The sequence below is a fragment of the Filicampus tigris genome, chromosome 22 (assembly GCF_054856515.1).
Source record: "Filicampus tigris isolate MCC_2025a chromosome 22, RoL_Ftig_1.0, whole genome shotgun sequence".
Lineage (NCBI taxonomy): Eukaryota > Metazoa > Chordata > Actinopteri > Syngnathiformes > Syngnathidae > Filicampus > Filicampus tigris.
Window position 1 is genome coordinate 7709945 of NC_141238.1, and position 243793 is coordinate 7953737.

Below are 243793 nucleotides of genomic sequence, written 5' to 3' on the forward strand. Positions count from 1 at the left end.
TGTTTCATCGTTTATTTCACAGCACCTTTGTGTGTCAGGCACAACACACATTTAAACATAAAATTGACAATGTTTGAAAACAAAATTGTTTTATACAGTTTTAAAAATTAGTTTTGAGAACATCTGCACAAAATCTTACAATTATTGACTGAAAAAGAGTTATTTAACACTGGCACATACGGTATTTCGTATTTATGAAAGTTGCGGGGTAGTTACACTGTACAACGGCTAAAAAGCGGAACTTAACAAGAGCTTTAAATGATTACTCATCGTGGAATTCAGAGGTTAATTCAACCTTAAGTGCGGTTCAAAAATCAAAGAAACCACACGTCCAACTACTGATGCAGAGGTTTCATCACTTATTTCACAGTGGTCACTTTTGTGTAGAAGGCACAACGACACATTAACTCATTCCATCCCCTTTTCACAGTCCAGCCAACTTATACTTTTAAAAAAGTTTTTCAAACGTTAGGGTAAAATAGGGTCTGAAAATGTCTGGCAGTGAAAATGAGTTAAAAGGCATAAAACTGACATCAATTTTCTTTTTCTTTTTTTTTTTTTTTTAAATAATATTGTACTATAAAGTTTTAAACCTTGGCCGCCACACTATTTAGGCACTATTTTACACATCGTGTTTTTTTGTTGTTTTTTTTTTTTTTATCTCTGGCCCACTTTTCCCAACTGCCCTTCTCCCAGAAATAATAATCTACAGTACACTGATAAAGGAGACAGCAGGTAAATGAGCCATGTCTTAGTACATGTCCCTGTAGATCTCCTGGAGGAGGGGGTGAAGCGACGTGTCCTCCGTCGTCTCGATTTCCTGCACCAACTGAGCGTGCTCGGTGACCAGTTCCCGGAGGTCGGCCAATTTCTGCAACAGTCTCGGGAAGAGGAAGGCGTCATCTGGGTGGTTGGCCTGCAGGTGGAGCCGCAGCGCCTGCACGATGCCTTCCTGGAGCCGCTCCACCAGAGTGGCATCCACAAGACCCGGACGGTCTACAAAGACGAGGGGGGCGGGGGGAGGAAATGTGAGGATCTAAATGATCGCCGCCGCAGGACGTCAACTCACCGCCGCAGCAGATGATGGCGGCCACGAAGAGAGCCAGGTCGCTGTCGTCCAGCTCGAGGGAGTTGAAGCGCGTGGCGAACTGGAACTTGGGCTCCATCATGTCGCTGAAGGGCCGCCGCAGGCTCTTGAGGAACTCGCGGGTGATGAAACCGCCGCCGCGCGCCACTAGGAGGCCGTCTTTGTTCATGCACGAGGCCAGGAGCGTGAAGAGGGCCTCGTAAACGCCGTACTTGAGGAGAGTGACCTGTAAACAAATCAGCAATAAATGTCATAAAGACTGACTGATTCCAAGCAATTTCATATGCACGCCTGTATAGTCTCACGGCCGTGCAACAAGTGCAAACCATAATATAACACTTGAGGACCTGAAAGTGAGTGAAAACATTGCAGGGAATTTAGAAAAAAAAACAAATTAAATCAGAAAGTGCTTTTTGAGGAAATTACATGGCACCACTGCTTGCATTCACACATTTGCATGGTCTCACGGCCGTGCTGCAAGTGCAAATCTGATTTGAGAAAAGCCACCTAAAAGTGAGAGGGGGGGAAAATGCAGAATGCATAGCAAAAAAAAAAAAAAAGTAGGAGTAACTACTTTGAGGAAATGACATGGCATCACTGCTTGCATTCGCACAGCCATTTGGTCTCACAGCCGTGCAGCAAGTGCAAACGTCACTTGAGGAGTGTCACCTAAAAGTGAGCAAAATAAAACGCAACATGAATAGCAAAAGAAGTCAGGAGGAACTGCGTCGAGGGCATTACAAAGCCTCACTGCGTGCATTTGCACAGCCATATGGTCTCACAGCCGTGCAGCAAACGTCAATCGTAGGACATCACTTGAGGACAGTCGTCTAAATGTGAGCGCAAAAAATGTAACATACATACCAAAACAATTTAGAGAGAGTATCTGCTTTAAGACAATGCCATGTTGTCACTGCTTGCATTTGCGGATCCGCATGGTCTCTCAGCCGTGCAGCAAGTGCCAACCTTACTACACCATTTGAGATTCATCTGAAAGTGAGTGACAAAAAAAAAAAATGCAACATACTGTAGATCATTGTAATGAGAAACTGCTTGGAGAAATTCTGGCATCACTGCTTGCAATTTCACATAGGAATGATCTCACAGCCGTGCTGCAAGTGCAATCTGTTTTGAGAAAAGCCACCTAAAAGAGAGACGGGGGAGGGAAATTGCAGAATGCATAGCAAAAAAAAAAAAAAAAAAAGTAGGAGTAACTACACAGCTACTTAATAAATTACTTGAGTCACCTGAAGTGTCACAAAAAAAAAAAAAGCGACAAATGGGAAAAAAAAAAAAATTCGCACCTTCGCACAGTCTCACAGCTGTGAAGCAAGTGCAAACCTAAATACGTCACTTGAGGAGGATCATCCAAAAGTCAGTGAGATAAATGCAGCATGCGTGGCAAAAAAAAAATAAAAAATACTTGCAATGTTGCATCAGCATGGTCTCACAGCCGTGCAGCCAGACCAAGACTGGAGAGACATCTCACATATTAATCAACAGAATTCTCTTGAAAAATTATTTGAATAATAAATAATGATCAAATAAATAAAAACAAAAGCTAAATAAATTAACCCAAAAAACAAAAAAACGGTCGTTTGGAAAATAACATAAAAACGGAAAATTAAAATGACTAAGAGTCATGTTATTTCAGGTCACAAAAACATATACAAATAAAATTTAAAAAACATTTTCATAAAATAAATCAAATTAAAATGCCTTTAAAAAAAAACAAAACTTTTTTTTAATATTTACAAGAGTAACTAAAACTAACTACAATCATCACAAAATTGTCCTTTGTTAGTTGGTAAGGTCGAACAGTCTCTTGAATTTTACTTTATCTTTATTATCATTATTATATATGTTTCTTTGTTTACTTTATTACATTTAATCCTGTAAATCATCAATACTCCCTAAAAAAAAATATATATATCCTTCATTAGTAGGTATTAAGTAAGGTCGAACAGTCATCCTGTACCCCACACACACACACACACACACACGCCATTTTTAAGAAAACTCAAAGTAATTCTCAAACCCAACCGCATCTGAAAAACCAAAGTCCAACTGAACCAAAAAGTAACTCCAATGAAAAAGCCCAACCTACCTGATCATTCAGATCCAAGTCCTGGAAGCTGGGAATGGCTTTGGCGAACTCGGTGAGCTCGGTGACCGTCTCCACCGAGGTGCTCTGGCAGCAGTGGAAGAGGCGCGCTTCGGCCTCCCTCTGCTGGAGCCCGCCGCACCCCACGGTGGCGAGCAGCACCCCGGCCGGGAGTCCGGGCTCGGGCTCGGGCTCCGCCTCGTCCCCCTTGGACCCCACGTGTGCCGCCAGGGTCCTCTCCGCTAGCTGGAATGTCTCCATGTCGTGGATGATGAAAGGCTGAGGAGGAAGAAAAAAAAAGTCAGCCCGAGGTGAAAAGAACGACGTGCCGCCCCGACTTACCGGCTTGCTCGTCTTGCCGGTGAGTATGAGCCTCGCTTTTGCTTTGTTCATGTTGAAGTTCTTCATGTAGGCTCCGTGGATGCGCCCGATCAGAACCTTGTGGTCGGACAGCGTGGGGCTGGCCTCCTTCTTCCTCGCCGCCATCTTGCTCTCCGCTTTCAGCTTCATCTTCTCCGCCTGGGGCATGCGGCCGAAGCGGATGGCTGTTGAGCCGAGACATTCCTTCAGCCTCCCGTACGTAAATTAGCCCGCGTACGATACGGCCGCCGTCTTTGCGTCTCGGGTTTCTGATAGCGCCGTGCCCCGCGGCGTGAGGCGGTCGGGACGAACCCGGTGACCGCAGCAGGCCAGATGTGCACCGGCTATACGGGGGCTCTGTGTTTTGTCAGTGGAAAGCTCCAGTGGGACAGTGCGCTATAAAAAAAAAAAAAAAGAAAAAGAAAAAAAAAAGGCAGGCAACGTAAAGCCTGTTGACCCGGGGGTCACCTCCTGCTGTGTTTGCGCATGGAGCCGCATTCACTCGACTTCAGTGGTGGGGAGGGACCAGATGCAAATATTTTGTTGCTCAACTAGATTTAGATAGACACCGTTTACGAGGAAAGAAAAATCTGGGATAGCAGCAAAATTGTGATTGGAAGTCGTGAGAAAAAAAACCAACAACCTCAAACCACAATTTCTGGCCTTACCGTTGTGCGACATGCCCACCGAAAGGCACTTGTGGAAGCGGCAGTACTGGCACTTGTTTCGGTTCTTCTTCTGGATTTTGCAGTGGCGTTCGCATTTGTCGTACTCCAGCTTCAGCCGGATTGTTCTCCGAAAGAAACCCTGGAGGATGCATCAAATACACAGCAGGTTAGCGCACTGTTGAATATTAGTGGTGGATATTTCTCTTCTAGGGATCGATAAAGGATATGCAGTACCACGTTGTGCCACAACATGCCAAGCAGCACTGAGCAGAGTATGGCTGCTACGTTTGGTTGACCATTTTGCTGTTTAAATATACGGCACAATGTTTAATTTTTGTCTTTGTCGTATGTGATGCTGCTCTGTGTTTATAGGAAGGATTTAGAATTGCCATCAAAGCTATGCTAATTTCCGTTAGCCTGCGCAAGTGCGTTTCATATACACGTTAGCATTCATGGACTTTCGCTAATACGGGTATATGGTTTTGTTGAACATTTTGGTGTTTAAAGCCGAAGTCAACCCAAACATATTTTTTTAAGAATATGTTCTATGCAGGCCCACTAGTTGAAACATTCTGATTAATATTTTCTTTATGGAATATGATTTTAGCAACAAAATCCACCCGTTTTTAGCCATCTCCGAGGGCGGCCATTTTGTCACTTCCGTCGACTGAAAATGACATCAAACACCCTCAGGGCTCAGCTAACGACCAATCATAGCTCAGCTTCAGAAAACAGGTGAGCCATGATTGGTCGTTACCTGAGCCCTGAGGGTCTGTGATGTCATTTTCAGTGGACAGAAGTGACAAAATGGCCGCCCCTGAGATGGCTAAAAATGGGTGGATTTTGCTGCTTAACTCAAATTTTATATTAATCATATTGCCTCGTTTCATATTCTTGAAAAAAAAATGTTGTTTTTTTTTACTTCCTCTTTCAAGAGCCCCAGATTCGAATGACACCTTCCAAAATCCCTCAAAGAAAGAGACAGCAGATGTCACACAAGTACCAAAGAATACGATCCACACATATTCCTTTCTGACAACACGATCACAGATGCTGGACTATTACAATCATAGAAGAAAAAAAACAAAAACAATTCCAGCAAGCGTGTCTATGCATGTGCGCCGCGCAAACGTAACCAGAGGCAGCACTGTGATTTAGTGAGGAGAAAAACATACTAATAAAAGGCGTTGCTCAACATCCCAGAATGACGCAATCCCACTATACTTAATTTGATGTTAACTGATTCACTGCCAGACATTTTCCGACCCTCTTGTGGGAAAATGGGAAAAAAATTTGTGATGTCAAGCGATTTGAATTTTTTTTTTTTTTACTAATTAATCGCAAAATTTTCCATAATTGATCACGATTAATCGTATTTTTCAACTAAAAAACTCCTCTAAGTTTGGTTGCAAAGTGAGCAGAGGTCAGCTGCCACAGGTTCAAGTTCATACATCTGAGTTAATTTTTTTGTGTGTGTTATAACATTTAAATTAACCTCCATAGTTAATGCTTTAATTTTGACAGCCCTAAAAAATATTTAAATAAATCCCTGGGATTGGCTGGACTGTGAAAGGACGTGTAAATTCGTCAATGGCAGTGAATGAGTTCATGGGGTGACGGTTCCCTGCGCACTGACGTTAGCATACATCTGCATTTCGTAAATGGCGCAGTGACTCTCATTAGGCTCGCTCCGATTGCTGTGCAATCAGTAGAAAGAAGCGGTTTGACTTTGTTACAGATGGCTTGTGCATTGAAGGGCTTTAGCTTTGAGCCCCAGGCCAACTGATCTGGCCACATGTCATTTGAGCCCAACTGGCTTGAAAGCAGCGAGTCCTGCGAGTCAAGCGGGGTCGCATGCGCCGGCGACTCGCACCTCGTGTATACGTCACACTTTTATGAGCGTCCCTCCGACAAAAGCCAACAATGTCAGGCGGGCCGTTTGGTCCCGATGACATCCGGCCAATTTCCCGTCAGAGGGGTGGCATTGCTCCACGCGTGTGCAAGCGCTCCAACGTCACCGAGGCTGGCCGGAAGCCAAGCGGGGGAGAGGTGACGAGTCACCCAAGGCCGCCGCGTCCCCGACCTCACACGCCGGCTTTGCTGTCTTCGGAACTTTCCACTGGCCTCGAGGTCATGCGCCTCTGCGTAGCCGGCACGATAAAGGCAGGTGACCCGATCCTTGCGCTGGATTTCATTTCAATTCCTTCCGCCACAAATGCTTTCGCAAACTGATCGAGGCTCACCTTGCAGCCCTCGCAGGCGTGAACGCCGTAGTGGAACCCCGACGCTTTGTCCGAACACACCCGGCATTCCAAGCTGAGGGGGCCCGGGACCTCGCCGGGCTGGGGCGCCTCGCCGCAGCCCCCCGGCGACGGACTGGAAGCCGGGGTTAAGGTGTCTGCCGGACAACGCAGGAGGAAACACTTGAGGGTGCTGTTTGATTGATTACCTTATACACGATTTCCAACAGGGATTGCTAACCTTTCACCACAGTGTTTTGTGTGGTTTTTTTTTGTTTGTTTTTTTTCAGGTTCGTTATGATGCAATAAATCAGGGGTGGGCAAAGTTTTGCTTTCAATGGCCACGGACTTTTAAATAGGACAGATGATCATTTGTCGATGAGGTTGAAAAAAACAACAACAAAGTGGGCTTGGAAAATACATAAATTTGATCATTTTAAATCGTAAACAATAATAATAATAATGAATACGTGAATAAGTGATATTGATAATAAAAACAGATCTAATATAGCTTATTAAAAAAAATACATGTATTTGGCAATTTGTTTGTTTGAAGAAAATTGCTTTATATATAATTCATTTTTAATTAATTGAATTAAAATAACATTTTAGAGATGCACTTGCATAGTGAATTCATTTAAGTAGAATGAATTTGGAAGTTAAATAAATCAAAAAAGGTTCAATGAGTATGGAAAATTGAGAACACCAATTACAAAACAGTCACTCTAATTTTTTAAAGTTATATTATTTTTGACTAATTTAATCATAGTAAATGACACGATTATCAAAGAAAATAAATGGTAAATACACGTGTAATGTTGAGTGTTCAACATGCATTTTCCTCCTTAACTCAATCACTGCCATTGGCGAATTTACACGTCTTTTCACCGTCCAGCCATTCAATCCCAGGAACTTATTTAGATTTTTTTTTTTCAATTTTTTTCAAACGTTAGGTTAAAAGAGGGTCTGAAAATGTTTGGCAGTGAATGAGTTAAGTACCGTATGCATTTACATTTATGTACAGGAATGTATTTAAATACAGTATGTACTGCACATATAAATATATACACAAGTATAAATAGTGTGTACCTGTACATGTATACTTCTTTTCACCTGACAACTCACCCAGTGCGATGGAGTTCTCAGACCCAGAACCAGGACTCTGGTACTCTGGGAAATCAAACTCCAGAGTGTCGTCTCCGATGGACTGGGAGATATCGCGAAGATCGTCCATGAGGTCCGCGCACAGGGGGCTGTCCAAGAGGGAGTCCCCCAGTGGGGACGGGGGGCAGTAGAGATCCCCTGCCATGGCTGGATAACGACCTCACTCACCAGACTACGGAAAGAGGCCAGCAGTGAAATTTGATAAGTTTTGTGTCCAACAAGACAGCCATAAAAAAAATAAAAATAAAAAAAACAACATCAAATGTACTGTCGCGAGCGTGCCGGGACATCTGTTTGAGCCATTCCGCAACCGCTCTCCCCCCGACTTCCAGTAATTGACTGCGGCAGATGTTCTGACGTTAATGTAGTGCCCAACGGAGCCCGGTTCCAGATTACAACAATGGGGAAGGGACTTGCAAGTCTGTGCCGCTTTTTACGTGATTGGAATTTGTCCGACCTGGAGATGCGAGTGATCATCTGGGTCAAGTTACAGCAGCTTTTGCTGTCATGGTGATGCCAAATTTGAAAAGGAAATTCAAAATGGCGGATTCAAGGTTCGGTTTTGTACATGGGTCAAATTTTTTAGTTAAATTTCACAATAAACTAATAATATACTGTTGATTTTGCCAAGCCTGATGTGCGCAAAGTTCCATAAGACTTCTCGGCAAAATGCACGTTGCCACGGCAACGGTTTCGCTAAAAACGCACGTTTTAACATTTACAACACCACCGTAACAAAACAATCCACAAATCTGGAAACCTCAATCGATGCACTCACTCTTGTTTGTTACAGCATGTTCTGCAGGACATGTCCTGACAGCGAGCCGTCGCACGTACTTAAACGCGCGCGCGCGCGCGCACACACGCAAACCAAACCAGGTAAGTCGGTGACACTAAAAAGGAATCACGCCGACAACTTCTGCAGCTGGCACTGTGGAAAGGTTTCACAAATACTCGAGTGGTCTGCAGCACGATTAACGCCCTCAAATAAATTTTACAAAATAAATGTTTTTTTTTTAAGTTGAAGTGGGCGCAAGTACAAATGTCCACATACATTTTTGCGACGATTGATCGCTGCTTTATTAGGCTCACGTTAAGCATTTGCTGGAGTCTATCCCAGCAAAGGTAGACCCTGGACTGGTCGCCAGCCAATCACAAAAGGCACATTTAGACAACCATCTTATCTTTTTGATCCATCTCTTCTCATTAGTGGCACTTTAAGGCCTGAGTGTCACCTGATCAGGCATTCATTGTGTTTTACTTCCCAGCCGGAGAGGGTTTCTATATTTAGGTCACAGGAGGAGGAAACAAGAGCTTTGCAGAATGCATGTCAACAAAGATCCAAACCAAATGTGGAGGAACAAAAATCTAAACACCATATGTGATCCAGACCCAGCTGGGTAAAGCTGCCCTTATTTTTCTAACTTTTCCACCCCATTTTTTTTGCACCTGCAGCAACAGTGAGAAGGCTTTTGATGCTTGCTGTAAGTTTTGTGTCAAAACCCTCAAAAATGCATTCAAGGATTGAACTTGCTGGATATCACCCGCATGTCTGGCAAGGTCATCAAACCACAACAAAGTTTCCCCTTCCATGACTGTTCAAAAACTTCTGTCAGAAGATAGGGCGGAAATCCTCTTAGCGGCTCATAATCACACTTATATAACACGAGTAAACTTTGAATGGTTTATATTACCGCAGAGAGTTCGCTCCCGAGCATTTCCAGATGACAAATCCCGGGGACGCTCGTTAGACTTGCAGTGCGGATGAAGACGGGACGTTTCGACCAGCGTAGCCGCTCCGCCAGCGTCCTACTCCGGCCTGGGTTCAGTCAACACGCCCTTCGTCCCTCCGGAGGAAATGACGTCACTACAGCGCGACGAACGAGCACACCTCCTGACACACCTATAGTTTGGCCCAATCACGGCCCAGGGAGCGCTAACACTTCCGGGTTTAAAATAAAACTAAAAATTTATATATATATATATATATATATATATATATATATATATATATATATATATATATATATATATATATATATATATATATATATATATATATATATATATATATATATATATATACACACACACACACACACACACACTATATAATTCTAACATACCATAAACTCACGTGATTTAAATTCAGGGAGAGTGGTAAAACAAGGCATAAACGTTTTTCCCCCCCAAAGAAAAATTTGAATTTTTAAATCATAAATCGTTGTTTGTGGCTCTTAAATATCATTTTCCAAATAGGATTAAGTGTGCATAGTGAAAAACACAGCCGTTAAAAAAAACTCTTAATGATTTGTCTGTTGCGCCCTCTACTGTGCGTGAATGCGAGTGACGATGGTCCTCTGGTGGTCACAGAATAGAGCGAAGGGATTGTTTGTTATTGTGGGTTTATTTTAAGTGTGATCGTCTGGAGGAATATAGAGAGTTAAGAAAAACTAGCCTACCAGCTTTGTCGTCATTAGGAGCTGGAGCTTATCCAGCTGTACCCCCCCCCCCCAATTTTTTTGTTGGTCTTGAGAGACTAACATTGCACTTGTGGATTTAATAAGCTCATTCAGGCAATAAAAGATATGAACCATATTTTGTTTCCATCTTTATTAGTCTTTGAATAAAACAATACAGTTTTGATGGATATGACGCAAATAATACTGAGTCAAACTTACCATGGGGTGCGCCCTCTAGACATCAAGCGCCAATCTTTTGACGTATTTTGGAGCAGTTTTGGACTCCTCGGACGAATTGCTGCCCTCCAGGGAAGGCAGTAGGTTGTATAGTTAGCTCCTGATGGGGTAAAATCACAACCCTGAAACCACACAACCTACTACCTCACCCTGTACGAACACCATGAGTCACCCGTGTGGCCGGACGCAGGTCGAAAGTTGACGGCAACTCCATCGACTAGTAAGCGTGAGGCGGACAAAAAAAAAATGACGTTGACATGAGAATACCGGAACACCTTTGTCAAGCCGCTGCCTTTACAGTCGCTTCAGGAAAGACAGTAAGTTGTATAGTCATCTGACAGTTTGGGAAGGACCCTAAAACTATACAACCTACTACCTCACCCCAAAGGACCGTGAAACTCTTCCTGAAGGTGGCGCTCGCGTCCCGCAGCTGACTGCCCGTCTGGGAGAACATAGAAATAGCGACATTTTGACAAGGTAGACTGTAACCCCGCGCTTGTACCCGCACGCGTGTCCGCCGCTCGGCCTGAAGGACGCAAGGGAGGAGGAGAGCGTCGCGCTTTCGCTCGGCTCTCACCTTACACCCGGGGATCATGTGACAACCGCCGACGCTTCGGGCTCTCGCCAGACACTCCGCTGAGAGAAAGGGAGATACCGTATACCGTACGCACTTGCATCGTACTGGGAGCCCTTTCGAAACAAAACTGAGAGAATGTAGCTCTTGCGTTGGATCTTGTTACCTTGCCGTGCGGGTGGACTCATCATCAGTATTGTTATACAAAGATAAAACTCAAAAAGTGGGGCAGAATAGAGGGAACGCAAACGCAGTCTACATGTTCTGGGGTTTTCCTTCCACAATCCAAAAACATCATTGACAACTCAAAATTGTCCATAAGTGTGAATAGTAGAGATAGTTTTTTTCAGGGCCGATACCGATACTAATTATTAGTAGTCAAGGAGGCCGATAACCGATATTTGGAGCAGATATTCATTTTCATAATGCTGATGTTTTGTATTATACATTTTTGACAACATGTTGTTGTAAGATTCTAACAAAGTTCAGGGAGCGCCCAGGGTCATCAGCATGTCTTCAAAAGTTACGTGAAAACTTAAAACAATGGCTCCCTATAGTTTTCGACAGTAAATAAAGTTCGCCAAAATTTCAAAATGGCAGAAATGTTCAAATCTCACTTATCTTTCTTTTGGATTTCAAACAAAACCAAATGGGGCAGCGTGTGCCCAGGGTCAGTAGAATCTATAATAAAGTTGACTGAAAATTTTAACAAATAGTTCCTTGAAGTTAACAACAGTTTTAAGTTGATTTATTATCGGCCATCAGATTTAATAAAAAAAAAAAAAAAAAAAAAAAAAAAAAGGCCAATATCGATATTCCGAGTGGATAGCAAACCTTGTCTTATATGTGACCTACGATTGGCTGGCAACTCGTCCGGGATGCACCTTGCACCTCTTGCCCAATCTCAGCCCCCAACGCGCGTTCCAGGTAGACGTGAGGCGGCAATTTAGAAAAGTGACTCAGCGAGTGAGTCTAACCACATTTCGTTTAACCCATAAATAACAGCACTACTACTTAACGTCCAGGCCTGTAAAATACACAGAAGCCCTGACTCGGCACATGTTCGCACAAAGCCGCAGTTCACATAAACTTAAAAGTCTCACTTCAGACTTTTTATAAGGAGCTCTCGTCAAAGTCTGCCCCAGTTTGGATGGAGGACACAAAAAAAAAAAAAAAAAAAAAGGTGAGCAGCTAAAACCACATGTATAATAAAACAAACTAATGAGAGGAGAGGAAAATCGGTCCCCTGTCTGGGGAGCGCAGCACAAACTGTTAAGCTGTCACGGAGGATTGCTGAAAGGATTTTGAGACGAAGCATTGCGGCCTGGCTGCAGTTGAACGCCGCCGCCAACAGGTGTCCTCCCAAGCTTGCGACCCAAGCGGAGGGATCCCGTGACAATGAGGCCTTTGTGCAACTCCGGGTGCCAGCCGCTGTGCCCTCGTGTACCGTTTCCCCTCTAATCTTCGTTTGACCTTTTAGGCCCGCGGCTTTGCTTCCCTCCTTCCCCCCCACCCCCCCCGCGCTCATTTCCTTTGAGGAGATTATCTAAGGGACGGACCGATTTAGACGACTCGACGCACAACAACGTGCTCGAGGAGCTTCTGACGGGACGAGTCGCCTTCGCCCGGATTCGAGAGGAAAGAGTCTTCAGGGTCCGCAAAGAGGAAAGCGGATCGGCGCCAGACGAGGGATGCGACCGCGTGGCGCGGCTAATCACGTTACCCATTTGAGAGGGCGTTCAATGAAACGTGGAAAAAAAAAATCAAAATAAAAATAAATAAACTAACCTTGAAGTTGAGATTTGCCCAGGAAATGCACTAAGCCTGCAAAATAAAAAAATTAAAAAAAAAAGAATGTCAGCTGTAGGTGGTCATTTTGACACGCAGGAAGGTGTCCACAAAACATGAAATGCTGACGCAGCATTCGTTCGAGTGATCACAATTCAAGAATACTGCTACTCACTTTCGACCAATTTCGACACTGGTCGCACAAGAGGCTGCAACGTTCAATGGACCACTTCATATTCAAAAATCACACACTCACTTGTGGCTTCTGGCTTTAACGTTACTTTTTTTTTTTTTTCAATCCCCCCCCTTTAAATTGTTTCTAATTGTAGTTGCTATGAATACAATGCAGAAATTACTTGGTAAGTTCGGACTCAAAAAAAATTTTTTTACAAAACATGAAAAACGCAAATGGAATCACACAATCTATTAATTATAGAAAGTGTGATCATTTGAGCACACACACACACACACACACACCCACACACACACACACACACACACACACACACACACTCGCTAACTATATAATTGTAAAAATAATTTTTAAAAAACTAAAATGGGCATTGTAGTGTTTAATTAAACAATTTAAAAAAAAAAAATAGAAACCAAATAATGCCAAAAGGTATTACAGGTGCTGCAACAACTTTTTTACTGCTGTTTGTAATTTTGATGCATTTCTATAGACACAAATACACAGGATAAAATATGCTCTTTTTAAAATTCGTTTTGACACAAAACTACAGCAGCAGACAATTCAAATGTGATCTGTTGAGAGAAAAAAATAAAATATACGCCCCAACTACACACACACACTGAGTGTTCACCCTATTATGATGAACAAATCTTGTGAGGCCGAAAAGTGTGTATTTGAGACATAAATAAATATGAGACTCTTAATTCGAACTTTGCACGCCCAACATGGCCGAACGTGTGTGTGTGTGTGTGTTCCCAATGCACCTGTGTGTGTTTAAGTAAGACAGTGGCCATCTGTATCGGGCCCATTGTGCGTGTGAATGCTCCGAGGAGGAGGCTGTGCCCTGCACTCCTTGGGAGAGGCGTGGGAACCCCATTCATCTGGGGAGCCGCGGCTTCATTGTGGGGTGCACACCATCAAATGTGTCTGGCTGCTTGCACTCACTTCGTGTGTGTGTGTGTGTGTGTGGGAGAGAGTGACTGAGTGTGTGTGTGTGTGTGTTTTCTCTCACTTTCAATTAATATTGATGATGTGGACTTTTTCAATATTTCATTTCATTCATACTTTTCAATTGATTGGTCGTCACCTTTGGTTTATTAGGACAATATTTAGGACTTGCGCAATATTTAGAAATAATCATAATAAATACACGCAAGTGCGCCTTTACCCCCTTTTCCCGTCAGGCCTAGAGCGCAAAAGTATGTCCTGTTTTTTTTAAGTATTTTTTTTATTTTATTTTAAGACAAATATACATCCTTGAAAATCACACTAAACAAAGCGGACCGGAAAAAGAATGCAAATGCAGCCCGAATTGAGTGTTTGAGTGTGTGCATGTATTCAGCATTCGCCGAAGGGGAGGGGTCGAGACGTGTCAAGCGCAAATTTAACTTTTGGGGTTTCCTGTTTGGGGCGGCAGAGATGGCGGCGCTCAGAGTGTAACGAGTGGCAGACGAGAAGTAGGTAGTAGGTGTGATGGCTCGGCGTGTCGCTGATGACTCACGCTGCCTCCACTCCTCTCTTGTCATCACTCTCCATTCTCCACGGACTGTGGAGGAGTGCCACACAACCGACGTCTAATGGCTCGTTTTAAATATAGAGATCGATACTGGCTGCGGTTATTAAAAAAAATAAATAAATAATTTAAAAAAAGTTTAAAAAGTAATGCGTTAAAAAAAAAGCTGATAGTCCTCATTCGGCGTGACGCGGTTGCGATGCTAATGCTAATATTGCAACATGAAAGTGTCAGAAACGTGTACAAACCTTCCGGTTAAACGGCGCAGCCGTTTTAAGGTAGCTTGCCTCACGCGGATCTTGACAGAAAACCACAAAAGCAAAAAAAAAAAAAAAAAAAAAAAAACATTAAAAAATAACGGAACTAAAGATATTTAGTGTGCGCTTGTTTTAGGAGAAAATAAACAAATTTGCCTCTCAGGCCTGTACAAGCATTAGAAAGCTATGTGTGGCCACGTGTCAGTGATGACCCATTTTTGAATATTCAGCCTTCTATTCATCATCACAACCACAGACGCATGCCAGTTTTTCACCGGGGAACTTCAATATAGTTGCTCGCAGCTTAGGGAGGGATGGGAAAAGGAGAAAGACGGGGCGAAAAAGCGCCTGGTGGGGCTGTGCAGCAGGCCCTGCCTGGACCCGGGCCCAGCACTGCACAAGCTCCTGCGCTCCCTCCGACCCCGTCTCCTTCCGGCGCATCAAATGCGCCAATTCAGGACGCGGCGCAACGGAGATTAGCCCGGTTTCGTCTCGGTTTGGTCGCCGATGCCTCCTTTGCCCCGGGGTCACCCCTCCGAATGGTCAAGTAGCAAAAGCGCGCATCAAACAAAGCATCCGCTCTCGATATAGTTGTCGCACTTCTTTTTTTTTTTTTTTTGCACAGTCAAAAACCACCGCGTATGTGCATTTGCTCACACACACACACACACACACCGGAACCTCCACACCCACACGCGCTTCTCAGCGACTTACCCGCCGGTGAGGTTTGACGCCAGGAGCTCTCCGCCGCTCACTGTGGCGGACGCCTGGCTCGCCACATTGCAGCCCGTCCGCATATCCGCTCTGTGGAGGAGAGGCAAGTCGGGTTCAGTCACGCAACTCTGCACCGGCGAGCGCCGCCGCCGCAAAAAAAAAAAAAAAACAAGTCGAGTGTGTGCATGTGTGTCCATCTGGGTTCTGCCACCTTGGTCCGGCTCGCCTCCGAGCACCGAGGAGGGGGGAACCTGGCTATAAGCGTTTCTAATATCTAAAAGGGGCGGGAGGGGGGCGAGGGGGGTTTCCCTCGCTCTCTCCCGTCTGCCACCTTCCAGTCCGAGACTGTCAGGGCCCGCCACAATGAGGGAGGCCATGTGGTTTCCCATGGAGTCGCGTGTTCCTCCCGTCTGGCAGTTAACGAGGCTTTGAATGAGGAATGTTAGCAAACAGAGCCGCTGCACGTCGGCTGAATGCTAAGCCGGGCAACCAGTCAGATTGCAGCGCCGGCCCGGCCGTATGAATAATGCAAAGGGAGCAGAGGAGGTGACGCTCCTCCCTCGTGCTGCTCCTGCCCGAGCCCGACGCCGCCTGCCCGCCTCCCCCCCCCCCCTCCCGGCTCAAATGCCTTCACGGCAGCGCAGCGAGGAGGAAAGGCGATTCGGGGAGCGCGGCGGCAACTCGTTGGATTCCACTAAAACAAAAGTCGTGTGCACGGGGGCCGACTGTCGACCTGCGGACGCACACGCCAATCAGTTCCTGAGACATGCTACTCACCCACCACCCCCCCTCTCGGAATCATCTCGCTCCTTTATGGCTTTCGGTGCCTTTTGTTTGGAATTGGCACCTGTCCCAGAAAAAAAAAAAAAAAAAAAAAAAAAAAAAAAGCCTGGTCGGCCGCTCCGCCCTCCTGCTCTGCTTTCACTGGAGACTGCCCACGAGCGAGACAGAGGAGGAGGAAGAGAGCGAAAGAGAGAGCGAGACATGCAGACACAGAGAGAGAGAGAGAGAGAGAGAGGGGAAAAGGGAGAGAGGGTGGGGCAGAACACCCAAAAAGAGGGAGAGGTCGAGAGATGGGAGAGGGAAGGTGGAGGGCAGATAAGAGCAGGGGGAAATATTTGCCAAAAATCCACGATGAGAAGCCTCACCAGCCCAAGCGCCCCCGCCCCCTTTCAAAAACGCAGGGGAGCAAACGACAACATCAGCGAGCAGAGTTTGAGTGGTTGAAAAACAGCGAGGTCCCCAAAACGTTTTCGCAGCGGGACAATCGGAGGAAAGGAAGCCACTTGTTGCTCGGTGGCGAGGCGCCGGAGCAGGCACAGGGTTAAAATCCTGGGACTGCGAGTAGTAAAATATCCCTCCCTCTTTTGGCACGGAGGGGAGGGCCCGCCTGTAGAAATAGCAGCAGAGCGCCACCCCTACCCCCTCCCCGCCCCCCCCGCTCGCTCTCTCAGAGCTGCTGCGTCCTAGTCTACCCTCTCGCATGTGGCTGGGACCCAGGCAGAAAAGAGGAGGAGGAGGGCGATGGATAGAGAAAGAAGCAAGAGCCAGAGGAGGTGGAGGGGGTGGGGGGTGGGGCGAAGAGGGAGGGAGGGGGGAGTCGGGGTTAGGGTTGTGAGTGGAGGAGAACGGGCTCAGCTGATGATGAAACAGCGACGTGTGGGAGTGGGGATGCACTACGCGTTTCATCACCGGTTTGGTGCTATACTTTCCACGAGGGGAGGGGGGGAGTAGAGGGGGGGGGTGGTTATGCCAATAAACCAAACATATTTGTAACATAGAGTATGTAAGAGGCTAGCAACACCAGACTACCCACCAGGAAGTGCCGGCCAATCACGACCGCCGTCTTGATTCAAGGTCGTTTTTTTTTTTTTTTTTTTTTTTTTTTTTGCCCCCACCCCTCCTCCCTCCCCGCCACAAACATGTTAATGACGATGTTTTACGGCCGAAGCCAAACGAGCACCTGGCCGTGACATAAAAAAAAAAAGGGCTCCGGTATGGCGCGGCGCGCCCGCCATTACGGGGCCGTCCTTTGCGCCGACGAGGGGAAGAAATGCCGGGACGACAAAATGGACTCCTTCCCCTCGCGCCTCCCCCGTACTCGCTGACTAGCCTATTCTGTCTCTCACCCTTTCTTGTCCTTCCACAAGCGCCGGGAATAAACATCCTGGCGAGCATTAAATTCAGGCCGTGCGCGCCGAGCCGAGGGTCTTTGTCGTGTACTTGGTGCCCAAACAACACCCCTGCTATCTTCGTCTGTCACCTTTCGCAGCCGCCCGGGCCAAGGTCATCCGCGCCACGTCCACTTTCCGCCCAACTTCCGTCTCCAAACTTCTTTCCGCGGCCAAAACGCTGTAATGCCCTTTAGCACTTTGCGCCAGATTCTCCCCTCTGTAAAAAAAAAAAAAAAAAACAACTTCCTCTCTTTCGGACGCCGTTCCCCTCCCCTTCGGTCTCTCTTTCCCAAAAGGAGCCAACAACTCAGCACCGACAAAATTTTCCTCTCCTCGATGTTGCACAAAAGAGTCGGCTGGTGGGAGGGAAAGGAAAAACTGTCCAGAAACACGACGCATCATGTAGCACTGCGAGTCGGTGCTCAGGATTTTTCATGCTTACAGCAACTAATCAAACGCAAAAAAGGTGTTTAATTCACACACATACAAAAGTGCAAATGAAGAATTTAGGCCCCTTGTATTCTGCAGTGCCGTACGATCTCTCTCACACACGCGCGCACACACGCGCGCGCAAGCTGCAAACACGGGTGACAGAAAACCCGGCGAGTCGGGAGGCGAGCAAAGCTTCTTTGTGGAGACGCATGTTCGCTCATGATGAGAAAAACACAAACGGTCACTAGTTTGAAACCCGCTGACGTCACATCTCGCCACGTTCGCTCAACCAATAGCGACCGGCGCCAAATGCCACCCGTGCCGAAATCAAACAATAGTGTACGAAAATGCATTTATCAGCATTTTTTTTATTTTATTTTTTTTTGCAGAGGCTATCAGCAAACCCCCCCCCCCCCTCCCAACCCCCCTCCCCCCCTCACTGATCAAGACGGTGCTCCTGTCGGTTGTTTACTGTCTAACGTGGCAGGAATTCAAAAAACTTGGCCGAGCCTGTTCCTCCGCCGTACGGCGCGGAGGGTTCAGCCGAGGATACGGCTCTGGCTTTGGCTCCGATGCAACTTTTGACACCGAGGCCGCCCGGCTAACGCTAGCGAGCGACGACGCTCCGATATTGACAGGTTTGCTTTGGGACAGCCGCGGGAGCCCCGGCCGCTGCGCAGCGGTGGCAAAGTGCAACAACACAAATTAGGTCACATTTATGGCAGGCAAACTTTTACATGAGACACTTTTTAAAACAACCAAGTTCATTGTCAAATTTTAATTTCTAGAAAGCTAGCTTAACAGCTAATGACACAGCGATTCAGTTAAAAGTTGCGGCGTATTTTCTAGGGCCGATTATCGGCGCCGATATTCAGTATTTTGATGAATATCGGTATCGGCCGTTTTTCAAAATCTGATGGCCGATAAATCAATTTAAAACTGGCAACTTGAAGGAAGTTTTTATTTGAATTTTCAGTGAACTCTATAAGAGATCCTACTGACCCTGGGAACACTGTGCACCTTTTGTTTTTATTTGAAATCAATACAATACAATATCTCTTATTGTGAGAATTTTACAACAAAGATGGCCACACTGGCAAACATTTATAATCATTTAAAAAAAAAAAAAAAAGAAAACATTGTGCAAATCTGAAAAATTGTTCAATAAACATATGCTCCGAGACGATTAAACAAAGTTCAGAGTTTTATTTTTTTATTTTGACGCCAGTATTTTCTTTTTTAGTGAAAATGAATATCAGCTCCAAATATCGGTTATCGGCCTCCTTGACTAATAATCGGTATCAGCCCTAAAAAAAACACATCGGTCTATCTCGAGTATTTCCATGTCCTTCAAGCATAACCTCAGTTTGTTTTGCCAATTTTACTTTTTTTTTTTCCATTTGCAGAAAAAAAAAAAACCCATTGATGACATTATTAAAAGTAAGCTTTGGCCTTAGTTTGTTTTCCCCTCCCGGGATTTGCTTTATTTCTTGTGAAACCATTTTTTTCAGCAAGTTTTTTTCCCCAGCATAATGGATTTTTTTTCTTTGCCAAATTAAAAACAAAATCAGTTTTGTCAAACAATGTATGCACACACGCACATTTTAAAATGGCCGTCCCTTAAACGTCAGGCCCCCAGCTCTCTCTGTCTTCCCTCATGTGGAGTTGTACAGCGACCCCTGCAAATTATTTGCGGCTTGGAAGCACACACCTCAGATCAAAAGTTTCCAAGCTGTCGATAAATCACTGCTTGTGTGACGTATTAATGGGCACAATAGCTTTGCCACCGTTCGGCGCTACTGGACTCCCATCTTGTCAAACGGACATGACGAGCAAATGATTCGAAATTAAAGTCTCGTCAGATTTTTCTCTCTCTCGCAGAAATAATCTTTAATTGTTCTAAAATATATCAACCAAACTGCTAATCTGGCAGGACTGACTTTTTTTTGTAAAGTAAAAAAAAAAAAAAAAAAAGGCCCTAAATGAGTCTTTATAATATAGCAACCAAATTTATAAGCTAGCATGACTGTGCTTTTCCAAACTAGCATGTTTGTCTGCAACCGTGTTGTTAGTGTAAGCATTAGCGAGCACAAATTAATTGATTTGTGTTTGATTTTGATTTTTTTTTATCTTAAAACTCACGTTTCACTGTTCCATATGCTCCCACCCGCTCGGCGGCAGGGCAGCGCGGCGGCCCCCGCCCCGTCTGCAAGGTGGTCCGCCGAGGGGCCCCTCGGCAGCACGCGCCGCCGACAACTTCTCCATTACAGGCGTTGACCTCTCGGGTCAGCCTCTGAAGGCTTGCAAACAAAGGGCACGACCCCGGGGTCAGAAGTGAAACGCCAGCGGCGGGCCTGGGGCCCCCCGAATGCAAAGAGAGCGTGCTGTTTGCTTTGAAAGGTAAGGAGCGCTAACGCGCGGGCCTAATAAGGATTAAGGGGCCGTCTCCTTTGGGATGTCACTCAGGGGCCTCGTACATCAGTCTCTATTAACCCCCGTGACCTTCGGCGGCCATTATCGGGCCCCAAAGGTCACACGCGCTCTCGCCGCAGAGCCGTAAAAGCTAACGCTCCGCGCGACCTCTTGCCGCTAACACTGACAAATTGTTTTAGGAGTAGACGGGAGGCGCGAATAGGTTCCGATCCCTGGAGGTTTTTACCTGTTAGGCGGTTTGTAACTTGCTCACGAAGTTGGCATTTGTGGCATGAGTCAAATTGTCTGGGATGAATCAAAAAGGCAGACAGGTCCTAATAAGATGTCTTGAAAAGACATAAAAATAAAACATGCGCAACGGCGTTTTCCCTCGCTGCGGGAAAACTTTTGACGCAAGCGGCTGAGCTCCCACAGAGTCAGGAGCACAAAATGGAGGACGCGAAGAGACAACATGGCGGCCTGAGTGACGCAGCCCCTCACGCACCATTTTGAATTTGCCTCATCGTGCGCTCCACAAAAAGAAATACAATTCAAAGCAGTGTTTGAAAAAAAAAAAAAAAAAACAACAAACACCACATTAGAAGAAATTGTCACATCACGGGTGATAAATGTTCCTTCAGTCGCTCTGTAACCAAACTGAAGATAATTATGCCTACGAGGTACATGTGCCAATTTTGTTTCACATTTATGCTATTATGACAATATTGTGTTTAATTGCCTGGAAATCACAATAACTTTCATTACTCTGTTTGAAAATTGTGGAAATATAAATGAGTCATTTCAAAATTACAATTTATAAATATACAGAGGGGCAACAAAAATAAAGAAAATTTATACATGCAAAGACAAGTAAAATTGCCCATCACAGTATTGTAATAATAACATACAAGGATAAAAGTCTCATTTTGAATCATTTGCTCCTTTTATCAAACACATTTAAAAATATAATAATAATAAAATAAGAAAATAATTACTTTGGCTTCCACGGGTTAGTTTTTAACTTGTTAAAAAGTGTTTTCAAGTTACACATGACCCAAAATGTAACTAGGTAATTACACACGTTTGGAAAAGCAGAAATGAATTATTTGAAGAGCTTAAAACGCCTTTCCTTGTCAAACAACCTCTTCATTATGACAACAGTGTGTCTTTTGCATTTTGCGGCTGCATCATTTCCAGAAAAACGTTTTCACTGTTGCGCCAAATGCTCGGCTAAATTCCCGTCGCCATTTTCAAAGGGTTACCGAGGCAAACCGCTCCGTATTATTGCGCATTCTGGAAAAAGGAGACCCGACTTCGGTGGATGAAAACACGAAGACGAACATTTCTCTTGCAGCCAGACATGCCGAGAAACATTCATACTCAATTCTCCCATTATTCTTTCCCTCGTCTTGTTGAAATAAACGCATTACTTTGACAATGATTAAGCCACTCACCTCTGGCGAAGCGAGAATCTCTCTGCGGCACGCAAGAGCCAAGCAAAGTTTGGAAAAAGGGAGAGAGGGATGTGGGGCCTGTGCTTGCTAGGAACAAGTGTCCTTTAGTAGCTTATAAAAATGCCGAATGGGCGATAAATCCTCGCTGCTTTTTTTTTTTTTTTTTTTTTTTTTGCAGAAAGGGCAGTGCTTGAAGAGAATCGTCATCCTACTTTTTAACCATGAGACTCCCCCTTTCTCCCTTTTGGCAGGACGACCCGCTTGCTTCACATGCTACTCCCAATTTAGACATTCAATTCAATAGGTATTATTATTATTACATGAATATTTATCCAGGGACGCTGACTGATCTTGCCTGCTTTTTTTTTTTCTTCTTCTTCTCTCGTGCAATTTAATCGGTGCGTGCAGGGAGCTGCGGGAAGCAAACGAACACTCACGCCGCATCTTGGTCGAGCGTCACTCGCAGCCATCCAAATATTCTGCAGTGCCGGAGCGTTAAAGTCTCCTGCGCGGCCAGTCAAGTGCTCTCAAGGCTGTAAACGAAACAATAACGCCACTCTTCATAATTAAAGACGACTTCAGCGCGCATTTCCAGTGCTGTCTTTTTTTTTTTTTTTTTTTTTTTGTCGACCTTATCAGAGCTGGTGTGAGAGCCTCTGGTTCGCTTGGGTGTGTCGCGTCCTCTAAAAGCGAATCGGACCTGCTGTTGGTTCTAGCTCGATGCCACGTCACTGCGTGACCTCGTTCGGCCCGGATCCGAGCCCTGCGCAGAGGCCCCCCCCCCCCCCCCCCCGCTTCCCTCCTCATCACACAACCACATTTCGCAAGAGAAAGGTGGCGCAGGAGGGAGCCATGTAGAACCCCGCTCTGCTCTTCCTGCAATGTCGACTACGAGTGACAGCTAGTTCGTGTCATCAATTCCAGCCATGTATCAAAACGATATTTATTTGGTTTCATATCGTGCGTGAGAGTGAGTCATCTGGGTGACATCGATATGTCAATAGGAAACCTGCGGAACCTGCTCATGTGTGCAACAGTTGCCACTTCAGACGACTCCACTAAAAAGCATTTATCGCATTTTTGGTGTGGTTTGATTTGCGAGGGGGGGGGGGGGGGGGGTGAATACAGTCACGGGAGCAGAGAGTTCAAATTGAAAGATGAAGCGCGCTAACAAGATTCCTCATGCTGGAGCTGTTTAGCTTTTGATTTTTTTTTTTAACACTTTTATAGGACTCCTAACATTTTAAAATGTGAAGACACATCATGGTATCAGTTAAAAACGCCGACATCTAGGAATTAATACTGCTGCACTGAATGTTCAAATCTGAATATCTTTTTAGTGTAAAAATGCACCCTACATCTTATTTTAGTTCCCCGGTTTTGCTAGCCTGACCTCGATATTTGGACTTCAAAATGTAGCCCCCCCCCCCCCCCCCCAAGTTAACTATCCTTTCCCTCGGCTTGGAATAAATAATGGAAGGAATGGATTTCATCCACATGATTTACCTAACTTATTAAATTTGATTTGCGCTTCGCCTAGCAACGATCCCCTCCGCCTCCCGAGCGCCGCCTCGTCCAACTCCAGGTGCCGTCCGCGGCAGCGTGCGGGCTCGAGCAAAGGGGAAGAGGGAGACCCTTGGCTCTCAGGGGTTAAGATGCTAGCAGTCATGCGCCTGTCGGCTGCAACAAAAGCCCGCCTATGTCGGGTGCATACAGATGGAGCGAGCTCCTTTGTGTGCGCCGCTTCACACGTCGCGGCCACAGAGCTGCCAGGTCTGGCTCTCGGGGCCCTGGCTGCGGGCCTGGCGAGCAGCTTGCCGCACCAACTTCGGAAGACAAAAAAAAAAAAAAAAAAGAGTCTAACTCACCTGTATTGCGTTGCTATAGCGATTAAGCATCTTTTTAAAAACTCCTGATTGGTGCATTTTAGTGCGCCCAATGAATTGCCAATATAAATATAATCCAGCACAATAGGGATTTTGTATTTGATTTGTCTTGTCAGCCTAATGCTTGCTTTTATACTAGCACTATTTTATTTATAATCGTGTGTGTGTTTTTTTTGGTTTTTTTTTATAGATTTGACTTCTGCACTTTAGTACAGCTCGATATTACTGCGCAATAACAATAAATAATCTCATAGATCTTCAGTTCAAATATACAAAGACTTTCTTTTTTTTCTTTCTCGAATTAAAGCAAACAACAACACGAATTGGAATTTCACTGTGGGAATTCCCAACTATGTGCCATGTCCTTAATGTTGTTGTTGTTTTTCCCCCCCAAGTAATCACATGTCAGTAAATCCAAAAGGGAAAAAAAAAGCTTTAAGGAGGTTTTTGCACGCCGTTGCTAGCTTGACGCCGCACATTTTGAACCGTGTGATCAACTCGCGTGAGCACTCAGGTGGATGCTGTCATCACGGAGTCGATGACGGGTGGGAGGAGGCCATTCCGCTTGAGGGACCGCGCAACGGCGCCGGCCGGAGCGTTTTGACATTTTACGCGTAGGGCAAGCTCTGCCAGCACCGAGAATCCCCGCTGCCCCCGACTCAACTCGGATGCCACATCGAGTGGCGAGAAAGCCTCAGCCGGACCTGTACGATTTCAAGAGCAATGGCTTAATGTGTGCAGCGAGTACCCTTCGGGAAAGTAGTACAAATAATCACGGAAAAAACAAAAACAAAACAAAAATCAAAAATACATTTCCACATTTATTTTTAGGACTGCGAAAGCCCCGTGTGAGCCACATGAGCAGCAGACGCATTACTCGGGGAGAGAAAATAGAAGCAAAAAAAAACGTCCATACTGGTTCTCAAAGTCACAATGCCGCTTTAACGAGAGCATTCTGCTCTCTCTCTTTCTCGATGTTCCTCTCGAAACAAAAACAACCGCTGTCCGGTGTCAGTGGCAATATTTGCTAGCTCGCGCTCAAATTAGCACGAGGTTGTTTTACCGGGGTGGGAAAATATTTGGATGGAGCCTTCAGAACTTTAATCCGGGTAATTACACGTACAAGAAAATGCGCGTACAGCTCTCAGTGTCTTGTGATGATGAGGAAAAACAGCCATTTTAAAACTGATCTCAAACGCAATCCCATAGGAAATTACTTTTGTGTGTGTGAGAGAGATATAAATCGTTGGGACTTTTTATTTTGGATGATGAAACTTTAATATTATCGCTGAAGAAATATTTATGCGGGACGATGTTCGCCGCTTTTTACATTTTTGAAACAATTTATGTCGCTTTATATGATCAGCACAGGCTGCATCCTAATCCTCCAGAACTAAAATGAAAAAAAAATCTGCTCTGGTACACAGAAAAAAAAGTTTCTGCGATCCTCAAAGATTTTTTTTTTTAGAAGAACTCGAAGCCTGAAGCTTAACACATCTCAAAAGCACAAACAGTAACAAACAGTGTTCGTCTGTGTGTGAGCCTCTTGGCCGTGAGTTGTGGCCTACAGCAGCACCTTTGCGAGTGTTCTCATTTTGCTTAGCCGCCCGGCCGCTCGACATCTGCGGCCGCTCGACATCTGCGACCGCCGATGCGCCGCGATGGCTCAAAAACACGTCGGCGCTCATATCGAGGTGGGCGAATAAAGATTCCGCTTTGTTGCCATGGGGAAACGGGCAGAATTAAAGAAGCGTTTTTCTTTTTGTGTTTTTTTTTGCCCAGCTGGCGGCGACTTGAAGCTCACATGCGTGCTTTGTGGTCTGCGGGGCGACGCTGGAGCAGAGAGAACATGCAGACTACCGCGCAGAAAGGCTGAACTGTTCAAACCGGGAACTCGAGTCACAGTGACTGCGGTCTATCAACATGCTGCTTGACATGTACTAGCTAGGACTAGATATGTCGACTGAAAAGAGACGAGAGGGGCAAAGAAAAGGGGAAAGGGAGGGCAAAAAAAAAAAAAAAAGGATACCCTGGTGTGTTAGTTTTCTACCAGGCAGTCCCTATTGACCTGTTAAACCTTTGTGACAGGAACAAATGCAAATGGCGCCGACTTGTTCACACCATTCAAATGAGACCCCGGGCCACAATGCCGCAGTGCCCCCCCCCCAATCGCCCCCCCACGGTTGGTCCCGGTAAGAGGGAGAAATCTTTTGCACAGAAAACATGCAGTCGGGCGAAAACACTGCTGTGTATGATTTACCTTGTGCTTTGTGGGCAAAACAATTCCTAATTGGATCCTGTTTACAAACAAAACTTGAACAGCTGATGCGCCTGAATCCACCAAGTGAGTCCCCAAGGTGAGTATTACATCATTCTATCCAATTCCGCCCACAGAGTATGGGAAATTAGGAAGAAATAAGACTGGAAGGCTACGTTAAGATCATGAAGGGAGGTATCAAGTCGAGATAAGAAAGACCAGCCTCCCTCTTGAATTAAACATCCGAGCAGCTCTAATAAAAGGCAACAAATAATCCCAAAGTGCACAGTTGGGTTTGATCAAGTCAAATGAAGATACATTAAAAAGGAGCAGGCTTTAAAAAAAAAATCAAAGTGGGTGGGGTGGGGGGGTTGAAGCCAATTAAATGAGCAAAATGCTCTTTTGGCTTCTTTCTTCCGCAAATGAGATGCGGCGGCAGCGGTGCTCGCGTCTCGTACAGCGTGCAGCACACGAGCCCCCCCCCCCGGGAGGGCTTTCTGGTTCCGGCTCTTCTCCGCAAAATAGCTGATAGGAGCCTGAGGATGTCTCTTTCCAGCACATCTGGATAACACCTGATCGCAGCAGTTGGGACTGCCAAGCCGATCATCAAATCTTGGTCCAAATGTAGAAAGGTGGGGTGGATGGGGTTAAAATCCAACATACTTCAATCATGACCGATATACAAATTTGACACGTAATATAATATGAAGATGCGGCTTTTCCGTTTGATGCCTCTTTGGTCGGATGTGAATTCAAAGAAACTGACAATAGGAGGGGGAAATTCGAACTATGAACACGACATCAAATCATCCTCTGTGTTTATTTTCTCTCGGCCGGCCTTCCACTGACATGCCTCAAAATGTTCATTTCCCACCTCGCTATCTTTCCCTCGCACTGATCACGCCGTTTGCGTGCGAGCCGACGCGGAGCTTGAGGCATTTTGAAAATGTACATGTTACACTTCATCTGATTGTTTGTGACTAGAATACAGCAGGAAGCATTGTTGAAGCTGCTGGGACACGCCATCAAAAATTCGCCCTTCAAAGCATATTTCAAAGCAACAGAGAATTGTTCCGAAAGTTGTTTTCCACCTTTTCTCACTGGACGGAGGGGGGGGGGGGGAATCATGTGTGCAGGGGGTCATGAGGAGAACTTTAAAGTACCTCTCAGATTTTGGCCAGCTGGAACATGAAAAACTTTTTTTGGGAGCTCCCTTGTCCGTCCCTTTTCTGTCAAAAGCATTTCCTGCAGCAAAGCCTCCCGAAAAATATTTGACAAGCTCGTCGTCCTGTGTTAATATGGAACAATGGGAGGCCTTTGGAAATCTGGGACAGTTTTTTTTTTTTTTTTTTTAACCCAACACCATTCCTATTGAAATCAGCTTGCTATAATGAATGATGCTATTCATGCAAATCTTTACTTGAAGAATGCTTCAGCCATCACAAGTCTGACACGCACCTCGCGCCGCACAGCACAAGTTATGAATCGGCGGCGGATGACCGCAGCTGCGCTCGAGTCGGCAAAGCGCTCGGAACCAAACTGCGTCACGACCGCGACAGCGACATCGTGCTCGGATTGACGAGGGCAACAGGACATCGTGTTGTTCTCAACGGGCTTCAGGGCGGAGAGTAAAAATGACGTCAGCACGCGGCCATTTTCGAGTCGTGTTTATAACACCCGGTATGTTGACGTCTGTAGCTTAATATTTTAATAATGTGCTCTGCCACAGTCAAATTTGACTTTCATCACATATGGCTATTATTACCGGTAGAAATCTTGCGAGGCAGGTCTTAACGATTTGGAAAAACAATCCACCGGTAATTGTGACTGAATACGCGATCCCGTGCAATTTTTTACACAATAAACTAGAGACATCCCCCATATGGTTTTTCCAGGGCCGCTACCGATATATTAGTAGTCAAGGAGGCCGACAACCGATATTTGGAGCCGATATTCATTTTCGACAAAAAGGAAAATATTGGCATCAAAATCTAAAAAAAATAAAAAATTAAACCGCTTAACTTTGTTGAAGCATATTCACGCATATGTTTATTGAACTTTTTTTCAGATTTGCATAATGTTTAGGATTTTTTTTTTAATTATTATTCTACATTTTTGACAATATACATTTTTGTTGTAAAATTCTAACAAAGTTCGGAGACCTACCAGGGTCATCAGCATGTCTTATAAAGTTAAATTTACATAAATAGTTCCTTGAATCCCACGACCCTTGTGAGTATAAGCGGTACAGATGGATGGACAGTTCCTTGAAGTGAACACATTTTTAAATTGATTTATTATCGGCCAGCAGATTTTTAAAAAAAGGCCGTTTATCCCTACAATAGACAATATCAGATTTATTAAACTAAAAAAATGTTTTGGTCTCTTTTTTTTTTTTTTTTACGTTAGGCCTCTGCTAAAATAAAAAGCAAATGAGTTTGTCTGCTCCGATTACACGTCGCAAAATCCTACCAGACCAGTGTGGCGTAAACTTAAAAGTCATAAATATAAATAATTGTTACTTAAAGGTGTTCCCGATTTCGCTTACAACTGACGATTCGTACCAAAACATTCTGCAGAAAAGGTTTCGCATGAACAGGAACTTACCAGTTGTCGGGCGTCCCGACGGCCTTCTGCGCTCAAGGCATGCTCGTGTCCTCTGGTGACCCTGCGGCAAACACAGGAAACAGAAAAGCGGGCTCAAAAAAAGAAAATCCAAAACGTGAGGACGGGTCATCGGGTTCGGGATTCTCAAGCGAGGCAAACAACGGGTGGCACGCAGAATGTGGGTGCAAGCTGAGCACACAACGTTCCTGCTGGAACATGTCAGTGTTGTCTGGCACTGGACCACATTGCTGCTTTTCCTCAACTTGTATTTCTTATAAACAGACTGGTTGTGGGTTAAAAAAAAAAAAAAAAAAAAAAATCCATTTGTATCATTTTCAGATTTCACATTCACAAAATGGGATGACATTTTTTTTTTTTTCGTAGTTGCTTTACTAGCGACGATCAATACTGTAACGTGGTGCAAGACGAACCGAGTGGAGTGTTGTAATCAAGGAGTCTATTCTTCTGGTCTTGCGGTCAAAACAATCAAGGGGCCGGAAAATGACACGGCACTTTTCTGTTTGATTCTATTTCGAGTGAAATGCCTTCCAAAAAAACATGTATTTTGGAATATTTCTACTGTACCGCGGTTATGCCCGGCGCAGTCTTGACAACAATGACCTCCTTGAGGTTGACGAGACATATTCGCCCGTCAAATATGCAACATGTTACTTCTCTAATTGCTCCAGTGTGATTCCAATACTCCACTCAACCGCAAACGAGTTACTCAAAGTGGAGCGCTCAACCCCATAACAAGACGATGGACGCAAACACAATTCATCCCGCTCTTCGGCGTTGCTCTGAGTGGAAGCGGACTTTTAATATTTCATCCGGTGCTCGCGCTCTAAGCGGGTTATCTGCTATTTATAGCGGTGGGAATACAGCAATTTGTTCTCTCCGTGCTATCGCCGATTGAACGCATAGAGGGACTCCTCACTGGCCTTAATAAAGACACTGGCAGGTTTTTTTTTTTTTTTTTTTCCGTGTCTCTGAGCATGTCGGGCAGCCAGCCTCTAAGCTAAACCGGAAGAACCTGCACTGCTCCCCACAGAGGTCCGCTTCATTTGCTTTTTTCGTCTCTCCTTTCCTCTCCCCTCCCCATCTTCTCGCCGGACTCGTGAACTCCCCATAAACCTGCACAGTCCCTGCTGAACGCCGCCGGCGCTCCTGCAAGCCGAGGGATACGACTCAAATCGGAAATCGAGCGAGGGAAGGACAGATTGCAGCGGACTGAATAAATGCAGAAACCTGCTTCTCTCTTGCTCTCAACACCCCCCCTCGCGTCTTTTTTTTTTTTTTTTTTTGCCTGTATTTTCTCCCTCTCCTCTCTGTGTCTTTCCCTCTCGCTCTCAAATGATTCACAGTGGAAAGAAAAGGCCTTTTCCTTGTCCTCGGCTGAACTCCACATCAGCTTCCTGTTAGAAAGGCAAAGAGGAAACACCCAGAGCAACACGCGCATGCGCACACAAACACACACAGAGCGAGGCCTTCACTGGTGGATTCTTTGCTGCCGGAGAAATTAGGTCAAGCACTTAAGTACCCTGCACGGAGATGAACGCAGATTTAAAACGGCAACTGTTTGGTCGGGACAGCGGTGGCGTGCGCACGCGTTCGTAAAGTATGCAGACGTGTGATCAAAGTTGATAAACAGACATCGGAGTACGTTTCAACACAACATGGCTTTTAATACATAAAAACTGCGCCTAGAAGGCCTCTTGTGTGACCTCATTAGGGACATCAGAACATATTACACGGCAATCAGCTGCGTTGGCCTCACTCACCCCCAAAGAAATGAAATTAAAAAAAAAAAAAAAATCCCAGAACGCCACGTTCTTCCCTTTGGCCTGAAATACACTTAAAGGAACAACACGCCACATTGCCAAGCACATGCAATCAACTCTTCAAAGAGGGGCAGATTTGAACTGCGCCTAATCTCGCCATCTCGGCGCTCAATCAATCACGCGAGATATGACGGCGGCGCGGGGGCGAGGGATGACGAACCTGAGCAAAATCCCTGCGTTTCCAGGCCTCTCTCCTCAGCCGGGCTCGGAGCTGGGTAAAATCCCGACTGCCAGTTCTTCACTTCACAGCCATGTGCTCGCCCCTATGTGTGCCACTGACTCTCCGTGGCGAAATAAGCGCCCGGGGCCATTGTCCTGCAACCCGTGTCGCGGCTACCATTTTCTCGAAGGCACAATGGCATTTTTTTTTTTCCTGTTTATATGCTGCGAGTTCGTTTTGTAAACATGCAGCGTCAGGGTATTAATACATCACGTGAGAGAGCGTGGGCGCCCCAAAGGAGACCGCTTTCTCTATTTGCAGTGAAAAAAGTAAATCGCCTGATCTTTTTCTTGGGAATCACAGGAGCTATAGGGGCAGATATGCATCTAAAAATGAAGTGGTAAGTGTGCTATGACTGTTGCAAAGATATAAGTGGGTAACATCAGCCACAGCAATGTGTCAAGAAGCTTTAAAGGGAAAATTGCACAGTTGTGCTATATTTTTATTCCGGATGAAAGGCTACAAAATCTTTTATACGTCTTTTATCATCTTAAATGTCCTTTTATCTTGTAAAACCCATCATAACACCCTCTCACCCATCACCAGGATCTATATTATATTTTTGCGTTAGGTTGGGAATGAATTAAAGCAGGTCTTTTAATAATCCATTAAACTGAAAAAAAAAAAAAAATCACATCCAGCCACAGCTGTGCAAGCCCAGCTCACATTTCACTGAATTAATTTTCATCAAAAACTTCTAGCAGGGGGAAACCACAGTGACACATCGGGGGGGGGGGAAACCGCACTCCTGGACCATATGTGACCATAGGTGAATCCTGGGTCATGGCTTTTCAGCACTTTTTGCTCGTCTTATCCTACCAGCGGCTCGCCTGACGTTGCTTGCGCCGCACGGAGCTGCTTGTGAGCGGCTACCCAGCCTAGCTTGCTTCGAGCGGACAACAAAGGGCAAGATTCGACGTGTGCCAGTCGAAACGCGGGCACGTCACAACCAGGGCTAATTTACCCTTAAAAGCCTCTAATTCTGCTCGAGATGAGTGTGTTGAACTGAACTACAGACGGTTCAGCCACCTGCGGTAATTTATGAGCACGTCCTGTATTCGACACCACAAAATAAACAAACCAGGAAGAGAGTGAATGCGAAAGTACGTACCCGAAAATGTCACGTTCAAGTCCAACGTTCACCAATTCTCACAAATGACACGTTCCACACGGTGAAGGAAACGGGGACGGGGAGGGGGAAGTGCCCGTGTTGGGAGACGGCAGCCGGGTAATGGTGACGCCGCTCTCCGCTCCCTCCTCCCCCGGCCACGGCTGCTCGGTTCAGCGGGGACACGGCGCGTCCTGTGCCCGCCGCTCAAGCAGATGCGTCAAGTTCAGCTGAGGTGAAAGTCAGCCCGTTACACAAGCAGCCCCCGCTCCTCCATCGCTTGTTTTAATGTCCCTTGAAGACAGAAAAGAAGAGGAGGGGGTATTTAAGAGAGGGGGGGGGGGGGGAAAGACACTTGACGTTGTAAAAGCAGCAAAAAGTAGGCTGCGTTGAGATGATTATTGAGGGCTGCCTCAGTGCCTCACACCCCCTCCTTTTCGCCCCTTCCGCGAAGAGGAAAAAAAGCACTATTTGATGTTGCCCGATGCCAGCTTTGTGCACCAAAATTAATAATTAAAAGCTTACTTTGACGCGAAAATAACCACAAGTCAAGTGGATTTAAAAAAAATACAATAGGGTGATATTATAAGCGTTTAAGTCGATTCTAGCCAATTTTTTTCTAGTCACTTTGATCAACTGCAAGGCAAACAGCTTCTTTGAAGAATATTACCCACGTTTTAATGTCATTATTAAACAGACTTAACGGGTATATGCGTGTGTATGACTTACATGGCTTTGAAGACAAACGCATTAAATATAAAAATGTTAATTGTGAGCTACTTAGCTCGGTTTGGGCTAATTAGCTTCGAGAGGACATAAAAACTGGATTTCCACACGTCTGTAAAGCCGTGTTAATTCGGTACACGTGCTTCATTAAAAGTTTGTATATATTTCATTAAGTGTCAGTTTATCTAAACACACTAAAAAGAACTTATTAAATTGTAAATATGATGATGAAAACTTGCCAAAATGTTGTCTTTGGAGGACATACGTCATCCTTTCAACAAGTTGTGGGTCCTAATTGAAGCAGTGATAATGACATGGATCTGATAATGTTGTTGCTGTTTTCCTTTTCTTTCTTCCTTTTTTTTTTAAAGGTGTACTATACATGTTTCTACATCAGTCAAATCAATTACACAAATGAAAATCGTTTTTACAAATGCATCTAAAAAATGTTTCATCCATTTGGTAAATATATATTTTTTAGCAACCATATCAATCAGGCATAATATAGGACATCAAAAAACTGGGGAAGCAACTTTTACATATTTCCAAGGACCCCTTGCAGAATACAAATTCAAATGCAAACTAGAACTATTTTTTACACCCAAATATACAAAACAAATAAATAACATTCTAATCCTAATTCAGAATAACTAAAGAAACTATAGCTTTTATAGTGTTCTAAACTAAAACTTTTAAATTTGATATCTGTCTATTTTGGTATTTCTGTATTTAAAAAAGAAGGGATCAAAAGTAAAATGACTTGTGTAGATGTTTAATATTTTCATATCCTTAAACTCTTGAGTGACTATGTTTCATATCTAGTAGTTTAATATTTGTCAGAACTTTAATATTATCAGTAAATTGGCAAGCCTGCTTTGCCAAATGTTGTGTGGTTCTCATTTTTGGAGACTATTGGAACAGTGTATTTCCCTTGTGGATAAATAGATAAAGTCAATTTCATTTACCCCTCCACGTAAGTTAAACAATTAACTTAAATGAATGGGTCATCAGCTATAATATCAAATACACTTAAATAATGTATTACTAGATTTGTGTGGTAATTTTACATGGGTTTAGACTAACAAAATTGCTGTGGGTACAGTAATCATCAACATTAGTGTGCTATAGGATTAACTGTGTGTGTGTGTGTGTGTGTGTGTGTATGTAGGTTATAGTTAACATGGACTAAAAAGTTGCTACTTTCATACTGACGCAGCCTGAAGCGCCTAAGGACAAACTGTCATGTTTTTGTTTTTTTTAAATCTTCAAATAACTTGAAGTGTGTGTGTGCACGAACAACAAACGTGTGTTTGCCGGTCCATCAGTTACACTGCAAGCCTCGAGTCCACGGTCAAAACTTCAAATTGATTCCAAATAAACAGATGAAAATGTGTATGGCTACTACTTAATATTGAGAGGGATAATAATGTCATGAAATAGTGTGTCCTAATTTATTCTAAAACCTTAAAAAGTAGGAGGAGTGGGAGACATTTTACCATTTGTGCACCAGCACTTTTACATTCATTCGATTAATACTGAATGATTTTATTCATGTCTTTTGGATTTTAGATTTCACACAATCCATACAATACGTCACACACCGATGCATGTTAATGTAAAATTAAATAACTGAATCTCATGTTCTTAAAATAATCCTCCTGTCCAAAACACTCCATGTGTATCTTTATTATAGTAATTAGATTTCAATCAAACTGATAGTTCTATAACTAATCGAGTTATAAGTTTTGTGGTTTATTTCAATCAAAACTATATGGGGGGGGGGGGGGGGGAATGAAAAAGAGGTGTGTATAATCACTTGAATAAACAATTGAAGGTTTATTATTGGTGCTGGTTTGGCTCTTATCAGCTGTACACCTCAAATCCCATCAGTCTCCTATTTTATTGACTTTATACACTCATATCGTCAATTAAGAAAATATTAGTGAGAGTCCTGAGTGTAGCTTTGACTGATAGCATAACTATCGAGCGATAGGCAGCCGAGGGCCCTTTTTTGTTGAAGTTCAGGCCATAGGCGAGTTGCGCGGAGCAGCCCGGATACCGGAGAGAGCATGGACGGGTACGACGTGAGGAGGCGAAAAATGGCCGGGGAGTGAAGAGGTGTGGAAAAGTGAGAAGTGGGAGGTAACTCTTGCAAAGGGCCAAACTGCCGCCTCCCATCCCACCCAGCTCCTTTTTTTTTTTTTTTTTTTTTTTTTTTTACCCTTGCATGCACGTAAGTGCTGCAGTGCGGCGCACGCCCCCGCCTTGCACCACAAAAAAATCGATTTTGTCAGAACTGAGCCCGGGACCAGTCCGGTGTGTGATTCCGGCTGAAATCTGATCCGGGCGTTTGTGAAGTCCAATAAAATTCCAGGGATGATTGATAAGATAAAATCATATTCATGCTTATAGTAATAGCTGTGGTGGATGGTCAAGGCCAGCAAGGCCTTCTGTGCTGCACTTTCTTGACTTATCGTGGATGGATTTTTTTTTTGTCCAATCAGATATCAGCCTCGATGCGTTGCCATGTCAGGCTAATCTGCCCTGAGCCTTCTGAATCAATTATGGCTGATGTAATTTCATCAAAATTAGCAATCAGATTTATAAAAAGCAGCATCTCTGGTGAGTATGGTGTATTTCATCGACATTTTTGACATACAACCCGACGCTGTGTAATGAAATAATGAAAATGCACCGTGCATATAACTGATATCCGTATTGAAATATATGGTCCGAAATCTGATATCGCCTCACACGTGTGAACTGTCAGAGCGGGTTCATGCACCAGTGGAGGCATTATCACTTTATTATCTGCTGGATGGTGGTTGTACAGTATGTTGTGGCTCGGTTGCCACGGGTAACGGGTCAATGATTACCCAGCGAGGCCTGGATTGTCCTCAAGTGCAGGTCAGACCCCCCCGGGCGAGAGAGTTCGGGATGCATATTTTTCACAGGGTTGGACGATTAATCGAGTTTATTTGTTGTCGTTCAAAATGGCTGACAGGCTCCGCGTGCATTCATGACATCGGTCAGCTGGTTTACAAAAACAGGCAGCGTTGCCACGTTGGCAACTTTTCCGACGCCTCTAGTGTGAATATTAAAAAAAAAACGGTTTTATTTCCCGCTAAGAGGTCATTCTCCCAAAAAAAGGTATTGAAAAAAATTTTTGTAAGACAAAAATGGAAAAGTAATCAGTCAATTGTAAAAGCAGCGATTTATCGACATGTTGGAAACTTTTTGACCCGAGGTATGTGCATCCAAGCGGCAAATATTTTGCCACGGTCGCCTCACCATTAGAAAAGAGTTCCCGCTGGCCAAGCCGTGCATTTGGACAGCTCATTTTAAGCTGTTATATTAGTGAGCACTTATTCGAATGTCAATTTATTAACGATTCTGTTTGCATACGCGATCATTCAAAAGTTTGGGGAAATGTCTTTTATTGATTTAAAAAATCATCATAATAATAATTTAATATATTTCTTTATAAAAAAAAACATTCTAAGTGACTCTTAACATTTTTTACCATGGGGTTTCATTGTTAAGGGATATGACTAGAGATAGACGATATGTTTTTTTCAAGGCCGATACCGATTATTAGTAGTCAAGGAGAACGATAACTGATATTTGGAGCCGATATTCATCTTCACTAAAAAGGGAAATATTGGCGTAAAATAAAAAGAAAAAAACTCTGAACTTTGTTTAATCGTCATTGAGTATATGTTTATTAAACAATTTTTTTCAAATTTGCATAATGTTGATTTAAAAAAAAAAAAAAAAGGTTTATAAATGTTTGCCAATGTGGCCATCTTTGTAAAAATTCAAACGAAAAGGGATCTCTTATTAAGTTCACAGAAATGTTAATAAATACTTCCTTGAAGTTAATACTGTTTTAAATAGATTTATTATCGGCCATTAGATTTTTTAAAAAGGCCAATACGATATTTGGCAAAATACTGAATATCGGCGCCGATAATCGGTCTATCCCTAGATACGACTGGTTTGAAAGTTGCTCGGACGGTTCTAACCGGTCATGTCTGGATGCTCGGAGGCGGTTGGGAAAACGGGACGGACGTATCGCAGTGCCATCTGAGTTTGGATTTGAATTTTTTTTTTTACTTTTTGGAACCATCCTTCCAGTGACAGGGTCACTGTGACCAAGGGAACTGAACTTGATTGGATGGACATGATATGAATCGAGAAAGATCCCAGGTGAGTGTCTGGGTGTGAGCTGTGGCTGAAAGCAGCGTTGTTTCTCATGCGGCGTGATAACTAACTCATTCACTGCCATTGACGAATGTACCCGTCTTTTCACAGTCCAGCCATTTAATCCCAGGAACTTGTTTACATTTCTCAATTTTTTTCAAACGTGAGGGTAAAAGACGACGATTGAGTCAGGTGAGTCCCCGCTGAAGGACCAGGTACCAAATGCATGCTAAGCAGGACCGCTCACCGCTACTCCGGATGGACTTCCATAAAAGAGCATAACGGTGGACGGTAAGCGTGTATCTATAGCGGTCGCGAGCACAAATGACTTGGATGGAATGGCTCTCCTTTCTGCCTTGCCCTTCTTCCCTTCGCCCCCTCTCCCTTCCCCGCCCACCCTGGAGGGCTACAAACAGCCATTGTCACTACAGACCGCGAGAACAATTGGGTTCCTATGCTGCGGCCCGTCCCGGCAAGGGAGGGTAAACTTCAGCAATGACTGCGCTAAGTAAATTATAGCCCCAACGGCCTGTGCGGTTTGGAAAGGATGCGCTTTGTGAGAGGTCCTGCGACGACGTAAAAAAACAACAACAACAACAACAAAAAAAAAAACAGGTCAGCACATTTATTGCGTCCGCGGCTCAGGGAAGAACAGCGAAATCTTTTGTTTTGGTCTTTTGCGACGGCAGTGGAAGGTACTTTGGAAGCTGGTTTACCATCTTATGAAATGGTCACGTGACAGCGATGAAGGATGTGTCCCTACCTCCGCTCCCCTCCCTTGTTCCTCCCGCTCCGGGATGGAGGCCCCTCCTCATCCGTCCGTCCTCCCGCGCTTTGCTCACTCCGCCCTATCCTCTTTCGACATGACATCATCCGCACATCTGTTGTCCCAACAGGGCACAAAATTCGATGAAGCCTATCCGGGCAAACCTCCCTTTATCGCTCGCCCTTTTCATCGCCGCCGCATCACGTCGGGTACATAACGTTACATGTCCACGTCCGTGTGAGCGGGCAGGAAGCGGCCATTAAAGTAAATGATCCATGGGGCCTGACCCGCGTCCTGACCCGTGTGATTGAAAGCAAACACAATCAGCAAGGTCAGCACAAACGCGAGGTGACTCTGTTTTCTTCCTTCTGTGATTTGTTTGTGTTTTCCAGAAAGAACAGAAAACTTTCAGAAGTGGATCATTATTTCATTCCAAAAGCCCCCGTCCCCCGTCCCCCCCCCCACCCCCGGGCACAATTGTTTCCCATGCAAATTACAAACAGATCAAATGAGGCTGCGCCGGATAAAAAACAGCCGCCGTGACGTTACAAATGGACGCAATTAAACTAACACAGTACATTAAATAAACTCAAACAAGCTATAAATTGAGCGTCTGTGCGACTATGATGCAAAAGCGTCGTCTTAATTTAGGGGGGTCTCAAACGTGAATGGGATTTAAATCACGCCATCAAGTGTTTCACATTCACATACTTGAAGCATGAAATATGCATTTACGTAACGCATCTGTTCCGTCAATGTGGTGAGAAACGTTGCGCCATTTCGGTCAAAAATGTCATATTAGTATTTTCAGCAAAATTCGGATCAATACATCACTTAATTAGCATAACCCGACTAATTTTTTAGGGCCGATGCAGATTCCGATATTCAGCAGAATAAAATTCAGATAATCGATTAATCGGGCGGTTGATAAAAAATAAAAAATGTAGGGCTGTCAAAATTAAAGCATCAACTATGGAGATTAATTAAAATTTCATAACATGCTAAAAAAAATTAACTCAGTTAACTCAGTTTTATTTATTTCCTGTTGCAGCTGACCTCTGCAGCCAAACTTAGAGGAGAGTCACTTTTACGTAGTTTTACTTTTAAAAAGTTGCTTGACGGCTCATTGGAGAAATCCAAAATAATTTGCACACTTTGCAGAGCTAAATTCAAATACCATATTACCTCTACGTCTTTGGTGCAACGTTCAACTGTTGTATTTTACAGGAAAAAATCGTATTCCAGGATCAAAGAAAGCTATAGAACAGCCTTTGAATAGAAATATACCTTTATTTTTTTGCCACATTAATTCCAAGATTTTACTCAAGTAAATAACGGTTCCAAGCTTCGTAAAAAAAATTGTAGTTGAAAAATACGATTAATCGCGATTAATTATGGAAAAGTTTGCGATTAATTAGTTTTTTAAATTTAATCGTTTGACAGCACTCATACAAATATATAAAAAATAATTAGCCACATTTTTCTAATATGAAAAAATGTCACCATCAAGGATGGGGAACACTGAGGTAAACGGCACTGAAAGCCGTACATTATCCCATGCGATTGTTACACCGTAGCAAGTTATGATTGAATCCTCTTTCATTTGTGAAAAATAACACATTTTCTAAAGTTCTCTCCGCAGCAATCTGCAAAGTGCGTGGCAAAGTATTGATTATCTCCCTCGAGTGCCTCAAATATTTACCCAGGTACTTGACAAAATGTAACCGCTCGCATTCCATGTTGACCGGCTGTTTACACACACTCTCTCTCTTTTGTGCATGATGTCATGTCTCTGGCAGCTTTTAATTCACAGCGGTGTTAAATTCATGATTACAATGTCCCTTTACATACTGTAGGAATATGAAATGGGTTTCACCATTTTTTTTTTTTTTTTTGTGTGAGCGAGAGATGCGGAAAAAAAAAAAAAAACGCGGGATGCCCGGGGCTTGCCGGGGCAAAAGGCACAATCTGGAGAGTAGGAACTAAAATGGTGGAACTTTTAGCTGTAGCTTTTTGGGCTGCTGTACAGCTTTGCTTGGTGCACCGCATGAAACGTGGGGGTGAAGAGCCCCCTTGAGGATCTCCAAGTTACTTACATGGCTGGAGTGTCGAAACCTGATGGTGGCATTCGGAGTCCGACGTTGTCAAGGCTGAAATGAGAAGCGGGGACATTTTTGCACTCAAGCAAAATATTCAGCACAAAATACAATTGTTTACCAGGCTCACCAAGCAGTCACATTATTAAACGTCCCATAATATTTGCTGCATTCATTTGGGAATAAATTATTCAAATATTGCTCCACATACTGTATTTTATGTAAATACTTTAGCTTGTTTTATTGTTTATTTTTGCCTCCCCTACGATTACCCGGGTTAATCATTATATTTAAAAATTATAATGTTTTATAAGTGTATAATTGGAATAGCAAAATTATTAATACTTCAACTTCTTTCAAATCAAATCAACTATCAAAAGCATTCAATAAAATCTTATGCAAATTTTACGAACATAAAACGAGTGGCACTAAAAATAAAAAAAAATTGCGTGAACTCCAAATTTCTAAAAATGTAAAAATTGGCTTTCCTGCTCTTTCAATAAATAAATAACACAAGTTGTTTTTTTACAGTGTACTTAATAATAATTAAATGAATTATAAATGATTCAATGAAAACCTTTTAAAAAAAAAAAAAAATGACATACACTTTTTTCTTTTCTTTTAACTCATCTACAAATGATCCGGCCCACTGAAAAATTAAAATCTGCACAACCAGAAGAGCTCAAGTGCAAAATTGGCCTCCAAAGAGAAAATAAAAAATAATCCCCCCAAAAATTTCAAATCAATTCCTCACTCTTGAAATATCAGCCGCTTTTATGAGGCTCTCAAAAGGCTCCATTGTCATGTCGTGTATGCACTTCCTCCACATCTGCAACATGTTTGCAACCCCACATCCACCGAGAGCATAAATAAAAAGCATTTGCAGGGGGAGAAAAAAAAAAAAAAAAAAAAAGAAAAGGGAGAGAATCACTTTGGTGACATTTATGCACTGCGGGCTTTCATCCTCCTTCAAGAGAGGCTCATGACGCCTCGGAGACAACAACTTTTCCAAATGTTGTTCTTCTGGAATCAATTTCTTGAGGTTGCTTGCTTTCAGATAAACATTCTAATGTGAGTAAATTCAACGCCGCTGAAAAAACAAGCCTTGACAAAAATGACGGGAAATAATTTGACCACGTTCAACCGAGGCGCGTCTTTGAATCAGCATCGATCCTGTCTTCGAACTCGTGATGTGTACCACACTAAACATGGACCGCAGGAAGCGAACGCGCGAGTGGTCTCTGGAGATTAGGAAGAAAATTACAGACATGGAGGTTAAAGGTAAAGGCTACAAGAGCGTCCCAAAGCCGCTTGATGTTCCCGTTTTAGGAAAACGCCAAGATTTTCCTGTTAAATAAGGTTAAACGTTCTTCACGGCTGACACATCCCTGGCGCACGATTTAAGGCTCCGACTCGTCCGTACAGGAGGCGTAATTGTGCGCGTCGTGGTTGCAGCGGTATTTAAAGACAACCTTGGCAATATCAATGGGAACAAGTGTTCTGGCTACTTATGTTTGACCGCTAAATGAGCTCCGAGGCACTTTTAGCCGCCCTTCATGTCATCTTCGCTCCGTGGCACGCTAATATTTCCACTCATTTATGGAGTTCGCTTTTGACAGCCAATTATGTCACGATTCCATTTTTTTTTTTTTTCCCCCCACTTTGGTAAATATTCCACACTTTAGGGGGGGAATACGCATTTTTCCTGCTGTGTTGAGAGGATTGAGGGGTGAGTGAGTGATTATGTCGCGCATGTAGGCAAACATTCAACCACTAAAATATTCATGAAAAAACACACACATCAATGAATTGAGACACTACAAACAATTCTATGCTTCTAATTTTGCGGGGACGGTCTCAAGAAGGTCCTTTTCTTTTAGGAAAGCTTGGATGAGTTTGATGTGGAAGGACTACCTATTTAACTACAAAACTACTTCCAACAAACAGGTGCCATGATGTAATATTGTTCTTTATAAAAAATAAAATAAAATTTAAAAAAATAAAACTCATTCACTGCCAGACATTTTCAGACTCTCGTTTACCCTCACGTTTGAAAAATTTTGAAAAAAATCTAAATGAATTCCTGGGATTGAATGGCTGGACTGTGAAAAGACGTGTAAATTTGTCAATGGCGGCAAATGAGTTAAATAGAATGTAAAGGGTTTTATCAGTCTTTGCCTCATTGTTTTGCACTTTCTGGTGATCCCGCCTTGGCCAATATAATACAGACATCTGTCTGTCTATGTGTGTTGCGTCATCATTTGTGTTCAAATGTTTGTTTTTTTCTTTTTACACGTGAACAAATTAGATAAAGTGATTTTTATTTAAGGGCAACCTATGTGTAATTCTGTTCATTTTGTTTTGTTCAACTGGGACTGGCAATGAACAGCTTGAAGCCTCTTTTTTTTTTTTTTTAAATTTATTTATTTTTGCTCAACTGCTCACTATCTGCCAAACTGCTGGGAGGAGGTCAAACTAAACTCTCGATGTTGTAGATTGTCACAGATTGTGGGTGGGTCTGGAATGTATCCCCCCGCAATAAACGGAGATTCGCCGTACATCCAAAGGCCTGAAGCCCCGTAAAAACGTTTTACGATCGGAGCGACGCTTCCCTTGCTCAGCCTGCCTTGTCAATCACCGTAACCAGGCAGATAATGTCTCTTCTGTCGACACCCTTGATGGACATGGACTCATTAAGACTTTATGGCTTTTCTCATCCCTGATTTGATATCCTGCTTGGCGGCACACTCCCAACACAAGGCGGGCGCCCCCCGCCCCCGAAACTCAACTTCGAGTCGAGAAATGTGAAAAGAAACAGATATGGCGGCGCAACTGCCAAGACTTGAACGCACACTATTAAGAGCTATCTTGGCGTTTAGAACATGTGGTTAGGAGGGTCACTCGGAGTGAAAGTCACACAGGATTCAGCATCCGGGCTCTGCACATCTGATTGGACGGTTTTCAAAACAGGCAAATGAGCCTCGAAGCAATCTTTTACAAAGAATAAACTGTCGTTTCAGTCTGTTTACATTCTCAATCAATCGGAATTAAAAGGCTCCTTTCCTCCGGGGGCGTCTCGCATCATATTTGGAATCGGGATTTATTTAAAAAATGATTGCCCTGCGGTTGTAAAGATTTGAAAGTACAGTCTCCGGAATGAAAGACTATGACGGCTAAAATGATGTACTTTGTCCTCTCGTGAAGGAATCTAATAAAACAACTCATCCTTTGAAGCTCTGAGGAACTAAACACAACACTCCCTACTCATTATTTGCCTAACAGTCCCACAGCAAACGCTCTCCCAAAAAGCAAGATGGCAAAAACGACTGCTTGTTGCGTTCATAAACACATTCTGCTCTCTAATTACACACATGATTTAGCCCTGAAGACAACTCACACTCCAAAGTGTAAATTACCTGGGTTTGAAGCTGCAGATGTTTTCCCCTTTACTACCACATGAGGGCGCAAAGACGCCAATCAACTCGAACGTCCCAGGCCACGACATCGCAAGTGACCTTTCAACTCTTTGCTAAGGGGATTAAAACGAAAGAAGCATATTAAAAAGCGGAACGTGACAAAATGATTAGGTACACTTGGCTTCACGAAAAGCTCTTGGATTTGTGCAAAGATGTGTGGTGCAGGTTGACCCAATGGAGGGGTCTGGTAAATTATCTAATTTCAATAATTTAGCATATCAAACTCAAGCATGAGGAGTTTGGAACAAACAATTTTTAAAAAAGGCTTCAAGGTGTTTATTGGCACCACGAAGTGGAATTTACTGTTAAAACAAACATAAAACAAAGAGAATGACCTGTATTTAAAGCCACACAACTTGACCCTGGGAATAGCATAATGCTAACACGCAATGAAAAACGCCATTAACAGGCTAACTTGGTGTCTATAGCCACGAAGATTGTTTGAACACAAATGGTTAAACAACACGTGGACAGACAATAAAACAATACTTACAGGTATATATTCTTCAGTCACTGCAAAGGATAAAAACATTAAGAACATTGTAGCAAAGTGAATCAGTTAAACTGTGTGCATCTCTGCTTTTATTATATTGCCCCCTGGTGGCCAAATTGCACACAATAGAGTACAAATGTGGAGCAGGAGAATTAGTGGCATTTCCATTCATTCCAATAGGAAAAGGTGATTTTGGAGAAAAAAAATAGAAATATTTGATGAATTTAGGCCTATTTTAATGTTGACATTTTAATTTTAAACATTTCAATGTTTTATTTTAATGTTGATCATGACTCATGATGGTGGTTCTTAACAGTCAAGCATTTTTGAGTCCATTTTAAACCATTTGTCATGATTATCCCTCAATGGAAACATTCAACAATGACTGATGAATATTTCATAGCAAAAAAAGAGGACCCCCCCCAAAAAAGTAATTTTGCAGAGGATCCCATCCCATCCCATGGAAGCGTGGCTCGGTATTGGGGGTGGGCGACACGGTAGCAGCTACATCCCCTTCCCTTGCAAAGAGCCACAGCGCCACTTTTCGGATGCGCGCGAAGCGACCCACCCACCGACCCACACCCGCACCACGCCCACCCCCGCACTCTCGTCGCCCAGGTGGGAGCGCGCACTTCGGCCTCGGGATGCAGCGGCTCACCCTCGGCGCACCGCCAGTGGAGCTCGGAGCTGGAGCACCGACGGGCAAGCCTTGAATCCGCCACCTACCTGGACGCCTTGGAAAAGGCCTTTTCTAGTTTTTTGTTTTTTTTTTTTTTTTAAATAAGGAGAGAAGATCAAGTTGCGTTCAATGCGCAACCATGCTCATCATCTCGTCTCGCAGCGCGCTGCTGTCCGTCTACTACCCGCAGATCTTCCTCATCCTCACCAGCGGTAGCTACCTGTACGTTCCCCCACCTCTCGCGCTGCTCCTTTCCCGCATTTTGAACACCTCTCTCGCCTTGGATAACGTCACTTTTACGCACTTTTATGCACGGCGATCCGCGCGAGGACGCAGGTGCTGAGCACAAGGAAGTAACGTGCCCCTGGTTTCTTTCCGCACTGACTTGTTGGGCTTCCTCTTTGGTGAGACAGAATATTTTGGGAAATGGGGGGGAAAAAAATGTGACTTGGAAGATCTAGTCAGTCCAATTTCATGTTAGACCACAAAGGAATCTCAGCCTATGTGTGATATTTCCACAGACGTGGACCGTTATCAACTGCTTTGCCCTATTTTCTATAATCACGTTCTTAGTTGTGTTTTATTAATATGAAAGCTTAATTCACTGATTAACTCACAGAAATAACAATGCTCATTATTGGGAGTTTTGAGTGGCGAGCTTGGATCCAAAAGTGGCGATAAGGTATTTCAATACGAAAAACGTTTCTTGTAATATTGCACCTGTTATTCTACAAAACTGTTTTTGCTTTAAAAGGATATTCATGATTCAAAAAAAAAATTTTTTTTTTAAAACATGAGTTTGTTTTGTTAGTTCACTGGTCCTCCACATGCTCTAATTTAAAAGATTCACTTTCAAAAAAAAAAATAATAATAATGTCAATGAAAAGTGCATACGGTTCTGACCCGTGTCTTGATCCGGGGGACTCTGTCTGCATACAGGACGCTGTCATCCGTGGTAGCTTTGGGCGCCAACATCATCTGCAACAAGATACCGGGCCTGGCTCCCCGTCAGCGGGCCCTCTGTCAGAGCCGCCCGGACGCCATCATTGTCATCGGCGAGGGAGCCCAGCTGGGCATCAACGAGTGCCAGTACCAGTTCCGCTACGGGCGCTGGAACTGCTCGGCCCTGGGCGAGAGGACAGTCTTCGGACAAGAGCTGAGAGTAGGTCAGTCCATTGGCGACTCGGTATAGATTGTTGATGAAGGTTTTTGGGACAGTATAGAAGATACAAGACATTATATCCCCTAAAGTCCAATCTTGCGCAATACAGATTTCACCGTGCGCTGTAACTTATATCTGACGTTTCCCCCCGAAATTTAAAAATCCACCTGTTGCTGAAACTAACCCTTAACTCATTCGCAGCCGGACATTTTCAGACCCCACTTTTACCCGAATGTTTGAAAAAAATATAAATATAAAAGTTCCGTCAAATTCGTCAATGGCAGTGAATGAGTTAATCGGGGTTGGACGTGCCGTCGCTAAGACTTGAACCTACTTGTAGCAAGGTTCTGGATATTTTGTGTATTTTATTTCATGAAACCCCGACTGTGGATGTTATGAGAAACAATGACTTGTTACGGTATATTGATATCTACATATCTGTTGACCGGTGTTATTGGACCAACCTTATTCACTTGGTTTGTGTCCATTATACAAATCACGTTGCAACGGCACATAAGCGGTTCCTTTGAGGGTACGGAAACCGGGTAAAAATACATTGTTTACCCCTAAAAGTAGTATGTTCAAAATCTGGTAAAATAGTATAAAAGCAGTACCTTGTAAAGTGAAAATGTTTATCTTAAAAATATGAAAGCACCCTATTGAGTAAATTACTGGATTTCATCTGACGGTATACAGTTTTCCAGAGCCCATCCTAAAATAGAGGCAATCCAAATGTGGTTGAATGATCCCCCCCAGATTTCAGAATGTAACTGCAGAGTTGTAAAACTTGTCAAAGCAATGTTGCCCCTGCATGGAGACGCTACACGTTTAGGTCAAATAGGTTCGAGTCCACTCCGCGTCCCACTCAAGGCCGTTGGGTCGGCATTTGCGAACGGGGACCGGATTTTATATGAAATTGTATTGCCATGTGAAATGTTTTGTTGCGGCGGCGTTGCGAGTTGCGGGTTTGGACCCGCGTTTAATCTCGCAGCTCTGGGAGCAATCACTTTGTTCCACAGAGACAGACATCTGGATCCCTTTCCTTCTTTTGTCAAAAGGAAATGTCTCCTTTCACTCTGTGGCGTGTAAACGCGGAGAAGAGTACGCTCTGGATGCAGCTTGTGCTCCCCATGGAGACTTCAATTTAAGAACCTTCTCCGGCACTGTATATTGATTCTATAGAGTGGTGAAAAGTAACAAAGTACAAATAATTTGTGACAGTTTTAAAGTATCTCTACGTTACTTATTTATTTTTTCAAAATACTGTACGATTTTATTTTTATCATCTGCGTTTTAAAACACGTATCTGTACTTTCTTATTGTATTTCAACCTCTGCGGTGATAAAAAAAAAAAAAGAAATCTGTCAAAAGAGTGATCTTGATCAAGATTTGGTGGTCTCAGGCAGAAAAAAAAAAAAAAAAAAAACTTGTGATGGCAGAAACTTCGAGAAACATTATTCTGGAAACATTAACAAAGACGGACAGCATATTGATGTTGACAGCTCGAAAAATGATTTGTGGCAAACGCGCTAGTGTGTAGCGCCGGCCAAAATCCCACAAGCTTCTGGTGTATATTCTCCGTTTTATCTGACAAAAACGCATACAAGGTGGGGGTTTTTTTTGTAGCTTGTTAGCTTTAGCTAATTTAGCCAAGTCTCTGTAAAATGAAAACAAATATCTTCTAAAATCAACACACCACAGAGAAAAGTGTCGTTAAAAATACTGCCAAATTGGAGTGATCAAAAATAAAAATCATGACAAGTCAAGCCGTTGCCTCCCCTCTCGAATGCGTGTCCGCTGAATGTGCCGAAACCACACCCTGCTCACCTATCAATCAAATAGCTCTACTACGATTTGGAAAAATGGATGCGACTTTGTCTAGCATCTTTCTTATGCCTACACCTAATCCCAGATTTTGTAACTAATTAATCAGAAAATCTTCCATAATTGATCGCAATTAATCGTATTTTTCAGATACAAAGTTTGGAACCGATATTGAGTAAAATCGTGGAATTGATGTGGAAAAAGTATATTTTGATTCAAAGACTGTTCTAATAGCTTTTGTTGATCCTTGAATACGATTCTTTTCCTGGAAAATACAACCGTTGAACGATACACCAAAGACTAATATGGTATTTGAATTCGGTTTTGCAAAGTGCGCAAATTATTTTGGATTTCTCCGATGAGCCGCGGAACAACTTTTTAAAGTAAAACGTAAAATTACGTAATAGTCCGTCTTTGCGACAGTGACTCTCTTGAGTTTGGCTGCAAAGTGAGCAGAGGTCAGCTGTCACCGGATGTAAATAAAATTGAGTTAACTGAGTTAATTTTTTTTAATTAATTTTTTAATTAATCGCAAAATGTTCCATAATTAATCGCAATTAATCGTATTTTTCAACAATGCTTTAACTTTGACAGCCCTTATTTAGACACAAATTTCTGACTTCACTTTACAGGGTCTTCAAGTCCAAAGTGTGAATACATACTTAGGCCACAGCTGCTCATCTACGAATTGATCAAACATAGGCGAGCGTAAGTGACACAAGTCACGGTTTGGTTTCACCAGCAATTGCTCAAGAGCGTCAACTGAAACGGCACTAATGTACCATCTGTACCACTTCATCTGCTTGACCACCGCTCCTTTGAACTCATTAAGCGTTGAGAAAGAGCCGGGGTTGAATCACGCTAACCACTAATTGAAGTCAGGCCCGGCAGCTGGATGGCAACAATGCGCTGCTGTACAATCCAAACAAATCACGGCGAGAGGAGATGGCTGTTTGGCCGTCGCATGCGCCTGATGCCTTGAGAAATGCTCCCTGTACAATACATGCGGATTGTACAGATTCAGTCTGATGAGAGAAGACTTCAGAGTTTGTTATTAGTTATGGATTGGGGGGGGGGGGGGGGGAACCACAGGCCCGATGGTTTCACTTTGTCAGGTTGGAGGGGAGCCATTAGAATCGCTCCTACCCGAGACGCGGTGCATTAATACCGCGGCCTGTTGAGAGGACGCATTACACTGATTGGCGCGGGCGGATATCCCATTACGCCGACCCACCGTGGTGCCAGTAAATTAATTCCCCACCCCCCCAACCCCCCACCCCCTCCACAGCATGCCATTAAATATATGGGTGTTTATTCTCCGGTTCAAATGGTGACACGCAAAAAAAATGCTTGGGAATGGGCATGTGTCAGTCAAGCTCGGCCACAGAGGGTTTCGGCACCGTAGTATCGCTTGCAAAAACAATGTGGAACGCCGAAGACGGACACAGCAAGACATTTAAGCTGTGTGAGAAATTCCATTGATGAAACACATAAAACATAACAGGAAGGCTTATCCAGTGAAAAAATAAAAAATAAAAAAATACTCTTCTGGTTGGCCAGTAGATGTCACTTGTGTTTTCCTCAAGTTTGGACAGTAAGTGAACCATAACTGCTGATGACTTCAGCCTGCAGTTGTGGACACTTGACATAAATTAGTGTTTAAAAATTGGCCAAGGGACCAGAAAACGCAGAAGGAACGATTGCAAGATTGGACAAGTAGTTGTTAATAGTTTTTTAGTGTCGTAATTGCGTCTTAAGGGGCATCCTTGAAAGGCGCAGTGGTTCAGTATGTGGGCAAAGGGTCCAATCGACTTAGAACAACATTTCTCAAGAAATAATTGTCAGGAATTCATGGGGATTCCATCATCGACAAACCACAATATCCATAAAATATCCAGAGAATGCGTAAAAAAAAATCACGCCATGTGAACGAGAAACCGATGCCGAACGACCTTCCCTCCCTGCATTTGAAAACTGCCATGAGTCCATAAAGCAAATTACTTGATGGACTTGGAAGGACTTTGGAAAGCCGTTCTAAGGAAATGCGATTCGTCACTGCATCGACAAAAGTGACTAAATAAATAAATAAATAAAAGTACGACTCAGCCTTGCAAAGGGAAAACCATATATCAATAACATCCAGAAGCGAGTTCTGGGCTCGGGCTGCGATGACGCAAAGTGGAAAAGTCCGCTGTGGTCAGACGACTCCGTGTTTCAAAAATTGCTTTTGGAAATCTTGGCTTTTCTCGTCCTCATTGACTAAAAGAGGCAAAAGGAGCGTCCAGATGCTTCCCGATATAAAGGCAGAAACGTCAGCATCCGTGATGGTATGACGGTGTTTCGGTGGCCTACGGCATCATGGGCAATTAAAAACCGTCATCGCCGCCTGTGCTACATGCGGAGTCTGGTACTGCAAACCAGATGACGTCTTCTAATCGAAGCCACATTCTGCATGTGGTACATGAAAGAACTGCTGTCCATAGTTACCTCGCACTGACAACGTAACACCAGACCGGCCGTTAAAGTCTAACAAGACCTTCTTTTCAGGTCTAAAGACTATCAGTAGCACTGAGCAACATAAACAAACTTAAGTCCAATATTTGTTCCATGAAACGGATTTACTTAGTCCCCGATAGTCAATGCTCTTCATTTCATAACATTTGGATGTAAGATTCTGGTCGAACTTCTCTTCAGGTAGCCGGGAGGCGGCCTTCACGTATGCCATCACGGCTGCCGGCGTGGCCCACGCGGTGACCACGGCGTGTAGCCAAGGCAACCTTAGCCAGTGCGGCTGCGACGGCGAGAAGCAAGGCTACCACGACCGCGAGGAGGGCTGGAAGTGGGGCGGCTGCTCGGCCGACGTCAAGTACGGCGTGGAGTTTTCCCGCCGCTTCGTGGACGCCCGCGAGATCAAGAAAAACGCCCGGCGCCTGATGAACCTGCACAACAACGAGGCAGGACGGAAGGTACTTAAGTATGCACCGTGCATCGTATGAAGTTATACCAAGTCACCTTATAGATGCCGTATCTGGTCTTCAAAAAGAGAGAAGCCCAATAAGGTGACATAATGAACTTAATTGACAGTTTAGCTAACCCCTACGTATGTGTAACATCTCAAATCAAGTCCAGAGTCTTTAACTCCCAAGTCGAATTTAAAGTCTTTTACTAACGTGAGTCCAAGTCGCAATGAGTTAAGGCCCTTTTCTAGTCTAGCTACACCAGAGATGTCGGTACCCGAACAAAGTTATAATGACCCTTCATTTCGCAAGAGTTACGTCACAGACCAACCCGTGATGGTTGAAAATCTGCAATATGGAGACCATATCAAAAAATTAGACATGAACCGCGGTATAAACGGGGATTACTGTATGTGGGCATTTTACAAAATTTTGCTGGTTCATCATTTGTCATCTGTCAGCCAGGATACCCATCCGTCATTCGTCAATCCGTCATTTTTCATGACGAACTGAATTGTAATCATCCGTCAGTTAGTCCATCAGAAGTCCGTTGGTCCGTTAGTCGGTCCCCCCCAAAAAAACCTCAGACAAACGGGCGTCCGCCAGTGACGGACTAATGTACCGGTTAGTGACGGACGTGGTTAATGACGATTACACTGACGGATGAAAACCCATTCCGTCATTCATCAGTCGGATGAATGAATGAAAAGTAACCTCATTTTTAAAAAGGTGTCCCGTCATTTGTCAGTTGTCAGCAAAACGGGACGGAATGATTATATGTAAATATTAGGGCTGTCAAAGTTAAAGCATTAACTATGGAGATTAATTTACATTTCATAACGCACTAAAAAAAAATAACTCAGTTTACTCAGTTTACTTCCTGTAGCAGCTGACCTCTGCTCACTGTGCAGCCAAACTTAAGAGGGGAGTCACCGTCGCAAAGACAGACTTTTACATACTTTTACTTTAAAGTTGCTTGACGGCTCATTGGAGAAATCCAAGACAATTTGCACACTTTCCACTGCCAAATTCAAGTTCCATATTTGTTGTATATATTCGGTGTATCGTTCAAATGTTGTATTTTACAGGAAAAGAATCGCATTCAAGGATGAAAGAAAGCAATTAGGACCGTCTTTGAATCGAAATCTACTTGTATTTTTTTTCCATATTAATTCCAAGATTTTACTCAAGAAAAATAACACTTCCTAGCTTCGTAAAAAATTGTAGTTGAAAAATATGATTAATCGCGATTAATTAAGGAAAATTTTGCGATTAATTCGTTTTAAAAATATAATCGTTTGACAGCACTAGTAAGGAAAGTATAGATATCTGTAAAAATCTACTCAAGTACAGTAACTGTTCTTCATTTCAAGGTCCCAAAAAACTGAATCCGTGTGTTTGTGAACAGATCCTCGAAGAGAGGATGAAGCTGGAGTGCAAGTGCCACGGCGTTTCCGGTTCCTGCACCACTAAGACCTGCTGGATCACCCTGCCAAAATTCCGAGAGATCGGCTACCTTCTCAAGGAACGCTACAGCGCGGCGGTTCAAGTCGAGCCGGTCCAGGCCTCGCGCCTCCGCCAGCCTTCCTTCCTACGCCTCAAAGAAGGCCGAGCCTACCAGAAGCCCACCGACACCGACCTGGTGTACCTGGAGCGCTCGCCTAACTACTGCGAGGAGGACAAGGCCACGGGGAGCACGGGCACGCGGGGTCGACTCTGCAACGGCACGTCGGCACACACGGACGGGTGCAACGTGATGTGTTGCGGCCGGGGGTACAATACGCACCACTACACGCGGGTCTGGCAGTGCAACTGCAAGTTCCACTGGTGCTGCGTGGTCAGGTGCAACACCTGCAGTGAGAAATCCGAAGTTTTTACCTGCAAGTAGAAAGCGGGATGTAAGGTCAGGGGATTTATTCAAAAGTATTTATTCAAACATTTTGCACATTTTTTTGGACGTCCTTACGGACGGGAGATGTCAACTTCCCTTACATGCCGGTGTGAATCCTGCAAGAGAAAGGATATGTTCATTTGAAGCCTTTAAAAAAAAAAAAAACAACATGGACCAGGTGTCACACACATAAGGAACTCAATTTCTACAAACACCAACGGCTATAAAGCTGAAATGACTGTAACTCACACTGTATTCTGTTTGAACACTGAAATTAAAAGTAAATAATTTATGTTAGATTTTATTGCATAATTCCTGAGGGTGGAAACAACAACTTACCATTTCTTGCTTCTACTGTTGCAAACTGGACTTCTGCAGCGTCGTCGGTGTTGATGAAATATTCAGCCAAATGTGTCGTTTTGTACCCATGATTGGTAACTTGTCACCTTTCAAGCTATTGATTACGTACGGGCGCTTTTTCTCGGGCCCGCTCTATTTTTAGCAATCCGAGCTCGTGAGTGTGAACGGCCCGACTTGTGTTCATTGTTTTGTTGTTTTGGAAGGGCTGAGAAAAGCCCGGCGGAACGCCACCGTGGTGCTGCGACCAGGTCGGGCTTGCGGTGGACGTTCCCATGAATGGCTCGGACCCGGAATTCCAACACTTCCAGCGCGGTTTAAGCCCGCCTGGGTGGATGGCATGTGCCTTAACCACACAGACCAAAAAGGGGGGGGGGGGGGGGGGGATATGAGCCACTCAAAGGGCCTTGCAGCTATTTTTGGTCCATCAACCCATCATGTGTTAAATAATGTTTATTTAGGCTTTATATAACTGACAAAACAATTTGAAGAGTCTATTTTTATATGAGGAACATGGCACTTTATGTCATTTACAAATGGAAAGGACGTTGCCATTGAAAAAGTGTTTACTAAAAAAAAAAAAAAAAAAGAAAAAAAAAAAGTGTTATAAAGCGGAAGTCAACACAATTTTTTTTCAAGAATATGTTCTACGCAAGCCCACTAGTTGAAACAGGGCATTCTGATAAATATTGCGTATGTGGAATAAGTTTTAATCCACTCGTTTTTAGCCCTCTCCGGGGGCGGCCATTTTGTCTTCTGTCGACTGAAAATGACTCACAACGACCAGTGAGCAGTTGTTGATTTAATTTACATTCCACAAACGCAAAATTAAACAGAATGCCGTGTTTCAACTAGTAGGCCTGCTGGGAACGTAATCTTGAAAAAAATATGTTTGGGTTGACTTCCGCTTTAATATTGTGTTTATGACGGAGGGGGGGGGGGGACACGTTTGCGAGCTATAAATTATTCAGGGTTTAGACGGTTGTTCCTAAATTGTAAATAATCCATGCTAGTAGCCCACATTCTCAATATGACGGTTCAACGTAGACCAGAAATTCAGTTTGACTGTAATAGTGAAATTTAGTCCAGACTTCAGTGTTTTTATAATTATTGCTTTCGAAAAGCGACTCCATGCAGCTCATTTCTTTAGCTTCCTCTTAATGCCTGTTGTGTTTTTTTTTTTTGGGGTGGGGGGGGGTCGCATCTCGGCTTCAATAAAGTCATTATAAAACATTGTGGGTAGCAAAGAAATGTCTTTATTAAGCCTTATCTCAAATAGGAACAGGGATTTTTTTTTTTTTTTTTTTTTTTTTTTTGCTGAAGGGACAAACACAAAGCAGTATAAAACGCTGATATGTGAAACTCCAGAAGTCGTGGCCCTGACTAATATGTTAGGAGGTGACCAGACGGCCGTGGCAGCGCTGAATGACTCGCACAGCCTCTTTCCTGTGGGGCTCAAAAGCATTGCAGCCAGCCGGTCGAGCGCAAGTAACCGCTGTTTTGTTAGCTGTCTGAAATCCTTGGGGACCGGAACCGCGTAAGCTCCCCGCACTATGGCGGCGGATTGAGGGGAGAGTCTGGCCGATTGTTTCAGTGCATCTTGTCATTAACAAAATGGGAGACAGAGCAAACAGGGCGAGGCAGGGCACGGGCGGGCCCGTAAAGCAACACATTGTTGAAGTGTCAGGACCGTTCAGCTTATCGGGTCGGGAGTCTGTTCTCTGGCCCCCGTCGTCTCGTGCACTCATCACCACGACAAAAAGTAAATTACCGTTTGACAAGAGTGAAGAAACGTTGCATGAGGTGTGACAAGTCAACGCCGTCAGGTTGAAAGAAGTAATTAGCCAGATTGAATGTCTTAAGACCTTTCAGTGCTGCATTTATCTACAATCGTGAAATGGGTTTGGATCACATTTCCAAAACTAAGAGGAAAGTCTTAACATGGCTGCAGACGTCACCGGCGTTCTGCGATTCAAACTAATGCTCAGATGGGGCTGAATCACAAGCAAGTCGCATCAACTTGGCTTAACTCATTCACTGCCATTTACGGATCTACTCGTCTTTTCACAGTCCAGCCATTCAATCACAGGAATTATATTTTTTTAGGGCTGTCACAGTTAAAGCATTAACTATGGAGATTCATTCAAATTTGATAACGCACTAAAAAAAATTAACTCAGTTTTATTTACTTCCTGTTGCAGCCGACCTCTGCAGCCAAACTTAGAGGAGAGTCACTGCCGCAAAAACTCACTTTTACATAGTTTTACTTTAAAAGATTGCTCGACGGCTCATTGGAGAAATCCAAAATATTTTGCACACTTTGCAATGCCAAATTCAAGTTCCATATTTGTTGTATATCTCTGGTGTATCATTCAACTGTTGTACTTTACAGGAAAAGAATCGTATTCAAGGATCAAAGAAAGCTATTAGAACGGTCTTTGAATCAAAATTTACTTTTATTTTTTCCCCACATTAATTCCAAGATTTTACTCAAGTAAATATCGGTTCCGAGCGTCGTAAAAAATTGTAGTTGAAAAATGCGATTAATCGCGATCAATTATGGAAAAATCTGCGATTAATTAGTCAAGAAAATGTAATCACTTGACTGCACTATTTTTTTTCTTTTTTTTCAAACGTTAGGGTAGAGGATTGTCTGAAAATGTCTGGCAGTGAATGAGTTAATAAGTCAAGTCATACATTTTGTCACTTATTCATGAATAATACACGGCTTAGCGCCGTTCTATCTTTTCTGACTTGCTCCATTCGGAGACCTACACTCGCCAACATGATGTTGTCAACCTTTGTTGAATTGGAGAGCTAAAAAGTAGTCAGTGAGTTCTACTTTGTAGAGCATTCTCAATTGAGTCTGCAGAAAGGTTTAAATGTCAACCTAAAAAAAAATGTAACACTCTCACATTATGCTAAACCATACCAAGGATGCAAAATGCCTCTTGCGGTTTTGGGCCTGTTTTACAGCCACTTCTCACCAGCCCCAACATCCCTAGGTAGTGATGATCACATTTTTTCCCCCCCCCCCCCAGTTTTTCCTTGTCCGCTTCGGAGGTTTATACATTGGGACAGTATTGGATCTTTGTGAACGGTGGGTCTGTGAAGCCCTTTCATACTCTTGTGATGGTTTAAGATAAACTGTGAAGTTAACGTTAGCTTACCTGTCTTTGCGGGTTGTAAAGTACCAGATGAAGTTAGATGTAGTGGTTTTTTTCTTTGGCTTTCGAAAACCAAACAAATGGCGCACGGTCTTGAAAATACTGATTTTAAAATGTACAAAAGTCAGTTAGTTCAAGTCTAAGTAAAGTTGATTCTCAAGTCAAGTCTTATATAGGTTTTAGTCAAGCAAGTCCCAAGTTGTCAAGTTCTCTCTGTCTCATTAAATATTGGGTTCCAGTCTTTGGATTATAACTATTATCTAAAAGGTAGCATTAAAAGGTCCTTGAGCCTAAACTTGACTTTTCTACAACGCAAATTCTATCATTACTATCAAGCATTGTTTTTAGGTGCTATAAAGTTGGACATGATTCCTCCCTACACTATTGCCCCACAATTGGGAAACCTGTGGTCCAGTCGAGGGGCCACCCTTGAGAACCTCACATGTCCTTCTTGGTGGGTCTGAGCAACAAGCTGCCGTCCCGCTCCTCCACGCGAAAGCCCAACTCCTTGAGCGCCGAGTAGTCTGCGTCGCCGCGGCGCTCCAGAGAGGCCAGCAGCTCCTGGTTCCTGGGGTTGCGATCGAAGAGGTTCCGAATGGCTAAAATGGACCACTGGCCGATGACTGCGAGTGTGATTAAGGAGAGACGGCGTGGAAAATATGAAATTGATCAAATTTGGATGTGTCCAGGATACAGGGGTTGTTGCTGTCGATTCTGCAGTTGTCCAGAATGAGGGGGATGCCTTCCAGTTCTCTCACCTGAGGAAACAAATTCAAAACCATGTCATTTTCTTATTCCCCGCGTGTCCTGTTGAACTCTTTCCCAGCTGTGCTACAATTGCAACGAGGTACGCTCAACAAAACCAATGTTGTTGTCTCTTATAATAAGTGAGAAAATAGGGCCCGTGTATCAAAATTCCGAGTGATTATTTGAAGGCAAATGATACCTACGGGGGGTTTTGGGGGAAAAAAAGCAGCGGCATAGTTGTGGGTTCGCCTCGGCCTGTCACGACGACATCATCTGCTTCTTATCATTTATTTGCGTCTATAGGCTCAATTATTGTATTTGCTTGCTGCTGACCTCCACTTGTCACGGCGGTTACTTTCTAAATAGAGCGCCAGAACTAATAGCCGAGTAAAAAAAAAAAAAAAAAAAAAAGAGGGGAAAAAAAAGCTGTTGGTGTTGTCAAAGACTAGAACAAACGGCATTTTCCATTGCAGCAACCGGACTTGAGCTTTATGCACATCCAGTTCGGCACTTGGCGAGGACATCTTATGCTCCAATCTCTCCAGACGGTGAACGGAGTAAAATGTGGTTTACTGGAACTTACGTGGTGAAAACAGATATGGGGTGATTTCTGACCACTGACAGGCCGCAGATCAGCATCCATAAATATTACGGAGAGGCCAACTGAGGGTGTCCATCCCACAAGCATTCCATCAATCGCTTCCTATTAAATGGGACTGGCCCCTATATCGTGGCACGCACGGAGGCCAGCTCCTCCCCAGACCGCTGTAATATTTATCTTGATGTGACGAGTGAGATGTTGACAGCAGGCGATGGAGGCAAACTGATAAAATCGCGGCGGGCAAGCTCGGGAGGCAGGCGGGGGGGCGGGGGGGGGGGGGGGCAGAACATGCTTTGTGAGGACAGGAACACGCAGAGTCCATCAACTCATTTCCTCTCTGTCGTCGTCCAGCTGAGTTGGCGGCCGCCTGTTCCTTGCTCGCGCTGTAAAATAATAACGCAGTCGAGAACAAACGCTGGGAAAAAGCAGGGCATCCATCTCGCTTTTCAATCCTTCTTCAAAATGAAACTCACAAAAGAAGACCAATAAAATATATGATGACTGGAGGTGTTATTTACGGAGAGCAATGTGATTTTTACACCAAAAAAACTCACACGGTAATGGTAGTAGAGCTAAAGCAACTCAAGAGGTGTCCCGGCTGGTCCACCAAGATTAGAGGCGTCAGGAACTACAATTTTAGCAGGAGAGCTCCGCCAAAGCCGAAGAATCCTGATTAAAATCAGCTCCTAATTGTTCATTGTTTATTAGGAGCTTGATGTGGTTATTTATATGCACAAAATGGCCGCCCAATCATTCACGCAAGCACTGTAGAAAATGGATGGATGGATAAACTGAGAATGCAGAGTGACAGATTATTTTTTTTTCTCTATCTACCTTGTTCTGGTTGTTGGAGTGGGTGTAGCACAAATTTGCGACAAGCCTGATGAGGTGAGCCTTGAAGCTGACGACGGGCGACTGGCTGGACGGGTCCGTCTCCTCGTCGACCGGGGAGTTGAAATTCTGAGCCGAGCTGAAGATGTTCTTACTGCTCTTTCCGATGGTGTGAACCTGCTTCAGGAGCTCTGATGGGAAACAGGAGAGACTCTAAAAATCGGTGTTTTATCACCCACGGGGCAGGAATGCGTGCGGGAATCTGCTTTCCGTCATGACAACTTTACGACCGCAGTGGGGCGGGGGAGGCAAGTCGCTCGGGGGAGGTTGTTGTTTGTGATTTGATTTACCTACGGTGGTCACCAGGAGGTCCGGATGGTCCTGTAGGAACATGAACTGTCCTTGGTGTGACGTCATCTCACACAGCACGTCGAGTAGACTGATCACCGTCAGCGCCTCTTGCAGGACCTGCAGAGAATTGCAATACAATATACAGTAAACCAGAGCAGGCTCCAGGTTAGCGGTCCCGCTATGTACAATTTATAACTATTTTGTTCGGACTCCTGTTTATTTTGGGTGTAATTCCACTGTCGAACACTAGATGGCGGCGCCTTATTTTGTTTGCTATTATAAAAGAAGACTGAAAAGAGGTATTTTGAGCCTAGTTAGGACTGCTCCATTATGAAAAAATATGAACCACAATTATTTTGGCAATCACGATTATTTAAACAATCATTTATCATCATTAACAATAATCATTAACAATAATCATCTAAGTTCCTTTTGGACCAAACAAAATTAGTTATACATTTTCATAAAAAGGTGCAAATGTATCAATTCAAGTATGATTTCCTTGTGTAAACAAACATGGTGTGTTGGATGTAAATGCATATTAAGAATCGTTTTTTTTACGATTATGCCAATTTTGTAATCGTTGAGTGTAATAGTCGGAATTGTAATTGAACTTCGATTAATTGCACAGCCCTGAGCCTAGTTTTTCATGTCAAATCCTGCCGGTCCTTTTATGTTTTGAGAGGCGTTAAATGGGACATAACTATATGTCACTGGCATAGATGGATGAACAAAGACACACATGACAAAAATGTACCGGTCACACTGTACCTCGTCACTGGAGGCAGAGCCGGTGGCGAGGCTCAGCACGGCTCCGCAACCTTTCTGGAAGGAGGAGGCGAGGAAACGGGCCACGCCAGGAGGGATGCCGCTATCCAGTGACTCGCCGCCACTTAGCTGGGCGGAGATCAGCTCCAAGAGGGTCAGCCTGAAAAAGACAAGTGGGGCATTTTTTTCTACTGATTTCTTTTCCAGTTTACAAAGCTTACAAATTTAAAGCGTTTTTCTGCTCGGGCCCTAATTAGCCTAATTCGTTGTTTTTTTTCCATTTCTTCCAGCATTCAGTCTGCATATAAAGTCCCTTTTGAAGATTATTTGCATCTTAATGGTCTTGTCATGCACTTGGCAGCTACAGACTTGTTTTCAAGAATATTAGTGTACGAATGAACATAAATTACCTTTCACAGGGAGACATTGCAGAGTACATGTTTCCAACCAGAGCTGAAGACTTGAGAAAATGCTGAGTTGCAATAAGGACCCTGTTAAATAATAAGACATTGTGGTGAGAAAAAAAAAAAAAATTTAAAGGGGGGGGGGGGGGGTCACTCTTCTGTGACATGGGCAAGCCTGCCAATCGTCTCTTACGTCCAGTCCAGCTCGGGTTGGGTTCGGCAGAGCGCCATCACCCTGAGCGGCAGCTGGATGTTCTGCAGCTGGGACAGTTCTTCCACCTTGCTTTCATCCAGGCACGTGTGCAGCACCATGGAAGCGTAGCTCACCGTCTTCTCGTCGTCCGCATTGAGCACCTGCCTGCTCCCAGTGTGGGCAAACGTCCCCGTGATGAGCCCTTTTTGCCATTTATGTACTCACTCACATTATTTTCTACCACCATTTACACCACCTGTCTACATGTAAGTAGATTTTCAGGTATCTTTCACCAAAATGTATATAATTTATTTTGGGGGGGTGGGGGGGGACAAAAAACATATTTACTTGTACTTATGTACACAGTGTGAGTGCTTTTGCCACCCGTGTGCCCTGGACATCATTGCATTGATATGAAGTGTCTTAAATTGCAAGTGCATCAACTTACAAGAGCAGACCTGGAAAACTCAGCCGCCAAATGTCATCTTTACACGCTTGGTTCGCCACGGATATATTGCCAAGAAACTGGATCCCACACCGCAGAGCTAAAATAGATAATTGAAGAAAACTGTGTTACAGAGACCAAAAAAACCATTGAAAACTTTTTTTTTCAATAGTCTTAAAATAATTATCCTTTATTATTTGAACCAGGTCTGAAAAATGGATCAAATTGAAATCATCTCACAATGTAGACGAATGTCATTTTTAAATCGCAAAGGCCTGCAATTTCGTAAATTGCATAAAAGTTGAAATGATAAAGCCACAGATTTGTTTGCATCGTTGTTGTACTATTAAAAGTTTCCATTGGGAATTGATCACTTACGCTCAAAAACGCCATCCCCGCTCTTTGAATTTGTGCAAAAGAATCTCAGGAGGTGAATGGAAACGTCAACAAAACCGAGTTCCCTGAAAGAAGAAACATATTGACGTATTGCCATACACGCGCGTGAATTATGCATGTTGTTACCTGAGGAGGCTCTGGCTGCGAGCACTTTGCACGCAGGAGTTCCTCAAAGCCCGGAAGCACTCGGCAGCGAGCCGCAGTGGCAAGGCGACGGATTTCAGGTCTGGACTGGCGCCGCTGGGAGCTTGGAGCTCGTCGCTTAGTCGGGATAAGAGCTTCAGGAGCGTGGAGAAAGCCTCTCGGTCCACAACATCCCTGCAGGTTGAGCAAATAAAACGTCATAATTATTAATAAGAAGAAAACATTTCATTTATCCCGTGAGCAAGCAACTATCTCAATTTACTTGGAACATCAATATTCCCCATTGAAATGAATGTCCTTAAGCCATTCCAGTCACCCATTTGTTTTAAATGATTGTGGAGTGGTTCAGAGTTTGGGAAGAGAGTTCCAGGTCTGACATGCAGCGGTCACCTAAGGCCTACAGTTTGGTTTGAGGGGGAAGGAAGAGGTTGGATGTGTAGGGGGTGAGCAGGGTCGTTCGGGTAGTCAGGTGCATTGCTGTGGATAAAATAGTGGGCGATGAAAGATATTTTATAATACTTTTTGGAGGTTTTGGAGAATTAGTGTCCTGTTACAGTCCATGAACTGTAGTCAAGAACACACTTTAACGTTTTTTTTTTTCTGAGGTCATCAGGAGTGCTGCAGGAAATGGTCCGAAATTGTTATTGAAATAATGTATTTTTGGATTAATATGGCCCTGTCATTCAGTTGAATAAGGTCACTGCAATCAACTACACTATGTTCACTTTTTCATTTTTAACGCTGCTTTAGCTTCCATCTCGTCATATAAGGTGAGACGGTGAGGATAATATACAAGTATACTCAGCTGCTACACAGTCGAATGATTAGTTCAGTTAGCTTAGCAAAAGCTAACACCTCCGCTGTCGAACTACGAAACAACACACGAATTCGTTCCCACCTGAATTCCTGGTCCCGCAACGCGGTCGTAAACGCTTTGAGAGCCTCCAAGTGTTGGTGGCAATGTTTTTCATTCAAAATACGCGCGATAGACGCCGAAAAGTCATCCGGTTTGGTAGTAGCTGACATGTTTTCAGCGAGTGGGTGAAACGCGGAAGTAGGTCGACAAGGTCATTGGTTGAGCCGCAGTTAGGGGCGGAGTCCAAACATGTGCTTGTGTTTTCAAGCATATTTCATGCATTTCAATGAAAACATTGGCAACAGAAGGTGAAGGAATGGAGCAGATAACATTTATTGCAGATTTAACCCTCACCTGACTTCACTTGCCTTCTGCAACGTTTAATTAGACATAATTATTACCCACACCCAGTTAATAATCCTTCACCCAAGTTCAACAGCCACATATGAAATCCATTCACCGAGTGCAATGTTTAATGTCTGCAGTCCAGATTTTCATTTCTTCGAGACAAGTTGTGGGACAGTTGTTGCCACAGGACAAGCATCTGGGATTTCCATGCAGTGTGGTGAAGTTTAGATCACAGGATTTTCCCCCCGCTATGGTTGCCCCCTGTGTTTTGGTTGGCCATGTGGAGCACGACGGTGGTGGTCAAAGTCAGATCAGTTGATTATATACGCGGCAAAGTATTCCCCCTCAAGCCATTTTTCATCTTTAACATGAGTTATTTACAGAACAAAACATTTCCAGTATTGTATATCTGATTATTCATCCATGCGAGCGGTAATAACTGGAAATATCCTCACCGAAACTGGAAGTTTGTTGAGGAAACTGGCCGTGTAAAGTTACGGGGAAAACAGGACATTTTGTGAGACTTGGATGACTTCGGAACCTCTGTTACATTAAGTGCAAGATGGCTAATGGAGGATGTGGTGGCTTTCCTCAGCGCAAAACAGTGACCACATTTAATGACAATTAGTCTTTAATAGTCGCAACTAATTGCACAGATGGTTTTGCTAGAAATTCCAGTGTAAAAGTTATCATCACACAAGTATTCTTTGACGTTATAGACAAAATAGATTGAACGGAAAAAAAAAATAAATCAAGACAGTCATATAGTATTTACATTTGCTGTATGAAAAATACTTTAAAACACACACATAAGATGCAAAGCCATGTCTGACAAAGAATATTTTCCCAAACATTCTTGGTGTAGTTTTTTTTTTTTTTTTTTTAACAGTACCATTAAGTCGGCACTTTGTCTCCATGCCTTCATAATTCCAAGTAAAAAAGTTCAACAATGATTGCATAGAATGGAAAGAAATTGGGCACCCCGAGGTGATAATTGCACCCAACATTCCTCTTTGCCACCCATACATTACATTTTTGTTGCAAATCTGGAATGTATTAAAAACAATCCCAGGAAATGTACGTCACTGTAGTTCAGATCATCATTTAAAGCAGTGCATTTACATGATTAAACGATACGTCGATGGTGACCATAGACGCCGAGCTTGCTCCACGCTGCACCCTCGCGCACGTGCTCATTCATCGTTTGATAAAGTCCTGTTTTTATAATAAGAATCACCTCCATTTCAAGCAACATTTCAACAACAGTCGCCTCGCGGATGCAGCTCAGAACCAGAACTCGGAGATGACGATGTAGATGACGACAATGTTGCGGTGTGAGACGAATCCCGACTTGATGTAGTTCAAGGCCACCTGCAGCTCGACGTCCTGGGGCCCGACGACTGGCCGCACCTGGCGCACCACACCTGGGGAAATTACAGATAGGCCGTATGTGTAAAGTAAATGGAGGACTCCTAAAAACACTGACGTATTTGTGACTTTGAGTGTGTGTGGCTTTAAAAAAAACGAGGCCTGGCTCGTTGAGTGGCGTGGGAATCAGCTAATGAGAGTTTTGTTACGATTTCTCTAATCTTGACCACTTTTGTGTTCATTACAATGCGGGTTAGGTGGTAAGCTAGCAATGTTTACGCAATCGTTTCAGCTCTTAGATGCTCTGCATTAAATATTTCTTTAAGCGTATAATGACCCCAAATTTTGGACATTCTGTCTTTTATGCACTCATTCCTCTTGTCTTGTATACTTATTGTTACACACTAGAAAATGCTAGGCTGCTTTCCTAGCCCATTCGCTGTGAAGCTGTAGATTTGGGGTTACTTTTATTTTTGAGCCAGCAGATTGGGTTGACGATTGTATTTGGGCCATTTTGCACAGTTTAGTTGTGTACCAAAGTTGAAGTAAAAGTAGTGGTGTAAAAACGCCCCCAAAGTATGAGTAGTTTTTACCCCTTGTTGTATCAAAATCTTGACTCAACATGCTGGGTCACATGCTTAACCCAATGTCGAAGGGTATAAATAACCCAGGATTGGCTAGGTCCTTTTTGGAACCCAGCGCTGGGTTAACCATTTCACCCAATTTGGGTTCCTTTTGACGCAGCAGTTTTAAGTGCGTCTGCTTGTAGCCTACAAAGATTAGCCAGTGTACAAAAAGAATCACCGGAAGTTCCCGTGATCCAACAAAAAAAAATCCCTGCTATAAAATTAGATGTGTACCATTTAAATCTTCTCCAAGCTGTAGAATTGATATAAAAATTCTCAGACTGGTCTGTAAATCGGCAAATGGTTTGGGTCCTGAATACATTAAGGAAATGCTAATTGGATATAAACCCAGTAGGACTGAGGTCTGCAATTAGAGGAGCTCAGGTTTCAAAGTAAACACGGTGAAGAAGCATTTAGATGTTACGCTGCAAGTGTAAATACTTTTAAAACCAGATTTAAAACATTTTTCCCCCACATTCCTTGGATTAAGTTCTTTTAGGTATTTTTAAAATGAATTTCACTCTACGGTCTTTAAGTAATTTCAGAAAGCTACTTTTTATTATTTTCCTTTGCTTTTAACTCATTCACTGCCATTGACGAATGTACTCGTCTTTTCACAGTCCGGCCATTCAATCCCGGGAATTTATTTATTTTTTTTCCATTTTTTTTTCAAACGTTAGGGTAAAAGAGGGTCTGAGAATGTCTGGCAGTGAATTAGTTACATTTGCTTTTGGTTGTCTGTTTTTTTCATGCTTTTAGATGTTGTGCTTTTGGTTGTTTGAAACACATTGAGTTGTCTATATAGTTGTGTATAAAATGTGATGTATGAATAAAGTTGCCTTGCCTTAAAAAAAAACAAAAAAAAAAATCGGTGTCTGTGTGTGATCTTTCACTGGATCCGTTTCATCTTACCTATGACATAACCCTGATTGTAGCGCTTCACAACGTCGTACGAGTAATGGTTGTCCGTCATCAGCATTTCAAAGACCACGTCGTTGTCACCGTTGGCGTAATAAGCCGGCAACGACGTCCTCAGGATGGCGATTTCTGCGGATGGAAAGCGATTTTGTACGGCATTGAGCGGAGGATTCAAACGCCGTCCGTTTCACCTTTGGGTTGATCAACGAGTCTGTAGGTGGGCAGCGAGAGGACGGAGTAGGTGACGATGTGGACGGGGTCTCGCACGCACGCCAAGTTGTTGGGGTGGCAGGCCTTGTGGCAGCGCACGCTGACTGAGTCCTTGTTCGCCGATCTGCGGTTTGGGGCAAACACAAGCAGCAGACACGTGAGACGGCAGAGAATGGACACGTCAGGATCCCGACACTTGGATATTAAAAACCCGCCGCCGAAAGAACCTGGCACCACCTGAATAGCTTCATAATCCACCTTTCCGAGGCGGATGAGTGCCTTCGGAGGAGTCCAAACCCGACGCTCCGTCTCTACAATAACACTTACCCGAGCGAATACAGTGGGGCTTTCAAAATAAAACCGCAGAAAAAGCGCACAGGGACCAGATCCAGCCAGCAGGTGAGTCCAAGTTGTTCGCCGACTCAGCGGCCAAGACGATGTGGTCGAGGCCCCGATGCCAAAAAAAATCTATACTGATGTGATCCAGTGACATCACGAGCGCAGGGTCAACATTTTGGCAAGTAATACACATCCAAACAAGCCTCAATCCAAAAATAAGATTCCAAAACAGAGATACTGTAATTATTGTCATGTTGCATATTAAATGATTAATGTGGTACTTTGACGAGGAGGCCCCTCCGATCCAAAGAGTCACCATCGCCTCAGTTATGTTACTTTTTTTTTTTTTTTTCAATCAACAACCCGCGGCAAAGTGGAACACTGGAAAATAAAAAGTGTCCGTTTGCGTTTATCCAAGCTGACCCACGCGCCCGCTGCAAGCAAGGCGCTTTGGTATCGTTTACAGCAAATGAAGTGTTAATCACCTGACACCGACGCTCACAGGCACCATCCATCATGAAGCGGTTCCACCGCTAATTGGGTCGCCATGCTGATGCTGGCCGGGGCCCCAAGGTGCCCAAAACTTAAGTGGCGAGCTTATTTTTCCTGCTCTCCGCTGAGGATGACTGGAAAAACTTGCTCTCAGAAACAGGAATGTTGAAAATAAGAAGCAGGTAGTGTGTGTGTGCGAGTGTGTATGGAAAGGTCATTTTCACATGCGTTTTTGACGGTTTAATTGCATATACATAAAAAGGTACACAATGAGAAGCTCCCACTCGGATGGGATGAAAAGAGGCCATCTTGTCAACGGCTAACTAGCGCTCTCTAGTAGGTTGAGAAATGTACTGCAGCCCCCTAGACAAGCGCTGTATTCAAAATGTTGCCGGTTGTTGTCATTTTCCTCTCAAAATTGCAACCCCCCCCCAAAAAAGAAAAAAAAAAAAGGTTAAAAAAGGAAATGTACTTTACCCCTTAATTTCCCATTGAACTGAATGATTAGCATTTGCTAGCTAACAGCCAATTAGAGTGATCATGTCACCGGCAGCCAACACAATTTTGTATACAGCGATTGTTTTTGGGGTTTTTTTTGTTTTTTTTGTATACAGCGATTGTTGGATCATTCATTCAAATCATATCTAAAAAGCACAATGACACAAAAACCTCTTAACTCTTCACAATTCTAAATGCTACTTTCTACGTACTGTGGATGCTATGACAAACAATGACCTCTCAGCCATTTTGGTTGTTTGCTAAGGAATGATTTTGATTGACATTGACTCTAAGAATTAAAATGGTCTTTTCTAAGGTCAGCTTTGTCTCAAATTTGCATTAAAATCATTAGTACATTTCATCTCTAAAAATGTAGTTAATGTAAATAAATTACAGTCGACTATCAAGGGATCTCGAGGTACTGGGCGTGCGGGCCCAGGGGAAATTTACAAAATGTTCACGGTGCTTCAGATTGTCTACTCCTAGCCTAAATGGATCTCATTAAGCAATGGAGGCGTATGTCATAAGCAGGGAACATCAATTCAAATAAAAAATTGACAACATTAATAATATTGTCGTACCGGGTACCATTTGGTAATATTTCCAAGAATATCCACCATATCAAGTTATGTGCTCACAAAATACAAATGAATAACGGTAACAAGCAAAGCCAAGTTGAGTCTCACAATTTCTCGAGAAGGTGCACTCGATATGCTTAAGCGGAATGTAGTTCATTTCATCCATCCATTTTCAAGAGTGAACCAAGATAACTTTAGGCAGAGGTGGAGTACACCAGGGACTGGTCGTGCTAACTGAGGCGGATGTGCGAACTATTTCATGGCCACAAATGAGCATTTTGCGTATACGTTATATGTATTATATGTATATTGTGGCCACCGTTTCATTTTGAAGCTCCGCAGAAAATAGCTGCCATACACAAAAGGGGGGAAAAAAATGATAAGAAGACAAAATGAATTATGCAGCATCCTCAAAATGTCCCCGTTATGCTAATATAAAGTGGGATTAAATGATAATAAATGGAGTAAGGGGCCTTCTTCTATAATGGTCACACCGTTGGGGGCTGGTTCAGTAGCACCGGTGCGACAAACACGGCTACCTTGGCCAGGTACAGTTTGGAAGTGCCGGAGCGAGTCAGCCTCATCTCCAGGGTCAAAAAGAAGTCCAGAGGCTCGGTCACGGCGCGGCGCAGCGAGATGACTCCCCCGCGGACCGCAAAGTAGCCCCGCTCGTCTCCGGACGCTATTCTCAGCTGCATTTGCTCACCCGGGACGGATTCGGACGGGCCCATCCGGAAGACGTCGACGGGGACGGGCAGGCCGGTGGGGAGCGTGACGTTGTAGAAGGCGATTCTCAGGGGCAACGACAAACACGACACGGGGTCCTGTGTGAACTCGCAGGTTACGCGGTCGCAACGGCTGGAAGGGAGAGATGAAAGGTTGATGCGGGACGGCGGGGGCGATGCTGACATCGGTTTATTTTCTGTACTCTTTATCTTGTTTAAGCTCACAGGGAAACTGGAGCCTATCCCAGCCGATATGGACGGGACGAGACGTTAAGACTGACAAACAGCCAAGGTGGGCAAAAAATGCCCCATATAAGGCCCACTACGTTCATTACGAGCACTGACATTATCAAAGAGTTCTGTCGTATTTGTAACATTAATAAGGTTTCAAAATTTAAAGAAGGAGAATAACACACACTCATGTATTAAACAACCCCACACCGCGAAAAAAAAAAAAAAAAAAAAAAAAAAAAATCACCCTTAACTCACCAGAAACAGGAAATGAAATGGCCGCAACAATGCCGGACCATTTTTTCCATTATACAAATTTCGTACTACATAAATTTAAAATAAACAAATTGTATTTATTTTTTAAAGTGTATGAATAAAATTATGTAGAAATTTGTCAATTATTTGAAATGTCAATTTTGTCAAAATACTGTAAAATCTGGTGAATAACACACACTCATGCATTAAGCGCCCCCCCCCCCAAAAAAAAGAAAATAAAATTTAAAAATCACCCTTAAATCACCAGAAACAGGAAATAAAATGCCTGCAACAATGCCAGACCATTATTATGTAAATGTCATACTACATAAATTTTAACTAAACAACTTTTTTTTTTTAATTGTATGAATAAAATCGTTTATAAATATGTCAATTATTTACTGTAAAGAATTTTAAAAAAAGAGTAAAATAATAATTTTCCATATACATTTAACATTTTTTAAATTAAATAATATAGTTTATTATTTTATTATGAAGATACACCATTTTTTTCGGCACATAACTTTTTTATATCTCTACGTATACCACATGGCTGGCCCATCATCCCGGCTAACGAACGAGCGGTGCGCTCACCCGTATGCCGCTTGCCGGTAGTAGGTTGGACAATGAAATGCCAAGCACCGGTATCCTCCGTAGATGTTCAAACAGCTCTGCGAAGCGCCGCAAGAGTGCACACCGGTTGCACACTCGTCAATATCTAAACACACAACACAGACATTAGACACACAAATAAATGAAATCTGACAATAGTAGCCATAGATTTTTGAAAATAATAATGAAAGTTAACCAATGAAAATAGTTCAGCTCCTACCACCTTTGCTTCCTCTGGTCCATGTTTAGTGTGTTACACACCGTGCAACCGAAAACTCCATATTTTCACTTCCGTGTGAGGCATTACCTTGGCATGTGCGGCCATTAGAGGCCAGGGTGTACCCCTCATCCGGGCAGGAGCAGTGGAAGCTCCCCGGTGAGTTCAAACAGCGGTAGCCGCACACTTGGCTACCGGTAGGCAGCGCACACTCATCGATATCTGATGGTAAACGCAGGTTGTTGACATAGGCGGCGATGGATTATGGGAGTCGATGAGTAAATAAATGACTCGTGTGCCGCACCTTCACACGTTTTCCCATCGATGTCACTCAGCTGGTAACCCCGGTGACAGTAGCACTGGTAGGAGCCGTGAACGTTGGCGCACTCCTGGTTGCATGGGTTGGACTCACATTCGTCGAGATCTGAACAAAAACAAAAAAAATGCAGGCCAATCCAGAATAGGTGAAATAAAAGTCAGACTAAAAACGTCATCATTTTTGGTTGTATTTATTCATCACCTTCGCAATTCCTGCCATCGAAGGATAGTTGGAAGCCAGTGGAGCAGCTGCACTGGTAAGACCCCTCTGTGTTTTCACACTTGTGGGCACATAGCTTCCTGGGATAATGCTTGCATTCGTTGATATCTAAAAGTTGAGGACAAATGCATTAAAGTGAAAATCAAGTTTTAGCCATTTCAAGGGGCGGCCATTTTGTCACTTCTGTGGACTGAAAATGACATCATAGTTGCTCAGGTCGCGGTTCACCAGTTTTCCTCGTGATTGCTCGGTAACTGAGCCCTGAGCAACTGTGATGTCATTTTGCAAGTGGCAAAATGGCCGCCCCCTGAGCGTGACATGAATTTTGCTGCTTGAAGTGGAAATCAACCAACACATATTTTCTTTCCAGGATATGTTCCCAGCAGGCCCACTAGTTGAAACACGGCATTCTGATTAATATTGCGTTTGTGGAATATGAGTTAAGCACCAAAATCCACCCCTTTTTATCCATCTGAGGGGGCGGCCATTTTGTCACTTCTGTCGACTGAAAATGACATCACAACTAGTCAGGGCTCAGGTAATGACCAATCACGGCTCACCTGTTTTCTGAAACTGAGCTCCTTGCAGAGGTCTTGCACAGAACATATTCTTGAAAAAAAAAATGTTTTGGTCGACTTCCCCTTTAACTCACTTTAAAGACAGTGGTGGGCAATTCCTGTTGTGTATATTTTTAAAAGTACATTACAGAATGCTATTTTCCTTATTATAAACACTTTTTTTGTTGGATTTTTTGTTGTTGTGCTTTTTATGTTTCAAATCAATGACATTTCCATTCATTTCAATCGGGGAAATTATTTCACATTTTCGAGTTATGACTGTGGTCAAGGAACAAATTCAACTTGTATCTAAAGGCAGCCCTGTACAACATCATGGAACAAATCTCACAATTGTGAATTAATTCAGGTTGTAAAAGTTGGTCGGGGCTTCTTGTCATGCCCACTACCCACACTCGACAGACACGACGCACGTTCGGGATCAAATATTATTTTTACCTTCACAGAGCCTGCGGATGCTGCTGAACACAAAGCCACTATTGCAGTTACAGCGGTACGTGCCCACCATGTTGACGCAGCCGTGGCCCTGACACATACCCGCCTGGCACTCGTCGACATCTGGAGGTGAAACGGCGAAGAAAGACCATAGTGCTGAGATTCCCAACAGCTCGAAAAAGGCAACTGGTCCACTCGTAAGAAGCGTGTACCTTCGCAGCGTGTTCCCTCCGCGTTCAGGTGGTAGCCTCGTCCGCACGTGATCGTGTTCCTGCGACAACTGTACGAGCCCGGCGTGTTGACGCACGTGTGGCCCGGCTGGCACGGATTTGAGATGATCACGCACTCGTCGATGTCTAATCGAGAGGATGCAAACGTCCGTTTTTGTGTCAAGCATGCAAAAATATATTATAAAAGGAAAGCAAAAGACAAGGATACATTTTTTTTTTTTTTGCACAGGCCAAAGAAATAAAAGTGTTACGTTGGTCGCCTATTTGGTGGAATTTTGGTTTTATTGTTAGATTTCATTCATTGATGGTGTTTTTCATCTGTTTAACATGTCTTGGTTTGTTAGTGGTCCTTGAAAGTGCACCAAAAGTGAAAGTATGTTTTTGCTTCTCTGTTTTGCCTGAACAGCATTATTACATAACATTTATTATCATATTTCTGTGGCTGCTTATGTGATGCTTGCTTTTTTTGTTGACAGTACATTCCTGCTTCAATTCCGTGTCTACTGTGATAAAAATGTTTTTTAAATAAACTCAAACACGTCCTCGATATGGTATACTGTAGGCGCTTTATGGTCCTCTCTGTTTAGCGTTTTGCCGCCATCTTGTGGCCTCTACTCGTCATCGCAAACCATTTTTTGCAGATTTTTATTATTCGCGGCAACGCTCGGTCTGTCTCCCTTGAACAGCGAGGCTTTAGTGTAACGTAAAATTAACGGTTGGATAGTTTTTATGTTACTATTCCTGGTGGATAAGTACGGAAGCATGGCGCTGCCAATGTGGAGCAAAAATATTTTGACTGGCAAATACGTTCAAACGTAGTACTCGCAAGTACGTTCGGACTCACTTGTAGGCTACATGCTATAAACGTACCATTTTTCCCATAATCCCACGAGGTATTGACTTGTATTGTTGTATTGACACATGTACAAGTAAAAAAAAAAGCTGGTTTTTTTCTGCATTTGTCCTTCAGGACTATGTTAAAAAAAAATAAGTAAGTAAACATTGTTTATATGTAATTTTATGTTTTTATTATGTCTGCAGTGCATGATTTACATTCGTTTTAAAGTATTTGTATAATGTAGGCCGAATGCTAAAAAAAACAGTTGCAAGTCAATACGCCGTGGCATTATGGGAAAAACGCTACGCCTGTAGCATTAGACTACAAGTACATTCGAACGTATTTGCGAGTACGTTCGAATGTGCTTGTGGGTATGTTTGAACGTATATTTGCCAGTCAAAATATTTTGACAGCTCCACGCTTCCGTAGGACCCAGTTCTGCTGCAATTAATGAAAACCTGTGAGTAATTAACGTCCCATCTAAAAGGGTTGTAATTGCCATTAGATGCCACAAGATGGCAGCAAACAATTTTCAGGTTAACATGCTTAGCCTCCAAATGCCACCAGATGGCGCCAACATTTTTTTTCAATGAGACATTTGGTTTGAAAATGAAAAGTCACGTTTTTCAGTGAATAACGAAGGCAAGGTTCCCCCCAAAACTGCAATCCACACATCCAAGGTAGTGTAGCAAAAAGTACTACTTTCATGTGTCATCTTAGTTACCAATGCAGCTGCCGACAGCATCTTGAATGAACCCTTCAGAACACTTTTCCTTCGGGTAACATCGGAAGGAACCTTCAGTGTTGGTGCACTCAAAGTCCGGTCCGCAGTTGTGAATATTCAAAGCACACTCGTCAATATCTGGAATAAAGAAGGTAATCAAATGGCGAATGGACTACGCCGTTAATGACGATGTTGTTCCCTGACGCGTTACCTTTGCAGTGGTTACTGTCCATGAGCTCGTACCCGGTGCCGCAGCCGGTTTCCCGTTGGCAGCGGAACGAGCCTTCTGTGTTGATACACGCCTGGCCGGGGACGCAGTTGTGGGCGCCGAGCAGACACTCATTAATATCTGCCGACAAAATCACACGCACCATCAAATCAAGCAAATCTTTCTGTGAATTAAATAATTGGAAAAGGAATGTCACGACTCACCCTCACAGGTCATTCCGTCGCGTTGTAATCGATAACCAACAAAGCAGGCACACACGCCGTCCTCAATACAACGCTGGCTGCAATTCATGACTGGAGAGTTTGGAGACAAGGATTAAACCATACTTTACAATCCAGACATCGATTTAGATTCTATGGCAACCAAATGAGGTCATAAAAGAGGCCAAACCTGAACAGTTGTCTGCCATCATGAGAGGCACCATGGTCAAATTCCCTTGAGGCACCAATGTAAGCAGTGTGGTCATATTCACTGAAAACAATAACATCAACAACTCAATGTTTGACATGATGTGTAGCGGTGACACTTTCAACGTGGTTGCATCAACAGGTCACCAAATGGTAAGGTGTCGGCCATTTTGTTTCCACTTTTCCCACCACAACTTGACTGTTTGGATGTGTCACAAATCATCACTTCTTACTTTATCCTGTATACCAAACAAGCTATTACTGTATGTTTCTTTCTTTGTATACGTCACTAATAAACACGTGGTGTTAACTGTTAAGTGTTTATAATACTAAACAGCCTTCAAATTGTTTTCAGTAGAACTCTTAAACAATCAGTACAAACACATTGGGCAGTAATTGCTGTACTATTGGAACATGGCCTTACTTTCAATGGTACATAGATAAGAGAGATAGCAGATGTGATACACTGCATTCCAAGATAATTGTGGTCTAGACTACGCACAAATCCTTTATTTTTTTTCAACTAAAACATCATGACGTAAGCATTGATGTGGCAACAATACTGTACAGCAAATCTGACTTAAGTATGCCGGGGAGCTAAAATGACTAATTAGGCCCAATTTGGACATTTTCACTCAAATGGGAAGTTAACCACAAAAATTCCTTTACAGTAATACATTATTTTCAGGCCCACTGGTCTAAACACAGCGTTGTGATTGCTACTGTGATTGTGAAACAAGAATTAAGTAGTAAAATCCACTCGTTTTTGTCCACCTGAGGGGCCGGCCATTTTGTTATTTTCTGTCAACTGAAAATGACATCACTGTTGCTCAGGGTTCAGGTAACCACCAATCACGGCGCACCTGTTTTCAGAAGCTGAGCCATGATTGGTCGTTACCTGAGTCCTGAGCAGCTGTGATGTCATTTTCAGTGGACAGCAAATAACAAAATGGCCGCCGGATTTTACTCCTTTAACTCGTTTTCCACAAACACAATATCGATCAGAATACCGTGTTTGGATTAGCGGGGCTGCAATGAACATATTATTGTAAAGAAAATGTTTAGGTTGACTTCATATTCACTTTTGTTGCGGTTGAGACATTGTGTTGAGTTACTTTGAGGGGACAGTACGTTAACTGTTAAACAAGCTGTACACTGACTACATTGCAGCAACGTATAATTTCTTCAAGACACGAAATATTCACTTTAGAGACATACAACTACAAGTAAGCGTGCATCACCTGCAGTCGAATTAAATCCGTCCGTGGTGTTTTTGGCACAGCAGTTTCTAGCGACAAGCTCGCACTCTTTGCCCAGCGACATGTAACTCAACCCGCAGTCCGGGTCTTGGTCCGTCGACGCCATGCCCAACATGCAGCAGTCACAGCACCTCTAACCGCACACAATTGCGGAATTGCGATGAGAAACGAAAACGGACGCGCAGCTGGAAGGTGGCGGTGATGCCTCACCTTGGCGATTTGATTTTCCCAAGGCTTCCCAGGGAAGAAGTGCCTCTCGCAAGCTTCCTGCCAGCTAGCCATGGAGGCGCCGGCGTCGCACAGCCGCTGCTCCACGACCGTCATGCAGCACTGCTCCTGGGCTAGCCTGCACCGCACACAAAGCATGTTTTAAGCAACAGAATTCACCTGTTTTTTAAGCCATCTCAGGGGTCGGCCATTTTGTCACTTCTGTCGACTGAAAATGACATCACAGTTGCTCAGGGCTCAGGTAACGACCAACCAACTGTGAAACTGTGATGTCATTTTCAGTTGACAGCAAGTGACAAAATGGCCGCCCCCTGAGATGGCTAAAAACGGGTGGTTTAACTCATATTCCACAAACGCAATATTAATCAGAATGCCGTGTTTCTACTAGTGGGCCTGCTAGGAACATATTCTTGAAAAAAATATGTTTGGCTTGATTTCCCTCTCGAAGCAGCAAAATTCACCCATTTTTAGCCATCTCACGCGTCGGCCATTTTGTCACTTCTGTCGACTGAAAATGACATCATAGTTGCTCAGGGCTCAAGTATTTTTTTTCTTTTTTTTTTTTCTTTATTGTAAACCGTAGATGATACACAATGTGTAAATAAGGACCAATTGTAGTAATTTAGGGCTCAAGTAACGACCAAACATCAGTGCAAGTGTGATGTCATTTTCAGTCGACAGCAATTGACAAAATGGTCTCCCCCTGAGATGGCTAAAAACGGGTGGATTTTGCTGCTTAACTCATATTCCACAAAGAAAATATTACTCAGAATGCCATGTTTCAACTAGCCTGCATAGAATTTATTCATAAGATTTTTGGGGGATTGACTCCGGCTTTAATTTGGCCCAATTGGACATTAACTTTGGACTTTTCGTTGAAATTTGTTGCATTCATGTTGCCATTTTTCTTTACAATTGGTTAAATGGTTGATAACAATGCGTAATACGTGTTAATAAACGATTTTACATATAGCCTAGTACATATCCATTTAATATTTTTTATCTTCTTTCACCTCATCAAAAATGGTCTGATTTAGTTTCAAATACCAAAACCCTTCAGCCCAACGGTTTGTGGGCCTTGATTTCGACTTCACCCAAGCACTTTTCGAGGCAAATGATCAAAAATGACAACACGTCTCGGACCTCCATGTGAGGACCAGGTGTTTAAAGTGCTCCAGGGGGGCACTTGAAAAATGTTGTCCCACCACAATTACCACAGAGTGGGGTTGATTTTCAGCCCCAACAGGGTTCCTTGCTTTGAAACATTTCCATTAAGCATTTTACTTTCTGTGTACTCTTGTATTAATCTCCAATTTTTCCTTGGAGTTGTCAACCAATAATCGTGTTTTTTACCTGCACGCGTGGAAGTGGGAGATGTAAGGAAGGTCGTTGCAGTTGGTCAGGGTTCGAGCCCTCTCCTTGCCATCCTCGCAGCAGCCGTGTAACGTGTGCGGGTGCGCCGATTCCGTGGACTCTATAAAAGCCCCAAATTTACACGGAATCAATGTGATTCATTTTGCAGTCTTCATTTCAAATCACGAGGAGAGGAAGCGTTCTTACCGCACCCACGAGGAAACGCGCACATCACGAGAAATAAAGTCCACAGTGCCATTGAGTCGCCCACTCGGGTTGAGTTGCGTGTTGACTCCACGGAGTTGCGACACGAAGGACGCGTCTCGCCTTGGGAAGCGTGGGAGTGTGTAAGTGTGATGTGTGGGTGTGTGTGTGTGTGTGTGTGTGTGTGGGTGGGGGGCTTGGAATGTGTGAACATGGCATCACTGCAAGCATGACTTAAGAAAAAAAAAAAAAGCGCATTATCACTTTACACATTATCACACATCGAAAAAAAGATGGAAGAAAATGTGCATATTGAAATTAACTTCACTTATTTGAAATGTACTTTCTCTTGATTATTTTGGTGTTATTGTATTCAGTGGCCAGAATATATTTTCAAGAAAGATTTTATTTTATTTTTTTTTAATGATTTTTTCATCTTAATTTTACATGAATGAATTGTTGAATGTTATGAATGTATTTTGTCGTTTTTCGTGCACTACTTGCAATTGAACTGTAATACACTCACTGTCCATGTCTCCAAACCAATTTAGGAACACCTGAAAGTTTCTACTCATTTCGATTTACTATCGCCATTAAAAAAAAAAAAAAAAAAAGACCTTGCTGTATTTTAATGACAAAATGTAAATGTTATTTTTCTATCAACATGGTCAATTGTATTTTGTTTTTGTTGCCCCAGAGCTCTTTTCAAGACGTCTCCTACCCAAATCATTAGAAAAACTAAACAAAACTAAAGATAAAACTTAATTTATGTAAATATTTGCCATTAATTCACACTGCACTTTAATAGGATAGTTCTATGAAAAATATATTTTTAGTACATTTTAATGCCTTGACTTTTTCCAAACAAAATCCTTTGGAGTCAATATGCTGCCTTATCATTCTCAATAAACAAATTCATCACAAGAAGTTTGATGCTATTAGGATAAGCCAAAGCTTTTAGAACGACTCATCATAGTTTTATCTTTTGACCGATGACAAATGAGAACGAAACATTTCCTGATGTGTCAGTGTGTCACATTCGCTCCAATCTTGTCCTGTGATGAGTAATAAGTACAAGGACGTACAGTGAGAGGGATTCTCACGTCTCAGAATTATCGGCAGCTGATAATAAAAGAGGCGAGCGGCGCTTGCGGAGATTAAGGACAAAAAAAAAAAAAAACAAGGTTGATGTTTGATAAATAGCACGATGAGCTCATAGGCGAGGATAAAACAAAGCAGATAAGACATTTTTTGTTCATCAAAAAAAGTTTTTTTTTTTTTTTAAATTGACACACTTCCATCTGTACAGAAGCCACAGTGCCTCATAGCATATATATGTATAGTGATGAATACATTAGTGAGAGAAGAAGAAATCCTATTGCGCTAGAACAAAGTAACATTTGAGCTATAAAACAAAGCAGGATTCATCATGCGTGTTTGAAGGAACAGATTTTGACTGCCTGCTTTTAACCTTCACGACAAAAAAAAAAAATCTGTCATCGAAGGAGGTCATTGACTTTGGAGTCAAAAGACTACAGTCAAATTGGAAAATGTCCGTCCTGCAGAATCTCAAAAAAAAAAAAAAACTCATTAATTAAGAGACTCCAGTGTATATGAAATAACGTGTGTTCAGTCGAGCGGTGCTCGAAAGCAGTGTTTTTCAAACTGTGTGCTTGGTGTGCCGTGGGAAATGATCAAATTTGTGTGCCTGTGCGGTCTGGCGCCCGGCAGCGCAATCATGTCTTTACTACATTGTAGTACTCTTCCATACCAGCAGTTGGCAGCAGCAGCAGCAGGTAGCTAATTGTCTTTGTTTAGAGAGAAGCGAATTAGTGACGCACGTTTATCGAGTAATTATCAATACGAAACATAAAATACTTTTTCTTTGTGTTTATTTAATTCCTATTCAAGACGTTATGATATAATGTCATTCTTCAATGTTAAAAAAAAAATGCTTATATAAACAATACAACACTTATATTGTTAAAATAAGCTTTTCTGTTCACAATTTCAGCTGGTGGTGTGCCGTGGGGTTTTTTTTCAATGAAATAAATGTGGCTTTACTCAAAAAAGTTTGAAAAACACTGCTCTAAAGGCTCCTATTGCATAAAAAAAAAAAAAAAAAGGAAGACGCCATCAGCCTTCTTTTTTTTCTTCCTCATTGGTACGACCTATCTCGCCTGCTGCTTTTTCCCGTGTTTCTTCATCCGGGACTTTTTCCTGCGTGCTCTCCTGACTTTTCGGAGTATCAGAAGGTTGCTCAAAAGTCTGCTCGTTAGGAAGGGTGGTGCGTTGCTCTTTCGGGGAGCCGATTGGTGTTTCGTCCACAGCTTCGGAGGTTTTGACCTCACCGGGCGGAGCTGCTTCGTCTTCCCGCTTGACTTTGTCCTCGGAAAGTGTCTCTCCTCCGTCTTCGGTCGCCGGGTTTGCGTCGGTTCCCACCTCGTTCATGTCCGTCGCCTGCTCTTTTGTTGTTTGCTCGTCTTCCGTGGGTTCCGCCGGTGGGGGGGCGTTCTCCGCCAAGGGCGGGGTTGTGTTCTCCGCAGGACTGGCTGCTTTGTCGTCCTCAGGTGGGGCTGCGATTTCCCGCAGCGGCGCCGGCTGCTCTTCGTCGTCGTCGATCTCGTCCTCCAGCGGCGGGATCATGCCTTCTTCCCTTTCGCCGGGGAAAATCTTGTCGGAGTAGACCAGCCTCAGCTGCTCCTCAAAGTAGTCTTCCAAGTACAAGCCGGCGCTGCCCACTTCCGTGGTCGCCTGCAATCACCAAAACGCTCAATAGTACAGAAATACTTTGGATAAATTTGTGGTTCTTAACACACTCTCGAAAACATAATCATGACGTTCAAATCACTTACGCTTCCTTTCCCCTTACTTAACTCATTCACTGCCAGAATTTTCAGACCCTCGCTTATCCAAACGTATGAAAAAAAATTAGAAAAAAATATATAAATAAGTTCCAGGCATTGAATAGCTGGACTGTAAAAAGACGATTAAATTTGTCAATGGCAATGAATGAGTTAATAACACCTACCTCACTTAAACCAAAATAGGAGATAATCTGATAATCTAAATTTTCAGACCCTCTTTTCCCCAATCGTTTGAAAAAAAAAATGGTAATAAATTCCTGGGATTGAATGGCTGGACTGTGAAAAGACGGGCAAAGTAGTCAATGGCGGTGAATGAGTTAATATACTCCGTTGTCTCTCAAAACTGAGTATGTGACCACTATTTTGCACCCGAAGCATCCATTTACCTTATAGTACTTGGCGCAGTTCATGAAGATGAGCCTCACGTCTGCGACAAACTCCTCGGGAGTAACATAACGTTTGCCGTCGCTCGCCTTCCCCTCCAGCTTCCTCTTAACAAGAGATAAATCCACCGGGTTCGTGATCACCTCTTTGTATCTTTTGGACTCCTGTGGGAGAGGGAAAAAAACAATATCGTAGGGACTTTCATAATAGAAACTCAATTTTTCACTGACGGCGGGATCTTACGGATGCGTGCTGGAAGTGGGTGCTAAAGTCGTTACAGAAGAGAAGGAGAAGCAGCCGCTCGCATGCCTGCAAATAAAGAAGAACAATGAGTGGGGGGAAAATTGTGGACAGTTTAAAAAAAAAAAAAAAACTAGGGCTGTCAAAGTTAAAGCATCAACTATGGAGATTAATTAAAATTTGATAATGCACTAAAAAAATTAACTCAGTTAACTCAGTTTTATTGACTTCCTTTTGCAGCTGACCCCTGCTCACTGTGCAGCCAAACTTAGAGGAGACTCACAGTCGCAAAGACGGACTTTTATGCATTTTTACTTTAAAAAGTTGCTCGACGGCTCATTGGAGAAATCCAAAATATTTTGCACACTTTGCATAGCCAAATTCAAATACCATATAAGTTGTGCATTTTTGGTAGTTTACAGGAAAAGAATCATATAGAAAGGATCAAAGAAAGCTATTAGAACAGTCTTTGAATCGAAAAATACTTTTATTTTTTTCCACATTAATTCCAAGATCTTACTCAAGTAAATATCGGTTCAAAGCTTTGTAAAAAATTGTAGTTGAAAAATGCGATTAATCGCGATCAATTATGCGATTAATTAGTTTAAAAAACTTTAATCGCTTGACAGCACTAAAAAAAAACCCTAATGGGATAAAAAATTCACCCTTTGGTCAACAGGTGGCAGTCTTCCCGGCGCCTGCGTGTCCTGCTTGTCGCATTCGTACTGCATCTCGGGTGAGACCAGGTCTCGGCAGAAGGAGCAGAACCACTCGCCACTGCGAGAGAAATGAGCATTAGAGTATAATTACAAAATGTGCTCGGCGATTTGGTTACCTGGGCGACTCGTTGAGCAAGGGGATGTGGCAGGACAGGTGGAAAACTTTGGGACATTTGTCGCAGCACAGCAGCTCGCCCCCGTTCTGGCAAACGGCGCACCAGTCCTCGTTGGGGTCGTCTTCGGCCGGAGCGCTCTTCTCCGACTCTGGCTGCGCGCCGGGCTGTGGGCGTGGCTTCGCCGCCTGCTCCGACTCTTGGCGGGTGGAGAAAGGCGGGCCGATTTTCAGCTGGAGCGTGGGACAGGCCCCCGTGCTGCTGTCGGGAAGGCTGGACTGCACCTGAAGACAAAGATGAGAGCATTCCCGTGCTTGCGGAGAGGAATTATCGCAACGTGGTCGAAAATGAGAAGCGTCCTTACAAAACGGACTTCATCCTCGTCCTCCGGTTCGTCCTTGATGACGATCACGGGCCCGGGGGACGACCGTCTCCGCCGCTTGGCTGAGGGAGCGGACGACGTCTCGGTACTCGGCTTCCAGGGCGCCGGCCTTCCGTGTCAAGATAGAAGAGAAAGAGATGACATTTTGGAATAGGACACGCATACCGGGCTTCGGTAATAACGGTAATAAATAGGGTTTGATAAGGATTTTCTCTTTTAGATACTTCTTTATATATTTGTACTAGTGCTGTCAAGCGATGAAAGTTTTTTTTAACTAATTAATCGCAGAATTTTCCAGAGTTGATCGCGATTAATCGCATTTTTCAACTACAATTTTTTGCGAAGCTTGGAACTGATATTTCCTTGAGTAAATTCTTGGAATTAATGTGGAAAAAATTTAAAGTTTATTTCGATTCAAAGACTGTTCTAATAGCTTGCTTTGATCCTTGAAAACGATTCCTTTCCTGTAAAATACAACAGTTGAACGATACACCAAAGACGTACAACTAAAATTTGGCTGTGTAAAGTGTGCAAATTATTTTGGATTTCTCCAATAAGCCATCAAGCAGCTTTTTAAAGTAAAACTATGTAAAAGTCCGTCTTTGCGACAGTGACTCTCCTCTAAGTTTGTCTGCACAGTGAGGAGCGGTCCGCTGCTACAGGAAGTAAATAAATCTGAGTTAACAGAGTTAACTTTTATAGTGCGTTATGAAATTTTAATTAATCTCCATAGTTAATGCTTTAATTTTGACAGCCCTAATTTGTACCATAAAACCTTCGGGATAGATAAATGGAATCCAAGTCCAGTTTAGACGAGGGAACGGGACTAGCTAAAGCATGGCTGTTGGTTTCTTACCCTCCGCTTCGCTCTGAAGATGACGGTTTAACCAGGGGAGAGTTATGCCTTACTTGAACTTGACAAAAAAAAAAAAAAAGGAGGGAAAATTATTTCTCACAAGTGAGGATGGCACCGAGTGTGACATTTGATGTGTTGCATTATGGGAGTGAGTGTACCCAGTTTGTCAGCACTCGTCGATGCTAGGCTTCTCGCCAGAGTGACGCTCATGGGGGGGACCGGGCCACCGGCTTCGCTCCTCTTCAGGAAGGAAAGCTCTGCTGGGTTCCGCTGAAAAAACAAACAAAATGAAGCACGCTGCGGCTTCGGGTGACAAAAGCAGCGCATTGGGCTTATTGGACCGACCTGGTTGGGTGGTACATGTGAGGCCCCTCCAGCGGGGACGGGATGGGGGTAGCGAAAGGTGCCCTGTGACACATCCATGGGTTTTGAAGGGAAGCTAGAGGTTTTGAGCATGTCTCGGAGGGACTACATGTAGAACAGTGGTTAAAGGAATACAGGCCTTTCGTTACTAGTATTCCGGCACTAGTAATGGGCTGAATTTGACACTAGTGTCGGAACCCTCACAAAATCTAGTTTCGGAAACATCTCCGGAGAAAATTGTTCCGTCCGGGTTTCGTACCTGAGGAGGTGGGAAGCCGGCGTTCTGCAGCAGGGACGAGTTGGGACTCCTGGTGTTGGCGTGGGCGGTCGGGTAGCGGCGTCCCATCTGCGCCAAGCTGCTGTGGCCCTGGGATGGCGAGGAGCCTCCCTGGATGGGTCTGGTCGGCGGTGGCGGGCCGGGCGCTCCGTGGGGTCCATGAGGCCCCGGGAGCCGGGTATTCTGGTACCAGGACCAATGGTTGGATGCGGCCTGCCTGTGGGGCTGCTGGGAAATTTTGTCAACCTGAGACAGAGGATTTGTCAAAGCAAAGAGCGAACATTTCATGTTTGCTATCCAAACTGCACCGGTGAGTGCATCGAGGTTGAGGGGAATCCTCCAACCTGCATCTGCAGCTGGGCCAGCGTGCTCTGGCGCTGCTGAGCCGATAACGACAGACCCCCGCTCACCGGCTCCCCTCTGGGACCTCCTGCCTGTTGGTTGGCCATGGACGCCTGAACGGAGCTTCTTTCAACCACCAGAGACCCTGAAGACCGCAAGTCAACCATGACATTTGAGGAGTTATGGTATAGAAATAAATATCCAGGGCCTGAATGTTTTCAGGCAGAATTCTACCAATAGTTTAGTAAAGATATTTCGCTTTCTAAGTCTTACCATACCTATTGATTGTTCCATATTTATTCATACAAAAGACAAAGAAGAAGGTGACTTGCTCATTGGACGGTAATTTGTGTTGGATGTGTTGTTAGCATTCTGCTTGTGTCAGCGATAAACAATTACCGATTACGGCCTTACTTTGAGGTTACCGAGAACTGATGGAAAGCGGCCGAAACCAGCCACTGAGACTTAAAAGTGGAAATCAACCCAAACAAATTTTTTTCAAGAATGTGTTCTATGCAGGCCCACTAGTTGAAACACGGCAATCTGATTAAAATGCGTTTGTGGAATATGAGTTTATCAGCAAAATCCACCCGTTTTTAGCCATCTCAGGGGGCGGCCATTTTGTCCCTGGTGTCGACTGAAAATAACATCACAGATGCTCAGGACTCAGATAAGGACCAATCACGGCTCAGCTTCAGAAAACAGGTCAGCTGTGATTGGTCGTTACCTGAGCCCTGAGTCGTTGTGATGTCATTTGCAGTCGACAGAAGTGACAAAATGGCCACCCACAGAGCTAGCTAAAAACGGGTGGATTAACTCTTATTCCACAAATGCAATATTTATCAGAATGCCTTGGTTCGACTAGTGGGCTTGCATAGAACATATTCTTGGAGGAAATATGTTTGGGTTGAATTCGTCTTTATGGCAAAAAAAAAAAATGTGACATTAAGTCCTCCTTGGCAGTAGGGGGCGCTTTACTGCAGCGGTTTTACACATAAGCTTATCATAAGCTAAATTGCGTCAGAAAGAAAGCTCTTTGATCACAATTTTTTGACGTTATCATGTCGCTATTTATCACCAAGACGCCACAGCCGATTGGCGGCCATTTTATCGGGGAATGCAACTTACCGAGGTCTACGTTTGTGGCCCAGAAATTGGAGCGACACTGAAAGCGGACAGAACTCTGCGGGATGATGGAGGGATTGCATCTGGCGCCCATTAGATAGTGGATCTGGAATAGAATCTGTCGAGAGATTTTGGATTAATACGAATATTTCCAATATATTTTCGTACGTCCCCCACGTGCCGTCGGTCACCAGTCTCTTGCAGTAGAGGAGTGCGGTGCCGCTATGGCTCGCCGTGGCCCACTTGGTGAAGCTGATCACGTGGTCCAGTTGCCGGCGCAGCAAGTTGACTTCGTCCTGTTGCTTTTTCAGACCCAGCTCGTGATCTTTAGTCAGAGACTGGGGACAAAAAAAAAAAACATGCTCATTAAGTCAGCCATTTAAAATGTTCCCAAGCGTGAGAGGTTCAAATCAACCTCAAGCTGGTTCGCGAGGACTTTCCCCTTCCTGTTGATCTCCATAATCAGGTTGCAGATGGCCTTCTTTATTTCATTCGTGACAGATTTTCGGTTTTCTTCAACTTGATGCAGTCTAAAAGCACAATAAAACAAGATTTGTTTTCATCTGACACACAACAAGAAGATCAGAGGTTAATAAAAGTTTACCCGTTGCTGATGCAGTTGGAGACATCTTCAATGGCCTTCCTTTTTTCTTGCAGCTGCTGCGTCATGTTCTCCAGATATTGTCTGTGGTTTCTGTATGCATCCTCCAAAAACTGATAGCTAGACACAAACAATATTCAAAATCAATTAAAGTAACGTGACAGAAATTATCACTGATAGCGACAAGCTGTTTTATTGCGGTAGCAAAATATGGGCCACTTTTTTTATTTTTCTCATTCACTGCCATTGACGAATCTACTCGTCTTTTCACAGTCCGGGCATTTCTTATTCATTCCCAGGAATTTATTTATGTTTTTCAGTTGTTGTTTTTATCAAACGTTAGGGTAAGTCAAGGGCAATTAAACAATTAAAGAGCTTTCTGGTGAATACATACTTGTGATCCTTGTGTTTTAGCAGCTGACAGTCTCGACAGGTGAGTCGATCGCACGTCTCGCAAAAAAGCTTCAGCGGCTCCTGCTTGTGGATGTCACAAAACACCGGCTTCTGCGAGGAAACAGCCACGGCTTCTGCGCATGTGAAAAGGGGGTGACGATATAAAAAACAAAATTAAAAAAAAAAAAAAAAGCATGTTATAAGTGTGTCAAGATGCTTCGTTCGTGCTACCTGGAGACATTTCCTGCTTCTGCCGTATAGTGTGATCCCTGGTGAACTTCACCCTCTGGTGAGCCTCGATACAGGTCACGCACAAGAACTCCACGCACTCCAAACAGTAGCCCGTTGCCTCCGTGTTGTCGTCGCAGCTCATACACACCTGTCGGAACAAATGAAGAAACGTGGATACGAGGCCAACGCCTGGACGAAAGGGAACATCCCAACTTGAGCTGGCCAACCTGGCTGTTTTTCTCCATGGTGCTGCTCGGCACCTCGGCCGAGTCCTTCACAAAGAAGTTGTCCAACATGTCCATTTCCCAGCATTCCTGTCGGCAGACTGGGCAGCGGATGGTACCCACTGGATGAAGAGATCACATAAACGTCATAACCCGACCAAATAAGTTTTTTTTTTAATTAAAATAGACATGCCCACACAATTTTAGGTCAACTTTAAAATACGTACTTTGCGACTGGAAAACCGGTCATGCAAATAGTGTTGACAGGTGGTGCTGCTGCTTGACTCACATTGCTTGTTGTTTTCCACTTGGCCGAGGGGGTGGAGGGAGTGGTCCCTCCTGGGTTCGACCCCCCTGAACGGTGCGGGCAGGCATCTCTTGCAGAACGAGTGAAGACAAGGGAGCAGTTTGGGCTCTCGGTTATGAAAGCTCAATTTGCAAATGGGACATGTGTCCATAAGACCGAAGGCGCCTTGTGGCTTCGGCCTCTCTTCCCCGAGGGGCAAACTCTCTGCCTCGTTCTCCACGATGATGACAATGTCGTCGTTGGCAGCAGATTTGCCACTCGGATCCATCTCAATGACACGTATTGATTATTCCGGGCAGTCCGTCGGTGTAGCGTTACGCTGGGAAACAAAGGCCAGCCTCGTTTTTGACGTTATACATCAGGACATGGAAAACGCATGTGATACATTGTCGGTATGAATCAAATATTAGTCATCATACGCGGCACAAATGACAAGGTTATTCCTGAACTAATAAGAACGATTCGGGACTGGAAGGCTAGCATCGTTAGCAATGTAGCTTCCTCGTTATTTTTTTTTTGTTCCGAGTCGTAAAATTCAAACCACTGACGGGATTTACTATTAAAGCTGCTTTAAAATACAACCTTGCGTGATGACTTAACAATAAAATTCACGCTAAATACGTTCTATTGCCGCTTATGTCTTTAGGAATGACGGCCATCGGTTCCTTTTGACCAAAACAGCTCATTTACCCACAATGCACCGCGGCGCCTTAAAGCTGTAGCGTCGCATTTATAATGGCAAATTTCAAACGATACGACCCCCATCATTCAATTTGACTCCAAACGAAAATGGATGGCCGGTGTCGAATAATGGGTTACGTGACGCTGTTGTTGTTCCACTTCCCATGTTTACATTGTCGCTCTTTGGACATGGGTGGGGTTTTAACTGTGACCAAAGGGCACGCATAGCACGGATTGTTGCAAGATTTAAATATCAGATATTGCGGCGTGGAGCAGTCGGTGCACGCGTTGCAGAGCTTAGCAACTTATTTAATCATTCACAATTTGATAAATATGAACTTGACGGCTGAGAGTCACGCTATTCCTCTTTGCGACGGGAGGAGTATGCCCGTGGTAGGACTGGGTACTTACGCAGATCCCCGCACGGTAAGAAGCATTGCACCACATCTGGAGATGATCAAAAAAAAAAAAAAAAAGAACTTCAGTTACACCACTATGGACTGACTTTTTCCTCCCCCACAGACCCCTAAAGACAGTGCGTATCATGCTGTAAAAGTGGCTATTGAGACAGGATACAGACACATTGATGGCGCCTTGGTTTATTTCAACGAACATGAGGTGGGACAAGCCATCAGGGATAAAATAGCAGATGGAACTGTAAAAAGGGAAGACATTTTCTACTGTGGAAAGGTTTGCAATACATTAGAGGCTATACGGAATTGCTCACTCAAATACGCATGGATTCATATTATCTATAAACGCTGCATTGTTGTGCAGCTCTGGAATACCTTCCATCCGCCTGAACTGGTCCGACCTGCTCTGGAGAGAACTTTGAAGACATTACAACTGGAATATGTCGACCTGTACATCGTTGAGTTGCCCACAGCGTTTAAGGTACACTTGCATTTGACGCAACAATGCACGCTGCAGAATTTGTTCGATATGAATATTGATGAAAGATCTGCAGCCAGGAGATAACTTCTACCCGAGAGATGAGGATGGGAAGTACATTTATCATGACACAGACCTCTGTGCTACTTGGGAGGTGAGAATGTAACTGCACTCCTCTGTCTGAATGCAAAAGTACAAAGTTAAGTATTACTATTGCACTACTGGGAATTCCTAATATTTGCACAAACTCAATTTTTTTTTTTTTTTTGCTTTCCTATTAACTGCCTATTTTGCCTTCCTGACAAAGGCTTTGGAAGCTTGCAAAGACGCCGGGCTGGCCAAATCTCTCGGGGTGTCCAACTTCAACAAGCGGCAGCTGGAGTTGATTCTCAACAAACCGGGACTGAAACACAAACCGGTTTCAAATCAGGTGCAAATATTTACAGGGAGGACAAAAAGACACTCGCTGAACAAGGTTGATGAATGCACAAACTCGTCCAGGGTCATTATACTAAACAAATAGAACAGATGACATAAAACAGCGAACAAATTGCAGCGCTAGTACTAAATATGCTGATGAATGCGAAAGAAAACACTAACGCAACACCAGTTTGCAGGTCGAATGCCATCCTTATTACACTCAACCAAAGTTGCTGGAGTATTGCCGGCAGAAAGAAATTGTCATTGTGGGGTACAGCCCATTGGGGACATCCAGAGATGCATCCTGGTATTGCACGCCGTCCCGTTCTGAAAATGCTCTTTTGATCCAAAATGGCTATGTTTAAGATGGAGAAATTTCATTTCCTGACAGGGTCAACTTAACCTGCCCACCACTATTGGAGGATGAGCTTCTCGTGTCGCTGGCTAATAAGTACAAGAAGACCCCAGCTCAGCTTGCTCTCAGGTTTAATGTGCAGAGGGGAGTTGTGGTCATTCCAAAGAGCTTCAGCCCATCACGTATAAGGGAGAACTTTCAGGTTTGTTTTAGAATTTAGGATGTATAATTTGTACATTTTAACCCCAAAAAAAAAAAAAAGAATCCTGCACTGCATCCGTGCAGATCTTCGACTTCTGCATTTGCGAAGAGGACATGAAAACTATTGAGGGTTTGAACAAGAATATTCGCTTTGTGGAACTTCTCATGTGAGTAAAAGTGCATACTTTGACGTTTATATTATTGCAATGAATGTTTAATAAATGTTTCGCCAACAGGTGGGCTGACCATCCTGAATATCCCTTCCATGATGATTACTAAACAGCAGTTTTACGAAGTACATGTCAGCGATTTCACAATCATATCACATGTCTTTTGGAGTATTACTGGTATGTGAGTCAAGGGTGTCAAACTTATTTTAGTTCAGGGGGCAAACTTGCGACGATTTGACCTCAAGTGGGTCGGACCAGTATGTTTGTGGACTAATAAGCTATAATGACAAATTGTTTTGGTGCAATTAATCACACGTACATTTGTAAAAGATTCACATTTATTGATTATTATCTATCTAGGTTCAAATCATATGAGCATTCAGATTTTTTTTTTGTAGAATTTAAATCACTGTTTTTACTTACACGTGCAACTTCCAGGTCTCAGTAAATGTACAGGTACTGTGTGTACTTTTTAAAAAAAGTGGTAAGTGGCCATTTAGTGGTTGTCAGTGCGACCTCCAGTGGACAACATTCGCGACAACAGTTACTTCTACTGAAAAATTACGGATAACGCGTTCTCTATCCCCACGGGCCAGAATGAACGCCTACGACGTGGTTTTCTGTCCACGGACAGGACGGTTGACAGCCCTGAGTTTGCGATTGTAAATCTATTACAATTAGAAATATTACATGGCTAAATTGTTTTTATTCTATCTCTATTTTTTCCTCACATGTACTTTTGTATTAATCATTCTGTTTTATGCATTATTTTGAAGACCAAACATGAAATATCAATAAATAAGGTCATTTTTACCATTATTGTTTTTTTCATTACTTTAAAGACATATCCAACATGGAGTAAATTGTAACATTAATATGGTTGGATGGATGTACCTTGCTTCTCATTGTAAAGTATATTCAATAAAATAAGTACAAAAATAATATTTTAATTCTGTTTTCTTTTTTTAGGGGGGTTAAACATTTATACTCGTCAATGACGACTCCACGCCGCTAAGAGGCGCTAGCACAACTAATGTGGCAACAGCAACGACAGGCGACGTTAAATTAATAAAAAGTGTCATCAGAAAAATAACAATTCATTTTTTTGACATTTTAACCACGACAAGTAACGCTTTCGCAATCACAATACATCAAATTAACTCCGACAAAGAGACGTTTTTAGCCAACGTTAGCTGCGCAATGCTCGGTGGCTAAGCTAAGCAAATTAGCCCTGTGCTAGTTTCCTGTACGCGTCAATGAATGGCGGAGGCAAACGAAGGCATCAGTCAACAATGTACGATAGTAACCTACCTGGAAGGATAATGATGGATTTTATCAGAAACAAGGGAATACCTTAAGTGGCCGTATACCGCTCGGCGTGAGTGCGCTCGATTGGAAGTGCAGCATCGCGAAGAGATCATGTCTAACTCAGGTATACACACCGACCTAGGTTAGCACCCACAGCTAACGACGCTATCCTGGATTGTGTTCTTTGTATTTACAAGCACTTGAGTGTTTTACCATCAAATAGTGAATCGAATCGTCTACTTACCCCGATTGTGTATCTCCGCCGTGAGAGAAGAGGCGTGATGGCGTTTCGGACTGACACTGCCCTCTGTCCTCTGTAGGAGAGGCGACAAAGCGCCGCAAATCCAAGCTTTTTGCATGACTCCAAGCTGGAGTAACGTTCAAAATATCTCCATTTCATCCCTTATCATAAACGTCATTGACGTTATTTACACCAAGGAAGATGATGGAGGGAGTTCCACGCGACGAGGAACATTTGGATCCAGTCATGGCCTGGTGAAAGCAACTTGGGAATATTTACTATAACACAATTAATTGACTTCTCACGGGGGGAGGAAAAGAAAAAAACATCCAAACATGTCTGCAACCGGTGAGTTTGTGCCCCCTCCTGAATGTCCCGTTTTTGAGCCAAGTTGGGAGGATTTCTCGGACCCCCTTGGATTTATCAACAAGATCCGACCCATCGCCGAGAAAACTGGCATCTGCAAGATCAGACCCCCGGAGGTAAACTGAAAAGCATCTATGTAACAACACGAAAATGTGAACAATTCCATTTCTTATCATGTGATATTTTTTTACTGTGCTTATTTTCTGTCGGCCTGTTTTTAGAAAAACAGGACCACTTCCCATTACTCCAATTAGAGGTCACACAAGGCTTCTGTTGTGTGCACCACCACTCAAAACTCCTTCATTTCATATTATATAGCATAATCTTACGTACGCAACCCCCCAAAAATCGTATTAAAGGTGGAAAATAGTGATAAATACCCCTCACACTTCATGTATTCAGCTAGCTAATTTACGTTAGCTACGTCAACTCGACGTTGGGCCTCAGGTAGCCCAGTCACGCCTCACTTTATTGTGGTCGCGTGTGTAGGCCTAAAAAGCAACCGTTATAAACTTTCGCAATTTCCTTGAACGTATTATTATTGTTTTTATATGAAAGAGTGGGAACAAAACAGATATGGAAAAAGTGGGCAGGTCCTAGACGGACCACAACCCACTTCAAAGTCGCAATGTCTTTAAGATGTCGTGTGCCACTGGCAGGGAAAAGTGTATGCTATAATTCGTATTACTTCGTGTTCAAGCCTCTTCTTTTACTTTTATGCGTCAAGTCATTTTCCATTTTTTATTTTTTCCCACCCTGTTCAACAAGGACTGGCAGCCTCCGTTTGCGTGCGACGTGCGTCACTTCCGGTTCACGCCTCGAGTACAAAGATTGAATGAACTTGAGGTGAGTTTGTTATCATCATCATCATGACGAAATGTTAAGTTGGATGTGTGTCTCTAGCTTTTATGGTCCTTTTTTTCCTTCAAAAAATCAATATAGGTACACTATCGAAAGGTGTGTTCAACGTAGAAACAACATTGCAATTTGGTGGCAGAAAACTGCACTGCATCATAACAAAAAATGTTATTTTCTACATGTATTTTGGGTACATCATTTAGTTCATTCAATCAATATAAAGGGTATTGTTTTGTATTGAACGTTGCTCAGCACACCAGTTTTCAGGAGATTTCAATTTTTTGTATTGGCCATGTGTCAATAATACTGGTATGTGTCTGTGCTATCCTTTCGCATCACCTTTTCTCTCCTCTGGGTCCAGGCACTCACTCGGGTAAAGCTCAACTTCCTGGATCAAATCGCAAAGTTCTGGGAGCTGCAAGGATCCAAGATTCGTTTCCCACACGTGGAGCGAAAGGTCCTGGACCTGTATCAACTCAGCAAGGTAAATCTGGAGTTTATTTCATGGAGGATTCTATGAGCATAAAATGCAACATTTTTTTTTGCACACATTCAGGTTGTGTCATCCGAAGGAGGCTTTGTGACGGCATGTAAAGAGAAGAGGTGGTCCAAAGTGAGCAGCCGAATGGGCTTCCCGCCAGGGAAAGGCACCGGCTCACTCCTGCGGTCCCACTATGAGAGGATCCTTTACCCCTATGAGCTTTTCCAGTCGGGAGCCACTTTAACTGTAAGGCCGCTCCATCCAGTTTTTTATTTTTAATATTGTTTTTCAGCCGTTTGCATTTGAATGCTCACATATTGCCTTCCGTTAGGGCATCCAGCAACTGTACGAGGAGGGAGACGACTGCGAGGACGTGGATGAGGGAGTTGGCGAGGAGGCAGTGGAGGAGGACGACCAGGAGGAAGACGAGGACAAAGACGGAGAGGTTGATGCGGCGCAGGTGAAAGAGCGTCCTCTGGCCGAAAGACGCTCAAGGCGACTTAAATCGGAAGTGGGTATTGACAAGGATTAACACTTGGAACAAAAACATTTTGTAGTAGGCTGAATAATGCAACTTATTTCAGGTGAACTGTTTTTGACGCAATTCTTTCAAATGATGAACTGAAACTTATGCCTTACATTTTTACAGTTTTTTATCAGTTATACTTGGGGGGGCCACTTAGGACCACACACTTCCTAACCAAGTGTATGAGAAAATTTCAAATATGGAGGAAATGCATGCAAATGTGCAAAATACATGCTCTTAATAAATTTCATTTTTGAAAATACGTTTTTTTTCAATCCACTATCCTAACTCAACAACTACACACTGATTTTTTTCCCCCAGTGTAAAGGGCTCGCTTGAATAAAAATAACCATTCAAGGATGGCACAAAACTGCGGAACAAAACTCATTTTGTACATTTTTTTTCCCACAAAAATCAACTCACTCAAAATGTAAATATTATTTAGGCCATTTCAAATCCTCAAAAAAAAAAATACCAGGCCCACTCAGGTTGGATGTCCTTGGAAATGTATTGGGCAGTCCGTGGTGCAAACACGTGTTTGTTCTACTAGTAAAAGTAGCAAAAAACGACTGAAACGTGGAACGGTTGGTTATGTGCATTAAGAAGTTTCGAAAAGGTTGAATTAAGTTCACCAGACTTTTTGTCCTTGTTATCTCTCCAGAGGGAAAACAAAGAGCCCAAAGGCCTCAAACTTTTTGGCAACAATCCCAAGGTGGTGGACTTGGAAATTGTGTCGGCAGGTAAGAATCATACTGCAATTTTTATTTCCCTGATCAAATGCAATCGTCAGCCTAAAAGCGTTTCCCTCCGCGTTAGACGACGGCTACCACAAGAAACATCGTCACCTCAAAGCTCAAGCCTTCGCCATCAAAATGAGACCTCGCAAGGAGACGCTGGAAGTCAACTTTGTGAGTGTGTGGCTGCGGATTTGTCTGATTGCGTTCCCCTGCTTGAATATGACGCTCTCCCAGATCGACCTCTACTTCTGTCTGATGTGCGGACGCGGCGACGAGGAGGACCGCCTGCTGCTGTGCGACGGCTGCGACGACAGCTACCACACCTTCTGCCTGATTCCGCCGCTTCATGATGTGCCCAAAGGTGACTGGCGCTGCCCCAAATGTGTCGCGGAGGTAAACCCAACACAACTACTAAGATCGATTTTCCCGTCTGTATTTTTTTAAAATATTTTTTTCCCCCTCTTTTATGGATGTAGGAGTGCAGTAAGCCCAGAGAGGCGTTTGGCTTTGAGCAGGCTGTGAGGGAATACTCGCTCCAGAGCTTCGGCGAGATGGCCGACCAGTTCAAGTCGGACTATTTCAACATGCCAGTTCATGTGCGTAAAGAATTGCGAAATGAGTTTGAAATGTAAATATTTTGGTCTTATAGCACGAAACTACTTTTTGCTTTTTTTTTTTTTTTTTTTTTAAAAAGAGTTTTCATTCGTTAACTAAGATAACCTTGGTCCAGAGAGACTAAAATTTTCATTTCACAGATGGTGCCCACCGAGCTGGTGGAGAAAGAGTTCTGGCGCCTGGTGAGCAGCATCGAGGAGGACGTCATCGTGGAGTACGGCGCCGACATCAGCTCCAAGGATGTGGGCAGCGGATTCCCCGTCAGAGACGGCAAGAGGAGGCTACTGGGAGATGAAGAGGTGAGACCACTGAGCTGCTTCACTTAGATAACCTAAAAACATTAGGTGAGATGCACTCATTCACTGCCAAAAACGTTTTTATACGTCTTTTCACAGTTCAGCCATTCAATCCGAGGAACTTATTTATATTTTTTTCTATTTTTTTTCTCAAACCTTAGGGTAAAAGAGTTTCTGAAAATGTTATATGAGTTAAATAGCACATCTTTGACTGTTCCTGTTAGGAGTACGCCAACTCTGGCTGGAATCTGAACAACATGCCGGTGCTGGAGCAGTCGGTCCTCACGCACATCAACGTGGACATCTCGGGCATGAAGGTGCCCTGGCTCTATGTGGGCATGTGTTTCTCTTCCTTCTGCTGGCACATCGAGGACCACTGGAGTTACTCCATTAATTTCCTCCATTGGTGAGATTGTCGAATGGACGCTCGTCACTATCCCCCGTTGCAAAAATGGTTCAATTTTTTTTTTTGGGGCATCAGGGGGGAGCCAAAGACCTGGTATGGAGTGCCGGCGTCGGCGGCGGAGCAGCTGGAGGCGGTGATGAAAAAGTTGGCTCCGGAGCTGTTTCAGTCGCAGCCGGACCTCCTCCATCAGCTGGTCACCATCATGAACCCCAACGTCCTCATGGAGCACGGCGTGCCTGTAAACATTTTACATTTGACAAACTATTAACTTGCTATTTAGTAGTAGTCGTATTTAGTAGCGTGTGTGTCAGGGATGGTGCTATACAGGGGCTAGGGGATGCTGTATCCCCACTTGAACCCCTCCAGCATTTTGATATTCTCGTCCCTTTGTAGGTGTACAGGACCAATCAGTGCGCAGGGGAGTTTGTGGTCACATTTCCGCGAGCCTACCACAGTGGATTCAACCAAGGCTACAATTTTGCAGAGGCTGTCAACTTTTGCACTGCCGACTGGGTGAGGCTAAAGCAATGTTAAGAAACGTCCCTCTTAATGAGCGGCATCTAAGTCGGAATCTGCTTTTCATCCCAGTTACCGATGGGCCGCCAGTGCGTGACCCACTACCGGCGCCTTCGCCGCTACTGCGTCTTCTCGCACGATGAGCTGCTGTGCAAGATGGCCGCCGATCCGGAGAGCCTGGACGTGGAGCTGGCCGCGGCCGTTGTCAAGGAGATGGGGGAAATGATGGACGAGGAGACTCAGCTCAGAAAGACAGTACAAGAAATGGTAAGTAATCTGCTGCGGTTCTTATTCACCTATTCGCATTTTCCGTGGAAAAAAAAAAGAAAAAAGACTTGTTCTTCTTTGCCTGTAGGGGGTGCTGTCCTCTGAGCAGGAAGTTTTTGAGCTGGTCCCGGATGACGAGCGCCAGTGCCACAAGTGCAAGACCACCTGCTTCCTGTCGGCGCTCACCTGCTCTTGTTGTCCTGATCGGCTGGTTTGTCTTCACCATGCAACAGATCTCTGCGATTGCCCTCTCAGCAACAAGTGCCTCAGGCAAGCTCTTGAAATGTTTTTGTTGTTGTTTTTGCACGACTTTTCTTGCGTCCCCACAAAGCTTAGGTCAAAGCTTTCGTGTTCAGGTATCGCTACGATCTGGAGGAGCTTCCGGCCATGCTGTATGGTGTGAAAAATCGTGCGCAGTCATATGACACTTGGGCAAAAAGGATCAACGAGGCTTTGGCGGCAGACCAGAAGAACAAGAAAGGTTTTGACCTCAATTTTTGGACATGTTGCGGACCAAACCAGAGACTGAATCTTATTTCATTTGGTTGTGCAATTTCTGCACGGTCATTTTGAAATAATGTCATGGTTTGGAATTGAGGCATGGCAATTAAAACATTATTTTAAAATCCAAATTTAGTTATCGGCAGATTAACGGTTAACGTTTTCAAACTTTTCTAGATGCATTTTTTGGGCGCTCATTCCAAATCTGCTCTCGTATTTTTTTCTGTAGTACATCGGATTTTCATGATAAAAATAAAAATGTTGATAACAATGATATATCTAATATATTTACTAACATTTATGATGTAAGGGTTAAGTTCAGCAGCAGGTGGATTTTTTTTTTCCTGAAACATCATAGCTATAAATAAAAATGCATTTTGTAGGTCAAACTCAAAAATGAAAATGTCTCAAAAATCTGATATGGCATATTTCAAATCAGCATAAAAATGATAATTGCCTCCTCTCTCTCACATAGATCTAATTGAGCTCAAGGTTTTGCTGGAGGATGCAGAGGACAGGAAGTACCCGGAGAATTCTTTGTTCCGCCGTCTCCGAGAAATGGTGAAAGAGGCCGAGACCTGCTCCTCTGTAGCCCAGATGTTGCTCAGCCGCAAGCAGAGACACAGGTAAGGTGACGTTACAAGGAAGATAATTGTGCATTTAAGATGCGCTAAGTCGCTTTCCACCCCACACCCGCAGCAGCCGCCTGCGTTCTGAGAGCAGTCGGACCCGCAGCAAGCTGACTGTCGACGAGCTCAAGGCTTTTGTGGAGCAGCTTTACAGGCTGCCCTGCATCATCAGCCAGGCCAGACAAGTGAAGGTTCGGCTCTGTTTTTAATCACCGACCATGTTGTTGTTTTGACAGCAAAAAAAAAAAAAAAGTCTGAGCGAAATGAGTCTTTGTTCACCAGGAGTTACTCGAGAATGTGGAAGACTTCCACGAGCGAGCCCAGATCGCGTTGGCCGACGAGCTGCCGGATTCCTCCAAGCTGCAGGCCCTTCTGGACCTGGGCAGTGGGCTGGATGTGGAGCTGCCTGAGCTTCCTCGCCTCAAACAGGAGCTCCAGCAGGCCCGTTGGCTCGATGAGGTTGGCCTCGAAATATTTGATGGCGTGTAGGTTCTCAAACCGAGGCCCTCGGTTCCCGGAGGGTCTGCGAGACGTAACTTGGCGGTCCACAAAATAAGTTACTCTATGCTGACAAATGTATTTTTATATTAATATAAGCATAGTAAATATAGTTAACTGACAGACATTTTCAGACCCTCTTTTACCCTAACGTTTGGAAAAAAAAAAAAAGTAGAAGAAAATCTAAATAAATTCCTGGGATTGAATGGCTAGACTGAAAAGACGTAAAAAAACGTTGATGAATTTATGAAAAATTGAATCACGTGTCGAGCTTTGGGTCAGAAATCGAGACATGAATTGAATATTATCAAATCCCCTATATTGGGGACCGACGTATTGTCCTTTTTTAAGCGGGAATCAAAGCTTCTTGTTTATTTATTTTTTAAATTCATCTTTAAATAGCCACAAAGGGGTTCAGAAAATTTGCTAAATATAGTTGTCAACATTAACTGCTTTTGTAAACTAGCTGCCATGTTCTTAAGGTAAACATTGAATGTCCGCTAGAGGTGTGCCGAGGAAAAAAATCTCCCCACTTAATTCATTAACTGCCAGACATTTTCAGACCCTCTTTTAACCAAATGTTTGAAAAAAAAAAAAGGGGGAATAATATAAATACATTTCTGGGATTAAATGGCAGTCCTGTGAAAAGACGAATAAATTCGTCAATGGCAGTTAAGGGCACTGGAGCCCCCCCCCCCCCCAAAATCCAAGCCCCTTTTATTTAAAAGTCATCATTGTAACAATGTAATATCTGTTGTCTTTTCAAGGTGCGCATCACCTTGACGGAGCCTCACCGCGTCACCCTGGAGCTGATGAAGCGCCTAATCGATTCCGGGGTGGGCTTGGCTCCCCATCACGCCGTTGAGAAGGCGATGGCTGAACTGCAGGAGATCCTCACGGTGTCCGAGAAATGGGAGGACAAGGCCCGTGCTTGCTTGCAAGCCAGGTATTGCTCCGCTCTCAATCGCCCACCGATGACTTCTTGCAAGTGCACAGCGTTGCTTGAAATTAGCGAGCTGAGTCGCTCCTGTTTTCAAACAAAGGCCTCGACACAGCATGGTGACATTGGAAAGTATCGTGCTGGAGGCGAGGAACATTCCAGCATACCTACCGAATATTTTGGCGCTACGAGAAGCCCTGCAAAAAGCCAAAGACTGGACTGCTAAGGTGGACGCTATTCAGGTACAGACGAAATTCAATCTTGGTCAGTGGCTCCCAAGATTTATATTGACTCGATTTTTTTCCTCCCCACACTCAGAGCGGGAGTAGCTACGCTTACCTGGAGCAGCTGGAGAACCTGCTGGCTCGGGGTCGTTCCATCCCCGTCCGTCTGGATCCGCTGGCCCAGGTGGAGTCTCAGGTGGCCTCGGCGCGAGCCTGGAGGGAGAGGACTGGTCGCACCTTCCTCAAAAAGAACTCAACATACACGCTACTGCAGGTGAGACGTCGCATCTCAGGTTAGGGCTGGGCTGGGCCCGGGAAAGGTGATTTAAAATCGTATTCATATGGTCGTTTAAGGTCCTCAGTCCCCGCGTGGACATCGGCGTGTACGGCAACAGCAAGAGCAAGCGGAAACGAGTGAGGGAGCTCATGGAGAAGGAGCGGGGAGGCTTCGACCCCGACACCTTGAGCGACCTGGACGAGAGCCTGGAGGAGGCGCGAGACCCCTCCGCCGTGGTGGCCGCCTTCAAAGCCAAAGAGCAGAAAGAGGTGGAGGCCATCCACTCCCTGCGCGCCGCCAACCTGGCCAAGATGGCCATGGCCGACCGAATCGAGGAAGTCAAATTCTGCCTCTGCCGGAAGACGGCCAGCGGTTTTATGCTGCAGTGCGAGCTGTGCAAGGATTGGTTCCACGGCGTGTGCGTGCCTCTTCCCAAGACGGGAACGCAGAAGAAGCTCGGCGCCGGTTGGCAGAGCAATAGCAAGGACTCCAAATTTCTGTGCCCGCTATGTCAACGGTCCAGGCGGCCGAGGTTGGAGACCATCCTGTCCCTGCTGGTGTCGCTGCAGAAGCTCCCTGTGAGACTACCAGAAGGCGAGGCCCTCCAGTGTTTAACCGAGAGGGCAATGAGCTGGCAGGTATGCACTTGAAATCGAGGGCTGTCAAACTTTTCGTCCTGCTGCACATGACCTTGAGTGAGGGAAAAACCGGGGAACTTGCGTGACCTAATTGTCAACGTCGCCACCAGGACCGGGCACGCCGAGCTCTGGCCACGGAGGAACTGTCGTCCGCCCTCGCCAAGCTGTCCGTTTTGAGCCAGCGCATGGTGGAGCAAGCTGCGCGGGAGAAGACGGAGAAGATCATCAACGCCGAGCTGCAGAAAGCCGCAGCCAACCCCGACTTGCAGGTATGACGGCGGAGTCAAATGTACTTTTAGATAAAAAAAAAAAAAGACAACAATGAATTGATAGAGCCCTTATTTTTATCTAGGGTCACATCCAGACCTTCCAGCAGTCAGGCTTCAGCAGAGCCACGTCGCCTCGTCAGTCCGTGGACTACGACGACGAGGAGACCGACTCGGACGAGGACATCCGGGAGACGTATGGTTACGACGTGAAGGTAAAAGTGGGCTTCAACTCCAGTCAGAGGCGAACATCGATTCCTCATAATTCGGGATGTTGTGTTTCCAGGACCCAGGGGAAGTGAAACCTTACCTCTTCTGCGACGATGAGATCCCAGTTAAGTCAGAAGAGGTGGTTAGTCACATGTGGCCGACCGCCACGCCCTCGTTCTGCGCCGAACACGCCTACTCCTCGGCTTCCAAGTCTGTTGTGCAAAGTGAGGCGTAACTCCTTTCGATTAGTGTTCACCATGACTCTAAATATTAAAAAAGAGAAAATGATATTCCAGATGTGGGAACGCCAAGAAAGCAGCCCAGGAAGACTCCTCTGGTACCTCGTAGTTTGGAGCCGCCGGTCCTGGAGTTGTCTCCACAAGCCAAGGCCCAGCTGGAGGACTTGATGATGCTGGGTGACCTGCTGGAGGTGTCTCTGGATGAGACCCAGCACATATGGAGGATCCTGCAGGCCACTCATCCCCCCTTGGAGGAGCGCTACCTACAGGTTATGGAGGTATAGGCACAGATTTAAAAAAAAAAACGCTGGGGAGGATGTTTGAATGAAAAAAATACAATTGACATATTTGTGGAGACTGGGGACTAGTGGGCAGGAATCCATGAGTTGCTTCATGTTTCAATTAATTTACTCTTAATTTGAAAACAAAAATGCGCTGTTCCTGTCCCCAACATCCAACATGGAATGCTAATGCAGGAAAATTACCTCAACTCAAATGTTGCTTCATGTTTCAATTAATCTACTCTTAATTTGAAAACAAAAATGCACTGTTCCTCTCACCAACATCCAGCGTGGAACGCTAATGCCACCTAGTGGCAGAAAAATTACCTCAACTCAAATGTTGCTTCATGTTTCAATTAAGTTACTCTTAATTTGAAAACAAAAATGCACTGTTCCTGTCACCAACATCCAACATGGAATGCTAATGCCACCTAGTGGCAAAAAAATTACCTCAACTCAAATCTGACTTAATGTTTCACACTCTTTAACTGTACAGTTCAGATAACTTTATAAATTACTATGAAATTACTGGGTGAATGAACTAAAAGATACCCGCAAGTTACAGTGTGTTCAACAAGGTTAGGTGTGATTTAATACGTTTAAATGGATGGATGTGATCCCTCCACATCATAAATTTTAACGTACTGCTGTTGGGTCTAGAATGTATCTCCCACGATAAACAGGGGTTAACTACATTTATGATAAATGTTCTTTTCCACAGCCTGATGACAGTCCAATGGAGAAGTCTCTGAAAATCAAGATCAAAGACTCTGAGAAGAAGAGGAAGCGGAAGTTGGAGCGCGCCGAGCACCACCACCATCACCACATGCTGATGTCCTCCCCCGGCGGGGTCGGGGCGCTTGGCGGCGTGCGACCGCCCAAGTCCAAGGAACTGAAAAGGGCCGGCCTGGAGCTCGGCCTCGGGGGCAAACCTAAGAAGAAGAAACTGAAACTGGGTTTGGACAAGAGCCGGGAGATGAAGCAGCTGGCTAAACGTTTAGCCAAAGAGGAGAAAGAGAGGAAGCGGAAGGAGAAAGCGGCCGCCAAGGCAGAGGCCATCAGAGAGGGTCTGGACAAGAGGAAGGAGAAGAAGATTCTCGACATCCCCTCGAAGTACGAGTGGTCCGGTGCCGAAGACTCCAACGACGAGAACGCCGTGTGCGCGGCCAAAAACTGCCAAAGACCGTGTAAAGACAAGGTGGGGACTTTGTTAACAACACGGATGGGGAAACATTGAATCCAACTCAATATTCCATGTAGCGCATCATGTTTATGTTGTCAGGAAGTCACTTTGCACTGAAAAGACAAAAAGAACATAAGCATCACAGATAATTGATAGACACACCGACAGATTACATATTAACGGACGTCAGCGGTGAACGTGAGGTTAGCAATATTTTACACGATATTTATACTTAACTGTGGGACTCTTAAGCATTTCCTCTGTTTAACATAAAACTACATATTAATATTACATGCATGAGCTTGAGTGCGTGTACCGGACAACTCGGGGGCAAGGTTATTGTGTTTAACGAACAAAATAAAACTCAAATTTAGAAAACACGGAATGAAAACAAAAAAAAAGCTTATATAAAAATTAGCTGAAACTACATGTTAGATTTCTAAAAGTACCCTAATTATAATAACAGCCAAATTGTCCTTCGTTTCCGTCGTCGTCATTATCTTACTTGAGCCTTCGGGGGTTGGTTTGAAACATGTCCGTACAGACATGTTTACCGTGTTTGTCGAGTTTCCTCTGAGTTAATCACAAACATGTTCCTGAAATGAACGTCGTGGAACTTTATCGTGTATCCACAGCTGATAACAGCACTAGAACACCTTAAAGAGATTTACACATAACATATTAACAGGCCGAGTCGGCGGGGACCTTTCGGGAGACAGCCACATGACGTTGGCCGCTAAGTTAACAAATGGCCAGTTTTTGCGGCGGCCAATCAGAGCGGTGGCATTCGGTGGGCTTGCCGCACAGATGGAATTTTATTTACACTTACATTTGACCATGTTGCACTTGGGGTGGGTCCGCAAAATCATTTGCAATAGCTTGTTGTAAGAACCCGTACAACTCTACGAGTTCTGCTATTAGGGATAGAATGATTATCGGCCGGGCCGATTATCGGCGCCGATATTTTGCGTTTTGATGACTATCGGCATCAGACTTTTTCAAATATCTGATGGCAGATAGTAAATCAATTTAAAACTGTGTTGGAATCAAGACAAATTTACATTTTCTGTCATTTGGAAATTTTGGAGAACTTCACATTTTCTGTCGAAAACTGTATGGAGCTATTTTTTTTAAGTGATTTCATTTTTAAGACATGCTGACGATCCTGGGTGCTCCCTGAACTTTTTGTTAGAATTTGGTAACAAAGATGTATATCGTCAAAAAGTTATAGGAATAATAGTACCCCCCAAAAAATCTACATTATGCAAATCTGTAAAATTGTTCAATGAACATATGCTTAAAGACGTTTCAACAAAGTTAATGATTTTTTTTTTTTTTTTTTTTTTTAAGATTCTGATGCTAATATTTTCTTTTTTTTTTTTTTTTTACGAAAAATTAATATCGGCTCCAAATATCGGTTACGGGCCACCTTGACTACTAATAATCGGTATCGGCCCTGAAAAAAAGCTATCGGTCTATCTCTAATTGCTATGCATCAACATCAAGACTGTTGACCCCAAATCATGTTGAATTGCTTAATTAACTCATTAACTGCCAGACATTTTCAGATCATCTTTTACCCTAATGTTTGAAAAAAAAAATAGAAAAAAATATAAATAAGTTCCTGGGATCGAATGGCCGAAGACGTATTAAAACGTTTTTGGCAGTGAATGTTTAAACAATTCACATTTTGACATCATGAGATGCTAACAATTGCTCAACAGTACCTTTTTTTTTAATTGTTTTTTTATTGTTTCCTTTCCGTCTTCAAGGTGGACTGGGTGCAGTGCGACGGAGGCTGCGACGAGTGGTTCCACCAAGTGTGCGTGGGGGTCTCGTGCGAAATGGCGGAGAACGAAGACTACATCTGCGTGGACTGCTCCCTCAAGGCCGCGGGGACGAGACGGGGCGGCGCCGAGGCGGGGGTGTCCGAGGAAACCGTGGTGGTGCTGGCCACGCCCAGCCTGCTGGCGGCCGCCGGAGCCGCGTGGTCCCGCCCCCCCGCCGCCGTCCATCTAAACCCAGCGGAGGATCCTCACCAGAACAGTTAGCACTATGTCCGGCCTCACAAACTTGACTTCAAACGCCGAGTCCAGGATGGCAATAGACGCTTGATGAAGTAGCTTCCAAGTCGAAGCCTATTTCTTAAACTTCCTGTATCATAAACCTCACCACACAAATATTTGACTCGAGAAACATCCACCAGCTGCTCCCCAGGTCTCCCGCGCTTTCAATAACCGATCACCAGTCAAACAGCCAACACGTGTCGTGTTTAAACAAACTACTCTCCCTTCTGTGCGGCCCTTCAGACTCCTGTTTAGGTAAAAAGAAATGGTTGTGTGGTAGTGGAATTATTTATAATGTATATAGCTTGAAAGCAATTAAAATAATGGGTTGTGGCTTTTTTTTTTTTTGTTTTCTCACCTTTTAATAAACTATTCCTAGTCAAACAGTTGATGTTGGTGCGCTTGTCTTTTTTTTTTTTTAATTTTCCCCCACCTTTATGGTTCCATCATTCTAGAGTGATAGCAGTTTATCTATTTTGTCTTTTGCAGAATGGAATGCGGAGGGGGGGGGGGGGGGGTCTACTCATAAGTTATCCCCGGGTACATTCTGGCGCAAACTCGCCTCAGCCGCTTTTGCCGTCTTCATCTGAGTGAGTCGCACAGGCACTGAGAGAGTCTTTAAAGTGAAAGTCAACCCAAACATTTTTTTTTTTTTTCAAGAATGTGTTCTATGCAAGCCCACTAGTTGAAACAGGGCATTCTAATAAATATTACTTCATATTTATGTAATAGTATTTCATATATTATAACTTATTCCACAAATGCAAAATTAATCAGAATGCCGTGTTTCAACATATTCTTGAAAAAAAATATGTTTCGGTTGACTTCCACTTTAATTATGAATATATGTATGTATATATGTATATACTGTATATGTATATACAGTACATGTATATAAATATATGTGTATTTATGTATGTGTATATATATAAATATATGTGTATTTATGTATGTGTATATATATAAATATATATGTGTGTATATGCATATACAGTATGTATATGTATATATGCTGTGTATATATACGTATATGTTTCTATACTGTATATATGTATATATATAGGTATACTGTATGTGTATATATGTATGTGTGTATGTATGTATACTGTATGTGTATATATATATATTCATATTTATATGTGTATATGTTGTGTCTAAGTGTTCACATTTACATATTGTTTGATGAAACAAGACAAGTAACGTGATAAAGTCACAGATTTATTTGCAGTGAAGTTGCCATAGTCAACGCTTAAAACTGCAAGTCAAACTTTTTAGTATGTTAACTCTAATTGAGGCAGAGTTTTGAAAACGTCTTTCATATCAAGTCATGGTTCATTTGTCTTTATTTCAGAGTAAGCCTAACCTCAAAAATTAACATCCATCCTAAATCTGCTCTTGTTTATTGTAATACAGATTCATTTATTGCTTGTGTTAAAAAATACCGTGAGGATACTGTGGAAAAAAAAATTTCACGATAGATTACTTTTCAAAACTGGGCATAGAACGATGATCAAAGCGAAGTGAAATTGGATCATTTCCTGTGACACGCCACGGCACACTGGTTGGGACTCGCTGCTCTAGATTTCAATTTCTATTCCATATCATATCCTTCATAAATGTCACAAATGACAAGGTGGCACTTTTGGCCACTCAGGTGGTCTTCTATGTCCGGCCGCCCCCATCAATTTTGACTGTCAAGTGTAAGCGATGCACTTTGCTCCTCAGCGGCCAGCAAAGACAGTGGAGGCTGGACTAAGTTTAGCATTCCAAGCCCCCGCCTCCACCTCCTCCACCCCACCCCCACTCTGTCCTTAAATTCTAAATCTTGAGCATTTACAGGCTAAACCACCTGTGGCAAGCACACGCGCGAGGCGTACAAGGACAAGTGCAATGATGGGTAAACTCACCAACGCCCAGTTTTGCTTCCGTATTATATATAAAATCCAACATACGTTTCCCCCCCCGGTTAACTTGCCGCCTTTAGGTGACGCCGCCGCCAAGGTGCGCCTCCAGAATGGCCAGGCACGGGAGCCGCCGCCCCCCCCGGAGGTGAAAATGGAGGAGAGGGGCCAGTGGAGCAACAAGGTGGAATTCATCCTGTCCGTTGCCGGGTCCATCATCGGCCTCGGCAACATGTGGCGCTTCCCGTACCTCTGCTACAAGAACGGAGGAGGTGAGTGGAAGAGAGGGGGAAAGAAAAAAAAATTCCATTCGGTAAGATCAAGCTAGTTCTTGTGCTATTGTTTTGCTATCGCAGACAACACAGAACAAAACAATAGTTGTTTTACGACCCCCGGCTGTTTCGTTGAAATGTAAATGTTCCCCGTCTTCTTTCTCGTCTTTATTTTTTACCCTTTTTTTGGGTGAGGGGCAGCGGGGCGTCTTGAAACGGCGTGTGCTCGCTCTCCTCGGCGGGGTGGCAGGGGTCAAAGTTCAGGGCCTGGCGGGGTCACACAGCTGTTGTTGCTCCTCGCTCGCAGCAGCTGTCCCCGCCGAGAGGCGGAAATGTGAGCGCGCCGCCAAACGTCCCGGGCCACCCATCAGGGGGAAAGAAGAGCCTTCCAGCTTAACTTTCAGCGAAAAGTTCTAAAATGGAAGCCCGAAATAAACGTGTCCGCTTGCTTAGGTGCCTTCCTCATCCCGTACCTCATCTTCCTCTTCGCCTGTGGAGTTCCCGTCTTCTTCCTGGAGACGGCCCTGGGCCAGTTCACCAGCGAGGGAGGCGTGACGTGCTGGAGGAAAATCAGCCCCTTGTTTGAAGGTACGTGGGAATCACCTCAAATGAAAAGTGTTTGTTTTTATTCGGGTTCGTTTTGCATTATAATTTCCCATTTAGTGTAGGTAGACATTAGGGGTGTAACAAAAACCGGTTGGAACCGGAAAAACGTCATTCGGTTTAAAAGGTGCGAGTGCATGGAATCGAATCGTTCCGCTTTGAAATGTATCGAGATACGTATCGAATCTGTTTTTTTTTTGGGGGGAGAGATATGCCTTTGAAGAATTGTCACATTTGTAGTAGTGACAAATTCGTTGAAATGTGTGGAAAATAACAAAAAGTTAGTTGCATCATACACTATCAAACTGAGCCATACTATATCGAATCGAATCGTAAACTGAATGTTCCACGTTCAAATCGAACCGTCCTTGAATCGTTTCCCTGCTAGCATATCGCAAACCGTACCGAATCGTCTTTTTTTGTGGAGGGATGCACACCCCTAGTCGACATCATTTTTATTTATTTTTTCATCCTACCTGGATATAAAAAGTCTACACACCCCTGTTCAAATAGCAGGTTTTTTATACATAAAAAAAAAAAACAAGACCAAGATAAATACATTTCAAAACTTGTTTCACCATCAACGTGACGTTTAAATGATTTCTAATATCTTTTGTAATATCGTAAAAACCTGGCATGCCCATTGCATTGTAAATAATTATTGACAAATAGATTTTAAAATCCTGCAACTGGCTCATATCCTTTAGGTCTTGGCTATGGCACACAAGTGATCGTGACCCTGCTGAACTTCTACTACATCATCGTCCTGGCGTGGGGGATGTTCTATCTGTCTTTCTCCTTCTCCTGGGATCTACCGTGGTCTTCCTGCAACAACTCGTGGAACACAGGTAAAAGGACGATTTCATTCTTATGCTTGGGAGTGAGTGCGTTTCTCCCCGTTCGTCTCCAGAAAACTGCGTGGAATTCCAGAGGAGAAACGCCTCCATCAACCAAACCGTCTCCCACAATGCCACATCTCCGGTCATGGAGTTCTGGGAGTGAGTTCTCAAGTTGTGACGCTGGAGCCGCGCGCGGCAGGCCGTGACGCCTCCGCCGCTTGTCGTTTTTGGTTCCCGACAGGAGACGAGCGCTGAGGATCTCGCCGGGCATCGACCGCATGGGCTCGCTCAACTGGGACCTGGTGCTATGTCTGTTCATCGCCTGGGTCATGTGCTACTTCTGCATCTGGAAGGGGGTGAAATCCACAGGAAAAGTGGGTGGGAAGTGAAAAGCGTCCACTTTATTTATTTATTGAGGGTCGACGAATACGGAGACACAGCTGGTATTTTTACTTTTTTTTTTTTTTTTTTTTCAACATCTGTTTGGGTTTTTAGGTGGTCTACTTCACGGCAACCTTCCCCTATCTGATGCTTATCGTGCTGCTGGTGAGGGGACTCACCTTACCTGGTGCAGGGATTGGGATTCAGTTTTACCTCTACCCTGATTTGGGGCGTCTGGCAGACCCACAGGTACCAAAAACGCCACTAGTGTGGTTCTGCAGACATCCACAAAGGCAATACGCAATGATGTTTGGCGCAAAAAGCATAATTTGATCTACACATTCAAAATGTGCTATGCATATGGGATGAAAAAACGTTTCAAGACATCATTTTCTAGATGAATTTAATCAACTCGATTTTTCGATTAATCTGATCGATTAATCGATTAATTGGGGCGAATCGATTTTGGATCGATTTTCGATTACTCGTTACAAAAAGTATTGGGACTTGGGGAGTAAATTCAAAGAAAGGTCCACCCTATTGTTCATTGATCATAGATGGAGCTATAGCTATAGTCTAAAATCCCAAATGACAGCCTTTTGGTGTTGTGCCCCCTGCTGGTGAGGATGCCCCAGATGCAGGACCCCCATGGCTCTCCGCTGGGGGAGCCCGCTGCGTCCATCTGCGCTGGAAAGTGGGACTGTAAACAAGAGAGCCAGACGCAGACAGGCCTCCCGGTTTTGCTCAATAGCCTGTTTTGAAACAAAAAGTTTTAAAAAAATCGCTTTGTTTTGCTTTCTGGAAGCTTGGTTTAAAAATTATCCAAGTAAATAAGACCAACATCCGTCTTGAGTAGTCAATGATTTTGCATTGGCATTCTCTGGATTATATAACCTTTCCCATGTGCATTTGTATATGAATGACGTTCATGCTTTCGTGTGCGCTTTTCCTACTTTTATATGGCTGTTAATCGTTTTTTTTAGGTGTGGATGGATGCTGGGACCCAAATTTTTTTCTCCTATGCTATTTGCTTAGGCTCTTTGACAGCTCTAGGCAGCTATAACAAATACAACAACAACTGCTACAGGTAGGATCGGATTTTGCCACTCTTGCGTATTCATTCTGAACATCAGGTTTGCAAAAAAAAAAAAGGGCGTCGACTGTTTGTGTTGCAGGGATTGCCTGGCGCTGTGCTTTCTGAACAGCGGCACCAGTTTTGTGGCTGGATTCGCAATCTTCTCCATTCTGGGCTTCATGTCTTATGAGCAGAACGTTCCCATCTCGGAGGTGGCTGAATCTGGTGAGGTTGGGCGGCAAGGCGGAAGTGTCAAAATGGCCGCCACCAGAGATGGCTAAAAATGAGTGGATTTTGTCGCTACCCAAACATATATTTTATATATGTTCAATGCAAGCCCACTAGTTGAAACAAGGCATTCTGATAAATATTGCGTTTGCGGAATAAGAGTTGATCCACCCGTTTTTAGCCATCTCTGGGGGCGGCCATTTTGTCACTTCTGTCGCCTGAAAATGACATCATAACTGCTCAGTGCTCCGGTAACAACCAATCACGGCTCACCTTCAGAAAACAGGTGAGCCGTGATTGGTCGTTATCTGAGCCCTGAGCAACTGTGATGTCATTTTCAGTCGACAGAAGTGACAAAATGGCCGCCCCCTCAGATGGATAAAAAGGGGTGGATTTTGCTGCTTAACTCATATTCCACAAACGCAATATTAATCAGAATGCCGTGTTTCAACTAGTGGACCTGCGTAGAATATATTCTTTAAAAAATATGTTTGAGTTGACTTCCGCTTTAAGACACTTAAACTTAAACTTATTGAATCCCACTTTTTAGTCATGATGCCAGCAAAAAATATACAAACAGAGCATCCGACAATACTCACAGGCACACATTTACTCCTCTGTGGGGGCGTGGGGAGCGCACTATATGTAATTCATTACATTGATTGGTTGTCCATTGCAGGCCCCGGTTTAGCCTTTATTGCTTACCCACGTGCTGTGACCATGATGCCCTTCTCTCCCCTGTGGGCCGCCCTCTTCTTCATCATGATAGTTTTTCTCGGGCTGGACAGTCAGGTGAGATTAGTCGACGCCGCTCTGTGAATTAATGAGCGTTTCCCCTTGCAATGATTAAAGCGACACTCTTGTTTTACGTTCAAGTTTGTGTGTGTGGAAAGCCTCGTGACCGCCATCGTCGACATGTACCCCGCCACCTTCCGCCGTAAGAACCGCCGGGAGCTCTTCCTCCTCGCTGTGGTCTTCGTCTCCTTCCTCGTGGGCCTCATCATGCTCATGGAGGTAGGCCGCACACAGCTCAGAGGATGTTTTTGTTTGAAATCAAAACAAAGATAAGTGAAATTTGAACGTTTGTGTCATTTTGAAATTTTGGAGGACTTTATGTACTGTGGAAAACTGTTTGGAGCTATTGTTTAAGTTTTCATTGAACTTTTGAAGATATGCTGATGACCTTGGGATCGACCTCAACTTTGTTAGAATTTTACGACGAAGATGTATATCTGCAAACATTACTTCTACTAGTACTACTACATACCTGTCAACTTGTACGTTTTCCCCGTATTTTATACGTTTTTTTGATCATTTCAAGTTGTGTACGCCGTATAACAATTTTTGTACGGGAAATAAATAAATAAAAAACTTCTTTTTTGTTATACCGATTTCGTCTTGCCCATTTCGGCTCCAATTTGGAGCGTCCGTTAAGGATTGCAAACTGCAAACTTCGGCCGACTTTCACGAGCAAATTTTTCAATTTTAAGAGTTTTTATTTTATTTTTTTCAATTTTGACACCAATATTATCCTTTTCTCCTGAAAATGAATATCGGCTCCAAATATTGGTTATCGGCCTTCTTGATCACTAATAATCGGTACCGGTAAAAAAAAAAAATAATAATTGGTCTATCTGTAATACGTAGTTCTGATATTATAATTTATAATGGACCTATCCATAATAACTGTGGATGGCAATTATGTTGAATTTGCTGCAGCGTATACAAGAAATCATGCAGTTTTTTTCAGAGATACTAGTACCAAAATGTTTGCGATATTTGGATTTCGGGTGAAACTTAAGAATGATCCTAAAATGCCATTTCGCCTTCACAGGTGAACCTAATTTGCCTTTCAAATGTCCAGCTAGTGTGTAAACATATGAATTGAAGTGTGTTGTTTTCGACAGGGTGGCATGTACGTCTTCCAGCTCTTTGATTACTACGCCGCAAGTGGTATGTGTCTTCTCTTTATGGGCCTCTTTGAGACCGTCTGCATTGCGTGGGTCTACGGTAAGCCGCTATCAAACAGAAACGAACTTGTTTTTTCGTGATGCAAAACTACAAATCTTTCAAACGGGACTCTCCAGGTGCTGACCGCTTTTATGACAATATTGAAGACATGATTGGCTACCGTCCCGGGCCTTACATCAAGTACTGCTGGATGTTCTTCACCCCGGCCACGTGTGTCGTGAGTTACAAAATACGAAGCTTCTGTGTCCACATTGAAACGGAATTACAAGTTTTATCGATTGTCTCGCTAGGGTACTTTTGCCTTCTCCCTCATTAAATACACTCCCTTAAAATACAACAATGAGTATGTGTATCCGTGGTGGGGCTACGCGATTGGCTGGCTGCTGGCTCTCTCCTCCATGGTCTGCATCCCCCTGTGGATGGCGTATAAAATCAGCACCACGCAGGGGACGCTCAGGGAGGTAATGAACTTGGTGTTTTCAGGACTTAAACTCATTCAGTGCCAAAAACGTTTTTTTAATGTCTTTTCAGCCCCAGGAACTTTTTTTTCAAATTTTGTTTTTTCGAGTAAAGGAGGGTCTGAAAATGTCTGGCACTGAATGAGTTAAAATACATACCATACACAGCGGCATCTTTTGAACACTCATTTTGTGTCTTCTTACAGCGCATGCAGCTGCTCATCACGCCGTCGGAGGACTTGCCCAAAACCAAGAGAGAGCAAGAGAGATTGCTGGCCATTTTTGCCCCGGAGGAAGACACCAGCAGGAATAAAAACGGCTACCATCCCGTGTCGGAGCAAGATTCAAATTTATGAAACACCAGTGGAGCTACACAGGTGTATTTTGGTTCAATTTTAAGAGCTGAATAGAATTAAAGACAGCTGAATCACTAATAGCTCGCTTGTGAATGCAGCCAACTCTCTGTATCCAATAGCTTCACGCGGCTCCAGAGCCCTATTTGTATTATAATATTGTATTATCAACAATGATTTGGCATTTTTGTCCTTTGTATTTCAGAGTATGCAATTGTGTTTTATGAAATTTGATGGAAAGATGCCATGTCAACAAGATTACTGTGCTCACTGTGTTAGAACTAATATGTCAATGTAGTCTCTTATTTTATACTGTGACAAATTGTCTGTACAAAGAAATTTTTAAGTGTCTTTTTAAATAAACATGTAAATTCCTAGGTGGATGTTTATATTGTCTGTTTTAATAATTAAGTAATTCAAAAGTTATAAATAAAAATGCAGGGATTGACAACTAGCGGCAACACTACACTGAGTGGCTGCTTGATTTTTTTTAAACAAGAAGACAACAACCACCCCCGCCCGAAAATGTTTTTAAAACATTTTTTATTTATTACAAACTCCCCCAGAATCATCCGAAACTGTCGACTTGAAAAAAATTGTACATTTTCAATGAGAAACGGGGGGCAAAACGGACATCCTTGACTTGTACTTTTTATGCAAAGGAGCCATTTTATGGAACAAATGATAATGGATAAGGTGAAAGGATGTGCATTTCTTTTTTGTAAAATAAACATAACATAACCCATCTGTAAATTTATTACAACATAAACACTTGTCATAATTTTTTAAAAGGAAATGACACAACCCGAATATGACGTATGTGCTCCTTTTGAAAAGATGCCGATACTCCTTCCTGATTGGCTGAAAAACCCCTGCGTCACTCCCTTTTTCACGCACAACGTGATTCTGAAACGCCTCCGCCGCTTTCCCCTCCCATCATGCACCGCGGCATGACTGAGGAAAGATGGCGGAAGGAGGAGCGGCCGATCTGGAAACCCAGAGAGGAGAGGTCGCGGCACTGATGAAAACGCAACTCAAAAAGGACGACACTTGGTAAGAGTTGCCATGGAGACATTTTAAGAGCGCTGCGAGGGCGCCGCTGTCCTCGGCGGCGCCTGTCGACGTCACAAAGGAGGAGAAAAGTAGCAAATACGGGGCCGTGTTGACAGTTAGCTTGAGTTAGCTGTCAGCTTCATGTGTGTCAGCTCTCCTCCGTTGATTCACATCCATTCAAATGGCGTCATTCTCCACTTTAGCTCGCCGCTTCTTAATTCCTGACAAGACTGTGGGACGCCCCGTTTATTGATTTCGGCGTGGCCAAGCTCAAAGCTAATTCCGAAGCTGTCAGTGGGCTCCTCGGTCGACTTGTTTAGGGCGGAGTCGGAAAAAGAAGCACCTGTCAAAATCAGAGCCAGCTGGCCACACTTTGAGCAACCCGAACTCAACTGAGGGTGGCATGGGTAAGTGGTGGAGTGGTTGTCTCCCAACCCAGAGGTTGTGGGTTCAATCCCCTGGCTGTTGTGACCTTGTCCAAGTATCCTTGAGCAAGATACTGAACCCCCCAATTGCCCCTGATGTTGCGTCATCAGTAGGCACAGTGTATACAAGTGACAGCCCATTGACCGGTAAAACTAATATTTACCTCTTAAAGGTTCAACGTTAAGTACGTTTAGTTTTCTGAAAACCAAGCATGTTTCAAGCATGTTCACAGTCTCAAATAACAGTGATGTGAATTCATGAATTTTTTTTTTTCTCATCGTTGCAGGTACCTGGTAGACAGTCACTGGTTCAAGCAGTGGAAGAAATATGTTGGATTTGATAGTTGGGACAAATATCAAATGGGCGACCAGAATGTTTACCCGGGACCAATTGACAACGCTGGTCTTCTCCGAGGTAAGACACTAAATTCATTCCATAAGAATAAGAACAGAGGCATCGTTCTGGCAACTAGCAACAAATAGCTCAGAGGAGCACAAACGCCATTGTTGCCTGGCTCTCTCTTTTTTTTTTTTTGCAAGGTTCATGGAATTCTCTGCGGCATACCTTCTTTGTGTTTTGTGCTCATTGTCAGGTCGCTTTGTGCCTCCCTTGTTTGTGGTGCTCATCGGGCCTTTCTGCATACCCGTCTCTCACCCGTTTGCCCCCTTTCTTTACCTCTAGATAGGGATTTTCTGGCCATCAAGGAGCATCTCATCGATGAGCTCGACTACATTTTGGTTCCCACGGAGGGCTGGAATAAGCTGGTCAGCTGGTACGGGCTGACGGAGGGTCAAGAGCCAGTTGCACGCACGGTATGACTTCGACTGTTCCCTTGCTTATTGTACATGTAAAAGACAATCAAGAGAACTCAGATGTGTTCTCATGATCCTAAATGTATGTTTTTGAAAATTGATTTCAGTAATATTTTTGGATGAGTGAGTTTTGCCGGTTGTAACAAACAACAGCCGGGTTAGTGTCAGTGGAAACGACTTTGCTATTGTCAGAGGCCACCTGCACATTTGGCTAGTCATGCTATCATGGCTGCCGGCGTGTTGCCCCCTCCCTCACCCGTCGACCCCTCCCATTTTGCCACGTCTGCTCTGGGACGTATCGGGTGGCCGAAGGGTTTCTATTTTCAGGCAACGTTCCGGATGACTGAAAAGCTACATGGAGCGAGCTACGAGGCACAACATGCAGGAGGTTCATCATGCTTTTTATTTATCTCGTGCGTCGTCCGTGGACTCACCATCCCGGTTTCCGTGCTTTAGGGGGTAGGGGTCACACACGAGGACTTCAGTCACGGGATTGGCGCACTTTCTTCGCCTAGCCGCATGGTTGCCCTTGTTTCATTTCAAGCGCAGCGAGGCCCGCTGAGGTCACGCTGAATCCGAGTGGCGTCACCGGGGAGGGAGGCGGGAGGGATAAAAAAAAAAAAAAAAAAGTTTGGCTCCGCGGTGATTTGAGGAATTCTTCTTGGCGGCGACTTTTGCTCCTAGCTCACGGACAGTCTTGAGGTTTGGGACGGGGACGAGTGTGGAGGGTTGGTGTTGAATACGAGCTGGTGTGCATGGCTGTTGCAAATCTGCTGGACGTTTTGTTGAATTGTTACTTTGGGAATATGAATTCCAGGGAGTGTGCGTGCGCGTCGTAGTCGTGCAGTGTTGAAATAAATAGGCTGGGACCCATCAGCTGTTTCCACAAGGTGCTGCTAATTTAGGCCTTCCACTCTTGACTGTGCTTCTGTCAGACGAGTGGCAGGCATGACACAAACTATGTTACGGCAAAAAAAAAAAAAAAAAAAAACACCTTGGGAACATGTACTGCTGAATAAAGAGTATACTGTACTTGAGTTTGGGACACATTAGGCTCAATTTTTAACGTCACAGAATTCCGTCTTGTGACTCTTGACGTGCGGTCACTGACAGGGGGATTGCACAACTTGCGTGGAATTATTCCCACTACTCTCATCCCCGTGTCGTATCTCTTCACAAGGTGGTCGAGCAAGGTATGTTTGTGAAGCACTATAAGGTGGAGGTGTACCTGACTGAGCTTAAGCTATGTGAGGACAGCAACATGGACAACGTGATCACCAGGCGCTTCAGCAAGGCCGACACAATCGGTAAGTCCCGCGGGAGAAACGCTTGCGAGATCATCACGTTCGCCGCGGGGAACGGTCAAATTCCGCCGAAGAGGTTTGAAAATAATTGAAATGCTCTACCACTAGATGGCAGAAGCTTCTATTAATCTGTTGCCGTTCATCCGACAGACTAATTTGTGTTCAGTGAAATAAGACTCAATTCCTCAACTCAGTAAATTTGTGAGTAAATTGAGCCAAAATGATCACCATTTCAGTATATGTATATGCTTTTTTTTCTTTTTCTTTTTTTTTTTTAAACATGTTTTATTGCGGATTTTTTTTCCATAACAGCAACAAACGAAATCCGAGTGTAGGGGCGATGTATACGTTTTTTTTTTCTTGTTTTTTTTTTAAACTTATGTTTTATTGCGTTTTTTTTTTTTTCCATAACGGCAACAAACTAAACAGATCAAACTACGAAATCCGAGTGTAGGGGCGATGTATAGGTTTTTTTTTTCTTTTTTGTTTTTTTTAAACTTGTTTTATTGCGTTTTTTTTTTTTTCCATAACGGCAACAATCTAAACAGATCAAACTACAAAATCCGAGTGTAGGGGCGATGTATACGTTTTTTTTTTCGTTTTTTTTTTTTTTTTTTTTTTTTAAACTTATGTTTTATTGCGGGTTTTTTTTTCCATAACAGCAACAAACTAAACAGATCAAACTACGAAATCCGAGTGTAGGAGCGATGTATACGCTTTTAGTGTGCCGTTTTTCTTAGTTAAAGGTTGGGACGGTAAAACCTGCTACTCATAATGTGCGCTTTCTTTTGCAGATCTAATAGAGAAGGAGATGCGAAAGCTCTTCAGTATCCCCGATGAGAAGGAAACCAGACTTTGGAACCGGTACATGAGCAACACCTTTGAACCTCTCAACAAGCCCGACAGCACCATCCAAGATGCCGGCCTCTACCAAGGACAGGTAGTCACCTTTTTTTTGTGGCGTTTGCCGCATTTTTAACTCATTCACTGCCACGCATTTTCAAACCCTCTTTTAACATAACGTTTGAAAAAAAATATCAATAAATTCCTGGGGTTGAATGGCTGGACTGTGAAGACAAGTAAATTCGTCAATGGCGGTGAATGAGTTAAATGCGCAATAGCAGCTGGACGCTTTTTTTTTTTTTGTTTTTTGTTTTTTAAATCCCCTCCTTTCCCCCCCCGCGATGTCTCTCGCAGGTTCTCGTAATCGAGCAGAAGAACGAAGACGGCTCGTGGCCTCGAGGCTCGGACGCGAACAAGTGAGAGCAGTGCCGGCTTCTATTTTTGCGCGTGGACCCAAAGGAAGAACTTTTGTTTTCCATGGAGAGTAAAAAATACTTTTCACACCGTTGACCGATAAACAAGCTACTGAGATTCTGTAAATAGTCACCTGTGCACCTCACTCATTCTCTTCTGTGACGCAATCATTGCTGACACATACCCACTTTTATTTTGATTCATCTAAGTTTGATTTATCCGGCGCCTTTCTGCAGGGTCCCCCCCCCCCCCCCCCCCCTGCTAACTCATAATCTATTCTTTTATCTTTTTGAAGGTCATCCGGTGCTTCAAATCTCTCTGCTTTGCCAAAGATCTCGCCTTCATCCCTCACAAACAATCATAACAGCAGCTTCAACAGCAGGAAGTAAGACTTAGTCGCAGGTGTGTGGATGTCAACAGCCAGAGATGGAGCGGAGCGCTTTGGATCCGTTTTGCGCAACTTATCCGCAAATTTCATCACTATCAGTTTCCAGTTTGACTCGAGGGCGCCTATCTCTGGCTGTGGATTTGGGGTTTAGTAAAAAATTGCGAAGGATGCCGTTTCAATTGTTGGGAGGGTGACAGCGAGGAAAAATGTGATTGATTTCTTTGGAATTCGGTGACAGCAGTGCTCTCCGCTAGTGGCCTACTGGCGGCTTTCGGCATCATAGTCAGCAATTTCTTGATTTGACCGCCTTTTAACGTTTTTAACTTTTTTTTATTTTTTTACATTTCAATCAACCACAGCAAGGGATGCAAGTCAAAATCAGGTGACTTGATCACACCTTACCTACGAACTCTGCTACTCTCACCGCCGCACTCGCCTGATCAACACAAAAATCAACACAAATTTGCAATTATATAAAAAGAAAATATGTCACAAAACTGGTTTTCTGTTTCATGAATTGCATTATGAGTGCAGGGGGGGGGGGGGAAAGTGTGGATATATACACTGGCGCAATGATAATAATGCCAGTTCAGATTTATATCGCGCCCTTCTAGGGACTCAAGTGGTTAAGATGCTTTTATGTGAAATTAAAATGATGCTACTTATTATGATCCCTCAAAGATAATCCACATGAATTATTTTCAAGGCAAGAGGTACCTCAGCTCGCTGTCTTTTCAACTCCCGAACGAACCCGGAGCCCTCTGCCGGAGAGCACTGCTAGTCTGAGGGCGAGATTAGCCGTCTCCTCTACTGTCCCCTCCTTTCACCTGACATGTTTTTTACTGCATGCTATTTTTTTTTTTTCCTTTTTATTACCGAGATATTAAAAAAAAAAAAAAGCTTCATCGTGAACTTTGATCCACATGCGCAATGAAGGTGTTGGATCGCATGGGTTCATGTTGACATTTCACAGCCGCATATCAAGTACATCTTTTCTTGCCGGGCCAGTTTGGGAATGTGGATTTTTTTTTTCCCCCGGCAGAAGCTCTTCTGCAGCGCCGTTTCTTCTAAATTATGCATGCGGCCTCTTTTTGTCATACATAGTGGTAAGGCATTACATAATATATCTCTCGCCCCCCCCCCCCCTTTTGATGGCAATGCATGGTAGCAGCATAGTGTCACTGTCATTTCTGCAACAGCTCCTCTCCTCACTCCGCTTTCGCTCTTCCCTCCTGCCCCAGCGAGCAGGCAAGTGACCTTCAGAGTAGTCGTCGACTACTTTCCTCTTCGGCCGACGCCCGGCGTCGTTAAAAAAAGGAGAAAAAAAAAAAAAAGCGCTTTCTTCAGGTTGATTTATATACACACCCTCTTTTAAAAGCCCTCATAAGACAACCACGGCATGTCAAAAGAGCTTTACAGAGGCAGCGCCAAAGCGCGGCTTTGACCCGGGAGGCGTGTCCACGGGGATAGTGAAGGCGATGGATCGTAAGAACATGCATCAATGTACATTTACAGGGGGGGGGGGGGGTGTCAGGCTAGTGAATACTGCAGCCTCAGCTGGATGCAGTCGATTGGCTTCTTTCTCCCCTCCGCCTCGCCTCTCTCTCTCTCTCTCTCTCTCTCTCTCTCTCTCCCTTCTCTGTGCACCTCAAGCTTCGGTAGCGGTACTCTTGAGCAGCCTTGCTGCTGCTATAAATATCTGCCGGTAGCAGTGGAGCAGCAGCAGGCAGGCCAGAGGGAGGTGCCGGAGACCGGAGCGCAGGACAGGACAGGACAGGACAGGTGGAGGGGAATATAAGAAGTCGGCCAAGAGAAGATGGTAGATGATTAGCTTTCTCGCAGTCATTTAGAGGACAGAAAGTTGTTTTTTGGAACGTTTCAGTTGGCCCGTGGTCGACTTCAGGCTGCCGTGGACTCTCTCCGAACAGGACTTAAAAGCAACCGGCAGCCGCCTTGAGTTTTGTAGCGACATGTGGGCCGGGGGCGGGGCGGAGATGTCATGCTCCTGTGTTGCTGGTGGTGCCTGAGGTCTGAAGCGGTAGAGCTGGACGGCAGGAGGGTGGACCACCGCGCGCTCAACTGCGAGGCCGGCGCCTCCCTCGACCAGTGGGACGCTGTCCCGCAGCCCTCTCAGAGGTCCGCTTGCAGCGGGCCATGTTTGATTCCCCGACTTAAGAGGAATCCAACTTTATATATGTGAACTGACGATTGTATTTTCTGCGCTTTTTATTAGCTCAGTAAAACCAAATGTGTTTTTCTTTGTTTGTTTTTTTTTTTTTTTTTTTTTTCCAGCGTGAAGAATTCAACCTTCAGCCTACCGTCCTACCACAGCTACAGTAACAGCTACGACTACTCGGAGCAGAGTCGGCAAAGCGAGCTCGCCGGCCTCTGTGGGCTCTCCAACCTCGGCAACACGTGCTTCATGAACTCTGCTGTGCAGGTAACGCGCTCGAATCCGACCTGGCTGCGAAGAGAAAAAAAAAAAAAAAAAGCCGAGGAAGAACGTGACACTTCAAATGCAAATGAAGCCCAGATGAAGTCTGTGACGATGGTTGTCCTCTGCCGCTCCCGTGTCCTCTCAGTGTTTAAGTAATATCCCTCCCTTGACGGACTACTTCCTCAAAGACAAGTACACGAGTGAGCTGAACAAGGACAACCCGCTGGGCATGAAGGGAGAGATCGCCAGAGCCTACGCCGAGCTTATAAAGCAACTGTGGTCCTGCAAATACGGCTATGTGACACCAAGGCCTTTTAAGGTTGGGGAAAAAAAAAAAAAAAAAAAGCATCGCTGTTTTTGTCTCATGATTTGACCTTAGTTGCATTTTTTTTTTTTTTTTTTTTTTTTGTCTTTCCCCAACTTCACCCCAGACTCAAGTGGGCTGCTTTGCCCCTCAGTTCTCCGGCTACCAGCAGCAGGATTCTCATGAGCTGCTGGCCTTCCTCCTGGACGGTCTCCACGAGGACTTGAACCGGATCAGGAAGAAGCCGTACATACAGCTCAAGGACGCTAACGGCCGGCCCGATAAGGTGGAGCTGAATTTTCGTGCAAGGGAGTATCGGGAATGTATTTAAAAAAAAAAAAAAAAAAAAAAACGTGCTTACAGGTGGTGGCCGAGGAGGCTTGGGAGAACCACATCAAGAGGAACGACTCCATAATCGTGGACATCTTTCACGGCCTTTTTAAGTCCACCTTGGTGTGTCCCGTGTGCTCCAAGGTCTCTGTGACGTTTGATCCTTTCTGTTACTTGACGCTGCCTCTTCCCATGAAGAAGGAGCGCACGCTGGAGGTTTATCTAGTCAGACTGGATCCTCTGGCCAAACCCACACAGGTAACCTTCAGACACCGGTTGAACGTCGTCTACATCCTTTCAACATCTAAATTCACGTGTCGATTTAAAAAAAAAAAAAAAAAATGTTTTCTCAGTACAAACTGACCGTGCCAAAAGTGGGCTACATCTCTGACCTTTGTACCTCCCTCTCCAGTTTGTCTGGGGTGCCCGCTGAGAAGGTACGGACATTCCAATGTCAAAGCAAGCGCCGGCGTCCTTTAAGAGCTGTCCCATTAAAACGCTGACCTTTCTCCACCGTCACACAGCCCAGTGTAGACATTTAATCATTGGAAGTGATCATACAGACTCAGTAGCACGTAGGGCCGTGTCTTTTTTGTTCCTTGAACCAGAAAGGCTCTCAGTGGAGCGCAGACGTCTGCCAAGGATGAACCATCCTAATTTGGCACCGAATTGCAAAGCTCATTAATAGAAATCCACTCTTACATACGCCTGGATTTTGTTGTTGGGGAGAGGGGAAAAAAAAAAAAAAAAAAAAAGCCTTGTCATCTTGCAAAATGAAAATCCTGGATCCGGACCAAAGTCTTAATACATTCTGCCCTGGCTCATGTTCCCCTCCCATGCTCATCCGTGAAGTAGTTTTTGCATCATCTTGCTGGCAATTGAATAAAATCTGAAACAAGATGAAATGGGTTTATAGTCGACTTGCGTTCACATTTTGTGTGGTTCTTAACTCCCCCCCCCCCCCCTGTGTTTCCCGCCGACACTCAATCCCCCGCCAGATGATCGTAACCGACATCTACAGCCACCGTTTCCACCGGATCTTTGCCACCAATGAGAACCTTAGCAGCATCATGGAGAGGGATGATATCTACGTGTGAGTGTCAGGTCACCTTTTAAAGGACAAGTCAAGTAACCCAGACAAAAAAAAAAAATAAATAATAAAAATGAATGATACCCTCTCTGTAGGTTTGAGGTGGCAGTCAACCGAGTGGAGGACACGGAGCACGTTGTGATTCCGGTGCACCTGAGGGAAAAGTACAAACAGTCGGGATACAACCAGACTAGCACGCCGCTGTTCGGACAGCCTTTCCTCATCGCCGTGCCGAGGACGCTTAATGAGGATAAACTGTACAACGTGCTGCTACTGCGCCTTTGGTGGGTTTACCCGTGAAATCTCGCGATGGCGTTCTTACCACGGCGTTCTTTGCTCACGAGCATAAACTGGTCCGGTTACTACCTTTTTTAATGCTTCTCTGTGAATGAAAGTGGTCTCGTTCTTGCAGCCGCTTTGTGAGATCCACCGTAGTGGAGGATGGGGACGACTGTGAGGAGACGGCGTCAGCCAAACAGCACACCGTCAACGGCAACGCTACCGCTAACGGCGTAATGGAGGAGGGGTCGCCAAGTGAGTCCTCACTCGCTGAAACGTTCTCTTTTTTTCGCCATGGTCACTTCCAGACCCCAAAAAAAATTATATAAATACATTCCTGGGATTGAATGGCTGGACTGTGAAAAGACGCTTCAATACGTCAATGGCAGTGAATGTCTCAAGAATTTTTTTTTGTTTTTTTTTTTTTCCGTCAGGCGAGATGGAGACTGATGAGCAGGACGACGAGTCCAGTCAGGATCAAGAGCTGCCCTCCGAGAACGACCACAGCCAGTCGGAGGACTCGGTGGGCGGGGACAACGAGCTGGAGAACGGCATGGTTACCCCGCAGAACTCCACCAAAGGCCAGCAGACCAGCGGGCACGGCAAAAAGAGACTTTTCACATTCCAGCTCAATAACATGGGAAAAACGGACTTCTCGCTCATCAAGGAGGACACCAGGCAGATCCAGTTCGATGAGGGACACTTATGGCTCAACGGTAGGACGCGACGGGTGGCGCGGGGGTGGCTTTAATTAACATTCCCCTCCTGCACTCGCATCGCGGATTCCCATGTCTTAATTACTCATTGAAGTCTGTCATTCTCTTCCAGATCGGTCTTATCTCTCTTTGGATTGGGAACCCGAGATGAAGAAAAAGTACTTTGACGACATGGTTGTTGAGGTAAAGAAAAAAAAAAAGCTGTATTCTTGGACCCCATGATACACGGTCGACTCAAATCACTACTTTCGCGCCGTAGCAGGCAAACGCGGCCGAGAAGTCACTGTTTATCATACCACCCACGGTCACGGTTTTATGAAATCAAATGCACCAGTCTTTCATGCATAATAGAAGCGGGAACAAACCTAAGTAAAAAAGCAAAATTGTGACAGATTAATCGATTTTTGTGGTGAATGAGCCATCGGTTTGCAAAATAGTCGGTGACAGTTGGCCGCTCTGTTAGCTAGTGCACTGGATAGAAGCAGACTGTAGGGCTCCTCGATTATGGGGAAAAAAATATGAATCACCATTATTTTGGTAATAATTGAAATCACGATTATTCGAACGGTCAATCGTTTTGGGGTACAAAGCAATGAAAAAAAATATGAAGGCAAATAAATTTCTTTGAAACACTATGTGAGTTTGAAACATTTGTGAAATTAGTTATTTAGAATAAGAAAAGGCGTAAATGTATACATTCAAGAATGATTTCCTTGTGTGTAAACAGTGTGTCGGATATGCATATTAACAATAGTTTTTTACGATTTTGACAATTTTGGAAACGTGGAGTGAAATTGTAATTGAACTTCGATAAATTGCGCAGCCCTGGCAGACTGTGATTTTGAAAAACAAAACATAAGGGGAGGAAGTAAGATTCAAATCAAAAGGGTGTAAAAAAACCCCCAAAAAACAAAACAAAAGCATACAAAACGGCAGCAGATATCGTAAGAGCGATACACATAACTGTCCATTTTTCTCCAGGACTTTGACAAGCACGAAAGCATGGAGTACAAACCTCAGAAAAAGGCCTACTTCAAGCTAAAGGACTGCATCGAGCTGTTCACCACGAAGGAGAAGCTGGGAGCTGAGGACCCTTGGTAAGCACGTTACGCGTCCCTCCTGTCAGCTGTGACTCATTCACTGCCGTTGACGGATTTACTCGTCTTTTCACAATCCAGCCATTCAATCCCAGAAATTAATTTCGATTTTTTTTTTTGGAGGGGGGGGCGGGGTAAGAGATTGTCTGGAAATGTCTGGCAGTGACTGAGTTATGTCGAATCAATTAGCATTTAATCTCTTTCGAGCTTTTTTGCATCGAAAACAACCTCTGCTTCATTTCGTCCAGTCTGGCTTTATCTTGACATGTGATGCGCGACTTCAGGTACTGTCCAAACTGTAAGCAGCACCAGCAGGCCACAAAGAAGCTGGACCTGTGGTCCCTGCCTCCAGTGCTAGTGGTCCATCTGAAAAGATTCTCCTACAGTCGCTACATGCGGGACAAACTGGACTCCCTTGTCGACTTCCCGCTCAGGTACACGCCAGTCATCCGTCTCCTTTTTCGGTCGCGCGCCGCCTCGTTTACAACCCGTTCCGATGCGTGGTCTCTGTAGCGATCTGGACATGTCGGAGTTCCTGATCAACCCCAACAGTGGACCGTGTCGTTACGACCTCATCGCTGTGTCCAACCACTACGGCGGCATGGGCGGAGGCCACTGTAAGCCCAAACGAATTGCAGAAGTATTCCGGGATGTCTTTGCGGGGTTTTAACTGTGCCGTCGTCTCGTCGCCGCTCAGATACCGCTTACGCCAAGAACGCCGATGACGGAAAGTGGTACAACTTTGATGACAGCAGCGTGTCGCCGGCCAGCGAGGATCAAATAGTGGTGAGTGCGCTCAAAAGACAAGTCTGTTTTGCTCGTGGAAAATAATCTGAAGGCAATGTGAAATAAAAGCCTGAAATTCTGCGTCAGTGAAAAAAAAAAAAAAAAAGGGAGCTCAGCGTAAGTGAAATGGGGGTTCGAGTTTCCACGTAGTCCAGCTAAATGATGCTTGTAGAAGCATGTCATTAAAGCGGAAGTCAACCCAAACACTCTGTTATTTTTTTTTTTTTTTCAAGAATATGTTCTATGCAAGCCCACTAGTTGAAACAGTTTCGATAAATATCGCGTTTGCGGAATAAGTGTTAATCCACTCGTTTTTAGCCATCTCCGGGGGCGGCCGTTTTGTCTTCCGTCGACTGAAAATGACATCACAACCGCTCACAACGACCAATCGCGGCTCAGATTCAGAAAACAGGTCAGCCGCGATTGGTCGTTGCGAGCGGTTGTGATGTCATTTTCAGGCGACGGACGACAAAATGGCCGACCCCGGAGATGGCTTAAAAACGAGTGCATTTTGCTGCTTAACCTATATTCCACAAACGCAAAATTAATCCGAATGAATCAACTAGTGGGCCTGCTGGGAACATATTCTTGAAAAAAAAAAAAAAAAAAACATGTTTGGGTTGACTTTTGCTTTAAGTCCCATTTAATCTGAGCACAGTGGAAGTGTGGGCCACTTCTTTATATGCATTCCAGGCCCACCTGTGGGAGGAGCAACTTTGCGATGTAGAGCGATCTTAAGAAGCAATTTTTTTTTACGAAACGCGGCGGAACGCAAAAAGTGAACGAACCGCAACGTAGCAGGCGGCAACACTGTCAAAAATTCGATCCTCATGGCTCCACTGTGCTCATGTCCAGTCCAAAGCGGGCTACGTGCTCTTCTACCAGCGCCAGGATACCGTCAAAGGCACCGGCTACTTCGCTCTCGACCGGGAGAAAGAGGAGGACAACGAGGAAGAGGAGGAGGGCGAGGATGAAGAAGAAGAAGAGGAGGAGGAAGAAGAAGAAGCGGACGATGAGCAGAACGAAGGGAGACGGAGCGCCTCCTCGGTTCGGGGCGGAGCCTCTCCCGCCGCCGCCGCAGCGAGCGGGGACCAGAACGAGAACCGGTGCGGTAAGAACGAGGAGGGAGAGGAGGAGGCGCCCAGTCGAGACGTTACCATGAGCGGCAACTGAGGGGCGGCGGCACAAACAATCGGAGCGAGAAGAGAGCGGGAGATAGGAATCTTTCCATCCAAAGCCATATGGACGCACAGCATGGCAAGCGGGCGCCATCAGGCCCACCCGGGCTCGCCAGGCGGAGCCAAAGTGGGCGTGACCTTGGCGGTACGCGGAGAATTCGGAGCCCCGTGGCTCAATCACTGGTTGTGTGTGTGTGTGTGTGTGTGTGTGTGTGCGCGCGCGCGCGTCACCTGTTGCATTTGTGTTGCTAAAGGCCGTTTTGATTCGGAGGCAGTTTGTGTTCTCGTGAGTGTTTTATATCTCTGAGAGAAAGTTCTGATTTTAGTTAGTTTGTACATAATTGAAACACTGAGCAGTGTGTGTCGTCATTCTGCGCTGAAGCAACTTGCACAATCACCAACCATCCACTTTTTTTTTTTTTTTTAATTTTTCTTTTTTATAATCCTCATTGCCAGACACTGCATTAGCTCAGAGATGAATGTGACTTTTCTCTGAGCAACCCCAATAGGAAATCTGCCTTCACATACGCAGGCGGGGCACATCTCAAATCCGGACGCGTGTTCGATTTTTGTTTCACTTTTCTTTTTAAAGTATTAAATGCCAAACTTGTTCCGAGCTTTTGGTCTGCTGCTCTTGCTGTGACCTTGTTTTCGTGTCCAGCTGACTTTGGCGCCCTCTGTTGGCCACACTCCTTCACTCCTACCATGCCTGCATGTGGTGTGCTAATTTAAGCCCTTCAATGACGACGTGCCATACATGCGCACATCATCCAGGAATTGTGTCTTCAAAAGCCTGCTATGCATTTTAGTGTTAGCTCCATCTTGCGAGATAACGACAATGTGTGTGTGCTTAGCCTTAACTCTTAAATCTCACACACTTTCCCCCCCCCCCCCTTTTGCATGGCCCCTTTAAACACACTTGAATGTCAACATGATTTAAGGTGGTCTTGTCATCTCACAGCCACGTAATTTCATTTTTTTCTAATCCACAGGAGGGGCAGAATGTATGCGCAGTTAACACTGACCACATGTATGTGAATGCCTTTTTTTTTAAAAAAAACAACATTTTTTTAATTTTTTTTTTTTTTTTTTTATAAATTCTCAACAGGGCCACGTTTTGTTGTTTAGCTTTCCCGGGTTGTTTTGAGTGTTTTGGTGACGGCTTCTCCCGCCTTAGGCTGAATGTGTCCCTCTCCAAGAGGGGTGACGTGATTCTTTTTGTGCTCCTGAGCGTTTGGGGTGAGTCCGGCTAAAAAAGAAAAAAAAGGGGGGGGGGGGTGGGCGGAAGGGTTACTTTGTGTCAGATTGTTGCAGGATATTCCTCCATCGGTGCATTTATTCTCCATGGTGGAGTGTGGCTTTTTTTTTTTTTTTTTTGCTTTCAGCTGGCAACCCCTTACCTTTTTTTTTTTTTTTTTTTTTTTTTTTTTTTAATAACAGCATCTTCGCGCTTCTTGCCTTGCTTTTCGGCCGACTCACCCCCTCCCGAATGAGCGAGAAGGAGACTGCTACAATAGACGTATACTGTACTGTACATAAGAGTTCACTCTGTGAGTGCACATTTGATAAAAGTTTATTTATTTATACGTAAGCATTTAGCAAGGAAGCATATCTAAAGAGCGGAAAGATTGGGTGAGGTGGTGTTGCCTGTTACACTTGTCAGGGAGGGATTTTTTTTTTTTTTTTTTTTTTAAGGATAGCTCTGTTGTTTTTGGGACTTTTTTGTACAAAAGAAATAATCCAGGCATCCTTGCATGATGAGGGGTTTCCAGGTTTGGCTGCACTTGAGTTCACTTGGGTTTACATTTGAAATGTGCATGTGTATTTATACACAATCTTCAATAAAGTTGTGTCAAGCTTTTCAGTGACTTTTCTTCACCTGTCCCCTGATTTCTCTGGCAAAAATAAACACTTTAGTTAGTCATTTAACTCATTCACTGCCAGACATTTTCAGACCCTCTTTTACGCTAACGTTTGAAAAAAAATGTTGAAAACCAAAATACAAATAAATTCCTGGGATTGAAATGGCTGGACTGTGAAAAGACAAGTAAATTCGTCAATGGCAGCGAATGAGTTAATAACAGATGGACCACTTAAACTGCATTCCTAAAACATCCCAACATTTTCCAGTGTGGAGAATCCAAAATGTCAAATGTTCCCCTTACACTTGAAACCTACCTCACTTAAACCAAAATAAGAGATAATCTTCATGTCATTAATACTTGGCCTACTTTTTACTGTTTGTCAAATATGTTGCATTTGTCCGTTTCGTAATCTCCCTTTTTAAAGCAGCACTGGGCAAGAATTCGACCTCAATAATTTTTGTTCACAACTCTTTTGATGAAACATTGACTTACAAGTAGTTGAATGGGACTTTTGTCATGCCCTAAGGGGGTCTGTATCGTTTTTACTGGCACTAAGCAACTTTGAGGAGGATGGGAGCAACCCCGGCACACACAAAAAAAAAATATGGCATACTCACTTCCTCCTTTTGCTATAAGGACGGAAGTCCATAGATTCATTACCTCATCGTTCACACAGCCACTGGAAATAGAAATGTCATTCAGTCCAACTTGCAGGCCAGCGAGAGCTCAGGATTTCACGATACATGGGAAATATGGTTGACTTTTGCAGAAACACTACCGCTTTTGTCCACACGGCGGCGCCATAATCAACAAAAACTGACATGTGACACAGTGTTGCTTAAACAAGGAATTTAGATCAGACACATTTAATTATCATTTTTTTTAATTATTCATCCCACCCCTTGCAACAGTAGCGTTGCACAATTAAGTAAACATTAAAATAATGTATCGTTTTTTTGGTGGAGGGGACTTCTGGAGGAACCTTATACAAAAGGTACGGTTGACATTCACAAAGCAGGAAAGTCACGAGGCCACTTCAAATCCCCACTTGTGGCTGTTTTTGCTAGAAGTAGAATCCCCCCCGCAAAAAAAAAAAAAAGCAAGCACAGCTATTTCATATTACAAGTACAGCAACTTCAAGAGGGAAGCAAACAGAACGATCGTAGCCATTCTGTATTTACATCTGCTGTGACATTAGTAACACACCAACCTTGAGGATGTCTAACAACCAGCTCGACCCAACATTGAACCTGAGTTGATGTGCAGAAGCTGGGTGGCACGATGGGGCCAGAAAAAAAAAAAAAATACATTCATCTAATGGACAGAAATGAAGGCTGAATGACATGTCAAGCGAGGATAAACATTCAACAGGAGCCCTGACGCGATATGTTTCACGTCAGAGGGTACGATAACAGGCTTTCGATACATCTTTTCAACGGCACACAAAATGCATAATATGAATTCTATTGAAATACATTTCTCATGGAATGTATAGGAGGAAAAAAAATGCAGGTAGCATATAGGTTGTAAAAATGACGACACAAAAATGAGACTGAACCTTATTTTTCCCTCTGCACATCTTTTCGATTCACTCGATTTTTTTTTTTTTTTTTTTTTTTTCCCCAGTATCGTGCTGCCGCGTATCCTTCATTTTGGAATCGAGACGGGTAAATAAAACCCGCACGTATTTGAAAATAAACGCCGCCATCACAACTAAAACGAAACGATTGACACTCAATTTAGCCATACGACGAGTTACAGGAATACAAATTCAGTCAACGCAAGGGGCAGCGTTTGACCCAGCCGATGCATGCACAGAACAGAGCCGTTATTTTTTTCTCCGTATATATATATATATTTTTTTTTAAGTGACGTGGGTTGAATTAAAGTGCAATTAAGACGTTGAATCTCGTGCGTTCAACCAACTCGACATCAAAGATGACGTTAATAATTTTCAGGGAACTGTCGACTATTTTTATTTTTATTTTTTTCTTAGCATGACTTTTACTTGAGCTCTGGGCCAGGATGCTTCATTCAGAAAGCAGATCATTGAAAGCTACATTGTGGCAGAAAAAAAAAAAAAAAAACCTCTTAGGTTCTATTTGAGATTTTATGAGCACCTAAAAAGTTAAGGACTCAATAGAGACACCTGACTTGTCTTAGCCTAACATGTGTCCCAGAACTTTAGTCCATATTGTGTAGCTGCAGTCTCTTGGGTTTATGCCGCTTACTTCATCAAGAGGCAATGGTGAGTCACTGGAGCCCAGTTTTGTGGCCCTAACAGGACAATGAGCTCCCGTTTGCGCCACAAGGTTCTGTTTTGCTTTTGGGGGCCGATCACTCCAACAGAAACGTGTGCAAAAAGGATTCGGGGGGGGGGGGGGGGGTGGGTGGACTTTTTATATTTGCCGCTCAGGGCTGCCGGTTGCCGTACATCAGTGGTATGATGAAGACGGAGATGTCGTCCCCGGAGCCCAAGCGCTCGTTGGTGATCCTCCAGCCTCGATCCCTTAGCACGCCGCGGGCTCGCATCACCAAGTCCTGTGCCGCCATTGTATACCTTAACCATGAGAGGTGGTCACAAAATGACATTTTTAAATCTGACGAGGGGAGCAGGTTATTTGTAAATTAGGTTAAACGAGAAGTACTATATGCATATACGCATATATATCTGTATACATGTATATACATATATATATCTGTATATGTATTTATATGCATGCGTATGTCTATATGTATGTACGGTATATGTATATGTGTGTATACGTGTAAACGTGTGTGTGGTGGTGTATATGTATGTGTATATGTATATATACTCTGTATAAAATTGTATTGTGTATATTTATATATATGTACGCGTATATATATATATATGTATGTATGCGTATATATATGTATGTGTATATATATGTATGTATGCGTATATATATATGTATGCGTATATATATGTATGTATGTGTATATATATATATATACATACATATATACACATACACATATATATGTATATGTACACACACACATATATATATATATATATATACACACATATATATGTATATATACACATACATATACACGTATATATGTATATGTACATATGTTAGTAACTATCCTGCTTGAAACGATGCGTTTAAAAAAATTTTTTTTTTAAAAAGGCCCAACCTATGAAGGTCATCTGGATCACAGTTGGCAAGGAAGGTGGAAACGGCCTCGGCAACTTCCTGGTTGGACAGGACGTCCCAGAGGCCATCAGTGCCCATCACCAGCACGTCGTCCGCGCCGTGCTCGTACTGCGTCAGGTTGTACACCTTCACCTGCGTCGAGCCAAACAGCCAAGTAGTGTGCAGCTCTGAATAAAATTGCACTTGTTTCTCAACAGCGCTCACCTCGGGAAGGCAGGACAGGAAGGGCTTGATGTAGATGTTGGAGTCGTGAACTTTGAGGTCGTGGTCGCCGAGGCCGCGCGTCACGCCGATGGTCGCCAACACCCGAGCCTGGAAAATCCATCGTCGTTCCTTTAGTCAGAACTTTTAAATGTTAGCTCTGAAGTGTGATGTTAACCTGACCTTTTTCCCTTCGCCGTATATTAGCGGAAATTTGAGATCTTCGTCCTCAATGGTCTTGTACGCCCTGTTTGAAAGACGAGAACAAAGACGTGAGTGTGACATAGATAATGTGCGGTTGCAAGATAAGTACGTGAACTCTCTTTTTAAATTTTGGTCATAAAATGAGATCCGATGTTCGTCCAACTCACAACAGGAAAACAAGCTATATCACGTGAAAAAAATATTAAAATACAAAAAAGTTTGAGTCTCATTACAGCAAAAATATTTTCTATATTTCATAATAAATATGAAATTGAAATATTCTGTGGAAAAAAAAAATTGGCATACTATGATGAAAAAAAATGTGGAAAAAGTTGGAAATTGCTAAAAAGAAATTAACAATTGACAATATTACATGTGAAAGTTATTTAAACTATTGCAAGACAGAGCTATAAATTTAGTTGCATTGTGATCATAAAAACGCAAAAAAGTCGCAGTGCACGAAAAAAGGTAAATTACATGAAAATTGCATTATCAAAAGAAAAAAGTGGTATTATGTGAACACATTTTGGGTTTAGGGAAAAAAAACGTCTTACTATTGTAACAAAAAAGTTGAAATATAATAATTACAAGAAAAAGGTAAGGTCTCAATTTTATCAACCCAAAAAGTTATTTTCATGAATATAACTTTGAGTTGCCCTACTTTTTCTTGCAAGCTTATACATGTCCATTTTTTTTTTTTTTTTTTTGACCATTCAACGTGGCCCAGTGCAGAAGCGCCGACGTCGCCTACCACCCGTTCATGGTGAAGTCCCTGTAGAGCATCCTCTTCCCGACCTCCTTCCGCTGGACCCTCCGCGGGAACTCCAGGTGCGTGAACTCGTTCCCCAGCAGGTGAGGCTGCATGAAACCCTGCGGATGCACAAGCCCGCCACTGATTTGGATTGCAAAAGTGGAACATGCCAGCAAAAATATATAAGAAAAAAAAATCAGACAGAAACCGTAATGAATCCCTCTACGAAAACGTTCATTTCAAGCTATTCCAAATAACTGTTATATTGCTTATTTTGAAAAGATTATATATCATTTATCACTTGGAAATTTCAGACAAAAATTTTGGGGGGGTAGAATTTCAGACAAAAAAAAATGTCACTATGTTGTTAATTCCTATATATTATATATACTGGATGTGTATATATATGTATATGTATACGTATACGTGCTTATATATATGGATATATATACGGATATGTATATATATATATATGAACACAAATATATATAAATATATATATATATCTTTTTTTTTTTTCAGGTACATATTTTTGTTTTTGCAATTACAAGGCAAATTCCTTCTGTTTCTTCATTAAAAAAAATAAATAAATAAAATACAAAACTGATTTGTACCAGGAATTGCAGCCTCTGTCGTTCAGATTCCGGCGTAAATTCTGTTGACATTGGAACGATCTCATTGCTCCTGATAATGATGGCCCTGTCAATCAGACGCAAAATACATGGACACAAGTTTGATGGAAATGTACTTTTCAATGACAAATAAGGAGACACACACAGACCTGCTGTCGCCCGCATTGCCCACATAAAGCTTCCCCAGCATGTAGACCACCGTGAGCGCTGTGCATCCTCCCGTGATGTTGTAGCCCTGCTTCTCCCTCTCAATCTGTGCATCCTGCATCCGCAAAACCAGGGCCAGGTAAATCACTGAGGTCAGACGAGCCCTGCGGGAGAGCCTACCATCTCTTTGAAGGCATTCTCCACTGCTCCGACCACCAAGCTCTCATGCTGGATCTTCTTCTCGGCGAAGTAGCGCGGCGGCGGCGGCGGCGTGCTGCTGGGCGAGCCCGGCGCCCCGGCCGCACCCCGCAGCGACGCCGCCCTCGTCAGGGAGCGCTGGTGGGGGCCCGGCGTGTTGCCCTGCGGGCAGGGGTTGCCGTCGGGCTCCTCGCCCAGGATGGTGGGCGGCAGGGAGGTCAGGTTGTGCAGGATCTCGATGACGGACTGCAGCTGACAGGCGATGTGGTGCTGGAGCAGGCGGGAGGCCACCACGGCGGCGCCAGAACCGGCATGGCCGTCGAACAAGGCCCAGTAGTGGAACACTAGTCCCTCGTTGTCCTGGAAATGCAAAATAGTGCCTCCGTCAATAGGTACACCTGTACGATTTAATAATAATGTAAAAAAATTCAGTCTGACAAAGAGAAGATAACTCAAAAAAGCTTTAAACTGATATAAATGTGGAGCCTGGGTCTTGTTTGCTACGGTGTCCCCCAGGGCTCAATCATCAGTCCAATGCTTTTCTCACTTTGCTTTCTTTCAAAATGTCTTTAATGCTAGAACCTAACTTGATTTATGGAAAAAAAAACCCTCAAAACTCAAAATTACCTGGGCTTAGAGTGGGCAAACACTGATGATCGAGGGCCACGTTTTATTTTTGACACCAGCAAAAGTTATTTTTGAAAGTTAAATCGTGTATGTAAAATTTTAATGTATAAATAAAATGAATATAATTTTTGTGTTATGTTGTTTTTTTTTAAATAAAATTATCTTTAATGTAACTAATTTAGCTATTATTAAAAAACACTTATTTAAAAAAAAAAAAAAAGTACTATCTAAATTTCCCGTAAAATCAACAAACCAATCATTTAACGAGATAAATGCAAATAAATTAAAAAGAAGAAATATTTACATTTTTGTAAAAAAACTGCAGTAACGCATGCACGGCCATACCTCCCCAAGCTTGCTGTGCTCCAAGCGCAGGCCCGGACCTTCGCCGTTGGGCAGGGAGTTGCGTCTCTTGGCCGTGGGGGTCTTGCTGGGGGTCGAGGGGGGGCAGTAGCTCATGGGCCGCCTCCTCACCACCACCACCTCGCAGCACGCCTGGTCCTCGTTCAAAGCGCTCTTTCCAGCATTAATCACTCTGAAGGAAAACATTATGTATGTTTACATATATATATATATATATATATATATATTAGTGTCTCACTTTTTCGAGGTCTCTTTTGCACAAAAAAAGGTAAGCCGAATGAAAGTCCAAAAAAGAGGAGGGGGAAAAAAAAATGACATCAAAGTGAGCCCCGCTTGCCTATCAGACATCTCTGAAGGGTGTGTGAGACAAATTAGCGTGACTATTTTTAGACCCCGACCGTGGGTTGTTTTGTGCTCGGCAGCATCTCTGACTCACAGATGCAAAGGGGCTGATGCGACAATATATGCGCGATTATGTAATGTCAACACATTGTTTCAATTCCGAGCCTCAATCGTGAATACTGTCAAAGTTGATCCATTTTACGGATATCATGGATTCGAGTAACCATTTTGCCTCAACGGGCTGTGCCGCTTTCTATTCATCTCGCTGAAAAAGGAGCACTTTTGCTTTTCTTCCCGTTTGGCATGAAGACCTCATTTTCTCCTTCAAGTGTCACAAATGTCGCGTGCTGTTCATCTGCCTGACTCGTGCCGGATCAGCAGACCGGTTCGGAATACAATAGGTCCTTTTTCACTTTTTCAGCTCATATTTGTGCAAAACATTTCAAATTAGTTTTAGGGGGTTTATTTTGCTACGTTTTTAGTTCAACTCTATAAAGTAGATACTAAATCATGTCACTTACCGAACAATACCTGAGAAAAAATGCTGGTTAAAGGCCATGGATAGACATGACTAATCGATAAATTTTGATAGTTTATAATTCAGGTGATAATGTTAGATTTGGCCATATTTAACATGCCATTGGTTGTTTTGTTTTTTGGGGGGGTGGGGTGGGGTATTACTAACCAAACATTGATAGCAAAATATGATTCATGATCAAGGGCGGAGCCGCCACCCAGATTGACAGACTGCCAACCCATTCATGAAAAAAAAACAAAAAAAACCTTTTAAATATTAGTATTGAATTATTTTTTAATTAGTGTGGTTTTTTTTTTTATTTTAGTTTTTTATTGAATATTAAAAATGGCACAATTGTGGTTGTCTAAGGAATATCCGAACGTCATATTATTCAGTTTGTCGTTTTATTTGAATATGCGATGTGTCGGGACAGGAAGATTGTGCTCAGTGAGAGAAATATTCCGGCCCACACTGATTTTTCCAGGCCCATCCATTAGCCACGTTCTGGTTCCGCCCCCCTGTTCATGATGACCAATTATTTGTAATTAGACGATAATTCAGACCTTGCCTCCCGTTTTGCGCGTGATTTCCAAGTCACTTGACCAGTTTAATGCAACATGCACGCCAAATGACGTGCACTGCTGGCGAAGGGTTACGCATCGGAGCTCACAACAGGTGCAGCTTAGCGGTCTGCGCATGCGCTCCATCTGAATCATTGTTGTGATGCACCCCCAAACCAAAACCCGAGACCCCTTTTGGGCGGGGCGCCGCTGACTTACTCGGCGTATCCGGTGGCCCACGGTAATCTCCTGGTCTCCTTCAGGATGAGGATGGGCCGGGCGATGTGATCCGCCGAGCACTCGATCTCATCCGGGGAGAGCCCGAGAAACTCCGGCCTCATATAGGGGAATTTGAGCGGCAGGTCCGAGCCGGGGCTGCCACCTCCGCCGGAACCGCCGCCGGCCATGATTCCACCCATGAAGCCGGACACGGCAGACTTGACCCGGGTCAGCATGTTGGTGGTGCGCCGCGGCGGGGTGTTGCAAGGCGGCCGATGCGCGGCGCCGCGGCTGCCTTTCCCCGGATTGCCCCCCAGCTCGGCCGCGCTGCTCGACGACAGGGCTCGACGGGAGAAGCCGCACGGTCCGCTCGCTAATGCCGCATCGATGGCGGGGCGTGCGAGGGCGGCTCGCACCGGGGGATGGGCTGGAGGAAAAGCGGCTAGGATGGCTTAGGCAAAGCCGGGCGCACCTCCATGCAGAGCCGGAGACAACATCCCGGGCGTCGGGAACGCGGAATTAGCGAGTCACGTGACGCCCCCGTAAACCCACGCTGCAAGAAATGCACCCTCTGCTTTTATTTACGTCATATATCCAGAGACGTAAGCGTACGTGTAATTACTATTTCATTAAAATTACATCATAACTACAGCAAGCAGAGTGGGCCAAGAGTACACATGCACATTATGGTTTAATCGAGTTTAAATTTCGGTTTCAGACAGCATTTGGGTCACAAACCAGGATTTATGTGACGTGAGCGTTAGTTGCTATAGCTTTTTTTGCACTGGTAATTTTGGTTTGTTTGTGCACTAATCTAACTTGCAAAACGGACAGCATGTCATAATTTACAAATCAAATAAATTGCATACAATTTATTTGAATTGATTTATTCGTTCATTTATCATATATAATCAATATTATAATATGTAATTGTTACATAATATTATAATATATAATGATGATAATAATAATAATAATAATGATAACAGTATAATTTGTTAATACATTTATTTATTTGCGTTCGTTTTCTCTTACTGCCACACACAAGGCTTGTCGTGTGAGGCATTTTTTCCAGCGTGCAGAGGATGAGCGCCTCCCAGCAGCTGACAGCAGGTTCAGGATAAATCCTCCCCGTAGATGCTGCACAGAGATACAGCCGACATCCGAGTGCATAATGGAAGCACTTTGACTGACAATTCAAGCAAGCTGTCGTTGGCACCCATTTATGAAATATAAAAGATAACATTTAAAATGTTGCTCAATACTGGAAAGTGAAATACACACAAAAAAAAAAACGTGGAAAAAATCAGCCAGTACGTCAACCATAATTATTTCATAATAGACTAGAAACACAAACAGTATTTATAAAGGTCTGACGTAAGATTTATTGCGATGACGTAATTGAAGCGGCATTCTGCAGTACACCCCGCACTCTGACAGAGGGCGCCATTTTACACGTTCTCGCCCAATGCCAGTTATGAGATGAAGGAAATGATGCCGAGTACTGATAGTCAGTGATAAATCGAGAGTAGATAAAAACCATAAAAAAAATTCCCACCCTGCCTTTCCCAGAAATATGCATCATGCACTGTTTTGAACTGCAAAGCACGTTTTATTTATTTCCTTTTGTTGTGTTGGATTTCCATGTAAGTACCAGCACCATAGGAACATTTTCAGTAAATAAGCGTGCGTTTATATATCCGTGGCAAATTCAGTGTCATCTAATAAAATGTGTGCTTGTGCTACATTTTGATACATTGGGAGTCAATAGAAACACACTTTACCTTTTGTTGTACAACACATCGATCACATAACTTCCCTGTTCGTAGCTAATAATAGAATACTCATTATTCATTTTTCCAGAGACACACGCACAACTCATCCACTAAGCTCCGCCCCCACGATAAAGATATTTACTACCAAGTCCCTGGCCCATCACACCACCAGTGGATAACATCAGCATCCCAAGACGCAAAAATCAGAGCCGGAGTCGAGTAAAAGCAACTCCAGAGAAGAAGGGGAAAAAAAATAATTGTTGTGGCGGAGATGATCCTGTGGCCTGCCTTGCTGATGTGCCACGCTGGTTACGGCCTTTTTGGAGCTGCTGGACAACAGATGGAGGCTGAAAGGATAAAAACATGCGGCACCATGTGTTCTCAGGTAAAAAAAAAAAAAAAAAAAAAAAAAAAGAAAAAAGTTCATACTTTTCATTTTTTTCAGGTTGAATGTTTGCATATCTTAATCCCACATCTATAGGTGGGATGATTACTTCAGTGAGCAGACCAAACAAAAACATCTTTGAAAGGACTTCCCGTGTATGCTTCTTTGTTCCATTAACAACTATTGTAGCGATGAAACTTGTTTGGACCTTTCAAAATCAGTGTTTGAAATCGGCACCTTGCTCGGAGGACGCCCAACGTCCACCTACTTTATTTTATATCATGATAATATCTTTTTTGTAACTCTACATAGAAACCTAAAATGGATTCATTCAGTGCTAAATATTATGCTGAAATATGATTTTTTTTTTTTTAATATGGTCCACATGAAGTTCTTTATTGTCCAGGATTCTTTTTTTTTTTAATGTATTTTATTTTATTTTTATGTTTGACTAATTGGGATCTTTTCTTCCCACAGGGGCTCCAGTGCAGGACCAAGCCAGCTTGTGAGTGCAGACCGACACACTCCACAAGCACGATCCAAAGTGGTCTCCTGTCCGGTTAAACCGGAACTACGCGTAAAGATGGAGGAAGTAACCTTTGCTACCTTCTTAATTAAAAATGACCTTCTTTGTTACAGATTTTCTTCCTCCTCCGTGCCAGATGCCCGCAGACGGGCTCAACGCCTCCTCCGTTTTCCGCACCCTCATCTTTTCCACCGCCGTGATGTGCGAGGGGAGCCAGAAATGCTCCCTCCACCTCCGGATCAAGACCACCGTACAACTTAGCAGTGCGTCAAAATACTTGATTTTGTAGGGATGAGCAAGTACTGATAGCAAGAAGGTACCGGGCACTAATGGAAACTGCCGATACTAGCAAACAATACTTAAAAGGGAAGTCAACGCAAACATGTTTTGTTCAAGAATGTGTTCTGTCCAAGCCCACTAGTTGAAACAGGGCATTCTGATAAATATGGCGTTTGTGGAATATAAATGAAGTAGCAAAATGCACTTGTTTTTAGCCATCTCTGGGGGCGGCCATTTTGTCTTCTGTCCACTGAAAATGACATCACAACTACTCACAACGACCAATCGCGGCTCAGATTCAGAAAAAAAGTCAGCCGTGATTGGTCGTTGTGAGCAGTTGTGGTGTCATTTTCAGTCGACAGAAGACAAAATGGCCGCCCCCGGCGATGGCTAAAAACGGGTGCATTTTGCTCCTTATTTTACAATCCACAAATGCAAAATCAATCAGAATGCTGTGTTTCAACTAGTGGGCATCGAAAGAACATATTCTTGAAAAAAATATGTTTGGGTTGACTCCCACTTTAAGGCAAAAAAAAAAAAAAAGTCAGAAAGCAAGGTCTTTGTTCACAATATTTTGTCATTGTGATGAACAAAATTTGCTCTATCAAAAGTACGAGAGGCATCATGAATGGTTTCAATCCGCAGAGTTCATCCACGGCTTGTCCGTTTGTACCGAGATGCCGGGAATGCTGCAGAAGTGCCGGATCATTAGCATCTCCAAGGCGTCCAGGCGGAAAATGGCAGGGATGCAGGTACTTCATTCAAAAACGCAACCAAAGGCCACGGCACACAAAGAAATCAAAATATTCGAAAAAAGTGGATACACATGTTAATTACACTCATAAACCGCCAGACATTTTCAGACCTTCTTTTACTCTAACATTTGAATAAAATTGAACAAAAATATATAATAGGTTCCTGGGATTGGATGGCTGGACTGTGAAAAGACGTCTAAAAACGTTTTTGGCAGTGAATGAGTTAATTACTCTCTAGTGGCGCAGCGTTTCATTGTTCTGCTTGTTGCTGGCGATAGATCAACAAAGGTACTTTATACGCCGAGGATGACCTACATTTTCACCCCATTTAAATCTTATCAGATCGTTTTCCCCTCTCGTCATCACAGCGTGTCATTACAGGTGGAGGTGGAGAACGACTGCGTCGACGTTTACCCGCGGCAGCAAGTGAGAGTCAGCGTGACCACGATCCCGAGCTACTGCGGGATAACTCGGAGCGTGACCTACGTGGCTCCAGGTACCGCAGCGTGGATGTGGTGCACTAATATACATACATATATCTTCACCTGGATCCACTTGCTGGAAATAATTTTTTTTCTGCTACCGATAAGGGATTATCATGTGACATACTTTTGTTTGTCTCGCTGAAGATTGCTCATGGAAGGATCTGAGAAGAAACGTACCCGAATGCATCAGTGAGTACGCCTCAAAACCTCAACCGCGCTTTTGCCCGCCCCTCCGTCACGAGCATTTGTGTCCGGAAGCCGGTCAGATCCGGCATGACGTCAACCTGGACCGAAAGGAGGTGCGCGTCAGCGTGAGCGACGCGCTGCAGGGTCAAGACTACCAAGTGCGACTGTGCCGCAAGGATTTCATCTGCACCGGCACGGGGGCTGGCGTTCTGGTAAGGCTAGGGGGACGAAAATCAGGAGTTAGCCTTGTACACATCAAAGTTAGCAGTGTGTCTCCTTTGTTGACCATCCAGATCAAGAAGGACGAACCCCAAAAAAGTGCCGTTCTCTCCTTCTCCAGACCTTTGCCATGCCTGTGCATCGAGGTAAGAGCAAAAACGACGAATTGTTTCCACGTGTGAGTCACCGGATTCCGATTGATACCTTTACGATCTTCCACAGGGCTGGTCCGCCGTGATCGACGCCCCCAGAGTGCAGGTCTGCCCTTTTAAAGATAGTGAGTCACTTTCATTGCCGTTCCAGTCCCACCCATAATAAGTCAAAATATGCAAATCAGGTGGTACACAGACTGTTTTTTTTTTTTGTTGTTGTTTTTTTTTTTTTAAGCACAGTGTGATACAACAAAACTTTATTGTTGGTCATTTTATTAAACCGATTATATAAAAGCTTTCTCAACAGCAAACTATAGGGGCCTCGGCACGTGGCCTTGATGTTGACATGATTGGTCCATGCAGGCATGGAGGAGATGTGGCACGGGATCCATTTTGACCCGCTGGAGGAGGAACTTTCGTGGCAACCCGCTTGCCCGCTCTCGGCACAGGTGGCGCTGTGCCAGAGGGCGACGAACGGCGGCTGCTCGGATGTGGAGGGCGCCAGACGAAATATCAGTAGAGGAAAGGTAGCCGAAACTTGATGAGTCATGAACACATTGCCATTCATTCATTCATTCATTGCAAGTTGGTGATGACTCAGCAAGAATTTTATGACGCCGTTGGGGCATGTTCAGTTTTATAGTGTCATGATGTTACCGGTATGACTTTTTTAAAAAGAAATTTTATACCCACTGTCAGTTTTGTTTGTTATCAATCAGCATAAAAAAATGAAATAAAAAAAACTCAGTGGGTAATCTGAATACAAATGTGGGAAGCCTTGGTGAAAGCCTGCCATTTTCTGGTCTAGGAAAGTAACAAGGCGCATATTTGACACTTGAAAAATCTCCAAACAAAACTATCTCAAAAATTACATACACTGGGAAAATGATGATCTCATCTTAATTTAGTGAGAAATGTACTGACGTAGTGTGAAATCTGAGTCATCTTAGTTTGAACACATAGCTATTCATCTCTTGTATGACTGGCAACAGGTGCCATCTAGTGGAAGAGAATTTGTAAACATTCATATGGTGGAACTTCTAAGCCGAAACTAAATCACTCGGGACTGAAGTCAAACAAAACGCAATGCAATGACGCATGAAGTCCAAATGCCTGAGTGGTTTTTCGAATGGAATGTTTGGGACAACTCACAAGCAATATAAAATGTTGCCTTTCAGATAACATTTGCAAAAGTGGACCCTCACCCTCAACTGTGCATGAAGGTAACTTTATTTTTATTTTTGGGGTCATTTGTCAACATGAACGTAATCCTAAAAAGTAACTGGGAAAAATATAATGCAAATATACTATAAATCCTTTTTTTTTTTTAAGTTAACTATAATTTTTAAGATATTCAAATATTATCTAATTATAAAAAATGCTGACGAAAGTGTATTACATATAATTGAAATTTATTTAGTATTTATTTTTTTATTGATTGTTTGATTTTTAGTTCACTGCAGGCAACCAGTCTTGGATCAGGTGTCCTTTTGTCAGGAGATTGCAAGGTACGACTTTTTCGGAATAATAAAATGTCTTTATATTTCGTAGGTGTGAGTGAAAGTGCCTGTCATTATTACATGAACGCCTAAAAAGGTGTACCCAAAATACATTTGAAGTTGTACTTGAACCATTTGGAGTATCGGCATAGTTTTGGTCTGTTTTTGAAGATAACTCTTTGAATATTTCTCCTCAACTGTCAGAATCTGTTAAAGTTACGCATGGTGTTTGTTTTCGTTTAAAAATGGTTTCCAAAGCAACCGAATACGTTTTTTTTTTGCTAAGAATTTCATTGGCCGTTGAATGCGTCAATCACCAGCACGCTTAGCAGGTTTGATTGTGACCGGCAAAAATGACGAATCGTCGATATGCAGGGGTGGTACTATTTATCTACAAATTTTTCATTGGCTGTTGTTGAACTGGTGACACAGTAAACATTTGTTTATTGGATCAAGCGAGGTGTCAATCAAACAAGGAGGCAGACCTATGTTTTGCTAGCTTGCATGCTTTAGTCTGGCAGATTCGACCTACGATGGAAAATATGTTCGCGATTACAGCAGCTAATAACGTGGCTTTATGGATGTAAGGCTTGGTTTGGGCTAACTATATTACCGGAATACTTTTACTAGACCCTCCTCGACGTAATGGGATAATTTTTGATGGATTATAACATTGTCTTGGACATTTATGAGGCTGAAATGGTGAGTTTCGTATTTTTGGTGTGTTAGCGAGTGTTTGACTTAAATGCCCGCCGAGCCTGCGTATATGATTGTATTTTCTAATGTTTGGAATCATTCGAATACGCGGAAACTCAGCTTTCTAACGATATAGAACATGCCCGGGCATGTTTGAAGTTATATATAGCGAATACAGTATATAGCGAGTGTCCCGCCGGCGGGACGCCGGGCTCGTAACGTGTTTTCAAAGCAAGTATACAGCATATAACACCGTTTAATGGTAAACTCATTGCCATGGATACAATACAATACAATACAATTTTATATATATATAGTGCATTTCATAACAGCCAGAGCTGTAACAAAGCACTTTTTCAACATGATACGACAAAATGGAATCAATAAATTAACATAAAACTCTATACAGTATACCATAGACACCGGAAAAGAGCATAAAATTTCAGGTCGGATATTGTAATGTTTATGTGTATTATCTGTACAAATAAACGTGTTATTTCCAGTATGGGATGTGACCTTGACCCAACAAGAGTTGAAGCTGACCTCACACATGAACGCCACCTTTTACATTGACACGTGTACGCCGTCCCAAGACTCTGCCGCGTGTCGCACTACCGGGAGCCACACGACCGTGCAAGTGGTAGGTAGCGAAGTGAGCATCGTTTCAATATGTCTGTAAGAAACCATGGTAACCACGATGTCTTCATCAGGGCGAGCGCTCATCCGCTGGCTTGAACTTGACGGACCTTCGCGCTTGTGTCCGAGTACGTTTTTATAATTAGAAATGCTCATCAGTTAGTCAACAAGAGACTTGAATGCATGTTTGTGCTCGCGCAGGTGAGGAGGATCGATGTGGATTACGCCGCCACAGTCCTTCACTGTTTCACCGAGCGACCCAGTAAGGAAGCTTCGATTTTTGCGGCACATTTTTTTTTTTTTTTCATTTTGAAGTTTCAAGTATACACAAGGTGTGACGGTCTATTTTCTTCACAGGTCCGGCGTTGCCTGTCCTCACCACGCAAGGCACTTGGAACTCCATCCCGCTTTGTCTTTGCCTCGCCACCGCCGTCATCGTCGTCTTGGCGTGCCTTGTTATGATCACAGGTAAAGTGCAGCGCGTCCAGGCCGACTTTATGTTCGGACAGGCGAGTACATTTCCTCGAATGTTTTCCTGTTTTAGTTTATCGGAGGAGAAAAGACACGGAGATGCTGTGCATTGGAAAAGCCAACAAGTAAGTCATGTCTTCCTTGAACTCAGACCTCTTTAAAATGTCTCATCAGCATTCTCACATATTTAACCTCACTGAGTTACCGTCAGTCTGTTTTGAACTCCTGCTTAGTCACAAGTTGTTTCTCAATGTGTGCGTGTCTCCACTTGTTTATATTTTTCTTTAAATCATGAGTTGTCTCTTCCCGTTCAAAGTCTGCATGCTTCCGAATGTCCCAATGTATGTTTTTGTCTAAATTGCTCCACATTTCAGTTCAGTTCAATTCATTCCATGACTGCTCAAATTATTTTTTGCCATTCAAATGAATGGAACTGTTTTTGTCCCCGCCCCCCCCCTCCCCAAAAAAGGCCACCCCATAAAAAGCCCCCCTCCCAAAAAAAGCAAAAAAAAGAACCCAAATTCTGTACCTTTACTATTTTCCCATCTACACACCTACAAACATAATTTTGCAATACTTAACAAAAATCAATTCAAAGTCCTAATTTTTAATTTATAATCAATACATTCTACTGCTAAATAGCAGTATCAAATATATTTTAATATATATTATATTTAAAAAAAATATGTATATTTTATATTTATATATTTCTTTTTTTCAGTATCGAATATATTATATATTTGAATATATATTATATTAAAAATATATATATTTATTTATGATTATTTATCTATTTATATATTGTCATTCTATTTATTTTTTAATTTTCATGGCAAAGAGACCTAAATAAATAATTAAAAAAAAAATTCCAGCATTAACGTGATTGAACTGTACAGCTCAATTGAGGGGGGAAAAAATAAAAATAAACATCAAAAATGTGGTAGCATAAGTGTGCACACCCTCTCACAGCTTTGGAAGTGGGAGTCGGCACACCCCTGCTCTCATGTACGGTAAGTGCCTCTGAACCAGGGTGTGTGGACTTTTTATATCAACTATAACTCTGCACATGTACACGCTCGACCGTGAGGATCTTGTTACTTTGAAACTTTCGCTTTCCAGGTGCTCTCGGAAAACCCGCCGCAAGGCTGCATGCAGTGACTCAATGGACACAAACAATGTTCTCTTTTGTAACCAAGATGAAATGTCAAAAGAGCTTCCTTAAAGCAGCATGTACAGTATGACGCTTCCTTGTTAAATGCCATTTATAGTTCCTGCCAGTTTGAATTGAGGGGGAAATACAAGTGACATTTTGTCATGTGGAATTTCCACCGGCTATCATAACAAAGTCACATGGAGGTCATAGTCCGCTCGGACGAGTCAGGTGATATCATTCCTATTCAAGGTGACAAAGTAAAAAATGTATAAATGTTCATCCTTGCGATCATTTTATGTGTGGACTTGTGATACAATTTAATTATTGAATTTCATCTTCAGCATGGAAGCTAATAAGTGGCAATTACGCTTATAAATTCCAAATCATATATTTTTCTCCCAACTTTAAACAGGTAATGATTTTAATAATTTTATTTATATATTCATTGAATCGTTTTATTTTGCTTTCTCATCTTTAATAACGATGCTGTAGTCTGAATTAATTATATAATATATTACAATAGAATTACATCAATACTAAAATGATATTTAATAATAATTGTAATAATTATGAATAATATGTTGTTGTATATGATTGAATATATTCAATTAAAATGTAAAGTTGATCATTGGAGGCAAATCTTTTTTTTAATTTACATTAGAAAACAATCAAATACAATGCATATGTACATAATACAAGATACCACCAATAAGTCATCGTCTGACTAAATACTGTATAGATTTAATTTTTTTTTTTTATAAGATAATGTCTAGAAATAACCGTTTTTAAATGATGTTTATATAATCTGTGAAGCAACCTTTTTTATTTGGTGCTATATAAAATTGTCCACAAGAGAGCGATGTTGACCAACTATTGCTTTTTAACTCTGCTCTGCCAACATGGTGACTAAATGAAACAATTCCAGTGATGAGAGAGGTTATCAAGCAGTTCATTATTATTATTATTATTGATTATTATTTATTAACAGATGTCACATTCTCGCTATTTGCATAATAAATGAGTGTGGATATTTGTACTCATAAATAGTACGCTGCTTGTCTTTGGGGCCTGAAAAGGTGTATCTTTTAGTCCAATAATCACCCTTATGTGGCGCATACAACATTATAAATGGTACCTATTGTGCTTTGTTTCTGACGATGTACTGTTATAAAAATTATTCTTATTCTTGAAAAGGTCTGTTTTGGAGTGCGCGGCGCTATCGTGTCTTTGATGTTGCTGATGGCTGAAAAGGCTCCTCAGATGCAAATAATGATCCACTCGGCAAAGAAAAAAAAAAAAAAAGATAAAAAGCCAGGTAACATGGCGTTCATGGGCTGTTTTTGCAGGACAATGTAATGTAGTACTCTTTGGAGCTGCCCTGGTATCTCAGGCCTTCAGGTTGGGCTTTTGTGTGTGGGTGTGTGTGTCTATCAGTTGGTCCATCGCTAAGCCCACGCGGGGGGAAAGAATGACAACCACACAAGCCAGAGACAACAGACAGGGATGAGCTAATCCTTGTTGTGGAGAATTCCAGACATTCCAACAGGGTGTTGTTCCCCGGGAGAGTTAATCGGCGAGTGGGGCTCGCGTCCGGGCTTTGCGCTAAACAAACAGGCCTTTTAGAAACACGCCGAGTGGAAATTTGATGTCAAACATACTGAGGAGGCGCTCATGCCCTCAGGTATGCATGGAAAGACGCACAAATGACAGGAGGAACGTGAGGGGACTGGGTGAAAGGTTCAAGGGTGAAAGAGAAAATAGGGGCAGGGGTACAATCCAGTTCATGCATAATCCTCACCATTTCCGTGTGACTTAATAGGTGTGAATTTTTGACTTCTTGTTATCCAAATCAGCCTCTTAACTTATTCACGGCCAGACATGTTACGACCCTCTTTTGCCGTAACATTTGAAAAAATTAGAAAAAAAAATAAAAATAAATTCCTGGGATTGAATGGCTGGACTGTGAAAAGACGCGTAAATACGTTAATGGTAGTGAATGAGTTAATTCACAGTACTGTAGAATACCCTTGATAAAAATGATCAGCTTTGACCTAATCAAGATTTTTTGGGTTTGTTTTGTACCCTAAAGCTCCTTTCTCCAAATTCTCAAAGATGACTGATTTCTCTCTCTGAGCCTAATTCTGCGTGATGTGACAATGTGACTGTTTGAACTTGTAATAAATGTAAGGCTGTGTGTGTATTCTTTATCTATTATTCATCAGCTTGTTTATTAACTCCATCGACATTTTACAGACTATTTTTGACTCTCACGATGCGACGGGACAAAGTGCGTTCCTTTACAACTCAATACGGGACGCGTACTTATAATACGGGATAAATACGGGAAATATGCGACGATTCCGTTTTTCAAGGGATAAAATGCGTCTGGTAAGCGGTGTTAATCCAGAAATTTTCAACCGTTGCTCACCTAGGTCGCCCACGGCACGGGCGGACTAGCTATGACACCTCATGTCGTTAGCATCAATGCTAACGTTAGTGTTCGGAGTTGTGGACCTTGCTTGTATGAGCGTTGCCACACACAGCGTATTTCAAGACATGAAATAGGAGGCTGGGGGGGAAAAAATGGAAAGAGCTAATCAAGGGCAGAGGGCTTTCGAAGAAAAAGTCCAGCGCACTCGCGTAGGTCCTGTTGACAAGAACCGGAGAAGCTCCCTCACACACAGAGGCCCCTTTGTTCCTTTGTGAGTCATTGTAGAAAGGAGCACAGCTGTAAACAGTCCAAATCAGTCCATTAGGCCCCGAGGTGCCGAAGCGGCTCGGCGTTGACTGTGTATCCGGAAAGAAAACGGCAAGCTTGAGTCATCGATAAACAGAACAGTGGGATGAGTGTGTGACATTGTGTGTTGGGTTGGGAAGAAGGGATAATAGGAGGCAGAGACGGGAGGCGTTTCTGGGTTTAGGGAGGGATAATGGCGCAGAGTAGCACGGGGCCGATGATCTCATGCCTCTGCCGGCTGGCAAACGATTCCTTTTCCGTGGAACTCCCATCTTCACGCCATCCCTCCCTCAACTGTCTCATTTTTTTGCTCTTCGACACATACTGTTTGAGGATTACCGTATTTGGGTTTTTCAGAAGGAGGCCACTTGGTGGGTGGGTGGGTGGCCGGTGATTGGACTTTACTGGTAGTGTGTGTAATGTAGGCTGGCTGATATCTGCGCAAAGTGGGGTTGACGTCTGACCTATCAACGAGGACAGCATAAAGATGTCAGCGACAGCTGCAACTACTGGTACTGCGTGTAGTGATTGACATGTAAACTGGTCAATAAAAATAAAAAACTCACACAAACTAACAAGACTGCGCTAAAAATGCATTGACCCTAACTGATTTTAAAGAAAAAAAAAAGTCAAAATTGAATTAAAAACTAACTGAAATGAAAAATCCCAAACCCTGCCGCTAGCTTAATGCTAATGTTGAATAGCATTTGTTGCAGTGCTATAATCCTTTAACTCATTAACTGCCAGACATTTTCAGACTCACTTTTACCCTAATGTTTTAAAAAAATATTGAAAAAATAAATAAATAAGTTCCTGCGACTGAATGGCTGGACTGTGGAAAGACGTATAAAAACGTTTTTGGCAGTGAATGAGTTTTAAACATCGGATTGAACACAATTAGTCAGCAGCACATGTAGACAGACAATACAACAGTCCCCCCAGTCATTTATTCCTTATCTTTTATGTAGAATGTCTTGTATTAGTGCTGTACTGATGAGCTGAGGGACAAAGTCAAGCCCATTTGGACAAAGTAAAGAGTAGAAAGTACAGAGATCCACTTTTTAAACGTCGTGAGAGGAGAGATTTTCAATTAGCAGCCGTCGCTCTCCTCTGTAAATGCCAGGTTGCCCGGGCAACAAAATACTCGTAAAGAGCCAAAAGGAGCTGAGCAGCCGTCCCTTTTGTCCCCCGGCGTTGACGTCTAACCCTCGCTGACCCCCGGCACACGCCAGGCCCGCTCCCGGCATCCCGCCCATCATCCCCGCTTGTGTTTGTTGTCACTTTTAGAGCCACGTGAGTACCCGGCAATAATGAAGCCGCCATCGCAACCCTCCCCCCCCCCCCCCCCCTTAAACACACACACACATCAGTTGGAAGGCAACCCGTGTGACCCTTGCCATTTCAGTCGCTGAGGTCAGGACACGTGCCGATCGGCCAGCTGTGGCGGTCCCGCAGCAATGCGTGCGTGTGTGTGTGTCACGCTGACAGGTGGAGAGAACAGGCGTCACTTTGCCTCTATAAAGACCGCAAAACAATAGCAAAAGCATCAGTGGGGATACAAGCGGGAGCCAACTCAGCACATACATTGTTACCCAGAGACAATATAGCCAAGGGAGATTCAAAATGTCACTTTTAATGCGAAAAAGTCACTGCGATGCTGTTTAGAAAAAAAAAAAAAAAAAAGAAAAAAAAAAACTCTTAAAGGTTTTTTTTTTTTAATTTTTTTTTTTCCTCCCCATGTGCAAACCTAGCAACAAGACATCTTTCAAGATGGCTCAATTTCTCCTGTCTTGGCCCGGATTGGCTGCGAAAAAGAGAGTAACGCGGCAGCACAATACAGAAGCGGTGTTTTGCAGCAGGGGGCGGGAGCTGTGTGCGTGCTGACCCCCCTGCTGGGCGCTAAGCAGAGAGCGGGGAGGTGGGTTGGCGGGGGGGGGGGGATGAGCGCCAGGCCTTCCCGCAGCCCGATAAGCTCCCCACTTGTCGGGCTTTGCTTGATAATCGCCGATGTGCGTGTGCGGCTGATAGGCGGTTGATAGGTATGCACATAACTGTCTTGATGCCGAACATATCCCTAAAGCGCTTGTATTTTAGTTTAGAGGGTGACGTGAGGTTCTCCCGCTGCATTTTGACGAGGGGGGGAATCATTTTTTGAAACATTCTATTCCCCCTTTTCATGAAATTAGGACTCAAAATGGCTGCTTCAGACCCCAAAATAAACAGCCTTTGTTCAATTTTGGGCATGGCTCCTTGAGTTGTTTTGGTGCGACCTGTCATGACTGACGTGTCTACCCAATTTCGGGTTGATCGGTGGAACTGGTGACAGGGGGTTGATTTCAAAAATAATTTTTCAAAAAAGGAGTATTTTCATGGAATTTAGCTGCTTGAAACCAAAATAGCTGCCTTCCTCTTGAATTTCGGGCATGGATCCTTGAGACATTTTGGTCCAACCTGACATGACAGACATGTCTACCCAATTTTAAGTTGATTGGTGAAACTGGTGACAAGTCTGGGCTGATTATTTATTTATTTTTTTTCTCCCCAATTTTCCAGCCACCTTTTTCATGGAATTTGGCCCCAAAATGGCTGCTTTAAACCAAAATAACTGCCTTTCTGTTTATTTTCAGGCATGGGTCCTAGAGGCTTTTTTTTTGTGTGTGTCGTTATGGTCGACATATCCACCCAATTTTGCGTTGATCGGGGAAACGGTTGTCCAGGGTGAGTTATGGTATGTTCAGAAGCCTTAAAATCAATATATTTTACCGTAGATACCGCGTTGTTTTGCTGCCGGGGATCCATATATAACGTCTCAGCAAATCGCTATGGCCGGCATATACATATATATGTATATATAGCCCCCGTGAGAATTGAATAGCGCTGTAATCATGATGCTTGTGTACCCCCATCCCCCACCCCGCGCCTTGATTATTATTGTCACCTCAGGGGCCGTGTTTGGCCCTTGAGTGGCCTTCAGACCTTTCCGTGGCGAGCTTCCCCGGGGAGCTGCCGCTGCACACATTCGCCCTTATTTCACGTATGTATCCATGTGACGGGCTCACATGGAGGACCGTCCATGGACTTTTTTTTTTTTTTTGTTGTTTTTTTTTTACTTTGTGGATGACTTCCAATCAAAGCATGTTCATCTCCTTCCTGGAAGAGCTTTCAGTGCAGGCACGAGGGTCGACCCTGAGGGTGAACACCCTGTAATTATACAACAATCCCCTGAAGGGCCTTGGGACCGGGCCATTAATGCCACAGTACTGATGGACTGTTGGTAATTCCCATTTTGGGGGGCGCAGCATTGAAGGGCTAACCGAGGTCACGCCAGAACACCTTCAGCCATGCGAATGCTGCGCTTTTGCGTTTTTTCTAACCAAATGTTGATGGTTGGACAATACCCTGGGAGCAACCCCCTTCCGCCGTGACACAGGAGACCCATTTGGGGCAGAGGGGTGAAAGATCAGAGAGGTCAGGAAGGGAGAAGCATGCAAGCTGTCAGCAAAGATAAAATCTGACTTTGTCAGAATTCTCCTTTAGGGAGGACTCCATTTACCTGATGCAACCTTTGAAAATCCATCCATCTGCATTTTTGTTGTTTGTCCGAATGACAGCGAAATCTGGATCAAACTTGGATCAATGTGCTTACGTGGCAAACTGCACGCAAATTGGATTTGACAGAGATGATTCATTTGTTTGAATTGTTCTGAGATGTTTTCATCGTTTAGGCATTGTACTTTGAAAATAATGTACGCCAACTACACAGTAATTTGATCAAATTTGGATCAGTGCGTATACACTGCAAATTATGCTCAAATTGGATTTGATTTGAATTGATTGAATTACCCACGTCAACATTTGATTGTTATAGTTCTAAAGAATCACTCAATTTTTCCCCCCATGAATCCAATTTCAATTGTAAGTATTGTTTTTGGCTTATGTGCAATCTGGATCAGAATCAGATCTGTGCATTTACACAGCAAATTACACTCAAACCGGATCCGGCAGAGATTGCTGAAGCCAGTTGTAATTTTGAATCCAATAGACATTGAGTCCGAACAAAGGCATAAAACGGTGCTGAATGTGCAATCTGGATCAAATTCGGATCAAAGCATTTACATTGCAAATTCAGAATGCATTTGACAGAGTCTATAATTAGATATCGTATCAGTTGTATCATCAACATAACACTTCCGTTCTTCATATGTGCTGTAGGACTATGCGGTTGTCCCCGAAACAAGCACACACACACACACACACACGACACACATGCAGCTGATCCACAATTCGTCTCGCTGTCAGTCACGAGCCTCGACAGCCCGTCTCCCGTTGCCGCCGCATCAATACATCGAAACACAAAGAAGCAGCCACTTGTTACCACACTCGCTTTCATATCTCTTTCCAATAACGCACGGCTTTAAATGAGCACCTTCTCCACATAACTGATTGAGATGTTTTCATTAAACCGCTCGGGAGTCACGTGCGGGGGGGGGTGTACATTGTACACACTTAGACGGGTTTCTTTTGACCGCGGAAAATGGCGGGAGAGGTGGATGTGCGGGGAGGAGAGGTTGGTGGCGTGCATTTGTGGGGAGGAGGGAGGGGTCAGAAATCAGAGCAGATGGCAGACAACGCCACCCCTCCTCCACTCTTTCTCCCCACACCCCCTCCCTCATCTCAGCGGGTTATGGAGTAGAGGGCAATTAACGACAGAATCTCCCCCCCCCCCACCCCCCCTCCACATGTGCCTGTCACCGAGGACCACTCCATCCTTCCTCGCGCTCTACTCCACCCCCTGCGCTCTTGCTCGTCCATTAGCGACGGCACGGACAGGTGCGAAGTGGCTTGACACCCGTCAATCAAAACAGACACACACGTACGCGCAAGTATGGAGTGCTGTTAAATATGCCACATAGCGGCGGGTGCGCACGTGCATGAAAAGCCGCAGGCCGCTTCCAACATTTTTTTTTTCCTGGAAGGCAGACTTTCCAGGCTTCCCAGCGACCAATAATAAGCCTTCTATCTCCCCCCCCCTCCCCCCCGAGCTGTCTTTTCCACCTCCCGTCCTTTGCTTTTTCCTCCCTCTCGTTCCAGTGGCACGGCCTGCCATATACGGTCTATGATTAGAATAATACGACTAAATAGAGAAGGCAATTTCTGTAAATTGCATGGAAATGCTGCGGAATTTATTTATGGAAATTCGAGGGACTATCACAAAAAGTATCCTGAGTGAACTGAACTTTTGGAGGTTTAAAACGGCTTGAATCTGTTAAGAAATGTGGAAAGATGGTAAAATTGTAAAAGTCTCCATTCATTTTCTAATTTTGAAATCGAAAATGTGGAATCCTTGGTTGGTTGTTCTAAATGTGGAAGTATTCGGTAAATATGTAAAATGTCAATTTTAATTAAAAAATTTTGTGAGTGTCAAATGTTATTTTCCCTGAATGAGCTGAACATCTTAAAGTTGGATCGATTTCAATTTGAGGAATAGGTCAAATTTGAGGAATAGATTTATGTAAAAAGTCAATCATTTGACATTAGAACGGTTTGAATTGGTGAAAAATGCGGCCGGGTCTGGGTTTGGGTTAAAAAAGTGTCGGAATACATTTTTGGTGCAGTCGCACAATTAAATGCGTATCACTGAATCTCTCCGGCACAGCAGTACGTGTGTGTCTCTCTCTCTCCGTGTACTTGTGCCTCGGCTTCTCCGCTACCCACCAGGCTCCACACATGACAGTGGGTGACTGTGGAAAGCCCTTTTCAGACATAAACAAACCATTATAAATGTTCAGCTGTTCAACCGGGGCTCACAAACAGGCAGCATGTATAGACTTTCCATTTAAGGCTACGGGCGTCCACTGGCAAAAGAGGCGCTTAAGGGAGCCAAGAGTGGGGGGGAACACTAACGAACTGTGTATAAATAGACAGAGAACCAATGGGAATATTGCAGAAATGAACACAGGAGGATCAGAAACAGGCATTAATGTGTCATATTTTGGAATGGGACGGTAGCAATAAACACTTGGGAGTGGACTTTTATTGATATAAGGCGTTAACTGGCCTTCATAACCACTATTATTGGTTTTATTGACTCCGATTGAAACTGGTCTCTAAACACATATGATGTAGGTTGTGCTTGGGCCATATTCAAATCAAACGGCAAACCTTCAAGATAAATTGTAATACAGTGGACCACCACTTAGTTGCGGTTCCGTATTTGCGGATTCGCAGATTTCTTTTGGGAACCCCATCATTCATGGAAACCCCGATTTATCTCCAGAGGGCATTGCACAGTCAAATAATCTCACTTCCTGTCCATTGTACGGCATGGCTACCAAAGACATTTTTGGACGTATGGGGGCCTCCCAATTTTCCTAGTTATACGTCAAACGTACTAGCATAGAGCTGCATTAAACCTCTGTAGAGACAGACTTGTTTTTTGTAGTCCTGTATGACAAATTTAAGATTTTTCGCCAGGCCACATGTGTGTGCAAAGTTTGCTGAGTTTTTGTTTATGTTTAGGCCCTCACAAATGTGAAATATTACGGAGATGTTTTTATATAAAACAACTGACAATTTTAATTAGGTATTGTAAGTATTGGGACATTGTGGGGACCCATTTGCCATATAACATCTTGCCCTTTACCAAAAAGACTTTTGAGTGTGTCTTTGTCAATCCCAAATTCATACCCTGACATCAAATTCCACCACGGCAGATTTATCCGCGCATTTATTTTCTCTGAATGCTCCCGCAAGGATGCAAGTCCGCAAATGTTGGAACTACGGGGTACATAATGTGGGAAATAACTTTATTGACATTGTAATATAAATATAATGACTACAGATGCACCTAGAGGACTTCCATTAGCACTCAGTCATCCTTGTGGCCTAAAGAGGTTTTCCGGGGGGGGGGGGGAGTTCTGTGCAAACATCGCCGTCCCACTGGGGCATATAAGATTACACACAAATTAGGACGTAATTGTGAAATACGGTGAACATAAAAAGGTGAAATGACCACGTCCGAATCGAACACTTAATCCAGTCTGTTCCAGGTTAAGAATACTCCATTGAGAAGGGAGACTGGAACGGAGACAGCGTAGAAGTTGGGACCCCGTCCAGTTTACAGTGGAGACTCTCCACCGCGAGAGAAAAGCCCCCAACTCAGGGGGATCCCCATCGCCAATCGTCCGCACGTACACACACATACTTCGAAATCACGCACAGTGGCGTTCTGTCAGTGTCGCAGACTGTCTGTCTCCTTGTCGATCCGGCGGTGACTGTAACTAGGTGTAATGGCCGGCCTGTGGTTAGTCACTCTATGGGCCTATTCACAAGCCCCTCCGAGCCCCTTGCGCACACACAACACGCACGTGCGCACAAGCACACACACTGTTTACAATGGGGAGTTTGGGCCAAACTGCTAATTGAAACATATTTCTTTTTCCGTCCAAATGGGTAAAGGGCATCCCTATTTTCCACAGTCTAAAGGCGCGTATGTGTGTGTGTCAGCAGCAGGGTCCACCTTGGCTGGGGGCCAAAAGCATTACTATACAAATCCAAGTGGCGCTGGGCTCCACATCAGCAGCCTTGTTATTTGGGGCACGCCATGACGCTAATCCAACGGCAAATGGCACACGGATTTTGGTTTAGGAGCAACTCTGCATGTGAACGGGCACCAGTGGCGTGTGATTCTTTGAATTCCAACCGTCACCGTGCGTTTGGGAATTCAGTACACAATTAGCATTATTGGATGCTTTTAAATGATGTTGAAAAAAAACGGAGTTACCATTCGGCCCGAGACGACGCCTTCACCGTCAACCTCGGCGCGCGGGCGCCGGTGAGCTAACGAACTTTGTCGCGCTTCGTCCCTTTTATTTTTAATCCTTCCCTTTTCTTCCGCTCCGCTACTTTTTCACCCCTCGGGTCACACCAGGACAAATGCAAATGATTCTTGCGCTCTCCTCCGCCTCCCCCTTCTCGGCGACCCCAATCGCACTCCTACCGCTTGCGGCTCTCGCCGAGACCCTCTCATTTGTAGTCCGCCCCCCCCCCCCCCAGTCCACTCCCAAGTCTCATCGGGAGTGGATTTAACTAGATAAAAAGGGATGAAAAGCATTTAAAAAGGTTTCTCCAGGTCATGGCGACTACATCTGTTTTGCAGTTCACTTAGCAGGGACCTGACCGGCTAGATTGTCCTCAGTGCCTGGGAGGGAGCAGACAGTGATTTTAAGAAAGAACAGTCAGATTAAACCTTTTACTTTCCTCCCAGTGAGGCTAGAGGTTGCCTGGATTGTGGCGAGTCGAGGTCTGCCGGCGGTAACAGCAGAAATTACTTTGTGTAAAAGAACGGTGCCATTTAGGGGCATTTGCAAATGGGCGAAGCAGCTTTAGACACGAGTTCAGCAACGGTCACGCTGATTCTTCATTGCTACCATTTAGTATGTTTTTGGGTTATTCGTGAGTGGAAATATACGATTTACAGTGGGAGCCGTAGTTACAAAGTATACGAAGACTTTTAATTTGGGATAATGGTGTCAAACGTTGTCACGGTCTCACCAAAACCTTTTCTGATGGTTTTGTAATCCATTCCAGTCTTATACAGGTCTACAGTCTTGTCCAATCTTTTGACAAGCCCTTCTTACCCATGGTATAAAGAGTGCAAGGCAAGAAATTGATCCCGAGAGCAGTTGTGATTCAGAATCACCTTTATTGGTTGGTCCAAGAGGATTTTGCCTGCCATTGTCTTAGGTCTCCAGGGTGGGTAGAGCAGTACCGATGATCACCTCAAACCAGACAGTGATGGATGAAGAAAGAGCCGATTCAATGACTGCTGTGTAGAACTGCATCAACAGCTTCTGCGGCAGGTTTTGCCTCAGCAGAAAGGCCTAATTCCTTGGCTGGGTCTTTTTCGGAATGGGGGTTGATGTTGGTCTCCCACTTCAGGTCCCGAGAGACTCTTATTCCCAGGAACTTGAAGGGGGAGCCCTCGCAAAGGATGCTTCCTAAAGTCCTCTGTCATCTCGACGGTCTTGAGCGCGTGTTCGGCTCCAGGTGACTTTGGAGTTATCTGCAAACTCGAGGAGTTTGACAGCTGCGTGTGTTGATGCGCGGTCGTTCGTGTTGGTTGACATGGGCACCAGACAGAATTCTGGTTGACCTGTTAGGGGATCTAATACCATAAGCACTACCCACCCATAGAATTTGGAAACTGTTCATTTCTTTAATTTCTTGAAATTTGTTTTTGCCAGGGGGCTAGAGTTGACGTATATCGTGTTTCTCTATACGTTGAGTGTGAGCCAATGCTCATACCTTTCCCTGGTGAAACAAAAGGAGCCATCTGTAGCTTTTGTCGTGCAGGGGATAAAACCCAAGTCAATCCAGGCCTCCCACTACTGATCTGTCCTCCTAATCCGATTAGGAGTGGGCAATTCTTGAGATCTATCTAGAAGTATGGGTTGATAATATGAAGATTTGGGACAAAGGGGGGAAGAAATAGATCTTGTATTTGACTCTATTTTCATGACATTTCAAACAAGGCCAAAACTCAAAGTATTGAAGTACTCTTAACTCATTCACTGCCATTGACGAATTTACTTGTCTTTTCACAGTGCAGCCATTCAATCACAGGAATTTATTTGAAAAGAGGTAAAAGAGGGTCTAAAAATGTCTGACAGTGAATTAGTTGTTTTTATAGAGGGGGAAAGATCCACACTTAACTCCACCTTAACTCATTTACTGCCAGACATTTTCAGACCCTCTTTTACCCTAAGGTTTGAAAAAAAATTGAAAAAAATATAAATAAATTCCTGGGTTTGGATTGTGAAAAGACGAGTAAATTCGTCAAGGGCAGTGAATGAGTTAAATAAGATAAATCTGTCACTTTAGTTTCGCTTTAGGGCAATTTGTGAAACAGAGGAATATCCTCTAATCATGGACAGTTTTCCTGGTCAACTTTTAAATAAAGCAGAGAAATGTTCAAGTACAGGACACAAAGATACTAATTTGTTAACACAAAAGGTTCTTAAGTTTTTTTTTTTTTTTTTGCACATGATCAGAGAGGTCAAAACAAAGGCGGCGAACCCTGGGAGGGGGCCGACTTTTGACAGCTGTGTATGTGTACGCACGCGCGTTGGTACAGGCGCACACGTGCAAGCTCCTCTGTTATTGTTTTGGTCTGACTGCGCCCCGACACCTGATTCTTCTCATGCGCATCCACATGCTCACATTTCTTCACTGTCGTCCCTCTTACACACACACGCGCACACACACACACACACACACACACTCTGTGGTATCAGCTGCCGACTGCAAGCAGGAGACCAATAGAGAAGATGAGACGTCCATAATAGTGGAATTAATAACAAATAGATAGGCGGGAAAGCAGGTGCCTGTCCTGGGAAACGGACTGATGTGATCCTCTTAAAGAAATATTGACCTCTAAGTAGGAGAGACAAAAACATGTTCATACGCAAGTTGAAGCCAACTCCTGATGGATTTGTTTTCCATCCATTTTATATGCTGTTTTTCTTATTTGAACCATCTCCCAGAGAAGAAAAAACAGCGGGCGCATCAAAACCGTTTTTAACATAAAGTAGTAGGTGTGTCTATTAATAAATAAATAAATGAATAAATAAATAAACAAACACGGGGTTGCACATGTTTTTTTTTTTTTTTTTTTCATGGGTTACTCACATGAGTACCAGGAGATTGTCTTTGGTACTCACTAGCGGTTCAACGCATCACATTAAGTCACGGTTAGGATCGGTCACGGATCGGATCGTTTTTCGGATCAGCCCAAAAAATAAAAAATAAAAAATAAAAAATAAAAAATAGAACTTTGACTTCATTAACTTTAAAAAACGCTTTTTCCCTTTAAAAAGATAAAATGAAATAATAATAATCAACTCCTAATGTTTAATATGACAATTTAGGATACATTCATATTTTATATGTGGTACGGTGTATATGATAAGGTATCCTGTCAGACTTTTTGAGCTAAATGTTTTCTTAAAATTGTTTTGATAAAATAAATGAAGACAATTTATTTATTTTCCAAATGCCAAAGACCTTGAGTGCAATTTAAGGCACCTTCCTTTAAACACGGACAGCGGATTACAAAGTAATCTAGGTCCACAATATTGAAAAAGAAGTTTAAAAAAAATAAATAAAAAAAAGTAATCCAAGGAACAGCTGTTGAACTACCATCCGGGCACTTGTTGCTAATGATAACAGCTGTTAGCCACGAACGCCGGAGACTTGTGCCGTATCATACAATGACAGTGTAATTAAGTAGTGGTTTGTTAGCGTCCTAAATTAGCGTCTGAATATGATTTCGGGATGGAGTTCCATTTCGATTCAAAGACTGTTCCAAAAGCGTTCTTTGATCCTTGAATACGATTCTTTCCCCGTAAAACACAATAGCTGAACGATACACCAAAGACGTACAACTAATATGGTATTTGAATTTAGCTTTTCAAAGTGTGCAAATTATTTTGGATTTCTCCAATGAGCCGTTGAGCAACACTTCAGGAACGTTTTGTTACCAGGGGTTTAGCTACTAATGGAAATATTTTTAGTTTTTTTTGAGGGGAAAAATACATTTACACTGCTCCATAAGCTTTACACAGACTACTTTTCATTGTGTCAGAGCGATGTTTCTTCAGTGTTGTTCTATTAAACATTTTAACGAAATCTCTGAAGAAATGTGAGGGGTATACTCACTTTTATGACATACAGTATATGTATGTATATACAATATATATGTATATGTGTATATATATGTATGTAACCATCAAATATATATCAGAATGTCAGTTCTTGGAACACTTGGTCCCATCAAGTCCATGTTTTTTGTGCCTATGCGGGGAAAATACGCACGAGCATAGTTTCACACTGGGCACGATGATGACAGCATATTTTAACATCTTTTGTGGAAAATAATATTCCCTCAGTGTGTGTGCGCGTGTGTTCCATTTGTCATCCCTCCCGCTGTTTTTCTCACTTTGTACAATCAGTTACGTCTCACTTATAACCGCCCGTGCTTCTCTGACATTTACAGCTCGCTTATGTTTGCTTTTAATGCTCGTGAAAATAAGAAAACACAGAGGGAGTGATGTACTTTCGCTCGGAGGACATTTGGCCATCACATGCTTAACAGAGGATGGAAATTGTAAATGTGATCATTTATTCTTGTTAAAAAGAAATGATACCAATGAGATTCGGTAGCCAACTCTCAAATTCCAGTGGTTTTACTCCGGGTTGTGGAAAGTTTCCAATTTCCACACATATTGTTTCAACAATATGACACTCCTTTGTAAAGAAAAAAAAAATTATAATAATAATAAAATATGCAGCGTTTGCCCTTCTTTTTCTTATTAATGTCACATTCTTGGCAGGAATGTTGCTTTTACTGGATTTTATCGTGATTTTTAAAATGTTTTTTTATTTAACTTTTTTTCCAGGCTTGTCTCTTTTAAGTGACACAAATCTGACATGGCTGTGACAATAATACTGCATAAATGATACAAATATTAAGTTTTAAAATCTTCCAGGTTAAAAGTAAGTCTGATACCTGTTGGATTTCTATCCACATTTTTGGGGTATTACTAAATGGAAAAAAACACTTTCCTGTGTCAGATTTCTTAATATCGTGTTTCTCGAGACTAGTATTTAATAAATATAGAAATTATAGTTTCTTCATCGTCACTTTTTAGAAACCCGTCAAATCTGTTCTCGCTACCGCTGAAATAACAGCGCTTAGCTTTTCTTTTTCAGGCTCCGCGCGTCTCACTCAGCACACAAAGTGCCAAGTACAATTGCTGAAAATGATTTTTAAATAACTAGAAACGGGCGGCGGAGGCTGGCACCCATGTGAGGTTTTGAGTGTGGAACTTGGCGCCGGTTGGAGTGCATCAATGCCAGGCGGCCAAATCTCCATGTGAGGTGCCATTATAAACACTCACAACAATTGCACACATGAATACAACCTTGCATGTGACGTACATGAATAAAGAGTGCCAAGGATGTATTTAAATGTAGATTGTTCTGCTTTTGCGCAGGCACAAGTAAGCATTGATATTCACGCACCACCAAACAAGCCAAGTCCATGCATTTTCTGAGAAAACCCATTTATTTTATTTTATTTTTTTTCTCTCCCTGACTTTGTATCCAGTACGTTTGCTCATCAAGCTGCAAGTGTTTACAGCCAGGAAATGATTTCATCCCTGTTTTGATTCTTCTTCAACAAAGTGAAGAATAAACGGAAAAACGGAACCGCATGGGCGTAAATGGCCTCAAATGCGCCACATTGAACTACTGGGTGAAGTCACCCAAAGCAAATTACAAACTATTATGCAGCATCACATCACATCCTTGATTTTTACTGAAGTGAAAACGTTGAAGATGAATTCACACCAAGAGCTGAATTTGCACTGTCATTCTGTTTTACGTGTATTCTCGTGTACGTTTACCTTGTCAGAAATCCAGTCTTACAAAACAAGTTTTATAGATATGATTTCGATTTTAGCACCCTTTTCGTGTCCAAATGGCATTTAACTTCCATTTTTACCACAATATATGCCCAATTCCGCAAAATAGAAAAGTGCTGTGGTCTGACGAGTCCACTAATTGTTTGTGTCATTGGTATTAGATTTTGTAATTGCTTCGCAGTGTTGCAATCGGATGGATGGACAGATTGGACGGCCATCAAGCCAGCTGATTGACAGAAGCACAAACGCAAGCACATTCCCGCTTCCGGGAGCCTTTGATTGATGGTTGCATGTCGAGCTGCAACAACTCTCTCTATTCATTTGATTCAATCCGTAACGTCTCAGATGTATTCCAAAAGCAAAATATTAGAAACACGTCTGTGTTGCTTTGATGCATTATGCACGCTCAGTCTTGTGGAATCATGGCCAGGTGGTTTTATTCCACTTCATGTATGTAAACACACACGCTATCCTCGCATGCATAATGCAGTCGCGCCTCTGTGTTTACACTTGCCATTCATTGAATCAATACATTTATGGGATGCTTCCTCTATCTCTACCCGCGCCACAAACACACACACACACGCACACACAGTTGTAAATGTCACGATGGATTAACCAGATGGGTTGGACCTCATTTGGTTGTTTGGAATCAGCGCTTTACCTTAACAGATGCATGACAGCCAGGTAAGGTCAGTGCATGTACACTTGACCGACACCCCCCCCCCCCCCCCCCAAACCAAACAGCCACACAAACAAAAACACCGCCTCTGTGACCTCTCACCTCGGTGTAATAAGGTCCTCGGAGCGAAGTGGCGGCGGCGTAAAATGCCGCCAAACACCGATGTCTTTTTTAAAAATCTGATGTCCAATAATAAATCAATTTAAAACAGTGTCTTCAAGGAAGTATTTATTAAAATTTTCAGTGAACTTTATAAGAGATTCTACTGACCCTGGGAACACCTTTTGTTTTTAATTGAAGTCTGTTTATACAATCTGTTTTTGTTAGCATTTTACAAAATATTTTTTTTAAATCAACCTTTATCAAATCTGAAAAAATTGTTCAATAAACATATGCTCAAAGACGATTAAACAAAGTTCAGAGTTTAATAGTTTTCATTTTGACGTCAATATTTTACTTTTTTGTGAAAATGAATATCGGCTCCAAATATCGGTTATCGGCCTCCTTGGCTACTAATAATCGGTATCGGTCTATCTCTAGTTTAAGCCCCACCGCAAACAACGCATCTGCCTGTCGTGAAATTTCCCAAACAGTCCGACTTAAAATGCTTGCGAAAAAAAGTCAGTAGAACATGGAACGTTCCCGATGGAGAAACAACTTTTAATCCGAATCTTTTAGTTTAAGCCCCACAAAAACACATCTGATTGACTTGAAATTTCTTAATCCTTAATAATCTGTGGTAAAAAAATCCTTGAGGCTCCAATATAAACCCAATCTTTTAGTTTTGGCTCCCCACCAAAATAAATCTAACTTGAAATTTCTCGCACGATCCATCTTAATGTGTGCAACAAAAAAAAGGCCACGGGGAGGCGCTAAAATAAGCCCCGTCTTTTATGAGAAGCCCCCACCGAGCGCAAATGACTCTTGGAATTTCTCACACAGCCGCCCGTAGCATACACGCTATCACTTATCTCTCGCTTTCGCATCCACCGCATCCCGTCATGCCCGGCAGGAGGAAGAGCAGCGATGGCCGCTCATCTCGCTGCCTGCCCCTGTGAGTGGTCTGCCGTAATAAGCTCCGGCCCCCCCACACACACAAACGCATCTGTCCGCGTGCAACCAAGGCCACACACAGATGGATGCACGAAAAATGTGCATGCGATCATGCGACAGTTCCCACACGCTGCATGTCCGCAGCTTTTCTGAATACATGCGAGCCCCCCTCCCGTACATGTAATTACACTTATAAGCACACGCGTACAAAGACGCACGGGCATGCAAGTTTACACGCACTCAACGGGGGCCGGCCAGTGTAATACGCCTCAGTCACGCTATACTGCGGCTACCGCGATGCCCAGCTTAGCGCCGGCCCGTATGGGTGGATCATGGTCTTAACTGACGGGGACTTGGATTTTTTCGACGGGGGGAAATTAAGATGCCCTTATATGGACATGAAGCTCAGCTCGTGCCACTGAGCTAATGGGCAACGTTAAAGCCATCGGCCGCCGAGTTGAGTCACCGAGTCGCTTGTTGACTTTTACTTACTTGCTCTGTTTGCTCCACTGGTGGGCTGTCAGGGTCATAGGTCGTCTCTGCCTAAACACGATCAGAACCACCTACAATCTCAAGCTAAATGCTATTATTTGTTCCATTGAATTTTCGCCGTCTCATTTTAGACTCTACCACGTCAAATGGCACTTAAGAATCAGTAGCGCCGGCTGATGTACTTCAAACTATACTGCATATTGTATCATCAGATTTCAAAATAAAAACGAGACGGCTTTCTTACTTGTCAAAACGTCACCTTTGACAGAGTTGCATCAACTGAAACGGCATTGAACAGCATTTACTCTTTTGTGGAAAAAGTAAGATTATATTAAGGCCCCGCTGTATATAACTCATTCAATGCCAAACATTTTTAGATCGTCTTTTACCCAAACGTTTGAAAACATTTGGAAAAAAATGTAAATGAGTTGCTGGGATTGAATGGCTGGGCTGCGAAAAGACAGATACATCCGTCAATGGCAGTGAATGAGTTAATAGTCCGCCTCGCTGGGGTATTTGATTTAAAATGGAGGAGGGGTGGCAGGGTGAGGCTTTTGGCCGAAGGGCATGAAAAGAGATGGAGCGGAGTGATGGGTGGTGGATGGGGCAAAACGAGGGGGGGGGGGGGATCATGACTGCACCACTAGCGAAATGTCACCGCTGTGCCTTGCCATGCTGTGAGCCAAGAGGGGGTAGCGCCTTCTTATTCAACCTTTCTTCAGGGGCTTCTTGCACTGACTTGGGGAAACGTACAGCACATGCAATTGAGTTGGAAGAAATGATCGTATTTTTGCCTCGATTGTACCTTGAGGGATGGGCCTCGTATTATCCGCTGATAGATTCAACGACGAGGATGTACAGACTCTTGAGCGTCAACACTTCCGACTCGAAACCGCAAGATGATTCGATGCCACTCGTTCCCGGAAAGTGATTTTAATGTTAGCGTTTGTCCTCAAGAGCAGGCTACGTGCTAGCTTTGTTAGCTGCTATGCTAACTGGTCAAAAAACAAACTTAGGAGGGGTGCTTGATTATGAAAGAAATATTGATCTCGATTATCTTTGGTAATAATTGAAATCACGATTATTCAAATGATCATTTATTTTTTGGTACAAAACAAGAAAAAATGTTTATACGTAAAAAAATGTAAAGACAAATAAATGTAAGTTAGTTCCTTTTGGACCAAACAAAATTTATAATGCTAGTTAGAAAACAAAAAAAGGTGCAAATGTATAAATTCAAGTGTAATTTCCTTGTGTAAAGAAATGTAGTGCGCTGGATAAAAATGGATATTAATAATCGTTTTTTTACGATTATGCCAATTTTGTAATCGTGGAGTGTAATAATCGTAATTGTAATTACATTTACTTATGTCCAATTTTTGAATTTTTAAAAAATGTTCACGTTAATACGATGTCAGTAACGCGGGAACCCCATTCACGTAGAAATAAGAAAATTGAAAAAAATGGAGATAAGTGTTTTTCACATGACAGCGACGATATGAAAACTGTGTTTTTCCAATTCGATGATGAACAACGTTGAAAAAAAACCACGAATACCTTAGATGTCATTTCTGCTGAGTCAGATCGCTCACTTCCTTTGCTTTGCCTCCAAATGGCTAAAAGGTTTTTAGACACATTCTCAGAGCATGATTACGACTAAAATGACTGTGATTAAAAAAAACAACTAAGTTTAAACAACGAAAAGGAAGACATCAACAACATAATTTTAAACAATTGATTTCAAACGGATTTTATGAGTTAATATTTGTGATGTAAGTCGGTCATCAAGAGGCGGGGCCAAAAATAAAGCCATGTTAGGGGATGCTAAAGAGCTATAAATAATATGATATTAAAATGTCATGCGGAGGATGGAACACAGCCTGACCTATATATATATATATATATATTTTTTTTTTTTCCAATCTACGTATCCGTATCCCGAGTCGTGAGAAATATCAGTCGCGTGAAATGTAACCGCGAAATGTGACATGGTATGTGTGCGCGCAGGTGCCTGGCACTACTTTTGGCACCGATGTGACATTCTCTCTGCATGCTACGATTGGGGTGCGCGCGTGATGCGCGGAGGGGGGGGGGGGGGGGGACATGTCGTTGTGAGTGCAGCGGTGGCGTCAATCTCAGCCCTTCCTTCCTCCTCCCAGCTGCATGCGCAACACACACACACATACTGCTTTTTTTTCCTGCTTCCTTCTCCTCAAATGATCTCTCTCTCTCTCTCTCTCTATGTATGCAAAGCTCTCTAGCTTGTGTGTACATTTTGTACTGTGCCAGAAACATAGTCGTTTTTTTTTTTTTTTTTTTTTTTTTTAGGCCTGCCTGCTGGTATTAAAATGAAAAAAAAAAGATGTCTGGAAAGTGTTGTTTTTTTTTTTGCCTTCCTTCTTTAACTCCTTCTCCTCATTTGACCTCTCCAAGTCTGCCGCCATCTTTTTTTTTTTTTTTTTAAAACCGCCTCCCACGTCTGTCTGTTTTAGCATGGGGGACGCGTTTGATGCATCCTCCCGCCCCTCACCGAGACTCTTGATGTGTTGAGAGCGATGCGCTTTGTCTCGGGGTGCGCGCGCCGCGCCGTTCACCCGTCTCCAGGTGTGTGCGCCTTTTGGTTTCAGACACTGCGAACGTGACCGTCGGGAATAGCGAGTTCAGACTGCTGCGCCATCCCTCCCTCCTCGCCTCCTCTCACCTTCGCTGCTCTTTTCTGTCTCGACGATGAATAATTCAGCCCGTGTTGCACTGCAGGTTTCCCCCCCTTTTCTGCGCATCATCCCGGAATCAGGCTGTCCTGGTAACAGATTGCACTCACGAGGGTGGAAACGGGGGCTCGGCATTATTTCGCCCTCCTCCTTATCGGAAGGCGTGAGTCACACCGGACCGGTCAGTCCACAACGTGACGACCGCTTCATGTCCGGGAAGCGCACACGTGGAGCTTTTCCAAGAAGCGGGATAAATCCCGCAGCAACAACATCACCTGAAGTGACGTGTTGAGTTTTGCTTTTTTTTTTTTTTTTTTTTTTTTGTTTTCCCACCCAAAAGTTGTTTTTTTTGTTACCGAAATAACCTCGGAGTGCAGGGAGGGAATGATTGCGAAACTGATCCCAGAAAGATATACTGACATTGTCAGCCTCTGGAGACGATAAACCAATCCGTTTCAAATATGTCCCCTACTTAATGCTGCTGATAATTTGATGGCTCCATGATAATCCTCATCTACACCTAAAGTGGATTTAATAGGATAATAAATGACATAAACCGCGTGCAATACATCAACAGAGAAAGTCGGTGGTCCTCATGTTTTAAACATTTTATAGTGAATACACCCAATGAGTGTTTATAATAATAAAAGAAAAATAGCACTGTATTGTATGAAAGCATAAAAAACAGGTTATATGTCAGACTGGATGTACTGTAGTATTTGTGTTTTGTTTTGGGCTCTATTTTGGGGACAAGGCGGGGTGGGCTGCGCCACTGTGGGAGCGGTCACAGCCAATCAAAGGCGTTCCTTTTATTGCCTTAAAATGTGTGGAGCCAGTTGCGCATTAGGGTGAGAAAATACGGCATGACGAGGAGGCAGAACAATATGCATGCAACACTTCAGCAGCTAAATGCATTGTAACTGACCACAATGACAGCGTCAAAAGTTCACTCACAGCTGGTCTTAACTTCCTGTTAGCAATACAACAAATTAGAAATGCAATTATGATGTTGCGCAGTATAACAATACATAATGAAGTATGGCAGGAGGTTGCGATAAATCAAACAGAGGTTCACAGGAGGGAAGATATTTACACCAGGCTACCCCCCCCTGACGTGACCGTCGTCATGGCGACCGGGCCCGTGTGTCTGAACCGCTCCGGAGGCAGAGAGAGGAGGGGCTCGCGACGATGGTGGGGGAGTGTGACCCGAGAGCCAATCACAGACAACCACACACACGCTCACACACGTGCCCACTGTGATCTTTTACCTGACAGAGCCGTTGTGCAAACAAACTTGATTTCAAGACACGAATAGACATAACAAAAGCTGATTTATTTGTTTTCTTGCGTACGTTATAATGAATGACCACCCTATAAATCACCAGACATGAATATGGAGGAACATAGGGCATGTCAGCTTGAGCTAGGGCTGTATATTTATTTATATATATATATATATATATATATATATATATATATATATGTATATGTATATATATATATATATATATATATATGTATATATATATATACATATATATGTATATATATATGTATATATATATATATATATGTATATATATATAAAGGTATATATATATGTGTGTATATATATATGTGTATATATATGTATATATATGTATATATACCACGAGATTGTCTTTGTTACGCAGTAGTGGTCCACCGGATCACATAAGTCACGGTTCGGATCGGTCATGGATTTTGAGTCACGGATTGGATCGTTGTTTTGTATGAGCAAAAAACAAAAACAAAATATAGCTTATTCTTCGTCTATTTAATATCTAATCTAATACGATCGTTTAGGATGCCAAGGAGCAGCTGTTGAACTACCAGCTAATGATAACAGCTGCTAGCCACTAACGCCGGAGACTTGTGCCGTATCATACAGCGGTTTGTTCGTGTCCTAAATTAGCGGTGTGGCGCAGCAAGCGTTAAAACTGCCGAATATGTCGAAAACGGAAGTCAAGTTAGCCGTTGCTCCACCGCGCGGGCCAACTTCAAAGTAAAAGTTAACGAAGGCCATTGCATCGGCGTTAATGACTCAATGTATTATTTGCTACGCTTTATTTTGAAGTTAGCCTTTGTGGAGGCGGTGTTCGTTGAGTATATTTGCAAAACGCTCTTGCCCGTGCAACTTATACGTGATCTTGTGGGTAACCTCCCCTGCTGAATGCAGACTAATCACGTTGCCCGTGAACGCGCGCAGTTTTTTTTTTTTTCCACCGACCATTCTGCCGATCGGCCCATGCTGAACCGATGCATCAAGCGACTTTTCCCGGCGGTTCGCGCAGCGGTGATTGAGGAAAAAAAGGGCTGACTTCTAACGTCAACTATTTTCGGGACGGAACTGCCAAGGAAACAATGAAGCTTTCTGAAAGCCACAATGTCTGTCAAGAAGCCTCTCGGAAGCTCGTTTGCCCAAATACAAAGTGTGTTGACGTTCTCTTAGCAACACAATACGCAAGACATTTCACCCATTCTAAGATTAAAAAAAAAAAAATGCAACCGGTTTGGTTTTGATGACTTTCGCTTTTACAGTTCCTTGACAGTGAATAATTTAGATTCCTGACAAGCAAGGAATGCAGTTCTCCCTTTTTGTACACGTCATAAGTATTTAACCATCCATGTGTTCATAACCTGCCAGCCCACACCTGCATTTAAACATCCATTTTGGTCACTTACTGCATAGAGTTGACTGGCTTGTACGTAAACAGAGACAAAAGTAAGAATAATTCGAAAGCCGGATAATAAACTTCAAGGCCGGCACTTTGCCTTTGTCTGGTGCCGTCGTCAACCACGCTGTCATTTCAAAGACTTTTGTATTCCCGAAAAAGATGGCTTCTCTGAACTCTTTTCCTATTTATATCTTAAGAGCCCAACTCCCACTCGCAAATTTGTCTCTGTGATGCATTTGCAACAAAAGGCCGAGGAACAAACACCCCTGATATAAAACGCTTCCGCTATTCAACTAAACACTAAAAATGAAAATGTCTTTGTATCGTTTTGCTAACTTTGCGAACTGTGCTAAATAAGATAACCATAACAGATAAAACGCACTTTACCTGTGCGTGTTTTTATTTTTTATTTTTTTCAGATTAGAATTTTGGAACGCCTGAAGCTTGTGGTTTTAAGGCTGGCACGGGACACAATGTACTCACCACAAATCAATCTTCTAGCTGACAACATCAAAATAAATGGGTGGGGAATATTTTCGCTTTTACAAATTTGACCCCAGAATTCTCAGTTTGTGAGTATTTGATTGACTTTAACTCTTTTTTTTTTTTTTTTTTTTTAACGTTGTGTCGTCATTCTTATAGGCCGACGTATACCAAATCTTTTGGAAAAAAAATCATTTTCTACCAGTTAGCCAGCGAAAGGCTAATCCATTCAACACTAGTGTTCATCCAGTGAGTGACAGATTAACGCGCTGCAACCCGGACACACACACACACACACACACACACTTATGCTCATATTCCACATTGACGCCGAGACTAGTCCGACTGCTTTTATGAGGCGTGTAGCGTTGACTGCGAAATGAAAAATTAGGTCCCATAAAACGTGGGAATCAATTTGCCTCTGTGGTGGTGCCACAGTATGGTGCTGTGGCCACCAGAATCTCTCTCCGTCTCTCTCTCTCTCTCTCTCTCTCTCTCTCTCTCTCTCTCTCTCCGGTTTCTGCAGCAGCCGTGAGGAGGGGTGCGGCTCTGCACCGATTCAGGTCAATGAGTTCCTTGTAGGGGGGGAAGCTTGCCAGGGATGCACACACACACCCACGATCAGTGTGTCACTACATCCAATAGTCTTATTACTAGCCCTTGTAGCATTTTTTTTAGCACCGCACACATGGAGTAGTATACATGCCCGCACGTGGTTAATAATTGGCTTATATGGTTGTTGACGATGCCTCATGCAAACCTTTGTTACATGACAAGATCCCATAAGTAGCTGGATTATGTGTGATATGTGTGTGAGAGGTACTTTCGATTGGATAGGCCAGTGTGTGCGCGTGTGTGTGAGTGGCAGCGCGGCTTGTGTTACTTGTACAAAGTGCAGGGCGGGGACCCGCGAGCTGGGCCAGCGCCACGACAGTGCAACTGCGACACGCACGCCAAGTGGGGGGAAACGAGGTCGGCCTGGCGCTCTGTCAAAATTCTCGCTCTCTCCGCCTCTGCGTAGGATACGGCAGCGCTCGCACAGCGGGGGCTCTGCTTCCCCGCCCCCTCGTCTTTTTTTATTTTTTTTATTTTTTTTATTTTAAAGACGTGGGCGTCCGGTGCACTCACAGCCCGAAATGGATCTAGTGCGCACGGGGTGCGACGGCATCTTCATCTCATCGCTTGGTTCTTGCCGTTGTCACAATTATCCGGTTTGGTTTGATTGGTTTGATTTAAAAGATATGAGTGCATATACACAGAGATGGGCATTTTAATAAAAATTGAGCGTCCGTTATTCGTCATCCGTCTGCAGCGTAGGTATCCTTCCACCGTCCGTTCACTTAAACTTATATATATATATGTATGCATGTATGTATGCCCAAGACAGCCCGGATAGGCTCCAGCACGCCCACAACCCTCGTGAGTATAAGTAGTTCAGATGATGGATGGATGGATGGACGGATGTGTATATACGTGTGTGTATATGTGTACATTTATACTGTATAATGCGTACATATATGCAAAAAGTAGCTTCATATATCCACTGAAATAAAGAAAACTCGAGTTCCTTATATTCTATTTATTCATGTTATGAATAAATATTTTAGACAGTATTAGTGTATGTAGAGTTTTGAAAAAAAAAATATTTTATTATATAAAAAAAAATTGTGGCACTTTGATGGACTTAACCATTTGCAGCGTTCCAACCATGCCGGTCATAAATTTGGTCCTTCTATGGTCTGTGTTGTCATTTTCCACCAATTTTCCTAAAAATCTGATGAAGCACTTTGAGCGTCATGTGATCCAAACACTTGTTTTTGTATTCGGCGGACGTATTAGTGCTGATAAGACAAGTAAACGAAGCAGCTCGTGCCCTGCAGGAACAATCTGGCCTCGCATCAAAAGGACAAGGGGATGATGTTACTGTTTAGGAACTGTACGCTTACATGGACCTTTTGTGATGACTTTGCTGAAAGCGGCTGATAAAAGCTTTTTATCCAAGCGTCCATTAACGTCGCGCTCGGTCGGAACGCTAACCCTCGACTCCTTTGATCACCAAAAAAAAAAAAAAAAAAAAAGGAAAGACCTGTGCCGGCTTGTCTCTCAACAATTTTTCTCAACACTGTTGCAAAAATACACAGTCGACTTAAGTGGAAGGACAGTAGATGTACTTATTCAACCCCTTTACATAAGTAAAAAATACAAAAATTAAAATGAATTTTTCCTGTTTTGATACTTTGTATAACTTGGCACATACAAAACAAACCCCACCCCATAGTTTTGCTAATGTTGTGAACTGGCCCCCAAAAAATGCTAATGCTAACTGAAAAAAAAAATAAAAAATACACCTTCTGTTTTTTCAGCATAGACAAAGACAGCAAAAGTCGGCAGAAAAATAAAGCGCAGACTTAAGTGCAGTAACAAAGTATACATATATATAAGTATACTTCATTATTTCCCACCACTGATTTTGCCTTTCATTCTTTCTGACAAGCTAATAACGGTACCGCACCTTGGTCACATACACACACATCACGTTCCGGAACAGACCTGACTCGCACGAGCCAGTCGTCGATATTTATATCTAAACGGGGGCCATTTTCACAGCTGTACATTACGCGCCTTTAATCTGTTCCACAGGCTTTGGATTCTTGGCGGCGGCCCACTAAAACAACATTAGGAGCCCGGAAATGGTTCCTGTTGCGGGAAGGAGCGTTTTATAAACATCCGAACCTGCAGTTGCGCTGAAAATTGGATGGAAGCTGCTTGGAAAACCACCTCGCCTCTGTCATTTCTTAAAAATCAAATGTGACCCACCGCTGCGCTATACTGTGTGTATGTGGCAGTCACCGACACCCTTTCAGCAGTTAAAAGATTGACTTGGTTGTTTAATTTCACACTTGATGGCACTCCAGAGACCCAACTATTTCCACGCAAGCAATTAAATCGTCCATTTTCAATTTCAAAGTCCCCACCAAAAAAAGATATGCTCTTCTCCCTGATCGACTTGAATGATGGATTATATGACACTTGCATGACTATGTTCACAAACTAGTCGAACATGCTTGCGGTGGGCAAAGGGCCCCTTTCAAGCCAACGGTTGCGAGTCGTCTGGTCCAGTCGTTTGTCAAGGCTCATGACTGCTGAGGCCACATCTGTCGCAGTGGACACAGCGAGGGCCGCTTGAAAAATGTCAAAATCCAGAGGCCTCGGCGCGCGAATCGACCTCCAAAGCGGCCGCCCGGCTTCCCCCTGTAATTTACCTTTCGCCGTCCCGCATTCCACCGCAACACATGAAAAGCTTCACAGCTGTTTCAAAATGGTGGGAGGGCGGAGGGGGGGAATACATCCCAGATGCTCGCCACATAAGAGACGGCGTTTACTGTACGAATGGGCCTGAGTCATATCCCCGACGGGGGGAAACGATTGCCGCAGAGAGCACGGGTGTGGCTCTGCTCTACTGTACGTCGATGCCGCCGGGCATTGTGGGAAATCACGCAGGAAATGGCTTAATAGGCACCACTTGCCACGTGTGCTGCGTCATGCATGCTCAGTTATTGATCACCACGCTCCTGCCTGCTCATGAATGATGCATGGGGGAGATGTCAGTGAAGATTGCTGAGCTGTTTAAACAGCTCCATCCCGGTTTATATCAACTGCAATACACTTGGAGCGTGTTAAATATATTTGCTGGCGCCCCATGTGATGAATGTGAGGCTTTTACAGTCTAATGCACCGTTTTATCATGTCAGGGTGGCTGGGCATGTCCCACGTGCGTGCACATATGGGCTGCTAAACGTGTATATATATATTAAATTGTATTGTATAATGTTTAAAAATACTGCATATAAAATATCTAAATCGTGTAATACGAATATTCCAAAAACATCGTAAATGAAAGAAATATTTTTTGTAACTCTATTCAATTGAATCAAATTTATATTGTGTATATAAATGTGTATATGTGCGTATATGTATGTAAATGTGTACGTATATCTATATATGTGTGTGTGTATATGTATGTACGGTTAATGTGTGCGTACGTGCATATATGTGTGCATGTATATGTTTTATGTGATTCAAGACTGGTACATTTTCAAGGAGAATGATTCGATTCAGTTTGATTCAGTGCTAATTCCGATGAGATTCAATATGGTACGGCCATATATTTGGTAATATCTGTGAACCGTAGCTTATCAGCGTCATCAAATCGGTTTTGACTCATTTATACGTGCTGCGTCTCTCTCATTAAAGACGCTTCGATACATATCTTGATACATTGGTTGCGATACAATTGAACGACGGTACATTTTACAGTGTAATAATTCGATTCGGTTTGGTTTAGTCAAAACCGATTTTCTGTGCAGGTGCACCTAAGGTTTTAGCCGGTGAGTGTAGTGCATCTATATTTGTGCCACATGTGTATATGTGATCTTTATCTCTGTCCTTGACTTGGAGGTCACAAAGGCAGAGTGCTCCCCTGTTAAGAGTGGCCCTTGAACATATTTAAAGCGACAGGAAAAGAGGCATAATGGCGAAATAGCAGCAACATATCCGCAAGGAGTCTGCTGGAGTTAAGCAAGGGGGTGAAAGTTCAGCTGGAGAGCCTGGTTGGCTGTTTTCAATGAAGGCGATGACATACGTTTGGAGGGGAGGCTTGTATTCACGTCTCCTTCGCTTTACCACCTTTTCTTTCCTATGTCACGTCTCAAGTTTTTTTTTCACCAAATCCAAACTGAAGAAAATAAGTTACAGCAAATTAAATAAACATTTCAACAAATATACATCTGAGTGTAAACGCAATTTGAGGGCTTCATTTTCTTGAAATAAATGGTAAATATAGTGTGTGAAATACAATGACGTCACTGAATATATGTAGATATGTAAAGTATATACAGCATATACGGTATACGTATGTATATACGTATATTATCTATAAGTACATTATATAAGTATATATGTATGTAAATCTGTATAATATAATATAAAGTATGTGCAACCATAACTCAACATAGATTATATCAGAAATTTCAAAGACATTTAAGCCTTGATGGAGTTCGAGTTAAAGAAAAAAAAAACCTCAAGTGACAACAATTGGAGACTGAGTGAAGCACATGCCATCATGCGGCGATGGCCTCTGATGCATTAAAAAGAAATGGCCTCGCTCTTCAACTTTCACCCCTGAAAGTGCCGTGACAAAAAGTGGCGTCGGCAATAGGGCGCCACTCGTCCGGCTTCAAAGCGCGCCCGACGGCGCGGCGCCGTCAACCCTCGCGTTCCTCGTTTTCCCATTGGGCAAAGCGAGTGCTAAGTAACTTTATATTACGTTCACACACGCCGTGATGTCATCCCAAACACTGCAGCTCATTTGCATTTTCGCTTTTGAGGCTGACAGCATCTTTTTAAATGTGCTCCAGTAGCGTTCCAACTTGAGCTTTCTCAGAGTTTTTTTTTGTGGGTTTTTTTTTTCGTACACCCGCTTTCTTTTCTCAGACACCTTTAACTTTTATCTGCACTTGCCACACACATATACACGCTTACACACACACACACATAAAACAGAGTTTAGAGAATGGGGCATCTGTGTTGTGCAGACAAAAGCTCCTCTCTCTGCAGAATGGTAAGGAGCTGAGTTTCCGGTTGGAGCTCACTGTGTCAGAGGGGAGAGGAAGGGCAGACGACGGGTCCAGAATACGATATGCGTGTGTGTTTGTGTGCAGATTTAAATCTCCTGCATTATTGTGTGTTGATGACCGCTAACCTTTACTTATCGGGCCTTAGATATTGGAACTTTAAAAACAAAAGCTTTTCATTTTCCGTGTGCCTACATGCATGCACGTTTCCATTACTTAGCAAAACCGTGTTTAACCGTGAAATAAAACTGAAATAGATCCCTTAACTTAATATGGTTGCCATCAGTGAAACCTTGTATCTCTGCAGCACATTTTCCTTCCAGTGTGCCTGTGTGAGGGCATCGGGTTTGTGTCAGCTAGTGTAAAGCAGTGCCACCCCACCCCCTCCCCCGTCTTCACTGAGACACAAAGAGACTGATGGGCGACCAGGGAGTGACGGGAACGAGCTCCGCATCCTTTGCACTTTCTTCCTTCCTTCCAATGGTCTTCTTGATACTTTTACTTCAACGATTAAGTTGTGTAATACACTTGTTACAAATATACAGGAACCCGTACGATATAACCCTCTAGAGTTACATCGTACGGGTTTCTTTATATGCGGTGTGTCGTTATATCGCACAACTCTATCCGTGACCATTAAAATTAACATTTGAAAATTAAATTAAGAACAGCGGGAGAACTATTTTGTTATGGTGTGGCTTTGTTGTTCGAGTTTTGACTTGTCCCATAAGGAGATAAAACCTTATACTTTAAATATATCCCAAAAAATTTGCAACTCAAAGTTTTATAGGGCACATTTCCCAGATATGAAGGTATTATCGTTTTCCATTTGGGTTGAATTAAGTTAATGACCAAATATTATATTTGGACGTTGGTAAAATAGAGGGCGAGCGTTCGGGTTCGGGTTGATAATATACGTGTGGTCTAATTTATTTAGTTGGGTTTCTGATACTTTAGGCTACCTAAGTATCATGTTTTACTCAGTTCTCAAATATTTTACATGTTTATTCAAGTCCCGAAGAACATGTCTCTATTTTTATGCTTTGAAAGAACATTTAGTACTTTAGTACCTTTTTTATTTATTTTTTGGGGGAAAGACTTCATGTTCCCAATGTGAGCCACATTTTGCTTTGGGATTACTTAGGTCACATAATTGTCAAATATGGTATATTTGGAGTAAATTAATACATATTGATGAATATATTATATAATATAATATGTAGCCCCGTTTCTGCAGTCCTTCGCCACCGTTAGGCCACTCGACTATCATGTTTGTCTCGGTTCACAAACGTTTGATTGTGTTTATTTAAGACACAAATGACACGTCTCCATTCCTGCTTTGAAAGCACATTTATTACTTGTAAATATTGATTTTTTTTGGGGGGATTTTTTTTTTTTTAATGACTGTCCTGTGTGAGCCACACCCACTAGTATTCGATATGCTTAGACAGCACGATAACACCTAACGTCAATCACGTGCGCTTTCATGTGCGGTTAGAGAAATCTTTTACAGGTATAATCTACACTCGTCAGGTTAATTATTGACCTCCAAGCTACCATTTCCGGAGTCAAAAAGGTTCCCAAGCAGTAAAAGTTACGCAATAAAGTGGACGTATACTGTTGTTTTTTTTTTTACACTTTAAAGCAGTCCCCAGGTGTGGTTTTAAAAGATGCTGACATTCTTTGTCAAACTACACAAAAGATGCGGCACATTTATTATCCACTCTGGTCAAAATCGCTTGGTTTTAGGGGGCCGCTGCTGTCTCATGCAAATACAAAGTACAGCTTTCATTGCTATGGCAACCAGGGAGGAGCTTAAGGTATGTGTCTATTTCATCAAAAAAGCAATTAATAAAGTTTGTGACTTTTTGTAGTGTGTAATCCAAACTAAATATCCAGCTTTCTGTTTTTCAGGCAGTGATTTGTGACGAGTCATAAATGTCATGTTTCAAACCACATGAGAGATTTAGGAGGCGCTCTGTGAAAAAGTCACACGGGAAAGCGCTTACATAATACCTGAAATGCTCTCACAGCTGCTGCTGAAATGACAAAATTTTTTTACTGAGAGTTAGCGTGAGAGAGCATTTTAGTCATGCATGAGAGAACATTTCAGTGACGTGTGAGAGCATTTCAGAAGTTGAGCGTGAAAGAGAATTTTAGTAGTGTTAGTGAGAGAACATTTAGTGTGTGAAAGGATTTCATAACGCATGGGAGAGCATTTCAGTAGTATGTGAGAGAGCTTTTCAGCAGTTTATGTCAGAACAGGTGTTTGTATCGTGTGTGAGAACATTTCAGTAACATGTGAGAGCTTTTCAGCAGTACTTATGAGAACAGGTGTTTCAGTAGTTTGTATGAGAGCATTTGAGTAGTCTATTTGAGACCGCTTCAAAAGTGTGATTAAGACTACTACAGTAGTGTGTGAGAGCGTGTTTTATTCGTGTGTAATGAGTAAAAAAAATTAATTAAAAAAAAAAAAAACGTTTCATGAGTGAAAACCAAATTCTGTAGTTTGTGTGAGAGCCTCTCAGTGGTGTTTTTGAGCGTTTCACTAGTGTGTGATAGGGGAAAAAAATGTGTGTGTGTGCGTACGTATGTGTGTTTGTCCATGGCGTGTACTCGGGTGTGTTGTGTCCACACGGATGGCTTGATTACAAATACGTGCAGGTGCGTGTGTGTGCGCACTTTATGATGCAGGAGTCCCGCCCTTATTGCTCACTGTGTTATTAGAACATGCTGCTAAGGTGTGTTTATTGGCACACACACTCACACACACACACACACACACGCGCGCGCGCACATTTTCAGCCCACAGCTCCACCTCCCCGCAAGTAAGCTTCGCAAGTAATGTTTATTATCACGGTTCTGAATTGTTCAAACAAGTATCGGCGACATTGTAGCTGCGCCGTTGTGGGGGCGACAGGCGATCCGTTCAAGCTAATCGGTTGGGCGTCGGCATCGATTAAGTCGGCCCCCAGCGGGAGCACGCGAAAGGACGCGCTCGACCAAAACACGGCAGATGTCTTCTTACACTTCCCGCCGCTTTGGCGCACCTGACACGCCGCAGCAGTCGACGATTCCACTCATCTCTCTGCTTTTTACGACCTCGCTTAACCGCCGCGCGGGGCTCGTTTGGCATGCGCGGCGTCGGACCGGCGCGTGCTTCGCTTTAAGACGCTTCCAAGCAACTCACCTAGAATGAACTCCCAAGACATTTTTGAGCTACCTGAACAACAAATCGATATCACCTTATAGTGATATAACGCCGTATAAAAAAACACCACGACGTAGCTTCGGGCTCTCGGTCAAGAACCTCTTCGACAATATTTGTGTTTTGTAGGCAGGAAAAATAGTCACGCTGATAAAAAATAACCACCATGTACCCACTGGAAAGGACATTTGATTGGTGACGACGATTTAAACTGCAGCTAGCATCTAAATCTGGCAAACGGAGATGACTCGTGCTTCTTTTGGCTGACTGATTGTATTTAAAGACACCCTCATTACGCTATGGCGCGACTTGTTTATCACCAGCGCTCAATGTTCCATTTTGTGCTTTTGTGCCTAAAATCTCATCATGACAGAATTGTAAATTCTTTTTCTTATTTCTCGATTAATCTCGCCTGATGTAATAATTGCTATAGATGTAGTCCGTTTTATTGGATGTTTTAAAAGAGCCATTGAGGTCTCAACGTGGTCCAAAAATATTTCATTGACCTTCACCAACTTTGACAAAACATTTTTGTTATTTTAAACTCTCAGATGGGCCTCCTTTGAAGGGGTACAATACGACTTTTACACCACTCCGCTACAACAACCTTGAGAGAGGATAAAGTCCCCACAACGTGCCGATGAATGCCTTCTAAATTTGACACACCACGGAGATGCGCTATTAACAACCCAGCCAAATTTGAACGATTGAAGAAAATCACCGAGAATATAAAACGAGGCTTGAAAATCGTGAAATGTCAAGCCCTGCCCTACGCTCTCAAACAGCGTGGGCATGTCCAAACCTCGCCCTAACCCAACCGTTAATCAAATACCACAGCTGCAACCTGGAAAAATGGTTGCTTATTCGTCAATACGTAACTCCACGTTTCAGGCGTGAAAATATGTAGAATTGAAGTCCTACATAGTTCTCAGTCATTTTTATCTCAGTCCAGTTTGGATTTCATTAGTTGTCTCATTTTTTTGGGGGGAGGCGTCCATTCATATACTTGCACTGCATTGCCTTTCCACATCTGGTTACAGTTCAAAAGTGCATTTCCGTCAGCATTTGCCGAAATACAGTAAGAAACGAAGCCTCCTCCCCTTTGGTGATTGCAGCATATTGACACATTTGTTTTTTTCGCTTGAATTGCGTGTGTTGAGGCAAGACAAAGTCAATGCTGATGCAAACGGCGCGCTCCTTGCGGCTGAGGCGGACGGCAACGCTGACGCAACCTGCGCTGTTATGATGTCCCCCCAACTCCCCCCCCCCTCCCCCCATCTGTCTGCACTGCCCAAAAAAAACACGGCAAGGCGGACACTTTTTAAACCCGTCACGTGTGCTTGTTTCAAACAGTGAATACAGAGATGCGCTTGTAATGTACACAAGGCCCCGGAGACTCATTGAAAGCCCTGCTGGTGTATTCCCTATCCAGGCGAGGGATTCATTGCATCCAGTTCATCACATTAACCCCGCTTCCTCCAGACCTTCACCATAAGCAGAAAACAACCCTTCCTTTTCCCTTATTTTGCCTTTGAGTCGTCGTCTTCATTGTTGTGCATAAACTGGCTTGGCAAGGGTCACAGAAAGATTAAACAAAAAAAACAAAGAAATCCTGATGTTAAATATGATATGATGATAACGCTGATACCCCCAGTGCTGATATATATAGTACTAAATTTTTTATATATATATTAATCGCGAAATTTTCCATAATTGATCGCGATTAATCGCATTTTTTACTTACACTTTTTTCGAAGCTTGGAACCGATATTTAATTGAGTAAAATCCTGGAATTAATGTGGAAAAAAAAAGAAAATATATTTTGATTCAAAGACTGTCCTAATAGCTTTCTTTGAGCCTTGAATACGATTCTTTTCCTGTGAAATTCAACAGTCGAACGATGCGATGTACAACTAATTTAGTGAAATATTTTGGATTTCCCCAACGAGCCGTCGAGCAACTTTTTAAAGTAAAACCACGTAAAATTCCGTCTTTGCGACGGTGTCTCTCCTCTAAGTTTGGCTGCACAGTGAGCAGACGTCAGCTGCGACAGGAAGTAAATAAAACTGAGTTAACTGAGTTAATTTTTTTTGGTGCGTTATAAAATTTGAATTAATCTCCATAGTTAATGCTTTGACACTTTAGCACTTTAACTTTGACAGCCCTAATATATATATATATATATATATATATATATATATATATATATATATATATATATATATATATATATATATATATATATATATATATATATATATATATATATATATATATATATATATATATATATATATATATGTGTGTGTGTATAAAAATGTGTGCGTACTCCATGTGTATGTATTGTATATTGTGTGTAAATTTGTGTGTATCTATATGGATTAAGGATAAAGGATTTAATTTATGTTGCTTTAAAAAAAAAAAACATGAACTGTAATCTCTCTCACGTAAAAAATCACACCATTAATTAGCCCAATTTGATGCCATGAGCTCGGAGTACAAGCCGCCCCGCGCTAATTGTCGCTGGCAGGTTCATTAAATGCTTTTGCACAATACAACACGCGTGTGGAAGCATTCATAGGAGAATGCTAATAAAGAGAATTCATTACGAGAAAGAATGGCGAGGCCGTAATTAGCCCGATTCGTGTACAGGTTGTACTACGTTAATGAACTGTGGATTTCTCGTCTGCAGACAAATGTGTACTGTTTGTGTTTTTTACGTCTGAGCAACTGCAAATATGCTCCCTTAGTGGCAGTCAGTACCATAAGGGATGACAGAGTAATAGAATCTTTCATATTTTCCCTATAGCGATGCATGATACGGGCCCATTTCATAGTTTTACCTCCCGATTGCGGCTCATGAATAATAAATCCCTTTTTTTTTTTTTTTTTTTTTTTCCTGCAGGTACTTCTTTCTCACTTTTATTGGGCAGGTGTGAATTAATGGCATGCCGCCGCTGTGTTTCAGACATGCTTCATTTGAATGTAAGCAGGGAGGACTAAATAAGGCAAAATATCAGGTTTATAACTACGGTCGTATGCAGGATGCATTTGTCGGTGTTCAATAAAATTTATAGCTTTTATGGGGGAAATATCAAATCAAATTGAATTTTAGACCAATATACATGAACACATAAGTGATAATATATTAGCTTCCGCTGAATGTAAGATTTTTATTAGAGTGCCGTTCCCCAGGTCTTATAGTATTTGCAAAGCCCCCTAAATCCATACTGCCGAGGCACTTTACATACATGTAGAAGCACACACGGATGTGTGTGTGTGTGTGTGTGTGTGTGCACGAGGGGACATACAGTCCAGAGCAAAGCACAAGGTTGAAAAGCCATTAAGCTGCTCATTAGAGAGTCAGTCACAGATGGTGCTGCTTTTTTACACCGCGCTGGAAAACGGCTCCAGAAAGCGACTCCCGCAGCTATACGTCCATCCACCCCGTCCCCCGCCCCGCCCCCCCTCCAATCCCGCACCCCCCCACTAACCAATCCAGACGACCGCCGCGATAAGCACAGGTGGCCTTCGATGATTGTCATGTACACTTCACATCATGCAACAAGTCGGCCGGTGTGATAGTGACGATGTTACAGGTACGGGCATGAATTGTAAAGTGTGGGAGGGGGCGGGGGGCATCATATGTTGGTCCCGGTATGGGGGATTGCTTGTCTTTATCACAGCAAGAGCCGCACTGATTTGAACTGAGATGCAATCCAAGCTATATATATATATATATATATATATATATATATATATGTATATATGTATATATATATATGTATATATGTATATATATATATATGTATATATATATATATATATATATATATATATATATATATGTATATATATATATATGTATATATGTATATATATATATGTATATATGTATATATATATATATGTATATATGTATATATATATATGTATATATATATATGTATATATATATGTATATATATATATATATATGTATATATGTATATGTGTATATATATGTATGTGTATATATGTATATGTGTATATATATATGTATGTGTATATATGTATATGTGTATATATATATGTATATGTGTATATATATGTATATGTATATATATGTATATATATATATATATATATATATATATATATAATGTGTATATGTATAAGGGATAGACCGATTATCGGCCGGGCCTGAGTTTGTTGCTAATATACAGTATATGTCCTTACCTTTAGGGGGAAACTGTGACTTTACTTGTATCAGGTTTTCACAGTCCACAGTGGGAAACCATAACTAGCAACATAAATGAGTTTGACACTGCTGGACTAGATATCTCCTCTTATGTCTATCGTCGCCTTCCCGTGCATTTAGTGTCTGGTCATTCTCCTTTCTCTTCTACGCTCCTGATCGATACATCTTTCCCTCTCTGTTGGCCAGCCTGTCTCTCCGTCTGACAGCTTCTTTTCTCCGCCCCTCCCGCATCTGCAGCTGGCCCGCGGGGGAGCGTTATCAGCCTGATGCCGCCTCACCCTGCGCGTCCTGTCTCCAGGGCAAGCGGCTGTGATAGGGCCTAATTCACTATTGATCCCCATGTCAGCCAGAATATACCTGCTCATGCACACGGGTTCCGACGCGCGGCATCTGGCTCACGGGCACAAGAGCCTGACAAAATATATACACATGGACGGTTACAGCTGCACTATACCAGTGGAGGAGGACTGTGCAAAAAAAAAAAAAAAAGTAGATTGGTATGATTTCATAACCACTGAAATACTTGGCATATGTCTTATTGCATACATGTTAATACATGAACTATACGTGAGCTATAGAAACACCTCAGCGGCAAAGAATTCCACCCCTAAAGGTAAAATATAAAGGACAGTATCTTTTTCCCAAACTATTCAAGCCATGCATCACCTTCAAAATGCTGACACAGTTGACGCACGTCTGCAAGTCTGTTCACAGCCAATGAAGGCATCGTTTTTTTTTTTTTTTTAGCCTGCCTTCAATATTCCAACAGAGTTGGGGTACCCTCAACACACGCCAAAGCAGTGGTTGTCAAGCCGTTTACATCAAGTACTACCCCCCCCTCCAAAAAAAAAATTGGCTCTCCAAGTAACATAATGATGGCCAACATTAAAACACAGAGACATAGTAAGTGTAAATATCGACACTCTAAAAACACTTGGGTCAAAAATAACCCAAAATGACGGAGCCAATTTTATAGGTTATTCATTCAAAAAGTTGGGTTAGCGGAATAACCCATAAACAACACAATTTGGGGGGTTATTTTGTACAAAACAACACCATTTTTGGGGTACAAAACCTTTTTTGGTGGTTTATTAATTCAACCCAATTCTTTCGGTTGAATGGGTAACCCAAAAAGTTGGGTCAAATGAATAATCCACCAAATAACCCACATTTCGGGGTTGTTTTGTACAAAGCAGCACTTTTTTTTTTAATTGAAAAAAAAAAAAAGTTTTTTTGTCAACAAAAAATTGGTGTTGCTTTGTGGGTTATTCCTTTGGTCCAACTTTTTGGGTCATTATTACACGTTTTTAATTGGGGTTCTCGTAATTTTATTTTATTTTTTTTTACCCAATTTGGGTTATTTTTAACGTACCGGTTTTTAGAGTTTTAAAAAAAACGAGACAGAGCTTACATTACTGAATTTGTAAGATTACAAGGAAAAAAATCTTTATCAGGATATTGACTTCAATATCAACAATAAACAAAATATCAAAACTGGCCACCAGTAAATATTTTTACTTTCTTTTTTTCTTTACAGAAATTACATTTGTTGGGGGGGAATAGCTATTATAGGGGTGTGTGGGGGGGCTACATGTACATCAACGCAAGAGCACAGGGCTATACAAAGAGACATTTTGCCACTTTTACCTACATGTCTGTCTTGAGGATGGATTTTCCATCACTTCAGATCCCCACCAATGCGTCTCCTGTGAGACCTCAGGCGTTGCCACTGAGGGATGCGCCCGCTCTCCCTTTTACCATCCATCAAGAATTCCCCACTCTCACGTTTAGCATTCAATGAAAAAGACAATGGCTGATTCCTCCCACCTTGCGACATGTAAATCTTGAAAAGCCGTTCATATGCACATCATACCTCAATGGGCGATTTCCGGGGAGATATCTTGTATTGTGCTCGACAGATGGATTACTGTAACATACGGCGTGGGTTGAATAGGCTTCCACCCCCGGAATGCAGTCCTCTCCTGTGGGTTGGGGGGGGGGGATTGTTTTGTGAAGTCTCTTAAAGACGTTACCCATGCATTAATGCAAATTGGAGACAATGTGAGCGTAATGAGCTTTATCGTGGTAAATGATATTCAGGCACATGAGAGGGTGACGGAACGGGATTGAAGCCGGACCACGGTGGCGTTCGCTTGATTCTGGGTTGCTTGCTTGCTTATGAAAAGTGCGTTTTTGGCTGCCCCCCGAAGGACACCCGAGTTCTCCTTTCCCCGCAAAGCCATGGCTGACTCATCATCATCATCATCATGCAAAGCGATGAATACACAATGCGGGCATCCCTCAGACGCCACTGAATTAATGGCTGCCGGGAGAGCTGCTCGAAAGCTTTGCGATCAATAAAACAAGACCAACAGATGCATCTTGGGAAAAAGGACACACTTCGACCTTCATCGCATGTGTAAATATTAGTGTTATATACACTACTTTGCGTTCGGAAAAAGCAAAGTACTTCACTTAGCGTCATACTGACAGCGATGGCGAATGATTACCTGCTCTTTTGTTGTTCCTGCTGTCTCTCCGTATATTGTGTCTCCGCAAAGTGCTGCGGTGGCAGGATTAATTAGTCAACACAAAGTGCTAAGTGGAAAACCCTTTGCAGCAACAGATACTGTAAGGTTACAATGACTGATGGAGTCCTAAGCTCAAGTAAAATGCTGGATCAGGCCTCGTTGGGAAAGATCAGAATTTTTTTTTTATTATTAGAATGGGCACATTTTAGTCACAGCTTCCTTAAATAAATGCATTTGTTTAAAAAAATGTTTTGGGTTTTATAATATGTACGTATATATACATATATATATGTATATGTATGTACGTATGTGTGTATATATATATATTTTTATATATATATATATATATATATGTGTATATATAAATACAGTATATACGTATACAGTATATACGTATACGTATATGTATATATACAGTGTATGTATACATATATACATATACGTATATATACATATACATACGGTATATACGTATATGTATATATAAGGGGTTTGCATCTTTCCCCTAAAGACGATTTGATATGGTTTTTGATACGTGTGGTGCGAAACTAATAAAAAAATTTTTATATATTATGTATTAGGGGTGTAACGGTACGCTAAATCACATTTCGGTTCGGTTTCTTGGAAACTTCGGTTCTGTATATTTTCGGTACAAAAAACCAGATTTTTAAAAAAAATACTTATTTATTTTGAAAAGATGAAAGTAAATTGTACTTTTTTTTTTAGAAAAAAAAATATAAGCGTTAATAAAAGACATTCTGAGAAATTACACCAGAATAAAAAATAGACAATAACAAAGATCTCTTAATTTTGTAAATTATTAAGACACTGAAATCTTTTAACATCAGCAGCCTATGACACATCTAAGTATTCAAGTTAAAGACTGTTATAGACAAGTTGTCATTACAGTACATATACACTTTTTGTGATGAAAAAAATACATACAATAACAGTTACAATTATTGTTAACTGTATTAAATCTTTTTTTTATAATGAAATACAGTAACTTTAAAGTCTTTATGAAATTATTTACACTTTTTAGGCATTGAAATCTTTGAATGTTCAACAGCATATCGTAACGAATTGGGTTATCTGTGTTGTGGTCGGATTTGTGTTTTGCTGATTTGTGATGTTTCCGAGGTACATGAATGCATCGTACGGCTAGCGAGAGAAGCAGCGGAGAACGAAGAACAGAGCGGTTAGATTTTGTTTTTGTCTCGAAATACTGCTTGCTTCCTCGTCTAAGAAACATTCAAAGTCGGATGATGTCATTTTAAGTGCTATTACGTTAAGACGTGCTAGCTACAGCATGGACGCCGATCTCACGTAGTAACGTCGGCACACAACTTTCTGACTTATACACGGACCTTTCCCCATCGGCGATTTTAACAGGAAAGCTAGAATGTTCCCAAACAGGAGACCGCAGCTTACGGGGGACATTCGAGCTCAGGCTTGTTTGCGTATGCCGTTATAATGCCATTTATCCACGCATTTATGATTTATCACGGCTTCTGGCGTCCTGGCTTCTCTTTAGTGCCGCCGCCCTCCTCTCCCGCGTGCAACAGTCAATAGCGCCCGTGCGTAAGCTCGCGCTAATAAGTGGACCGAACCGAACATGCCATACCGAAACGTATTAATACACCCACGTGTACCGTTACACCCCTAATATACAGTATATATATATATATATATATATATTTATGTACTTTGAACTTGCTGGTCTCTCCTCTTAGAACACTTGGAGAAGGCATATCCTGGTCGACTCACACACGTGTTTACATGGAAGGTGGAAGCGTGTTTACATTTCCACCACAGTGATCGGGAGGCCACACGTGCACTCGATTTAAACACATGCACACATACACGCTTGGCTCATTGGCTGCTTCCTGGAAATGGTTGGAGGTGTGCCTCATTAACATATAGCGGTGTGCTGGCTTGTATATCGTCACTAGCTAATGACTTTTAGCAAATTGACTTCAAGTTTCTTTCAGCGCAAAGGGGCAAGCATCGTTTTATTGTTGCGAGGAGATCGACCAATCAGAAGCTTTCAATTGTGTCCTTGGGTAAAGTTGTTTGGTTATTGTCGCAATGTTTGCTGCTTCTGTTTTTTTTTTTTTTGTGTGCAGTTGAGTTTTTACTTGCATTGTTGACCTTTGAACTTGTTGTTGTCGTCTCGAGAAACGAGGGCCGCCTCAAATGTCAAACTTTAGGTAACAGAAAATTGCGACTTAGAAAACTACATTCGTGTTCAAGAATAACAATAATAACATTGATACATTTTATTTGTCTTGTTTATTCATCCTACACCACGAATTGATGTGTATTTTTGTCATTGCGATCAAAATCTGATCTGCTCAAGACTCATTTATGATTGGATTCTTGTTATCGAGCACATTGACCATTTGTAGCCAAACCGCTCATATGACACTGATATAAGTCTCATAATAACAAGAACGGCTTAATATCAGCTTCTAATCGAGTGCATCACATGCAAAATAACGATTTGTACGTACTCCCACCCCCGTAAATATGCAGGCTTCCCTTTAGTGGGAACAGGCGCTCACTGTTTCCGAATGGAAATTCTTAACGATGACCACGTTGGGTTATGTAAGCGTATCGACAACAAATCAAATTGAGTTAATCGCGCGTGTCTGTGAGGGCTGAGTGAAGCCAAAATGATGGGCGGAAACAGTTTTCCGTCTTCCTCTATTTTTATTTTTATGATTATTTTTAACCTGCACGTGGGTTAAGGTGACCGTGTATGTGTGTGTGTGTGGCTGACTTTAATTCAGGTCATCCAGTCAGGAGCTTTTGACCTTCCCCTGTTAGGGTGACCCTCACTCGGCTTCCCCAATTCTCTCTTTTTTTCTTTTTTTTTTTCCTGTTTTGAAGTCCTTGACCGCAACTTTTTTCTGCATTTGGCATAACGGCTCCGGCGGGGTTTACGCGCCCGATAACCTCGGACCTTCAGCCCTTTCATGTGCCACCGTCGCCAAACACTGAGAAACAAAAGGCAAACAAGAGCGCTTGTGTGGTTATTTATTTATTTTTTTTTTTCTTCTTCTGTTATTTGCCATCTAATGTTTATTCAGGCATGAGCAGACCTCGGTGTGATGACCTCAACACACACACACACACACACATCAACATCCACTGTAATCACAAGTCACTTTGCTGTTTTCCAAAGAGCCATTTTCCCAGGATAAACACGCTCATATAATCCCATTACATGTTGTGTTACATGACTTGGACAACATACATACACGCACACCCACACCCGCGCACACACGCACACACACATAGCGGCTTTTTCCAATAACACACGAGGTTGGTCGTTGTTATGAAGACGCAAGCCACGGTGAACTCCGTGAACCAGAAAAACAATCGGCTCAGACTTCCTGCTGGCTTCCTCTGTAGTGGGGTAGGCCCCCCCCCCATTACCACTCTCACTCACGCACACACACCGCACACACACAAACAAAAGGCAGGGTCACAAGCCAGAGTGTCTTCCCGCCATCCTGTTTTCAAGTTTATTTTGGTCACGGGGCGGCCAGGAAGGGGGAGCCTCTTAGCATATTTTAGGAAGGCGGGGAGGTCCGTGAAGGGGGGGGAGAATTCCTCAAACCGTCATAATATAAACACGTCCTTATTTGGAGTGAGGGGATCACTAGTAAACACTCGCGCACGCACAAACACACTCGTGGTAACGGCTCCGACAAAAGCAGGCGCCTAGCCTCGTATTGTTGGCCACGGCGTCCTTGCCAACCAATCCTTCAATTGTTATTTTAAGACTCACACTTATAATTAGAATCGTGCACCTAGCAGCAAGTGCGAGTCATCACATGCCGGGAAATCTCCATATTGGAAAAATAGCAAGGGAACGTCACTCTGACTTCGTGTGAACGTCTTCTTGTTACCAGTCATTTCTAATTTTTGTTAGCCCGTGCCGGAATTATTCTTTAGAAGAAAACAACGTCCAACGACGGTACTCTGACTAATATCGTTTTTCGTCGAATAAGAATTAAATGGAATACTCCATCTTGTACCAGCACCGCCATATTGGGCGAAAGCGTCAACAGCCGCTGACCGGAAGTGACCTTGAAACTACCGTAGTGCTCTGTCCGCTGTATTTGATTAAATCTGCTAAAAATGGATCGTAGGAACTGTCAGAACTCTGTCAGGTTGTCTGTGTGTGCGGATTCGTTTTCACCAATTAAACTGCCTTTGAAAAGTATCGTGTCGCCGCTAGCAACTAGCTGCTAGCCACTTCACGCCAACGACTGGTGCCGTATTCGATCATTTTAACCATTAACAGCGTAATGAATTACCAATGTATGTATTTTTATCGTATAAAATTAGTAATTGAACATGATTTGTTTGTGTTGACTGCTTGGGTATATGTTGAGATACTAACTCGAAAGATGCGAGAACAGCCGTTGTGAGGCAGCAGAGTCACGCGTCCGCCATTAGCTAGCTGGATCTGACCAATGTTTAGCTTGTCATTGCTGAATACTTTTTTAAATAAGCAATAGAAATAACACGGAGGTAAGACGCGGGGGAAAAAGGAAACTATTCTCCAATGGGGGTGCACAGTGTGAGATCTGGAAAAAAACACCTCAGCACATAGTGACATTATTTTAAAAAAAACAGATCTAATGTAACCCTTTCCAAATTATGAAAGTTAATGATTCTTAATTGTAGGTCTTCCGAGAGCTCTTTTTGTGCTTCCCGAAAATAGAATATTGAAAACTGGTGTTTTTTTAAGGACAGGACAGCTTTAGCCAATACTTCTAGTCCACTCGCAATGATTCAACTACAGGTTGGCTGACTGGAGGTTTATGTACTATTTTCATCCTTGACTGTAGTTAATGTTTTCATTCGTTTCCAATAAAGCATGGACTGAGTTATGACCAATTTATGCAGAATTCTTATTAATTCCAAATCGTTTACATGGATTAATTTCTGGCATCTATATATGTCACTGTTTCCTATCTGTGATTCTGCACTATTCTGTAGTAAATAGTAGTCGGACATGTTTTTGTCTACTTTGCTGGGCTATATTAACTACAATTACGCTGTCAAATTAATTTGATTGTTAGGCAATTATTAGCATTTATATGAAATTTCTGCGGGGAATTAAAATTTTCTAGCTCATAAAGCAGCAGATTGAACTCTCAAAACGAAAATTTCCCAAACAAACACTGGTCGTATGAGCGTGATCGCTTTGTTGATAAGATCTGCAGGCGTGAGGATGCTGGAAAAAAACAAGTTCCACTTCCTTTTGGCCAAAAGCAGGCTTTTTGTTGTTTTGTTGTTGTGTCAACTTAAAAATAACTGGCACATATAAAGCTCAGCTGCCTTTTGAAGATTTAATTTGGGGCTGGGCGTGCAAATGAAGTACAAATTTGACTGTAAATAGTGCTGCAATGTGTTCAGTTGTTGTCAAGTTAACATTGGTGAAATGTGAACCATTCAACGTTATGAGGTCATTTATTAGGTCATTTAGGGTGAAAACATGACTTTTTTTTGCGCAGTGGCCATGCCACACAACAACAGGAAGTCCATGTAACTGATGAGAGAAGTAGCCTGTAATTGATTACGTTCATCATTGAGTGTGATCATTAACTCATTCACTGCCAGACATTTTCTGAACCTTTTTTCCCCTAACGTTTGAAAAAAAATTGAAAAAAATATAATTAAATTCCTGGGATTGAATGGCTGGATCGTGAAAAGACGAGTAAATTCGTCAATGGCAGTGAATGAGTTAAAAGTGACACGCGTCAAGGCAAATTCTATTGTTATAAATGTAGAATTATACAACAGAAGGGGCAAGGGATATTACAAACCAAATATGGGCACAGCAAATGACTGCCACTTTGCTAGTCACACCTTCTGCCTCTAATCGATTGTTTTTCTTCATGTATGGTGGTTTCTTAAAAATCCATCTAGAAGTACAAGATGGGACAAAATCTTTTTACCTATTGTTGGGTTTACACTGACAGTTTTTACAAATATGATAAAAAATGACTTTTTTGAAAATTCCCCAATTTTCCAAAGGTTCAATCAAATTGCTCAGATTTAATCCGCTCGGCCAACCGAGTCAGCACATTTGCGCGATATCTGGAATGGCCATGATGCTGTGATGTATCCTGTCGTCGTTGTTTTCGCGTTATAGGGTAATTTCCAGAGTTTCGCTGATGTTTGCATCAAGGGAGCATGAGTCAGGCGGTCGCAGGGGTACACACACACACACACACACACACATACGCATGTGACCGCACTCGTATCCCTTTGACTTTATCGCTTTGTGATGCCATCCTGTTTTTCCCCAGTCTTGATTTCAACACTTGACAAATACACACGTGGGCGCACACAGCCCCATGAGCGCATACTGTCCCGGAAGCGCTTACTGGCACTTGTTGAAGTCAATAATTCCTGGTGCGCTCATATTTGATCCCCGCTGTCAGTTGCGCAACTTGAATTTTATCGTCGATGGAGAATGGAAAAAAAGGTAAAAAAAAAAAATATTGAAAGCAGTTGAGTTTCAAGGAGAAAGTTTGAATGGGTCTTCTTTTAACCGCTTGTGCGTCACCTGTGCAGTCAAGATGCATTCAGATTTATTTGAGGCAAACGAGTGAATGGAATGCGGCCCTGAAGTCAAAGCATCGCCTCAGTATCCTTAAATGAGCCCAGGTTACAGAAGACTTGTATGGATGGATTCTTTTTTTTCTTTTTTTTTTGTATATTCATCATTTAAGCTTTCAAGTTTCCAGTTGGGGGACGCTTATAAAACATTTGCAGCTTACAGACAAATGAGAATTGGAGTCTATTTGAATAGCTTGGAAAGCAGGTGGTAAGGAGGTGAGACATTGTCCAGAGTTGACTTGGTGTCAGACATGCGCTCATCTTCCAAAAAATACCGTGTTGACGCTTTAGACGACGGGTGATGAAAAACTTTGCCCGATTCATGTAGAATCTACATGAAGAACTCTTAAGATCGTACGATATTACAGTTCTTAAGCTTGGTCGAAAGAAGACAGAAAGATCGCGGTTTTCCTTGATCGTTTTGAGTCATGTCCTTTCAATTCAAAGGGGGAATTGGCAGTCAAATCTGTTGAAACTTTCATTCTGATCTTGCGCCTCAAATATAATTTTTAAGAAACCACCCGAGGAAAGACCACAATCCCACGATCTTAGTGGATGCTAGTCTCCAAGTGCCCACTTCACAGATCTGTGATCTCCCTGGCCAACTTGACATCATCCGCAAGTGGAGGTCTGCTTGCTTTCCTTATAAAATTACTTTGCGCTTTCCTGCCCGGACTCCAGAAAATCGGTTTCTCCTTCCGCCAAGACCTTGCGCATGCCAATTTTAAAGAGAATGAGAGGAGCCGTTTCTATTGGCGGCGAATCAAGTCGTCTGTGTTCACGCTCACAAAAACTGTGCCAAGTTGTGAAAATATCAAAACTTAGTCTTACCCGCCCCTGCACAGATTCTAAACCACGCCTCTTGCCAGACTTCCGGTCACAAAAACGAATCCCTTAGTGTTATACTTTCACTCCATTACACAAAGTCATGCTAGCGACATAGCAGCCGTGGCTAGCATAAGCTAACACTTATAAAACTGCAAAACACAAAAAGAAAGATCAAAATCATGACTAAAAGATTCGTTACCTTTGTGAGGAACTTCAGTCACTCTTAGGATGTCTGACAGATGTCTTTATTTCATTCACAATCAATACTTGCTACCAAAAACGCTTGTGGACGATCAATTCAAAATTGTGCCTGTGATAATCCTACAAAAAACTTTAAACATTTTTTCTTTTACCTATCTTGGTGCAGGAGTTATTTACAAACAATCTTATTCTTGCATTGTGTGTTCTTTTAAAATCAGAAGAATTCTTGCTCTACTTGTTCGTCAACATCACTGGGAATGAAAAGGCTTAGACGATTTGGATTTTTGAACTCCGCTCGCAGGGCCATCCGAGGTCACACGCCCATGGAAATGAATCGAGTTCTCAATTGGATAATGGGAAACCACCCGTTCCATCTAGACCATCGGGTAGGGCTTTTTTTATCTCTGGAGTGGGCTGGCTTGGTAGGCGTACACTGCGTGCCTCGCATGCCTCTTGGCATCACTCAGTGATGTTCCAACGCGAATCACGGCAGGAACAGGAAATAGAAAGTGTTAATGAGTCTGCACGAATAGTACACAAGAAAAGTGATTGTTTACTTGGCCATCCGTGGGATCAAGACGTCGATATTTGTGCTTGAGAATGATACTTTTACAGGCAAATAAGAGACACCCGACTGTATGCTAACACTGTTGGTCTAAGGTTATTCTTGCAGTGATGCTTGGCAGCCGTGTGTTAGCTTTACCGGAATACAGTTCTTGTGTAACTGTTGTCCTTTCCACTATTTTCTGGGACGCAGGTAAACACGCCGAAGACTGAAGTGAGGTCACAACCGGGAACTGATAAGAGGCCGAGCCTTTACTAGAACTTTAAATAAAGGACATTGTTTAATTTCTTTTGTTCCTTCGGTGAAAATATGCATCCGTTCAAAGGCTATTTTTACATTACTCACGACTTGGAACAAACACACGGGCGCGCGCCACAAGACCGCTGATTGGATCGCCGGTGCAGACACACTCAAAGTCCCACTGGGTCGCTATGGTAACTGGAGCCAAAATAAAGCGGCCGTCGAGACAGCCTCGGCTGACACCTCACACACGCAGACGCACACAAGCAACCCCTTCTGGCGTTGGCACCTAGGAACAGACACAGAGTGAGCTCTATATGAGAACACACAGTCCGGCTTACAGTACGTACAGTGGACACATACAAACACACTGACTGGCTTTCTGTAATGTACTACTATTTACATTTAGATCAGCTATGTCAGGAACCCAGGGAGCTCCGCATCACCTGCGCCTTGACTAGATGGTGATGGTCAGGGCAGGTCGGCGTGGAGACAAAAAGGGCCACCTTAAACTAAAAACGGAACTCAAACGAATCCGATCACATGCACGTACATGTGCGTATACACTTCCGGATAGGCGGAAGTGGTTCCTCCTCAGGACCTAGCCTGGTCGGTCGACAGAATTCTCCATAGCAACGCCTCCGGGGAAGGTGCCGACTTCGGATGCAGCAGCGGCGTTAGATTCAGTCATCGTCACCTAGCTGCCTCTCTTAGCAGGAGAGGAGGGGGCAACAGAAAGGGGAAGCGGCAGTAAAACAGGCGTGCGTGTTTCCTGTATGACTCTTAGGATAGCATCCTTAGGATTATGATACAAGGAAACACACAATGAATAGCTTCCATCTTTATTCCGAGTTGCGCGTTACGGGCTGAATTGCCGACGAAATCGTTTGAACTAATGTGGAATTTGTGGTTTGTTCAAAAGAAACTCTTTGAAAGATGAGCAACAGGCCCCGGCAAGACATTTAATAGAAAGTAGACTACACATCTCGCAGCCTATGTATACAAAGACTTAGTCATTGTATATTCCTTCGTACTAATGTAAACAGTAGGCAGTGAGACGTTTTCATTTCTTTCAAGCACATGTTCCAGTCTCAAATCGAACGTGTCAACAAACGCTCACAGTGTCACTTGATATTAATAATAGATAGCGTATGAGTTGGCTATTAATAAAGGTTGCGCACTGCAAGCCATGCCAGCTGCTCTTGCGTTACCTTGATTCCGTCATGCACTGTATGTTGTGTTGAATTGGTACTCGTTTGGGAAGGGGTTCAATGTCGTCATGAAAGCGGGCCAATCGGCGCGCCGCGCTGCCTTTTCTCAACGGCGGGAACCACCAGTGGTCTGAAACAGATGCTTGTAGAAAGGCGCACACACGGACAGCCACACGTGCTCAAGTGCAGAACAAGTAGCGAGTCTGTCAAGGATAGGACCCCAGAGAGCTCTCACTTGCAGCTTGGGAGTCTTGCGCCTGATCTTTGGGGCCCGTCTCAAACACACACACACACACACACACACACACACACGCGATGCTTTCAAGGCAAAAATGCGCTGCTGTCCATGACTAGAGCATAAGTACAGCCATGAATATTCATGCATGCGCTCCAGACATTCCCAGTGTGTGTTTCTGTGTACTATCAGAACGACCTTGAAATGATTCAAATCTCATGTTCACGTGTCTGCAAAGGCTATAAAATGAACCACGCCTTCGTCGTTCGCATCCTCAGGATTCCTGGAACAATCAGCTTCCTGTCCCACCTCCGACAATCAACAAGTGGACTCTGTACCTGCCAGCATGTACAAATGTTGACGTGTGGATATTTTTCTCGGTGGCCATTATTGACAACAATAATGACGCCAAGTCATGAGTGACGCAGCTTTCCGTTTACATATACATTCATCCTGACTTGGATCCATTGGTATGTCCAAGAACTAATATATTTCAATGAGTTTAACTCATTCACTGCCAGACATTTTCAGACCCTCTTTTACCCTAACGTTTGAAAACATTTGAAAAAAATATAAATAAATTCCTGGGATTGAATGGCTGGACTGTGAAAAGACAGTGAATGAGTTAATAATGAATATTGTGATTATTATTTAAAAATTATATTTATCTACATTTTTTTCTTGGGGGAGTTGAGTTTCAATTAGTTTCTGGAGCAGGTTTGTCAGTTTAGTTTGTATTTTTTTGGAAATGCTTTGCATTTGTTTTGTTTTTATAGTTTTAGTATTAGTTTTAGTTTTTTTATATAGAGAATATCTTGAGAGCAATAAAAAAGTCACTGTTTATTTTAATACGTTGAATAGCTGTCAAATGCAAGATAAACGAAAAAGGTCACAATTGTGTACAATTTCCATCTGCAAGGAATCCAGACGAAAATCATTCCTGGAAAAGGCACAATAACAACAACGCAAGCAAATGACAAGCTGAGTTATTGTATTTCCTTTTTTTATTTATACATGATGTCAAAACAAGTACGAAGACACAAAACAAAATAAGACAATGTTAAATCTACATTTTAAAAAAATACTCATGGTCCGATGCAGTACACTGCAAGTTTACAGTGTCTTTTTGCTCGACGCAAATTATTGCAATCGCCGTCCAATATATTTGTCACCTTATAATGACGGCGCAAAAGTGTATGCGGCTTGTTTGAGTACGTGAGCGATGCCCAGGGGTCAAGTGGCGTATTGGTAAATGTTTGAAAGTGGGCCAATGTGCTCTCAAGCACACCGGCCCACCATCAAGCATCGCTCGTCGCGGGGAGGAGGCCGTCGGCTGCAGCCTGCTGGGAACCACAGTGAGCGGGGTCAATTTCTCTCTAATGGCCTCTCATGCAGTCGCGCTAATGATGAGAGATGATGCGCTGAGGCCAAGTAAGACAAACACCAGGGAGGAAATCGCTGATAAACAGCAGCCAGGGCTGAAAAATAGCGATGAATTCTTTCCGAGAACCTTGGCATGAACCGTTCCCGTCTTCAACATAATAGCGCTTTATCGCTTCCTGCTGCTGCTCTTCTGTCTTGACAAATCAGAGATCGGACAGTTTGACGTTTGAAAAATGTTAGTGCTGTCAAGAGATTAAAAACGTTTAACTAATTAATCGCAAAATTTTCCACAATTGATTGCGATTAATCGTACTTTTCATCTACAATTTTTCGCGCAACTTGGAACCGATATTTACTTGAGTCAAATCTTGGAATTAATGTGGAAAAAAAAATAAAAGCATATTTTGATTCAAAGACTGTTCTAATAGCTTTCTTTTATCCTTATTTTCTTGTAAAATACAACAATTGAACGATACACGAAAGACGTACAACTAATATGGTATTTGAATTTGGCTGTGCAAAGTGTGCAAAATATTTTGGATTTCTCCAGTGAGCCGTCGAGCAACTTTTTAAAGTAAAACTACGTAAAAGTCTGTCTTTGCAACACTACTCACCTCTAAGTCTGGCTGCACAGTGAACAGAGGTCAGCTGCTACAGGAAGTAAATAAAACTGAGTTAACTGAGTTAATTTTTTTTGGTGCGTTATGAAATTTAAATGAATCTCCATAGTTAATGCTTTACTTTTGACAGCCCTAATATATATAAAAAACATGAAAATAAAAACTTACAAACCTGCTGTAAAATTCAACCAACAGAATGTACAAGAAAACAAAATAAAAACCAAGCCAAACTGTTCTGTTAGTGTGACAGAGAACATAGCTGACTGGCAGGTCAAACTGGTCCACTGGATTCGAGTTAAACAATGCCAATTGTGCTCTTTGCTTTGCTTCTTCGATCGGTCAGCGGTTATGTGTCACTCACAGCTGAGCCTTTTTTGGCACCGAGGGCTTGGATTAAGGTGCGCGCGTGTATGTGTGTGTGGAATGCTTCTTTACTACTTGAGGTCTTTTTGTCAGTCAGTTCGCCGGCCCAAGAATAGCCCTTTATGATGTTTCTGGAGTAAACACAGCGCTCGAGAACCTTTACACAGAGGCGTCGGCAGACTCGAGGCTAAATAGAGGAAGCTTGTGACCAGAAGGTCACTGGTTCAGAAACACACAGTTGGAAAGAAAATACGGCTGTAAAAAGAAGACTTCCGGCCCCATTAATGGCAGATTTAAATGTCTGCAGGCGTTTGTAGAAGGCTTGTTTGGTGTTCAAATGAATTTTCTCCTGTCATTTTAATAAATAGTTTTTGACCTTCTCCCTAAGAAGTCACCTTGTCATGGTGGAGGGGTTTGTGTGACCCAATGCTCCTGGGAGCTTGGGAAACAGGTCCGAGTTGAGGGATCAGACGAACCACGGCTCGGAAACACCTATGATCAATCCAGTTTTTGGACTTCGGAGCTGGAGCTTCATGGCGAGAACAGCCCAAAGATGTTCTCACGGGCTTACCAACTGTTGGGGGAGGCCAAAGGGGTTGGGTGCATAGAGAACTGGATGGCGGCGGAAGGTGAAGACCTTGGCGATCCCATCCCCGACTACAGAAGCTGGCTCAAGAGGTGTGGAATGTCGAGGTGTGCACTCCGGAGTCGTCCGCGGTGAGAGGCGCCAAGGTGCAGGCATGCTTATTCCCCCCCCCTTAGCTCTGTTTTGAAGTCCTTGGATGGGTGCTTGTGAGGACTCCCACTGGGGACTCTCTCATTCTGCTGGGGGACTTTGTGGGCAATGACAATGAGACCTGGAAGGGCATGATTGAGAGGAACAGATCCCCCAACCAGAACCAGAGAGATGTTCTATCATTGGCCATCAGTGCTCGTCATGGATCGTCCATAACAAATGGCGGTTAGCCGCAGGTGCATCTTGGTTGATGTACATCTGCGACAAAACATGGAGATCGGGGTGGTGGTCCCCCTTTTGAAGGAGGTTATTTCAGAGGTTCTGGCAGGAGAGTCCATTGCTAAGTCGAATCTCAGATTCAGGTGGAGCACTGTGGTTTTTGTCCTGGCTATGGGACACTGGACCAGCTCCAGATTCTTCGCAGGATTCTGGATGGTAAACGAGAGTTTCCCCAAGTCGACATGTGCTGGGTGGTTTTGGAGAAGCGTGTCCTTCGGGGTGTCCTGCGGGCGTTGCTTCAGGTGTCCAGTGTATCGAAGACCCCACAGTGTTGCAGATTCCGTATTGTTTTGTTGGGATCCATGCAGGGGAAGTGGCTGGGAGCGGGAATTCCGGGCTGCACTGCTACGACCCGACTCTGAATCGGTGGAAGAAAATGGATGGTTTCATGGCCTTAGCTGCGATTTAACTGTAAATTGCTATTCTCTCACTAGAAGACTCTCTTTCTTATTGGGTTTCTATTCTTTATAGTGCAAAGGTGAAATGATGCCTGAATAGTACATCCATACCACAAATGGAGTTAAACATGCAATTATTGAATACACACTTGAACATTTAGACTTGACGCTCTGGTCCAAAGGTCTTCTCCCCCATTGCCACGCGGCCCCCCTCGGGCTTTTTTTTTTTTTTTTTTTAACATGTGCACAAGAACTAAGTGACTTCTGCCCCATTTTATAAAACACACTTCGAACGCACTCCTTGTCGCTGAAATGAGCCAACGCAAAAGCCACGAGGCGGCCTCCAATTCAACGTGAATGAGATGGAAATCACATGGAGCGGAATTAAGGAAATGGCTCCACTGTTTCCCTCCAGCTACCGTGAATAAATTCGACATAGCGAAATGTTTAGTGACAATCAAATGCCAGCTGATCCTCGACTGTTACTTAGTCACCTCAAATATTGATGAAATCCAGAGAATATAAGCATCTTAGTTTAGTCATTTCAATGCAAATCACCAGTTGACCTGAGCCTGGCGACCTTCGCCCTACACAGCTCAGAAAACAAAAATCTATCGTCTATATATTGGATAATTGATTTGTTGGGGAACCTATTGGGAATGTGTTGTCAAATACAAACATGGCTCGATGGGTCAGTCCTCCGAAGTGCGTGTCTCCTTTTGGACAACTGGACGACGAGACCTTTAGAAAGGTCAATGGCTGGCGTGAGGTGGCTAAAGATAACTCACACACACACACACACACTCACACACCGAATGGCAAGCATTCACACTCGCATAATCATGCGTCTAATGGGAGCAATCGAAATGCTGAGTCACCGTGAGAGCAAAGGTGAGAAAACATGAGCAAAATGGTCACATGCTTCTCAAGGCTCAACGCTGCATCTTTTTCATTTTCAGTTTTGCACGAGCACATACCAGGTGAAAGGGGGTCAACCGTCTCGCATGCTCTGGCCGACTTCGGTTGCAATTCAATATGTCACCCGAGACGGTGCAGCGTCTCGTCGGTCCAAATGAAATCAGACACACGCTACGTTAATCGCATCTTTCGCAACATGCGGCGCTGGCTTTTTTGACCGGACAGGCTGATGTTCCAGTTGTTTTTGGCAGGGTGATGGCGGCGAATCCCTGGGGTGCTTCCACGGAGGAGGAAGAACACAAAAACCTCCTTGGATGGCTCACACAACGGACTTGATCACTTACAATTGTCCGCGGTTGATTCATTGATGACTAAATCATCCAATCGGCGTGACAGCAATTTGATTTGATTGGCTGCAGCTTTGTGGTAGTTTTTGGTCAAGTAAGTTCCAACGTATTTGTAAGCTAAATGCTAAAAACATCCCATAATGCCACGGGGTCTTGTCCGAAGTACGTTCGGAGGTATGAGCAAGTACGTTCGAGTACGTTGCAAATATATTTGCAAATATATTTTAACGTACTTATTAGGGGTGTAACGGTTCACAAAAGTCACGGTTCGGTACGTACCTCGGTATGGGGGTCACAGTTCGGTACGGGTTCGGTACAGAAATAAGTCTCAAATGCATAAGACTAGGTTGTTTTTTTATTTTATTTAGCTTTAACAGAGAGCGAGCTACAATTCAAATAGCTATAAAGCAAAAAAAAAACCATTCCCAGTTATAAAAGTATAAATATAATAATAACAATAAAAAATATTAAACACAGGAAACCCCCCTTTCTTCTTCTTATTATTATTATTAATGAACAACGCTAATGCGCAAGTTTTTATTCTATTTTGTGCTTTTATAACACGGAATGTTTTTTGGTTTAAAGAAAATTGAATTGTAACTTACTTTGCTAAAAAAAAAAAAAAAAAAAACTAGTCTTATGCATTTGAGACTTATTGCTGTACCAAACCGAACCCGTACCGAACCGTGACCGAGGTCCGTACCGAACCGTGACTTTTGTGAACCGTTACACCCCTAATATATATATATAGACATATATATAAACACTCCTCTCATATGACACTGAACTCACTGGACAACAGATGACTAGTCAGGTTGTAGTGGGCACTGTCTGATTTCACATGAATTCACGAGCGATTCGCTTCAGAGAAACCGCAAAGGTCCATTGTGGGGACTCCCTGCGGTGACTGCAGCTGACTTAACCGCATAGAACACGTCGTACACGTTGACTTTACCCAAGGATCCAGATCGGAACAGGACATCATGTGAACATGACCATGGGTCTTGTGTCCTGAGCTCTGATGATGATGCAGTTGGAGTACTTGCAATGAAATACGGTATCAAATTCAAAAGAGGCTTGACTGTTCTGACATTCCAAAACTGTGGCGCATGAGACACATTTGCATATTTTCTCGGGGGTTTTTGTCCCCACAAAATCAAATTGGCATTCTGTCACCCAAAAAGCAATTTCAGCCAATCAGAAAGCTACTTCCTGAAAAGCAATGGTGCACTCGGTAAAGTGGAATGTGAACTGGTAGTGAAATGGGGTTACTCTTGTTTGTTATATTTAAATAGAAGTTCACATAAATAGGTGACAGTTCACAACTACACTAAATAGCAAACAGTAGCCTTTCGGGTAGGGTTTGGTATGCCTTCCATTTTACGCACCTGCGAGTACATGGCAGTGACATTTACATTGTTAAGGTGCTTACTGTAGGTGTGTATCGTCTTAAGCGCCCGCTTTACCCGACAAAGCCTTAATCCCGCCCCCTCTCACACTCTCACGCACCTCCGTGTCGCTCCCGCGCACGTGCATGTGTGGCTACGTGCACTTGACCGTGCACGGCTGATTTGTAAGCTAGCTCACATGATAGGCGCCGCGCTAATGCGGGCCCACGCGGGCGCACATTCCAGCCATAGTTGGCATTTTCCACGGCACGTTATGAAAGAATGCCGTTGTTTTTATTTTGGGGCCGGAAGCATGTGACCAGGAAGTAAATAAGCAAGTCAGTGTCTAAAAGTGTATTCGCGTTTTGAATGAGAGGCATAATACTCATGAGACAAGCCTTGTAATTTGAGAGCCCTGAAGCGTCATCTGAGGAGAACATTTGTGGGGGGGGGGGGGGGGAATTCTTTACTCTTATGAGTCAGTGTGTGCTTGAGCAAAGGGTACTATTGTACTTTAACCTTTTAAAAATCCCTGATTTGCGAGGGATGACTTTTTGAGTGATCTGCCGCCTTCCAGATCCGCACCAAACTGTACATAGTAATAATCGGTGGTGTCAACCAACAGCGACCAACACTGCAAAGATTGGGCTTCAAAAACATGGTTAAAACCGTCACAAAATGAGGACTATTTTACGACAGGAAAATGATGCGCAAGTAGAGCAGGCAAATTTTACTCGGCGTGATTCCTTAAGACGTGTAAACATACACCCTTAAAACTGCCCCCCCAAAAAACTATTTGGGTCAAAAATTGGACAGATTTTGACTGATTGTTTTGTGCAAAACTATCCAAATTTGCAGGGTTTTGGGGTTGTTTTGTATGAAAATTTGGTCAACTTGACCCAAGGTGTAGGTCAGTCAAACTTTTGACAAAGCACTTTTAAGAGTCTAGATAACTTTAAAATTGTACCCAACTTTCTGGGTTGTTTAATTTTTTTATTGGTAGAAATCAATCCAAAAATGGGGTGAAATTGTTTTCTTTGGTGTACCTAAACCAAATGCAAAATTCCTCCCAACTACTATATAATCCCAATATCAAGTTATAGTACTTGTCTTAGCTCAGCTTCAGAAAACAGGTGAGCCGTGATTGGTCGTTACCTGAGCCCTGAGCAACTGTGATGTCATTTTCAGTTGACAGCAATTAACAAAATGGCCGCCGCCTGAGATGGCTAAAAACGGTTGGATTTTGCTGCTTAACTCATACCGTTCTGGATTGACATCTCATTCACTGCCAAAAACGTTTTCATACGTCTTTTCACAGTGCAGCCATTCAATCGCAGGAACTTTTTTTTTTTTTTCTTCAAATGTTAGGGTAAAAGAGGGTCTGAAAATGTCTGTCAGTTAACGAGTTCAAAACATTGCTAAATGCTAAAGGCCTGCGCTAACTAGCTGCGCGCTGCTCGTCAGGCCCTCGAAATAGCCCCGCTTACTTTTGACCAATGCCCAATTTGACCTTGGCCAAGACACAAAACATCCCCAGGTACATTTACGATATGTGTCAACATTCTACACTGGAAGCCGGCGTTCTGATGCAGAAAGATGCTGCAGAGCTTAGTCATCACTATAAATGGATGCCCGACACAGTCGCGCTTGCCATGAATGGCGTGGAAAGCCAGAGTGTAAGGATATAGACGCGGGCGCCTGTGTGCATTTGTCGCTCGTCTTTGCTCTGACATTCACGTGCTCGAGCGTCCCGAGCGTGACCCGCTGTACGTTTATTTCCGTGTAGCATGCGTGTGTGTGTGTGTGCTTATGCATTCTGGCTTGTTGAATAAGCTCAGTGACGCACGAGCGTGGTCACAAGATACGAGCGCAATGGCAGGAGTTGGTAATGTGAGGGGTGTGTGAACGTGGAGGGGGGGTTTCATTAAAGTAATAAAAAAAAAAAGGGGGGGGCACAGATGACGGGGCGTGATGGTGTTTAAATGGGGGGGGGGGCGTTGCCTGTCAGATTTTAATCAGGATTTGAATAATAACACACTTGTGCTTGGGACAACCTATAAATTTCCATGTACACGGGACGGGCCTCAATATTCGGTACACATGCCCGATTTGAAATGAAAAAAGGGCCAAATTGAATATGCATCAACGTCACGGGTTGCTTTTATTGCTATCAGTGATAGTAAATAGTCGTCACTCAAAGTGCCCGTAAAGCGAAAATAAAAATGTCTCGTGAGTTTGGCAGTACAGAGAAATGTTGTGAAGAAACATTGCGCAATTTTAGTGATTTCAAAATGAATAAATCGCCGAGTGCTTTATAAAACTAGCCTTTGAAATACTACTGTCAAAATTGATGCTAATTCATATTAGGGCTGGAACTACCGATTATTTTAATTCTCTCTCGATTCTTTTGTTGATGAACCTGATTTAAAAATAAAAAAAATTACATTTCTATCCCTTTATTCAAAAACAAGACACAAACATAAATTAATAGTGATTCATTTCAGATTCTGTGATTCAGACCGATATGCTTTTTTCAGGACCGATACCGATTATTAGTAGTCAAGGAGGCCGATAACCGATATTTGCAGCCGATATTCATTTTCACTAAAAAGGAAAATATCGGCATCAAAGTCCTCCAAAATTTTAAAATGACCGAAATGTTCAACTTTCACATATCTTTGTTTTGATCTCCACAGTTTTGCAGCAGAGTTTTAAAAAAAGGCCGATGCCCATATTCGTCAAAAAGCCAAATATCTGTGCCGACAATTGGCCCGGCCGATACTCGGTCTATCCCTATTCAGCTTTCATGGACGACTCCAGTACACACATTGGATGATTATAACACAGACGTGCCTTAAAAGGTCACGTTGGGTGAATACTTCTCTGACATGTTTGTAAAATCAAAACATCCTTCCAAGACCTGTCGTGATTTTGACCGTCCAACATGTCAGGCTGTTCCCTTTTCCAAATGCCCTGCCGTAACTCTCGACGTCGGCCGTCGCCGCGCTTGTCTTGGATGGCCACTGCAACTGTTTGGCTTTGTCGGGGCCCCAGCTGTGCGTGTGCGCGTGCGCCCGTGTGACCTCTTTGTCTTCAAATATGGAAGGCGGGAGCGAGGTGAAGCGAGGCTGCCATCTCGGTGCCATCTTTTGTGTAAAAATGTCGAACACCGTGTTCCGCGGGTGCTCTCGTCTGAAAAAAAAAAACAAAAAAAAAAAAAACGAGGGGAGAGAGGACATGATGAGAAGTGAGAGGAGGGAGGAAGCTGCAAACGAGAAGCGAGAGACGGTGGTGGGTGGCGTTCAGTGGTGGGGGGGGGGTTGGGGGGGGGTGGTTAGTCGGAGCTGACAGGGTAGCGTGACATTTTCCTGTGAGGACAAATTGTTCCCAAAAATCAACAAAGAGAGGCAGGGTGACACTACGGCTCCAACTGCAGACATTTTGGAGCCCCCCCCCCCCCCCCCTCTCACCTACCCTCCGATTTGCTCTCCTTGTGATTGGCTGGCGCTGCCTTTGCATCCCGATTGAACTTAACCAAGTCTTTCCTAATTGGCTCGCCCGGCGCGGACGCGGACGGCACACCCCACTTGACTATTACGCACTAAATCCGTCATATGTGTTGGATTTGCGCGCACTAGATTAAATCAGCGCCATCTGACCCCCCCCCAAGGCCCATATCTCGGTTAATCTGCTATTTTCATTCGCCGAGTCGTCGCCATGTGAAACTGTGACGGCGCGGGGAGGCTGTTATCCAATTGCGAATGGTTTACTAACCTCCTTCCCGACCACGCCGCACTGCTCATTCTCATCATCTCTGCCTCGGATTTTTCAGAGGCTTTTTGAGGACACGGCGCGCTATCCCCCGCCCTCCCTTCCCGTACGCTCCCCCCCCCCCCCTCCCCTCCCCGCCTCAGCATCCTTCGCTTCTCCTCGGCTCGCCTGCATCCCTGCTTCCCATCTGCCTTTTTTTAACGCGTCTTCCATCTGCACCAGGCTTGCCCCGATTCCTCGCGGATGTTACACCAACAGAATGCAGAGAGAGCGTACGAGCCTGCCGTATACTTGTGAAAAAAGTCTCCCCCGACTATAAGGGGGGGACGGGTGGGGGGTCTTTTGTAGCGGCGCCAAGCATGGAATTCCAGCACATGCGACAAAGGGGAAAGTGTATATTTACATGCGATGGCCACTGTGTGCGCCGGGTGGAATTTGGCGTCCTTTTGGCAAAAGAAGCCGTCAGCTGATGCACACGGCGGCGGGGGGGGGGGGGGGGGGGGGGGCACAAGGAATGCGCACGCGATGCTTTCGGAGTTAACCGCATCAGTGACTAAATACGTCGGGGCCAGGAAATCACATGTCGGTAGCCAGTCAGTCGACGATTAACAGATAAGATACTCCGGGGTCAAATTACAACTTCGGCATGAAAATAATCGGAGATTTCCCCTGTGAAATTCAGACTTGATAAAAAGCTGCGACGATTAATCGACAGCTCGTCAGTTATCAAACGAATCGACGTTTGATTTTAAATGGTCCAGATTCAACCTCTCAGCAATGCTAAAACAAATAAAAAACGAAACAAAAAGAAAGCATTTTCCAAAACATCCTAGCGAAACGAAATTAGAACCCATGCTAGTCCCTTGGGGCACGTAGTTCCGTAGTTCCTGCAAACCAATAACCAAACCAAAAAAAAACTGTTTGAGTTGTGAGGTCAAATCGGGTCGTGCGAGTTCAGTTCCAGGCTCATGTCACAGTAGTTGCATTTGCAAATCGCCAAATATTAATCAAATTCAGCCTGTATTTGCGTACACGCTTGAACGATTCTTCCTGAAATGTTTTGTTTATTTCTGCATCCATGAGTGCCAAAAAACAACTTCCAAATGATGACGGGAGGGTGACTGAGGTTATTGAGTATGAGTGTTATTTCCTCTTGACCCAAGAAAGCGAAAATGAATCAAGAAGAGAATATACAACCTTGAAAGGAATCCATCCGGTATTTCCCCAGTGGACCATTTTTACACACGCACGCGCAAACATGGCTGCATGTTATCAATATCGTAGCCTAGCACGGTGGTGTGCAACAATTACTCAGCCCGCAGCTGCTAATTTGCGCTGACTGTTGGGGAGAAAATGCTACATGTCTCCCAAACACTATTGATGAATATTTTTTGACAAATTTTACCAAAAAAATCATGGAATTTCAATTCATTTCAACGTGCATTTTTTTGCACAAGGAAATCAGCTGTGAAAGTTGCTTTTTGGAAATGTTGCGTAATATTATTATTAGTTTTATTATTATTATATCGACCCAAAGCGCTGGCTACATTTACATGGACAAAATGTCTTTAATCCAATCAGAGTGATTAGGATATGCGTGTTCACACATCACACTTTTGATCGTAACGAATTATTTTGACATGCGTAGATTGACCAAATTTACTGGAAATAGTAGTAGAAGAAGAAGCTGTACCGACTTCCGTGTCAACAAAACATCGCTCCGTTCATTTCTACTTTAAACGTTATTTTGCGTATTTTTCCCGTTTGCGGCGTTACGTTGAGTTAACACTTCCTAATGGAACGCGGTAAAGACGGTTTGTTCCGACATTTCGGAATAAGTGTCGGAATGAAGTATTTTAATTCCGGTCAGGATTTTAATCCGATTAAATGTGTCCATGTAAAAGTAGCTACAGGCTAGTTTGGCTTTTTCACCCGATTTGCATTGCTTTTGACTTTTTGTTTTTTGCACACAAAATTTTTCTCATCTTAAATTTTGTGTCTTGACTCAATGCACCCCTGGGCTTCCTCTATTGGGGTCAAACAAAGATTAATACTGTGTTTGCAATAGGGATGTAACGATTCACTCAAGACCCAATTCAATTCGATTTTCGATTTTCAGTTCCCGATTTTCGATTTCAACAATCGATTTTTGAAAAATTGCTACCATGCTTGTCTCTGTGCACTAGTGTGGTTCTGCAGCCATCCACAAACGCAATACGCAATGATGTTTGGCGCTAAGCATACTTTGATCTATACATTTAAAATGTGCTATGCATCTGGAATGAAAAAACGTTTCAAGATATCATTTACAACTGGACTTTCGACTTTCGATTAATCGGACCAAAGAAGAAGCTCATTATATATTCGTTAGCGATTTTTTGTTATTAATCGACCGATTGATCGGTTATCAGAATTTTATTCTGCCAAATATCGGAATTGGCCTCCAAGAAACTCATCATGCCCTAGATCCCGTGCTGTTTAATGTGCGACTATTTACTTCCGTTTTTCCTCCACTCCTGAGTTATAGCCCTTTGGCGGTTTTAAAACTGTATTAATCGGAGCGAATTGATTTTCGATTAATCGCTACATCCCTAGTCTTGCTGGTATTAATGAGGCTAAAAACCAGCATCAGAATGGATTATTCAAATCACTTAATGTAGAAGGAGACGAAGCTGGTGGCGCAGCGAGCTGATGCCAATCGAGTTTGCACGGAGCAGCCTCTTCCCTTGATTGTCGAGTCGATGGGCGCCGACCTGCGACGGGCGCGGCCGCCGCCTCGCGCCGCGATTAAAACGGAGGCTCGCGCGTTTGATTGACAGAACGGTGTCGGCCGGCGCGCGAGCGTGCGCGGCAGGGCGAGGACACCGCCGGTTGAAGTGTTTTTGGGCAAACCCGGGTTCATTCTCGTTTGGATTGTTTAAATGTCAGCTAGCGGCATCATGCATTTTGATGTGATACAAAGAGCTGCTTTTATTTGGTCACAATGGTTAAAGTATGCGACCAAAATGTATGATAATTACTAGGCTAAACCGGCAACACCCCCCCCAAAAAAAGAACACCCTTTTCTATTATGTGTCTGAACCTTAGTTAAAAGGGTGCCTTGGCTGCGTCCCAGCCTGCAACGCGTGGCTGCGGTAATAAAAGCTTCAGACGGTTCTGATCCGCAGACTATTTACTATCAGCCTCGCTCGGCCGTTCTCTCTCTCTCTCTCTCTCTCTCACTGCTGTTGTTGTGCATCCTGCCTGACAGCTTTGGCGGCTCGTCAAGTCCACTCCGCGCACACGCCAATCATCGCTAAAGCTAGCAAAGAAGCAATTCGTCATTAGCACTCGCAAGCGGCTGACGCAGGAAGGAGGGAGGGCGCAAGGCGGATGAAGAGGAGGAGGAGGAGGGAAGGGCTAAGGAGTTCATTTGTCCTAATATGACCCCGCCCCTTTCTTACAAACACCCCCACCCAAGTTCCCTGGTGAATTCCTCCGTGGCGACCATATAACAAGGGGATTATCTTCTTAATAAGTCAGCGGACAAATTATGGAAATGAGAATGAGGGGCGTTAAAAAAAAAAAAAAAAAAAAAATTGACAGCATCTGTTGACTAATAAACCAAACAATTGTCCCCGTACTCGCAGTAATGGCGATTGGATGATTAGTGTGCGACTCGCCATGATTAAATGGCGCCGGCGTGAGCCACGGGGGCACCGGTGTGTGTAATTCCTCCAGGACGGGGGTATTTTAGGCATTCGCTCAAATAATTTTACAGCAAAGGTCACGCGAAGGTAACGCATTAATAGCGCTGATTGCTACGAATATAGGCTAAGCTTTACATTGAAAAGCAAACGCTCTAAAAAAAAAAAAATTGCATCGAGTGGATTACGGTTATTATTAATGCAAATACTGATACAGTCTGTGACTGTGGGCTCTGTGTGGGCCCGCCAAGTTCTTCCACGCCAAATTCACCCAACCGGGGCTTTTAAGGGGATTCCCCCAAACTGTTAAGCGCAAAAGCCTTTTATCTCAAATCAGAATTTTCCCATTCGAGTTCGAACGTGTCATAGCAACTTGTAGTCGGAAAGGATTGTTTAGGATGGCACTTAGGTCTCTGTATATGTAACGTATCTGCGTGAGGAGCGAAAAAATTTGTGAAAAGCTACGTACGCGGTTCATTTGAGCAGACGCCCGGAAGTCGTTATTGGCCGGCTAACGCCGTCCTGGCAACGGGAAAACTTGGCCGGCTAAACGCCTCGCCGTTAGCCAGCTAGCAACAAACGAAAGGGAGTTTGTCAAGTTGGACGGTAGAACTAAAAGACGAACTAGCTTAGTGCTAGCTAGGATGAAGCTAGTAGCAACATATGTGGATTTAAAATGGAACCAAAGAGAAAAAAAAACATTCTCTGCTCTGCCGTTAGAGTACGGCGTGGAATCCTGGAGATCAAAGTAAATTCTTTTCAACTAAAAAGGCGAACTTTTCCGTGTGTTGATACACTGCATCAACGCGCTGGTACGTTGGAATGATACAAGCAAATATGGCGTTATAAATATATTAGTAAGATTAAGTACATTCCGGCTCACGTTTTGATCAAATTGTATTTTTCAATTGTTGACGTGTTTTTCATCAGAATTGGGTCATTCGCCGGCTAATCAGTATGGCGTTGCAGTGCCGTTTTGCGCCTTATATATGAGTACACTGACCGATATTTCGCTTGTTGTATGCATGTGAATATACAAACTTTGCATTTTGTTTGTAAAGTTTGATGCGTTGAAGTCTTTCGATTGAGTGTCGTGCGTCCCAAGACTTTAGTTTTCCGTGTTTTCTTTTATGTATCAATTCCGACTGCCAAGCTGTTCATTGTGGATATTTGTAGCCCAAACGGCTTTTAGCAGCTGCCTTTCTCCTCCCTGCGCGTGTTTGTTTACACTCAATTCCTGAAATACAAAGTGACTTAGTAATAGGAATTCCTGTGTGGGCGTTAGTACATTTTACCACCTTGAGTCACTCTTATCACTTCCTCTCTCTGTTTTCGCGGCGTCACATTGTTCGCAGCCTTGCTGATACGAGCGCCCTCCCTTAACTAAGTGACCTCTAATTGGTTGCGTCGACGTGTCCTTGTTCCCCCCGCGTGTCACTGCAGGCCGCCGTTGCCCAAGGTGCCTCGGGTGGAACTCTGACCCCTGCGGATAATGTCACAGATCTAATTATATTCATCCGTCAGGTAGCCGAGTGGGGATTTGACGTGACGGAGGAGGATAATGATTTTGCTGTTTGGGGCAAAGGGGATGGTTGAAAAGTGAGTTGCGTTTGTATGGGATTAGAAAAGTACCACAATACCTCAGAAATGACGATACCACGTGTATTCAGTACCGGTATTTTAAGAATGACAACAGCACTCAACTCTGGCTTTTTCAGTGCGTATATGTGTATATTAGGGGTGTAACGGTTTTTGTATTCGTCCCGAACGGTTTCGGTGCGGGCTTAACGGTTCGGTGCACGCATTTGCGTTTGACAGAGGTCCGTTGGTAGGAATACTTACTGTATATATGGGTATATGTATGTATGTATATTAGGGGTGTAAGGGTACGCTAAATCGCGTTTCGGTTCGGTTTTTTTGGGAAACTATATGTGTATATATATATATATATATGTATATATATATAGGTATATATATATATATATGTATATATATAGGTATATATGTATATATATATGTATATATATAGGTATATATGTATATATATAGGTATATATATAGGTATATATGTATATATATAGGTATATATATATATATATATATATACATATATATATATATATATATATATATATATACCTATATATAGGTATATGCCCTAATACCTAGCTATAAAAAAAGAAAGACCCATATCGTTGCTATCATGTGAAAAACACTTATTACCAATTGTTGTCAATTTTTTAATTTTCACCTTCATGCGATGTCTGTAACGCGGAAACACCATTCATGTAAAAATAAGAAAATTGAAAAACATGGAGATAAGTTTTTTTTCAGATGACAGCGACGATATCTACATGTATATATTAGTGCTGTCAAGCGATTGAATTTTTTTAAATAATTGATTGCAAAATTTTCCATAATTGATCGTGATTAATCGTATTTTTCAATTTGAATTTTTTTTACGAAGCTTGGAAACGATATTTACTTGAGGAAAATCTTCGAATGAATGTGGAAAAAAAAATACAAGTATTTTGATTCAAAGATTGTTCTAATAGCATTTCTGTTCCCCCCCCAGTCAAATATGCAGATAGTCAATTAGATTTGTAGTGCCCTGTTACAAAATGTGAGACAAGGACAGCGTGAAGCAGATTCTTCAAGGAGTCAGTGTTAGATAATTCTCTGAGGGTGTCCGAGAGTCAAGCAAAATATTTTGTTTTGTTATCTGATGGGGGGGGTGCACTCCCTCGACAAAAACCCATGTTGTTGTTTTGTGTTTTAATGATTAGCGATACCAAGGTGACAGTTCGTCTCACTTATCAGAGTGTGTCGAAGATAAAACCATGTTAGCTAATGCTATTAGCAACTCAAAAGGAAACCAGCAGGGTTGTTTGATCACTATTTAACCCAACCAAGGTTGTTGTAGTTAACGAAAATTAACAGAATCACTAAAGCTAAAATTCAAAAGAAATTAAAAAAAAAATAATAATAAAAATGCTTTAAAAAAAAAACTAACTGAAATGACATTTTATGTTTACAAAACTAACAAATCCTATAATTATGCTGAAAATGTCCTTCATTTTTGTGTTGGTCAATTAATCTAATCATACCTTTTGTGAATTTTACGAAAGTTGTAATTTTCCCGTACATATCTGGATATAATCTTACACAGTAAAAAAAAAAAGAAGAAAAAAGAAAACATGGAATACAGAACTGCTGGTTCTGCCACTGTTGCATTATAACGGCGATCTTTCTCACTATCGCTCACGTTACTTTCGAGTGGCTGCCGTCACGTGATCGGAAATCATCTTTAGCGGACGGAATCAAGGTGGCGCGAGAATATCGCGAGGCGCGAGCATGAGAATCTCGCGAGAGCGAGCAGACCAGCAAATGGCGGTAGCAACTAAGTACAACTCCATTGAAAAAAAAAATATGGTGGAATTAAAAAAATAAAAATAAACATGATCAAATTGATTTTGGCCTTACAGATTTGCGATGTACGTACGTCTAGTATAATTTATTTCGGTATTACAGCACGACCGTAAACCAGAAGAAGGAAAGTCAGTCGAACGTCGTCTGGGAGTTGTGATCCTTATACTGTGTGTCGCCTTGAAGTGACGCCATTGTTTTTTTTTAAAAATCTTGCACACAAGAAATACACAAAATTATATAATAAAAAAAAAAATCAAAACTAATAAAAGCTAAACCAAGACGAAGTATTTTCGAGAAAAAAAAAGCTACAAAAAAAAAATAAACCCTCTGAAAACGAATTAACTCATTCGCTCCCATTGACGTATTCATTCGTCTTTTCACAGTCCAGCCATTCAATCCCAGGAACCTATTTATATTTTTTTCAATTTTTTTCAAACGTTAGGGTAAAAGAGGATCTGTAAATGTCTGGCCGTGAATGAGTTAACACTGAAATTTATTTGAAAAAAAAAAACACAAAAAAAAAAACCTTATAGTTTCAAAAGGTTTTTATCGGTGATGGTTTTGGTTGCCCCGAAGGCTGCTGACTATCTGAGTTATGCGATTGTTTTGGAGATGTGACGCATCTGCCGCAGCTTTAACCTTCAACTTCCTCAGACGCTGCCTGATGTGTTGACGCTCATATCTGCATGCCGGGCACTGAGCAGACACTCGCGTTGATCAGACGTGCATAAGATTGTCGTTGCATCATTTTTCAAAGCCTATCCAGCAGTATCGTGTGTTTCTCTAAAAGTAGCGAAACGACGCATCGGGGCGGCCTGCGGATTCAACTCGATTCTTCCTCTTTAATCGCAGCCAAATGTGCAATCTGGACGGACCGCGTGACCCGCAGACGCAGCAAATTTTAATCGGATCGATTCGAAGCCATGAGAGGCGGAAGTTGCACGCAAACAATGAAGCGGAACCGTTGAAGATGAAAAGTTTTTCTTTAAGAATTAACATTCAAAGGCAGCAGTCGCATGAAATACTGGCTGCCGCTTCTGTGGTCTCCTCTTTTTTTTTTTTTTTCGTTCGCCTTCGCTCTCCCCGAAGCAAAGGGGACATCTGCTCATCCCTGATAAATGCCTGGCATTTGGCGCCACGAGACGAGGGCGAGATAGGGGAGGGGGAGGAGCAAGGGAAGGTTTAGACGGGCGGGGTGCATCGATCGAGATGGCGAGGAGTGAAAAAGGCAGTGCGGTGATTAAAGATTTTTTTTGGCAGCGGCCGCGGCGGGAGTGGAGGACGGGTGGAAAAGATGAGGTTGGATCCTGACCTAGATTCCGAGATGCTCAGACATAATAGGCAGGGCCTTACCCCCCGCGTGAACCCGCTCGCCCCCCGCCCCCTTTCGGTACCCACAACCCCCGCCCCCAAACTCAGTCAAAACAATAACAAGGAAGGAGAGGAGCTGCTGGAGGAGTGAGGGGGGGCCCCATTTGGGGACGGTTCCAAGCCGCAGCATCGGCCCCTCCGCAAGCTCCCCCCGCCCCCTTTTTCTGTCACTAACTCTCAACATCTGTATGCTGTTGTGCCCCCCCCCCCCCCACACAAAAAAAAAATCTTTGGCAAAGAACTCTTGGAGGCCAGTCGGACCAGCAAAACAACTCCAACTGTATTAGCGCTTGAGGAGACTTATGTAAAACGATGGGTCTATTTTGGATTTTGGCTCGCGACCGTCTTTCCGAGTCACTCTTCTTACTTTGGAATGATATACTACTGAAATGGGCCGCACTGGGTTTGAGGATGACAAAATCAATATTTTATATTTCTAGTCCGCGCGAAAATGCAAAAGCAGGTCTAAGTCGTGGCGCGGGTGGCGTATCACATTTTTGCTGGATATCATCGGCAGATTTTGAGCTTCCGCCGATGTGCGCGGTGGATGCCATCGTATTTCATTCGTTGATATGGCAACGCCACAGCGTGCCGCAAGTTTTCATTCTACTTTGTGCGCCATGAACTCCAACGAATCCAATTATGCCTCCGCCTTATATAATGTGCCTCTCATTGCACTGAATTTAAAGCAAAGGGCAGGGGGAAAAAAAAAACCTGGTTGTGTTCACTCCCACAATGGCACAAACGCCCCTTTTTAGCTTCGCCCGCAAAATGCCAACATGGTCCCCACTCCGCCTCCCTCCCGCCGGAATCTTCGGCTTTATATCCGACTGAGCGTTTGTGTGTTTTGCGCTCTCCAACGTAACCGGCAGCTAATCCGGTACGAGTCAGAGCCAGACAGTAATTACACGGTCCCACTGGGACACGTCACGTGACCAGAAAGCCGCGTCGTCGTTTTCGAACCCAGACGGTGGCGCTTGGACCTCGGAGCTCATTTTCACACAGGCGCAGCAAACCATCCCGGTGTGCCATCTCGACAAGATAACCCTCCTCGAATCCTTCCGCTCGCGCCTCACCGTGTAAATGACGATAATTACGCGCGCATAGGTGGAGAAATGAGCGTTCGCGGGGTTCAGGGCGGTTATGCAAGCGCTTCACAGACTCGCCCACTCGCCGCCACTATGCAGCAACAACTAAGCGGCGCCGCCCACTTCCTTAACTGTAAGCAAAAGTAGGCGACCACATAATGAAGATGGGACCAAAATGTGAGACCGTCCCCCCCCCCCCCCTGCACCCCAACTCATGCTTTTATAAATATCCGTGAATTGTCTACAATGTGGTTTTAGCAGGGACTCTGAACAGAATTATAGTGTAGTATGTCACGTTTGAAACCTGAAAAACAGAAAAGAGGTGTCATTTTCAGAATTGCAAGCACCAAAATGTATTTGTGTAGATTTTACGTGTACAAATATTTTACAAAATACATGCCGTGATCAATGTGAAAAACACATGAATTATGGCTAGTTAGCGCAACAAGCTAGCAAGTTGTTATTATAGCTTTAAGTTGTTCAATAAAAGGAGCAATCATTCTGTAAACTTATTTTTTAAAACACTTAGTCGGATTGCCAACTTGCCTTGAAATTTGGAGTTCACCCATATTTTTTTTTTTACAGCGACGACTTTCACATTTCTGACAACCGGACTAAATATGAAAGCTATCTTTCGCTTCACACAAGCGGTTGCGTGGACGCGACTTTGAGCAGACGCCACCTGAAACAGAACGCCGGTTACCCGGCTCTCATGCCACGGGCGGATCGGAGCGAGACCGAGGTCAGTGGGTTGGTTTGGGCTAGAACGCAATTTGGTGTCGTGAGTCAGCGCCGGGGAGTTAGCGAGTGCAGGCGTGGGAGGATTGCGGCTGCCGTGCTCCCGGAGGGGGCGGCAAAGCCAGAGACAGTGACCAGCCATTGGATATGCAATGTGCAATCATTCCAAATAAACGCATCCGTAATAAGCACTCGTGCTAAGGGATCATTTGCAAGCGTCGGACAAAATGAGGCTCTGTTTTTGACTCGTGGTCACACGAGGACGCAAAGAGCTTCAAGAGAAAGGCGGCGTTAATATTGTCCAACTCGAGACGGGTTTAAAAGCTCCAAATGAGCGACGAAGGCGAATCTTCCAACATGGGCAAATTAGGCCGATTAGCTTGTGTTGCTAGCTAACACCGGCGGGGCGTGATATCGGCAGAAAGCATCGGTAGTAGTTCACATGCTTCCGCGGGCCACTCAAAAGTCGTTACGCAACAGGGAGAGAATCTGGCACGCGGCAGTTCGAATATCAAACGTAAAAAAAAAAAAAAGCGAAAGATCACGAGGACAGCGCGGGGATTGGGCCAAGCCCGCTCGTACCATAAAACTCTGAATAACCTCAACGAGAGGCACTCAAAAGCCAAGTGATTGTGAGCGCGCTCCAAAACGGCAAGCTCCTCAACAATCACACGGCCGCGGTTCAGATCTAAATCTGGCAGAATGGCGCCCGATATAACCCGATGACTAAATATAACTTTGTAAGAAGCTAATGTCAGGGGCACTTCCTCGCTTTGTTCCACGCTGACTCGCCTTTGGGTAAAAATAAAGAAAGTGGGATGGGAAAAGAATTAAAGCGGGATGGCTTAACTAAAGAGGAGGGCTTGACTGATAATGGCAATTTTTTGCCTCAAATAAACGGTGCCGGCCGGGCTCACTCATTCAGTGCCAAAAACGGTTTTGTAAGTCTTTTCACAATCCAGCCATTCAACCCCTGGAACTTTTTTTTTTTTTTTTTTTTAAGGGTTAAAAGAAAATGTCTGGCAGTGAATGAGTTAATTAGGTGAAAGAAAGAACGGTCCGAATGATGCTGGTGGTCTGCAGAAGGAGCTTGGCTGCATATGTAGTATCCATTCAAAACCACATGAGCATGTCCGCTCATAAAAACAGACACGCTGGTGCTCATTTGATTCCGCGGTACAGCCAATAAAAGTGACAACATGCTGGCAGTCAGCTGACGATATAATTTGACCGGATTCGAACCGGCCGATCGACAGAAATAGCGCCGTCAAATAACAAGCGGTTTGCCCGCGTGTCGCGTTTCGTGTCCTGCGTGGCCCGAATATTCAAAGGGGGCTAAATAGCGTCACCGGCATTTAAACACGCGCACCAAACGGGGTTGATTTCCTGAAAATGAATCGACTTTGATGTATGCGTGGCATGGCACCGCTCTTATTACAGGGCGGGAGTTTGCGCAGGCTGTTATTGGCTAAACAGAGGTTGGCACTGAATAATGGCCGCCTGTGTTCGTTTTTTTTTTTTTTTTTTTTTTTTTCTTTTTTAGGTGAAGCCTCGCGTAAACGACGGGGCAGGTCAACGCTTGCGGCGGCGGCGACATCCGATCCCCGGCGGCAGACGTCACCGCTCGACGCTATACAAAGGGATGTTTTAGCTATACACACACAAAGAGTGACAATCTGTGTACACGCACCCCCATTTGAGAGTGATTGGGCAACAATTAGCAACAGGTGCATGACAGTTCAGCGTGCGTGTGCCGCGCTCCTGTGAAATGGAAAACCAGGACACTCTTTAACCACAGTAATGCCTCCTCGCCCCCACCCATACATTATCTTCCAAGCAAGGGGACCGTGGAGGGAAAAAAAAAAAATTGCCCACCACCACATGAAGAGAGACATGAAGCTCTATTTTCCACCCAAATTCCCTGAAAGGCAAAATGACTCCTGGAAGAAGTCGATGGAAAGGGCACACTTGCTCCTGATTGGCTGTTCAGTCGGATTTCATCCAAACAGTAAAGCACTGTAGTAAGTAATTGTTAAAAATAATGCGCATTAAGTAGGGATGTAACGATTCACTCAAGCCCCGATTCGATTTTCAATTCCCGATTTTTGAATTGATTCGATTTTTTAAAAATTGCTACCACGCTTGTCTCACAAAAGCATAATTTGAGCTACACATTCAAAATGTGCTACGTATCTGGAATTTTAAGACATCATTTTCTGGATGAATTTAATCAGCTCTGTCTTCGGTTAATCGATTCGATAAATCGGAGCGAATAGATTTTAAGACCGATTTTTGATTTATCGTTACATCCCTACCAGTAAGGGACCAAAAAAGGTCATTATATATTCGCTTTTTGTTATTAATCGCCGGATTGATCGGTTATCTGAATGTTCTTCTGCCAAATATCGGAATCAGCCTCCCAAAAATCGGTCATGCCCTAGATCCCGTGCTGTTTAACGTGCGGCTATTTACTTCCCTTTTTCCTCCACCCCTGAGTTATTGCCCTTTAAACCAAGCCATTGTTTACAAATTGCGGTTTTAAAACTGTAAACTACCCGCTACGCCTCATAACCTGGCCCGCGCTGTGTTTGCGTTGAGATGGCAACGTTTCAAACAAAGAGGTGTCACCGCTCAAGGGTTCAGCTTGACCTGTCAATCAGCCGCTTTTACAACATTTTAAAGTTTACAACGCCGTGCCGTAACCTTGTAAATCACTCAGCGTGGGCCCGGCGTCTGCCAAATGCAAAAAGGCCCGCCCCCGATGTCAGACCAACCTGCACTTGTGTGTTTACGGCTAAACACCAGCTTTGACCGAAACCAAATATTTGCCTTTTTCTTGACATTTAAACGTGTTTTACGGCGAAAGCAATTGACGAACAACGCTCCCAATGGGAATTTCCGCTCCAGACGCATTTATTGCTCCCGTTGAACCAAAAAGCTGTAATCGGGACATTATGTGAATCTAATGGAGCTTCATCAGTGAAGGGCGCCGCTAAGCCTTCCACCGCCGTGGAAGCAGCCACGCATCCCGCCACTAAGTGACGGATGCTGATTGAAGGTCATTACTTAGCCCCCCCCGCTGAACTCCTGACCCAAAAGCCCCCCCCCCACACCTGACGCAAGGTCAGGCCGGAGCCGGCGGCGCGTCGCGCAGCGCCGTCGCCTCTATCCAGGCATACGGACACGCACACCCGCTGGGGCGGCTTTAAACACACACACACAATAGCTACAGCCCAAAGAGGATTCAATATCATATGGCATAATCGGCCTTTAAGCCTGACCAAAGGGGGGTGGGGGGTTGAGGGGGGGGGGGCTGCGATAGATGAGCTTAGAGCGCTGCAATCCTATTTTATCTGCTTATATTTCCTGCACTCATAACTTTTTGGACTTATAACAAGCTTGGGTCAGTGTCAGGTCAACCTGGAGATGACCCTGTGTGAGGGGAGGGGGGCGTGTCCTTATTTTTTATTTATTTACCACCCGCAGGATAACATCCTCTTATTGCTTTCGAATTCTCTCTCTTGAATTCGAGGAAATAGTCATCAGGGGCCCCCGTGTTGGAGATTTCCATTCATCCGAGGGGAGGGGGGTGCGGGGGAGGGGGGGGGGGGGGGGTTGGCGGGGTAACGCAGAAAACCAAACTAGCGCAGACCACACACTCACATGCAGGTTTCTTTTACAAACAACACGTACCGTCCTGGGAACGCGTTTAAACAAAACAACAAGGGCGAGGGCTGAAAATTGGATCACAACTTCTTCATTTCCTCGCTTACCCCCCTCTAAGCTCCCCTCACGTGAGATAGCAGGGCTCCACCGGCGGCGGGTTATTCCCACTGCGGACCCCCAAGAGAAGAGGGGGAATTTGCTGAGGAGGGAAGGGGGGGGGGGGGTAGTCAAACATGGGAGTTGGAGCCATATCAAAGGTATCCTCCCTGAGCTGTTTTATCAAAGGCTCACTGTGTTTCAGGAATACCTTTTTGCTATATCTTCATCCCGCCCCCCCCCAATGGACCACGGGATCATTTCTTTCCCCTAAATAGACAAGCCGGCTTCCCTGCATACTCGCCATTTAGTCAAACACACTCGCGCAGACCGCTGCATACTTAGTGGCTATATGGCCAGAGACTGTAACAACATCTCATTTCTCTCCCATGAGACACCGCCGCTACCTTATAAGGCAGAGGGAGGTGAGCCGCGCTTCCCGTGATGCATCAGCCCAAACAAAACTCCCCCTATATATGTTAGACTCCTGCTCGGGTCACCCCGAAAAAAAAAAAAAAAAAAAAAAAAAGGTTTTGCAGAAAGAAATCAAAGGTCCAACAGTCCCAATGATGCACGTGTGGGCGGCACTTATGCAAGAGGTAACCTCACACAGAAGGAGAGGTGTGGGGAGTCCGGCAAAATATAAAAATGTCTAGACTGACCAGCGGGCCGCTATTTTAATGTTTGGTGCGGTCATGAGTTCCAAAAGTGCGTGTCATCGTGGCTATGAGCAGTGTCAACAAGAGAGTGTGTGTTCTAAATCCCCTTGTATTGGTTTATTATTACCGGAGAGAGGTGTTCACTGGTCCAAAAGCGCAAGAGCCACAAATGTATGGCTGTCCGAGGTAGAACAACAAGGTCAGACTTGAAGGTTTTCCAGTGATGTCATGCTTGATAGTTGTAAATTTAATTTGGGAATAACTGCAGCCAAAGTGCCGGTCCCAGACTTGTCACTCAAGGTGATTGATGACATTGAAAGAAAAAAAACAACAACTTGTGTTTAATGGGCTCAAACGGGTATTTAAGTTGCAAGAACTTTAAAATCTGAATTATTGACAACAGTGTTAGCATAACAAAGCAACAATTTTCTTAGTTGTTTTTACTTATTACTTGCTTATTTGCTCCACTAGTCCAAATATGGCATTCGGATTAATATTGCGTTTGTCCATCTCAGGGGGGGCGGCCATTTTGTCGGCTGAAAATGACATCGCAGTTGCTCAGGTCAGCAAGTGACAAAATGGCCGCCGGGAAAGCCCATTTTTACGACAGCAAGAAAGCCAATATTTTGTTGACAACCCAACTTGAATTTTTTTGCAGTTTGCTTGCCTTGAAACTTTTTTTTACATTGTTCTTATTTTGTACCTTTTCGGTCCAAAGGTAGAAAAGCAAAATCTTTACCCGTCACAATTCATGATCAGCTAAAGGCGCAGTATATTTCCTTCTCCCTGAAATACAAGAACGGCCCTAATCCTGACCAAGAATACCATTGGCCGCGCGGTGGGGGTCGGGCCGCGGTGAAAGAAGCAAAAGATGGCGGCGTGCGTGCGGGAAGCCGAGGAGTGGAGCGACAAGAAGAGATTAAGATTAAAAATAAAAGACAGGGAAGGGAACGATAAGGAGGGAAGACCACAGGAAGACTCGAAAGAAGAGGCTTACGCTTCAAGGGCAGCGCTTCGGGTTGGACGGGGTTAACTAATCCGCACCGCAGTTCCCCCCCCTCGGGAGTTTGACCAACACTCGGTCTGGAAGAAAGCTATTCACCCTAACGAGATTCCAGGTGATTTCTCTCCAATTCACTCCCGTCCCTCAGTGCATCCTGACTGACGGGCGAGAGAGGGATCAACGTTGATACTCCGATGACCCGAGGCTAGACGGTTTCCGACCTGCGGGTGGATTCCAGGCCAGGTTTTTAGCACATCTTGCTAAATCACACCCGGCGAGGGACTTAATGGACCTTGAAGTCTTGATTTTGAAATGAGCATACATTTTTGAGCATTCTGAATGTATTCTTCGATAGTAAAGCTCGACTCACTCAAGCCAAGTTTGAGTCCAAACGGCGTTTTGATGGTCCCCACTCCGCCATCCCTCCTGCCATAATTTGGCCGCGCATACACACACAAGCGAGAGTTGACCAGACGTGGAGTCAAAGCGAAAAAAAAAAAAAAAGGGGGGGGGGCGGGGGGGGGGGATGGTAGTGACAGCCGCCGGCGCCTGGTCACTTTCTACTGTTGATCTTGGTGGTGGTCATTCGGAGCTAACAGCTGACCACATGCAGTGTTAAAAAAACGTTAGCTAGCCGCGGACATGAGCCGGCGTCATGCCTCCGAGTCACAAATGAGCAGAGAGCCGTTTTGGCGCATTATTAGCTAAGACGCGAGTGCTCCCACAGTGCGGGCTTGTCCAACTGCTGTATTAGCTCTTCATAAAGAACCACTGGGCAAATAACATTACAGGCAGCCTCATAATTGCCCAGGAAATTCAACATGACAGATGGCTGCCTCTCTCTAGCATCCATGCTCAATAAATTGAATTGCCCCATAAATGTTTTCATTGGCACTAAACAACCATGTAGAGCTACACAGTAAGCATTATCTTCAGCAAATTGTATCCATATCTCAGAACTTGTGTTCAAGGAAATAAAATACAGTAAAAAAAACACAAAAAAAACAGCTCCAGTGTGCCATATGAACTTCTTATTTAACTTGTAGTACTTTGCTCAAGCCAATTTAACTCATTCACTGCCAAAACTGTTTTTAAGGCTTTTCACAGTCCAGACATTCAATCCCAGGAATATATTTATATTTTTTGGGGGGGGGGGGTGTTAAACTTAAAGCATTAACTATGGATATTGATTTGAATTTGCTAATGCACCAAAAAAAAAAAATTAACTCAGTTAACTCAGTTTTATTTACTTCCCGTAGCAGCTGACCTCTGCTCACCTCTGTCACAAAGACGGACTATTGTTTTGGTTTTACTTTCAAAAGTTGCCCGACGGCTCGTTGGAAAAATCCAAAATGGCTCACTTTGAAAAGCCAAATTCAAATACCAGTGCATCGTTCAACTGTTGTATCTTACAGAATCGTGTTCAAGGATCAAAGAAAGCTATTAGAACCGTCTTTGAATATATAAATATGCATTTATTTTTTTCAACATTAATTCCAAGATTTTACTCAAGTAATTAATAAATAAATACAATTAATCGCGATCAATTACAGAAGATTTTTAGATTAATTAGTTAAAAAAAAATTAATCGCTTGACAGCACTAATTTTTTTGCCATTTTTTTTTTAAAACGTTAGGGTGAAAGAAGGTCTGAAAATGTCTGGCAGCGAATAAGTTAAAGACCATGTTTTCCCCTATAATATAATACGACTTCTTGGCCTAGATTTGTCCGCCCAGGATGCACTGGGGGAGGCTTTAATGGGAGCATAATGATATCAGTGCAGATTTACCTGCGCAGAGTTAAATGGGTCAAAGGGATGAAAGGAGGATGAAGCTATTCGGCGGGAAGGATCCCAAGATGTGGGAGGTGTGGGAATGCTGATTGGTCAGGCCTGGATAAACTGCAGCGTCGAAATGTTGGACAAGTCAAGACATGCAGTGAAACAATATTCACTTCATAAAAAAAAAAAAAGCTGAAACAGGCTAAGCGGTATTGCGCAATCTTTTGAGTCAACCATATTTGCCCCTTTGGTTCTAGTCCGTTTGGACTTGATTGGATCCAGCCAAGCACAGGCAATCCCCCCCTTTGATGTCAGCCAAAGATAGCATTATTTGTGTCGTAAACTCAAGCCGGGTTAGACACGGGGGAGGGGGTTGTCTTTTTTTATATAACGTAATCGCAGCTTCTGACTTGTTGGCATGCCTGTAAATCGGTCAGTCGATCTGTGTTCGGGCCTTGTTCTGGGCCACGTTGGTACCGGTCCAGACCTCATTCTCCAGGGGGACGGACAGAGACTCTGTGCGTCTCACACCGGTTAAATATAGTCGTGACATTTCAAAGGCCTGCAGTTTAGCATGTCAATTCATTTTGGCAGCCCACGGGGACAATTGCAGGGTGAAAAATCCCGACACCGAGTTCAGCGAAGAGTTGCTCCAATGATAGCAGGTTGGACTCATGCGTGTCTAGTAAACACATCAAGGTGTGGGCCTGCTTGAAATCACACCTGGTTTATAAAAGCGTGTGCCGTGTTAAATTTGGCACGGGATGAGAGGCAAGCTTACATGTGAAGTTTCGAGGCGGTAATGAGTTTTGTGTGCAAATTGAATACAGCTAACAGAGGGCGGCGGCGGCGGCGGGGTCGGGGGCTTACAAAACCACTTATATTTGGACAAGCGTGCTTTCTAGAATATTAAAGCGGAAGAAAAATGCTGAGGAGATGAAAAGTTCAGGTCCAGAACACCTGCTTTTTTTTTTTTTTTTTTTTTTTTTTTTGCCAGTTCATTGTGCAAATTCAGCACGACCTGGGGCGGAAGAAAAAAAAAATGGCCGCCGTCCAGTTTCACCCCACCCACTCAAATCCAGGCTCCGCCTCACTCACTCAATCGCGACGGCAAATCCTCATTACGATCAAATTTGTGCTGCGGAAAATCACATTTGTTTGGTCTGAATCGAGCCGGCACGATCAAAACCGTTTGCTTTGTCGTCGATCTTGTCATGAAGTTGACACAGCGCTAATATAATTCCGCTTGTGACTCATCGGGTGCAGCGCTTATGCATATTGTATACATTAGTCAAACAGGTTGTAGTGTGTCATTATTGGTAAAGGTGAGTCACGGCTTAGCTACTGTATGTTTATCCAGCTAAGGCTCACACTCGATAGGGATATCCCCAGGAATCGGGACACTCCTTGGACCAACTTCACCCCCGCCGCCCCCGCCGCCACCCTGCGGCTTTGTTTCACTTTATTTATCCTGGGAGGGTCAACTTGAGCACGCCCAGCAAACACAAGAACTGCTTCGCTGCTGCCAGAGCTCCACAATCGAGAAAAATAGGACGTGTAGCAAGAGCTAGCATAATGCCATACGTAATAATCGCACACTAAAAAGAGAAGTGAAAGTAATCCAGGAGGAAATGATTCATCTTTGACCTTGGATGAAACAGTTCAGTCTTCATCAGGGTCAACTCTTGTATGGTGTCTGTTGAATTTCTGCCAGTGTAAAAACATAAATAAAATAGTTTTGTGGCATAACAAAAGATGCTAAATCTGCTAACAGTCCGTCGCAGATAACCATCGTGTGATTCAGATATCAAGTCAGACATGAATGTTGGACAACCCAAACATTTTTTTCAAGAATACGGCAGGGCCACTAGTTGAAACAAGGCATTCTGATAAATATTGCGTTTGTGGAGTTAATCCACCCGTTTTTAGCCATCTCCGGGCGCGGCCATTTTGTCACTTCTGTCGACTGACAATGACATCACAACTGCTCAGGGCTCAGGTAACGAGGTAATATGTTCTATGCAGGCCCACTAGTTGAAACAGCATTCCGATTGATACTGTGTTTGTTGAATATGTGTTTAGCAACAAAATCCACCGTTTTTAGCCATCTCTGGGGGCGGCCATTTTGTCACTACTATCGACACCCTCAAGGCAAGGATAATGACCTAATCTTAGCTCAGCTTCAGAAAACAGGTGATCCGTGATTGGTTGTTACCTGAGCCCTGGGTGTCTGTGATGTCATTTTCAGTCGACAGAAGTGACAAAATGGCCACACCCTGCGATGGCTAAAAACTGCTTGGTTTTTGCTGCTTAACTCATATTTCCTATTAATCATGTTACCTTGTTTCAGTGGGCCTACGTGTCACATATTCTTGAAAAAAATATGTTTGGGTTGACTTTTAACAGAGTTTGCTCCATAAAACGCAACACAGAGAAAACGCATATAGGTCATAAAAAATAATGTGTGAAAACTCAGTTGTGGAATATTTTCCATTTGCGTCGTGTCATGTCAACATTGGCTATTGTGGCAGCAGGTCGCCTGTGATGCGTGTCTGCATCACTTGACGCAACCTTTGCGTAGTCTCTGCTTGTTTGTTGCCACATCACACCACGGTAGACGGCGTCCTATTGACATTCAACACAACTCGTAGTGGATGCGCCGTCAATAGGTCTCGTGGAAAAAGCTGTCATAACAACAACAACAACAACAACAACAAAAAGAGTCTGTGTCAAGATGCTGTGTGACAAAATCCAATTAGTCTATTTGTCGGAAATTTGGTCGGGCATCTTTGTGGGCAGCTATGCAGGAATTGGAAAGAATTGTTGTGAATTCTGCTACTGCTTTGAGTTCTGCTTGTGACTTAATCACCTCTTTTTTAATCCATTTTTTTTTTCTTTGCTCACCTTTCTCCCCATTCCACACCGCCTAGTACATTTTGTGCTTCGGCGCGGCGTGCGTTGCATTCCCCCGAGGGTGAACAGATAGCACACGCATGCCACGGCAGCACATAGTCTAAACCATGCAGTGTTGCGCCATGGCTGGTCACACCTCAAACACAAGGGCTTATGATACTGTAGTAGGTGTGAAAGGAGGTTATAGGTTTATATCGGGACATGGATGTCTGTGTTCTATACATAGAGACATCAAGCCATAGAAGGTAGGTCACAGCTGTTGCTTTTTAGGGTATCATCAATGTTGCATGTTGAACCAAAGGGGGGGGGGGGATGGGCGAGGCGCCATTGGCTAAAATGAGTAGAGGCAAGTGCAAAAATGCAAATACTTGAATGGGAGAACTTTCAGGTTACACTGCAAGGACTTTTTGCATTAAATGCGGAAGTCAACCCAAACATATTTTTTTTAAGAATATGCGGGCCCACTAGTTGTGTTTGTGGAATATGAGATAAGCAGCAAAATGCACTTGTTTTTAGCCATCTGAGGGGGCGGCCATTTTGTTATTTGCCGTCCACTGAAAATGACATCACACACCCTCAGGTAACTCAGATAACGACCAATCATCGCTCAGCTTCAGAAAACAGGTGAGCCGTGATTGGTCGTTACCTGAGCCCAGAGCAGTTGTGATGTCATTTTCAGTGGACAGAAGTGACAAAATGGCCGGCCCCAGAGATGGCTAAAAACGGCTGGATTAACTCCTATTCCACAAACGCAATATTTATCGGAATGCTTTGTTTCAACTAGTGGGCCTGCCATATTCTTAAAAAAAAATGTTTGGGTTGACTTCCACTTTAAGTAATAAAGCCAACTTGATTTTCATTTCAGAAATGATTAACAAATGAAAAGAAATGAATTTACATACAGTTAAAAATGTCTTCGCACAAATTTTAAATTTGAGATGACTCCACTTTTGAAGTTCATCCATTATTTCATTTTTTTCCAGTAGGTGTTCCAACCATAATTCAATTTGCCGAGACTCCCCACTATAGCTGACTTTGACGATAGTTAGGCCCGGACGATCCTTCACATTATGCTAGCCAGCATCACGTGCGCACACAGTTCGCAGGGTGACCGAAGACACGTGCCAATGACGGGTAACGGCGGCACACCTGCTCGCGATGCACTTGAATGTGAGAGGTCGCACGTATGTGCGCCCCTGTTCAATAAATGCATGAAGGCTTTCGCATAATCGCGCGTTTGAAGCACTCCGCTCGGCGATAACGGCGTTTTGGTGCGACCTCCACACCCTCTTTATGTTAGCGCCTGGGGACAGTGAGGAGTAACTTATAGGCAGATACGCTGTTTCCAATGTGTCTTTTATGAAGAAGGGCGGTACCATGTTCTGTCAGATGTTCGCATGATGGATCGAGGAGGAACGTGAGGTTAAACACATGCTCCAGACATCCAGTACGCGCGTGCACGAAAATAAAGTCAGCAAAGCGTACAGTCTGTTCTTTTTGCTCTGGTTAAAAGCACAGACAAGACGGTTCATTTGTTTTTCAACAAAACAAAACAAAAATACTGTGGTACCTTGACATTCGCACTTGTGACTGAATTATACTAGTTTAATATCAGTTCCGCCCAGGTGGCAACGAGGCAATGATTTATTAATTTTTTTATACACACATTATATAACTGATATAAGGTGTATAATGGAATGCCCACCTCTGTACGCACACATTATCTAACTCATATAATTATTTATGATCAGTTAATTATATAACTGATATAATGTGTACAAACAGAGGTGGGCATTCCATCAGTCCGTCACTGACGGATGACGGGACATCTTTTAAAAAAGACGGACTGACGAATGACGGAAGGGGTCTTCACCCGTCCGTGTAATCGTCGCTGACCGTTCGTCACTGACGGACGCCCATTTTTCGGACATTTTTAGGCGAGACCGACTGACGGAATAATTGACATATGTGTCTCGATACAAGAGTTGCGATGCGATTGGAGGACGGTTCAATTTTAGATTGGATTCGATTCGATTCCGTGTGTTTTACACTTTTGATTCGATGTGGTACGGCTCAATTCGATAGAGTGTGACGGAGATTCACATAATCGTCACCGATCGCACACAATTAATCTAGATTAATAAAGTTGCTTTTTTTTACATTACTAGCACACATTAGCTCCATTTCAGGGCAAATCATCCTGGTGTATTGAATTAACAAAATGAAACGAAATGAAGCTGCAGCGGCACAGAAGCAAACATAGGAAAACTATGTCAAGGGCTTTTAATTATATTTTAAGGTGTGTAATCGTACTCGACCTGCCCGTTCCTTTTCATCCAAATGAAATTTATTTCCCATGCAAATGTGTCAGAGGAGGGTGGAAAATAAGCATAAATGAGCTATTGAAAAGAGGCGGTGGAGCTCCTTTGCTGTTTTTTTGACGGCAGAGGTTTTTCAGATTAAAAAGGAGACTTTGAACAGTGTGGTACAGATAATAGGACATCTTGTTTTTGTGAACTCTTAGTCAGCGGGCTCTGGACATACAGTATGACGAGGCAAGGTGTTCGTTCTCCAGACATTTTAGTAACGACGCTTACTAATATTTAAGCACTGTGATGGCAAGGTTTTTCTGTATTCCTACTAATTACAATTCCCTTTTATATTAAACCAGAAAAACTTTCTATATCCAATTTGTTCCGAGTCAAAAGTCATTTTCTTCTTTTTAGGAATAGAAATTGAATTGGCAATATGAATATCGTTGGTAAGCTATTTTAGGTCAAACATTTTCAGACCGTCTTTTACCAGAACAAAAATTGAAAAAAAGAAAAATAATTTCCTGCGATTGAATGGCTGGACTGTGAAAAGACGAATGAATACGTCAATGGCAGTGAATGGGTTAAACAGCAAATACATCATATTTTACTGCTTGATCAGGCCCGCGACTTCCTTCCCCCTGGACCCAGAGCGGCCTGGCTTTTATGGGGAGCAGAATGGATGAAGAAATCAAAACCTCCTACAGGCCCCTTTTTTTTTTTTTTTTTTTCTTCTTTTTTTTTTTATGCTACAGCATCAAACGACGCAGTGGCGCTGCAGAAGCTTTGATCATGCGGCAGGAGGCGAGCGAAAGGGGCTTCTGGCGGGAGAACTCCCCTGCAACGAGCTCGTAAAAAGACACTAACACAAAGGTGCCGGGACATACAGTGCGAGGACACGCATGCAATTTTTTTGGACATGCTAAGAGCATGTGGCGCTGTTTGCTTTGATGCCCGCGTGTGTGTGTTTGGGCCTGAGGCAAAGTCCTGCAGTGAAATGGTTGTGAAAGCCACTAAGCAAGGTTCGGCATGGTCTTGATTAAACGCCTTGCCGAGCCACGCAAAAAGTACCTGGAAAGTACCCAGAGTTGTAGAAAAGTGCGGAATGGTCATTTGAGCTTCGTAAGACCTTGCACACTTTTTTTTTTTTTTTTCCTCCTCGTCAGCTTGTTCGGCATTGCAAATGTTTTGTCAACGGCCTCAGAATTTGCAAGGCAATCGAAGCGTTCATTTTAATGAGCACGTCAGCTAGCTCGCAAGGTTTGCATATGGCATGTGATAGCAGTATTACTTCATTATAAGCCAGGTTTGAAAAATTTACATATTTCAGGGCGGGGATGGGAAACCGGAAGCCACACCCTCAGATTTTTTAAAACGCTGATAAACATTCAAGATACTTTTGTAATTTTTCACAAGGAATGAGTGAAGCGGTGGATAAAAATTCCAAATCCCACGGAGCCGAACCGCAAGTATGCATTGGTCGACTGTAGTTTTAAGTTGTAATATCTCCATTCACCACTAGATGGCAGACATGGCTTAGTCGTGCTTACTCCTAGTCTAATTTTTTATTTGCAGATTTGAAATGATATGCAGGACAAACTATCATAAATAATATTAACGCATTCACTGCCATTGATGAATTTACACGTCTTTTCACTTCCAGCCGTTCAATCCCAGGAATTTAGTTCGATTTTTTTTCAGTTTTTCAAAAAAAGGGGGTCTGAAAATGTCAAGCAGTGAATGAGTTGAAGTTGCACAAAATGGGTTTGTGCACTCAATAGTGGTTTGCTGTGCCGCAGTTTTGTGCCGCCCTTGAATGGTCATTTTTATGCAACAGAGCACTTTGCGCTGGACGAAAAAAAAAAAAAAAAAAAAAGAACTGCAATAACTTGCTACCCGGCATTTTTGAAACTATCTTCCCTAACAAGGTTATTTCATGTTCAACTGTTGAAAGTGACATTTATGCGATTTGTGTGCGCCGTGTAATCTAAATGGAACTTGAACTTTGCTGTGGCAGCATGCCATTTATCAGACTTTCACACATGTGATGTTTTGATTGGGCCGGCGAGAACAAAGCCGCAGCTTATGTCAAAAACAGCGGCAGCTCAGCAAAGATTTCTATTACTTTTCCCCGAAACCTTGTTACGGCTGCTTTCATCAATCAGCTCGCCCGCAGAGCCCCCCCACCCCCACGCACGCCTCGACACACACCGCGGTGCTAATCCGCGTCCGGTAATACACTGCTGATATTGCCATGTAGCCGGTTATTGGACATGGGAGGGCACTGAGCAGCCTGAAATGATGAACTTCCGAGTGCCAAGACATCCGGAACAATCAGCGCGTCTTGTCAATTTTTTTTTTTTTTTTTCATTGACCTCTGCTTCCTGAAAATAACCTAATAATACTAAATGAAAGCAGAGTTCCTACTGTACTCTTATTTTCTGTGTGTGGGTGTGTTTGTGTGTGTGTGGAGGTGTCCTGCCTTTTTTTTTTTTTTTTTTTTTTTTTTTTTTTTTTGGGAACGTTCCCTGACATGTGGCAGCATTCCCAGTAGAGTTGTTTGCTGATCCGCGACGATCGAACAGCATTTCCAATTTGACACTACTTCAGGCGATAGTTATAAAATTATATCAAAAACTAAAACTGAAAAAAAAACTAAAAAAGTGTGATCACATTATAAATATTGAGATGTTTATTTCCGTATGAATTAATATTTTACACTCCCAATGGAGAGTACATGCTAATAGTCTTTGTAATAAAGATATTATGACAATAAAAAATCGATATCAATATTATTAACTCATTCATTGCCATTTATGGATTTACTTGTCTTTTAGTCCAGCCATTCAATCCGAGGAATTTATTAATATTTTTTTCAATTTTTTTCAAACCTTCAGGTAGGGCTGCTCGATTATCCCATAAAAATATTAATCACGATTATTTGGGTAATAATTGAAATCACGATTATTCAAACAATCATTTATTTTTGGGTACAAAACAAGAACATGTTCAAACGTAAAAAATATACAAATACCTTTCTTTGAAACACTCTAATTATATTTGTACCCCCCAAAATTAATTTAGATCAAATTAGTTGTTATAACATTTTTTAAAAAGTTGCAAATATAAATCCAAGTATGATTTGCCTTTGTAAACAAACACAGTGCTTTGCTTATAAATGCATATCGATAATCGTTTTTTTACGATCATGCCAATTTTGTAATCGTGGAGTGTCATAATCGTAATTGTAATTGCATTTCGATTAATTGCACAGCCCTACGTTCGGGCAAAAGAGGGTCTGAAAATGTCTGGCGGTGAGTGAGTTAATTATTTCTACTTGTGTTTAGGTGTCCCTTTTTCTCTCTATTTGAAATACGTTACTTACAGGCATTAGTGCAGTAACAACACTTGTTTCGATGGAAAAGCCAAATGCGAGTCAGTGTTTGTATTGGTGCTGCAAGCGGTGGGCGTTTTCGGGTGGGCTCGGCCTGCGACATGGAAAATCGGCCCGATAGACGTGAGCGAGCGCGAGTGTTTACCCGCCGACACCGTGCGGCCGAAAGGCAAACACAAGCCGCGCATGTCAAGGTGCTTTCCGTGCCGGAGGAAAGTTTGCGATAACCTTAGTAGTAGTTTCCTAATCAGCTGAGAGGGGGACAGAGTGCCCTCTCAGCTACCCCCCCCCCCTCCCCCGCCGCCGCCTTGTGGAAAGAGTTGGCCCCAGTCAGTGTGGTCACACACCCCTACTGGTTTTGATGGGTTTGTGTGACTTTCCATGAGTGTGTGTGTTGCGGAGTCCTGCACAAATAGAGGCAGGGGGTCCTGCTGACGAACCAATTAAAGAGCGGGAAGAATGGGGGCGGGGTGTGCCTGTGTGTGTGTGTGTGTGTGGGGGCGGATTCAAGGCCAGCCGACGTGTTTTGCCCATCACTCAAATGAAACATGGCAAGCAGAGTAAAAACAATCTGCTTGTTATTGAGCGGTGAAAGGAAAATCTATTGGAATTATGAACGCAGTTTGGATCTCATTTGATTGTACAAAGGAGAATGTTTGGAGCTTGGAAAAACACAAATCGCAGTTTATGTTTTGAAGATAAAATCCCGCAAATTAGTTTTGTTTCTCAATAATCTCAGAAGGAAATGCAGAAGTGTGAATCGATCAGAAAGGGCCGGAGCACCTCGAGGGGCGTGTGCGCACGTGCCTGTCAACGACCTTATTTTTATTCGAAGTACGATAAAATGACAGCAGGTTCGAACCACTGTGCGCGCCTATAAAAAAAACAAAAAAAAAAAACAAGGCGACAACATCAAAGGTGCTTTCGTCGCGTGACCCCTCCCTCACTTGCATTCCCCCAAGTTCAATGTGGTTTGCGTCATAGCATGACAGCCAAGTACAGTAGGTGTCGTCCAAACCAAACCAGTTCTTCCGCCTTCCGGAAGATCATCATTCTTTACCCTTGCTTTAACACTTAAAAAAAAAAAAATAATTAGATGACAACAGCAGATCAACAAAAACCCAACAGACCTTATAATACGCTGAAATATACGGGTCATATTAAAAAATTATGAAATAATGTTAACGCATTCACTGCCATTGACGTATTTATTTGTCTTTTCCCCGTCCAGCCATTCAATCCCAGGAATGTACTTATATTAGTGCTGTCAAGCGATTAACGCTTTCATGCATGAATTATGATTTGATGATATGATTTAGAATGTAAAGATTTTTTTTTTTATTAATATAGGCCAACTTTTAAAGAGCTGTCCACTGTAGTGATCGCTGCGCTTGAAAGGGTTAAAAAATGTTAACTAATTGATCGCAAAATTTTCCAGAATTGGTCGCGTTTAATCGCATTTTTCAACTCCAATTTTGGAACCGATATTTACTTTCGATTCAAAGACTGTTCTAATAGCTTTCTTTCTTGAATATGATTCTTTTCCTGTAAAATGCAACAGTTGAACTACCAAAAATGCACAACTAATATGGTATTTGAATGTGGCTATGCAAAGTGTGCAAATTATTTTGGATTTCTCCAATGAGCTGTCAAGCAACTTTTTAAAGTAAAACTACGTAAAAGTCCGTCTTTGCGACAGTGACTCTCTTCCAAGTTTGGCTGCACAGTGAGCAGAGGTCAGCTGCAAAAGGAAGGAAATAAAACTGAGTTAACTGAGTTAATTTTTTTTTAGTGCGTTATAAAATTTAAATTAATCTCCATAGTTAATGCTTTAATTTTGACAGCCCTAATTGATATATTTTCCTTTTTTTTGTCAAACGTTACGGTAAAAGAGTGGCTTGTAGGAAATTATACAAAATGTTGAGCAGCACATGCAAAAAAGTGAATTATCTCCATGTGGCAAGCCGCATTGGCTATCAACTTTAAGGACCGCTCGAGGGGTCAGAGGTGAGGCGAGAAGAGGATGTGAAGTGGAAATTGGGAAGACTAGGCAACTGGACACGCTTGCGGAAACAGCAGAGGCAATAAAACAAGAAATTGACGGTGGGGGTTTGACTCGCAGGTGTTTCTTCCCTTTGAAGAGGGGATTCCTCCCTTTTTCTTCAAGGAAGAAAATAATTAACACCGTAGCGGTTGCCATGCCAACCCGGTACTTTTCATTGGCTTCTCAGCTGTACGCATTCCTGGCCGCGATTACCCAGTCCGCCTGCACCACAATCCGAGGAATGAGGCGGCAGCGTTGATTTGGGCGCGAGGTGTCATAAGACGGCACGGCGCGAGTCTAGCGGCGGGCGTGGCGGGCCGCTTTGACGCCGCGTTCCCATAATCCCCATATTTCAGATGACTCCGCCTCCAAGAACACTTTGGTCTCCAGGAGTAATTAAAGCTTTCATTGTCGACACGCTGATTAATCAACCGCCGCTAATATGGAGGAGGCCGCCGACGTTTTGCGTCTAATTGTTACGTAAGCGCCGAGTCTCGACATTTCATCGCTACCCGATGTATTCTCATTAACGGTGCGTGTGCGCTTTCGCCAGGAGGAGGAGAGAGAAGAGTGTGGCTTTTCAAAGCAGAAGGTCACTTTGCTAATTAGCATCATTAGCGCCAACGACCCAAATAAAGTATTACATCGAGAAATGCCACACTTTAGCACACCAACACGGAAAAAATAGGACCATTTTGGGTTTTCCGCATCACTTTTATTGAACCGTAAAACCATAGCGTGATGGTCAATGTGGTTTAAGCTCGAAAAAGCTTCAAGCGGAAGTCAAAGCAAACATTTTTTTTTTCAGTTATATGTTCTATGCAAACCCTAATCCAGTTGTTTTTAGCCATCTCTGGAGGCGGCCATTTTGTCTTCTGTCTGACTGAAAATGACATCACAACTGCTCACAACGACCAATCACGGCTCAGATTCAGAAAACAGGTCAGCCGTGATTGGCCGTTGTGAGCAGTTGTGATGTCATCTTCATTCGACAGAAGACAAAATGGCCGCCCCCAGAGATGGCCAAAAAAACGAGTGTATTTTGCTGCTTCATTTAATTTATATTCCACAAACTCCAAATTCATCAGAATGCCGTGTTTCAACTAGTGGCCCTGCTGGGAACATATTCTTGAAAAAAAATACGCTGTCTCCACAGTGTCCGCTTTAAGCGCGAATATGCTAACATACAAGGAAAGTTATGCTAATGTTAGCCCGGATGACCTGTCAATCGCACAAGCACCTTACACCCATTAATTACAGCGGTCATGTAAACCAGGCCAGAACCAAATTGAGTTAGAAGATAATGCATAGACCCCCCCCCCCACCCCATCCACCCCCCCTCGCCCCGACACCAACCCCCTCGCCCCCGACTCTGCTGTGTTGTTCATTTCAGCGTGACCGCTCAGGTGTGAAGGATTGGCGCACGGGGGCGGGGCAGAGGGGGCGCCTCTTTTTATTGTGCCGGCGTCACAGGTGTCACGGCGAGGCGCTCCGAAGCCGCTTTTCTTCCTATCGTCGCCGTGCCGTGCCATCGGAACCAGCGGATTAAGGTCCTCGGGGGTGCACGCTCGGTTGTGACATGTGGCCGTTAGCCACGCTGGTGAATTAATAATGATGCGGCCTTGAGCTTCAAATTGAGGAGGGGGCGTGCGGGTGATGTTTCCATCAACGTCCCCGCACATTACGCCGCAATTTCTTCGGCGTAAAAAAATCAACGCGGCGACAAGACTGCTGACCGGGCAGCTCGTGTCCGTGCCCGGACCCTCACAGACACACAGTCAGCAGTATGCCCGTCAAAGCGGAGAGCCAATCGCGTTGCTCGGAGCGCGGGTAAAAGAGCCCAATTTGAACCGACGTGGGCGTTGGAGAACGCTGGCAAATGTCAACATCCAATCGACGACTACCCAAAAAAAAAAAACAAAAAAAAAAAAAAAAAGGAGTATGTGAATTCATCTACATGTCTATTTTTAAAGCCAAGATTACAACTGGTCCTTTTCTGGCCACCCCTCCCAGGGTCGCAGCCCGGGTGGGGGGATTTAAAGCTTTGGTCTCGGTATCCTCTTAAGACAGGGATGGGCAGTTAAATGGATCAAGTCGGTGAAGGGAAGTGGAGCACTTAGCTTCAACTTCTATGTATACAGTATGTGTAAATTATATACGGACGCTTTGCCGCTAAGGATTAAAGCACTGATGCAGCTGCCCGGGGGGGGTGAGTGGCTGGGGGTGGGGGGGTTATTACTCTTAACGGTTTGAGCAATAGACTTACAGAGTGATTACTGACTAGTAAATAACAATCTCTTAATAGGGATAAGAGTGGAAACTGTAAAGCAAAATTTGCAGTGTCACTCTGATGGGTACATTTGCAGACATACGTTCACCTTGAGGGCAATCCAGTCGCGGGACACCAGTGAAGAAAAAAACGTTTGTTTTGACGTGGCCCATCAAAATGGAGCTTGATTTCCCAGTAGGAAATCGATGTTTGACATATTTAATATTTTCTATATTTATTTCCTAAAGGCCACGTTTCGAAGAATCTTAGTGGAATTAAGTTATTTTTAATCAGACATTCCATTGTCAAAAAATAAAGATACAGTTCAAATGGCTGATTCAGCACAATTTTAGATGACGGTAAGATGTGCATTTTGGAGGGAAAAAAAGTCAATTTGCAACAGTAAGATTGTAATTTTATTTGACATAAATAACATTGTGTAAATAGTTGTTATTCAATTGGGCGAAAGTTGGAATTTGCAACATGGAAGTTCAATGTTTATAGGAGGAATATCTGAATATTCCCTTTTTTTTTTTTTTTTTAAGCGTGACAAACTCAATATTTGAAAATCACAAAATCGGAATTTGCAACATGAAAACCGGAATTTTACATAAAAGCTGTTACGACATGGTAACTAGATTTTTACAGGGCAGAACTTGGCAACTTTAAAGTCATAATTTTATCCTTCAAAAATTTGAATATTGTGTATAGTATTTTTTTTCCATGCCCAAAAAGTCGGAATTGTGCATGATAACTGTAGGAACATGATAATATTAACTCATTCACTGCCAGGCATTTTAAGACCCTCTTTTACCCTAACGTTTGAAAAACTTTGAAAAAAAATAAATGACTGTGAAAAGACAAATAAATCCGTCAATGGCAGTGAATGAGTTAAAGTCGAAATTTTACACGGTGCGTGATAACAGTCGCAATTTTTACGAGGCAAAAAGGCAAAAAATTACGGACTATGTCACCGTAAAATCCTTAACTTGATCTTGCAAAATAAAGCAAAAGTTTGAAAGCGGGGTCAAGTGCGTGTCCACGTGTTTGCTTTCGTGTTCTGTTTGTGTGGATGCTGGAAGCTGCTATTGCTCAGTCACCCACCGAGGGCATCATTAACCTGCTGTTTGGCGGTGACGCACAAGTTAAATAACCCCCGGCCGGCCGGCCGGCACGGTATTTTAATTTGTCTTTTTGCACAACCTATTATTGTTCATCTGGTCCGCGCAGAAGGCGATAAGCAACGCAAGGACTAGTAATGTCACTTTGCCCTCCGTTTGACCCTCAAGCTGGCTAAATTTACACACCGCCGCGCACAAGCACAACTCTGGCTGAGTATCTAAATAATCCAATCAGTCGGGGGTTATTTATTAAACACAAACTCATAACATAAGCTATCTCCATATGACAGCGTATACGGCGTTCTCCGGCCAAATCTGCATACAGGGAAGGTGCGAAGGAATGTGCTAAAAGCGCTAATGAGTGCTTATGCAACGTAGCCGGCAGATTACCAGACTGACCAGGCTGACGTTGTTGCGTAATGCTGAGACGGGATAGTAATCCATACAGCGACCTGACCTGGCTGCCGTGCCCAACACAGTCACTCAACGCAAATGATTTTGAATCGCGGGGACACTTGATGAAAGGTTTAAACGGCGCCTGTAAGGACATCCTGGACGGGACTCGTTCTCACGTCGAGGACCACGCATGACAAACGTCCCATTCGACTCCCGTGGCAGAGAGCTGGATCGATTTCAATGGCCGGCTTACCAAAATGATGTGGCGGCTACTAACCGGCGTGGCGGGGGCTAAAAATAACCACGGGTGACTCCAGGACTCTGATGTGGCCACGTACCCTCTGGTGTGTCTGGTTTTATGTGTCCCCAGTGAAAGCCATCAAATTAGAGATGCAAATGCTGTTGGACCCCTTTTGGGCTGGCTGACACCGTTTAGCAAGGCAGCAATTAGAGCAAAGGAAAGTGGGAGGCATCCCAGGCATGTGCAGAAATATAGCAAAGACGACGGACAGCGACGGCTCATCACGGTGCCGCTAGCCGTTTTTCTTCTTCATGGCTTTTCTCTGAGAAGTGGCACATAAATATTTTTTTTTTCTTTTTTTTTTTTTAAAGCCTGATGATGATTTCCCATGAGAGCCGTGAACGACTCCATAGCACGCATTCATATCAAATCTCAAAAAGTCGTTTGTCCGCCTGGCCCAGATCCTGAAAAGAGAGAGGGGAGGGAAAAAAAAACACAGTCATGAATACTTCATCGAGTTGACTGATCCTTGTCCAGGGCAAAGATTGGATTCATCACAACATAATGCCGCTCCAGCATTACGGATCATAGGATTGAGAGATGTCTATTAAATGCATTATTTAGTGTGCGTAGGTATTTTTAGAGGCGACTAGAAAAGCCATGTCGGGGGCTCGTAAGGTCAAGCGTCTACTTTTATGATGCAATGATGTCTTTTCATTTGCTTGTTCGGTTTTGCGGAACGTCAACAAGGAGAGGAAATGATTTCCATGCGATTGAATTCCCAGAGGTGGGGGAAGCGGAGTCACGTGACTTGGACACGAGTCAATCGCTAATTTTATGACTTGCGACTTGCTTGGCATGAAAGAAAGAAAGACTCGACTTGACTTTGGCTTGAACTCAATGACTTGACAAGTCATTGTTTACGTTTGAAAATCGTTTTTTTTTTTTTTTTTGGTCTTATATTCTTTCTATAGTGTGCCTTCCGATTTTGAAAGAAAACGTATTTGTGTCACCAATCTACGATGTTTACTTTCATCTGTTAAGCTAGCTGTGTGAACTGCGAAGCTAAGCTAGCAGGGTTAGCTCGACCCTTTAGCTCACCAGTACCTCGTCAATTTTTTAATCAACTTGTAGGTTATGCAGTTAAATGAGAAAAAAATAAAACAATAGATTAGATTCCATGGTCCGTATTTACAAACATACCTAGACCCTAGTTTGAGTACTTTTCTGGTCGCGAGCGTGTCGGCCATATTTGATGTGGCAGGGCCCCCCGTAAACGAATGCGCGTCAACTAAGCCATTTGCTCACATGAGTAGTTTTGGCAAACAGATTAGCATAAAAACCATGCAGTTTATGAATCTGATGATTATACGTTGACACGTTAAAATGTTCGTAAAAAAAAAAGCATTTTCTAAATAATTTAAGTGTACATTCATTTCATACTCGTTTAATTTTTAGAGCTAATGTATTTTTTGTTATAAGCACTGAAAAAAAATGTTTTATTATCACTAATGTATGTTTTGACAGAGCAAGATTTTCATAATGACTTGACTCAACTTGATTTGGTGGCAACTGGACTTTTTTTTTTTCTCCCCAAAGTAACTTGAGACTTGAACTTTTACTTACGACTTGCACATGCGCCACTTACTACCGCCACCTCTGTTCATTTCCAATCATGTGACGATTGCATGTGTGGACTATAAGGCGGTCAACAGCAATTTTGACATTAATGACATCTCATCTATCACGGGTACCATTACCGGCACTTCACCTCAGTCCACCCGTGTCCCCATTCACACATTGCCCACTGCGGGCTTTCCTGTCTTGAGTATTATGTTGCATCTCCTGGACTGTTAATAGTTACTGCGTGTGACTTCATGAGAAACAAGGGCATTAAAAACTTCAACTGGACTGACTTGTATCTTTTTGGACAATTAGGGGAAAACCACTGAAAACTGAAACGTTTGGGGTTGAAATTCCAATTCAGATCCACAAGGTCGTGAAAACATACTTTGTCTCAGGCCTTGAAGTCAAATTCGAGCTTATAAAGCATTTTTGGTCTTGTACTAGTCATAGAAGGAATGCGCGCACTTAAGTACCCGGACAAAAACAACCGTGATCGCTTTTTTGCTTTTATGGTTAACGGGAGGATGTAGAGCACGGGTGTCAAGGGGGTGAAAATGTGTGGGGGCCCACCGTATAGCTTCCAGTTGCTTTCATCTTTTTACAGCGTTTGTTACCAGTTTGAAAAAAAATATGCCAATTTCCGCTTGTTCCGGAAGCAACGGCCCACTGTGTTAATGTTATTTTTCTTTGCTAGTTTCTATTTTAGAAATGCGCTGGAAAGGGGCCCCAAAAAAAAAAAAAAAAAAAAAAAGGTACTGACACATTGATTTTATTCTAGATGCTGCTGGCCGGTGGAAATTTGAACACGGGCCGCATTTGGCCCCCGGGCCGCATTTTGGTCTTCCACACAACAGGTTAGAAGGGGGTGGCGGATTCCCTTTAACCTCATCCTCCAATTTTGTGTTAAATATACAAAACGTACTATATAATTTATTAAAACACATGGGACAATATAAAACCAATAAAACAGTGGATTCCAAATAAATATGTATACGCATTTTTTTTTTTATACACAACAAAAAGCAATGCATAGTTTGGCTTGGTACGACTTAAGCTAATCAATATATTCTTCGATATAGAGATCATCAAAGCAGGTTACAGCCTAGACAGTTTTCTTGTTTGCAGTTTACATTTACATAACTTTGCGCTGGCTCTGTCTATGGCCCGATAACGTTCCGTGGAACTTTTCAAACGCTTCTTGTTTGCTTAGCGGTCAAAAATACACACATACACGCACGGGTTATCGGAGGATGGAGGAGATAAACAGTGGAAAGTTCACAGCAAGCCAAGGTCATGTTGCCATGTGTGACAGTAAACGTGGAAAGTTTGAACTCCGGAATTGGACGGCTAACTTTGCACACTTCGATCGGAGCGTGTTTTCATCTTGCTGACCTATTTTGTTCCCAAACTGCCGACAGTGTCAATTATGACTCATGCAGTCAAATATCAATATCACCCGTGCACACCTGCAACTTGTGCTGGATTTTAGAGTTAAATGATGCAAAAGTTGATTTGTGGTTTGTATTTGAATATTCATAAGACTGAATAAACACATTTGCACACCTCAAAGGCGGTAACTATAGTTACTGACAATTACTGACTAGTTTGTGTTGCTAAGTAGACTACTTTACAGTACATTTCGGAAACACACCCTCCTGAACAAAGAACAGTGGAGACATATTCATGACTAATTTGCTATGGGTTGTCTACAAAATGAGCTTTTCTTTTCCAAGCAGACTGACTGTCTCTTGCTGCATCAGGGAGGAGGATGGGGTGGGGGGGGGGTCCAAAGGAGGGGAGGGGGTGTCCCAAAATTGCCGCCACGTGCACTCAAATGTCTGCTTTATTTCAACAACTTTTACCTGATTGGCCAATGCACAAAAGAGAGTATTTATATACGACATCTGATTGGTTGCCGCCTCAGAGTCTATAGTGAACCTAGTGCAAATCTCCCAGACAAGACATTCTTGCGCGTCTCGTACTATGAGAAAGTAGTTCCGCGATGCAAATGTATTTTCAGACAAAACTTCCGATCAGAAGTGTGTTTAAATAACATATTGTGTTTAGCGCGCATTTTAGGACGCATGTTTTTGTGAAAGGTGGTGTTTTATCCGCGCGATTTGAGCGAAAGGGTAGCCCTGTGTTGGCGGCGGAGGAATACAATAACGTCCCACTGCGCGTCAAAATATTGGCTCTGGGAGACCGCGTCAAAGCTCAGACAGCGGCAACTCGTCGTTAGGATATCAACATACCGCGGACGACATTGCAACCTGCTCCATTCGCGTGCGTTTCCAGCAAAGTCGGGAGTCTACGTTCGTTGTTTTCCTCGAAACAGAGTTGTGATTTTGTTGGTTTTACCTCCAGTCCCACACTCCGACCCGCTTTCATGTCGGTTTTCGGGCACCGGTGTGCGACTTTACGGTCGTGACACGAAAAGAACGGGCGCGGTGCGGCCGACTTGGCGCACTGCTGGACGGTCCACACCACTATTTAGACGGCGCCCGAACCCCCTAAAGTCTCTTCGTAGTAGTCGAAACCTCAACTGGCTGCCTTGGATCACCACCACCACCGGCTTTTCTTTTTTTTTTTACCTCCTCCTTTTTTCCTAATATGTTGCTGTCAAAGTTTGGTTCATTTTCGCATATTTGCAACCCTTCGAGCATGGACCACCTGCCAGTGAAAATACAGCTTCAACCGGGTAGGTAACCTTAACGTCTTGGTCAAAGCCGTTGCAGAGACGGCTGCGGGCGGGCGGTGGAGGGGGGGGGGGTTGAAAGAGGTTAACGGCTAACTGCTGGCCGGCTGTTTTGGAACTACTCGGGGAGCTAATCTTCGCCCCATGTTGTCTCCCCAAAACAGTCAAAGTGGAGAAGGAGCCGTTCGAAAAGGTGTACCAGGTGGGCTCCGTGCTGGGGAGCGGTGGCTTTGGCACCGTGTACGCCGGCAGCAGGCTCTCTGATGGGGCACCGGTGAGTCGCGGACGGAGTGGAGAAAATGAGAATTACCTTTTTTTTTTTTTTTTTTTTTGCGACTTATTCCTAATTTTTTTTTTTTCACTATAGGTGGCTGTAAAACACGTCGCGAAGGAAAGGGTGACCGAGTGGGGCTCAATTGTAAGTGTTTGTTTTGATGTGACGGAGGGGTGGGCTGCGTGTAATCCCCGCACTCATCATGGATGCCCTCTTTTTGGTCTCAGAATGGAAGCATGGTCCCGCTCGAGATCCTCCTGCTCAAGAAGGTCAGCTCGTCTTTTCGCGGAGTTATCAAATTGCTGGACTATTACGAGCGCGCCGACGGCTGGCTCCTGGTTATGGAGAGGCCGGAGCTCGTCAAGGACCTGTTCGACTTCATAACCGAGAAGGGCGCCCTGGACGAGGACGCTGCGCGTGGTTTCTTCCGCCAAGTCCTGGAGGCGGTGCGACACTGCTACAGCTGCGGGGTGGTGCACCGGGACATCAAGGACGAGAACCTGCTCGTGGATCTCCGCACCGGAGAGCTCAAGCTTATCGACTTTGGCTCCGGGGCGATCCTCAAGGACACCGTGTACACCGACTTTGACGGTAAGCTGATGCGTTGTTTTGGTTATTTCGGGCCCGGGGCTTGCTTGCGTTGCCCTTGATGCGCTCGGTGCTATTTTCAGTCGCGGAGGCGTTCACTAGCCTGTGACGCAGTGGTGTTTTTTTTTTTTGTTTTGGTTTTTTTTTTCTTATTTGGGGGGGGGCGGAGGGCTTTCCTCGCATCATTGTTTCTATTGCAAATTTGAATCGTTAATGCTTGTGACGAATCCATGACGCGTGATTCACGTGGATCCATACTGTACGGGAATCGAACAGCTTGAGTCACAGTCGGGTCGTCGAGTGCCACGTAACGCGTTTGTTGTGAAACCCGAGCCGCGGCGTCACATGATGGGATCACGTTTCCTGCTCTGTTGTGGGGAGGGAGGAGGCGGATTGGGGGAGTTAGTAGTCACTTTGTTGTGGTTGTACAGGGAGCTTTATTTTTTATTTTTTTTTGCATGACCCAGAAACACCAACCATGTTGTGAATGTTGTGCACCCTCCATACTCACTCCCTAAACCCCTTTTTTGTATTTTTTTTTTTTCAGGTACCCGTGTGTACAGTCCACCAGAGTGGATCCGCTTCCACAGATACCACGGACGCTCGGCCACGGTGTGGTCGCTCGGCGTGCTGCTTTACGACATGGTGTGCGGAGATATCCCCTTCGAGCAGGACGAGGAGATCCTCCGGGGGAGAGTGTACTTCAGGAGGAGGGTGTCAGCCGGTGAGTTGGGAGACCAGCTGCAAGCGCACACATCCGTTGACTCTGTCGCCCCCTAGCTGCAACGCGTAGTACTAATGGGATCTGGAATGAACCGGTGTGAAAAGAATAATTTACAGCAGTGTTTCCCAACCTTTATAGAGCCAAGGCACTTGTTTAACAAGGAAAAATATATATCACGGCACAGCAGCCTGGCAAATTAAGTGAATCTGGATCACGTCCCGTTTGAGCTTCTCATCCTAATGTTGTTTCGTGATTCCACAGAATGCCAGCAGCTGATCAAATGGTGCCTGGCCCTGCGGCCGTCCGACCGGCCCACACTGGAGCAGATCTGCGACCACCCCTGGATGAGGGTGACGGCCGAGGCGCCCGAGTCCAGTCCGGAGGAGCCGGCCGCCGGCGACATCCGCCTGCGGACCATCGCCACCGATTCGTCATCGAGCACAACCTCAAGCAAGGAGAGCCTCTGAGGAGCAGTCTGAAGGACTCTAAAGACTCAACTGGGGGAAGTAAAGGGGGGGCGGGGGGCAAGGCCAGGCTGCAAGGAGTTAATGGACTTGAGTTGGGCAGCCTGTAGTCCATCATGGCTGATCAAAAGCCACCAACATATACTTTGAGCAACTGTTTGTTGTTGCTTCTCTTAACCCCCCAACCCAACCCCTCCCCCCCCCCACACACACAGCTCCTTTTTTTTCCATTCAGTTAACACAAGTTGTTTCCTAAAGGGGAACATGTTGCTGTTTGGGTGCAACTGTTTGTTGCTGCTTCTCTTAATTCCCCCAACACATCTCCTTTTTTTTTTCATTCAGTTAATACAAGTTGTTTCCTAAAGGGGAACATGTTGCTGTTTGGGTGGTCTTACCAGCACTATTTATTCCCCCTCTGCCCTTCCCTTTGTCAGTAGGCTGGTATATGCATCTGGCAAGGCCTTCCTATTCAGATATGGCTGCTCTCATAGAGCTTTGGAGAAACTTTTTTTTTTTTTTTTTTTTTTCAATGTTTTAATTTTGGAGTGCCTTTTTTTGGAACGCTGCTTTTTTCTGGGGGCTTTTCATCTCAACGTTTTTTTTTTTTTGTTTTTTTTTTTTTCGGACTCAACCTCAGTGATGGAGACCACCGCCTCCATCGCCGACAAGCCAAGTAGCCCCCAGCGGAGAGGCTGCGAGAGCATTAGAGGAGAGAATGGAATACTTGAAACAACACACGCGACTGTGTATCACTCTTCGAAGCTGCTCACTCACTCTATAGCCTGAACAGGTGTTTTGGAAACTGGATCCTGTCTTTTCTGAATGTCTACAACATGTCAACACACACATACACCTCTACCCCGCTCGGCCTTTTCTCTCTCTCTTTCTCCCGCCGTGTTCAGCCATGCCTGTTGCGAGTTGTGTCGCCTCTTTCACTTTTTTGCCTCCCGCCATCTCACTGCTTGACACTTCATGGCCCCCACCCCTGGCCTCCCTCGGGGGTGTGAAATGCACAATCAATGCAATATTCATCAACTATGTTGTTGTTTTTTTTTCTTTTTGGCAAATATTGTACAGTGTGTTCCCCCCCCCTCTTTCAGTGTGTATATTTTTTTTTCCTCCCCATTTGCATTTAATTTATTTGTAAACGAAACATGTAGACATTCCACATTCTGTGGTTATTTATTTATTTATTGTCTTTGCTTAAACTCCCCTCCCTTTTAAAGTTAATTTTTGCATATCCTACTTGGCCTTTAGTTTGCATTCCTAACTTATTTTTACATTATCGACAATTTATTATTATTTTTTGTAGATGTGGAGGATGCACTGACAGTTGTCGATGTAAAGCAGAATAAAACAAGTTTACTTAAATTTGAAAGGATTTGAATGTTATTTAACTACTTTGGAGATGAAATCCATCTGGTTTCTGTACTTTCAAGTTGAAGTTTTGAGTTGTTTGGGAAGCAAAACAATTGCGGTTTTCACACAAGCCTCGACACCTTCGGGCTTCACTGTTGCCACTTGGGGCTCCAAAGGATGGATATTGCTATTTTTTTTTATACTAAATTTTCAATTAAAGACCCACTTTTATGTACAGAAATAACTGGTGTCGTGATTTTTTTTTCAATGTGAAAGTATGCTAATGTTTTTTTTTTGTTTTTTTTTACACACGGCACAAGGGCTAGCATGATCGCGCAAGACATCACAGCAGTCATTAACCGCATGACAATGTGCAGAAACCACACCGCTAATAAGAGGCACATGCGGTTGGACCGAGCAAGTCACAGCTGGTGTCTTCCAACTGAAGCTGCTCCGGCTTCATGCTAACCCTTTGACCGGAAATAGATATCACAACAAATCTGTGTTACGTTACTTGTGCTATTTCTTGATTATACCGGTGCTTCAGCACTGGTGTTCATAATGAAGACTCTTCAGTCAATTCATTAACTCAACTCAGCCCCCGAGCACTTACAAAGCACCGACCCTGCTAATCCTCCCATTGTCTTAACGTCTCACTGGCTTTTTGGCATGTAAATGAGCGCCATCTTGTCTTCATCAAAACCCTTACAGATGACAATGCGGGCTCATCCACTCTCACTGTGGAATCCTCATTAAATGGAGATGGGTGGGCATATGCTC

The 243793-nt window shown here is 43.4% G+C and overlaps 12 protein-coding genes and 1 long non-coding RNA gene across 24 annotated transcripts; 7 read left to right on the top strand and 6 right to left on the bottom strand.

Moving 5' to 3' along the window:
• Positions 1-606: 606 nt before the first annotated feature.
• On the bottom strand, positions 607-9526 carry pparaa (peroxisome proliferator-activated receptor alpha a). Of its 2 annotated transcripts, XM_086022349.1 has the most exons (8): positions 9318-9526; positions 7585-7795; positions 6463-6617; positions 4220-4358; positions 3534-3736; positions 3195-3470; positions 1070-1313; positions 607-996 (listed from the first exon to the last, which is right to left on the bottom strand). In XM_086022349.1, exons 2-8 carry the CDS (start codon positions 7766-7768, stop codon positions 752-754), a joined length of 1446 nt encoding a protein of 481 aa, XP_085878475.1. In that variant the 5' UTR covers positions 7769-7795; positions 9318-9526; the 3' UTR covers positions 607-751. The 2 variants fall into 2 exon arrangements, with proteins under 2 accessions (XP_085878475.1, XP_085878474.1); XM_086022348.1 differs by having other exon boundaries at positions 3195-3736.
• Positions 9527-10219: 693 nt separating this feature from the next.
• Positions 10220-32379, bottom strand: LOC147126770 (uncharacterized). The gene is made up of 5 exons (XR_015084737.1): positions 31756-32379; positions 28584-28644; positions 15362-15451; positions 12685-12720; positions 10220-10764 (listed from the first exon to the last, which is right to left on the bottom strand). It is a non-coding gene; the product is annotated as an uncharacterized LOC147126770 (long non-coding RNA).
• Positions 32380-44153: 11774 nt separating this feature from the next.
• wnt7ba (wingless-type MMTV integration site family, member 7Ba) lies at positions 44154-52729 on the top strand. The gene is made up of 4 exons (XM_086022350.1): positions 44154-44413; positions 45131-45357; positions 49872-50143; positions 51543-52729. The coding sequence occupies exons 1-4, from the start codon at positions 44331-44333 to the stop codon at positions 52020-52022; spliced, it is 1062 nt and encodes a 353-aa protein (XP_085878476.1). The 5' UTR covers positions 44154-44330; the 3' UTR covers positions 52023-52729.
• A 917-nt stretch (positions 52730-53646) lies between these two features.
• atxn10 (ataxin 10) lies at positions 53647-61505 on the bottom strand. The gene is made up of 11 exons (XM_086023017.1): positions 61328-61505; positions 60412-60603; positions 60268-60350; positions 59893-59989; positions 59445-59609; positions 59258-59338; positions 58851-59007; positions 58079-58196; positions 57732-57919; positions 56244-56307; positions 53647-56172 (listed from the first exon to the last, which is right to left on the bottom strand). The coding sequence occupies exons 1-11, from the start codon at positions 61453-61455 to the stop codon at positions 55988-55990; spliced, it is 1458 nt and encodes a 485-aa protein (XP_085879143.1). The 5' UTR covers positions 61456-61505; the 3' UTR covers positions 53647-55987.
• A 715-nt stretch (positions 61506-62220) lies between these two features.
• LOC147126773 (fibulin-1-like) lies at positions 62221-75791 on the bottom strand. Its single transcript, XM_086022931.1, has 17 exons — positions 75726-75791; positions 75519-75639; positions 74148-74283; positions 73920-74070; positions 72662-72742; positions 72475-72564; positions 72254-72391; positions 72043-72180; positions 70463-70606; positions 70254-70373; positions 69223-69348; positions 69007-69126; positions 68793-68924; positions 68468-68591; positions 64737-64879; positions 64540-64674; positions 62221-63057 (listed from the first exon to the last, which is right to left on the bottom strand). The coding sequence occupies exons 1-17, from the start codon at positions 75775-75777 to the stop codon at positions 62918-62920; spliced, it is 2091 nt and encodes a 696-aa protein (XP_085879057.1). The 5' UTR covers positions 75778-75791; the 3' UTR covers positions 62221-62917.
• Positions 75792-77597: 1806 nt separating this feature from the next.
• trim24 (tripartite motif containing 24) lies at positions 77598-85948 on the bottom strand. Of its 4 annotated transcripts, none has more exons than XM_086022748.1 (19): positions 85129-85948; positions 84843-84961; positions 84616-84763; positions 84386-84518; positions 83995-84111; positions 83806-83920; positions 83582-83728; positions 83394-83508; positions 82268-82410; positions 81906-82148; positions 81629-81751; positions 81442-81553; positions 81284-81341; positions 80410-80536; positions 80049-80329; positions 79879-79990; positions 79217-79282; positions 78976-79137; positions 77598-78476 (listed from the first exon to the last, which is right to left on the bottom strand). In XM_086022748.1, the coding sequence occupies exons 1-19, from the start codon at positions 85412-85414 to the stop codon at positions 77859-77861; spliced, it is 3225 nt and encodes a 1074-aa protein (XP_085878874.1). In that variant the 5' UTR covers positions 85415-85948; the 3' UTR covers positions 77598-77858. The 4 variants fall into 4 exon arrangements, with proteins under 4 accessions (XP_085878874.1, XP_085878873.1, XP_085878875.1 ...); XM_086022747.1 differs by having other exon boundaries at positions 81906-82151; XM_086022749.1 differs by having other exon boundaries at positions 81629-81691; positions 81906-82169; positions 85129-85947.
• Positions 85891-88806, top strand: LOC147126775 (aldo-keto reductase family 1 member D1-like). Its single transcript, XM_086022768.1, has 9 exons — positions 85891-86253; positions 86350-86517; positions 86605-86721; positions 86795-86872; positions 87026-87148; positions 87336-87445; positions 87530-87695; positions 87779-87861; positions 87931-88806. The coding sequence occupies exons 1-9, from the start codon at positions 86161-86163 to the stop codon at positions 87971-87973; spliced, it is 981 nt and encodes a 326-aa protein (XP_085878894.1). The 5' UTR covers positions 85891-86160; the 3' UTR covers positions 87974-88806.
• A 79-nt stretch (positions 88807-88885) lies between these two features.
• Positions 88886-102822, top strand: kdm5a (lysine demethylase 5A). Of its 4 annotated transcripts, none has more exons than XM_086022745.1 (29): positions 88886-89895; positions 90548-90625; positions 90999-91121; positions 91194-91364; positions 91459-91629; positions 92306-92384; positions 92461-92552; positions 92616-92774; positions 92858-92977; positions 93137-93295; positions 93517-93698; positions 93774-93936; positions 94092-94211; positions 94287-94481; positions 94570-94751; positions 94838-94962; positions 95458-95608; positions 95682-95802; positions 95894-96070; positions 96877-97055; positions 97153-97291; positions 97368-97547; positions 97628-98188; positions 98299-98457; positions 98541-98669; positions 98741-98888; positions 98961-99181; positions 99906-100382; positions 102140-102822. In XM_086022745.1, the coding sequence occupies exons 1-29, from the start codon at positions 89749-89751 to the stop codon at positions 102416-102418; spliced, it is 5187 nt and encodes a 1728-aa protein (XP_085878871.1). In that variant the 5' UTR covers positions 88886-89748; the 3' UTR covers positions 102419-102822. The 4 variants fall into 4 exon arrangements, with proteins under 4 accessions (XP_085878871.1, XP_085878869.1, XP_085878868.1 ...); XM_086022743.1 differs by having other exon boundaries at positions 88886-89296; positions 89493-89895; positions 91450-91629; positions 92461-92774; XM_086022744.1 differs by having other exon boundaries at positions 88887-89895; positions 91450-91629.
• A 1473-nt stretch (positions 102823-104295) lies between these two features.
• Positions 104296-110828, top strand: LOC147126777 (sodium- and chloride-dependent GABA transporter 2-like). Its single transcript, XM_086022760.1, has 15 exons — positions 104296-104330; positions 104418-104606; positions 105060-105194; positions 105917-106057; positions 106120-106207; positions 106290-106422; positions 106544-106678; positions 107413-107516; positions 107605-107729; positions 108412-108524; positions 108609-108746; positions 109640-109742; positions 109820-109920; positions 109994-110164; positions 110368-110828. Exons 1-15 carry the CDS (start codon positions 104324-104326, stop codon positions 110515-110517), a joined length of 1833 nt encoding a protein of 610 aa, XP_085878886.1. The 5' UTR covers positions 104296-104323; the 3' UTR covers positions 110518-110828.
• Positions 110829-111420: 592 nt separating this feature from the next.
• Positions 111421-125832, top strand: usp15 (ubiquitin specific peptidase 15). 3 transcript variants are annotated; one of them, XM_086022750.1, is made up of 22 exons: positions 111421-111567; positions 112280-112407; positions 112675-112805; positions 113986-114112; positions 114904-115049; positions 115307-115368; positions 115662-115751; positions 118047-118194; positions 118337-118510; positions 118623-118781; positions 118859-119083; positions 119179-119262; positions 119824-119918; positions 120011-120199; positions 120328-120449; positions 120629-120910; positions 121023-121093; positions 121892-122007; positions 122292-122441; positions 122521-122624; positions 122705-122793; positions 123649-125832. In XM_086022750.1, the coding sequence occupies exons 1-22, from the start codon at positions 111479-111481 to the stop codon at positions 123964-123966; spliced, it is 3099 nt and encodes a 1032-aa protein (XP_085878876.1). In that variant the 5' UTR covers positions 111421-111478; the 3' UTR covers positions 123967-125832. The 3 variants fall into 3 exon arrangements, with proteins under 3 accessions (XP_085878876.1, XP_085878878.1, XP_085878879.1); XM_086022752.1 differs by lacking the exon at positions 119179-119262; XM_086022753.1 differs by lacking the exon at positions 115662-115751.
• An 838-nt stretch (positions 125833-126670) lies between these two features.
• LOC147126779 (protein phosphatase 1H-like) lies at positions 126671-134333 on the bottom strand. Its single transcript, XM_086022764.1, has 10 exons — positions 133783-134333; positions 132127-132316; positions 131137-131514; positions 130959-131071; positions 130792-130876; positions 130178-130296; positions 129406-129469; positions 129226-129333; positions 129002-129153; positions 126671-128396 (listed from the first exon to the last, which is right to left on the bottom strand). The coding sequence occupies exons 1-10, from the start codon at positions 134016-134018 to the stop codon at positions 128249-128251; spliced, it is 1593 nt and encodes a 530-aa protein (XP_085878890.1). The 5' UTR covers positions 134019-134333; the 3' UTR covers positions 126671-128248.
• Positions 134334-135653: 1320 nt separating this feature from the next.
• On the top strand, positions 135654-216651 carry il17rel (interleukin 17 receptor E-like). 3 transcript variants are annotated; one of them, XM_086022761.1, is made up of 19 exons: positions 135654-135942; positions 136420-136447; positions 136582-136731; positions 137393-137499; positions 137884-137998; positions 138132-138176; positions 138246-138385; positions 138467-138538; positions 138615-138669; positions 138908-139071; positions 139723-139767; positions 139998-140052; positions 141243-141379; positions 141450-141503; positions 141577-141637; positions 141733-141843; positions 141920-141971; positions 213237-213393; positions 214933-216651. In XM_086022761.1, the coding sequence occupies exons 1-19, from the start codon at positions 135829-135831 to the stop codon at positions 215038-215040; spliced, it is 1770 nt and encodes a 589-aa protein (XP_085878887.1). In that variant the 5' UTR covers positions 135654-135828; the 3' UTR covers positions 215041-216651. The 3 variants fall into 3 exon arrangements, with proteins under 3 accessions (XP_085878887.1, XP_085878889.1, XP_085878888.1); XM_086022763.1 differs by lacking the exon at positions 213237-213393 and having other exon boundaries at positions 135656-135942; XM_086022762.1 differs by lacking the exons at positions 213237-213393; positions 214933-216651 and adding an exon at positions 142966-144035 and having other exon boundaries at positions 135658-135942.
• A 22071-nt stretch (positions 216652-238722) lies between these two features.
• Positions 238723-243025, top strand: pim3 (Pim-3 proto-oncogene, serine/threonine kinase). The gene is made up of 6 exons (XM_086022767.1): positions 238723-239607; positions 239769-239878; positions 239972-240022; positions 240106-240469; positions 241014-241190; positions 241452-243025. Exons 1-6 carry the CDS (start codon positions 239520-239522, stop codon positions 241655-241657), a joined length of 996 nt encoding a protein of 331 aa, XP_085878893.1. The 5' UTR covers positions 238723-239519; the 3' UTR covers positions 241658-243025.
• The last annotated feature ends 768 nt before the right edge of the window (positions 243026-243793 follow it).

Coding starts and splice junctions, on each gene's coding strand:
- trim24 (XM_086022746.1), bottom strand. CDS start 85,414: ATGGATCCGAGTGGCAAATCTGCTGCCAACGACGACATTGTCATCATC. Junction 79,138..79,216: donor CCCACTTCCAGCACGCATCC/GTAAGATCCCGC, acceptor CCTCTCCCACAG/GAGTCCAAAAGATACAAAGA. Junction 78,477..78,975: donor ACTGCGCCAAGTACTATAAG/GTAAATGGATGC, acceptor TGGTGATTGCAG/GCGACCACGGAAGTGGGCAG.
- LOC147126777 (XM_086022760.1), top strand. Junction 106,679..107,412: donor GGCGTCTGGCAGACCCACAG/GTACCAAAAACG, acceptor CGTTTTTTTTAG/GTGTGGATGGATGCTGGGAC. Junction 108,747..109,639: donor GCCTCATCATGCTCATGGAG/GTAGGCCGCACA, acceptor TGTTTTCGACAG/GGTGGCATGTACGTCTTCCA.
- LOC147126773 (XM_086022931.1), bottom strand. CDS start 75,777: ATGGCACTGTGGACTTTATTTCTCGTGATGTGCGCGTTTCCTCGTGGG. Junction 72,392..72,474: donor CGACGGAATGACCTGTGAGG/GTGAGTCGTGAC, acceptor TTTTGTCGGCAG/ATATTAATGAGTGTCTGCTC. Junction 68,592..68,792: donor TAATGGCCGCACATGCCAAG/GTAATGCCTCAC, acceptor TTGTGTGTTTAG/ATATTGACGAGTGTGCAACC.
- usp15 (XM_086022750.1), top strand. CDS start 111,479: ATGGCGGAAGGAGGAGCGGCCGATCTGGAAACCCAGAGAGGAGAGGTC. Junction 112,408..112,674: donor CAACGCTGGTCTTCTCCGAG/GTAAGACACTAA, acceptor CTTTACCTCTAG/ATAGGGATTTTCTGGCCATC. Junction 120,200..120,327: donor GTGCTGCTACTGCGCCTTTG/GTGGGTTTACCC, acceptor TCGTTCTTGCAG/CCGCTTTGTGAGATCCACCG.
- il17rel (XM_086022761.1), top strand. CDS start 135,829: ATGATCCTGTGGCCTGCCTTGCTGATGTGCCACGCTGGTTACGGCCTT. Junction 140,053..141,242: donor TTTTGTCAGGAGATTGCAAG/GTACGACTTTTT, acceptor TGTTATTTCCAG/TATGGGATGTGACCTTGACC. Junction 141,844..141,919: donor GTGCCTTGTTATGATCACAG/GTAAAGTGCAGC, acceptor TTCCTGTTTTAG/TTTATCGGAGGAGAAAAGAC.
- LOC147126779 (XM_086022764.1), bottom strand. CDS start 134,018: ATGCTGACCCGGGTCAAGTCTGCCGTGTCCGGCTTCATGGGTGGAATC. Junction 132,317..133,782: donor TGGGCCACCGGATACGCCGA/GTAAGTCAGCGG, acceptor GTTTTCCTTCAG/AGTGATTAATGCTGGAAAGA. Junction 131,072..131,136: donor AGAATGCCTTCAAAGAGATG/GTAGGCTCTCCC, acceptor TTGCGGATGCAG/GATGCACAGATTGAGAGGGA.
- atxn10 (XM_086023017.1), bottom strand. CDS start 61,455: ATGTCAGCTACTACCAAACCGGATGACTTTTCGGCGTCTATCGCGCGT. Junction 59,339..59,444: donor CAACCCGAGCTGGACTGGAC/GTAAGAGACGAT, acceptor ATTATTTAACAG/GGTCCTTATTGCAACTCAGC. Junction 59,008..59,257: donor GCAATGTCTCCCTGTGAAAG/GTAATTTATGTT, acceptor TGTCTTTTTCAG/GCTGACCCTCTTGGAGCTGA.
- pparaa (XM_086022348.1), bottom strand. CDS start 7,768: ATGGCAGGGGATCTCTACTGCCCCCCGTCCCCACTGGGGGACTCCCTC. Junction 4,359..6,462: donor ACGCCTGCGAGGGCTGCAAG/GTGAGCCTCGAT, acceptor TGCATCCTCCAG/GGTTTCTTTCGGAGAACAAT. Junction 3,737..4,219: donor GGTGGGCATGTCGCACAACG/GTAAGGCCAGAA, acceptor TCGGCTCAACAG/CCATCCGCTTCGGCCGCATG.
- kdm5a (XM_086022742.1), top strand. CDS start 89,749: ATGTCTGCAACCGGTGAGTTTGTGCCCCCTCCTGAATGTCCCGTTTTT. Junction 91,630..92,305: donor CAAGGCGACTTAAATCGGAA/GTGGGTATTGAC, acceptor TTATCTCTCCAG/AGGGAAAACAAAGAGCCCAA. Junction 92,978..93,136: donor ATTTCAACATGCCAGTTCAT/GTGCGTAAAGAA, acceptor TTCATTTCACAG/ATGGTGCCCACCGAGCTGGT.
- pim3 (XM_086022767.1), top strand. CDS start 239,520: ATGTTGCTGTCAAAGTTTGGTTCATTTTCGCATATTTGCAACCCTTCG. Junction 240,023..240,105: donor TGACCGAGTGGGGCTCAATT/GTAAGTGTTTGT, acceptor TTTTGGTCTCAG/AATGGAAGCATGGTCCCGCT. Junction 240,470..241,013: donor CGTGTACACCGACTTTGACG/GTAAGCTGATGC, acceptor TTTTTTTTTCAG/GTACCCGTGTGTACAGTCCA.
- LOC147126775 (XM_086022768.1), top strand. CDS start 86,161: ATGAACTTGACGGCTGAGAGTCACGCTATTCCTCTTTGCGACGGGAGG. Junction 86,254..86,349: donor CTTACGCAGATCCCCGCACG/GTAAGAAGCATT, acceptor CCTCCCCCACAG/ACCCCTAAAGACAGTGCGTA. Junction 86,873..87,025: donor ACCTCTGTGCTACTTGGGAG/GTGAGAATGTAA, acceptor TTCCTGACAAAG/GCTTTGGAAGCTTGCAAAGA.
- wnt7ba (XM_086022350.1), top strand. CDS start 44,331: ATGCTCATCATCTCGTCTCGCAGCGCGCTGCTGTCCGTCTACTACCCG. Junction 45,358..49,871: donor CGGACAAGAGCTGAGAGTAG/GTCAGTCCATTG, acceptor ACTTCTCTTCAG/GTAGCCGGGAGGCGGCCTTC. Junction 50,144..51,542: donor ACAACGAGGCAGGACGGAAG/GTACTTAAGTAT, acceptor GTTTGTGAACAG/ATCCTCGAAGAGAGGATGAA.